Source organism: Pituophis catenifer, unplaced genomic scaffold (genome assembly GCF_029215685.1).
Source record: "Pituophis catenifer annectens isolate HBS135680 unplaced genomic scaffold, rPitCat1.0.hap2 SCAF_2, whole genome shotgun sequence".
NCBI lineage: Eukaryota > Metazoa > Chordata > Lepidosauria > Squamata > Colubridae > Pituophis > Pituophis catenifer.
In genome coordinates this window covers 205165675-205424673 of record NW_027256882.1, presented here as the reverse complement: position 1 = coordinate 205424673, position 258999 = coordinate 205165675, and the positions used below count along the sequence as shown (strand labels likewise).

General features: G+C 39.7%; 1 protein-coding gene and 1 non-coding gene across 4 annotated transcripts; one reads left to right on the top strand and one right to left on the bottom strand.

The window, feature by feature from the left end:
• Positions 1 to 50948: 50948 nt before the first annotated feature.
• ZNF462 (zinc finger protein 462) lies at positions 50949 to 218815 on the bottom strand. 3 transcript variants are annotated; one of them, XM_070938544.1, is made up of 15 exons: positions 218508 to 218815; positions 138525 to 138774; positions 132213 to 137638; positions 129698 to 129862; positions 126661 to 126938; positions 119458 to 119493; positions 118820 to 118938; positions 110242 to 110433; positions 88953 to 89072; positions 75283 to 75538; positions 72101 to 72237; positions 62658 to 62881; positions 60063 to 60195; positions 53685 to 53799; positions 50949 to 51196 (listed from the first exon to the last, which is right to left on the bottom strand). In XM_070938544.1, the coding sequence occupies exons 2-15, from the start codon at positions 138739 to 138741 to the stop codon at positions 50974 to 50976; spliced, it is 7641 nt and encodes a 2546-aa protein (XP_070794645.1). In that variant the 5' UTR covers positions 138742 to 138774; positions 218508 to 218815; the 3' UTR covers positions 50949 to 50973. The 3 variants fall into 3 exon arrangements, with proteins under 3 accessions (XP_070794645.1, XP_070794646.1, XP_070794647.1); XM_070938545.1 differs by lacking the exon at positions 88953 to 89072; XM_070938546.1 differs by lacking the exons at positions 88953 to 89072; positions 119458 to 119493 and having other exon boundaries at positions 126661 to 126764.
• A 4813-nt stretch (positions 218816 to 223628) lies between these two features.
• Positions 223629 to 223773, top strand: LOC139313507 (U4 spliceosomal RNA). The gene has a single exon (XR_011600114.1). It is a non-coding gene; the product is annotated as a U4 spliceosomal RNA (small nuclear RNA).
• Positions 223774 to 258999: the final 35226 nt, after the last annotated feature.

Genomic DNA, 258999 nt, shown 5'->3' with positions numbered 1-258999 from the left:
GATCGTCAAGTCATCTGAGATTGGTCTCTCACAAAGGGAGGCCTTTGGAGGTAGTCTCAAAAGATGCATGGTTTCGTACCCTGTCTACAGTATGTTCATTATGAAATTGCTTGAATAAGCAGGAGATAACATGCTCTAATATATGAGCTTCCTTCCAAAAATAATTTGTTGAAGAGCGAGTGGTAAAACCTAATGGTCTGCTCTGCCATATTCCTAATAGTACATACGTCATAATTTGCGGGATGTTAGTGGCTAAAACCTACATACATCAGTAATATGTTAAAGAGAGAGACTGCAATCTTTTAGGATAGCACCTCTTCCAGGAGTGAAATCCAGCAAGTTCTAACAGGTTCTGGAGAACCGGTAACGGAAATTTTGAGTAGTTCGGGAACTGGCAAATACCACCTCTGGCTGGCCCAGAGTGGGGTAGGAATGAAGATTTTGCGGTATCTTTCCCCTGGAGTGGGGTGGGAATGGAGATTTTGCAATATCCTTCCCCTGCCATGCCCACCAAGCCACACAGAGCCGGTAGGGAAAAAATTTGGATTTCAACTCTGACCTCTTCACCTGATCCCAGTTTTTCAAACCTCAGCTCTCATCTTAAAAATGGTGACCAATGGCATCTCCAGATTGTCCGAGTTTAATCTTAGCTGGTTTATCCTCCGATCTAAAATCGAAAGGCAACATGGAATGATATAGACTGCTTCTGTGACACTGAATAACAAACAAGAGTAGAGCTGAGTATCAATAATGTATATTGGTTCAACCCAGTGGTGAAATGTAAAATTTGTTACTACCGGTTCTGTGGGCGTGGCTTGGGGGGGGGGTAATATGACAGTGGGTGTGGCCAACTTTTTTTTTTTTACTTTTAAAACCATTTTTTCTACAACCTCTTTGGCTGAAGAGGTTGTAAAAAAAATGCTTTTAAAGCCTCTGACGATCCCAGCTGATTTGCCTGATCGGCAGAGGCTTTTTTTTTTTTTAAGCTTCTGATGATCCCAGCTGAGCTGCGTGATCATCAGAGGCTTTTTTTTTAACTTTTAAAAGCATTTTTTTGGCCAAAGAGGTTGTAGAAAAAATGCTTTTAAAAATTAAAAAAAAAGCCTCTGATGATCACGCAGCTCAGCTGGGCAATGGGGGGGGGGCAGGGATTTTTGCTACTGCTTCTCCGAACCTCCTGGTTCGGACGATCCGGTCCGAGCCTGGAGCATTTCACCCCTGGTTCAACCACATTCAAAAGAGTGGAATGGCTGAACATAGTAGTGTCCTGTAGGTATAAAATGAAACAGGAAGCAAGATAGAACTTTATGAGCCATGGAATGATCAAAGGACTAGCTTCCATATACAGTCTAATAGAAATGACTTGATATCCATACCTGTCTTCCATCAATTCTGCTTGCTCTATTAGATCCATCCCAGAGGGGTTGCTCTGGATCCCTCCCATTAAACAATGTCATTGTGTTGGACCCTAGAGTCATGCTTTCTCTGTTGCAGCAACTGCCCTGTAACACAGCATCCTTTCAACAATGTGGATGGCCCTGACCCAGTTAGCCTTTTGCAAGGCATAAAAAGACTTGGCTGTTCTTCCAGGTGTTTGGGCCAGGAGGTTAAGTGAGCTCTGCCAACTAATGTGGTTTTACTTTAAGTTGAAATTTGCTATTTGCAACCCCAGACATGGTTTGAATTATTTTAAATGCTGTTTTAACTTTGCAGGCCTCCCAAAGCCACTGCTGTGAGATGGTGGCCATACAAATTATTTAAATTAATTGATTAGCAGTCCAAAACAATATTGTGTAGTATTGCACTGGATATTTCTACGATAACTATTGCTGCTGTAGTTTTAGTTTTAGAAATTGGTGGACAGGCTATGCACAATAGGCCCAAATAATGGGACTTGCCTCACTTCAATATCAGGTTCAGACTCTGATCTGAACAAAGTTTGATGATGGATAATCTGGGCATTTGTTTTCTGTTGTTTATTAACCTTTAGTTGTTGTACTGTGGGATTATTAAGAATTATCCAAATTGTCTCAGATATTTGTAGTATCTGCCGTATCATGGAGATTCTCAGTCATCCAGGCCCTGGTTGTCCCAATGGCGCTTTTTTCCAAGAGGCAACTGGACTTTCTGGCTCAGAGCCAGCTAGATGAAAAGTGAAACATCTTCAAAGAAAAAACACAAATTCCAGTTACTTCTTGAAAAAGCACCTTTGGGATCTGTCTTTTCACCTCTGTGTATCCGCTTGGTGACTCTAGCCATCTTTAGAGATTTCCTTTATTTGGCCAAACATATGAAGCTGGGTAGGTGATTTCAAGAAAAGATCTTTTTACTTGTGGAATATCTGCACTAAAGAGGCATAACTGGCACCCAGTCTAAATTATTTTTACCCCCGTTTTACACCCTTGTTTAAATAATACTTATTTTTTAACTGAAGTGCCCATGTTACTTTGATATATGTAAATTTTATATATTTTATGTTCATATTTTACCAATGTTTCTATTATGCCATTTCATTGCTATATCATGTGATTATTTTACTATGCATTTTGTATGGTTTAAAGGTAAAATAAATGCACGCACAATCTGTTAAGAAAAACAAGTTATTAATAGTTTCAGCCAATATCTTATAATACCATACTGTTCCTGAACTCAGCCTTTTCCCTCCTATTTAATAAATGTATTTAAATTTTCAATTAATTAAATATAATTAATTCAAATGCATTTAAGAAATGTATTTAAGAAATCAAATAAATAACACACTCCTTTTGTGGAAGAAATACAGGATGCAAGGAACCACTTGAGGAAGTCTTCTTAGTGTTTTTCAGTTATCAAGGGGAATGCATAAATTTGAAAGTAGCATGAAATGGTTTTTTGTTTTTTTTTTTAATTTGATTTATATGCCGCCCTTCTCCGGAGACTCAGGGCGGTTTACAATGCGCTAAGCAATAGCCTTCATCCTTTTGTATATTTTATACAAAGTCAGCTTATTGCCCCCACAACTGGGTCCTCAATTTACCTACCTTAGAAAGGACGGAAGGCTGAGTCAACCTTGAGCCTGGAGAGATTCGAACCTGCAGTAATTGCAGGCAGCTGGTCTTAATAACAGGGTGCTTTAGACCACCGTACTACCAAGGCTAATGTTGAAGAATGGTTCACGTAAATACATATGTAAGTGTACATATATGCGGGGACTGTTGCAAAAGGCAACATACCTTGTTGCAGAACATACTCGTCTTGATCCAGATTTGATTTAATCTAAGCCATGTATATATCTTTGTCATGCATGCATAGTGAACTACAGTATATCCATATGTTTCTTATCAAGAAGAGCAGCAGTGCATATGTTTTTAAAAATATAATTCTCACAATTCTTAGATTTCTTCCGTTTTTGTTCCATAGGCAACTTATTGCATAGCCAACACTGATTCCTGGTTCCCAATTCACAAACCACTGTCTAAGCCAAAGGAAGTTAATCATCTTTTCTTTGTTTTCTCCATGGATTCCAATTAATACTTTTAAGACCAGCATCGGTTACATGTTTGCTTAGAAGGAAACTGTGGGTATGTATTCAGGATCCCTATAGATTTAAAACTTCCCTTGATGCAGCAGTTTTTAGCAGCCTGCTTCTATTTGAAAAAAGAAAAAGGATTTATTTGCCAATCAGATTTTTCCCAGTTCTTACAGTCCCTCAAAATAAATCAGATGAAAGGAAACAACCTTCCTTGCCATGGTTGTTAAGTGAATCACTGCAGATGATAAGTTTGTAACCTGGTTGTTAAGTGAATCTGGTTTCTGCATTGATTTAACTTGTCAAAAAGTTGCACAAGGGCTATTTTTTGAATTAATTAGGGCATCTGTTGGAACCCTGACACTATGAGCTTGGGACTTAGACTGTCCCAAGTCATAAGTGTGAACTAATTGGCAAACATCTGAATTTTGATTACATGATCATGGGGATGCTACAAAAGTCGCAAGTGTGAAAAAACGGTCATAAACCACTTTTTTCAGTGCCTGTTGTAACTTTGAACGGTCACTAAATGAACTGTTGTAAGTTGAGGACTACCTGTATTACCAGTAACCTTCTATTACCAGTAAACTTCTCAGACCCTGTTACCAACAAAGAACCAATCAAATAAGGTCAGGCCTCTCTGCCTTACACCAATTGGAAACAAACTTGGCTAAAGACCAATCAGAAGACAGATCACCTAATGATAAAGACAGGCGCTCAGTCAGTCCCTGCTCAGTTAGCTGCCCGTTGCCTGTGTGTAGAGAAGCAGAGGTGGTATTCAGCAGGTTCTGACCAGTTCTGGAGAACCGGTAGCAGAAATTTTGAGTAATTCAGAGAACCGGTAAATATCACCTCTGACTGGCCTCACCCCCATCTATTCTCTGCCTCCTGAGTCCCAGCTGATCGGGAGGAAATGGGAATTTTGCAGTAACCTTCCCCTGGAGTGGGGAGGGAATGGAGATTTTACAGTATCCTTCCCCTGCCACGTCCACCAAGCCATGCCACGCCCACCAAGCCACGTCCACAGAACTGGTAGTAAAAAAATTTGAATCCTACCACTGAGCAGAAGACTTTGCCTCTGAAGATGCCAGCCACAGTTGTGTGATCACTAACCCCTGAAGCTCAACACTGCCCAACATATACGGACTGTGAAAGCCTACACCAGTACATTGCTCTGATGCGCTTATTTACTCTTGTATATAAGTATGGCAGGGGCTTAGATTAGCTAGTTTTCCAAAACCGCTTGAACTATTGAAGGCCAGTTCTTGTTTGGCTGCTAATGTTAGCAAAGGAGTGCTTTTTTTGGGGGGGGGGAGGAATGTTTCCAAATCGCACGGCGGGATTAGCCTAGATTGGAATTCATTCTCGGTTCCAATCACAGCAAATGATTACTCCTTGCCAAGACCGGGGGGGGGGGCGGAGGGGGGAAGTGCCAGCAACTCAATCCAGAGAATTATATTAGCGTTAATAAAGTGGCCAGGGCCAAGGCAGACGTGCCCTGCGAATGAAACAAAAAGCGCCACTTTGGCATCTCCCGAAAGCTGTTGTGTGTTGTTTAACTTGGCAGCACCCGTTTGGCTGTGTAATTATTTGGATCTGGATTATTTGCGGGGATGGGGATGCATCGTGGATTTTGTCAAGCTGTGAGCAGCTTTTGGAAGATCGGCGTTGGAGGGAAATGTTGAGTTGAGATCAAATTTCTCTCAGGTGGGGAGGGGGGGGTCGAAAGGGCAAGGGTTAATTGCAGAAATGAAAAAAAAATAGGCAGCAGGTCTGATCCAGGCACAAATTCAAGTTAATTATAGTCCATCTGGGTATGAAGAGTCCAGGTGGAGCGGGAATCGCCAATAACAAAAGAGGAATGCTGTGGCAAGATAAATGACTATACCTTTAGCAGAGTGTAATAGGTACATGGATATATTGGCGTACTCTTCTCTGGAAATATATTACCGTTGTTTAGAAGAGGGCCTATTAATTAGTCTACAGCTATTACTAACTGATGACATTATTTCTACCTACAGTGAAAAGCTTTGTGATCCCGTTCGTAAGCTGTCACTCTTCCAGATAACACCTACATCTTCTCTCCCTTAATTTGATCTAAATCATGTGGTCTGGTGTCATGTTAATGCCACCCACACCATTATATTAAAGTGAAGTGCTGGGAACAATCATTGTGATTGATCTAAAGATCAGCCTTCCATAGACTCTACGGATAAACAGGATTTAAATTCCTGCAATATTCAGCCGTCCTGGCAGGGAGTGGGTCCAATTGTATTGGTAGAGCACTAAGTTGGAAAGGCTGTTACAGACCTTATTAGAAACCCTGCCACGGATATAATATATTGGCAGTCTTTATCGCCTGACAGGTGATCGAGCTAATGATTGCTCTGAAACCCAAAGGCTCACAATTAGGAATTTTAAACTTCAGAATTTCACTGACAGGTAGTCCTCGACTTACGGCTACAGTTGGGACCAGAATTCCCATTGCTAAGCAAGCGGTTGTTAAGTGAATCATGCTCAGTTTTACAACTTTTTTGCCACAGTTGTTAAGTGAGTCACTTGCAGTTGTTAAGTGAAAAATGCAGTCATTAAGCTGGCTTCCCCTATTGACTTTGTTAGAAGACAGCTGGTTGCAAAGGTTGCAAATAATAATCATGTGATCCCAGGACATTATAGTCGTAAAATACATGCCAGTTGCCAAGCCCCTTAATTTTTATCACGTGACTGTGGGGGAATGCTGCAGTGGTCATAAGTGTGAGGACTGGTAGTCAGTTGCTAAATGAATGGCTGTAAGTCGAGGACTACCTCTTTTCCCCTTATGAATTCTTGAAATAATTCTATGAACGTATGTTATCTACAATTACCCAGAGGTTTCAGTGTAATTTTTATAATAGGCTCTCAGTTGCTTTGCAGTTGAAGCAGTGTGTAAATCTATATCAACCCCTTATGTTTCTTATTAGTGCCCAATAATATGAGCATTCAGGGAACATACATATAATAAAAATGTGTACAAGCCTAGTTGAAATGAATAGGCAATATCATTTCAATTCTCTTCCAAAGAATCTTGAACTATTGATAAGGTTATATACATCATTCTCATGCTCCATATGTGGAGCCCTCAAAAGCCAAACACTCGAGGTTGTGCACATTTTAAAATATAAGGATTATACAGTAAAGTTTACTTAAGCATCTTCTTTTTACAACATTGAAAAGACCTAGCCAGGGAAAATAAATGCAGGTAACAGATATCACTTGGTCAAAAATATGCAAGAACGTTTACAGCACATTTCAAAAACTGATTTAATTAATGCTAAACACATCTGGAAACAATCTAATTAAACTTAAATAATCCTGTCAAACTATATTGAGATTAAACGTTGGCTTTTCAAAAATATGTTTATAACTGGCAATACTTAAAATGGAGCATACCTAGAGCATGCCTGGAAATTCATCCAGATCTTATATTAGCTTCTTGATAATTTGTTTTTCACCCATTTTTGATGTATAAGGCCAGGGAGATATAGCCATGAGTAAGTCTAAAGAAAAAGAACCAGATTTGTCTATTTCTATCTTAGATTTTCATACAAAGTCTAATAAAGCTTTCTGCAACTTGGTGCACTCCATACATCTTTAGAAGTTGTAGGTGCTCCATCACTAGAAGTTTTTAAGAAGACATTGGTATAGAGCAGGGGTGTCAAACTCGGGGCGTCATGTCATCACATGATGTATCACAACTTTTCCCCCTTCGCTAAATCGGGAGTGGGGGTGGCCAGTGTGTGACGCATCCGGCCCATGGGCCACGAGTTTGACACCCCTGGTATAGAGTCTCCTGTTCAAGCAGGAGGTTGGACTAGAAGACCTCCAATGCCCTTTCCAACTCTCTTATTCTGTTACATGTTTATCAGAAGACTGTTTGCAAATGAATGCATGGGAGAACACATCCTGTAGACCAGTATTTCTCCACCTTAGCAACATTCGGGTGAAATGCTCCCAGTTCGGACCGGATCGCCCAATCCGGTAGCAATGGCGGCGGGTGGTTCGGAGAACCGGTAGCAAAAATCTCTCCCCACCCCCATGCCCAGCTGAGCCGCGCAATCATCAGAGGCTTTTTATTTTATTTTTTTCTACAACCTCTTCGGCCAAAAAAATGCTTTTAAAAGTAAAAACAAAGCCTCTGCTGATCAGGCAAGTCAGCTGGGATCGTCAGAGGCTTAAAATAAAAGAAAAGCCTCTGCTGATCAGGCAAGTCAGCTGGGATCGTCAGAGGCTTTTAAAAGCATTTTTTTACATGGTTTTAAAACTAAAAAAAAAAAAAGTTGGCCACGCCCATTCAGTCATACTACCCATCACCACCAAGCCACACCCACAGAACCGCTGGTAACAAATTTTACATTTCACCACTGGCAACATTCAAATGTGTGGAGCTCTAAGGTCTTTAAGTGTTCTAGCTGGGGAATTCTGTGAGTTGATGTCCATACATCTTAAAGGTGTTAAGATTCGGGCAGTCAATCACTTCACAGCCATCCCAAATGAAAGCTGAATCATACGGACTGAGACCATTACCTAGTTTAATGCTCCCTGTGGGCCGATTATACTTGACCACAACAACCAGGAATAACTGACCGAATCAGATGACCCACTGCTGTTGATGGAATTCGTGTTTGAAAATTCTGAGCCAAAGATGCTTTTTCAAAAGGCAACTGGACTTCCTTGGGTTTTTTTCTTTGAAAACATTTTGCTTCTCGTCAAGATGCATCTTCAGTTCAGTTCTCTCAGCTTCTTGGATGAGAAGCAAAACGTTTTCAAGGAAAAGACCAAGAAAAATCCAGGTGGCTTTTGAAAAAGCATCTTTGGGACAACTATGACCTGGATGATTGAGAATCTCCATAGACACTTTAAAACTCTTGAGTTATCAAGTGCTTAGAAATGGCATTTGTATGCTGTCTTCCCTAACCTGGCCTGTCCAGATGTAGCCAGAGATTTGAGGGGGAGGGTTAACAGGCCCAACACATGTGAGGTCAGGAGGTTGGAAAAATCTAAACTAGTCAGTACAAGCAGTTACAAATCCTGAAAAAATTGAGCTGATCCAAATCAAGTTTATTTTTTTTCCGTTCCCTTCACAACCTACCAGGTATGTAATTATGAGCTGTCAAGAAAAAAAAAATCAGATATAAATATTCTGTGTTAAGTTTAACCCATGAATTGCACACTCTCAGATAAGATCAAAACTGATTGCTAGCAAACATTTAAAATAGTTGCAGATGTGAGGGTTAGCCCTTTGTAACACATTGATATCTGTGGGGCAGAATGAGGGGAGGGAACTTTTTTTTTCAGTTTACAGAAGCTTCCCTAATCTGTAACCTGGATGTGTTTCTTAAGAAAAAAAAATGAGGCCATTTATATATCTGTTAAAGGTAAAGGTTCCCCCGCACATCCTTACTAGTCGTTTCCAGCTCTAGGGGGTGGTGCTCAATTCCGTTTCTAAGCCGATGAGCCAGCACTGTCCGAAGAAGTCTCTGTGGTCATGTGGCCGGCATGACTAAATGCCAAAGATGCACAGAGCGCTGTTACCTTCCCACCAAAAGTGGTCCCTATTTTTCTATTTGCATTTTTTTACATGCTTTCTAACTGCTAGGTTGGCAGAAGCTGGGACAAGTAACCGGAACTCACTCTGTTATGCAGCGCTAGGGATTCGAACCGCTAAACTGCCAACCTTCTGATCGACAAGCTCAGCATCTTAGCTTTGCTTGACAAAATTGAGGCAACATTTCTGTAGTGTGACACATCTGCCCCCCAGTTCTCCTCTACTGAGTTATTCTCTGAAGTCATGTTTATTGGCCTTCGAAATACAGAAGTCTATCTCGAATATGTCTGTCAGGGGTCCCCAAACTTGGCAGCTTTAAGACTTGTGGACTTCAACTCCCAGAATTCTCCAGCCAGCATAGCTGAATTCTGGGAGTTGAAGTCCACAAGTCTTAAAGCTGCCAAGTTTGAAGACCTCTGGTCTATGTTGTCAAAGTAGAACTGTGATGAAAACCAGCTGTATTCTACAAAAAAAAAAAAAAACAAGTATGTTTCTCCATCCCACTCAATATGTTCCAAGCTTACATATGCTACCAGGGGTCATTCAAATAGATTTTTGTCAAAAAAAAAAAAAAAAAAAAAGGCTGAAAGAATTGGAATTTCTTGGGGAAGCCCGCCTTGCTTTTTTGCTCATCATTTAGTAGCTAGCAAAATCAACTGTCCTGACTCTTAAGGTAAGAGAGCCAACCTCTGTTAGGATCAGAATTGCCAACATTGGCTGGCCTGTGGTTCTCTTGAACAAACGGCAGTAATGGTAGTAGTGCTATTCAAAAATGTGATTATCGCTTTGTGATTCCAAGCCACCCTGTAATGTCCCACCAATTCAGCCACTGCTACTCCTGTCTACCAATAAAAGAGGGTTGAAATGAGGTGTCATTGCTACACTCTGAGATTGGTTGTTTTCTTACAGGCATGTTGTTATCCAAACTGTAGGTACCTAACATCATCACTGACTAACATTGATGTTACAGTATCTAGTTTGGGTAATAAAATGTCTACAAGAAAACAACCAAGCTCAGTGACCCCCAAGGGCCCCTTACTAACAGAATAACTGAGTTGGAGGTGACCATGGAGGTCTTCTAATCCAACCCCCTGCTCAAGCAAGAGACCCTATACCCGTGATGCGAACCTATGGCACGTGTGCCACAGGTGGCACGCAGAACCATATCTGTGGGCGTGCAAGCCATCTCCCTAGATCAGTTGTACCGCGCATGTGCGCACTGGCCAGCTGATTTTTGGGCCTTCTGGTCCCACCAGAAGTCGGGAAACAGGCCATTTCCAGCCTCCGGAGCGCCTCGGGGGGGCGGGGGAAGGCCGTTTTCGTCCTCCCCAGGCTCCTAGAAAGCCTCTGGAGCCTGGGGAGGGCGAAATACGGGCCTTCTGGTCCCACTGGAAGTTGGGAAACAGGCTGTTTCCGGCCTCTGGAGGACCTCAGGGGTTGTGGGGAAGGCCGTTTTCGCCCTCCCCAGGCTCTAAGAAAGCCTCTGAAGCCTTGGGAGATGAAAAACGGGCCTACTGGGCCCACTGAGCCATCGTGTGCCAAAGCAGAGGGAGAATGGGGGGGTCGTGCGCGCATGCACAGGGGGGCAGGGTGCATTGAATTATAGGTGTGGGCACGTGTGCATGCGACCCGCCCCAGCTTCCCCCGTGTTTGGCACACAACAACAAAAAGGTTAGCCATCACTGTCTTATACCTGGATAGCTGCATGTTGAGCCTGGATAGCTCAACAGACTAAAAAAGCCTGTTATTAACATTCAGCTGTCTGCAATTATTGCATGTTCGAATCTCACCAGGCTCAAGGTTGACTCAGCCTTCCATCCTTTCTAAGGTAGGTAAAATGAGGACCCAGATTGTGGGGGCAATAAGCTGACTTTGTATAAATATACAAAAGTATGAAGGCTATTGCTTAACGCATTGTAAGCCACCCTGAGTCTCTGGAGAAGGGCGGCATATAAATCTAATTAAAAAAAAAACATTTCAGACAAATGGTTGCCCAGTCTCTTCTTAAAAGCCTCCAGTCTTTTGAAGGCTACCATTTATCTACTTCCTTCCTATGGACTGAGAGGAGACAGGAACTGTAGCTATTGACAGATCAGCAGTGATGAAATGACTCAGAAGTGGGCTTCACATAATTTAACAATCGGTCCTCCCCAGTACCAAAAATGTGAGCTTGCGAAATGGCTCCTTTTACAATACATTTTAAAGCAATGTTTATCAAACTTGGCAACCCTGAGATGTATGAACTTTCAATTCCCAAAACCCTCCAGCTAGCATCTTAATAGTTATCAGGTTTGAAAAACAGTTTCAAAGAATGTGAAAAGCAAGACTTCCCAAAATCAATTGGCTGACTTTTTAGGTGGCTAATCATGGGATTATTTTGGTGCTCTGCAGATGTGTTTAATTCCCATGGTCCTCAGCTAATATAGCCAAAACAGCATGTAAATAATTTAATTTATTTAATTTATAATTTATAAATTTAAGGAAATTAATTTATAAATATAATTTATAAATTTAAGGAAATTAATTTATAATTTAAGGAAAGCCGTATTGGTTGCAGAGAAAAGGGTTTAAAATCCAACAGTATCTTAGTAGTCTCAATTTGGAGGAATTTGGTGTAGAAAACAATTTGTGAGAATTTAACTTGAGCAAGAATGAATGAAACAGCCTGTTTTAAGTTTAGCAGAAATATGTTATAGTATATACAATACATAGAGAATAGGAAGGAAACGATACTGTAATCAGGAAAATGGAAAGGAGAAAACCACATCCCTGCCAAACTTGGCAGGGCAAGCTATTATATATAAACAGGGAACAAACTTCACATTCATCAGCACTGATGAAGTTACCTAGTTGGGTAATGAAATGTCTGTAAGCAAACAATCAAACGACGCCTAGGACGCCACAGTTCAACCCTACATACAGTACATGAGCTACCCAATTTCTCTTCTCTTGGAACACAGAATAGGTTGATCTTATGATCTTGTAATCATAAGAGTAAGATAATTTTGTGATTGTACTTCTATTTGCTGCCAGGAAAAATCATAAGCTTCCTTCGATCTTTCTTTTCAGTTCTTTCTTTCTGCACTTTTCGTTTTCTTCCCTCTTTCTGTATTCCTTCTTCTTAGTGTGTGTTAGTTTCTGTATCTTTTGTAAAACTTTAGTGAAGGAAAACCTATGTCTTCACAAACAACCTAGTTTCAGGGGAGAGGTAAGAAAACAAATGTGCTTGCAACCATAAAGTCAGGAAGGAAACATCCTGTAATTAGAATCTCACCACCAAAGAGCAGAGAAGGAGATAAAGAAGGAACAGCACAAAAGAAATTCTTCAACCTATCTATATCTCACTGTCTTGCGGTCAGTAGGCTCCGAGATCCTGAGAAATGTTGCAATTAAAGCCACACTTCTAAGACTGGCTTAATTTGTCTGCCAAAGTGGAACATAAGTCCCAATTAAAGATATATCTGCATGATGAACGTTGCTTTAGCTAATTCCAAGTTAATGACTTGGTTGGATGAGATCCTTTTATTCTCAATGACCTCTTTCCTTTCCCAATAAGCCCATACATCATTTATCTGCTGTCATGGCCATTACATCAGTAAATGCTGGAAGATACTCCCTATATAATTTACAAGAGTCCAGGTGACCTTGTCCTCCATTTATAACACCCACCCATTTTTTTTCCTGCTTCCTTTTCCAGAGGAAAATCAGTATCTAGGTGGCTATTGAAAAGGTGAACAGTATCCTTTCTCAGCATTTATGTCCTGCCTTGTAGCCTGCTCTTTCCACCTATTTTAGAACTCATTTCAGATTGAATTGACCCCATGGGATTTTAATTCCTAGATCACTGTTTTTCTCTCTCATATTCACATTCAAATAAACCTACTTTTACTTATATATTTTTTTTGTTCCTCTTCTCTATTTATTTAATGAAAGTTGCCTGGCCATTTTTTATTATGTCAATTATGTGCTAATAGTCTGAAAAGACTTGAGCTGGCTTATCAAACTTTGCCTTGCCACTAACCAGTCTCATTTGCAAAGTCTCATTTACAAATCATTCACAATGTACTTTAGACCTTCATCTCACCATTGATCAGCCAGTCACTTTGCTCAGAGAATACTAGCTAATTCTCCTTCTCCCTGCTGAGTGTCCTGCCTCTGGAGTGTCTCATAGGCTCCCCAAAGAAATAACAAATGATACAAACGCAGAGAGTGGAATTTGCTGCAACACCAATTTCATCCACTGCTGAAGTGGGGTGAGAGTTAGGGCACAACCGATTTTCGGACAATGGCAAGGAAGCACGATTTGTAAGAGCTTGCAACAAAACAGCTTTATCAGTGTCCAGTCAGAAAATGACAACAGAGGCATATATCATTAGAAGCTAAATCCTGAAGATAATTTCTTGGTCAGAACTGAAAGAGACCTTCCAGCTTTTCCAAATTGTAGGGGGAAAAAAATCCAGTCCGGTTCCAATCTGGGAGAATGGCACTAGAAATAGAATGGAGGCTGACTGACTGCAACGAAAGAAGGTTTATTTGGTTTCCAGAAACTTCAGTGACAACAGCAATGTTTCTGGGGTGGCTGACCCCTTGGCTTAGGAATGGATGGGTTTTTATAGGGTCTGAGATGCTCCAGGGGGTTGTCCAATGCAGTGAGCCTTGTGCCTTTTGCTATTCTAATGGTGGTGGGTTAATCCTATTATGTGCTAGAGGTCATGTCCTGGTCTTAAAATTTGGGTGGGGGATGTAAATTCTTAATTCCAGCCTGGGGAAACTGTGGCTGAAAATGTTTTATTTATGAATAGGATGGCCAGGCCTTTATGAATGGATACAAAATCTGCATTCCTAAAGACCAGTCTCTTCTGCTTGAGGCTGTTTTACTATGCAGGAAGACTGGGGCTGCTTCCTGCCTTTAAGAACATGTTTCTCCATTTCTCCTTTGGGGAAATGTAATTCTCTGTCACTTTTAATATCCCTCAAAATATTTCATTATCTAGGGAGAGGGGGCTTCCTACAGAATGCAGTATAAATTTAGGAAATAATGACACTCCTGGTGGAAGGGTTAAAAAAAAACCTCAGAATAGAATATTGATCTTTTAATATAGAAAAAAAAAATAGGTGGACCCAGCTGCACAGTTATGTAGTATGGAGTGCTGCAGTTTAGATTTGCACTGGAAAGTCACTTACCGGGCAAACCATTCGGTATTTCATGGCTACTGAACATACACTATTCTCTTTAAGGATCAGTTATCACATTCTGATACTGCATTGTATTTTTGTCCTGTCCCGTCTCCTGCTTTTATAGATGTCTGTCTTTAGCTTGTTTTTGTTTTACCTTGTTTGTAAACAATACACTTTGAGCCACATAAACAATGAATATAAAACTATAAATATTTAAATTCCCCCTTTTTTGGAAGAATACAAATCTACTGAAAAGATTTTTCAGGGATAATACCAACATTCCTTAAAGGCAGAATGGCATTCATTTGCAGGGAGAGTCAAAAAATCAAGATGTAGGCTTCAGCGATAGGATGTCAGGCATGCTTTTTTGACATGCACCACAGTTGTGTTATCGCAACTGCTGCCTTGACAGGTTTAGCCCTGTCAGATACCTCTGACAGAGTGGCACTTTACATCAATCTCCAAGGCAAACCATAGCTACCTCACTTTTTACTAAACACAATTCTCTCGCGAGCAAAAGGAGTATCCACACTAAGTACATACTTAGTGTAACGTGGCACAGCATTCATACAATAAAGAGGCTCGTACATTTGTATATTAAGTCTTGTAAGTTAAACCACTTTTAATGCCTCTAGCAAATGAGACTCAGTAAAGCTGAGCTGACCACTCTGGATAATTCAAGAGACTTCAGCCGGATTTTTCTTTTCATACTCTTCCTATTTATAAATTCTCCTGTCTTTGAAAGAGGAGATCATTAGCTCATTTTGACATATTATGTATGAGTAGAGGTCTTGAAAAATACCATCTTCCCTTCCAAACTGTGAAATACAACAACAACAACAAGAGTTGGAGGTTTTCTAGTCCAACCCCCTCAGGGCTCAGGCAGGAAACCCTATACCACTTCAGACAAATGTTTGTCCAATCTCTTAAAGAGTTCCAGTGTTGGAGCACTTCACAATTTCTGGAGACAAGTTGTTCCACTGATTAATTGTTCTAACTGTTAAGAAATTTCTTCTTCGCTTAGGTTGCTTCTCTTCCTTGATTAGTTTCTTGTGTCCAACGTCTTTATCAGTGTATATTGTCTTGAGATATATTTGCACAGATAAATCCATACACTCAGTTCCTGGGCTATCCACACACTGTATTCAACACAACGACCTTTCCAAAGATCTTCCTATCAAACATGGTCTTTTTGACTCCAAGCATATCTCGCTTTATAATTCTTGGAAATGCTCTGAGTTCTGTTAATACAGGGTCAAAATCCAGTTAAGGAATATCAGGGTTTTCTACAAATTAACTGAAGCTTCTTCCTTGCGGAAACCTTGTTGTTTTATTGGCCTATGACCAGATGCGTTTTCTTAAAGAGGTCTCTTTCTTTTCCTAATATGTTCACTCAAATTAAAAATGCCCAGGTGGTGCTTCCTTTGACATCGCCTAAATCCTGGAAGGCTGTTTCGTTCTTCAAATTCAAGGTGGCATATGAAGAAATGAACAGCTTCATCCTGTGAAATGGAACAGATCTGTCAGGAAAGCAATTAGAGCCAGAGGGCCATGGTGCCACCTCTTGATACCCGTCACTTCAGTTTGTCCTGCTAGCTCAAAGAGATTCATTTCAAATGAAAAGGTTGCGTGGCAGGAAGGCACTTGCAGTGTCAAATGTTGGTGTTCCTCTTGTCTACAGCCATGAAATGCACATCCAGATTGATAATGCAAATGCTGTCTTTGTTCTACTGGCTAATGAATTCCTCTCTGTCAAGTAATGCTCGACCCTAGAAATCAGCAAACTCCTACTACCTTGTCACAGCCACCTCCACTTCCCATGGAAACCATTTGAAGTTCAGCACTGCTGTCATCTTAACTAAATCATAAAGAAAGTCTTTACTTTCAGAAATGGGCACTGCAAGAAGCTACTAAAAGCTTCCCGAACTGTGTACGATCAAAATGCTTGGAGGAATTATTCCTTGGCAATATTTTCATGTCTATTCTTAAGTAAAGTAAAATGCAGTATGGATGGGCCAATTTAAGAGCAGAAAAAGAGATTTTTTTTTCTTTTAAAAAAATGTCATTCATATTTAATGTATACTTTACTCGAAAAAAGAGGATAGGGAAGCAGCATTGAGATGCTTTATTTTATTTTTGCTATCATTAATGCAGCTGGAAATGAACCTAGATCAGGGGGGGTCAAACTGACGGCCCACTGGCCGGATGCGTCATGCACATGACCTAGCTCCGTGAAGGGAAAAAAGTCACGAAACGTCATGTGACGGCAACGTGATGCCGCATGTTTGACACCCGTGACCTAGATGTTGATCCAAAAACCTCGTAATCTAAGTGATGGATGATGAGGACCCTGTCAGAGAGACCTACTGCCTATTAGGGTCTAGGGCAACTCACCCTGGCCAACTCGGCCCGGCCATCTCATCGCAGTCCACTTTCCACAGGACAAGAGTTACATTAATATCAAGAAGGTGAAATAGAAATATTAAGGAAAAGGTGGACAAAAGGAGGGACAAAATAAAATGTGAATAACAAAAATTAAAATATTTTTAAAATAATTAAATTAAATTGTTGAATTGTCCTGCAGCGAGTTGTCCTGAGATGAATTAGCCACTGCGATTTATCTTATTCCATGTCTGTTAGGGTCTGCATGTCTGGATCCTTTAAACCTGATAGTCTATTTGAGCCCTCCCCCAATTTGTAATTATATATTCTAACACGCCAGCTGGCTGTTAGGAATATGGTTATATCAGTGGTGAAATCTGAACCGGTTTACTACCAGTTTGCTGGCCGCACATGCGTGCCATGTGTCAAATGCACACAGTGTGTGTGCACGCACAGTGCGTACCAGAAGGAGGCTTAGGAAGGTAAGTAGAACAGCATGGGAGGGTGATCAGCTGTGGCGCGTGTGGGAACCTTTTAAAAAACTTTTTAAAAGCATTTTTTACTATCGGCTCGGGCAAATAGGTAGTAAAAACTGCTTTAAAAAGTTTTTTAAAAAGGTTCCGACGATCGGGCATCACTCAGCTGATCGTCAGAACTTTTTTTTTTTACAATTTTACTACTGGTTTGGCAAACCAGTAGCATTTTTTACTACCGGTTTGGGCAAACTGTCCCAAACCGGTAGCATTTCACCCCTGTTATATATGTTGTTTTAAAGTATGCTATTTTTTAATTTCTGACTATCATTTGATAGCTTTTTTTCTATATAGTACATATTCCCAAAACAATGTGTTTAGCATCAAGGCAGCAGAAGTTTAGGTCCTTAGCCCTCATATACAGTAGGCGCCTCTAAACTTGGCAACTTTAAGACTTGTGGACTTCAACTCCTAGAGTTCCTCAGCCAGCATGGACTTCTAGGAGTTGAAGTCCACGTCTTAAAGTTGCCAAGTTTGGAGGCACCTGATATACAATATCAGAGAAAAGACGCTAGTTATGTAACTCATAAGAGAAGCTAGGATGTAGAATTATCTGAAGGAGTACAAAAAGATCATTCAACCAAGGTGCCAAATTACCAACTACATTACTAATTCAAAGTCAGTCACAGGATATTTTAGGGATCCAATCAATAAAATCACAGAGGTCAGAAGACAAAAGTTGGGCACCTGCTACTGAAACAGCAATCGCTTCAGTAGCAGCAAACAGAGCCTCTCTAGGAGTCTCTGGAGGCTGGGGACAGCAAAAAATGTCACTTCCTGTCCCACCGGGAATTGGGGAATGGGCCCTTTCATGCCTCTGGAGGGCCTCCGAGGGAGTGGGAAAGGCTGTTTTCGCCCTCCCCAGATGCATAGAGAGGATCTGGAGCCAGATAAGAAAGAAAAACGGGCTTCCCCCCCAGGCCCTCAGGAGGCAGGAAACAGCCTGTTTCCCTACTTCTGGTGGGCCCAGAAGACCCGAAAATCAGCTGGCCGGTGCACGCATGTGTGCCAGAGCTGAGCTGGCATGCCCACTGATATGGTTACTCGTGGCTCACGTGCCATAGGTTTACCATCACGGCCCTATACCATTTCAGACAAGTTGTTATCCAACATCTTCTTAAAAATTTCCAGTGTTGGAGCATTCACAACTTCTGGAGGCAAGTTGTTCCACTGATTAATTGTTCTAACTGTCAGAAAATTTCTCCTTAGTTCTAAATTGCTTCTCTCCTTGATTAGTTTCCACCCATTGCTTCTTGTCCTACCCTCAGGTGCTTTGGAGAATAGTTTGACTCCCTCTTCTTTGTGGCAGCCCCTGAGATATTGGAACACTGCTATCATGTCTCCCCTAGTCCTTCTTTTCATCAGACTAGACATACCCAGTTCCTGCAGCCGTTCTTCATATGTTTTAGCCTCCAGTCCCCTAATCATCTTTGTTGCTCTTCTCTGCTCTCTTTGTAGAGTCTCAACATCTTTTTTACATCGTGGCGATCAAAACTGGATGCCGATTATTCTGGACAGTGAGTTGCTCCAGGGCATTCCGGAAGTAACAAAAATGCCAGTGGGTATTTTCCTAGAGTGCCACAGTATGACATAGAAAATTCTTGGAAAATAAAATGGCATCTGACTAGAGACATAGTCACTAAAATTGACTCGCGTAAGAGGTTGCCAAAAATAAAGAAAAAGAAAGCCCAGCATAAATGAGTGTAGCAAAACAGGTGATTTTAAATCCAATGAATGTAATTGAAACAATTGTAAAATTGGTCCTTTTTATTTTTATGGAAGAGGTCCTCCCCATCGTTTTACACTGGCGGAAAGGAGCAGGCAAACCAAAGCGATCTTTGAATGTGTGAATCAGCTAACATAAGAGGTTGAAAGAGATTTGAACTGGGAGGAAGAGGAGGAGGAGGAGGGTGGACCTCTGGGCTCTCCAAATATATCTGGAGACATTACTAGAATCTTTCTTTGCAGCCTCATCAGTTCCTTTTTTACTTTATTTTCCATCTCTCTATAAAGACTCCTATCTGTAATGTTTTTTTCAAACTTTTCGGCCTGACCCTGAGTTTGAACAGTAATAAATATGTTTGGGTTCTAATCTGGTACAACAGGGAAGTTCTGAATGGGCAGGTCGGTCTCTTTGGCTTAATTATTCCTAACTTCCGATGGCATCAGGACTTTGAAGATACTTCAACTCCAGTTTTTGCAAACTCTAAAGTTCATTATTTTCTCTAAAGTTCATTATCTTTTTCTTTACCCTTCCTTAATGTAACTTCCTCCAGATGTGTGGGGACTGCTATACAGGAAGTCCTCGACTTACAACCACAACTAAACCCAAAATTTATGTTGTTAAGTGAGATATTTGTTAAGTGAGTTTTGCCCCATCTTACGACCTTTCTAGCCACAGTTGTTAAGTAAATCATCACAGTTGTTAAATTCACGGTTGTTAAGTGACTCTGGCTTCCCCATTGACTTTGCTTGTCAGAAGGTTGCAAAATGACCCAAGCATACTGCAACCGTCATAAATATGAACCAATTGCCAAGCATCTGAATTTTGATCACATGACCATGGGGATACTGCAAGGGTCATAAGTGTGAAAAATGGCCCATAAGTCACTTTTTTTCAGCACCGTTGCAACTTTGAATGGTCACTAAATGAGCTGTTGTAAGTCAAGGACTACTTATACTGTCTGGTGTGGAGCAGAACGAGATATAAATATGATAAATAACGAAGTCCCATTAGAAATGACACCTACATAAGAGTACAGGACAGGGATGGGCTTCAGATCCTTTAGCAACGGGTTCGCTGCCCTCTTGCTGGGTGGGCATGGTCGGCGTGGCCTAGTTGGCCACCTGCACCACGGTGGGGGGGGCACTTTTCACCCTCCCCAGGCTCCGGAGGCTTTCCTCGAGTCTCCGGGAGGGCAAAAACAGCTTCCCCTGAGCTTCAGCGGCCCTCCGGAGGCCAGAAACAGGCCCGTTTCTGGACTTCCGGAACTTCCGGTAGGCCCTTTTTTTGCCCTCCCAGACTCCACACGGCCCCTGCACTTACCTGGAATGATGAACAGGCCGCGTGGAGACTCCTGGGAGGGGTGGGCATGGCCAGCTAGGGGTGGCATTTGGGGGTTCGCTGAACCCTGGTGATCCTTGGCTAGAGGATAGCCTGAACCCTGCCGAACCCCCAGGAGCCCACCCCTGGTACAGAAGTCTTATGAGATTTTCTACAGTTGATATAGTTAGCAGATGCAGACAACCAATTCATCTCCAATTACAAAGGGACATAGATTCCCTTAAATCATACAGCAACTAATATTGCAAGTTTTGGCAGTGCTATCTCTTGCCAAATTACTTTTCCTATATTGTTTTTCTTTCCTTACTACAGGGAGTAATTGGAGAAGCGTAAATACCAGAAAGTGGCAGTTTTAATCACAAATCAAACAAGTGGAATGGTTTTGGCATATCCTGTTTCTCCTTAGGAAAACCCTGCCTTCCCCCACAGTTTTCCCTTTAGGGAAAGGAAGGGAATTACAGAATGCATCATGGTTTCCTTGCCTTGCTTCCTTACTTCCCCCAAGCATCCCCTTGGCCTTCCACACTGAGATGGGGTTTCAGAAGTCAAGGCCCGCAAATTCCTAAAAGCCTTAAAACTAACATTGTGCTTCCCCTCCTCGAGTGTTCTTTGGATTTGAGTTAATGCGGGTAGGAAGTAGGAGAGACAAGTCATTGAAAAAAACAGAAAGGGGAATACGAGTTATTTAACCCTTTCAGTTCTGCAGGCTCCTTCTCAATCTTTTTTTTTTTTTTTTTGCTTTTTACCAAGTAAAGTGAGTAGATGTGAAAATACAGTAAGTGGATGCAATCTCTGAAACAGAAAGAAGGTATCAAATAGTAGGAGATAGGATGGGACATTGGTCAAAACCGGCAAGATGGTGGACGCCATGGATCAGAGGTGGGTTTCAGCAGGTTCTGACCATTTCTGGAGAACCGGTAGCGGACATTTTGAGTAGGGGGGGGGGACCGAAAACCCTACTAAGCAGGTAAATACAAAAGTATGAAGGCTTAACGCATTATAAGCCGCCTTGAGTCTCCGGAAAAGGGCGGCTTATAAATCGAACCAATAAATAAATAAATAAATAAATAAATAGTTCAGAGAACCGGTAAATACCACCTCTGACTGGCCCCGCCCCCATCTATTCTCTGCCTCTCGAGTCCCAGCTGATCGGGAGGAAATGGGGATTTTACAGTAACCTTTTCCCTGGAGTGGGGAGGGAATGGAGATTTTATAGTATTCTTCCCCCGGAGTGGGGAGGGAATGGGGATTTTGCAGTAACCTGTCCCTGGAGTGGGGAGGGAATGGAGATTTTACAGTATCCTTCCCCTGCCACACCCACAAGCTGTGCCACGCCAAGCCACGCCCACAGAACCGGTAATAAAAAAATTTGAAACCTACCGCTGCCATGGATGTCATATTGTCTGCTTTGTCCTCCTGCAAATATCGCTGATTTGCAAGGGGGGATTCACAAGTGCAAAAAACAAAAACACCAAATTCCTGATCAGCAAGTTTTCTTATATAAACGCCTTTTCTCCAACTTTGCCACAGTAAAGACAAATCTGGCTATTTCCTTTCTCTTTTTCCCTTAGTACAAGGGTCCCTAATCCCTGGTCTGGCACTGGGGCCACAGCATGCCAGAAACTGGGCCGTGCAAACAAGCGAAGCCCCATCCGCGGGATGCAGTCAACACATGAAACCACTCACCCCTCCGGTCCACAGAAAACCTGTCTCCACGGAACCAGTCCCTAGTGCCCAAAAGGTTGGGGACCACTGATTTCGTAGAGAGATCTTATAACAGAAAGTATCAACCTTCATTAGTTTTTGACTGAGCAGCCAAAGAAATTCCTTCTTTTTCCTTCCAATTAAAGCTCTGTTATCGTTCCTCAGGCAATAGGTCAATTCCATCAGTTTTGGAGCATTCCCAGAAGTGAACGGATGAAATGACCCTCAACTAAAGGATGCCCTGAAGTATGCCATGTTGGGCTGGCATGCAGACTACTTCTCTGAGACTTTGCCAATTCAGACAGAGCTACTAGAAAGGCAAATTGGCCACAAGAGCGATTAGCACATTGACGCCAACAAGCCGGGATGATTATTGGTTTGGAAGGCACGAATTTTCGCTTTTCCAGCTCTTTCATTCTTTCTCAGCCTGTGTATTTTCCACACTGGTCTAAAAGTCACAGATGAGCCACTAGCTCAGGGGTGTCAAACTCGATTTCATTGAGGGTCACATCAGGGTTGTGTTTGACCTCTAAGGTCGGGTGTGTGTGGCCATGGTGGGCATGGCCAGCTCGATGTCACTTGTGTCGGGGGCACATGTGGTGGCCAAGTGCTAAGCCAGGACTTCCCTGAGACCCTCCCTCACTCTCATTATAATTCCTTTCCTTCCTTCCTTCCTTCCTTCCTTCCTTCCTTCCTTCCTTCCTTCCCTTCCCTTCCCTTCCCTTCCCTTCCCTTCCCTTTTCATTCTCCTTTCTTCTGCCTTTCCCTACATATAATAGAATTAGAACAACTCATGGGGTGTGTGCTGACTCCCTGTATAAATGGGGAAAGACACCTTCAGCACAATGTGATTGCGTGGCCCCTCGACAGACTATCCAGCATATAGTGAGGGAATGCCCTAACAGAAGGTATCCAGGAGATTCTAGGGACTTTCTCTGCATAACAACGGCAGCTACTGACTGGATCTCCAAACTCGACATGAAACTTTGAAATGTTATTCTGTTTTCCTTTTAGGTTTTCTTACTGCTTTTTTATTGTTTTTATTGTTTTTAACCTGTAAAAATGAAGTGTTTTAATACTGTGTGTGACCAACCATACGCTAAATAAAATGCCTTTCCCTCTTTCCTTATTTTTCCTCCCTTGCTCTCTTCCCAATTTTCCTTCTTTTTCTTTTTCTTTCCTCTTTCCCTTTCTCCTTTCCTGTCCCTTCTTGCATATTCAGATGGAAAGGGGGAAACATTTCTCCTTTGTTTTGTTTTTAGTTTGTTTTGATAGCCCTCTGCCAGCAAAAATGGAGCCCAGGGGTCTGCGTGTGGCCCCCCCTGGGTGCCCCATTTTTGGCCATGATGGCCTTTAGCAGCCCTCCACCAGCGAAAATTGAGCGCAGGCGGGCACAGCCCTCCTGAGTTCCATTTTTGCTGGCAGAGGCACCATGGGCCGTCCTTTGCTACTTCCAGGCCAGTCTTATGGGCCAGTTCTAAGCATCCCACAGGTCGGATCTGGCCTGTGGGCCTTGAGTTTGACACCTCTGCACTAGCTGCTAGCAGATGAGAAATCACTTCCCTGTGATTTTTGCCTTTCTTGGGCATGTTGTGACCTAGCAAGGAGCGCGTTGCCCCCATTGCTGAGAGATTCAGAGCCTGGAGGTCCCTTCTAAAGTAGCTCTGTCACTGCTTGTGGAGCTAGGCCAATCCTAAAGGACAGTGCAGGGGCCTCTGATCTCTTGGACAGAATCAAAGTTTCATTCAATTGCCTTATAGTTTCCTAATAGTAAAAGAATGCAGTCACAATGTTGTCTTTAATCATCCCCCAACAGGCAGGGAAAAATTGGTGATATTCCAAATTGCCTCCACATTGTGGCCCATTATGTATAAAACAGTGGTGGTCTTTCAAAAATAATAGCACGGTTAGGTTTATTATAGAAAAGAGGTTGTTTGATCAGCCTATTTTAGCCTTTAAAGAAGTCCACTAAAATATATAGGGGAAATGTGTTAATGGTTTCCACCTCGCTTTCTTGCTAGTTAAAGAACGGTTTGTTTCAATGATGACACTGTTCATGCTAAACTGTGATGGGCCTACCAGTGTTTGGTTGATAAAGTCAAAATTGGTCGGGTTACTACATTGTGCTATCCAAAACCTGTGGCCTATAAACCAGAATTTGTAGGTTCTCACAAGTTTACTGCAAAGAAAAACAGATATATTTTGGCTTAGCAATGAACCCATTATTGTAAGCACTCCCAGTTGACCATACCTCATAGATTTCATTCGGCCTTTTTAGCCTGATGCCTTCCAGACATTTGGACTAAAAAAGTGAAATCTCCCTTGAGTGAAATGCAATTTCTCCAAATCCAGAATTTTAAGCCAGCATAGCTGTTGGCCACACTTGTTCTTTCCCCATGTGCAATGGCCACCATATGCCTTATAACTTCAACTATCTATGTTTCAGTGAGAATTTTGGATGTGTAGCTTCAACACATCTGAAGAGAGCTAGGAGAAGAGAGAGAGAGTGAGTGATTTAGGCTCGGAATAGAAACTACAGAAGCAGAGCCAGATAGAGAGAGTTAAGTGGCTTGCAGTGAAGGATGAGATGTCTCTCCAAAGTAATCAGATTACACACAGTTCTGTTTTTGAACACCTCACCTCACCACTGCTCCAATACGTCATTTATGTGGCTGTCTCACTCTGCACAATGGGGGAGACATATTTCTGTCTCTCTATTCTGCTTACATTTCCTTCCTTCCTTCCTTCCTTCTTTCCTTCCTTCCTTCCTTTCCTCCGTTCAGACCTGCCATAATTAAATTCCTAAATTGAAACAATCTTTGGCTCCATTTGTTGAGAAAGGTATAATATTAGTAGAAGTCAAGTGTATTGCAGTAATGCAAAGCCAGAACTGAGAATCGTGCTCCAGAAGCCCTAAATTCAACTCTCCCCCCCCACTTAGCTACCTCCTATTACCCACCCTCGGGCAACCAATGACGCTCAGGCAAGATGTTTTCCTAAGAGATAGTCCAGGCACAGTTTGGTATGCAGCTGGTATGCCAGGTGACCTTGAAGCAGTGTCTTGAGGAGATACAGCACTTACTTTTGTTTTCTCCCAAGCCTTCCCTGTTACATTTCCCCCCTCCCCAGAATCCATGCAGTCTGTCACCAAATAGAGCAAAACACAAGCAAGCATGAGGTGGCAACTGACTCCCTTCCTTCCTTCCTTCCTTCCTTCCTTCCTTCCTTCCTTCCTTCCTTCCTTCCTTCCTTCCTTCCTTCCTTCCTTCCTTCCTTCCTTCCTTCTTTCCCTCCTTCCAGTGGTGGGATTCAACTAATTTAACAACCGGTTCTTCCCAGTGACTGGTTGGGTGGGTGTGGCTGGGGTGTGTGTGTCATATGACTGAGTGGGTGTGGCCAACTCACCATCACTCATGGCAAGGTGGGGTGGCACAGGTGGGCCGATGCTGCAGAGACAGGGCAATTTCCTATGAACCTACAGAGCCGAGGTGTACCTACCTATAGAGCCAAGATGGTGCAGTGGTTAGAGTGCAGCACTGCAGGCTAGTTCAGCTGATTGCTAGCTGGAGTTCGGCAGTTCAAATCTCACTGGCTCAAGGTTGACTCAGCCTTCCATCCTTCCGAGGTCAGTAAAATAAGGACCCAGATTGTTGGGGGCAATATGCTGACTCTGTAAACCACTTAGAAAGGGCTGTAAAGCACTGTGAAGTTATATATAATTCTAAGTACTATAAGTACCATTCCGAGCCCCTTCCCTCTCCTCTTGGGCTGACAAAATAAAAGCCCATCTAAAGATTGTGACTGCCTGCTGAGCCTGCCTTGTGCATGCTGGCAAAAGGAGGCTGGGGGTGGGGAAAGAAGGGCCAATGCCCCCCCCCCATTTTCCACCTTCATTGGGCTGTCTGCACTGTGCTGGATCGGGATGGGGAGGTGGGGGGAAAAAGTAAAAAGCCCACTTGGTCCGCACTCACCGAGACCCTGGCTTCCAAGCCACTGAGATTCCCAACTGCAGAGCTTGCTTGGCTCTGTTCCCAGCCCTCTCTGTGGTGCAAAATAACAACAACAAAAAAGCTGTGGTCGAGGCTTCTGCTGTGTCACGCGGCTGTCCTGGGGAGGTAGGAGAGCAAGAGAGGGGCTGCCTGGCCTTCCACTCTTCCACCCCGTCCAGGCAGCCGGAGCATATTAAACATTGATTCCAGTGTTTAAAACTTTGTGGCAGCAAGAAAGAGTTTGGGGCAACAAATCTCAAAGGACTTTCCCAGTTTTGGAGGGAAGGGGTAAGGGGGGGGCAGCCAGTGGTGGGATCAGCTGGTTCGCCAAACTGGGCCCAAAGTTAACAACTGGTTAACTTTGGGATTCAGCCGGGCCGAACCGGCTGAATCCCACCTCTGCCTCCTTCCCTCAGTGTAAATATAAACAGCATATAGCTTAGTGTACATTCATCCTCTGAAAAACCTGCCACACAAATCAATCCAGCCTAGATGAATGCCCCCCACAATTAACCAGCTCAGTGGATTAAGGTAACTGTTAATTCTTTACAGAGTGCAAGTAAGAAGCAAAATTAAACCCTCCTTTCAGGAGCCACATAAAGCACTGGAGCCACATTAAAAAAAGACTACATCTGACTCATACTTCACATATTTCTTGGGCAATGAGGAGAGATATTCTCAACAGAAATTCTTGAGATGTTTTGACTGGACGGGCAGATTTCGTTTTGGCAAGGTGGTGCCTGATGTATTCTGGTGCTATATTTAACCCAATATTTCTATCCAATAACCATAATTCTGCTGTAGTAGTAGTAGTAGTAGTAGTAGTAGTAGTAGTAGTAGTAGTAGTAAAAACAATGAAGCTAATATCATCAGGTAATATTACAATTTTAAAAAAATTAAGGCATTTTAATGTATGCCTTTTTAAAAAATCTATAAAAGTCCTAGAATAATTCAATGGTTTTAGCCTGCATCAAAATAACATTGAAATGGATGCATGTCCACGGATGCATAGAAATGCAGTTCCCTCAGGGTTCTGCAAAATGAGCATTGTTTGCAGCCAGATTTTAGGCATGCCTTCCATGCCTAAAATCACCATCACAGATAGATCTTATGGATTACGTCATTCCATTTCCCTGGGACAGCTGCCAATCATCCAGAAATAACAACAATCCAGCAGCCGATATACAATACTAATTGAATCTTCAGATGGTGAAAAGCCTGGGAATTCAGCATAAGCGATAAGTGTATCTGCCTCTAATCTAAGTGGATGGAGATTACGTTGCTTAAGAACAACTCCCAGCATCAGTCACCAGGCAGCTGATCGACCCTGCTCTGATTGTTGTTCAATGGCATCTGATGGCCACAGGTTCTCCATCCCTGTATTAAACCGTTCTGTCTTTAAACTGTGGTCATTTCTGCACTGTTGGATTAACATGGTGCCATCAACCCACTTTGTGTTGGCACACAAAAACGTCACCAGTAAATCTGCTGCCGCAGCCAATCTCTTAAATTGCCTCTATTACATCTCATTCAAGTCACTGCTGAATTGGGTTCTCCTGATTTGTGGGTATACCAGTTATCCTAGGCAAGGTGATTGATTTTCCCCTCTGGCTTTGCTGCTGTGCCTCTTTAGCAGGTCTACAGCCTGCAGGAAATCTTCCACCAATCAGAGCGCAGCAGCAGGAACATGGGAAGGGTCCCATGTTATTGTGCAATTCTAAGACTCCGCTAGGCTTCTCTGAGCTGATATGTTTTCCTGGGTAGAAGTGAGGGATGTGATGTCAGCCTGGCTGAAAGCGAATCCTGAGATGGGTAGGAGTGGAGTCGCGCCTGGCTGTGGGGAACTACTAAGTAGTTCCATTTCTGAGCCAAGGAAACCATTAACTTGCTGAATATACAGCAGGGAGAAGAAGGCCAGGGAGTTTATCAATCATGCACATGCGCTAAGCTGGGCTAGCAGCAAAGAAGGCTTTCCAGTGGTAACCAAGTAAGTGGTGTTTCCTACCATGTGCTTATGCACATGACTTTGGCTGTAATACAATACTGGGCCCTACGTTGATCTATCAAATAACGTACTATGATTTTCAGGAGGGATCTGCAGTGAACAATGGGCAAAAATATTCATACAACTCTGTTTTGTAGTTGAGAAAAACCTTGAAGACAATCGTTCATACCAGGGGTCTAGAAACTTGGGAAATTTAAGACTTGGGGACTTTAACTCCCAGAGTTCCTCAGCTAGCCATACAAATCAGAGGTGGGTTCTACTTACCTTTACTACCGGTTCGCAATGGGAGCATGCGCACATGTGCAGAAGGTTCTACGCATGCGCAGATTGTTAATTATGACATTTGGGCGGGTGGGCGGAGCCTCCCGCCACTTTTACTACCGGTTCTAAAGAAACGGACAGAACCGGAAGCAACCCACCACTGATACAAACTCATCAAGAGAAGAGTTGATGAGATGAAAGAGTCATATTGTCTGAGGAGAAACCAGATATTCATCTCCTCATTTCCAAAGCCTTTTTCTTTTTTCCTTTGTGGTTTTTTTTTTCCATTTTTTCCAAAAACATTTTTATGTCTATTTTTTTTTTTTTTGATAATGTCTGTATTTTTATCATAATTATTTTTGTGTTTTTGTTTTTTTTTCCTTTTCGGTTTTTATTTTAAAAGCAATAAAAATTATAACTAATATTGATAAGAGTCTTCAGTCTTTCTGTTTTCTCTGTATTCAGTACTCTAGGGGTGCCCAAACAGTTGAATGTTAACAATTTAAGCATTTAAATATCATTGTACTGAAATAATTTATTGTATCAAGCTTTATAGATTGTGTTTTACTAGCACAATGAAAAATAAATAAATAGAGGAATTAGACTCTTTGAAATTGAAGGCCATGGACAGAAGGCCTTGATCTGTCTCTTGCCAAGAGGGGCCCAAGTCAGCTTTTGCAAAAGTTGAAGTATCTTTTGATCTTTGAATCAACAAGAAGCTAGTACTAGAGGGGAGTAGCATAGCAGGGTGGTCAGAGAAAAAATATCATTGGCAGAATTGGGTGATTTGAAATCAATCGGCAAGAATGCTGGACTCTCATTATTGGTCTAGGACAGTATGGTGAACCTATGGCATGCGTCCCAGAAGTGGCACACAGAGCCATCTCTCCGGGCACGCAAGTCGTTGCCTGTTGCTCTTCTGGGTTCCGGTGCGCTGGCCAGCTGTTCTCCACGTGCGTGGGAGCACCAGAAACCAGAAGATCAGGTGGCTGATGCACATGCACTTGCTGGAAACTGGAAGCTTGTCTTCCCGGTGCGCACATGCGCACCAGGTGGCTGTTCTCCTGGTTTCTGGCGCATGCGTGCACACTCCTGTTTTGCCACTCAATGCCAAAAAGGTCCGCCAACACTGGTCTAGGATCAACAAGTCTCCCCTCAGCCATGGAAGCATCCTGAGTAACTTTGGGCCATTTTTTCTCAACTTATCTCACAAAAGAATACTTTGAGCTTCTGAATGAAAAATGGGGTATAAATCTAGTAAATGTATAAACAAAATACGTGTTCCGACCATGAGAAAACAACCAGGTGCTAAACCAAAATGTATATTGCTTGTCTGTGACTAGTAAGATGTGGAGTGATTCTGGTTATTGCCATTCATAAACCCACAATTTATGTCTGAGTACAACCAGGCGTGGTGCAACACAGCCATTTCAGAATTCCCCGTGTGGCTCACCTGTCACTGGCGGGGTATGCACGATCTATTTATTCTGCTTTGAACACAGCCGAATCTTTGATTTGGGAACATAGAAATCCTATCGTCAGCAGTAAGCCTTCTGGGGCAGATCAGACAGGAAACTTAATCTAATTCTACATTATTATAGAGCTATCTTAAGAGAATCTTTACAAGACTGAAAATACAAATTTCCCACCATCTCCTTTACAGCCCAAGAAACTAGGGAGAGTCCCTTCTGAGTCTCTACCTGCTATCCAGTTTGGGCTGTACTGTCTCTTTTTCTGACTGTTTCCTAGGCAGTGTGTCTTTGCCCCACATCTCCCAAGTTCTTTCTCACATAATGTTGCATCAGCCTTGAGAAACAGTCCAGACAAAGAGCACATCAAGATGAACTAATTCTACTTTATTAATGTAACCTTTATTTAAGGTTACATTAACAGAATCTTGCAAGTCTGAAAGTACATTTCACTCCTGTCACTTTTACAGCCCAAGAAACAAGGGAGATATTGAGACATTGCCATGCCCACATTCCTTCTGTGGGCTAAGTTGTCTCTTATCCGATCCATTTTCCTGGCTGTGGCTCCTCTTCCTATCACCCAAGGTCTTCCCCACATACCAATAAACCTATGAATATTTTGAAGTCCCATTGAACGCAACACAAGTGCAAGCCAAATCTATTACTGTTTTAGACCAGAGGAAAGGAAAGGATTTATGACTGACATAATTTTGCCCCCTTCCCATTGCAAAGGCATTGTTCCAAAGCGATACCACAATATGGATTCCCCACAAACACCGCACACTGTTCCATTGTTAAAGAAATGTTGCTTTGTTAAGACTACAAATCAGGGGTGAAATGCTCCCGGTTCGGACCGGAGGTGGGTGGTTCGGAGAACCGGTAGCAAAAATCCCTGCCCCCCCCCCCCATTGCTCAGCTGAGCCACGCAATCATCAGAGGCTTTTTTTTTATTTTTAAAAGCATTTTTTCTACAACCTCTTTGACCAAAAAAATGCTTTTAAAAGTAAAAAAAAAAAGCCTCTGATGATCGCGCGGCTCAGCTGGGATCATCAAGAGGCTTTAAAAAAAAGAAAAGAAAGCCTCTGCCAATCAGGCAAGTCTGCTGGGATCGTCAGAGGCTTTAAAAGCATTTTTTTACAACCTCTTCAGCCGAAGAGGTTGTAGAAAAAATGGTTTTAAAAGTAAAAAAAAAAAAAAAGTTGGCCACGCCCACTCAGTCATATTACCCCCTCCCCACCAAGCCAGACCCACAGAACCGGTAGTAACAACTTTTACATTTCACCACTGCTACAAATGCAATTAAAAACTCAAGCAAACATTAATTAAAGAATCCACCTTCCCCCCAACCCCCCACCCCATAAAAAAAGCACCAAGAGAGAGTCCAGCACTATCAGCCTAATAGAGACATTTGAAATGAACCTGGTTCTGGGTTCCTCTCCTTTGGGAAAGTCAATAATAATAATATTTAAAAAAAGAACAACAGAAGCAGCCAAGTTAGACAACAGTTCCCGGCTGTTTGCAATGATGGCATTCTCAAGATTTGGCAAGATTCGCATATGACGACGGGCAGACACAGCTTTGCCCAAAGAGCACAGAGTACTTACAGATGCCTTCATTATCTCATGCCGTCTAATTGGCTTGCCAGCAAAACATCTCTATTAGCCCCCCCTCCTCTAGTTCCCCCCAGCCTATGGGAGGTGTGATGCATTGTTTTAGCACCCAGGGAACCAGTTTCTCCTCTTGAGATTCTCAGCTTGCACAGACAGAGTCTACCCCCCTCCTTTTCCGCCCTCTCACTTCACTCACAATGCAAAGGGGGGGGGAGGGTTTCTGCCACGCATTTCGGGGAGAATTCCAGCACAGAAGCCACTTTGCATATACCTCTGAGGAATACTGCTGGGAAACTGCTACACTGTAAATTGTCTCAAAGACGCACTTAACGTATTTAAAGAGCAATTATGGTATGTTAAATGAACACCAATCAACTGTAAAAACAGCAGTTACAGGGGTTTAATAGGTATATAACGGAGGAACCCTCACTACCCTTCAATTAATTCTAAATCACACAAGAAGTGTAAGTTGAATGCTTATTGCTTATTAATACATAAAACATGTGTGGCATGTTAAAACATTTAATTAGCATTTTAATAGCAAGCTGAACATTAAATATCAAATTATTGCCAAAGCACTTGTTGATCTATTTAATCAGCAGTTTAATGGACCTCTGGCACGTGCACTAAGGTCAGCATGGAAATAAGGTGTTGCACACGGACATTAATACGAGTTAAGCCCACAGCTTTCCTCCTCTGGAGGGAGGTTGCAGCCTTGAGTTCAAGGCTGGTTCTGGCTGCGCAGCACAAGCAGACTGACCACGTACTAGAGTGACCATTAGGCAGCAGATGTTAGTTGTGGCTGGAAAGGGCAGCAGTCCCCTGACTCCTTTGGTGGGACACTTGCAGTGATGGGTTGCTCCCGGTTCGGCCTGGTTCGGCCGAGCCGGTAGCGGTGACGCTATTACGTCACCGAACAGGTTCTCTTTCTTCAGGAGCTGGGCCCTCCCGCCCGCCCCCGTGTTATTCCAACCTTATATTTCTTCTTTTTTCGCCCAGCTGAGAGGTGTGGCAAAGTGCGCGACCGAAGAGGCAATCGCATGCAAAGCGCGCACACAAAGAGAACCGATAGTAAAGCTGGTTAGAACCCACCCCTGGACTCTTGGGACATTTTCTTTTGGTGGAGAATAAACTCTTTCTGACCTGAGATGGGGTCTCATCAGTGCTCTCAAAGCAAAATGCCTGGAATGGTGAAGGAGCCACCATTTTGTCCTCCTCTGACGGCAAATTGTCCTGAATCCAAGAGCTGAGGTGGTAACTCAGCATGGATGAAAGGTGGAGTCACACTCCAACGATTTGAGGGCTCTGACCAAACCAGGCATTATTATTGGATGGCCTCATCGGGGGAACTGCCAAGAATTTACTGTACTTCTGCCGATTTCGCTGCTGTTTTCTGGCACCCAAGGAATAGCCAGAGGCAGCAACTTTATACGTTTAATGAATTAATTAAATCAAAAGATTCGCCCCTGTTTTGTAACATGGCATGGGTGACTTTGAATATTATTAAAAGAATAAACAGATCATGTTAGAGAAAACCTATGCAATTACTAAGAGTCAGCACTGACCGGATGGCCCATAATCAATCAGCATACCTAAATCTGTATAAGCTGGAGTGGGTAAATAATTTTCCCCAGGAGCCACATGAAAAATTGGGGCTGTTGTGGAGGGTTGCATCATGCCCTGCCCCTTGCCCACCTCCATCCCTGCCCCACTCCATGCCTATGCCCTCTACTACCCTGCCCCCACTGTCCATGCCATTACTCCCAGTCCCCTGTCAATGCCTCATCCCCCTGCCCCCCACTACCCTGCTCCCACTGTCCATGCCACTGCTCCCAGTCCCCCCACAGCCAATGCCAATACCAACACTGCAAGAAGGACAGGCACAGGATGAATGTGGCCCACAGGCTGTAAAATGGTCTGTATATGATCTTACTTTAGAGAAGTCCCTTTGAAGTCAATGGTTCTTGATTTCAAGCAAGTATGTGTAGATCTCTAGTCCTATTAAGTTATGAAACTGCAACAGTTTATTTCTATTGAAGGAGAATTTATATGAGCATGGCTGCCTCTGCTCATACAGTAGGCTGCACATCTTCAATGAGGTAGAAGATAAGACTTGGCTATTGCTTCTCCTCACTGAAAGTGAGGATGCTATAAAAATGCTTGGATACTACAATTACAGGGAGGCAAAGTTACTTGCGTCCGCGGCAACCCGTGCCATGGGTTGCCTCCTGGGTGGTGCTAAATAAGTAACAGACGGACTGGTAGCCAGACATCCGCGACGATCTCCTGGCTTCACACACAATCCCATGGTCCTTTTAAGGACCTTTTAAGTACCAAAAAAATAGCAGTAACTACAGTTACAAGAAGCTTATCACACAGTTATCTATGGTCCCTGATTAGGATGTTTGTCTGTGAATGGATGATCTCTCCCACGTCAAATGTAGGGAAGGAACTTTGTTTTGTTTTAGAATCAGCATGGTGGTTGGGCTGGGCTTGATGACCAGAAAGTTGGCAGTTCAAGACCCAAGCACCACGTGATGGGAGGAGCTCCTGTTCTTGCTCCAGCTCCTGCCCAACCAGCAGTTTGAAAGTATGCAATTGCAAGTAGATAAATAGGTACCACTTCAGTGGGAAAGTAACGGCATTCCATGCACCTCGGCATACAGTCAGGCTGGCCACATGACCATGAAGGGTTTTTGGACAATGCTGGTTCCCTCTGCTAAGAAATGGAGAGTTGGACATGATTTGACAGGGGAAACTTGTTGCTTACCTTTACGGACATTTATTTGCAACATTCTGTTGATAAGAATTCAGATCAAACGTAATGCATTCAAATGCATTTTGGCTTCCTGTCTCAGTCTCCGCTGTCCATAAGATGCTGCTAATGTAGCAACAGGGGTTTTTCTTGGGACGATGAGCATCAGGGCTACAGAAATTATTCAGAGAAGGACATTTAACATACAAACTCTTCAAAACATTTATCAAGATTTTGTGGTATCTTCTGTATTTGCTTCCAGGAAAAAAAAAAAGTCAGATTTCAATAAAAAGGTAAAGGTAAAGGTTCCCTTTGCACATATATGCTAGTTGTTCCCGACTCTAGGGGGCGGTGCTGATCTCCATTTCAAAGCCGAAGAGCCAGTGCTGTCCAAAGACATCTCCATGGTCATGGCTAAACACCATGGCTAAACACCAAAGGCGCACGGAACGCTGTTACCTTCCCACCAAAAGTGGTCCCTATTTTTCTACTTGCATTTTTTATGTGCTTTCGAACTGCTAGGTTGGCAGAAGCTGGGACAAGTAACGGGAGCTCACCCCATTACACAGCACTAGGGATTCGAACCACCGAACTGCCAACCTTTCTGATCGACAAGCTCGATGTCTTAGCCACTGAGCCACCACGTCCAATTGTTTAATAGTTCAATAGTTGGGGCTATTTAAACAAAACACCTTTCCTAAATCTATTCTGAAGCCTTAAGGTTTTGAACAGCGTTAATATACATCCAACAATCTATCTTTGACTTCATGAAATCTGGTGCACGTGACATTGGAGATAGAGCCCAACGGCAGGCCAAACATGTTTGTGATCTGATAAAGTAATGTGTTTTCAAATATTTGTAGTCCATTTAGTTTTCTGAAATAAAACCTTTTCTTTTAAAAGGAGATGATGCCGAGACATTTTCCAGTTTTTAATTTTTTTTCCACAAAACACCAGTAACATGAACACAGTAAAGTGGAAGAGGCCCAGAGTAAAAGTGGAATGAACTATTGAAATCATCTATGAGTTCATTTTCTGACTCTATCAAGGAAGATAATTTGCTCTGATAAGGAAGGAAGCACTGCCTTTTTTTTTAAACCGTTCCAATTGAATCATGCTCTGTCATCTTCCATGATTTATTAGAGCCATTATTGAAATTATAGTGTAGGTTACGTACAGGAGGTGAATGTAGGAAGAAGAGAAGAAATTAAAGAGAAAGAGTGAGAGACTGAGTTCATGAGAGAGAAAGATGGAGAGACAGAAATAAGTGGGAAATGAGAAAGCAGGTCAGAATATACAAATCCTTGGTATACAGTACTGTGTTCTAAAGCTGGCCTTTGTAACATCAGAGGGTCTCTGAGAGGGTGCAAAGCAGAGGTGGGTTTCACCAGGTTCTGACCAGTTCTGGAGAACCAGTAGCGGAAATTTTGAGTAGTTCAGAGAATCAGTAAATACCACCTCTGACTGGCCCCACCTGCATCTATTCTCTGCCTCCCGAGGCCCAGTTGATCAGGAGGAAATGGGGATTTTGCAGTAACTTTCCCCTGGAGTGGGGTGGAAATGGAGATTTTACAGTATCCTTCCCCTTCCATGCCCACCAAGCCATACCCACCAAGCCGTGCCATGCCCTCCAAGCCACACCCACAGAACCAGTAGTAAAAATTTTTGAAGCCCACCACTGGTGCAGAGTGCATATTTAGCTTGGAGCAGCTTATCAGTTAAAAGAACCTTCTTCAGGCAGAGTTTGAAGCACCTGAGATGGTGGATGGAGACCAACCTTTGCTGCGAGGGAAAAGAAGAAAGAAAAGGCAGAAAGAAGTAAAAGGACAAAGAGAGGGCAAAGGGCAATGAAAAGGGAACACAAGGTTTTAAGGATAGGCTGATCTCCTTCCATGGGCTCCTATCCACTGATTCTTTGCAGACCGATTGGAGCTGGGGAAAACGTGGACCCTGTTCTACAACAATTCAGAGACAGCTCCATCTTGCAACCCCATGAAGCAGCCACGCTTCCCTCCTGCTGAATAATAAAACATTGCACCCACCTACAGTAAGAATTCAGTTCTTGGGTATCACGTTAGCAAGCCCTTGTCTCTTAGACAGCAGTGCTGCTGCATTCAGCAGCGAAGGCGAGGCCGTTCCAACAGATTGCCTTCCAGATGCTGCGCAGGAACATCTGGAGGCCTCCCTCGCTATTGGCCAAGTAGGCTGGGAATTGCCCTTCTGAGTCTCTGGTGAGCTGCATGTTGAGGACAACTCCCTGGAGCGTCCTAAAGAGCTAAACCCTTGTGTCCCTGACTATGGTTTATTGAGTAAATCATGGCTGCCGTGACTGGGGACTGTGTCCAATGGGAATTGGAGGAGTCTGGGGCCTGGTGCGGAGGAGATAATAATAAGGTCAGGATAAAATGAAGCTAGTCAGCCATCAAACGCTTATTAGCTGAAACCAATCATAAAACCATTGTCGCTTGTGACACCAGCATTCTTGCCCGGATGAGCTGATTAATGCCCGGATGCCTTCAGAATTTGGGGGGGGAACAGATAGTGGAAGGAAGCAAAGCTGCATTTTAACACACCCCATTTTAACTCACCTGTCTGTGTTTTCTTTCAAATGTGCTGGTGCATAATTTTGGAGAACTCATATCTCCCCCCTCCCTCCCTCACCAAATATGGCAACTTCATGGGATTTGTCTGGATATTCTAAAATAGGGTAAAAAAAAGTGATCGTAACCACAGCTGGATTTCTGATGCGGCGAGTTCAATATTGTCATCACTGTCTGAGGAGTTCTTCAGGATTTCAGACTGGAATTTTTTCTGGTCCTGTTGCGCGGTAAGGAAGCAGACGTTAAAAATCGGGGAGAAAAAAATAAAGTGTCAACTCACATTGTCTTGCAGGAGCTATTCTAGTTTACGGCCTCACAGATTTTTGTCTGGTGCCTTAACCGTTACACCAGCCTGGGTCCCTTGAGGGCTATTAGTTACCTAAAACTGAAGACCAGGAACTAGAGAATTGGGTTTTATTCCCCAAGGAATTATCCTTTCTCTATGTTTTCCTAATCCAAGCAACGTGTGTAACCAGTTTACTAAGGGTCACTTTTTTTATATAGGAGCAGAAATTGAGTAGCTAATATCTCCTATATAAATGCCCATCCATACAAAGGGAAGATTTATCTTCCAAATTTTGCTTCCTTGGGGGAGGGGGGGGGGGGCTAAAAGTATTATAGCCAGCTTGCATTTTTAGGATTGTACACAGCAATGTTTCCCTTTGAGCACAACAGTGACGGATAGAAACTGACAGCTTGGGCTGGATCCACTTGATTTGATTCAAAAAACTGATCAGAATTTTCCCCTTAATCCAATTACTCTGTAGTGTAAATTGAATTAAGCCACAGTATCAGTAACAAAAGAGGGGGGGGAGAGTGGGAGTGGATGCATTAAGTTAATTGCTAATAAGGTTGCCAGGTTGCAGACTGAAAAATCATGCTGTCTCTCTCACAGCCTCCAGCTGCCGAAGAATTAAAATACAGCTGTGGCCCTTGACATATTTAACTCTTGCCCACTTTTCCTTTTCATCCATTGGAGCTGGGTCCAGAAGATGGGACAGAAAGATGGCAAAGGGACAGAGGAAAGAATTGAAAAAAAAACCCACCCCAAAACCCACCAGATCCACAAGCATAATTTGCTTCTCCAAATCTGCCTTTCCTTTAACAAATATCATCTAACGTTATAGCATTTACTCAACTTGGCAGCCTCAGATGTGAAGGACTCCAGTTCCCATCATTGCAACACATTGACCCTGCTGGCTGGTGGTGATGGCTTTATAAACCAACACATTTGATAGCCTAGCCTTAATGCAAAAAAACAGGCCTTCTGTTCTGATGGTAAATATCAGAGTCTTCTGTGGAAGTGAAAGCATTTTCCAAATGTTCTGCGGGTTTTTAATAAACTGGGAAAAAAATAGATATCAAGGTTCAAATGACAACATGGAACATCAAAATTGCCATATCTCTCTCTCTCTCTCTCTCTCTCTCTCTCTCTCTCTCTCTCCCACTCCCTCCCTCCCTCCCCCCTCTCTCTTAATATATACCGGTATATTTATTAAAGTTTGCACTTTAAAGTATTGAAAAACTCATTACTTTTTACTTTTCCGGCAACATTTTTCTTTCTTAATTGAGGTTTATGTATTTAATCCATCAAAAAGAACTCAATCCGCGTTAAATATTGGTTCTGGAAAGCAAAACGAAGCATAAGGTCCATCCATTTATGGAAGATTAAGGATTCAAATGAATATAATTAACCAAATAGAACTTATTGTGTAATTAAAAGTTAACAGTCCACATCCATACACCCAAATCCGTAAGCAGAGCAAGGAGGAGAACAATGAAGTCCTCCCTCACAGGAAGTCCATGAGAATTTTTATCTGAATCGATTAGCATTTGACAATTAAAATCTAATGCCTCTTTGCAGTTTGTTCTACCTATAAAAGATGACTTTCCAATTTTTCCTCTGATATCATAAGGAGCATTAAAACATTGCCAAAATAGGGGAAATGCTATTCAGGTAGTATCAGTGTGATTTCTTCAAGGGAAGCCTGAGCTCTTCAGTTTTTTGGAATCCTATATTTTAAAATTAGGTAATTGGGCTTACCAAATGCTGGGCCAATGCCCTTCACCTCTGAGATTTTGTAATAAGAATTATGAGTTAAAGAGATCGGCTTTGCCTAACGTTAATCACTCTTTTGAATGATTTCAGAAGCAGAGATAGTAATTAGATTCCATGGAGCAATGAAGTTCTGGAGCCTTTCTTGTAATTTAACTTGGTCATAAATGCAAAGAGCAATGAATTTGATCAGAGTTGGATGAACCCCACATTATTCTTACTTGCGGACAAAACCCAGGTTATTTAAAAGTCCACACATCATGCATTAATTCACAAATTAAGTCAATAAATGAAGAAGTGGGGTTCAGTGGTAAACAGAGGCACATTGACAGAAGCTATTCCTCCAGTGGATTACATTTCAGAGCAATCCTAAACATGTTTAATCAGAAGAAAACCCCAGTGCATGAATTAAATTTTGGTCCTTGAACTTGTGCCAAGATTTGATGCTTACCATGGAACGCTTTCGATTCTCAGCTCTTCTGATCCGCGTTTTGGGAGATTCTTTGCCGAAGCAGCAAAATGAACACAGTTTTAGGGAGTCAACGGTTTAATCCGCGACAGCCGGGCATCAGAAAGAACCAAGTACTTTGATTGTCAAGCTGCAGCCGGGCTCGACATCTATATTAATTTCCCTGCTGCTGGTTTAAACAGGGTACCTACTCACCCTTGAGTAAGCAAATAACAACATTGGTGTGAAAGAGGCTGTCTCCCATCACCAGCTCTTTTACTGCCTGTGTTCTCAACCACTTCCAATCACCTGACCTCTCTTCAAGATAATAGGTCAGTGATGACTAACCTTTTCCGGACCGAGTGCCCAAAGTGTGCATGCAATGTGCACACAGTCCCCGCGTATGTGCCCGACCCCTGCACATGTGTGTGCGGCCTCCGCGCGCCCCCCCTCATGCACCCCGTGCATCTGTGGCAGAGACCCAAAGACCAGCTGGCTGGTGAGAAGTGTGCATGCGTGCACAGTGGAGCTGAACTGGAGTGACAGTTCGAGTGCCTTCAGAGAGGGGGCTGCGTGCCACATCTGGCACGCGTGCCATAGGTTTGCCATCACGGTAATAGATAATAAGTTTTAACAGATGTCGCCCTAGTGCAGGGGTGTCAAACTCGCATCATCATGGCATCGTCACCTGACGTATCACGACTTTTTTTCCTTCGCTAAACTGGGTGTGGGCGTGGCCAGCGCGTGACACATCCGGCCCGCGGACCACGAGTTTTTACAGCCCTGCCCTAGTGGAAGGGAGGATGAGATGAAGAAGGTAATGTCATGGAGAAGCAGTTAAATAAAAGAAATTGCCATGATGTCTATAAATGTTAAGGGAAGGTGAAGAAACAGATAGGTCAAAAGAAGGCTACATCTTATTGAGAGGTAAAAGTTTCAATGCAGTAACATTTTTATACAAATTCCCAACTCAATCCTATTTGGAATATTCTCTAGAATCTTAATTGCTTTAGTTCAGAGAGAATGTCCTTCTGGAGAAGGAAGAGAAAAAGATAACCAGGGCAATTAGAGAGCTGAAAAACCTTACCTCCAAGGAATAGCTATAATTCATTGTGTTTTTAAAATTAGAAATGGAAGATTCAAGAATGAGATTTTAATGAACGTGGAAGGTACATTTGCTTCCCTTGCAGTCAAGGAATAAGACATACAGAAGAAAAGGTAAAATATCAAGGGTCGTGAGGAAGCAAAAACGGTTTGCAAGGAGAGGAAGATACTGGTAGTCCTTCAGTTTCAATACAATGGAGACCGGAATTTTGGTCATAAGTCATTGCAGTCATAAGTTGAGACATAATGTGACCAAACTCAATGTTATGACCGTTTTTATGATGGTTGTAAAGTGAGTCACCATGGCTGTTAAGTGAATCCAACATATCCAATGGGTGGGGTTTCTTTTGCCATTTGCTGCCGGAAAACGGCAAAAAGTCACAAATCATGGTCATGTGACCATGGAATATTGCAACAGGTTGTAAATGTGAGCCCGTTGCCAAGCACTTGAAACACAATCATGTGGCCTTGAGGAGGTGGCAGTGGTAATTTCGAGGACAGGTTATAATTAGCTTTTTAAAAGTCTATTGTAACTTCAAATGGCTGTTACATGACTGATCTTAAGTCAAGGATTGCTTGTATGAAGTGGTTTAAGGAAAGGCGTTAGTATAAACCAGATTTAGCTTTTTTTTTTTTTTTTTTTTTAAAACACCTTTATTTATTTATTTGGCATGCTATTTCTTACTCCATTCCTGTGTTTTCCAACATTGCTCACTTTCAAAGGAAGTGGGCAGAGGTGAAATCCAGCAGGTTCTGACAGGTTCTGGAGACTGGTAGCGGAAATTTTGAGTAGTTCGGATAACCAGCAAATACCACCTCTGGTTGGCCCCAGAGTGGGGTGGGAATGGAGATTTTGCAATATCCTTCCCCCAGGAGTGGGGAGGGAATGGGGATTTTGCAGTATCCTTCCCCAGGAGTGGAGTGGGACTGGAGATTTTGCAGTATCCTTCCCCTGGAGTGGAGTGGGAATGAAGATTTTGCAGTATCCTTCCCCTGGAGTGAGGTGGGAATGGAGATTTTGCAGTATCCTTCCCCTGCCACACCCACCAAGCCACACACACTAAGCCACACCAAGCCCACCAAGCCCTGCCCACAGAACCTGTAGTAAAAAATAATTGGATTTCACCACTGGAAGAGGGTGATGGGCAGGTATGGATAGCATTTGAGGTAATAAACTCATAGCATTTGAGGTAATCTAGTTAAATAAATGAGCAGAAAGTACAGGAGAAACTTAATCAGCACAATTTTGCACTACAGATTGCTAATTTATAGCCAACAAGTCTTTCTTCTCCTTTGGTACAAGCAAAGTACCACACACACCCCTGACCAATCTCCTGCTTGAGCAGGGACAGGGGTGAGCTGCTGCTGGTTGTAACAACCAGTTTGCCCGGAACCGAAACTGTGAGTGTGTGCCTTCTGTGCATGCGTGCGACATCAAAAACCTGGCAATTACTATATATAAGGCGTAATAGCGCCAGGGCAGGTGGGTGGGGCCAGCCGCTGGTCAGAACTACCAATTTGCCCAAACCGGTCGAAATCAGCAACAGCCCACCACTGAGCAGGGGGCTGGACTAGAAGACCACAAGGTCCCTTCTAATTCTGATATGTCCATTTGACTTATCTATTCTTGATTCAGATAAGTCAATCTGCCCCAGGTTGTATTAACTGGTCACTAAAAGGATTTAAAAAGGGGATTGGGCAAGTAACTATGCTACTAGCAGTTAAGATGGCTGTAGAGTTTAGGGATTTGTAGTGCACGTTAGGGTAAATGAAGTCCATTCTGTAAGTATTCAAGGAATATCCTTTGGAAGCTTCTTCCAAATCTTTCAAAGGTTGATTCTCGCACTCTCCATATACTTGCTTTCCTGGCACTTCCAAGTAGAAGACAACTTATCTGTGCATCCACATCAGGGGTGGGTTCTACTTACATTTACTACTGGTTTGCAACGGGGCTGTGCTCACATGCTCATTTCGCGCGTGTGCATGCGCTCTTCTGCGCATGCACAGAAGCATCCTGATGATATCAGGGTCAGTGGGCGGAGCCTCCTGCCAGTTTTACTACTACCGGTTCTATAGAACCGGTCCGTACCGGGGGCAACCCATCACTGATCCACATGATCACAAAGACAGGCTGAGCATTGCAGAAGATGCTATTTTGCTTCAAGGAGAATGTGCTTTGTTAGGCTTGGCCTAGCCGAGGTCAAGCTGTCAAGGACTTCTAAATTTTCTGCCCGGACTAACTAGAGCAGGGCTGTGCAACTTTGGCAACTTTTAAGATTTGCGGATTTCAACACCCAGAATTCCCCAGCCAGCAAGTCCACAAGTCTTAAAGTTACCAAGGTTGGACACACCTGAACTGGAGCCACTGTGCTCCAAGAGAAAATGTCACTGAACTACATGCAAAGTTGTAAAATTGCTGGGGCAGAAGCACATTGACTGAAGGACTAAGGATGGGCATGCCAGAAATCATAGAATTTACTGGAATTTTCTCCTAAAACTGAAGCGTATTCTATCCTTGGGAGATTTGTCACGCAACCCTCCAACTTTTGCTTCAGCCATTGGCAACAAGGCCACTAAGTGGAAAGATGTAAAGCAGGGGTGTCAAACTCAAGGCCTGAGGGCTGGATCCGGCCCACAGGGTGTTTAGATCTGGCCGCCCTGGAAACAGCAAAGGACTGGCCGGTGGTGCCTCTGCCAGGGAAAAAGGAGCTTGAGAGGGCTGCATGCGGCCCTCTTGAGCTCCATTTTCCCTGGCAGAGGGTTGCAGGAGGCCATTGCAGCCAAAAACGGAGCCCAGGAGCCCAGGAGCCCAGGAGCCCGTTTTCACTGGCAGAGTGCTCGGACCACTACAGGCGCCCCTGACACGAATGATGTTGAGCTGGCCACGCCCCCCCGGCCATGCCCCCCCGGGCCCTCAAGGTCAAACACAACCCTAATGTGGCCCTCAATTAAATCGATTTTGATACCCCTGATGTAAAGTCTTCTAACTCCACCCTTTTCCTTGGGGGGGGGGGAAAGCATTCTAAATTAATTATTAAAAACCAACTAATAAAAAGGGGATTAAGAGATCCAAGAATATCTTTTCTCGGAGCTTCTGAGGTCAGTCTGGCCTGACTGGGTTATCTGACTGGATGCACTTTCTTCATTCCAAAAGGATATTTCTTTGTGCTGCCATTAAAATTTGGTTGACAGCGAGTGAGGTATTTGTGGCGCGATGCCCTCAGGAAATGTAAAGCAGCCAAAATTCCCTTTGCATTGCCCAATGCTTTACCTTCCTCCAGTCCACCTCACCGATTCTCGTTCTGTTTGCTTTTGTTATTGCTACAAGGCTTAGAGCAGAGTTTTTCCAAACTTGACAATTTGAAGGTATGTGGACTGGGGGATTCTGAGAGATGATATATAAAGTTGGCAAGTTGGAAATACACTGGCTCAGGGAATGCAAGTGGAACAGCAGCAACCATGAGGAACAGCTGTATAGGTAGTCCTCCCTTAATGTCTGGTTGCTTAGCAACCCTTCTGTAATGTATTGAGTCTGCTCCTGGAGCAGGCCCCCTAGTGGGCGTTGATGTAACGTTCTGTTCACGGATTGGTTAGCCGTTTGACAGCCGATATAGAAGAGCTGTCAAACAGAGGTTCATGGTCTTTTCCGCAGAGTTAGCGTGCTGCCAGTTACGTTGTAGAGTTAATTAAACAATTTACCTGAGAGAAGATCCTCGCGTAAGCGTCGTTCCTCAGATGATCGGCCAGTATTTATTAGTGGCGATGAAGGTGGGATCACTGATCTGAGGAATAAATGATAGAATAATAAGGATATATGAGGGGCTAGGAACGGCTACCAGCAGAAGTTAAACCGGTGATTACGTTCTGTGGCATTAGGCGCACGGGCGAGTTATTGAGGCGGTGAAATGGCGTCCCCACATAATTTCCCTCCGTTTAACCCAGCAACCGAATCGTGGGACGCTTATATGGCCTGATTTGACTGTTTCCTTATTGCTCACGATTATACAAACTTGTCTAGTGAGCGCAAACGGGCATACTTCTTAAGTTTCTGTGGTACCAAGATGTTTGACATGGCCATGACGTTGATGGCACCTGAATCGATTCACTCAGGGATCTGGGAGGAGTTCCTGAAGAAGCTTAAGAAGCATTATGCCCGAGCCCCCTTGAGAATAGCCCACTACCAGCATTTCTATCACCGGGACCAGGGCCCTGGGGAGACTATTAACCAGTATGTTGCAGCCCTGAGGGGAGTGGCGCGACACTGTGAGTTCGTGAATCTCGAGGATTATCTTCTTGACAGGCTCGTGAGCGGGGTCATAAAATCTGTGCAGTCTCATGGAGACCTGCGTAATGACTATCACAACTTATGACCGTAATTTTGCGCTCAACCAAGTTCATAAAATGAGGACTGTTTGTAGAAATTCTGGAGATTTTGAAGGTACCCAAGGATGCTGACTCCTGAGGTTAATTTAATCTGTCACTGTATTTTTTATTTACTGTAGTTATAAAAATACTTTTGCATACATACAAAATATATTTTTGTGCTGGAAATATCAATACCTTGTCAATATTTTGCAACTGCCAGCCTTCTTAGCTTTTTTTCCATGCTGGAAATTTAATGTGTGTAATAGGAATTTAATTCTACACTGTTGGAGGGTATGAGGTTGAAGAAGACTGACAGTTTAATTTTAATTGCCAGTGTCAGTTGTATTAACTCATCTAATTTCTTTTCAGTGGTAATAGCTCTATAGATACAGCCTTCTAGATGTTACTAAATTACCCATTCTAAAACCAGGCTAGTCAATACATCAGCTAACTAGGAAAAACTAGTTTACTTTTACCAAGAACAGTTTGGTAAAAATAAGGCTAGCAGATCTGGGATGCAGAACTCCAGAAGATCCCTAGAGGGCAGCAAAGAGAAGGGCCACTTGCATTTTTGCATGACTGCCTTATCTATAAGCAAATTCTCTTTCCAAATTCTGTCTCATACTGATACTAATGGCAATTGCTTTTCCTCCTTGAGTTTGAAATATTAGCAATCAATTTGTTTATTGACTGTTCCAACTGTGGTCACAAAATGAGGACTACCTATATCTTGGGTTAAGAATCTGTCATCTTTTTTTTCAAGCTGGCAGTTTTCCAGAAGTGTTGAGACTCTAGAAGTCCTCTACAATTACACTCTGTAGGTTAATGGAGGATGACAGATTAGAGAAAACTAAGCTAAATTAATATTACTTTCCCATTGCAGATGACATAGGATAAATGACCATTTATCTAGTTAGCATAAGTCATGGCAAGGGTGAGATTTTTTCAAACCATTGTATTATCACGAACAGACTTTCTGGCTAACACTGGAAGACTTTTGTTCAATTCTTCAGTAAGCCATAAAGTTCATTCTATGATCCTTCACAATATATTTGACAACTTTTCAGTATACTATACAACTCAAGTTTATGATTACAGTAAAATTGGAGTTTTTAGACAAAATGCGAGAGATAAACGAAAGTATAGGTTAACTGTAATAGTTTACTAATCGAAGAACCAGGGGTGAAATCCAGCAGGTTGACAGATTCTGGAGAACCATAGTGGAAATTTTGAGTAGTTTGGAGAACCGGAAAATGCCACCTCTGGCTGGCCCGAGTGGGTGGGAATGGAGATTTTGCAGTATCCTTCCCCTGCCACGCCTACCAAGCCACACCCACAGAACTGGTAGTAAAAAAATTTGGATTTCACCACTGCGAAGAACCATCTGTAATCCATTCTTCTATTAATCATAGTTAGACTATAGGAGAACACACAACAGCACATTACTCTGAGCATATTTTTTCACCGTTCAAACCAATAACTTTCCATCTTCATTTTTGGAGAGTTATGTGCAACGTCTTTGAAATAAGTGTACTTCAAAGTCCTTTAATTGGTATGAGGACATTGCTTATATATAGTTTCATGTATTGCCTATAAACTCTTCCAAATTAACAAAAATTAATGATTATTTAATAAAAAAAACCCACTATAGAATACTATAGAGTAGACCAATGGCCGATCTGGGAGTTGAAATACACACAATTTAAGAGTTGCTACAGCCCCACTTAACATGGTCAATAATTAGGGATGTGAGTTGTTGCTCAACAATATCTAAAGAAGTTCCCTATCTTGATGGCTCTTAATTGCACCAAAATTAAGTATTTTGCTCCTGCTCTTATTCTATTCTTATCATTGCTTTTCTGCCCCCAGTAGATTTTTCTTTTTTAATATTCCCTGAATATTAACTCTGCAGGTTCATAATTATCATCAAAATAAGCAAGTAAGATAAGTAAAGCAACATGATTCACTGAAAGCCCTTTAAGATGGCACCCAAGAGGTATGGGGAGAGTCAATAGTAGAGGCATTTGTTAAGTGAGTTTTGCCTCTTTTTATGACCTTTCTTGCCACAGTTGTTTAGTGAATCACTGTTGTTATTAACATGGTTAAGTGAATCTGGCTTCCCCACTGACTTTGCTTGTCAGAATATCAGATCTTCTGACCCCAGGACACTGCAACTGTCATAAATATGAGTCAGTTGCCAAGCGTCTGAATTTTGATCACATGACTATGAGGATACTGCAATGATTGTGTCAAAATTGGCCATAAGTCAATTTTTCAGTGGTATTGTAAGTTTGAACAGACACTAAATGAAGTGTAAATTGAGGATTACCTGCAAGGAGATTGGAAATACAACACTTCTTCTTTTCCTAAATTTTGGAGATATTCCCAGAATATCCAGATAGCATAGCCATCAAACAAGAGCATGATGTGACAATCCACAAAAGAGCAGTGGTTAGAATGCAGTACTGCAGGCTACTTCTGCTGACTGCTGATTGCCAGCAGTTCGACAGTTTGAATCTCACCGGCTCGAGGTTGACTCAGTCTTCCATCCTTCCGAGGTCGGTAAAATGAGGACCCAGAATGTTGGGGGCAATATGCTGACTCTGTAAACTGCTTAGAGAGGGTTGTACAGCACTGTGAAGCGGTATATAAGTCTACGTGTTATTGCTATTGCGTGCTATCCTTCCCTGCCCGCCCCCACCAAGTGGTAATAGATGGCATTAGAAGTGAAGTTTGAATAGCTATGCCATTTTGGTTTTGAGACTACTGGAACCTACATCTATGTGTATTTGCTACGTTTATAGTGTCTTATTTCTCTTATTAGGAAAACTAGTTTTCACTAACCTAGATGACTGACTTCTGGGAAGAACTATGTAGCTATTATCATTAATTATTAGCTAAATGAGTTTCAAGGGGCATGATGGTTCAGCGGTTAAGACGCTGAGCTTGTCTGGTGGAAAGCCGACAGCCCAGGTTTGTGACCTGACTGCCATGTGACCGGTGAGCTCCTATTACTCACCCCAGCTCCTGCCAACCTAGAAGTTTGAAAGCATGCAAATGCGAGTAGATAAATAGGCACCACTTTGGCGGGGAAGGATACTGCATTCTGTATTTTCACGCCAGCCACATGATGACAGAAATGTCTCTCAGACAACCCAGGATCCCTTGGTTGAGAATCAGAGATGAGCACCGTCCTCCCGAGTCGCAGTCGTGTCTGGACAAGGGAAAACCTTTAAATTTTAAAATGAGTTTCAAACCTGCCGAGTTCAATGGAAGATCTGGTGATGTCTCTTGAGGAAACCAATGTGTTGAACCCCGTAAGATTAGCTCCAAATGAAGAACTTAATTTTCACAAGACAAAAAAAAAAAAAAAAATTAACAAACTTCTAAAAAATGTTAAAAGTAATCCAACCAAACTTTTCACTGGGGAAAAAATTAGCTGGGTCTGACAACGATTAAAAAGTACTTGTCTTTCATTGCTAATAACAATGACATCAAATTAAAGGGCCAATATTTCAGGGTTAAAACAAGACAAAAGAAAGGCAGAACGTTTCTGAACTTGAGAGAACCATACGCACACTTCTGTTTGAAAATTTTTTATTCGTTTTCTTTTGCCTTAAAAAAGTTATCAGTGCAACATTTCAGAACATCCACGCCTCACCCACCAAACACTGAGCAGTAGTTAATTTTAATTAGGAAATACTGAGTTCTGAAGCCAGTGGGTTATCATTTTGCTATTTATTTCCTTCTCTCAAACTCTGAAAAAAGTCCTCTGTATAAATTAAACAAATAAAAAAAAAGGATGTTACTCTCAATCCTAGGTCATCATTACAGCCAACAGAATCGTAATAATGCATCTAAAATGTGTGTCCACAATATATCAAGGGGTACATTTGGGAGGGGAAAAAAACACAAGAAAAAAATATGACATTCTAGACTTGTTAAAAAGGATAATGGTCCCATATATTTATTAACAGGTTAGCAAAAAATAAAAATAAAAATAAACCAAAAAACCAAAAACAAAACCAAAAAAAAAAAATCCAATGGATTACAATATTTACATGTTATTCAAAAAATAAAGTAGTGATAAAAGCATGTCACAATCATTTCTTTTTTTTTTTCTTTTTCATTTTTGGTAACCATTACAAACATCCAATCCAGGTATGGAACTGTTTAAATACATTTGATATGAGGCCAATTAAAAAGAAAACATTCAGACACAAAATGTTTATTTATACTTCTCCTTCCAATGTGTTCGCCACATGACTTTCCCTCCCCACCAAATAATTAAAAAAAAAAAACAAAAAAAAACCTGAAAGCCCACCCTCACAAACTAAGAATCTGCAAAATTCAAAACATGCTTTTTCAAGTAGCATTTCCTCCACAAATGCAATGGTAGTCGTAGTTTTTTTTCTTTTCACCTCTGTTACGCCATCCATTTGAGAAGTTTTGTGTGGATATCGGCTTCTCCGCAGCTTCCTGTCTCCCATCCCATCCCTTCCCCTCAAAGTTAAAAAAAAAATAATAAAAAGGAAAAGGAAAAAAAGAAAGAAAAAAAGAAAAAAAGAAAAGTAACCCAAAGAGACACATGCATTTCTAAAACTAGATTTCACTCAAGTACTTTCTACTTTTGGAAAGTAACCCCGTTTGTTCACTATCAGACCATTCTTCCCTGGGCCTGGACCTTCTGCTTCAGATTCATGCAAGATATCCCAACATTTTTACATGGAAAAAGGAACTCAAAACACAACTTTTGTTCCTATTTAGGCTCTGCTGTTCCCCCTCATGTGAAGAATGCAAGGTGGCGCGATGATTTCTCTCCCTCCTTAAAGTCCACAAAATGTAGATCTCTAGGCTCCTAACATTGCAAAACCAGGTTACCTGAATTTTAGAACTATATGTGGTTATCGATTCCCTTCCCCTCTGACCCTCCTTGTACCAAAACGAGACACACCACATTAAAAAAAAAAAAAAAAAAAGGCAACCATTCTTAAGTAACCGAAATAATAATCAGTGAAAGATGTTCAATTGGATGAGCAACAGAATGATTCTGAGGACACTTGGATGGGTCCACAACCTGCATAGCTGTGCTGTAAGTTTGGTTCTTTAGTTAAAGGGTTTTTTTTGTTTTTGAGTTTCTTTAAAAAAGTTACTTCTTTGATATCGCCACATGTTTAAAACTAAATAATAATCATCGTCATCACCTATTCACAAGAACTACTTCTCCTTCCCAGCCCTATCACATTGGGTGAGGGCAAAGGAGAAATGCGGGGGAAATAACATTACTTTACATGGAAAAAAAATTAATTGTGCTGTATTGTAATCCCTCAGGCTGAGCCGACGTAGACATGGGGCAAACAAGAACGGCACAGAGTCAATCACATGAGTCTTAAAAAAGAAAAAAAAAATAAACCCAACCAACCAACAAACCCAACACCCTAAAATCATAGCTGAACGCTAACAAACAGCTTACCTGGAATAAAAGATGACAAGTCACAGACAGGTATCTAGGAATTCTCTCTTTTTTGTTTTGTTTTTTTACTAAAATAATTAAAAAATCACAGTATTTTAAGAAATAAACCCCCCACAGGGATTTTTGAGCACAATTTTGTTTTTTTTTTTTGTTTTCTTCTCTTTCTTTTAAAACTTTGTGGTTTTTCTTCCATTCACCATCTTGCCCAGCAGTCTGTCTTTCTATATATATTTAACCACAACGACAACAGGTAGTACTCACAAATGCAGAGATTTGTTTTGTGTTTTTTTTGTTTTTGTTTTTAATTTCCCTTGGTTAATTCTGAGGTACTAGGAAACAGGTGACTGTTTTAAGCCAAAGAAGTCTTTAACTTTCTTTTTTTTTTCTTGGTTTTTTTTTTTTTTGTCACTCTGGAAAAGCGTAATATGTATATTAAAACTAGAAAAAAAAAAAAGAGTGCCCCAAAGTTGGGCACGGAACTTTGTCCCCTGCATTCTTCCATCCTTGGGACGCCTCCGTCGTCGAAAGGATCCCGAAGTCTCCAGTGGTGGAGCACAAAGGCAAAATGCAAGACGCGTCTGGGAATTTGATTCTCGCAAGTCCAAAGTTATGACTGTGTAACTTCCCATTGTCGAGATCCAGAAGAGTCGTGCGGGTGTCATGGAGCCACGGATCCCACCGTCCTCAATTAAATAAATTTAATCTATGTACACACACGCCCACGCATGCACGCACACATGCACGCCCACACACACACACAGGTACCAGTGCTTTGAAAATAGATCATTCAGTCCTAAAAGCAGCTTTGATTCTTCCTTGTCCCCCTGCCCGCCCCCTCCCCATTCATCACTGTTCAAGTAGGTTGTCGGAAATCACACCAGGTGCTCATTCACTTTTGACCTCTGCCATCTCTGGGAGTGATTTATTATCAGCAGCAGCAGTAGCAGCAGCAGTGACACAGATGGCAGCTTCGCTCTTGTGGGAAAAGTCCACCAGTCTCTTTGGGCTGCTTTCCATTTCTTCTGCCAATGGTACCTTAACCGTCTCTTCTGCATTCTCTTTGGCCTGGCTTTCGTCACTGATGACCCGGTTGGTTTCATTCATTGCCCTGGAAATGGAGACAGGAAGGGAAAAAAAAGGTGACGATTTGGGCATCACAGGGACCTCTCGGCTCTTCTTGCTAGGACAGAGCCAACATGACTTAGAAATTTGGAAGAGTAGATCCACGCTGGCTTTAGGAGTAACTTAGCACATCAGCTGGCCTCTGAGCCTGGGAATGAGATGATACGTTTGCAGTACAGGTAGTCTTTGAATTACGACCATAAGGGAGCATAATGCCCATTACGGTTGTAACGTTAATGGAATTGCTTTAAATGAATGAACCCCATCCCTCCTCTCCCCACTGCATTTGTTAATCGAATACACGGTTTATTAAATGCGCATGAAGTTTCTCAGGGATGGGGAAGACCATGGGGAGCCTAGTGCAGAAAAAGACCACCTACCTGGGGCCACCCAAGGTCTTCCCACACCCACTGAGATATCTCATATTCCCCTTCCCATCCCTTAGGGTCCCCATAGCTGCTTCAGCCTCCTCCGCACTTACCTTTCGAAGATCGGCAGAGCTCAGGGCTACGTGACAAAGAAGTGGCCTTATTCTCACATGCAGGTGAAGTTGTCTTCTTTAGATCTCGTGTTCTTTTGCCCCCTTTGGAAAAAGCTTGTCCCTCAGACAACAGAGACCTGCAGGGGTGCGAGATCGCACCCTTGAAGGCTTCCATCCCTTTTGCAAAAAGCTTTTTGGCGCAGAGGAGAGAGGCCTGCAGGGGCCGATCTCGCGCATCTGCAGGCCTCTGTCCTCTACACCAAAAACCTTTTGCAAAGGGGATGGAAACCTTCAGGGGATTGATCTTGCGCTCCTGCTGGCCTCCATAGTCTGTGCAAAAAGCCTTTTGCAAAGGGGGCAGATGGGCATGTAAAACAGCTTTACCAGTTTCTGAGAAGATAGTCACTTTTCTGCCACGTGGCCCTGAGTTCTGCGGATCTTCTAAAGGTAAGTGAGCGGATCAGTGACAGGATAGGAAGGAGCCAGTGGGCTAGCACATTGGGGCCAGTGCCTGTTAGGACTCTGAGGGATGGGGGAATTGGCAGGGGCATGAGTCTCTGTGGTTGGTTGTAAGACTGAGTGATTACCATAGTGCTGCAACATTTGTAACTGTGGGACTGGGTTGTAAATACTTTTGGGGGTAGTGTCGTAACTTTAAACCATTGCTAAGTGAGCTGTCGTAACTCAAGGACTACCAGTACAGGGCAAAATAAGGGGGGTGTTGCTTCTTCCAAATGGTTCCCCCTTAAATCAGAAGAGAGGGAGAGGAACAAAGGCATCAAGAAGCACCTGTCTTCATGCACTTGCTGATTTGGGGGACTAAAACATACAGATATTTGGTTCCCAAGATTTAATTTCTTTTTCCTTTTAATAAGGATGACTAATTAGATTTTGCAAGATTATGGATTTCTCTGGGACTTAAAGAGTAACTGGGCAATTTATTGTAGTTTAAGAGAACCAGTTTGTTATAGTGAGGTTAAAACACCAAGGCTATGGTGTGAGTATGAGTCCCAGTTCCATTTTAGGCAGAAGGCCACTTGGGTGGCTTTGGGCCAATTACTATCAACCTTAGGCCAGGAGAAAATGGCAAACCACTTCTGAAAAATCTTGCCAAGAAAACTGCAGGGAATCTAGGCAGTCACCAGGATCTGACTCAAAGGCAGCAATTTTTTTATATAATTTTATATAAAAGGAGTTCATGGGTTAGTGTCTGTTTAAGACTAAGCATAAAATACAGTTAGGGAGTTGCATATTTTTGGTGGGGGGCAGGGAAGGGTTGTGACTGCATGTCAGCAACTATACAGCAGAAACAATTCCATTCATGAATATAATGCATATGTCCAAGTAATGAGACACCCTCACCCCCAAAAAATAGAATACAATCAAATGTCTACTATATAATCCATGTTGGGAATTACTATCTAGTTAATGGATAACAACATTTGAAAATGTTATCCCGATGAAGCAGGATATTCAGAAGTAGATGAAAATATTGTTATGTTTGTAGGGAGAAATTATGACTTTTGTATCAAGACTGATATATATTTTGTCCCACTCAAATATTTGATACGGATGAATAAATAATTACATTTTGTGGAATGAAAAATACACAGGATCTCTTGGTGAGTTATGCTGAGGGTAGCTTTAATTTTTTTAATTTTCAACAATATCACTGTGGTTATACATTAGAGACATTAATGTATTAGAAAGAAAATATTATTGACTATTTACTGTTAGTAAACAGAACACAGTTTTGAAACTACTGTTCAGTAACCTTGTAATCCAACAAGTTCTTTGTTTTCATTACAGTAAAACCCAAAGCTATATACAGTAAAAATACAGTTTTCTACAGTCAGCATTAATTTATCTTTAACTGGCTGATAATAAATATGCTTTGTTTATAGAATTTGCTTCATAATACACAGTATACCAGGGAAACACTCTATTCTTTCCTTTGCTGGTGGAAGAAGTGGTAGCGTCTCGATTCACTTACATGCCATGTCTCAGTACATGCCGTTCCCATTCAGAGCCTTCAGCAAATGTTCGCCCGCAAAATTCACAGGGGAAGCGTTTTTCAGGAGGACCATTTTCTGAAAACCTCATGTCCCCTTGGAGGAAAAGAAGCGCATAGACATGTATCAATCTTAAGAATAAGACAAAGTTCTCTGAAGGAGACAGAAGGCAGAAAGAGAAAGTAGTCTGAAAGTCCAATAGAAAAAAAAATACATCACAAATTTCCCTACTTGAAAGGACTCGTGAGATGGGAATCCAATATCTTTAGAGAGGGACATTTTCATTTGGCAAAGAATGTGACCGTCCTGTGCTTCTCTTTGAGACACACCCACACACACATATTTGAAAGGTAAGAGAAGCACAGGATGGTCACATTCTTTGCCAAATGAAAATGTGTGTGTGTGCATACATACATACATACATACATACATACATACATACATAGAGAGAGGGAGGGAGGGAGGGAGGGAGAGAGAGAGAGAGAGAGAGAGAGAGAGAGAGAGAGAGAGAGAGAGAGAGAGAGAGAGAAAGCCTAGATTTTGCTTAATGGTGTTTGAGAGAGGGTGAAATTTCATTTCATGAATAGAACATTTTACCGATTTTACCAGTCTTGTCTCCAACTCTTTATACAGGTAGTCCTTGACTTATGACCACAATTGAGTTCAAAATTTATGTTGCTAACTGAGAAATTTGTTAAGTGAGCTTGGTCCCATTTTATGACTTTTCTTTCCACCGTTGTTAAGTGAATCACTGCGGTTGTTAAATTAGTAACATGGTTCTTAAGTGAATTAGGCTTCCCCATTGACTTTGCTTGTCAAAGGTCGCAAAAGGGGATCCCGGGACACTGTAATGGTCATAAGTGTGAAACAGTTGCCAAGCATCTGAATTTTGATCCCATGATCATGGGGATGTGAAAAACGGTCGTAAGTCACTTTTTTTCAGTGCCGTTGTAACTTCGAACAGGCACTAAATAATCTGTTGTAATTTGAGGACTACCTATTTCTACAGTGGTGCTTAACAGTGTGTGAACCCTTTTAAATTTTCAATATTTCTGCATAAATATGAAGAATCCAAGACCTCGGTGCCTTCCGCTGTGCCCTTAAGACCTTTCTTTTTCAGCAAGCCGGGCTGGCTTAACACATTTTTAAATGTTTTTAATGGGTTTGTTATTGTTTTTTAACTTTGGGGCCAAACGCATATATATCTTTTTAACTGTATTTTAATGTTTATATTTATGTTTTTACTTTGGCTGTGCACCGCCCTGAGTCCTTCGGGAGAAGGGCGGTATATAAATTTGATAATAAATAAATAAATAAAATAAATATGATCTAAAATGTGACCTGTTCTCCACACAAGTCCTAGAAGTAGACACAGAGAACCCAATTAAACAAATGGGTGTGTATATGTGTGTGTGTGTGTGTACAGTTAATATCTCGGGTTTCTTCCTGTGTAATTGTAAACATATCCCTAAAAGGGTAGTAGCGAAGTTTCGACGAAATCGCATTCATCATCTTCTGGCTGAAGTTCTCGGTATGGTATTTATGGGCAAACTGTGTGATCGTAACTGATGTTTTTCTATGAAAAGAGGCAAAGGTATATTCTGATTGGTCGACAGTGTTGTTGTATTCTGATTGGCTGATGACGTAGCTGTATTTTGATTGGGTGGAAGCGCTGTTGCTTGGTTGTGGGTTAATGGATAAGTTATGCTACTACCCTTTTAGGGATATGTTTACAATTACACGGGAAGAAATCCGAGATATTTTTCATTGAGGATAATGACCTAAAGCTATATATTTGCATATGCATCACTTGTACATTACCCATCATACCTGTCTCATTGTTCTAAATCGTACATTAACTTCACTATCAAAGCTGATACCAGACAGAGCATGGAAAAACTCAACGAAGTAGTGCAAGATTCGAAGATGTGGAGAGACCTGGCCCATAGAATTGCCAAGAGTCAGACTCAACTCAACGGGTATCATCCTCATCCTCATCCTCATCCTCATCTAGTAACCTTGAAAATAATTCTAGGTTCCAAAGGCATAATTTTACTGCCATAGCTCAACTACTTTAACTATCGTTAGCTAATTATACTATTATTATAACAATTATTATTATTGTTAGTAGTTGCCATACTCAACTATTTAACTATTGTTAGCTAGTTATATAGTCCCTATATAAAATAATAATCCCAGAGGATATGGGAGAATTATGGGGGATCTTATAACTTCTAGGATTGTTATTTTACATAGATACTATTGATTTCTAAAGAGAATTATTTCCACTTGTATGAATTGTTTTGTATAGTACAAGGCACAGAAGTCAGAAAATGCCTCACAGTTGTCATCTTTGCCTTGCGAAAAATAGATGCTGGTTGACAGCAAATCAAATAAGCCAGCACTGCTGGCTTAACTTTAACTTGTGAACGAACCTATTTTGTTATAACAACTGAAGAGTCACTTAACAGAAATATGATTTTTATGAGTTCATTGGGGCTAAATTTACTTGTTCTAGTGTTCTGTGAGCATCTTTTCAAAAGTTTTTCTGAATAAGAGTGCAATTTGATTCCACTGAAGTGGGTGACATTTATGCCACCGGTCAGTGATAGATCAGAGCCAAAGGTCTGCAGCCATATGATCTCCACCTATAGGGAAGGCATTCCTTGTAGGGTAACACTCAGTGAAAGTGTTTATTACTCTGGGAATGCCCTGCCAATCAACCCTTTGAGAGTAGACCAGCCAAATACTTCTCACTGATTCTAACGGGGAAGCACTAATTATCGGCTTAAGCTTTGGCTGGATGTTATTCTGCAGAACATAATGGAGCATTCCCAAGACCCTGAAATCACAGTGGACATTCCTCCTGGCTAAAATACGGGAGACCAGTGTGAACCAGAGAGCTGTCTGCCAAACAAAAGATGAAATGTTTTCTCACAAAATTAAGACGATTGCCACACAGGCCATTAAAAATAATTACTTGGACTATCTTGCTTGATTTCTTTTCACTGAATATGAGACAGTACCATCTGCTCCAAGCATTAATTCTGTAGTGGGGATTATCCTGAGTAAAAAGAACAACAGAATGCCAATGTCTCTCGCTTCCCAGAGTCCTCTCAAAGTACATAATGAAAAACAGTCGGATTTTGCTTCATTTAATTGCTGATCTTTGCTTGCCTTGTTTCCACTTTGTGTTATGCTGCACACAACTCATGAGCCAACCTAACCCATTGACAATCTCTCTTTTGCTTTTCTGTGTGATCTCATACACATATATTGTATGCCCTTCTTCCTCTGCAGGTTTTTTTTTTTTTTTTTTTGTGGGAATGGCTGCAAGAAATATTGTCAAATTCTTCCCAAGACTTTTCCAAACACATAGATGTGTGTTTTTGTTTCAGAGGATACTGTACTACAACTGTCTGAAATTCAAGCCAGGCCAATTTAAACTATCCTCAAACAGTTTAAAAAAAAAAGACTGGTTGTTCTTTTGAGGTTAAACTTTTTTTAATTCCCCAAATGTCAATCTATCTGCTTCAGAATTTGGGTCCTCAAAGCAAGCAAATTCTTGGAGGGAAAGGGAAAGGCCGTCTGTAGTTTTACAGACTTTGCTGTTGAAAATTAACTCAGCGTAGATACAACTCCATCATTTAATAATTTATTTCTCCTAGGGTTCTCTGCATGTTTCTGAAGGGCCCAGTACTGGAAAATGTTTATAAAATGTCCACAGGTTTACAGCTCAAAGCTAGTAAGACGAAGGGGCTTTGTATTTTAGGGTGCTCTGATTTTGGCGATCTCCCATCTTTTGTTCTGGATGGGGTTGCCCTACCTTAGACAGATCCCGTGTGCAATTTGAAGGTCCCTCCTCGATTTGCAGCTTCTATTTGAAGAGCAGGTGGCAACCATGGCCAGGCGGTCTTTGGCACAACTTTGTGTTATGCATCACGTAACTGTTCTGGACTGTGAGGTCTTTTTCATAGTCACCCATGCCTTAGTCATTGGATTACTGGTACGCGCTCTACAACAGGCTTATTCAGAAGGTTTGCCTGGTGCAAAATGTGGTAGCACAGCCAGTTCTGGGTGCCAGTTGATCAGTATATGTAGGTACCTCTACTGTATTGCTATCAGGATGCTTTTGGGTGCAATTCAAGGTATTCTTCAGAGCTTAGGGGCTGGGCTGGACTACCTACCAGGTTATGTCTCTCTAGTGGTGTCCACCCATCTTGTGGGATCCAACAGAAAAGGCATACTCCAGGTCCCACCCATGATTTAGTGCCGTCTGATTTAGGAACAAAGCCTTTTCTATCAAGGTGTCCATCCCCAGGAACATCGTTCCCCCAGAGACTGAACTTGTCCCAACCCTGTTGGCCTTTCACAAGGCATGGAAAACCTGGTTTTGTCATCAAGACAGAAGATAAAAGTGGGCGAACCATTTCTTAGTCATAGTTGTGCTAAATCAGTGTTCTCAATTACTATATAGTTTTATGTCATTTCTGCTGTTTTTCGTCTCTATTGCTTTTTACTATGTTTTTATAGCTGCCTGGAGTCATGCATATGAAAAGGGGGGGGCATATTAAACAAAGAAACAAATAAAAATTGAGACTTATGTTTGTGCAGAACAGATCTATCAACAGCTGTGAGTCAGATTAGCTAAGAATGGAATGTAACAATACAAGGGAGATATTGTTACCATTAATTATGATTCCCTTACGAATCAGCATACCGTATTTTTCGGAGTATAAGACGCATCGGAGCATAAGACGCACCTTAGTTTTTGGGGAGGAAAATAAGAAAAAAGCTGATTGGCAGATGGATCGGCCTCCCAGAATATCCCCAATCAGCTGTTCCCAGAGGTGAATTTTAGCAACAGGTTCCTTGTTGTGAGCTCTGTGCCTTGCTTCTTTTTCTGCCTCTGAAACTTCTGAAACTCTGTTTCAGAAAAAAACTTTTTCCTGCCTCTGAAAGCCTCCAAAACAAAGCTTCAGAAAAAAAGCCTCTGAAGCTCTGTTTGGGGGCTTCTTTTCTGAAGGTTCATTTCTGATGCATTTTTTAGCCTCTGAAACCTCCGTTTGAGAAGCTGGGCAGGGCTACATTCGGAGTATAAGACGCGCCCAGATTTTCATCCTCTTTTTTTGGGGAAAAAGGTGGATCTTATACTCCGAAAAATACGGTATATGAAATCCCAGTGAATTAAGATTGTGTTTTTTCACTCATTGCCTGCCTGCTTGCCAGACATTGGGAGGATTCAATTCATAATCAAAGATCAGCAGTGCAAGAAATGGGTACGATTCAGGTGTCCATAATGGACAAACAGCAAGTCCTCAAGACAATGGCCTTTTCAGTCATGGCACCTTGTTTTGCCCTGTTTCTTCCTACCCACTCCAAAAAAAGTTCACTTGGTATCAAGGTAATCTTTATGGTGTTACATAGATACATTTTCCTTCCGGTCATGCACATGGATTTAATAATTCTTTAAGAAACAGAAGACTTTGGGACAGTGAGTGCTTATGCTCATTGGCAGTTCCTTTTTGTTGAAAAATTAATACTACGGAGAATCAGATCCATGAGTTAAGCTTCAAAGAGGTTAATGTTTAATTGTGCTCCTCAAATCTGAGATCTACAGTATATTTCGGAGTATAAGGCACACCTTTTTCCCCTCCGAATGTAGCTTTTTCAAAGCTTTTTTCCAGCCCTAACAAGGCGCTAACGAGTGAAGCATCTTCCCAGCTTTGCCTGCTCCCTTGACTCTCCTCCTAGCGAGTGAAGCAATCTCCATGCTTTGCTCTTTTGCTCCGACTCTCAGCTGTTCTTTAGAAGCCTTTTTTCAGCCCTAACTAGGCACTAGCTGAGTGAAGAGATCTTCCTGTGCTTTGCCTGCTTTTCTCATTGCTGCTTCCTCTCAGCTGTGCCTTAGAAGCTGTTTTTTATCCTCAAGCGGGGGAAACTAATGTGCCAAAACTGATCAGACTAAGGACACTAGCCAGATGAATACCTGGTAGGCAGATTTTTTTCCCCCCATTTTCCTCCCCCAAAACTAAGTTGTGTCTTATACTCCGGTGCATCTTATACTCTGAAAAATACAGTATTTATAAGGAATTGGGGATCTACCGGTATTATACCTGGACTGTTGCAAAAAAACAAAACAAAAAACAAAACCCCAAAAACAAAACCATGATGATATATTCTTGGAATGATGAACAGACTCTAAAGGTTGCCCGAACAAACTGTCCTTTGAACAGGTTCCTGCTGTTTGGAGGAAAGGCAAGTCAGTTCACATTTTAGCATGACTGGAAGCTTTCAAAATGTTTCTCACTGGAACTGCTGGGTGGAGGAGAATTAATCAAGACAACCACAACACTGACCTCTCTCTTCTGTCTCGGGGCTCATCTCCTCATCCTTTTCTTCCTCATCACTGCTGGAGCTCTCCTCTTTTCCTTTCATTTGCTCCAACTGATCTAAGTTAACCCGTCCAACCAGCTCAAAATTGCGACTCACCTTTGGGGAAGAAAACAATACAGTGTATTTGCAAAAACTGCAACGAGTGCTACTCTTTTAAAGCAGGTGCTTATTTTTCCTGGGAGCAGGACACTCCTACTGTATATAAGGAACTGAGACTCCAAACACTGTCTAGTAGAGTGTTATGGAAACAACAGGTTGAAAAAGACTGTGATAGCACTATGCGTGCTTGAACTCCATAGACCAATACTCTTCTCACTATTCCACGAGAGAGAATCTTCTCCGTAGGAGCAAAGTAAAGAGTTGAAGATCTGAAAAGGGTTAAGTAACAGAGACAGATGATTTCTTCTGGCAGGGCTTACATTTGCCCTTACTTGAAGTAAGATGAAAGTGCTGATGAAAGAAAAGACAGAGATAAGAGAAACAATGCCCTCTGGAACGATCTGCTCCCGAGATACCATTGGCGTGGACCCTGTTGGCCTTTAGAAAGGCAATTAAAAAAAAAAGCACTTTTTCTTTGGGCTGGAAAAATTGGAGTTCCCGTCTGGAGCAAGATATGAATGCAAGTTTCTGGTTGCCTATTAATCTCTTAGAAGTTAATTAAAATCGTTCATCTTGTTTTGATTTGGGGCACTATTGCACGCCATCCAGAGTTGCAATGTTCAAGTTGAGCAGCTTTAATCAATTCTATAAACACAAGCAAAACACCACTGATAACTTTCTAGAGGGTGGAGCAGGAAACGGGCCATATCCATTCTGATCTTCCAAGTCCCAGCACAGTCGAGCAAGAGAACATACTGAGAGCGTAATTAGACCTCCCTAGATTGATTGGTTGATTAATTAAAGGCTGGGTATAATGACTGGATTTCCAGAGATGCCCATTATTTCTCACGTCAGTGCAACCAACACCTCCACCTCTTATAATGTTGCTGGCTCGCCACCCAGTGCAGCCACCATAGGGAGGAATGGTGAAAATCTGGAGCCCTGCATAATATCTTAAGAGATACAACCACAGGGCAAGGGAACTAAAGATGGCAGCCTTCAATTGATTCACTGGGTGATTCTGGCAGGAACAGGAGGCAAAAAATAAACTGTTTTGACCAGCTTGAGATAATATATACCATCCTCCTCATTCCACATATTATTTAATTGAGCAGGATGTATTTTATGTAGTCCTACACCATTATTATTAAGACAGCTGATAGGAATAAATATGGTCCTCTGTACAATTAAATTGCAAGGAGGCCTTTCACTGCATGCTTCATAACACAACTCAATTTATACATTTTGCCAGCCAAACGTTGTGACTCTTTGGGATGAGACACCTGCTAACAAAACATTGGCAGGACAGCTTGGGCAAGGGTGGTGAATACAGAACACCTTCCTAATGTCATGTATCATGTCACCATCTGGAATATTGTGTTTCACTTTGCATCTCAATGAGCACACAATTAAACAAATATGTGCAGAGACCTTTGTTACTGTCTGCTGCTTGCAGCGGGATGCCACAGCCTATCCCAACAGCCCGTCTTCTCCCATTCAGAGGCAGAGAGCTTCTGAAAAGAAGAGGCTCTGCCTTGCCATCTGATGAATTATAGGGGGTGAGATTTTATAGGCTGTGCGTCTTCTGCCATTTCTACCACTTAAAAGAGCCATTTTAGCTAGAGTTCCTAGAAGATCATCACCCGGAACCAGATGGAAAGCAGTGATGCCTGTAGCTTGTACTGTTAAATGTATAAAGAATGAAGCTGACACTCAACACGTCCAGCACTGGAATTTGTTTCTTTATACTAGAAACAAGCACATGGTCAAGTTTAAGGCAAAAATGCATTCCTGGTTTTCCATCCAAGCTCATTTTATCACAGCAGCTCGATTTAGAAGGGGAGGTTTTTTTTTTCTCCTGGAGTTGCTGCTGTTAAAATGACTGATAATCAGAAAACAGTGATTGATTTATGCCAATCTATTTTCTGCTGCGCACCTGCCATACGCTAACAGCAAGTTTACTGTCCGAATGAAGATCCACTTCCAATGGAGAGTAATTCACTCCCGATTATTATTAATTTTTTATAGGAGTGAAACATTTTTGGGAGGGGGGGGGGCAAGCACCAAAAGCGAAGAAGAAAAGGAGTTCAACCAGATGTTGAATCAGTTAGAGTGCTACTGGAGTATATAAATCCAGAAAACCAAGATGAAGGGCATGGAATGAGGTCTCAGCAGTGCAACATTTAATGGCAGGTTAGACTTCTTTTGCCTAATAAAGACTGATAGATTTTCCTCTATGCATTTACCTCTAATAACATTTTAAAGGCCCAGAGCCTTTAAAACATATACTCCCTTAATTATGGAAACACGTGTTCAATTCATTAGATACTTATGGAAAAAAATGAGTTCCTTTAGAAGAGGCTGGCCAGCTGACATCTCAAGTAAGGCGAGACACGCCCCCCCTTTTTCCTCCCCCCCCCCAAAGGCCTGGGCCTCAGTGAGCAGAAACCACCGCTCACCTTATGCTCATCGCGAAGGTGAGCATCAAGCTCATCCGTGTGCTTGGTCTCGTAGTAGCAGAGTTGGCATTTGTAAGGTCTCAGCTCATTGTGCTTCTCTATGTGTTGCTGTAGACTCTCATCACTGGAACAGGTGAAGGTGCACTTGTCACAGCGGAAAACGACTCCCTGCAAATATTTGGACAGCTTGGAACGGCAAACTTCTATGGGAACCACTCGCTCTTCTATTGGGGCGAAAAAGAGATGATAAGAGAAAGCATCATTAACAAGGAGAGTTATTTCTGCTATTTTTCCAGATGCTCAGGGATGATCACTTCAGTTTATTTTTCTGTACTTTACGAATCCTCGATTTACAACCATTCATTTAAGGACCGTTCAAAGTTACGACAGCACTGGGAAAAAAAAGTGACTCATATCATGTTTCACACTTATGACTGTTGCAGCGTCCCGGGGTCATGGGATCACCTCTTTGCAACTTTCTGACAAAGCAAAGTCAATAGGAAAGCCAGATTCATTTAACGACCAGGTTACTAGCTTAACCAGGTTACTAGCTAGTTATTCGCTTAGCATCTGCATAGAGAAAAGTCATAAAATGGGGCAAAACTCACTTAACAATTGTCTTGCTTAGCAGCAGAAATTTTGGGTTCAACTGCAGTCGTAAGTCAAGGACTATCTGTGCTTGTCATAAAAACGCCACCTTTTACCCATTTTCTGTCTCAATTCTCATCATAGCCATATGAATTAGGAACACGGTTCTAGTTTTGCAAATATGCCCAGGCTGTGACCTTGGGAGTAAATTTCACTCAACTCGTTACTTTTGAGTGCACAATACATCAGCTTATCCAGTTAGTTACTGAATCATAAAGCCAATTCATTCATGATAGATGGAATAGGTAATTCAAAGCCTGTTCACTTCTTTTTTGTTCTAGCCGCGATTCCCCAAATGGGAAGTATTTTCCAAATTCTGCTCTGGCGTGTTCCATTTGCTTATAAAAAAAAAAAAGAAGGGATGGGACGCAGCAGAGCAAAGTGGAATGATAAACATATTAACTGGCTACATTGGACTTCAAAATTGTTGTAGGAGGACATTTCTATTTCTATTGGAAGTTACTGCAAGCCTGAATGCTATTATTCCTCGGCAGAAGGACTTGAAATTGGATGCTAGTGCATAGTAGCTGAATCAGAAATAATAAAATTTGACTTTATTACAATATGGGCAACAGCTTTTCTCTAAAACAGATGCTTGTTTAGCAATGTTAAGACTTTATATTGCTGATTATTGTTGCAATGAGTGGTTGCTGTGGGTTTTTTTTTTTTTTTTGAGGGCATAAAATGGTGTTCTAATCAAATTTGCCAGATTTTGTTTTTTGTATCCCATTGGTCTTCGATGAGTTTTTTAACAGCTTTCCCCCCTCTACTTCTTCATCTGTGTATATTTGCCAACTGAAGACAGCCTTTCAGAGATCTGATGAAATGCCTTATTGTTATTAAGGTGTTTCTCAAAATTCCCCATTGTAGCTATCAGGATTAAGAGCAATTAGAACGAGCTTCAAAAGAACCAGCAGGCAGGAGGACCCTTTGAAACCTACCAACTTCATGCAAGTGAATTTCTGCTCACCTAACAGAACTTCCCTTCCCTTCCCTCCTTCCTGGAAGGATGTGGAGAAGGGGAGGAACAGTGCAGAGAAAATACACAGCAAATAATCCTTGTTGCCTATTTATAAGAACGTGCATCTGTTTCTAAAGTTTTTGATATAAATAGTAATAATGTGTGTGCAATTCCTAAGTTTAAATAAAGGCATTTCCTACAATGGAAACAATTTGTGTGCTTTAATAAGTTTGGATTGTGCTGCTTCTTTGGAGAAACTGAAGTCTAAACTACTAGAAAAACGATTAAAATTATGGAGGTGCCAAGAATTAAGGCACCAGGCTACAAAGTGGGAGACTGTGAATTCCAATGAAAGGCAGCTGGGTGACCTTGGGCCAGTCACTTTCTCTCAGCCCACCCCACCAGTGGTGGGTTTCAAATTTTTTTACTACCGGTTCTGTGGGTGTGGCTTAGTGGGTGTGACATGACTTGGTAGGCGTGGCTTGGTGGGCATGCCAGGGGAAGGATACTGTAAAATCTCCATTCCCTCCCCAATCCAGGGGAAGGATACTGCAAAATCCCCATTTCCTCCCGATCAGCTGCGACTTGGGAGGCAGAGAATAGATGGGGGTTGGGCCAGTCAGAATTTTTTCTACTGGTTCTTGAACTACTCAAAATTTCCGCTACCGGTTCTCCAGAACTGGTCAGAACCTGTTGAAACCCACCTCTGCACCCCACCTCACAGGATTGTTATTGTGGAAAATATAGGAGGAAGAAGTAGTATTAAATATGTTTCATCATCTTGAGTTATTTGTAAAAATAATAAAGGCAGGATACAAACAAACAAACTCTAAGAAAATCATTGGGATACAATGAACAAACAAGTAAATAAATACAGGTAGCCCTTGACTTAAGACCACAATTAGAATTGGAAAATTCATCATTAAGTGGTGCAATTGTTAAGCAAGACATAACATGATTGTGACTTGCAACCTTCCCTTCCTGCTTCCACATTGGCTTTGCTTGTTGGAAGCTGTCTGGGAAGTCCCACAAATGGTAATCACGTGACTGTGGGAATGTTGCAACAATCATAAGAACTTGTTTTCAACACTATTGTAACTTCAAATGGTCACTAAATGAATGATTGTAAGTCAAGGATGACCTGTAGGTCATCTGTAAGCAAGCTACCATGAGTATCCAGGAGCAAAGAGGAAGAATGATGTTCATCTTTTGAAAGAAGTCAAATAAATAAGCTATTACTGGGTCATGTCACAGCCCCAAATAGTGAGGAAGTTTATGTTCAGTCAGTAGCACTTTATCAAAAAATGTCATGTCCCAAAATACCATCTCCTATGGAACCATGGCATTTATGTAGGTCATTAATTATATGAGAAGTAGCCTACAGGAAGACCTTAAACAAAGCAACTGCCAGCTGCCATCTTAAGTTTGCTTGTGCCTCGCTACCATGCAGTGATAATCTGCCATGAACGCTGGGGAGAGTGGTTGGGAGGGGGGAATGCTTGGGGAAAAATGAAAGTAACTGCTGCATCTCCCTGAGAAGCTGCTTCAAGGTCACGGACTGGGAAAAGAAGGCAACTGCATATCAACTGACTGTTCTGAAAACATTTTGCATGAACCTGATTGATCATGGGGCGGTCAGTGATGGGAGGGAGAGAAAAGTTGAACTTAGGGATTTTGCTGTACGATTCTCAGTTCTGCCTATGCATTACTGCACTACACTTGACTTCTAATAAAATTATACCTTTCTCAGAAAATGGATCCTAGGGTAGAGCAGGGTTGTCAAATTCGATTTCATTGAGGGCTGCATCAGGGTTGTATTTGACCTAGGGGGGCTGGAGTGGGCGTGGCTGGGATAGGTGTGGCATGGCCAGCTCGACTTCACTTGTTTCAGGGGTACCTGTGGTGGCCAAATGCTAAGGCAGGACTTCCCTCATACCCTCACTCACTGTCATTATAATTTCCTTCCTTCCTTCCGTTTTGTTTTGCTAGCCCTCTGCCAGTGAAAACGGGGTCTGTTTTTGCTGGCAGAGTGTTGCAGGAGGCAGTTGCAGCTGAAAAGAGCTGGGAGGGCTGTGCAAGCTCAGTTTTTGAGGCACTGCAAACCAGTCCTTTGCTGTTTCCAGGGTGGCCTCGCAGGCCAGATCTAAATACCCTGCAGGCCTTGAGTTTGACACCTCTGGTTTAGAGGTGGTGGTAGGTCTGACAGTAACTGTAATTCAAAGGCCAGATCAAACATTTACTGGGCAGCAGATAAGACAAGTTCTTGGTTTGCCTTGTCATCACATCTCACGTCATGGGTGACCCAAGCACTCATTTTCCCTTTCTTCCCAATAAGTACAGCCTGAGTCAGGGCATAATATAAGTGCATTACACAATGCATTTTCTGTGCACAGAACAGAAAAGGATGGCATATTTGCTCCTCCTTGCCACAATGAGAGCAGAGCTGGCTCTATAACTATCTGAACTTAATTGCCAGTTCTTTAATCATAGAGATCTTAGCTCATCGTCAAATGCACCTTTCTTTTCAAATTGTAGTCTGTGGAATTTGAATATCTTATTTGAATATCTTATACCTGCATAGGAATTATTTCTCTCAATTTAAAAGAAAAACAGTATTAATAAGATTCCAATGGTAAATATGTTACGTTTGCCTCAAATAATGCTGAAATTATTATCTCCCTCTAATCTTTGAAAAATCGAAGCCCTGATACCCTGCACAGCAACTGTCCCTATATTAAAAAAAAAAAAGAAAGAAGGAAGCAACAGCAGGTGAGGGAGAAAAACAGTCCTCATACTTTCAAATAACTATCATTTTATTCTGCTGATCAAGGTGAAACAGTGATACAAGATATTTAAAAAAAAATTAAAAAATTAAAGGCCTCAGGCAAATATTATTTGGTAAACTGCATGAAGCACTGGAAAAAATGTCAGGGCATTTATTGAAAGCCTGCATGAAAATTTGATTTATTAGAAGGTGCTAGCTAATTACATTATCTGGACTAAATGAGAAAGCTTTAACCTTTGGCTGAGGATTAGCATTTCTACCGCCCTGAGAATAAGGGTGCCAAAGAATTCAGGAGAGCTAGTTTGTTAGGAAAAGCAACCTCTTTTACAAGTCAGAAGTAATTCCTTACTACCACTGCAACCATGCAACAACTACTTTAAAAATCGCCCTGCAAATCTTTGTAAAGTACACAGAATCCTCGTTCCACTAGGCCTGTACGAAGTTAGTTGAAACCCAGCTTAGGTTGGTGTTCCAGTTGAATGACTGAATCAAGCAGCTCGGTACTGGCTTAGGCAGATTGATAACATCCTGTTTAATGAGAAACAGTCGGTAACTTTTTCTATGAGATTCTTGTTTGCTTCCCCACATATCCCTTAACTCTGGCTTTATAGGAAATTCCACATCGTATCTTAATTGGATCTGAATGGAAACAGAATGTATGCATTTTAATCCCAACTCTACCTACGAAGTTTCTCTGGCACATATCTGAATTTGTTATTTCTGATTTCCACTGGAACAGAATATATTTCCTCTATTCTGAAACCAAGAAAGGAAACATAACATAGTCGTAAGTTGCTGTGGCCATTTTTCCTCTCTCCCTACTTCCAAAACTTTTGAGTTTAGAAATCCTAGGAGATTACTTAATACATGTGATTGTGGGTGAAAACGCCTAAATCTCACAAGGTCTTCTTTTTTTTAATAATATACTTTGTTAATGTACGACCACAATTGAGTCCAAAATTTTTGTTGTTAAGTGAGATATTTGTTAAGTAAATTTTATGACCTTTCTTGCCACATTTGTTAAACGAATCACTGCAGTTGTTACATTAGTAAGAAGGTCATTTAAGTGATTCTGGCTTCCCCATTGACTTTGCTTGTCAGAAGGTTGCAGAAGGTGATCACCTGATCTTGCAAATATGAGTCAGATGCCAAGCATCTGAATTTTGAGCACGTGACCATGGGGATGCCACAACAGTCGTAAATGTAAAAAACAGTCGTAAGTCACGTTTTTTCAGTGCCATTGTAACTTTGAACAGTCACTGAATGAACTGTTGTAAGTCGAGGACTACCTGTTAAGATAAAAAAAACTAGTACAAACTAAGAAAAATATAAGAAAGGAAAAAGCAAAGAAGATCTTTTGAAGCAGTCAAGTGGATTCTGACCAGGGGTGGGTTGCTGGGAGTTCGCAGATGTTTGGGAGAACCTCTATCTAAGATTCTGTGCAGTTCAGACAACCCCCAAATCCCACTCCTGGCTGGCCCCACCCACCCCACCCCTCCCAGGAGTCCCCACACAGCCCATTTTGGATGCAGGAGGCTCGGGGAGGGCGAAAAATGGGCCTACCGGAAGTTTGGGAAGGGCCTCCGGAGCCTGAGGAGGCCATTTTCGCCCTCCCAAAGGCTCGAGGAAAGCCTCCAGAGCATGGGGAGGGCAAGACGCCCCTTCCCCCACAGTGGTGCAGGAGGCTGACTAGGCCATGTCCACCATGTCCAGGCCCACCCAGAAACCAGGCAGAGAACCCCTTGCTAAAATTTTTGAAGCCCACCCGATTCTGACCAATAGATCACAAATTGAGACCCACTTGTCTAATGCCAATGTAGACTGTAACTAAGCCTAGATGTCCTCTGTATTTTGTGACACATGCCCCAGAGAATCAGATGTAGCAATTTTTCAATTTTGTTGATAAAAGCTGAATGCCAAGTACTAATGCATTTCATGTGAAATAATAGATAATGCTTGCTCTTTGGTGATGCTATCCGAATGATATTTGCCATTTCCTTGAAACAATGGGCATGCTTCTGAGCATGCTTCCTGTTTGAATTTTTGATGAAATTATTATCACAAGTGCTACTGTTTGGGAAAAGTTTATAACGAAAGCTTCAAACATTCAGTCATATGTGGCTTGGCTGGCATAAAAAAAAAAGTCAGATATTGACAGAAGTTTTCACAGCTAAGATCTGTCAGGCAAAATTGGGCTAAACCCAGAACACTGCCCAAGAAAAAGTTAATTTGAGTAAAACAAATATTAGAGATGATTGACAAATTAGAACCCAGAGGCTCTATTAGTCATTCAGCCCATTGGACTAGGAAGACATTTTGACATCTAAAAGACTTCATAGGAATAGATTTTCAGAGGGAATGTATATTGGGGGGGGGGATCTGATGAAGAAATAGACAAAAAAAAAAAAAAAGCACAATATTTTTTAAAAACCTCAGAACCCGAGTTAGCTATTTTGAACTTTACTAGTTTAGAAAGAATTGGCAAATGGCTGCAAAAACGCTTTCGTGGATTCAGAGTTCTAGGGACTCTACCACATTTAAGTATTATGGCATCAGTTTTTCCTGTCCTGTCACAAGTATTGATCAACACTATACAATAAAATAATATTGGATATTACTTTGTATACATTAATGTGGGATATTACTTCATTAGCTTGCTAATAAGGGCAGCCTGCTTAGCTTTCACACCAAGTATAAAAGAATATTTTTTCAGGAATTCTTTATCATACAGAGGGAAACAGTATGCTATCCTTCACAATACTGCAAGTGCAGCTGCATACTAGATCTGCCAGGATCCTGATATTGTAGTGCTAATATAGCCACACCGTGTAGAACACAACTGCTAGTGATTTCCATCTCAAGACTTACTGTACAAGACTGGAACTCAATCTCTGTGTTTCTAGTCTGAGGGCCTTTCACTTCTACACCAAATTGACTCTTATTCCACTCATACATACTTGTAACTCAGGAATTATTTAAGCAACCTATCCTTTGTAGAAACAGCAGAAATGAAACCTAGAATGCGACAAGATCTGCATTTCAGAGAGCGTTAACACAAAACCCACACTGGTTTAATTCATATTTCTATTTTTGCCTTTCCTCCAAATCCCACTCTTCAATCTTCAAAAGCCTTTTTGCAAGCTTGGGAGACCAACGGGATCGGGCTACATTGCCCTGTAACTTCCATAGATCTAAAACTCAACTGTGACAGCAACAGTTTCCCTTCCCTTCAGTTTCAGGATTCCGTTACACGGATCTGAACACCAAAGAAATCCCCTTTTTTGGGATGCCATCAAAAGGGCATCTGTGAAAGTCGTTAGTCTGCTCTTCCTCTACATTCAGAGGCAATAACTACAGAAGCAGCTCTGGCTTTCCTGCCTCCCCTGTTCAAATTCTCAGAAACAACAGAAGCTTACAAAGAAGTGGCAAGCCACCGTGTAAGTTGCGACAGAAACACAAGAAAGGAAAAATATATTCTCCCGGAGAGATGGCACATGCTACTCATTGCTTCGGTGCCACTACCGTGCTGAGGAACACTACTCAGCGTGCAATAAGGCAAAATTCCACCCCAACACATGGATATGTGGTTTCAATAGCCAACAGACCATCTCAAAGCATCAAGGCTGATAACTATGGGCAAGGTTCCCAGCCAAGAGGACTCTAAGCAGCTGTCTTTTCAGAACATATAAATCTGCAGCCAAGAGAATCAGATATTATTTTGCTTTTTCAGTGGGCTAAATGCTTCCAACATTGTAAAGATTAGGTAAGATCTGATGCCAGGCATAGAAAGACATCCTAGGCCTAAGGTGATATATGGAAACAGGATTCGCGGGCATTTTTATGATAGGCACACATCTACAGAGCTTGTAATGACAGTCTTCATTGTGAATACAAATGACGAAAGCACTGAGTTGCGGATGGCAGCAAATCAGCACACTCCTTGGTGCCTAGGTGAATACAAGAATTGTATTCACATTTCTATAATCACATGAATGAGCAGCCTTTTGAAGGTTGGTAGCCACAATGGACAGGCCATGGCTTTCTTTCATTTCTAGACTTCCAATGAGGGTTTTTGGAAGCTTAACCGCTTTATAAAACCTTAGTAAGGTCACACCTGGAATACTGCATTCAGTTTGGGTCATCACATTACCAAAAAGATGTTGATACTTTAGAAAAAGTACAAAGAAGAGCAACTAAAATGATTAAAGGTCTGGAGATTAAAACATATGAAGAACGGGTGCAGGATTTGGGTTTGGCTAGTCTAGAGAAAAGAAGGACTGGGGGGGACAGGATAGCAGTATTTCAGTAGTTGCCACAAAGTGGAGGGAATCAACATATTTTCCAAAGCACCAGAGATCAGGACAAGACACAATGGATGGAAACTAATCAAGGAGAGAAGTAATCTGGAATTAAGGAGAAATTTCCTAACAGTGAGGACAATTAACCAGTGGAACAGCTTGCTGTCAAAAGTTGTGGGTGCTTCATCACTGAAGGTTTTTAAGAAGAGACTGGACAGTTACTTGTCTGAAATGGTACAAGGTCTCCTGCTTGAACAGGGGGTTGGACGAGAAGACCTCCAAGATCCCTTCTAGCTCTATTCTTATTAAGCTTTCTTAGGGTTTTTTAAAATTATGTTTTCATGTGATTCCTGTCTCAGAATGGTTTCCAGCAATGATAGTCAGAGAAGCATCTAGAGCAGGGGTGGGGAATAATGGCCCTTTTATGACTTGTGGACTTCAACTCCCAGAATTCCTGAGCCAGTATGGCTGAGCCAGTATGGCTGGCTCAGGAATTCTGGGAGTTGAAGTCCACAAGTCATAAAGGGGGCCATTGTTCCCCATCTCTGATCTAGAGCACTAAAAAAAAAAAAAAGGTTTAAGTCACATGCTTATGCCACCCTTATATTATGTGGATGCTGAAAATTGACAAGTGATCATGGATGTCACAATTCTGGTATTCTCCTAGGCACCATGTTTTCCAGTGAGTAATGAGGAGCCACACATGCAGACCTTGGAAGGGTCACTGATACATTCTTGTAAAGTTCTTTACCTCTATGAAGGACAATATGGTCGATCATGTTCCGTTTATATTTGGTGTGGTAGAGACAAAGAGGACAACGGAGATCTTTGGGTCCTTCCTCTGGAACTGCTGAATGCCCAGCTTCCACATGCATAGTAAAAGCAGATCTACAAACACAGAAAGTAATACACAAGCTCAGATAAGTGGGGAGAACCTTAACCTTTGATTAATTTTTTTTTTTGTGTGTGTGTGTGTGATAGAAACTACAGATATCAACATTTACAGACATGCTATACAAGTTTGTCAAGACAAATTTCTCCGATTTAAGGAACAGTGGGTTTTATAATATTCCCAGGAACTGATAGAAATAAAAGCTAGGTCTGACTCACATTAAACAATAATGGTTTGTGACAACCCAGACACTATTTTGTAAACCATGGTTTAAGGCTTAGTACAATTAGTTTTTTGTTTATTCATCAAACCACAGTGATAACAAACTATAGCTTAGGTGATGAATGAACTCAGTCACATTTTTTATTTAATCTCTTTGGAGATTTAGGATTAAATGTTATGTTAACCAATATTAACACAGATTAAACCTAATTAGAGTTATATTAATGAATAATTGAATACAGGTAGTCCTTGACTTAAAACCACAATTGAGCCCAAAATTTATGTTAAATGAGACATTTGTTAAGTTTTGCCCCATTTTATGACCTTTCTTGTCATAGTTGTTCAGTGAATCACTGCAGTTGGTAAATTAGTAACCTGGATGTTAAGTGAATCTGTGAGAAGATCACAAAAGGGGATCACATGGCCCTGGGACACAGCAAGTCATAAATATGAACAAGCTGGCAAGCATCTGAATTTTGATCACATGATCATTGGGATGCTGCAAAGGTCGTAACTGTGAAAAATGGTCCTAAATCACATTTTTCAGCGGCGTAACGTTGAACTGTCACTAAATGAACTGTTGTAAATTGAGGACTAGCTATATTCAATAGATCAATGTTACACTGGTGCCAATTTCAAATATATTTAAAGCAAAAGTATAGATAACCAGCATGTATTCCAAAGGGAACAGAGTGGGCATGTACAGTATGGATGGGCACAGAAAGGCATTTTAAGGAAAAAAAGGAATTCATCTCGAAATAGAAAACTTCTCAATTAACCCATAATATCAATCCATCCATCCAAATAGAATGGGACATCCATATTGTCCTGACTGAGATATCTGTACATACCTCGCATGGTTGTCAACATGTGTTTATGCACAGAAAATATTGGGATGCAGAAAATTTTGTTTTCAAAGGAGAGATTACCCGGATTGTATCTGAATTAGGATCTATTCATGCAAAGTAACTGCAGGTTCATATACTGTAATTTATATAATATATCATTTCTTCCAAAGGACATACACCTAGCAGAGCGTAATTCCATTTTCACAGTTTTATCCAAAAACTCCAGGAACCGTTTGTGAAGTTTCTTTTGAAAAGCATTAAAACCAACTTTAGGGAATTCAAAACTTAAGAGAAGGAAGATTTTGCTGACTGCAGAACCCTACAGAGAGTCAATAAGAATTCACTACTATATTCCCCTAGGCAGGTTTCTAAATTCTTCTCCCTTCAGGGCAAATGTCAACTTTAACTAAAGAGATAAGGTAAAGCGCTGTTGGAAGAGCTGTGTTCGCAAAGTCCCTCCCAGCCTATGCACACATAACTTTACTGAAGCTGCAAATATACAAGTGCAGCACAGGCAGCGCCAAGGTCAGGGGTGTCAAACTGGCGGTGCACGGTCCAGATGCGTCATGCGCAGGCCATCTCAGCTCTGCAAAGTGAAAAATGCCACGATATGTCATGTGACGGCAACGTGACGCGGGGAGTTTGACACCTGTGGCCTATCCTATTTCTACATGACACAACTGCAATCTTTGTGTTGCAGACTATGTTAGAGTGAAGACCATCGGAGGACTAGCCTACGCAGCTGTTTGCAAAAGGGTGCATACTTCAGACACCAATAGGCTTTCACACTTTTTCTGTCCTATGCATATTACAGCTGACAAGAGATTATCCATAAGCACATAGCCCTTTGCAGCTTGTGCTGCCCACTGGATTGTGTTCCTGGATTATAGACAGAACCATCCCAAGGACCCTAAATAAAAACCACAGCCACTGAAAGACATTTTAAATGTTTTGGGGGCAAACAGCCCTTATAGGATCAGCCTCCCCAATGACAAAGTGGATTTCAGGAGAAAGTAGCTTGTTGCTTTTCACACTTCTCCTTCACATGGAAAAGAGTGAAGTTATAATTGTAAGCATATGTGGTCCATTGGATTAGTTTTGTAGGTATTTCTAGCAATGTGGATTACGGTTCTCTTACTCGCTTCTACCACCTTATCTCAGACTCTAAAACTAAAACAGCAATCCTGTAAATCAGTGATCTAGGAATGAATCCAGTGTGATATCCTTCTGAGCTGATATTTATCGGGTTGTACAATAAAGCAAATATTTTTGTCTACTTTTCCACGACAAAGACTAGAAGCATGTTATATCGTAGTACTGCTAATAAATAAGTGGGTGTGTTTTGCAGTATTTAGTACAAGCAGCAACTCCTCCGCCCCCCCCCCCCACACACACTGTGTAAATGGGACATAAACATCCGGATATGGAAGCTGAAGTCACAATACAGAAATAGAGGGAACGCAGATCTACTGACAGAAGTTGTGTCAGCCCTTCAGGTAGTTCAGACAAGAAGCACCAACGATGAGCACTAACACTAACTTTATTTTAAGGTTAGAGTAATATAATTTTTGCAAGACTGAAAATATCTCTCCCCTCTCTTACTTTTACTCTCCTGAAAACTAGGGAAGGTCCCTTCTGAGATGCTTTCTCCAGCCTATCTCTTCTTTGGACTCACTTATCAGACTGTTGTCTAGATCAAGGGTCTCCAATCTTAGCAACTTTAAGACTTGTGGACTTCAATTTCCAGAATTCTGGGAGTTGAAGTCCACAAGTCTTAAAAGTTGCTAAGGTTGGAGACCCCTGGTCTAGATTGTAGTTCTTCCAGCTGTCTCCCAAGGTCATTCCAACAGACCATTATAAATTGCCAGGAATAGCTGCAACTGGCAACAGAACAACCTTTAGCTATTCAACCCTGAATAGCTGCTTAATTGGCAACAGAACAACCCTTAACTCTCCAGTGTAGCAACTTACTTAAAGCCTGTGTAAAATGAACAGTCTTTGCACTTGAACAACTTCTTCCCTCCATGTTTGTCACGATAATGACGGCGAATGCTCTGTATGTAACCCGAAGTGAATTCACAAAATTCACAGTTAAGGATGGCTTCGGCTTTCTGGTCTCCTCCAGAAAGTGGGACAGGGCTAATGTTGTTATTATTCCTTGCCAAGGCTGCGGACTGATAGTGGTTCAGTTGTTGCTGGACATCTGGAGGTTCTGAATAGGAAGAATCTGCAAGGGAAAGTAAACAACTATTTAACATTAACATCAAAAAGGGGAGAGAAGGAAGGACGACAAAGGAGGAACTGAGTTTGAAATTTAACTGCAACGCTAGATGAATGCTGTTCTAATTTATTTTTTTCATTGATTTTAAGAAAGTTGATTCCTATTGGTTGAATTATTGTTTTAACATAGTTGACAGTCAACATTATGGGTTTACTGTATTCATTTGCTGCTTGGCCAGACAAGGTCCAAAAAGGTGCTTAAATATACTTTTAAATGTAAAGTAAGGTATGTAACATGAGGTGTAGCACAGAGTGAATTTTATCAACTTAAACACATGAGCCAGCTGTGTAGATGTCCATATTTATCCACATTATAAAAAGCAGTGTAGCCTATTTCAGTGTATTAAAAATGAAAGTGCTCTTGAAGTGGATCTGGAAGCTACAATTAGGACAAATCAAAACGACAGAGCCTCTTTCCAAGTTGAGTTTGACTTATCGTTGTTGTGTAGAGTGTTCTTGGCAGCAGTAAAAAAAATGGCTTATCATTGCCTTCTGTTGGGATGTTCTTTCAACTTTCAATCTAGCCTAAAGCCCTGGGATTTTCTAAATAGTCCGCATGCTAGCCAAGTCCAACCTGGCTTAGCTTCAAAACATAGATAAGATCAGCCAAGTGCTGCCACCTACTGAAATGCTGAAGAGTATTGCAGCCACATTGTAAACTGGAACTGTTTGATGCTAAGAATTGACATTAATTGCTGCAAGTTTATTTTTGGGCTGAAGTTGCTGGTTTTAGCCCAGAAAATTCTACCAGGCTCAGCATAGAACTACAGCATATAGAATACTGCCTCATAACTTAGCTTTCAGGTGGAAATTAGAGTTTTCTTTGGACGCCTCTTTCTTTTCTCTTTTTACTTTAAAGTAACTCTAATTGCTACCAAAAGGAAAATCCAAGTACACATAAAATAATACTTTTATTAAAGTACGCACATCTACCTTTTCTTTTAGGGATATTGGAGATGGGTTGCAAAAAATGAGCATGATCATTAGATAGAAGGAAAGAATTAGGAGTTTTTCTAACAATTTCTGAGTCATTATCACCATTGAATGATCAGATCAATTCTGACACAAAGATTTGGGAGCCCTATCTTTTACAAGTCTTAACTTACAAGCATTCATTTAGTGACCATTAGAAGTTAGAGCAGTGGAAAAATGACTTACAACCGGTGCACGTAATAAAACCATCACAATCGCATGACCAAAGTTTGAGCACCTGGCATTTTATTTATGATGGTTGCAGCATCCTGGGGTCATGTGATTTCCATTTGAATGTTCCCAGCTAACTTCTGACAAGCAAAGTCAATGGGGGAAGCTGCATTTGCTTAATAACTGCGTAATTCACTTAACAACTGTGTCAAAAAAAGGTCACAAAATTGTGCACGGCTCCCTTCATAACTGCCTTGCTTAGCAATGGAAATTCTGGTTTAACTGTGGCTGTAAATCAAGGATTACCTGTATGAAATAAGCACAAATGGAAAATACTATACGAAGATTGAAAATGAAGGAGCTTGCAACAGGGAAAACATCTGTCTTATTCCAGATTCAGTAAAGGGAATATCCCATTATGAAATGTATTTTTTGCAGCTTTTACTCCAGTGAGGAAGGAAAAAGATCTATGCGTTATCAGCAGGCAAGCTTTACTTATAAAATTTATGCTAGTCTTCAACGTAGTCCTCAACGTAGGACCACAATTGAGCTCCAAACTTATGTTGTTACGTGAGAAATTTAAGTGAATTTTGCCCCATTTTACGACTTTCCTTGCCACATTTGTTAATTAATAACATGGTTGGTAAGTGAATCTGGTTTTCCCTTTGACTTTGCTTGTCAGGAGTCACAAAAGGTGATGACATGACTCCTGGACACTGCAATTGTCATAACTGTGAGTTAGTCAAGTATCCAAATGTAAACCATGTGACCATGGAGACGTTAAAACGGTTGTTAAGTGTGAAAAACGGCCATAAGTCATTTTTTTCCAGTGATGCTGTAACTTTGAACAGTCACTAAATGAAATGTTGTAAATTGAAGATTACCTGTATATGGGAATACAGATATAACTAAAGTGGGAGGCTACAAGTGCTGATCAAAACTACCGCAAAATTATAATTCCAAAAAGAGATATTTAGAAACTTTGTATTTCATCTTTAGAACTGTAAGCTGAATGTCAAATTTAGTCAAATCGATATAACCACAAACAAAAAGGACTTTTAATCGAAGCAAACAAAAGTGGAAAATAAAAGGAGGAAATATAAATTACAATCTGAAGTAATGGAGAGATATGTCTAATTGCTACAAGCTAAGTTTATGATATTTAATCAATTTGTAAAATCACCAAAAGGGAAAAAATCCTCTAAAGTGATTTGCATGACCCTATTAAGGTAACTGATGAATGAAGAGCTTGCTAGTCCCTGCTTCATTCATTCAGGGAGTGGGTAATAAACTATAGATGGATTGTGGCTTCTTTTCTTGGCTTGTCCTGAGAGAAATAATCCAGAATCTGTTTGAACAAACCACATTATTTGCTTGTGGGAAAAACTGTTAAGCATAATTACAACACTTTAATTCATTAAGATAGATTTGTGCCAACTGGCTCAATCTAATTCTTGATAAGAAATTTTCTTTGATTCTTTGCAACTACTGTTACAGAAAGAAAAATAGAAGAAAACAACAAAATGAAGGACAAAAGAAATAACAATGGTTGAATCTGACCTTTCTCAGCTTCTAACAATTCAAATATATAGGACTAGCTGGATACCCATGCTTTGCTACGAAACTATGTGATGGGGCATGGAACAGATTTCTTTTCAGGTGGGGAGGGGGAGTAGAACTCCTTAGCATCAGAGGGCTGTTTGGAAAGTGAAACAGTATTTGCTGTGTGAGCAAGAAGGAGACAGGAAAGAGCCTGGCCCTGGCTTAACTCAAGTGTTCTATATTAAAGCTGCTTCCTGCTGTGAAAGTAAAACTGAAAGTGAAACTCCTCTCCTCTGCTTGTGTTTTGCATTTGGAACAGATTTCTTTTCAGGTAGGCAGGGGGAGTAGAACTCCTTAGCATCAGGGTGTGTTAATAATAATATAGGAAATACTAATGCTCTGATGGTCATTTAGAAAAATCCTTTCTTAGTGAGCACCTAGAAGCCAAGAGGAACATACATGCAAATTTCAAGTTTGTAGGCTTTACGGTTCTGGAGATTTTGTGATTATGGCGTGAGTGGTTTTCACTTTTATATATATAGATTTTAGAGGGATGCCCCATAATGAAGTCTTTCAGGTGTTCTTCAGATAGCTCCCCCTGCTCATAAACACTATGAACGTCAATTGTGGGTTCGAAACCTCTGGACGCTCAAATAGATCATAACACTAAAATTAATTCTACAGCACCATAAAACATGCCTTGAATTTGGGACATGAATCCTATCTTTTGAAAGTTTTAGGTCACACTTCTTAATCTTTGTAGTAGAAGGGGTATAAATTAAATGGCATCCACACAAGCAAAACATAGGTCTTTAAGCCGGTTTCTCTAATTTATTTATTGTGCGAGTGTAGGGCAAAGCAAGGTCATGTAGAGATTTTAATGGGCCATAAGTTTAAATCACAGTGTAATACATTGCTTTCTTCCCTTGAGTCAAGCTGTCTCATTTAAATTTCTTCCCTTAAAATGAAGACAAAAAAAATTAAATTGCCAAAATTTAATCCTGGTATTAGTAGACTCATATAGAATATGTAAAACTGCTATATAACTTTTCATTTCCAGATGAAAAGGGAACACAGGTAGTTCCTGACTTATAACCATTTGTTTAGTGACCGTTCAAAGTTACAGTGACACTGAGAAAAAAAAGTGACTTATGAGGTCCTTGCACGTATGACTGTCACAGCATTTCCAGTCACATTATCAAAATTTGGATGCTTGACAACTGGCATGTATTTATGATGGATGCAACGTCCTGGGGTCACGTGATCGCCAAACTTCCAATAAGCAAAGTTAATGTGGGAAGCCAGATTCACTTAATGACTATGTGAGTCACTTAACAATTGCAGTGATTTACTTAATAACTGCAGTAATTTGCTTAACCATGGCAAAAAAAAAATTCATAAATTCAGGTATGAATCAGTTAATGACTGCCTTGTTTAATAACAAAAATTCTAGTCCCAATTGTGATTGTTAAGTCGAGACTACCTATAGTACAAATGAAAATTTCTACCACAAAGGCACACTTCTTATGTTCAGTATGCATTCAACAGTATATAACTCAATATTTGGCTGTATTCCTCCTTATTCGATCCCCACAAATCTGCAAATAACATCGGTTTTAAGCCTGTTTGTGTTTTTAGCTAATGCTTTGTACAGCTTCCTCCTGAAATTTGGCTCTGCTCCTGTACAATGTTTCTTTCAAATTTTGCAAATTTTTAAGGAAACATTTAATCAGAATATGTAAAATCCCTGTTTAGAAGTGAGTTTATAAATCGAAGAACCCAGAATAGAACAAATTGCAATTGGCCTTGTTATGAATCTGAGAGCAAAAGTATTGAAACTAAGTGAACGTGGACTTAATGGGAGGTCCATACAAAATGCTTCAGTTTTCTAACACAAAATATGTGCTCCCAGCAAAAGATCTAAGACAGGCAGAGAGAAAAGAAAGCAGTATTTCAATGCAGCATGCCAACAAGCAATAGCACTTATATACCGCTCCATAGTGTTTTTCCAGCACTTCCTAAGCAGTTGGCAGTCAGCATATTGCCCCAAACAATCTGGGTCCTCATTTTACTGACCTCAGAAAGATGGAAGGCTGAGTCAACCTTGAGCGGGTCAGGATTGAACTCCTGTTTATGGGCAGTGTTAGCTGCAATACTGCATTCCAACCACTGTGCAACCACTCCAAATGCCTTTATCAGAAAAATCTGGGAGTACCATCTACTAGTACCATTCAATGGAGTTGTGAATTAAGCACATGGCTGCAACTCTTGAAAGCAATTAGGATCATAAGGTAGGTGCAAAACAGTCACATGATTTCTAGGAACAATTGCTATGTTTACCCTCCTCCAACCACCCAATTATCTTTTCCAAATTATCTCTGCACCGTCCTAAGATCTACTTTAGTGCCTTTAGAAAGAGACAAAATTATTTTATCTAACTAATCTACTTAACGCCTGCAGCTGTCAATGTTCTTTCAGTTCTGAAGATTTTCCAATTCTTTACTGTTTCTTTTAAATCTTCTTATATATGCTCATGCTTTGTATGTCGTTGCTATTTAGGTGTTTATAGTCAGAGTTCAAGTATCATTTAGAAGTCCAGTACAAAATTGCACCACGGGCCTCTTTTTACATACGCACAATAGCATCCTGTGCATTACATTTTATGAGTCATGAAAGAACCATTTCTATTTTAATTTGGAATGGCATTTTCTACATTTCTGAAATTATACCACAGCCCACACTAAAGCATTTCTAACAATCCATAAGGCACCCAACCTCACTTTGCTCTCAAGTGATGAATCTTATCTCCAAGAGCACTTCAGGCAAAGATCCTGGACCAACAACTCTCTCTTTAAAACTCACAAGTGCTTGCTCTGCTTTGCAACAGGAGCAAAGATGTATGAAAACAGGTTTCTGTTTAGTATCTTCATATGTGAATTTCAGATTAGTCTCAAAAGACTTCAGTCTGGGCCAGTCTCCTTGAAACCCTTCCCCTTGTAAACATTTCCTTCATTCTGGATATACTGAAGAAAACGAGCAGCTTTTTAAAAGCTTTAGTGAATTTAAGGCAAATAAATACTGTACTTTTATTTTATAGGAAAGAATGAAAGTAAAACACCCTTCTGAATAAAATATAAGAATAGGTCATAACAATGAACTAATAGTATAATTAATCAGATGAAGTATTATCAGAGAAAAAAGATAGCAGATACGGCTTATATTGGAAAAGAATTTGCTTTAAAACACAATCAAATATCAGAAAGATTTCTTTTTCTTTCTATTTTTCCTAAAATTGATCTCTGAGGTAAGGCAGGCAAGAAAAACCAGTAAATCCAGTAGAGAGTAATCCAGTAAATTCAGTAGAGAGTTAAAATCTAGGCTTCCAGAGTTGAAGTTCACTGTTCATCACGATGCTCATCTACCTTCTCAACATGTCTTTTGGATCTTGGATATGGTAACAAAAAGGCAAGTATCTTGCTTAGAATATATCGCCGAAAACATGTTTAAAAATTTCTCGCCAAATTCCATATATTTTAATTGTTGTGCCATAAATTCCCAATTAACGTTATTGAATGCTTTCTGGGCGTCTAAAAATAACAGTACTACCTGTGTACCACTATGTATCTCATAATATTCTAAAATATTTAGTATTATTCTTATATTATTTTTCATTTGTCTTTTTGGTAAAAAGCCTTTCTGGTCGATATGAATAAACTCATTTAGGAACTTTTTTAGACCATTGGCTATTACTGATGTGAATATCTTGTAATCTGTATTTAGAAGAGATATGGGCCTATAATTTTTAATTAGCGTCCTATCTGAATTCTCCTTTGGTATCAGCACAATATTTGCCTCTACCAATGATGACGGTATCTTCGCCTCTCCTAACACTGCGTTGTATACTTCAAGGAAGACTTATCCTAGGCTATCTTGAATTTCTTTATATAATTCTATTGGTAGACCATCAAGGCTTGGTGTCTTATTATTTTTTTGTTTTTGGACTGCCTCCATTAATTCTGACATCTTTATTTCTTCATTTAGCATATTTTTAATTTCTTCCGGGATTTTTGGTAGATCTGCTTTCTCAAGACATTGTAATATTCTCTCTTTTGTGTGGCAGTCAGTCTTTTTATACAATTTCTTATAGAACTCCTGAACTCCTGTTTCCCCCCCCTCATTTTGATAAGAGTATGCTCCCCTATTCATCTTGTAATTTATTGATCCATCTCTCCTCGGTCTGTTTTTTTAGTTTATATGCTAACCATCTACCCGGTTTGTTGGCATTTTCAAAAAAAAGTTGGTTTGTCCTTTTTATCTCTTGTGCCAGATCTTTTTTCTCAAGTAGATTCAATTTATGTTTAATTAAGTCCTTTTGTTGTTTTTTGTTTCTCTTTTGCAGCTCCTCTCATAATATCTCCTCCAATCTTTTGTATTCTTCTTCCAGGCAATTCCATCTTTGCTTTTTTATTTTATTTTATTTTGCCATATAAGATATGGTAACTCCCCTCATGAATGCCTTAGCTATGTCCCATAAGTTTTATATGGATGTATCTTCTTTTTTATTTTCTTTAAAGAAGAAGCTTAATTTTTTGGGCATCATTAATTTAAATTCTTCATCCTTTAAAATCAATCTTTTTAGTGCCCATCTTGTTTCCCTCTTTTCTCCTATCAGGCTAATTTTCATAGGATTATGGTCCGCCCAAAGATTTGTGTCAATTTTGACTTCTTTCACATCTGATTGTAATTTCATTGACATCCAAACCATATCAATTCTGGACCATGATCTGTGTCTATTCGAATACCCAGTTTCCCCCAAAATAAGACATCCCCTGATAATAAGCCCAATCAGGCTTTTGAGTGCATGGCAATAAGGCCAAGTGCTTATTTCAGGGTTCAAAAAAAATATAAGACAGGGTCTTATTTTCAGGGAAACACGGTAGTATGTATATTAGTTTATGTCCTGATGTCTCTCTCTCCAAATATCTTTTATGTTCAATTCCTCCACCATTTTAAAGAAAGTTTTGGCTAAGGTTCTTCTTATTCCTTTCCTCATCTTATTCCTTTTATAATCTAATTTTTTGTCAGTTATTGCATTGTAATCTCATAAAATGCAGATGTTATCATATGTTATATCATGAATGATATTATGTAATTTCCTATAAAATTTCTCTTGTCCTCCATTTGGGGCATAGATTTCTACTAGTAAAACTTTTTTTTTATTTGTTTCTGTCTCTACAATCAAAATCCTGCCTTCTTCATCTTTGTAGATTTGCTTAGCCAAAATCACCTTTTTAATGTATAGCACTACTCCTCTTTTTTTTCTTTTTTCTTTTTGTGCTAATGAGGCAAATATGTTCCCTAGTTTGGGGTGTTCCAACAATTGTTTTTGTTTGTCTTCTATATGAACTTCCTGTATTGCTGTTATATCCAAATTTAATTTCTTTAGTTTATTGAATGTTTTCCTTCTTTTCACGGGTGAGTTTAATCCATTAATATTGAGAGATAAGATTTTTAGCTCTCCCTGCATTTCTATATCTATATCTCATTCTTGTGCTTCTTGTTGCTCTAACTTCTTTTGGTTCTTTGAGCCTTATTTATAGAATTATAAATGGAAATACAGTAAAGGGGTAATTTACTTAATAATACATATTATAACAGCAACAAAAATTGAGTTTTGCCCAAAATTGGAAAAATAAGGAAACTCCTCTACAAGAAGTAGTGATCAAATTTTTTTTGACATGTGCAGAAATGGATAGATTAACCTTGGAATTGAAAAATAAAGGCGAGTCAGAATACCACAAGATATGGAACAAATTGTATCAATGGTTGGAACAGAAGAGGGTCAAAAAACAAGAACTGACTAGAATTCATAAAATGGAGAATTAAAGTTATATAACTACAATAGAATAATAATGGATAAAACAAATGTATAAGTAATATAGATAGAAGAAGGATGTCTTTAGATATGTAAATACTGAACAGACTAATTGTATATAAGTAATAAGGTATATATGATACTTATCTTTCATTTTAGTATGTATGGCAAAAAGAATGTCAGGACAGTTACACCGTGTCCAATGTTTTAATATGTGTGTAATAAAACTTTAATTAAAAAAAAAAGGCAAGTCATGGGAGAAGTCAGATAGATTATGGAACAGAGCCAAGAGTTTGGCTGAATTATAGCATCAAAACAGCAGTGACATCAATTGTGTCCTCTGCTTAGGAATCCCATGATCCCAACACTACAAGAGAGCCAGGAAATTCTTTCTCCGTTGACCTAGTCTATAATTAGTAAGCATCCCCTTCCACATTGATGCCTACAGTTTGGTGTCAGGATATTTTCAGCCCTCCAAAGAATGTGTGTTTAACAGACTTTGCTAAAACTTAAACGATTCCCCCAAAAAGTGCCATTTTAATAATACATAAAATGAATTAGAGGATTGGGGAGGAGGGATTAATTTATACCAATAGGACAATCTGAGAAAGGCAAAGTCTAGGGCAGCCAAAGTAATAACCCAGAGAAAATAAGCTTGGCTGACCACAACTTCATTTGCATTTTTTGGCAGAGGTTACATATTAGTCCTCCACCTTACTTCCTTTCCTAAAACAAGCAGGGCAGGGGCCATTTGGCAGATGGGTTGCTCAAAGCTCTCAAACCCATGGTGCAGCTCTGATATAGCGTGCCTAATTGCCTCATGGTGGGTTTGTTTTTCTAATCATCAGAAATAAGAGAGCCAAAGTAGACACCAGCAAGCTCCTCCAATATAAATGGAAAGCGCTGAGCTTGATTAAGCCACCCTGTATTGTCATCCCAAAATCTGAGCAAGAAGTGAAATCCAAGAATGAAGAGAAATGCCCACCAGTGTATTGAATATAAAGGCTGGGCTTCACATCGGTGAGGAGACAGAAAAGGTAACTATGAGGACGTTTAAATTTCTTTTGCTACATTCTGTTGGAAGGACAAGTGTTGAGTCTTTAGAAGGTTTGCTGGACCAGCTGAAGAGTGTTAGAATAAATAGACACATTCTCAATAGTGAGCTGCTGGCTCATTTCCATTCATAGATGGTCTTAAAGCTAGACCCGTTCAGGAGAAGCAGTGATATGCGAAGTGCAGAAAGGGAGTAAGAAGCAGCAAGCCAAATAAAAATTTTAAAAATATTAGAAGAAGAGAAAATAAAAAAACAAATAGTTAGAACTAATTTATATGAATTATAGTTCATGGTATTTTTTCATACCTTTCTATCCTTGCTTCCACCACAATTTGCTGCTTCATACATTACCTTTTGTTCTGAAATCATCACACCTTATTGTTTCTCAGGGTCCCATAAACTCTATACAATTACTTTTGGGCTTTTCCTTCTTCTCAACCCATTCATAAGTTGTGAATCCACATCCATTCTCTCTCTTCAAGCAACCTGTCTCTTCATACTGCTCCTCTTCTACATTGTCCCTCACTTTTGTATTTAATCCATTCATTTTTGACCTTATCTCTTCTTTTATTATACATGCTTATTAAGCACTCCATACCCCTGCATTCATTTTCACTACTTTTAACAAATATTCACTCCTGGCAAAAGGACACATACTACCCAGTATCTTTCTACCTGTGTTTATGTATCTTAATTTTTTTCCATTTGTTTTTCAATCTTTATTAGTCATTGTACCAAGATACACAATAATAATATCGAGGTCTGAAAATCAAAGTGGAAAGATGATGGCCTAAACCGGCCATGATGGTCCTAATGGTTATTGGCACGCTGGGTGCCATATCATGAAATCTTGGATGGCATTCTTCACTTCTCAATTACAAAAGGCCACACTGCTTGGATTCACACATATGCTATGCCGATATCTTACAACATCTTACACCAGGGCCCTGGTGGCTCAGCAGACTGATAGCATTGTGATTAACACCAGCTGTCTGCAATTACTGTAAGTTCGAATCTCCCCAGGCTCAAGGTTGACTCAGCCTTCCATCCTTTCTAAGGTAGGTAAATTGAGGACCCAGTTTGTGGGGGCAATAAGCTGACTTTGTATAAATATACAAAAAGTATGATGGCTATTGCTTAACGCATTGTAAGCCGCCCTGAGTCTCCAGAGAAGGGCGGCATATAAATCAAATTAAAAAAAAAAAACTCAATGCATGTGAACGCCAACATCAGCTAAAGAATTTCACACTGTTGTGTACATAATAGTAATGAACGCCATGAGCATTGGCAAAATCACCATCAGTCATTTGCAAAAGACAGCTTCACTTGGGACAGTTTGCATCCTGTGGTGATACTTTAACACAACAAATAATAACATTTACCTATCCCAGGTCCTTGGGAAAAACTTGATAGGTGGATCAAAAGGCCAAATCTGGTCTAAGCATCTAGCTGACTGTGTGATGAACTGTAATGTGCTGCCCGACTTCCAACAATTCAGGTGCTATATAAATTACTATTGCATGCTATATTATATTAATTATATTATATATAATTATATTTATTAAGGTTGAGCAGAGTGGTTTTTCTTTCTCCTAGGGTGCAAAGAAAAAATATCTGCTGCGAACTCTCTGCATAGTGTCAGGAAGGACATCTGGCCAGTAAATGCTTAGCTCCATCTAGTCGCTCCGACTCTACCCCGAATTAAGTGATTACAGGGTTGTTAAAAGGAGTATGATTACATGTTAAGGTGCTGGCCTAGAAATCAGGAGCCTGAGTTTTAGTCCCACTTTAGGAACGAAAGCCAGCTGAAGGACCTTGGGTCTGTCACTCTCTCTGAGTCCAAACTATCTCACAGGGAGAAAACGGGGGGAGGAAGGAGTAATAAGTATTTTCTCCACCTTGAATTACTTCTAAAGTAATAAAGGTGGCATAAGCAATAATATGTTGCCCACAGATTGTAATTTGGAGATACTTAAAACGTATTGACAGACACTCAGGATGTTGGCTCAATCCATCTGTTAAGAAAAATAGAGGAATTATATATATCTATACTTTTACTGGAAATTCTAGGATTTACTATATGAGAAACAAATACGATATACTATTGCAGTACAATATGCTGCTAGCATTTCCTCTGCAGAAGCAGATGACAGCCAACAATTTGTGGTTACTTAGGCTCACATACAGCATCAAAACATTCCCCATAATAAACTATCATACATTTCCTTCTTTTTTTAAAAAAACAACACTTCAGTTAAACATATAAAAATGCTGTTAAGCCTATATGCTAATTGATAGGGGACTAGACTTTTGTATGTAGTTTAATAAGCAATTTATGCAGAAGAGTTCTTATTGAAAACAGAGGGTTTCTTGTAAGTATAATGTCCGAAAGTATTAATCTGGACAAATTTTCAAGTCGTTAAGCAAATCCAGCTTTCCTAATTGCATTTTTTGCTGTTTTTTTTTTTTTTTGCCAGAAAGTTGCAAATTACAATCATGTGACCACAGGATGCTGCAACCTGACGTAAATGTTAGCCTATTGCTAAGCACCTGAACTGTGATCATGTGAATATTGGGGGGTGGGGAGAACAATATGATGACCATTAAATCTGAATTTTGGTCATGACTTTGTCATTAAATAAAAGGTTGTAAATCAAGAACTACCTGTATTAATAGACCAGTGGTCCCCAACCTTACCTGCTTGGCAGCCCGGCGGGGTGAGGGGAGATGGTTCCATGTGAGCGGTAGGCACCTGCCTGCCACTTGTGCAAGTGGCACACTGCTTATGTGGCCAACTTCCAAACAGGCTGCGGCCCACTAGTGGGCTGTGGCCCAAGGGTTGGGACCCCTGTAGTAGACTACCGACTACTGCTGATAACAATGCCAGGGTCCTCTCTGATGCTCTTTTATTGCATGCCGTGGCACTTAATGAAATGGTCAAGGAAGAGCTCCTTCTTAAACATATGGGAGAGCCTGGTGGCTCAGCAGACTGATAGTATTGTGATTAACACCAGCTGTCTGCAATTACTGTAAGTTCGAATCTCACTAGGCTCAAGGTTGACTCAGCCTTCCATCCTTTCTAAGGTAGGTAAATTGAGGACCCAATTTGTGGGGGCAATAAGCTGACTTTGTATAAATAGACAAAAGTATGAAGGCTATTGCTTAACGCATTGTAAGCCGCCCTGAGTCTCTGGAGAAGGGCGGCATATAAATCAAATTAAAAAAAAAATGTTCAGAATCTTTTGTTAACTGTGTTTGCTAGATAAAACTGAACACTGTGGCTGTGGTGAATGGCAAGGTGATATGGACAGTAATGTCAAGGATGGATATCTGCTCACAATAGCCAGGTTTCATCCAAAATGGTTAAGGAACTAAGACAGGCACTACGTATATTGCATCTTAACACCACGAGGGATACTATCTAGGAGGAAACTTGAGAAAAACCTTGAGGGAGGGTATATGGCATCAATCGCTTTTACCTCTCTCAGTTAATTTGGTTCCAAACAAGTAGATGGAAAAGCGAGAGGAACAAAATGTCTTATACAACCAAATAAAGCCCCACCTTTCTCCACCCATCTCTCTGTGGCTCTCTTGTGACAAAGGGGCAGCACATTCCTTACAATGACCAACTCTCTTCCTGAGCAAGGCTACATTACTTCCAGGACATTTTTAGTGGCAGCTGCCTGAGTTCATAAAAGCACCACTGTTGCTTTTCTCCATTGGTGCTACAAGAACAGGTTTTCTTACCTCTAACTGTGATTCTTCTTCTACAGCAAAGACTTTTGGAAGGAAGCCTGGCCCTCTGCACATGCATCAAGATGGGGTTCCAACATTCCCCCCAGCTCCCCAAGACTGATGAGTAAGCATCTAAAGAAAGGAACATAGGGGAGGAGCTGTGAATGCACAGATGACCACTTGAAGAACGATGGTTCTTCATCATAGTTTCTGGGCATCACACACAGGGGAGAGTCATCAGCTTAACTCCAGGAACTAGGCAACTGCTTCTCTAGTTGAGAAGAACGACATGACAACCCTTCAAAAACCCACCACAGTTTTCTGCTCACTCAAACAAAACAGCTGCTTATCAAAGGACCTATAGGTAGTCCTTGCCTTATGTTATGGGCCACAATTCGGACCAGAATTTCTGTCGTAATTCGTTGTGATTGTAAATTGAGTCTTCATATGAAATAATAGGAAGAGGTTGACTAATCTGATCTCATTTGCTACTTTGTGAAAACCTGGCAAAAAAATTAAATTAAATTAAAAATCAAAGCCCTCCGCGGCACAGATCTAGGTTATTTGATGAGCTGTCTTGTCCTGCTAAGTCCGAGGTGGGGAACTAGGACCCTTTTATGACTTGTAGACTTCAACTCCCAGAATTCCTGAACCAGAACCTTAACTTGTAATAAGGCTCCCTTTTTACAACTCTGTAATCTCTTAATTTGAGGTTGAATCAGGGTGACTGGATGGAACTGAGCATTTACTGGCTGGATGCCCTTCCTGATGCCATGCAGACAGTTCACAGTTTTTTTTTTCTTTGCACCCTAGGAGAAACATCTGCCGTTACCTAGGATTGCGCTCTTGACCTTCTGAGTGGAAGGCGAGTATCTTCACCAACAGGCCACCATTCTGCTCAACCTTAATATGTAATAATATATAATAATATATATAATTAATATAATATAGCCTATAATAGTAATTTATATAGCACTTGAACTGTCGGAAGTCAGGCAGCACATTATGATTCATCACACACTAATGGCTCAGGAATTCTGGGAGTTGAAGTCCACAAGTCATAAAAGAGCTATAGTTCCTCATCCCTGTGCTAAGACAAGTTTGCCCTATTCGTGCCGACAGAGGGTGCCTGCTGTGGATCCCATTGGTCAAGGAAATCCCGGAGAGGAATTCAGAAGAAAAGCCTTCTCTGCTGTAGCCCTCCAGAACATCCTGTCCCCTGGGGTGAGGTCTGACCCCATCCTTTATCCTTCTGTAAGGGTCTCAAGATTGGCTCTGCTGGTTGGCCTGGGGACCCAATAGCGAGATGGCTACTGGACTAATTAACTGACCCCACCTCCCTCCTGTGCTTTCTGCTCCCCTTCTGCCCTTCTTTTTGCTTATTATTGTATTTTTACTGTTTTATTGTTTCCTTGCTTTGCTATTGTCATGTTTCAATTTTGTTTTATCATTTTTTCTGTTTTACTATTGTTAAGTCACCCAGAGTAGCCCCACAGTGAGATGGGTGGCAAATAAATTTGAGAAACAAACAAACCAATAAATAAAAACATATGGGAGAAGTGAGGTCCCAGGATTTATTGCAAGAAAGAGGCCCTTTGACACAGAAGGCATACCAAAAAGCTGTGCACCATGTTGTCTCTCTCTGCCAAATATTGCCACTGGCTTGGAGTGTCTGTATGGTTGGATCAATGAGGTACATTTCCATAATGCAATACTATCTGTGGTCAATACTATCCTGTACAAGTATCTTAGACTATCACATTTATTCATCTTTTAATAGTGCAATAGTAAAAAGCTACCCACACAATCAAGACTATGTTCAATGTGATGTTGTAAAGTAATCTTTTTTTAAAAATAACTGGGAGAACTTTGATTTGGAGAATCTGGATTCAGAATGGAATTAATATTACATCAGACAGTAAATAATGGTATATTTAAAAATTTGAAACATTACAAAAAAGAATAAACCAATACAATTGGATGGATGGATATATATATATATATCACACACACACACACACACACACACACACACACACTAAATCATTCACTAATTTCAGATTTTGCAAAATGCGTTAATGAGCAGCTTCTAAAACTGTGGAAGCTCTGGATACATTGTAGAAGGTTTTTAAAGAGACCAAACTACATTTACTACTATTAATAGTAATTATTAATTAAAAAAAAGAATAAAAATGAAATATTGAATAGTGTTGGAATAGCCTTTATTGTAAAATCAGTGACAGCAGGCTTTAAGAACTGTTATGTATGCTTCCTGTAATTTAAAAATTCATTTAATCCAACAAAAAGTCCTTTTTGAAGGCTTACTGGATTCATCAGAAGGATGGCCCCCAAAAGCTTGGCTGTTATATTTTTCACACTAGAGATGTAACAAATTTGAAAAAACTTCCAGTACATGACATGATTGTGTTAATGGTATTTGATTAGATAAGGAACTAGAAGTAGAGATGACCATATGTCATGTACATATGAGTTCCTTTAACATTTAAAGAAAAAAAAAATTACACAAAAAGGAAAAAAAAATCAGCATTAAGTTCTACTTCAAGCAATTAATTTTTCATTCCATTCTTGTCCTGATCTTGAATCCATTCTGGGCTTACCTTTGCTGAACATGACTTATTGCATGAACTGGAGTGAAGGAAATGTGGGTAAGTCTACCTACCACTGAAGGCAACTATTCTACAAATCATACTTTAAGCAGGAAGAATTGTATCCTACAACTGTTATCTCCAAGACTATTTTGGTTCATCCACCCTGCCTTGTATGAAGGATTATTACAATGATATCATCTTTTCCATATAATCCCCTTATGTGTTCCCACTGCTTTATCTTTTTTCCTATCCTGGAAAAAAATACCCTTCATTAATGCATTTTGATTGGCAGGGCTAAAAGCTCCCCATCTGGAAACATCTATTAAAACTATAGGATATACATTAAGTGTGGTGTACCTGTGAGTCAGTGCACTTCTATAAGCGCTCAAAGAGAACTGAGTGTGAATGTATTATTCTGATTGGTAAAACGGGTGGATGTAAGTCGTGGGAAGGGATTTTCAAAAATTGGGTAAAGGAAAAACTCAGCCTTCAGATGGTTCCATGCATCAGCAAAGGGAACGCACAGCTTGCTTGCCTTGAACACGGCCTTTATTTTCTCCCCACACAAATCTCCCAGTTTGAAAATCTTCACTTGAAAGCAACACGCTAAACAGTAGTGAGAAATGTGGTGGCAGCCGTGTGGGAAGTAGAGAGGTAAGGAAGCAGAGTTCAAGAGCACTAAAGATTTGCTCACTTCATGCCGCACAAGCAGATAAAATGGGAGGGAGAAGCAAGCCCAAAGAAGAAACAAATGAACTCAAATGGAAAACCAGCAGAAGGGTAGGATATGCAGGAAAATCATATAGCGCATGTAATTTTTTTTAGCTGTAAACAACCCAGTCACTCTAATTACATAGATAGATAGATAGATAGATAGATAGATAGATAGATAGATAGTAAGATCTGAGCTGCAAAAATCCAGATAACCACTAGAAAGTAGCAAGAGTTAGTTTTGTGTTTCTTTTTTTCTGCTGAAAGAAAATCATACAGTACCCATACTTTTTTCAGCTGTATACAACCCAGTCACTCTAATTCAATAGATAGATAGGTAGATAGATAGATAGATAGATAGATAGATAGATAGATAGATAGATAGATAGATTAGATGGACAGACAGACAGACAGACAGACAGACAGACAGACAGACAGACAAATTGCAAGATCTGAGCTGCAAAAATTCAGATAACCTCTAAAAAGTACAAGAGTTAATTTTCTGTTTCTTTTTCTCTGCCATGTAAAACTTTTCTAGATGTCCACAGTACAGATCCGATAGCCCTAGCACATACACTTTCTAAACACCTGTTTTGTCAAGGGCATAGATGCATTATGTTAAAACTGTACAAGGCTATAAAGACCACCTACCTACGTTCTTTTCTTCCGCATAACCCCCCTTCAACAGCAAAAAAACCTTCTTGAAGGGAGGAAAATAAAACCCTCTAATGTGTCTCATCTGCTTTCTCTTGTTACATTGCATTTTTGGCTTGTTCACAAGAGAAAGACACAAGCTGGGGACTCCAAGTCAGCTGTGACTCTCAGGGATGATGGGAAGGGTAGCTGCCTTTTGAGGTGTCAAAAGAGCGGTGGGTGCCACTGGGGACTTAATGAGAGGGGTGGGAGTCTCCGGAAGAGGGATTTACTGTATTTATTAGAATCACACATTGCCTTATCTTTGGAGAGGTCAGACTAGTTTACACATGCTTGCCGAGCAATTTTTTTAATCCAAGCTGCTAACATAACCAGAATTAATATAGCTCTGGACTATACTTTCTTGGCATCAATGACCTACTACTCTTCACTCTATTTTCTTGTCTTACAAAAAATACCAGTGCACAACTAATAGAAATCACAATTTCTAAACTACAGGTAGCCTTTGACTTATGATCACAACTGAGCCCCAAATTTCTGTGGCTAAGTGAGCCAGTTGTTAAGTGAGTTTTGCCCCATTTTACAACCTTTCTTGCCCTAGCCCATTGCAGTTGTTGTTGTTGTTGTTGTTCTTATTATTAATTAATTTTTTATACCGCCCTTCTCCCGAAGGACTCAGGGCGATGAACAGCCAAGATTAAAATACATGCAATATGAAAATTAAAATAATTTAAAACATAATTAAATCAATTTGGCTTCCCCAATTTAAAACCCCTTACCCATAAAATTAACCAGTTAAAAATTTTAAGCCAGCCCGGCTTGCTGAAATAGAAAAGTCTTCAGGGCTCGGCGGAAAGTACGGAGGTCTGGGATCAGTCGTATCCCTGGGGGTAGCTCATTCCAGAGGGCGGGTGCCCCCACAGAGAAGGCTCTCCCCCTGGGGGCCGCCAGTCAACATTGTTTGACTGACGGCACCCTGAGGAGACCCTCTCTGTGGGAGCGTATTGGCTGGTGGGAGGTTATCGGTGGCAGAAGGTGGTCTCATAGATACCCAGGCCCTAAGCCCTGGAGCGGCTGAGGGACGAGAACCAATACCTTAAGGCTGAGGATGAGAACCAATACCTTGAAGCGCACCCGGAAGACCACCGGAAGACAGTGCAGCTCGCGCAGGAGAGGTGTTACATGGGAGCGCCATGTCGCCCCCACAATTACCCGCGGGGCCGCATTCTGGACCAGTTGGAGCCTCCGGGTGCTCCTCAAGGGGAGCCCCATGTATAGAGCATTACAGTAGTCCAGGCGGGAAGTGACGAGGGTATGAGTGACCGTGCATAAGGAGTCCCGATCCAGAAAGGGGCGCAACTGGCGTATCAGGTAAACCTGATAAAAAGCTCCCCTGGCCACGGCAGTCATATGCTCTTCTAAAGACAGCTAGTTATTAAGTTAGTAAACTTAAATTGTAAATTGTTAAATGAATCTGGCTTTCCCACTGACTTTGCTTGTAAGAAGGTCTCAAAAAGTGATCACATGACCCCGGGACACCACAACCGTCGTAAGTATGAATCAATTGCCAAGCACCCAAATTTTGATCACATGACCACGGGGATGCGGCAATGTTCATAAGTCTAAAAAAATGATCATAAGTCACTTTTTTTCAGTGCTGTTGAAGACTTTGAACAGTCGTTAAATGAACTATTTTAAGTCAAGGACTACCTGTAACTGCTTATTTCAGCTAAGCCTTTCACTCAGGGCTCTGTTCTAATATTCAATTATCATGCATCTGGATCTATTTTGAGCAAAAGCCAAGTGAGCAACATATATCAACAAGAGTACGTTTTCTGTGTATTCTTAGTTCTAAACACTGAGTGTGTTTGTAGTCAAATATAATAGGCAAAACAGCCCACATTTTTCTAAAGAAATAAAAACCAAACCCTTGATTTGAATCCTCAGCAATGGGGAGACAGGTTGGTGAACCAAGAAGGTGGGCTGATAGACTAACCCCATGTTCTTGAACAGGGGTTTCAAACACAAGGCCAATGGGCCAGATCCGGCTTGTGGGGTGCTTAGATCTGGCCCACGGGGCTGCCCGGGAAACAGCAAAGGCCAGCGAAAATGGAGCTTGGGAGGGTTGCATGCGGCCCTCCCGAGCTATGTTTTTGCTAGCAGAAGGTTGCAGAAGGACGTCCCAGCCAAGAGCTGAGTTTTTGCTGGCAGAGGGTTGCAAGAAGCTGTCCCAGCTGAAAACGGAGCTCGGGAGCCCTTTTCCGCTGGCAGAGCCCTCGAGCCAGCACAGGCGCCCCCGACACGAATGACGTCAAGCTGGCCATCCCCACTCCGCCCCCTGAGGTCAAACACAACCCTGATGTGGTTCTCAATGAAACCTCAATGAAACCGTGTTTGACACCCCTGCTCTAGATGGTGCAGAGTGCCAAGACACAATTGACAGAAGCAACAGAGTTTTTGTTAAAAAAAGAAGAAATGGCCTGGAGGAAATCCCTTCACCTTGTGTTAGACATGACATTTTTCTCAAAGGACCTTTGGGCTAGTTTGTTAATAAAGTGAATGTATGGGCTGATCATTATGAAATCCAAATAGAGTTAAATACAAGGGGTTGGTGATGTTGCATAATCCCTTTTACTAATAGGCAACACAAATTCCAGGGAGAGGAGGCTTCAAGAGTTAGCTTAAGTCTTACTTTGCTTCTATTATCAAACCAAATGAGAGGAACCACAATTACGCCGAACCCCTACCAATCCAGCAAAAACTGCAGGCCTCCCTTAACACACACACAGAAGCACAAACAGACACAGATACAGATACAACTCCCCAAGCATGGCCCTAAACTGAAACGGAGCACTCTGGTTTTTATTATGGGAGGCTGAAACAGTACAACTCTGTATTGTAAAATGTTTTTAAAGGTCATTGCTAGAACTACATGGATGATCTTTAAGGTCAGCAAGATTTGAAGGAGACGTGACTTGTTATCCAGGATGGGACCAGCCAGGCCTTTTAGACTAAACTACATTGAGGGAAGGGGAATAAGAAAATGGGAGTGGAAGCTGCATGCAAAGGAAGCATGTTGTGAGCAATGTGATGTTCAAATACCAGTCTATATTATTCATCCAAAAGGCCATTAGTTGTGAATTTTACATGTTGCAAAAGAAGCATCAGAAAAGGTATGAAAAACAAAGCTTTGGAATAAACTTTCAGAAAACTGAACAGAAGACAATGAATTTTCAGAACTATATGTTACAGTAGCTCTTCTTTTGTACCAGCCTTGAAATTGCATGGAAGCCTATCAAGGCTGGATTTCTGCATCCGCTCTGGTCTTTAAATACATTGTCTTTAAAATACATTGAAATAATATGAGGGAGAGGGAGAGGGAAAGAGAATGAGAGAGAGAGAATGAGAGAGAGAGAATACTGTAAAGGGCAAGAATTAGAGGTGGACTATAGCAATGGTACCTATTATGTTATCTAAGTCTCTTTGAAACTTATTTTCTCCTTTTTTAAATTATATACTGCACGTATTCAAGTTTGAATGGGTTAGAAAAGACAAATGCTAAGCAACAACTCACATCTGTCAATTTCACTCAGAATTTAAACCAAGAGGAAGTTTAAATGAATTTGGTGAGCCTCCAGCTTCATACCGTTCCATTTGCTGCAATTATTTAGTTTTTTTTTCTTTTTTAAAGAAGCACCTTCTTTAAGAAACTGCAATATGTTGCTTTATAATTTTAATTATGAAGAAATCTATTTGGAACTACAGTACTATAAACCTAAACAAAAGAGGATAGAACAAGAATATAATTGCAAAATTACGCCAGCCAATTTTATTCTGTTTTCTGAATCTTGATCGCATTTTTAGAGAGATTAAGACTAACTTAATAATACAATAATAAAAGAACATTGGAAAGGTGTGATTAGTTATGGCATTTCTGTATTGCAGTTTTGTAAGAAAGAATCTGAAACAGTAGCTTTTAGCTACCAGACATACATTTCCAAGTGTTCAGAAAAAAATATAACCTGACAGTACCACACCTTACACTACCTGTAGCATTTTCATATCCACACATTTTAAATTTCCACTGATTTCAGTGAAGAACTTCAGTACGCTTGTAAACTTTCCCTTCAGAAAATCCTTTGGACAGACATAGGTTAAATTTCACTGAATCATTTCTACATTCACACCGTGTGTTTGTTTTCCTATTATTTTTCATACACGCCAATTGTTGGTTTACTTTCCCAAGAGAGACCATGGCATTAACAAAAGATAAGCCCTTTTGGAAGGGCTTCTATTTCTTCACTTCTCTTACTTTGATCACTTCAAAATGAAATGCACTCTAACTTATCTACACATTTTACTTTTTCATTTCCCTGTCCCCGTTCCCCCCCCCCAAACCCCCAGGAGATAGTCAACAGATCGCCAAGATGCTGAATCAACACATCCAGCACAACAGAAAAATGAGAGATAAACAGAAATCAAGTATCTCCTTTCTGCCAGGGGAGAATCAGAAATAATGGAAAATTTTCCCACTAATTTATTTTATATTTTTACTTGTTTCTTCAGTGCTCAACTTCCTTATTTCCCCAGACCCACAGCCAGCTTTTCCTCAAATGCATCGTTACTCCGAGGAAAGGAAACAGTAACTTGATTTTTACAATATCAAGATTAGAATGTGAGTTGTAGTAAATGGCTCTAGTCCTTATTACTATGAGGATTCCTGAAGCTCCAATCACAGTCCAATTCCTTTGAATTATCATTTCTAGCTTTATTATCAGCAACTGGCATGCAAGATATTCAAAATTATCAAGGTGAGTTCATATGATCCAGACCATCATATGGAACTTAAGGTATTTTAAAAGAAAGGTACAAAAGTAGCTTGTTTGTGCTGATGCTTAAGAACATCAGTAACATAAAAAGTAGAGTTCAAGTGAATGGTATCCTTTATCTCTTGCTCTAAGTATCCTCTAAGCAGGAGTGGTATTCACTTACCTTCGCTACTGGTTTGCAAGGACCTTCTGCGCATGCGCAGAGCATAAAAAAATGGAACGTGATGATGTCCAGGCGGATGGGCGGAGCCTCCTGCAGCCGCCACTACCAGTTCTCCCGAACTGGATAGAACCGGTTGAATAGCACCACTGCCTCTAACCATCCATGAAAGCCCAAGAAAAGAAGCAAGCTTATCTGTCCCAAAGGTGCTTTTCTTTGAAAACTTTTCACTTCTCATCGGGGTGAAATCTAAAATTTGTTACTACCAGTTCTGTGGGCGTGGCTTGGTGGTGGTGGGGTAATGTGACTGGGTGGGCCTGGCCATTTTTTTTTTACTTTTAAAACCATTTTTTTTCTACAACCTCTTCAGCTAAGAGGTTGTAAAAAAATGTTTTCAAAAGGGTCTGACGATCCAAGCTGAGTTCCCTGATCGGCAGAGGCTTTTTTAAAAATCCTCTGCCGATCAGGGAACTCAGCTTGGATCGTCAGAGCATTTAAAAGAAAACAAGGGTTTTTTTTCTTTTAAATGCCTTTGAGGAGCCACGCGATCATCAGAGGCTTTTTTTTTTACTTTTAAAAGCATTTTTTCGGCCAAAGTTGTAGAAAAAATGCTTTTAAAAGTAAAAAAAAAAAAAAGCCTCTGATGATTGTGCGGCTCAGCTGGGCATGGGGGGAGGGGAGGGGATTTTTGCTACTGGTACTCTAAACCACCCGCCTCCATAGCTACCGGATCGGGCGAGCCAGTCTGAACCGGTCTGAACCGGGAGCATTTCACCCCTGCTTCTCATCCAAGAAGCTTCTTTTAGTTCTGGCTAAATGGTGGGTAATGCAAGTTCTTCAGCCAGAAGTGAAGAAGCTTCTTGGATGAGAAGTGAAATTTTTTCAAAGAAAAAAACAACCCAGAAAGTCCAGTTGCCTTTTGAAAAGCACCTTTGGGACAACCATGACCCAGATGACTGAAAATCTCCACAGACACCAAAGCCTGCCTGTTAACTCAGAAAACATCTCCTATTAAGAAGTAGCATTAACTGCATTTGCTCAAGTACCCCATTCTCTAACAAAGTTTACACTGATTTTTTTCTCCAAAGAATACGTGTGTTAATTAGCATCCTGTTCTTAAATTCCAAGGAGTTGTGATAATTATTTTCCTTTACAAGAGCATACATTTTACAGGAAACCCTATGCTATCTAAGAAACAAGTTTATTGTCTCTTAGCAAAACTATACAGCAATGAAAGCTTAGCTACATAAATTTAAATTAATCATCTATTACTACAGGTGATATTTATTTCAGTTCCTCTTGAAGTATAAGTTATCGAGGCGTTTGCTTCCACCTGACTGTACCAAGCAAAGCTTTAGGGATTTACGCAGTTAATAATTGAAAGAGATATTGCAGAAGGAATTTGGGACGATTAAAGTAAGACTAATTTAAACTGTATTTCAGATCACACAGCCGTCTAAGGATGCTTGTGCTGTCGCTAAGCAAATAGTGCTTCCAACTGCTCGCTCGCTATTCTCTCTTTGGGCTCTGTTGACAGGTTCTTCCATTGACATAAAAGAACCGAGAGCTTTTCAAGTAGAAAAACTAGACAGAAATTGTAATTAATAAATAAAGAGGAGAGCTTTGGGGCATGCCTAGAATTTCCAATTTTGGGGGTGGCGAGAATAAGAAATTATCAGCTTTCCTGACATTTTTCTATCCTGTTAAGACTCCTGCAGGATTCTATTCAGGGTCAGTGTGATAGGTATGCAGCTTTTAAGAGAAGATGTATGTACCTGCTTTAAGGTGCTCTCAGTTTTGCTAGGTAAAAATGGGATGAATTAGACTGGTAAGTACAATGGACAGATTTTTCCAACATAGTATAACCACCTCCCCCCCACCCACTATGTTTCAGACAAGACCTAACCTCTTTATCCCTGTCTACTACAAATTCCTAGAGGGGAAAAAAAACCTGTCATTTCCTGCTTTCTACACTTGCAGTGTGAAAAGAGATTTATGATTAACAAGGTTGTCACTATCGGTAGCAAGAGAAAAGCATATAGGAGCATAGAAAGGTTCTAATAACGAGTCAAGCCATTGGTCCAGCCACCATACAAACTGGATGACAGCAGCTCTCTAAGGTTTCAGTTTTGATTTCACAAGCCTTAATTGAAGATCCCTGTCATCTACTGCATGCAAAGTAGGTGCTTTACTGCTGAGTTATGAACCTTCACTACTACAATTTTAAATTTAGGTTACATCTGTGCCTATGAATGCCCAAATCCTGGCATTCACAATGGTGGCTAATGCCAACGCTCCTCATCCTAAATTTGGGGCTTTCCCTAGTCCTTCCCCATTTTTCCATGGAAAGAAGCTTCTCAGGAATGTAGAATTTATTCACAATTGTTACTTACGTTGCAATAAAACCATTACAGTGCTTTTAGCTACCAAAGCCATCACATTCTTTTCTATATATAGGCAGACAAGACCATTACAGGTCAAACAAAGCCCAAGCAGAAAGAAGGGATGTGATTCAGAAGGGTTTTCTCGTTCTCATGACAAATAGAAGACTATTCTTCTCTTAAAAGCAATTGAATGAAATTCCCAAATCAATCATAAAACCAGAGGAATTTAAAGAGCCACTTCAGAGATACCAGGAGAACTGAAAGAACCACTTGGAAACAAAGATAAACTACAATGGTATTCACAGGTGAGTTCAGACAGATGTTGTACAGCAGTTTTTATGGCAAAAGGAATAGATTTTCAATATGACATAAACATCATTACTACATGCATTATGTACCGAAATCAATAAAAGTAATACTGTTGGCTTCCAGAGATGTCTTACTAATCATTAGCAGAGTGCACCAGGTTCAACTGAAGGAACAATCCAGTTAATCTTATTTCCAGTGACTACACAAGTCAGTTATATAGCTGATTCTATACAGTCTAGATCTGTGATGGCAAATCTATGGCACGCGTGCCACGGGTGGCACACGGAGCCATGTCTGTGGGCACGCCAGCGTTGCTCTAGCTCAGCTCCAGTTCGTTTGCGCGCGCCAACCAGCTGAAGTCAGGAAATGGGCCGTTTCCTGCCTTCAGAGGGCCTCCGGGAGGGGGGAGAGGCCATTTTCGCCTTCCCCAGGCTCCTAAAAAGCCTCTGGAGCCTGGGGAGGGCGAAAAACAGGCCTACCAGGCCTACCGTGCTATCACGTGCCAAAAGCAGGGGGACTGCAGGGGGATCGCGCTGGCATGCATGCAGGTAGGGGGCATTGAATTATGGGTGTGGGCACACGCGCGTGACCCCCCACGCTCCCCCCACTTTTGGCAAAAAGGTTAGTTATCACTGTTCTAGATCCAGACCCTGTCAAAGTTAAAAGAGCAGAAGCATCCAGCAAATGTATCATTTATTTAAATTTAGGCAACTTCAAACCAACTCTGGGCTTCCTTTTTATCTTGGTTTTTTATTCCTTTTAATTCTGGGATAAAGTAAGATTAAAAATAACCCAATGACTTCAAATCCCTGTTCACCTAGACAGGAGTTTAGAGACCTCACCATGGAGGAGAACTACAGCTGCCCAGAGTCTTTTCAAATATGGTAGCTATAAGCAATTTTACACTTGAGGCCCTACCCAAAAATCTTGGATTGCACTTAGAAAATCTGCACATTGACAATCTTTTCATCTGTCAACTGCAAAAGGCCACACTGCTGGGATCTGCACATATACTATGCCAATACATTACAATTTGGGAGTTCTTGGGAAGAATCTGACATCTATGGAGGGCAATCCAGCTAAAGAACTGGTAGTTGTGACTTCAGATCATCCTGAACAGATAATAATAATATGAGCAAAAGGCAGCTTGACTTGGAACAACTTACATCCTGTGACAATACCAACATCTGCCTATTCCAGATCCTTGGAAAGGACTCAATAGGTGGATAAAAATGCCCAATCCAGTTTAAACATCTGGCTTCCTATGTGACCAAACATAATAATAATACATTTGGTTGACTGTGCGACCAACAACAATAATACTTTGTGGTATACAAGCTTCAAACGCCTCTTCTTGGCTGTCCTTCAAATTTGAACACAATCAGCCTGGACAAAACCACCAACACTCAATTGCAAAAGCAGCTTTACTTGGAATAGCTTACATCCTGTGACACCATCACCATCCTGTATCAGGATTGAACAAAAACATCTGCCTATCCCAGGTCCTCGGGAAGGTCATGGTAAGTGGATAAAAATGTCAAATCCTGTCTAAACTTCTGGCTGACTGTGTGATGAACCTTAATAATAATCAAATGACAATTTCTACCTATCCCAGATCCTTCAGACAGTCTGAACATCTGGCTGCTTTGTGGCCAACTGTAATAACAATGGCCAACAAGAAACACAAAACAATTGTTGATAAGAAAGAGAAAAAAGTCTGGATAGTGGATGTTGCAGAAACTTGGAGATAGCAGAAGAGAAGAGAAAGAACTGGAGAAAATCACAAAATACAAAGATCTGCAAATAGAAGTAGAATGAATGTGGCAAAAGAAAACAAAGGTAGCACCCAATAGGGATAGGCACCTTGGGTGCTATCCCAAAACAATTGGTGCACTGTTGAATATCATTGGCATTGACAAAATCACCATCAGTCAGTTGCAAAAGGCAGCTTCATGTGGAATAGCTTACATCCTGCGACGGTACAATTAACACCATCAAATTACAATAACCTGCCCATCCCAGGTCTTAGGAAAGACTTTATAGGTCAGTGGTTCTCAACCTTCCTAATGCTGCGACCCTTTAATACACTTCCTCATGTTGTGGTGACCCCCAACCGTAAAATTATTCCTAAAACCATTGAAAATATGAGTTTTCCGATGGTCTTAGGCGACCCCTGTGAAAGGGTCATTCGACCCCCAAAGGGGTCCCGACCCACAGGTTGAGAACCACTGTTATAGGTGGACAAAAACATCTAGCTGCCTATAATAACGCAAAACATGATTTGGCCTTAATTACGATGAATGGCAATGAAATATGAGGCTAACCATAGATAACACTGAATTAAAAGGGACTGCAAAAGCAGAGAAGCTCTTAAGTGCTACACTCAGGAAGCTGGCCAATTTTTCATCTTTGCAAATTCGGTGTGTGTGTGTGTGTGTGTGTGTGTGTGTGTGTGTGTGTGTGCGTGCTCTTTCCAAGACTCTTCTGTGCATCACAAACAGCATGTTGATTTTTAAGCTTGAGGAGGATTCCAAGATCCCGATCCCTGGAGTTTGATGAGAGCTAAAGCCTCAAACATGGGAAGCTGCTTCCTCTCTGGTCTAAAGGGACCTTGGTATTCTAATGCACACAATGTGGATGCCTGTGAAATACGGTCTCAGAGGAGAAAATAAAACATCCAGTACTCCACAAACTATTTCTAGAGGGGCCTTCAACAGCTTTGAAAAAAGAATAGCTACTTTAAAGAAATCTGTAGAACAATATATGTCTTTGCAACAATTACTACTAATTCTAATGCTTACCCAAACACTCTCCTTTCAAAATATATTGTTCTTATTTCTATTTCCAACAGCAGCACTGCCTGTACATTTGACATAATTGAGGATTATTTTGTATTTTTATAAATTCATGCAGGCAGCTCTACCAATTTCTATGAGATCTGTCTTAAAAAAAATTCAAAAGACATTGTTTTATCCTTTTCATGACAACTGAAAATACTCATTCTCCAAGTGAATATAGGTCAAGAATTTAGTTATTTGTATCAATCTGCATGTAGTTCTTGTATATAATGTGCCGTCGGCCAAACAGTGTCGACTGGCGGCCCCCAGGGGGAGAGCCTTCTCTGTGGGGGCACCTACCATCTGGAACGAGCTCCCCCCAGAGATATGGAAGATCCCGGACCTGCGCACGTTTCGCCGTGCTCTCAAAACTTTTCTATTTCAGCAAGCTGGCCTGGCCTAACTCCCCTCTTTTAAATTCTTAAATTTTAAATTTTTTAATTCGTGATTTTATAAATTGGGGTGTTTTAATCTGTGTTTCGGCCGAAATATTTAATAATTTTAAGGGATTTTTAATATTTGTATTGTCTGTATTTTATCTTGGCTGTTCACCGCCCTGAGTCCTTCGGGAGTAGGGCGGTATAGAAATTTGATTAATAAATAAATAAATAAATAAATAATGCCATATCTTAATGTATGTTTCTTTTATGTTTTATTGAGTTGATTCAATTTTTTTTGATATTCTGAGCCACTGAGGGTCATCAGGTCAGCAGCCTACAAGTTTAATAAATTATCATTATTATTAATTACCTGTAGAGTTGGGGATTTTTCAAACTGTAATTCAAATACTATTGTGAACTGCAAAGTTAAACTTGAGATGTGCTGCAAGTTTTTAAAGCAAATAATTTATATGGAAGCCAAGTGCTAAATAACACCTTGTTTCAGCTTTAAAGAATGCAAAGTTAAAATGATATATTCTTGGCATGCAAAGTCTTTTAGAATTATGCATCTCCCCCCCCCTCTCTAATCTCTTCTTTGGTGAAACTTCCTTGAAATGTTCCCAGACTCATTCAGGTATGAATTTGAAGTGCAAAATTTGTGGAGCAAGAACATTTGGGTTAAATATTTGGTTTGATAATAGGTATAGGTGTTCTGTTATTTTAATTAGTTGCTTTCCCATTTTTAAAAAGAGAATCACTATTAATCCAAGAGCAACCTAAATATCTAAGGTGCTGAAACAGAAATAAATGCATTATTTCATAGAGTTGGTAGACTGGAAACTAGTCCAATCATCCCATAACATATTATCCTCCATCATCCACTGACCAATATTGCTATCTTCACTTACATCCCAGATTATCACGTGAGTCATTTCATATTATAATTATGAGAATGGAGAATGACGACCATCAAAGATATCCTCACAACTATATCCAAATTTTGGTGCCATTGCGGTTTGTCATAAAGGGAACAATCTTAGTTTTGCTGACAATATGGTAATGAGGTAGATAAGTTTTCCTCTCCATCTAATCGTTCCTTTCTTATCATTATTTGTTCCGAAGTCTACAGCCAAAACTTTAAAAATGTATCATGAACAACAATATGCCAGTATCGTTTCCTTGTTGATCTGCCTTTGCTTTTCTTTCCAAAAAATAAAATTGCCTTCCACAATTTACTAACTATGATGTTTGAACTTAGATGGATTTTTCCCCCCTCTCAAAACATCAGGAATGGTGAAGCCCAAAACTAATAATAGCTTCTCACTATGACTTGTAGAGGTGGCAAGGGAGGTAGAATTAGAGCTAGTGATTCGGACATCTCAATAAACAAACCATGGCAAGAGTTTTTCTGGGATGAAGAATCCAAAATACATTATACGTTAATATACTGAACTTTCATTGTGAATCTATAGTTCTTAAGTGTATTAATAAGACATTCTCAATCCGGCCAGGATCTTACTAGCTGCCACAGGTATCCCTAGCTGGGGCTACGCCCAATCATAAATTCCACTGTTCTAAAAATATCCACTGTCAATATACAATTTCTTTGCAGTAATATAAATTGCTTTTACAAGCTCTCTCTGCCGCAAAAGTCATTTCCACACTGCAGTGCTGCAGTGAAGGGAGCACCTGGTGAAGAAACCTGTCTAACATTTAATTACTAAACACCACTCTCCAGTAAAACAGTAGCTTGAGTGCACAAATATTCTGTACAAATCCTCACAGCAAGACTGACCCTCTCTGACTCTACTTCACACCTCAGAAGAAAAAAAAGCGGAAACCACTGAAGGCCTTTCTACAATCTCACAGCATGTATTTGCAAACTGCTTAGCCACAACAGGATTTCGCAAACAGTATGTTAGATCTGCCTTTCCCTAGCTATGAGTGTCATTTCTACTATATAATCAGCCATTCTAGACAGCCGCTTAATACTGACCCACAGCAAAAGATCAGTTGCTTGCTGGATTTCAGTCCCTGGCTATTCTGTTTGCTAGCCAACAGCCTTTGGCTGAAATGGGAGAGGTACATAATCATTTTTGGTCTGCTCTCGATAATCCCTTTGGGTCACTGACATAGCTCCAGTGAAGGGGTCCCCCCCCCATTGGCACCGGGCCGCAGCATGCCAGAAACCGGGCTGCACAAACAAGTGAAGCTCCATCCATGGGATGCAGGCATGTCCCCTCCGGTCTGCAGAAAAACCTCTCTCCACAGACCCAGTCTCTGTTGCCCAAAAGGTTGGGGGCCATTGCTCTAGAAAACATAGGAACCAGTCACACTCCTAAAAGGAAATGTGATTATATTGCTAGAGATACTGGAGCTAAATGGAATTTAACGAATGGCTTGGTAGTATGGAAATTTGCATATCTAAGGAAGTCTGATAAATAATACAAATTACAGGTAGTCCTCGACTTACGACACAATTGAGACCAAAATTTCTGTTGCTAAGCGAGTCGTTAAGTGACTCCTTGCCCCACCTCACTATCTTTCTTGCCACAGTTGTTAAGCAACTCACTGCAGTTGTTAATAGTTAATAACATGATTGATAAGTGAATCTGGTTTCCCTGTTGACTTTGCTTGTCAGAAGGTGGCAAATGGTGATCACATGACCCCAGGACACTACAACCATCATAAATATGAGGCCAAGGGCCTGAATTTTGATCATGTGACCATGGGGCTGCTGTAATGGTTGTAGATGTGAAAAATGCGTCATAAGTCACTTTTTTCATTGTAACGTCAAACAGTCAAACTGTTGTAAGTCAAGGACTACCTGTATTTATAAATGTTAAGGGTCCCAAACACTCTCTGCCATATATGCCCTTGGTCCCATATATGCACATAGTTTTCTGTATTTTTAAGCAACCATATAACTGTGATGACCCAGGCTGGGCATGGAAAGGACACGACCAAAGTGAATGCTTAATTCGCTTTTATTGTTCCAATCTTCCCCCAAAATCCCCACAGTTGACTGCAAATTGAAGAGCGGAGCTCTAAACACACACACACACACACACACACACACACACACACACACACACACACACACGTTTCCAATAGTTCTGGCTGCTATACATCCAGAAGAGCAGCCAAGGAGCAGATGCGGTACGGAAAACCTGAACACAGGGCATCCTTGCTGGGGCTACAGCAAAAACCTGGAGCAGAGCAGTGTTGCTGCGCGCTCGCACAAAGCTAGGCTAGGCAAGTTGAATTAAAGCAAAGCAAGGCAAAGCAAAGCAAGGTAGCAAGATGTCAGTATTTGCAAGTGTGGCCGGAAGAATGCAACACTTGTTCCTGACAAACGCCTCTCCCCCCAGCGTCTCCTTAAATCCTGTTCGCCAGGTAAGCCTGGAGACAAGGGACGGGGTGCCCTCTTCCCGAGCCGCCCTGCGCCGATCCTGCCTCCTCTCCATTCTCCATGCTCAGGGGAGGCAGTTGTTCTTCTCCAGAGCTCCTCTGTTACACTGCCTGTCCTTTCCGTCTCCTCCTCCCTCGCTCAGTCATCCTGTGCCCTCTCTTCCTCTCTGATGACCCTTCCCAGGCCCGAGGAACCTGGGGCTGCCTCATCCTGCTCCTCCCTGTTGCTCCTTTAGGGCCAAAGAGGCAGCACCATCTTCCTCTGTCGCCCCCGTCTCCGTCTCCTCCTTGGACCCGGCCTCCGACAGACCCATGACATTAACTTTATATACCAATGAACAATGGTGAGCAATTTAACAGTAAAGCCAACTTGTGGAGCTTGTTTCTATACTAGAAACTGAAATCACTTCAAGGATGTACAGGTAGATTTCAACTTATAACCATAATTGGGACTGGGATTTCTGTTGCTTAGTGATGCAACCATAAAGTACAATGCCAAGTGACCATATTGATTAGCAAACAGGGCATAGATATGAGGAGAAAAAGATAGGTGGAGGAAGTTGAAGCGCCCCTGTGGGTTGTAAATGGAGGTGGGATGTGAAGTGCCTGAATTGTTATCATGTGACCATAGGGGGCGCTGCAATGACAGAAACCTCAGGCACTGGTCATAACTGCCTTTGTTCACTGCAGCTATAACTTCGAACAGTTGCTGAACAAATGGTTGTTAAGTCGAGGACTACCTGTAATGAAGTTGATGTTCAGCAGTATAAAGTTTAGAAAAATCACTGGAGGGATTTCTCCCTTTATCAAATGAGGCTGAGGATGTCAATTTCATTATTTCAGCACCTGTACTCTGACAGGCTCCTTAGTCAGCTGTTTCCATAATTGTCAAAAATAATGTGATTAATAAACCTATTAGTAAAGGGTGAGTGGATATCCACAACACAGTCCTTTTAATTCTGTAAGGTGATCTGGCTAACAGAGACATCCTTTTTGCTAATACGTGGGCTGGTTTCTTATTATTAGGAACATTATGAATTCCCAAACTCTTTGGCAAATATCAAATTGTTTGGGTATATATATATATATTTCCTATTACTCTCTTGGCATAAAATTATATATTTTGAAAAAAAGTATATTTCACCATTGCATATCTGAATGAGCAAACACGGATATTACTGCTGCTTATACCAGTGGTGAAATTCAAATTTTTTTACTACCAGTTCTGTGGGTGTGGTGTGGCATGGCTTGGTGGGCGTGGCAGGGGAACGATGCTGCAAAATCCCCATTCCCACCCCACTCCTGGGGGAAGGATATTGCAAAATCTGGTGGCGCAGCAGACTAAAGCAGACTAAAGCACTGTTATTAACATCAGCTGCCTGCAATTACTGCAAGTTCAAATCTCACCAGGCTCAAGGTTGACTCAGCCTTCCATCCTTTCTAAGGTAGGTAAAATGAGGACCCAGATTGTGGGGGCAATAAACTGACTTTGTATAAAATATACAAAAGTATGAAGGCTATTGCTTAACGCATTGTAAGCCGCCTTGAGTCTCTGGAGAAGGGCGGCATATAAATCAAATTTAAAAAAAAAAATCTCCATTCCCACCCCACTCTGGGGCCAGCCAGAGGTGGTATTTGCTGGTTCTCCGAACTACTCAAAATTTCCACTATCGGTTCTCCAGAATCTGTCAGAACCTGCTGGATTTCACCCCTGGCTTATACTGTATAAGAAACTGCCTTTTAGTAATATCAATACAGATTTGATTTTTTTTCCCAGTTCCAAAGCCCTTAGACTTATTTTGCTCATGTCACAAATATTTTGTAAAAACAAAGATAGTTATGTCAGTCCCTAAGAAAGAATAATATACAACCCACACACCCCTTTTGCCTCATGCTAGAAAAAAATGCTTCTTTTACTCACTACTTTGGTTTAAATCAGGATTTATTATTCTTTTTATAAATCATCAGAAAAAAAACCTGTAACCACATACAATTTTCATTTGACAGAAAGATCTACTAAAACAGTCTGAGGCAGAGAGATAGTGTTAAAGAACTTGCCTGACCTTTCATAGTTTTTTAAGATTACGCTAGATGCCAAAAATTACACAACCTGACATGCGATAAAGTAACCAAACTTTATTAAGTGTGTGTAACCTGATAATGCTTTTAAAAATAAGTTATCAAATTCTAAACAATCTGTTATATGGAAAAGTTATAGAATTCTAAGAAATTAACTATTCTAAGCATTGCTGCCATACTATTCCATTCACAGGTGCCACATTTGCTTAAAAAAAATCATGAGGCCACTTTAGTTGTAACATACGTACATTGACCCAATAGCGGAAGTGGTGGACCAGTTCATAGCATTAATCTTTATGGTGTTTAGAAATTTTTGTTAAAGCTACTCAGAGACTTGCTAGCTGGTTTTTATAGATGTTTTCACAGCCTAGTGTCAGAAAATGTCAGAATTGATAAAGAAGAGAATATGTGTTGAGAGGAAGGGATAGCAGGGAGCATCTCTTTACTATGGTTAAGGAAGGCTCACATTTCAGGTTCCCTGACTCCATATGGCATTGCTTAAAAATGAATCAACAAATTTGCTTTCCCAAACACCTCTTACTGCTACTGTATGAAGGGTGACAGCCAAGGATCAACAAATATTTTAGCCTCGTTTCCCCAACAACATAATCCTCAGCTAGGGAAAGTCTGTAATGTTTCTGCTTCTTCATGTTAAAGCTGCAAAATAATGATAATGCAGTATCCTAAGACACTGAACAAGAAACGCGGGGAAATCTAAATTGTTTACGTGCCAATTATAGAGATAAAACATGAACTGCACTGCTCTTCGGTGCCTATCAACATCCAATTTGCTTACGTGGGATTTTTCCACCCCCTTTACAAGTGAAAAAAAAAATTACCTCTGTATTAGACTGTTTTTTCCCCATGAAGAAAACAGATTCTCCCTCTAGAACCCTGGGGCAGGAAAGGGGGGGGGGGGTGCCGAGAGCACCTCTTACCATTTGAGTCTTCCACTTCTTCAGCAGTAGTGTGGTTCTTGGAGGCATGTTGAGCATGCGAGGTTACAAGGCTGATAATTCGTGGTCTTGGTAGTGTCAATGCCTTCCCATGCACTTTCAGGGAGTGCTCTTTTAACTGGCTGATTGTCATGGTGGAAAATGAACAGGAGGAACATTTGTAGGCATGTTCACCTGTTTGAGCAAAACAACAAGCAAGTCATCAGCTCACAGGACAACAGGAGGTGGGGAAAAAGTAGGGGGGTGAGAAAGGAAGCCTGGGAGGAGGGGGGGGGATATTTTCCTTCAAATGGAATCAGCAATGGGTTCTAACGAAATTCCATGGGATCCTCCTTTGGGTGGTCCCATAGAATAAAATCGTTGGAACTGTGCTATTTCCTTTAGTCTCAGGACCAACTCTGAAACCTGGTTGCCGTACTGGAAGCTGTTGTTTCCTTCCAAACCAAATGTTTTGGAAAGTGATTTGTCATTGCTTTTTCCTGGAGCTGAGAGAGAATGACTGGCCCAAAGTCTATGTTACACTGCCTAGGACAGGATTAGAACACACGGTATCCCAGTTTTGCAGCCTGGTGCCTTAAGCGCTGTATCAAATTGTCTCTAATATGAGAGATTGTACATTCAGATAAATGAACTGCTGATTGTTATCCGTGGTGAAAATTTCCCTATATGCATGGCATATCGATGGGACGGCAAAGCCTAACAAAAATTGCTTGAGGGGACAGAAAATGGGGATGGGGCAGCTTCGCTTGAGGAAGCAACTCAATCTCCAAGAGATAAGAAGGGAAATACCAGGGGCTAAAGTGTACAGTGAAAACATAATATTCATGCCAAACAGTACTTAAATGATAATAACCCTCATTAACATGATTAATGATGTGTTACTTGTACCGTGTTGATTGAGGTCATGAGTCCAGGGGTGAAACTGTAAACTCTCCTAGTGTGTCTACTGGTAACTACTAATTAATCCTTTTACTTGAATTGAACTTGACATTTGGGCATCATACATACAGACTTACATGCCCATCACATTATTTCTTTCCCGGGGAAGCAAAGTAAGTGCAGAAAAGGAACAGGGAAATGTAACCCAGAGGAATTAAAAGCACAGATATCAAAAGGAGAAGGAAATTTAATTCTTAGACTGGTAGTTCTCGCTTGTTCAGTGGCAGGTGTTAAGTACCATTAATAAGTGATACACTTATACATGGTACTTACAACTGGTCCTTGTAGTTGCAGCCATCACACTGCACCCCTAGTCATGTCATTGCAATTTGGGCATTCAGTAACCCCCTGCATTTCCCATCATCATAGCATTCTACGGTCATGTGATCAGGATTTGTAACCATCCCTGCTGGCTTCTCACAAAGCCAATGGGAAAGCCGACAGGAAGTTGTAAATCACAAGTCATGTGATGTCCCTGCTTTACAACTGCATGGCTGTCATTTAATGATGACTGCCAGAATTGTTGTCACCACCCATCACAGTTGTATGACATCATGCTTAACATGTGCACAACTTAGTGATGGGATTTCTGATCCCAATTTTCATTGTTAAATGGGAATTACCTGTAACACCATAATTTTTCTTATCTTTCTACACTTGAGGATCCTTGCATCCACCACACATCTATCCACTGCCTTTTCTTTTTTAAATTTCTCATCTTTTTTGAACATCTTATCAACATTATCCAGTTACATTTTCAGTGTTTTGTTTTCTCTTGACCCACTGACTTCATTCATTCTTTCTGACCAAATCACTTCAATGTATTTTCAGTTTCCCATCTTTGATAAATATTTTACCAAGGCCCACAAATTCACCTAAAAAAACCTGTTCTTGTTTTTCATAATTTTTGCACAGCTTGCAGTGCTTAACTTTATTATTCCTCTCAAAGATAACTACTTTGATCTTTAATACATTAAAGTTTAGAATTCATAATATTAAGTGTAAATCATCTGGGTCCTCAGCCAACAATTCAGCATTGTTTCTACAGAAATGTACATAGACATTCACATTCCCAACAAATGTATTTCTAATGTCAACAAATGTATTTCATATACATATACTGTATATGCAGAAATGTATTAAATATCCAAAGGAATATCACACATCCTTTTTGAATCTTTTAAGCATGTATTTATTCTTCTTATTTTTCTATTATTCATTATTCTTATTGAACATACTTTACATTCAACAGACTGTTCTCAGCAGCCTTCAACTCTATAAAATATCCCTTAATTCAATGCTATTTATTTTAGCCTGTGTTCTATATATAAGTTAGTATAATAATCTTTCTTTCTCATGTTCATAGATTTTTCACTAACCTGTTCAAAAACAAAACTTCTCCTTTCTAAGCATTTGGTTGGTGTAACACCATATGCATTTCTCAAATTCTGCTCAGTGCCACATTCTGAGATCAGAATTCTGCTCAAACTTTCCCAGGCATATGAGACAACTTAATTGCTGTGTAATTCTTACATTCCTTTTTGTTATATTTCCCTTTGAACAAAGGAACATAATGGCAGTCTTCCAATCATCAGGCACAGATGAAATCTTCACACACATTATATAAATGCACAGCCACTCCAAACCACATCCTTCTTTTGACATTTCTCCAGTTCCACTATCTATACCTGCAGCCTTATCATTTTCCAACATTCTTCTAACATTTATTGCTTTTCATTCATTTTTTTTCTAACAATAACAATCATTTCAATTCCACTGTCTGCCATATCAATACTACTCTCATGTAAATCTCTTTTAAAAATTCTCAGTATTCTCTTACATCAATTACACACACACACACACACACACACACTCTATCACTACCATCACCTGACATTTATAATTCTTCAAAGTCATAAAAGCAGCATATATAAATAAAATAGCAAAATAAAACAGTAAATATATGTCATTGGGGAATGAGCCTCATGTAGATGGCCTAATGAAAATAATTTCTACTTTCTAGTTATCGTCGATATGATTCCCAAAGAGTCAATACAGCACCTGAGGGCAGGAAAGAAACAATGGGTGGAAACTCATCAGAGCAAGATGCAACCTGGAATCAAGGAATAATTTCCTGAGAATTAGTCCATGGAACAGCTTTGCCTCTTGAAGTTGTGGGTATTCCATTGCTGAAGTTTTTCAAGAGAAGATTGGATAACCATTTGTCCGGGATGGAATAAAGACTCCTGCCCTAGGCAGGGGGTTGGACTAGAAGACCTCCGAGGTCCCTTTCAGCCCTATGATTCTATGACAGTGTTTCTCAACCTTGGTAGCTTGAAGATGGGTGGACTTCAACTCCCAGAATCCCCCAGCCAGCAACGCTGGCTGGGGGATTCTGGGAATTGAAGTCCACCCATCTTCAAGCTACCAAGGTTGAGAAACACTGTTCTATGACCTCTAACGCATCTTACATTCTGATAACCTTTCATTATCCAGATCTAATGCAGCATAATAGAATTATGGTGCAACTAGTTTTGATGCCTGAACAACCGAGAACATTTGAAGATGCACTAACAAGTGAATATAATGATGTTAGATGGAACATGTGCAAAAGGATCAAAGGACGAAAAGGAGTGCAATTAGAAATTAAGTGATAAAGGGGTTTCAAATTTTACAAGGACACCGTCTTTGACATGAAAGCAAGACTGCTCCAAGATCTGGTGGATGTTATATAATAATGCTTATTTAGGGTAATTGTTTATGATGAACAAAATTTCAGTTTAAAAAACAAAATGACATTTAGGTGGAGGAAAAGATGGCTGTTTCAAGACATTACAAAGTACTGTATTTTTCGGAGTATAAGACGCACTGGAGTATAAGACGCACCTTAGTTTTTGGGGAGAAAAATAAGAAAAAAGCTGATTGGCAGGTGGATCGGCCTCCAGGAATACCCCCAATCAGCTGTTCCCAGAGGTGAATTTTAGCAACAGGTTCCTTGGTTGTGAGCTCTGTGCCTTGCTTTTTTTCCGCTTTTTTTCTGCCTCTGAAACTTTGTTTCAGAAAAAAATGTTCTTTTCTGCCCCTGAAAGCCTCCGAAACAGAGTTTCAGAAAAAAAGGCTGTGAAGCTCTGTTTGGGGGCTTCTTTTCTGAAGCTTCTTTCTGATGCTTTTTTTCAGCCTCTGAAACCTCCATTTGAGAAGCTGGGCAGGGCTACATTCGGAGTATAAGATGCACCCAGATTTTCACCCTCTTTTTTGGGGGAAAAAGGTGCGTCTTATACTCCGAAAAATATGGTATTAATGATGTTTTCAAGAACTACTATATGAACACAAGTCTTTTTTTTTCCTATTGAGGCAAACTAACGTTTATGGATCAGGTCTGCCCATTCCACCTTCCTGCCATTCACCAGAGGAAAGAAGGAACTCACAAAATAATATGATTGAAAGGATATTTATTGCATGGAATATTTGTTGTTGTGCCGTCAAAGTCAGTTTTGACTCATGGTGATTGCCTAGACAAGTACTGCACTTTTTGGCAAAAGTTTTGGAAAGTGGTTTGTCATTGCTTTTTCCTAGTGCTGAGAGAGAATGACTGGCGCAAAATTTAAGTCATGCTGCCTTAAGTCATAGGGCACGACTAGAACTCACAATCTCCGAGTTTCTAGCCTGGCGCCTTAACCTCTATACTAAACTGTCTCTAATGTGAGGGATTGTGCATTGTACATTATCATGTCCCAGGATAATGTTGCAGGATCCAATCTGGATCGATCACTGGGACCAGGGGTTTAGTTTTCCAAGCTTCTGAACTCATGCTGGAGTCCATCCTCAGGGTTCTCTCTCACCAGAAATTCCCTGAGGTTGGGCTCTAGCACAGGTCTGAAAACTCGGAAGATTAAACCTCTGGTCCCAGTGACCGACCCAGATTGGTTCCTGCATTGTACATTCAGATAAATGAGCTGTTGATAGTAATCCACTTTTTTTGCACCAGGAAACAGGAGATATTTATGTGAGTGAGAATACCTACCATGAACTGATTCTAGTGTTTCTTCTAAGTACAATCCCAGTAGACCAAAATACACACTTCAGCCAGAAGTTACAACATGAGAATATGAGAATAAGAATTGACAAGAGGAAAACAAATGACAGTTCCTTAAAATGCTTTGCTAAATGTATTTATAAACAAGCACATCAGCCAACTGTTGAAAGAAAAACGAGTATTCCAAATGCTTAAATACGAAAAGCAAAAATGCCAAAGTCTACAGCAGGATGAGTATGGGTTTATATATATCATTCATATTCTAAGTTCGTTCACAAAACAGAAGTTCCATAGACGTGAATGTTTAGGGTAAATGTTAGAATAACAAAACAGCTCTGCATCCCTCAAAGTGAGTTATGTAGAATAAAAATAGAAAATAGAATATGGAGGTCACCGGAGAATATTACGAAAGGCTCTGTTTTTTAGTACAGAAAGGTATTATTTGATTCCTCCATTAAGAAATCAGCATATAACCCTAAAATACACTTCAGCAGGACACTAAATGCTTCCGGCCCTCCTGCTCTACTTCTGGTTATGCAGCTAATAATTAACAACCCAAAACAAACCCTTTGACATAAAAAAAAAAAAAGCAAAGGATATTCTGCAAACAGACAATTAATTGGCCTAAACTGCTTTCTGAAGGATTAGTTGCAAAATATGCATTAGGTCAAGAATCTCAGAAAAGCTAAAGAAAATATTGGTAGCAAATCAAATGAGTAGGATCCGTGGGTATGAAGAAATATAACAGCATTTCAAAAGTTGTTTTTTTTAAAAAAACATTTTCCATTTACAAGTCAACTGAAACGAACACCGAGTAATATTAAAAAATATACAGTGCAGCATACCTGGGCTCATAAGTACAACTTTATTATGCTAGAATAAAGGGCAAATCTAGTTTATTCCAAAAGTCCCTTTCAACTATATGATTCTAGTGTACTAGTCCATTTACAATGCTGAATAAATGTTTTCAGGATATGTATAAGCAAGTGTACAAGCAACCTCTGTTCCTCTGCTGACTAGATAAAAGAGCTAGCATTCAGAGACACTGCACAGAAATTCCTTTAATTATCAAGATTATTAGCCATGTAGATAGCTCATGTATATGAATGTGCTCAACTCATGTTTAAAACTATCTAGGCTAGTGGCCAATACTGTATCTAGTGCTAGAAAATTCCACAAGTTAATTCTGTACTCAATCAAAATAGAACTGAATAAAAATAGTACCTCTGTCATGTCTAGCTTTGAAATAAAATACCAGTTTTGAATAGAAATGTAATCACAAAGAGGCAAAAAGTCAAGGTAGAAATAAGTCATAAGATCCTGATGTGTAAACTGTGGTAAAACTGTAGCAGTACAGAACACAATGAAGATCACATAACCACATCTTGATACTTATGACTTCGTTAAAGAGGAACACAAACATTGAAAATCGCATGCAAGTATGTTCAGGTTATAACATTGGCTAAACATTCCTGAAAGAACATAAACTGGAATGACTGACTTCAGGGCACACCTTTAGCAATATACTTTCCTAAAGATCTGATCTCAAAATTATAGAGTTATCACTCAATTATCACCTGGAAGGAGCTTGGAAATCTGAATGATGGGGCCAATCTACCCTCTTCCCCACCCAAATTTTTTGGAACCAGGGGTGAAATGCTCCCGGTTTGGACTGGATCGCTCGATCCAGTAGCGATGGCGGCGGGTGGTTTGGAGAACTGGTAGCAAAAATCCCTGCCCCCCCCCCCATGCCCAGCTGAGCCATACGATCATCAGAGGCTGTTTTTTTTTACTTTTAAAAGCATTTTTTCTACATCCTCTTCGGCCGAAAAAATGCATTTAAAAGTTAAAAAAAAGCCTCTGATGATCGCGCAGCTCAGTAGGGATCGTCAGAGGCTTTTAAAAGCATTTTTTCTACAACCTCTTCGGCCGAAGAAGCTGTAGAAAAAATGCTTTTAAAAGTTAAAAAAAAAAATTGGCCACGCCCACCCAGTCACATTACCCCACCACCACCAAGCCATGCCCACAGAACCGGTAGTAACAAATTTTAGATTTCACCCCTGTTTGGAACTAATTGATAAATGAAACCAAAGCTTATCAGAGACGAACCCATAATAGGACAGAACACAACAGCCAATCAAAGACTATGCTATACTTATTGAAGAACTAAGACTTACAAAAATGATCATAGACACAACTATAAAAAATAAAATTTGCAACTACCATATCCAGTATTTGGTAATATTATTTTAAGATAAGTTTCTCTGGGAACGATTGAAGGCAAAAGAAGAAGGGGACGGCAGAGAATGAGGTGGCTGGATGGATGGAGTCACCGAAGCAGTCAGCATGAGCTTAAATGGACTCCAGGGGATGGTAGAGGACAGGAAGGCCTGGAGGGACATTGTCCATGGGGTCGCGATGGGTCAGACATGACTTCACAACTAACAACAATAAGTTTCTAACTATGTTTGCTTTAACAAAGTTGTATCTTTCTCAACAACATTAATGTTGAAGAGAAATCTCTGAAGCCCACAGCTATTATTGAAATTCTTGGTTTTGAAATGTATGCCCATAAACTAATGAGTTGGCAGGCTGTATTTAATTATTTTCAAGCTATTGTTAGTTATGTAGCTGATGAAGAACAGTCAAAATTATAACTGTCAGATTAAATACTCATTTAACAAACTCACCTAACTTCTCTGTGCTTTACTGAAGAGACTACACATTATAATACTTAGTAGAATTTAGGTAAACCATAGGAGTTGAAGTTTCTGAATATTACTTATTAAAATATTCATGGTTTCCCACAATTTTAAAGGAGTCCATAAATTCAAAGGTTATAAAGTCTTCCCTGGAGATCACCAAGGCTCCTTGGGTTAATACATAACATGTTAGGACACCTATCAGAATGTGATTTCTTAGAATACACATGCTTCAAAATGTACATTTAAGCATGACAATCTGTCCATGAATGTCTATTGAAGTGTGCACTCCATTCTTGTTGCTTATTCTTACTGAACTATACAGTGACATCATATGTCCATATCCTCATAAAAGTGTTCAATATGGGATCTTTGCACAGTAACCAAAAAAGCAGACTGTTAACATAAATACAAAATTATGCCAAACAACAAAATATGCAAGGAATAATGGCTATGACTAGGCTCAAAACGAAGTGTAAAACTACACTGTGTAATCTGAATATGAACATTTGGCACAGCTCTTTTATTTCAACCTGATTAACATTTACTATCCAAAGGGGCTGGCTGCTTTGCTGTAGCCTAAGCTCTTAATTCAACCTCTTGCCCTGGTTTCCACCCTAGTAGAAGTTTAATTATGGCTCTGGAATTAAGTTCCAGCCTGTGTCTAATTTAGGATCACCTAACTCAGTTGGTTCAATTCCAGCTTAAGATTTGCTGAATGGAGAATTAGCTTAACTTAAGCACTTTTCCCCTAATTGGCCCCAAGGCTCACTTTAAGGCTGCAAGCTACTGTTAATTGATGAGGCTACAGCAGCAGAAAACAGCGAGGGTGGGGAAAAAAGAAAGGGGACCTTCTTTTTATGAAACTAGGGGAGAGACTTACCAGCATGGACTTTGAGTAGGTGAGTTTTCAGCCGGCTATTATAGGAGGACTTGAAAGGGCAGAGTTTGCAGCGGAATGGTTTGTGATGTCCGTGGTGTGCTTGCATATGGCGATCCAAGCTTGGCAGGAGAAAAGCAGCAATGGAAAGCAAAAAAGAAAGAAGCAAAAGTATCAATCATTTCAACCAGTATGGGATGACTGAAAGACATCAACTTTCATCAACCGCCTGCACCGGCACAGATTCATTTTCTTTTCACAGATAAGGTGCACTGTGGAAGAGGTGCAGGCCAGGAACATGAATATTATATTATTTATTGCATTTATATCCTGTCTTTTGTTCAGGAGCTGAAGGTAGGGTACTTAGAGCTCCCTCCTCCAATTTCCCCTTCAATAGCATCACCATGTGCTAGGTAGGACAGAGAGTGAATGATGGGCCCAAGGTCACCAGGGAGTTTACGCAACTGAGAGCAGGCAAGAAACTGGTCTCTCCTCTCCTAATCTAATACCTTCACCACCACTAGCCCCCTGAGCTGCAAACCAGATCTCTCCAGTGGCCCCATCGATGGGTTAGAAAGCTCAAGCAGTAGCAATTCAGGGCAGAAAGAAGGAAGAAAAGGAGAAGCATCACACAACTGTACCTCTGCCAGAAGAGTGGATATGAGTCTCCTGAAGGGCTGAGGAGGAAAGGAAGAAAGTGGTCACCTATATCCAATGTGCTGCCTGATCAAATTAGCTTCTCCTCATGGGACCATGTACATTGGTCCTACAACTGCCTGTGGCCAGGTCCATCTTTTTTTATTTATTTTAAGACTGAAGTCTCAGCTCACAAGGCCCAATGTAACCACTTCTTCTGTCTCCACTATAGCAATAGCACTTATATACCACTTCATAATGCTTTACAGCACTTTCTTAAGCGGTTAAAGAGCCAGTATTCCCCCTGCCCCCCAGCAATCTGGGGTCTTCATTTTAACAACCTTGGAAGGATAGAAGGCTGAGTCAACCTTAAGCCACTCAGTATCGAACTACTGGCAGTCATCAGAATTAGCCTGCAATATTGCATTCTAACCACTGCACTATCACAATGGTTACACCACTGATAACATGAAAATGATTAAACTGAGAAGTTGTGTATTGTTCATTTATTAGATTTGTTAAAGGTCATCCAACTCTATGAAGACTCTTGGCAACATACTGTAAGTCCAATGCATATATTAAAAACGTAAGTAAATATCATATTACTGTCTGGACCAAAACAAGACTCCCAACATGGAAAATAAAAAATAATAACCTTAACAGGAATTTTACAAACACTTTAATTTCAAGCCAAGAACACAGGCGATTTCCAGGAGACTTCTGGAAATCAAGGAGAGACACAACTGTGAATATCTTCAAGGGAATGTTGCTCCAGAAGCCAGGGGGTGTTTCTTACACGCACACTAAGTACCATGGCTTTCCTCTTTTTATACACACAAAATTTTAGAAGTTGAAAGCACTTGCTTTATAATTCTATTTGTAGCCTGCATCGTCGAATATGACTGTAGCATGTTACTGTGAGAAGAGGTAGGTGACTTTCAATAGCTAAACTCTTTGTAAATATGCAGTACCATCAAGTACTTCTCTTTTCATCTAACCATTGTTTATTTATTTCAGTCTTTCTTAGCTGAAATAAAAATACTCAGCAGACAGTTGAAGTCCCTGCTTCCTATCAGGAGAAAAAAATGCTGTGAATTTTTGCACAAAAGAAGACATTTTCCTAGGGTGCTAGATCCATAAGTCGTATTTAATTGAAAAAACTGAACATCTAAGATGAAATTAGGATTGTTAGAGCCACCTGCAGAATATGAATAAAACAGATCCATTCAAAATATTGATTCCAACAAAAGTAAGCCTTATCTCCCAAAAGTCATGCAAATATGTGGGAGAAGTTGGTTTCCTCGTTGGCTACTTATCTAAACAGTAAGAAATGCCCTTGCTATAAATTTTCATCCCCAGGTGAAAAGTATCTCCAGTATTTTTAATTATTCTCTGCTGGGAAGAATGATCACTACTGAAGTAAAATAAGACCAACTATTAAAAAGTAATTTAAAATTATTTCATAACAGTCAGCAACCAGAATGGCTGGTAATGTCAATCTAAATGAAGAGCAGGATTTTTTTCAAAACCTTTCAAATGAGTGTTTTAAAGCAGGGGTGTCAAACTGGCGGCCCGTGGGCCAGATGCGTCATGTGCAGGCCACCCCCATCCCAGCTCCACGAATGGGAAAAACACCATGAAACGTCACGAGACGGCAACGTGATGTGGCGAGTTTGACACCTGTGTTTTAGAGTATCCCAAAGCCTCTTTGAAGCTCAGATTTTCAAAGCAACCACATCAAGTTGCTTCTGGCTGACTCTATGCATTCAGACATAACCTCTTCACTGAGAAAAGTGCAAATCGCACACCTGAACAAAGTGTGTTCCATACATTCTGAAGCCATCTTTCAAACGATTTGACAGCTGTTGTGGAAAATACCAACTTGGAGAAAATAGCCAGATTTATGTATAAACCTAACAATTTTCTGGGGTCCTTCAGATGATGATAATAGCCAGGGAAAAGAAATAGGAAATACTAGTTTGTATTTTCACTTAACAATAGTTTACCATTAATTCAAACTGAAAACTGGGACTAATCTTATTTATGTCTGGTATAACAAGTTAATTTCTTACCTTAATTTTCACTAAACAAATTTAACTACAATTGTTAACTACAATTTAAAGTTAGATGATATACTATGATAATAAACTATGATAATAACATAGATAATAAACTATGGCTGAACAAATATGGAAGTTAAACATTCTGAATTTTTAGCTATTCCACCAAATGACCAGAGAAAGTGCTAAGAGAGAATTCATTAATAGATCACTAAATTGACTTAAGTATTGATATGCACAGCTGTTTCTGTTCAGCTATCACTGTTAACGACTACCAACCAAATAAATTAAATATGAAATTACACAACCTTGTTTCGGTTTCATTTTAGCCCAGAATCAAAGTCATTACTTTATAATACCATCTACACTTCTGTTTTTTAATTTGGACATTTGTACTTTAAAAAGTATGGTTAACCTCCTCAAACCATTTATTTTACCATGTGGACTGCAAATTACTTTTAATCCTTTTATTCACTAATAAGATTAGGGTTTTTGTTCTGTATTATCACTCCAGGTTTTTTTTTAAATATATATTCTTTGGTAGGATAAATTGGAAGTAATATAGCTTTTATCAATACTAGGTGAGAATATAAGTATAAAATTAAAAACCTGACTATTTCATTTTACTTTTCATTGAATCCATAGAATATAAAATATAATTTTGATTAATGCATAGCTTGGAGAAGTATATTAATGAAGAAAAATACTGAAGAACGAACAAACCAATTATCTCAGGTGCTTTACTAAAATACTGCGAATAGTATTTCCACAATATGCTTTATTTTAAGTTATTAATGGGAGACTTATCCTAAAGGAAATCCTGTAACTTAAAAAAGTACAAGTTTAAAATAATAAAATGGAGCCGAAAGGAATTTATTTTAAATTTAACTTAAAATATTTTTAAAGAATCGTTTCAAAAAAGAACCAAAAGAGCAATCCTATCCCTGTCTCCCCATAAAATTAGCCCCCTAGTGGCTTCATTTTTCTTTTCAAAGGGAGTTAAAAAAAAAAAAAAAAAACTCTTGTCCTAGGAGACTGACCCAGGATGACTAAAATACAAGAAGCTGGTGTTATCAAGAAAGAAGAAACTGAGGGAAATCTAGTAATAGCTAAACAATACAAATTGGGAGCCTGCATGGCAGTCATGAATTATTATCATTGTTATTAATATAATTATAATTATTACTATTATATTTTTATTCCACCTTTTAGATATAGACACACACACACACACACACACACACACACACACAAATAAAAGCAAGCAAGGTCCTTGCCTCTGTTTTTCTTCAGAACAATAACCCTGTCAGGTGGGTTAGACTGAGAGTGAATGACCTGTCTGAAGTCACTCAGCCAGCTTTCATGCCTAAAAGTATTACCCAGATTGTAGGCCTGTGGAGATGACCTAGAGGTGCATCAGAGAGACAATGTCCTCTTTGTTTGGGCAAGGAAGCAACATGACTTGCCTCAGGGAAGCTTTTGGCATCCATTTGAAGGCTTCCTGTTGTATCTTGCTTTTCTCAGCTGCAAACTCAAGAAAATGACATCAGCAGGGTTGGAGAAGGCTAAGAGGACTACATTCTCTTGCAGTTTCCTTCTAGTCTTCTCCAGTATTCACAAAAGCCAAAATAGACTTCTGGGCAGCTACATACAGAAGCCTTACTCTGACTTCCCCAAGTGGTGAAGGATGCTGAGGAAGGGCTGCAAAGCAGAACAGTCTGGAACAATAAAGTCACTTCTTTTTACAAGAAATGGCTTGTTACTTCACAAACAGCTTCAAGGTAATGCTTCTCTCAAATCTTTGAAGCATCCTTTTCTACGTAGAAATGCATGGTCTCAATGTGCAGTGCACTTGAATATCCATTTCTATGGTTGATAGAAAGGCTGATCCCTGAAGAACTCTAGCTAGTACACACTAACAATGCATCCCTCGCATCTCCTCAGAAACCTAGGATCAGAGCAAAGATAGGTACCTTAAAATGGGTTCCCTGCTAAGGATGTAGGGGAAATCTCCACAGACAGTATTGACAAGATAACAAACTGCAGGATAATTATTTGCACCGTCCTGATATCTGCACATTTTCTATAAACTGAAGGATTTGGGAAGGTCTTACAAGGAACAACATTTCCACCACTCTGGTGGTGGAAACTCTGCATGTTCCTAACAGCATTAGATGACTCTCCACTGGTTGGATCTCAGATTTTATCTGTACCAGGGAAAAAAAATCAGAAAATGAAAAGCTTTTGCTGGTATAGTTAAGACTGCCTTGTTTTGGTTCCAGATGACAATGACAAAGCTGACAGAATGAAATTCTGCCTCAAAATTGTAGCCTGACTATAATAGTTTAAGGCTACCTTAAATTTAGTGCCTAATGCTTACAAAGGCACAAACCTGATAGTATTATAAACACTGTGTCCTTAAAGGTTTTTATTCAAACAAATTATTCAGTAAATACTATCATGAGATTCCAATGGGCCAGACCTAGAGATTATTTACCTCCATCAAATATTTCATTTCCTGTTAGATAAATAACAATGCATCATTTATTTCTGTGGGTTTATGGAAGAACCTAAACAAGGAAGGAACTTCTCTAGACTGACAGGTGGATAAGGTGAACTTGAAAGACTTGAATTAATTCCCTTCCTCTTCCAATTGGGACATTTTTACTACTCATGTTTGTCGATGACTTCATTCATTTCATTAAACTCCATACCGCAACCTGAATCTCCTGACATCCCTTGCATCCATTCCACCTCATCTAAGACTTTACTGCCTACAGCTAAATTGGAAGCAGTAAAGTTATGATCCTTTGATCCAACCTATTTCTTTGCCATCACTTTCTGTAACTAAAGCAAATGAGGTACACAACGTATTTGCATCACCTTAAACAGATTTCCTTCCTAATCCAATATATTTCTTCTGTGGAACACCATCCCACAAGATCTATATTCTCATCCCTGGCATTCCGAAAGCTATGAAAAGACCTGCATCTTTAAAGAACTGAGACATGAGCAGGTTTATAATTAGTTTTAAGGAGACCCAGTTTGGTCTAGTGGTTAAGGAACCAGGCTAGAAACTAGAAGACTATGAGTACTACTCCCACCTTAGACATGAAAGCCGACTGGGTGTCTTTGGGCAGATCATTCACTCTTTCAACCCACATAGTCAATTCCTGTTGCAACCAATGAATCAAACCTTGGTTGATTTGGGAAAAAAAGCAGAACCTGCACTGGTGGGGAAATGCTAGGAAGGGGGAAAAAAGTATGACTAGTTTCTTAAGTGCTTTCATTTTTATGTCATATAGTTTTAATTATTTGCTAGTAATACAAAATTATAATTTGTACATTTGTTTTATTACATGTAACATTGCTACTGTGAGCTGCTTAGCGCCTTGATGACTCAGCATAAACGCATCTGTAATCAATCAATCAGTCAGTCAGTCAGTCAGTCAGTCAGTCAGTCAGTCAGTCAAACAATCAATCAATCAGTCACAGTCCTTTACTTCAATACAGATCTGCCTAACCTTATAAATCAGGCTATTCTTCATAGAAACCCAATTCCATAATGTAAAAGACATGAAGTTACACTATAGATCAGGGGTGTCAAACTCACTCACATAGTGGGTCATATCGTGATGTATCATAATGTTTTTTTCCTTTGCGGAGCAGGGATGAATGTGGCCTGGATGGGCCGTATCCAGCCCGCAGGCCGCCAGGTTTGACAGGCCTGCTATAGATCAAGGATGTCCAACTTTGGCAGTTTTAAGACCTCTGGACTTTAATGCTGACTGGGTAATTCTGGGAGTTGAAGTCCACAGGTCTTAAAAGTTGCCAAAGTTGGACATTCCTGCTTTAGATTATTTGGGATGTTAACTCATTTTGCATTCTCTCCCTTATTTCTTGGCATCTTACATACTATTTTTTTTTTTTTTTGCACCATTACTATGTATATGGGGAGGTGTGTCTCTAAATAATTTCAGTTTAATTTAAAGAAACAGATTAATTTATTTAACTTCTTTTTAGATAAAACATAAGATTAACTTTTAGTATATTCCTCATCTTTCCCTTTTGGTGGGAAAGATAAGAATTTAGCTTTTTGGTTCCTGCTGTTTTCTAAAGCCTGATCTTAAGCCATCTTACTTAGAAGTTTTACATTTTGTTGAAAGGGGCTTACTTCTGAGTAAGTATGTTTAAAATTATAGCTTCACCGTGGCTGCCTTGTTTTGCTTGACTTGCACCTAGAGTACAATAAAAGTGTGGTGATCTGTGTTTTTCATAGAGAACTGGAAAACAGAAAGGCAAAAAGCGACTTCTAGCACAGACAACTCAGTAGTGACATGCCACAGAAACGGAATTAAGGAGAAAGACTCCTAATTGAGAATTATTATTAATCCTTTATCTTTTCTGTCATACATTTTTGCAACACTCTAGTATGAAATTGCAAAAATGTTTTACAGGCATCCACAATTCTGATCTGGTCAATTAACTTATCAATCATACATTCACTTATCAATAGTTTTTCTGGCAAGTATTATAGCAAGTATCAAGAAAACCAAGCAAGGGAAAAAAATATGGACATCCACAGGACGAATGCAGAAATCCAATAGAAGTCAAAGTTTAACATAGCAGGCCTACATAAGCTTGGCTCTGCAGAGGGGGAGCGAAAAAGGATGGTTCTGCTTTCCATTTCTACATCTTATTTAGTACAACCTCTATGAAATAGACTGCTTTACTCAATCTGTTGTTGTTTAGCTGGCAACAAATTGAGGGTTATAAACTTGGAACATTTTTAAGTTCACAATTTCAAAAAAAAATCTCTGAAATGTATGACATGGTTTCAAGGTAGATTTCGGTTTATAACTGAAAATCTAGAATTTATGGGCCTTACGTTTCAATTTCTGTATTTCCATAATGTAATTTTGACAAGTTTAAGTGTTGAAAAGCCAAAATAATAACTGCTTATTAAGAATTACTGGGGGCTTACTGTCATCCATATATAATACCTTTGATATTAATTGGGCACCGCACAGTAAAAGTAGTATATGTGGAAAATAAGAACATTTGCTTCGGTTTGGTAAATCTGTATGGTCTTCAGAATATGGGCAAATGAACCTTAAGAAGCAGAAATAGTAAGTAATACAGACTTACTTGTGCCTGAATGCAGAAACAAAGGAACAGTACTGGCAGCTGTACTTGTCTTCGCGAGTAAACATGGCCAGGGCCAAGTGACTCCTCTCGTGCGATCGTAGACCCTGCATAGACATCAAAACCCGATCACACTGGCTGCAATGGTAGCCACCAGGTCTGGTTTCATCTTCCAGTGATGGTCCAGATTCAGCTTCTGCAAGTTCCATAGTGGCCATATGGTCTTTGGCTCCCTCAATACCCTCCAAGAAAGCTGCATGTGAAGGTTCTTCAGCTTCCTGCTAAAAGACACACATCCCCACCAAAGCCATCAATTCTCTCTCCCTTCTGCCCTATGGTTACCATTATATCTACGGAAGCCTAGCAACTTCTTCTGATAGCAGTAACCTTGAAATCCAGCTATGAGCAGACATCCATGCAATCTGAGCGAAGATGTCTTGAAAAGCAACATACGGCTTTTAGTGGCGATCAGCATGGCTGGAATGCATTCTGTTGCTAAAACCTTTTTTTTTTCCTCAGAACAATTCACTTCATTAGGTAGAAATGTCCCAATTTTGAGGCAATGCCAATATTCCTTACAGAAGATTATTGCAGTGTTTCCTTACGTTCTTTTGGCTTCCTGATGTAAAACTGGTACAAGGACACTACACTATAAGCCTTCTATATATATATATATATATATATTGCTGATTTGCCCAAACAAATATTTTTCCAACTATTTAATTGGCAACTATATACTGGCTTCTATAGATCTGTTCAAAAAAGTCCAAATTTGTGTAAAATAATCTAGATTTAATTTGTCGTGAGGGGGTGGGGGTGAGCAGGAGATAAGAAGAATATCAAAAAGACTACACAGTATTCATTACTTTTCTCACCTACTGGGCATATTCAGCTTATTTGCATTAATTTATAAAATATATCAATCTGTCAGCCTTAAATAAAGATCCACAGATGGTTTACTAACCACCATTACCAGAAGGCATGTAAACTCTGGTCATGGCCTGTAAAAACTTGGGAAGGAAATAAACTTATAGAAAACATTTACTGCCACATTTGAAGAAAAAGCATTTTTCCATTCAATAGCATGTATGCGTAAAAAGATAGGACACATAGCAAGCAGAATGCAAATAAGGGGCCATTTCCAGTTAAGTTTCATTTATTGTACTAACATATCTCATACCAAGATTTAATTAAAGAAGTTATCTCTAAAGGAAAGCTAAATTTAAACTTAAGAGTGGGTATATTTTGACTTAAAAACAGAAGTTCATGTTTTGCAGCAATTACAGGTGAATTATTATGCATTTCTACATAAGGCCTTGATTCAATTCTTTTTCATAATTTATAGCTACAAAGAATTTTATATAAATAAATGCACAATAGGCAGTAACATCCTAAACAGAAATGATAACATTATATACAAAACATTTATTTAAAAATGAAACATGGGAAGAATGTTATAGAAGCAACACCGACTTCAGCCTTGTCCTTGGAAACTTTGTGCATCCAATTCCTCTGGCTACTGAGGTTTTTACATCTAATAGTCAAGAGCAGCTTCTCATATAAAAGGAAGTAAAGAACTGTTTTCTTAGAAGACAGGAAACAGTTCAAAGCAAAGGATCCTAGGGCAGCATATACCAAGACTTCCATCAGTAGCTTTCAGAAAACAGCAGTGGTGGGTTTCAATTTTTTTTTACTACCGATTCTGTGGGTTTGGCTTGGTGGGCGTGGCTTGGTGGATGTGGCAGGGGAAAGATACTGTAAAATCTCCATTCTTTCCCCCAATTACTGCAAAATCCCCATTTCCTCCCGATCAGCTGGGACTCGGGAGGCAGAGAATAGATGGGGGCGGGGCCAGTCAGCGGTGGTATTTACTGGTTCTCTGAACTACTCAAAATTTCCACTACCGATTCTCCAGAACTGGTCAGAATCTGCTGAAACCCACCTCTGGAAAACAGGTTGGCTACATCAGTATAAAGCTTTTAGATATGTTAGTCCAAACCTTTTCTCAAGGTTCCACAAAAGAGCAATAACAATTTAGCATGTCTATTTGTTATAAGCTGCCCAGGGTTGCTGAGAGTCAGTCAGCATTTAAGTTTAATAATAATGATGCTTGGATCCATACATATGCTACCCAGATACCTTATGACATCCTAGCTTCTTCAGAAGAACTTAATGCATATGAAGGCCAACACCAGCAAAAGAACTGGCAGCACTGACATTACATTGTTGAACATAGATAATATCAGGGGCAAGCTATCCAAATTAATGCAATCCAGTCCAGAATTGAAAACAAAAATCATAGAATGATTCAAAGTGCAGAATGGGCAAAGAAGCAGAAGAAAAAGTAGACCATATACTCAGCTTGTTGAAGATCACGCAAACTGATTATAAACAACAACATAACATAATCACCAAAATGATTCACTGGAACATCTGTGCCAGTAATTAAAAAATTAGGGGGAACAAAAAGTAGGTGAAAATGAGCAGTTTTTTTGGGGTTTTTTTGGTGAGTTTTCAGAATACAGACTGATAAAGTCTTGGCTCATAGCACACCAGATTTAACTGTGATTGAAAAGGAAGTGTGGGTAACTGATGTGGCAATTCCAGGAGATAATAGAATAGAAGACAAAGAATGGGGAGAAGATTGCAAAGTATCCTGATCTGAAAATTAAAGTTAAAAGATTATGGCATAAATCAATCATGGAGGTCCCAGTGGATATTGGCGCAAAGGGCTCCATATCAAAAAATTTGAATTAGAAATGTCAAAATTTCCAGCTGCAGTTACAAATGGCTACATTGTTGGATCCACACATGTGCTTTGCTGATACATTACAACATCCTAGATTCTTGGGGGGGGGGGATTGATGTGAAGGCCAACACCAGCAAACAACTGGCAGCTTTGATTTCACATTGTTGTGTTACAACAACATTAATATGGGTGCATATATTCTGCCCCAAAGGAACTAGGCTTAAGTCCAATAAAAAAAGGAAAGCTACATAGAAATCATGGTATAAAAGCTTATATATAGTTCTGACTCACCTTGACTCCAGTAGAGACTGAGGAACCATTCCCATACTGGACATGTTTACGAAGATGATTGCAGATGGCGCGAAGAGTCGGATGAACTTCGACACAGAACTTACATTTGTATCCTACCACCTTCCTCTCTTTCAATTTCGAAACTTCTTCCAAGCTGCCAAAAGGCTGTAAGGCAATAAAACTTGAAACTTAATTAAGCATTCCTTCTCTAAGTAAGCGCTTCTCATCCTTGGCAGCTTGAAAACCTGTGGATTTCATCTCCCAGAATTACTTAGGCAGCAGGGCTGCCTGGGGATTTCTGGGAGTTGAAATCCACAAATTTTCAAGCTGCCAAGGTTTAGAAACACTGGTCTAAACAATGTCACAAATTTGTAGATTTAAATACGAGAGGCAACATTATGCTGCTTCTTGGAATAAGTAAAACTCTGAGTTGGAATGAGTTTATTTTAAAAACTGATGTTTAAAAGTCCCAAAATAGATACAGCGTGCAATTACAATATTGATTCAAACCCTTGGGGCATGTAGAAAAACTCAACCTCAGTTTGCAGCATTCTTCTACTAGCAATACGAAATGGGACGGCAAAACTTTTGAGTTTGTATACAGAAAGAAAATCAAAACATAAATCATCGAGTTTTTCCCCACTCAAATAACATCCTTTTAGCTGCAGCTATGCTAAACCAACAGGACATTAATGTCTTTCTCTCTGGGGAGCAATTCTAGCAGTTATGTTTGTGAGCACCTGTAAGCACCACGAAATTTAATTGAGAATTTGTATGTCCTTCATAAGGATTTTTTTTATAAAATTACTCACAGAAGTCTCCCTTAATCTGGTGCTCTCTGTATCTGCTGGAGTATAGTTCCCAATTATTTAAATGTCAACCAGCTTGGTCAATGGAAGTACCAAAGAGAAAATTTCTTTTTAAAATGTATGATTTTCAAAATAAGGTGAATCTTTGCACCTAAATGCAGAGAGCTAATAGCTAATACAGGTAGTCCTCAACTTATAACGGAGCCCAAAATTTCTGTTGAGACATTTCTTAAGTGAATTTTGCCCAATTATACAACTTTTTTTGCCACAGTTGTTAAGTGAAACATTGCAGTTGATAAGTTAGTAACCCCGGTTTTAAATGAATCTGCCTTTCCTATTGACTTTGCTTGTCAGTAGGTCACAAAAGGTGATCACATGACCCTGGGACACAGCAATGGTAATAAATATGAACCAGTTGCCAAGCATCTGAATTTTGATCACATGATCATGGGGATGCTGCAAGGTTGTAACTTTGAAAAGCGGTCATAAATCACATTTTTCAGTGCCTTGTAACTTTGAAAAGTCACTAAATGAACTGCTGTAAGACTAGGGCTACCTGTAGTATGTACAAACATTTCAGACAAATTTTAGATATTCAGATGTATGACTGAATTTGCTGTAAAACTGATACGTGCTGAATCATTCCGATCAAACACAATCTCTTCAGAACCTGTGGCCATGAAATTTTTCCTAACTTCCCTGTTTTGCTCATTCTGATTCTTTTTCCAGAATGCTGAACCATCATTATCATTTCTGTAATCTGCCATATTCTTATTTCTTCCCTCACCAAAAATAGATCCCCGTTAATTTGACAATCGGTCTCAAAGATGTAATTCCACTGGGATCCCACTTGAAAATTATTCCCCTGCAAAACCAGAAGGTAGCTTTTGATCCAATGAGATACATTTATCATTTCCCTTTTCTCTCTAGCACCAACTTGCTGAAACATCTCTGTGTATGACAGAATGCCATTAAGAGCAAGTTTTATTCCACATGACATTCACTCTTTGACTGCTTCCAAAAGAGGCATGTTCTTCCATGTATATCATCAAGCAAACTAAGGGTTTAATTTAATATGCAGTTCATTTAAAGAGATTGGTTTACATCCACAGATACAAAGGGCTTTGCACTGGATTTTCTTCTCAATTATTTCCTTGCATTCTTGCTATTTTTTGTTCAAGAACAAGAAATATATTTGACACGGGGACAGAGGAACAGGTAAGAAGAAGAAGAACTATGATTTTCTTATTCGAAGAGAAATTCACTTCGAAATGAAAAGTCAGGAAAGGAGGAAATGAAACGGCATGCCAGAAGTCTAGAGGAGGAAAGAAATGAAACAAGGAAACAATGTGCATGGAACTTACTGGCACAACCCAATGACTGTAGGGCCTGAAGCTTTTCAGTTACCAAGGGCAATAATAAGAAATGAGTAACCTTTGCAGAATGGGGAGGGTGGAGAGGAAGAAGGAGAAGAAGGAGAAAAGCAGGAGGAGGAGGAGGAGGAGGAGGAGGAGGAGGAGGAGGAGGAGGAGGAGGAGGAGGAGGAGGAGGAGGAGGAGAAGGAGAAGGAGGAGAAGAAGAAGAAGAAGAAGAAGAAGAAGAAGAAGAAGAAGAAGAAGAAGAAGAAGAAGAAGAAGAAGAAGAAGAAGAAGAAGAAGAAGAAGAAGATCAAATAGGAAAAAAGCAATGTAAAATCAGATCCTTACCCTCTCTGCTTTGAAATCTACAAAAGCACCATCCGCATATTTCTGCTTGCTCAGAAGCTGCTTCCTCCTCTCTTGGCGTTTGGCACGTTTCTGGAATTCCTCATTGTGGCCATTCAAGTGCGTGGTCAGCTCTGCCAGGCTTTGCAGCTTACTGTCACAATGCCTGCACTGGAAACGGGCCCCACTTCCCAGGATGGTAAAATCCCTCTTCAGGTCCTTGCTGTGGTGGTCAGTGTAATGCATGCAGAGCAGCTCGGCCGTGCTGAAGGAGAGCTTAAAACATTTGACGCACCGGAAAGGAAGCCACTCCATCTCGGGAGCCTCCACCTCCAATTCGGGCTTCTCAAAATCATTCCTCTCTTCTGGGGGAGGTTGCTGCTTTTCATACTCGTCCGCGTACACCGCAGTGAAGTAACCCCCAAGCTTGCTGGCATGCTGTTTCTTGGGGAATACTCCGGGATGACGTTTCATGTAGTGGGAGACTATGCCTTTTTTGCTGAAGGACTGGAAGGAGCAGAGGGAGCATTTCTTCTTCTCCACCGCCCTTCTCAGTTCCTCACTTAGCTGAGGAGAGTCCTCCTTGGGGGGTGAGGGGATGATCACTTTGTTGGGTTTGTCGCTTATAGTCCTTGAGGCTGCTAAGCAATGAGTGTAGTAAGCATCAATGTCGTGCCGCTTCTGGTAATGCGCAGCCAGACCTTTACGAATAGGGTTTGTGTAGGAACACAAGGCACATTTAAATAGGTTGTTCTTGCCTTCTGGCTGTGCCCGAACGTTGTTGTGTTTTATTCGGTAGTGCCTGGCTATCCCTTTCCGGGTAGAGCAAAAATACTTACAAAGCTGGCAGCGGAACACAGTATGAGAAACCAAATGGGAACTGGAGAAATGGGAAGATGGTAGCGAATCGTCTCCGAGGAGATCTTCTGGAGCTATCTCAGGGGAGGGCTTAATTTCAGCGAGAACTTCGGGCTCCATGGAGGCAGGGAATTTTGGAGGAGACTGTGCAAATACATCAAATTCAGGCTGGTTATGGTATTTCTCATAATGAATTTTGAGCTTCTCCAAAGTGCCATGTGTGTAGGGGCACAATTTACACCTGTAAGCACCATACCCTTGCTTGAAAATTCTGCTGGTTTCCTCCACGTCATTCTGGCTCATATCAGCAGGTTGCTCCACATCATGCACAAAATCTTCTGCCGTGACCTTCACGGAAGGATGTCTCTTCTGGTAATGTGTAAGAACGCCATGAATGCGTGTGTTAATGTAAGGACAATGCCTACATTTGTACACCGCTCCTGGATTAATATCAATGTCTTGTGCAAAATCTGCAGCTTTAACTTTCATCCCAGGATGTTTCTTTCCATAATGGGTGAGAAGTCCATGCAAATTGTTATATTCAGATTGGCACACTGTACACTGGTACGGCGTAGAGGATATTGCAGGATTCACAGAGGTGAGCTGAAGAGCTTTATCTTGGGAAAGGTTTGACTCTTCTGCGTATTCGGTATCTGGGTCCCCGTGTGGCAATGCTAAATGATCCTCTGAAATTATTCTGGCACCAATACCATCAGATACTGGGTTCATTTTATCAACACCATCTTTTTCCTTGATAATATCTAGTAACACCGATTCATCTCCATTCATAGCCCAAGGGTGAAAAGCTTGGTAGTGATTAGTGATATCCCAAATGGAAGAGGCTTCAAAAATACAGTCTCTGCATCTATATATTTTCATTTCTGATGGCATTAGTAAGGCTGGTGGTGAAGGATCTGGCCCTGCCCACAGTTTTGTTGCCATATATGTGTAATCAACGTAATGTTCAGGATGTCGCCTTTGGTAATGCACAAGCAAGCCACTGGGTTCCGCATGAGAATAGATACACCATTCACAGTGATATCCAGCTTCTATTAAACCATCCAAAAATGCCCACCTCAAAATAGATGTGACAGTAGCCTTTAAGCTTGGATGGTCCTTTTTAATGTGCTTCCGCAATGCGTAGAAATAAGGAGATGTATAAGAGCACTGCCTGCATTTGAGAGCTCTTAACTTAGCCCTTTCTTGGTCGGAACCAGAAGTAGCAATTTGTAAGCCACCAGGGGAATTTTTCTGACCCCGGTCACAGAGGCTCCTGATGGTGGCTGTGTGTTGCCTGATCACATCTGCATTGGCTTTGAAATCACGATGCTTCTTTTGATAATGAATAAGGACCCCTTTTACAGTCCGGTTTCCATAATCACAGTGCTGGCAGAAGAACATCTCGTTCTCCGCTGGAGCTACAGCACCATCAGAGTTATCCCTATTCAGGTGTTGCATAGAAACTGTAGGTCTACGAACACCAGGAGGTATCTCTCCAGCTCTCATCATTGCTGCAGTTGGGGGTGCCTGCCTAATGTATTTGGCAGTCACTTTTATCTCTGGGTGCCTTTTCTGGTAGTGTACTAGTACCCCAACCACTGACCGGTTGCTGTAAGAGCAATGTTTGCAGTAGTAAAGTTCCATTGTAAGGTCTGGAGGTGGTGGAGGTGGTAACGGCGACATTTTGGGAGAGCCAGGTGACCCTAGTTCATAAGCCATCTGAGCTAGGGCAGAACCCCTCTCTACTGACACCACTCGCATCGTTTTTTGAATCCTAAAATACGAAGCCTTCTCATCGGGATGTTTCTTCTGGTAATGCACTAAGACGGAATGCATGTTGGGACTTGCAAAGGAACAGACATCACAATCATAAACTACAACACTGTTGACTGTTGACTCTTTTTGGCTTTCAGATTCGGGGCTATTGCCCTTTGAAGAACTTTTGTTAAAAGCAGCAGGTATGCCACAAGTCCCACGTGCAACTGGGGTCGAAGTGGACAGGTTTTTTGGAGCAGAGTTCAGTATCTCTCTCAGCGTTTGCGATTCTGAGCTTAATCCTTCTTGTTGCTCCACTACGTAACTTGAGAATATCATGGCATTGTTAATTTTAACGGTCGGATGCATTCTTTGGTAGTGCGGCATCAGGCTCCTAACATTGGGGCTGGTGTAAGAGCAGAAGCGACAGCGATAGATCAAATCAGAATGATCAAAATTTAATACATTCATGGCTTCCGGGTGATGCTCACCATAATGCTGTTGCAGATCTTCAAAGTTTGTATAATCAATGTAACATTCAAGACACCTATACACTGCACTGTGGTCGTTGGGATCAAGAATATACCTAAAGCTGAATTTAATGTAGGGATGCATCCGTTGGTAGTGAGTGCTAACACTCCTGGCAGATTTGTTGCTGAAATCACAGTGTTTACAATAGTAAAGCCTTCCAGAATCACCAAAATCTGAATTCTCATTGTTTTGATCAGATCCATATAGGCTTGCCTGGCTGCCTAGAATAGATGAATTCAGTCCTGGATCCTTCAAACCCACCGAAGAACAATAATATTCTTCCTCATCCTCAGATATAGTTAGCTCAATTTCTGCCCCATTGGTGGAGCTGTAATCGTGGGGGATATTCCTGTAGTTGGGTTCTTTCTGAGGATCACCTGGGTCTCTTCCCCATATTTGCTGGGAAGCAAATGCCGCTATTTCCATCAGTGGTTCTGTTTGTTCTTCTTCCTTGTCCAGTTCTACTTCTATTTCCACTTCATTGTCGTCCTCTTCCTCTTCATCATCCTCCACATTAATGACTGCATCTTCCTGCTGCTTGTTCTGATTGATTTTGCTTTGCAAATTACTGGCAATCTCATCAATTCTAGTTCTTTTCTTGACTGGGGACAGATCTAAGGGAAAATCATTGGACATCTTCCTAGAGGCTTTTGCTACAAAGTTGTTTTTAGAAGACAGTCCAAGAATTGAGGTCTGGCTTTTCTTCACAGTGCTGGGAGAAGCATGAGCATCGGGCTCACTGTCTTGCAGGGTATTTGCTGATGGGCTCTCGTATTTTGGCAAGTTATCGCAAAACGAGTGCTTGTGCTGCTGATGAACCCGAAGGCCTTTCAAAGTCGTGGTGGAATAATTGCACATGGTGCATTTATACGGATGATGCGAATTGGACTGCGGAGACTGTTGCTGCTGCTGCATGGAATCCATGATCCCCCCGGATTTCCTGCCGTTTATATTCCCCCCTTCGTAGGATACTGTACTTTCGTTTAAAGAAGAAGCTATACTTTCAGTTTGGGAATTCACGGCATCCCAGTCCGAAGCTGCGCCAGTATGACACTGCTTATGAGCACCAAGCTTAAAAGAGCTCTTACAGGTAAAAGGACATTCGTCACATTTGTAGACGGCTGTCTTTCCAGAGAGGTGGATGTTTTCAATGTGGCGAGAAATGCTTCGCCGATGCATGGTAAGGAAAGGGCAGAAAGGACACTGGAACCTATTCATAAACCTTCTAAAGGGGATCCCCTTGGTTTCCAGTAACTTGTGGCCCTCAGATCCCATCAGCTGCTCAGCAGTTAGTCCTGAGCTTTGGTGATCCATAGAGTTCAACCCATTCTCGCTGTCTAATTCATTGAGCTCATCATCTGAACTGGAGTCATTCAGCATGCTGTTGGTATCCAGATCAGTAGAATTTGCCATGTCACCATAACGAGATCGGTCAGACAAATTAACAATGCCCGAGTTGTGAGGAGCCTTATGTTTCATCTGAGGGTAGGAAGCAGAGGAAAATTTTGAAGAGGCGTTGGACCTGATAAGAGAATTGTTTACCGAACTCCTGTAGTTTGGGACAGTTGCGTTGGGCATCTCTCGCCCAGAAGCATTCATGGGTATATAGTTAGAGTTTGGGGGAGGGCTTGGGGGACTTTTGTTTACAACATCTGACATGTTGGTCCCATCCTGTTGCTGCCTCAGGTTGGACAGTATTTTCACCATGCTTCGGTGCTTCTTCATCATATGATCACACCAACGTTCCCTTCGGGGCGTCTGGTAGGTACACCATTCACAGCAGAAGTTGCCTCTTGATTTGGTTAAAGGCTTGACCATAGACTCCAAAATGCTACGCTCAACAACTTCAGCTGGAAGCTCCTTGCACGAATCCTGCATCGAGACAGATGCAGAAGTTGATTCAGATATAGTAGCTGAAGAAGCAGGAGGGGTTGAGCTCTCCTTCAGGCTGTTTTTGTGGTACATTTTCTGATGTTTTATAATCCGTGCACGTCTTGGAGATTTGTAAGTGCAGAACTGGCATGAAAATACCTTCCCAAAGCCCTCGTGCATCATGATGTTGTAGTTTAAGGAACCAGCACTTGTGGATCCAGTTGGGGAGCTTCCAGTCTGAGCACCATGGACTTTCCGGGTATGTTCTATGAGAAGGTTTTTGGATCGGAAATAACGTACACAGTATTTACACTGGAAAAACTTGCTTGCTGATTTGGAGAGCATATGTTGGCCATAATAACCCTGGCTATGGCTGTAGTAATTGCCAGTTCCCAGCTGAGCTGCATTTTGCCCTAAAAAAGAAGAAAACAAAATAGTAAATATTATCTGTGAAGTATGCTTACTATAGCGCCAGTTCTTTGTTTTGCTTTTCCCCCTTCAAAGCTGTGTTTCCTCCCAAGGTATTTGGTTCATAAATACTAGATAGGATGTAAAAAAAAAAAAAAAAACAAAAAAAAACAACCAAAACAAAAATTTAAAAAAACCCCACCACCTTATTCTTTACAACTGTCTTCCAGGGAAAGTTAGTAATAAAAGCACAATTGAAATGTAAATGTTAATTCATACACATAGATACACATTTTTAATGTTAGTTATAGAGTGCTGAATTCATATATACTATTTCTAAATAATGTAACCATCCCCCGCCCCCAATTACTAGTTAACAAATAAGGATAAAATTCCAGTGCAATTTAGGGATACACACCATACACACACACCCACAAACACATCTCACGTTTTGTTAGCAACAAAAGGCCGCTAGCAACTAGATAAACTATTAAAGTTGTTCCACAACATATTTATCTTGAAATGCATGCATACTATGAGTTTCACGTACAAATGGCTTTCTAGACATTGCGTTGTAAATTCTGAATGTAACAAAAGAAGAAAAAGTCTTATCAAAAACTTAGCAGCCCTATGTAGCTATTCTCCTTTTCAACCAGTCCATGACGAACAAGTAATAGATTCCTTGATGAATACTTCTTGGAATCTACATTCTCAGCCACAGGGTATGGTTGCTTCCTGTTGAACATGAATAACACAGGTGTTGGTTGCCCTGCAAAGCAATTCCTGGTTATTTTTATCTGACATAAGATTCAGATATGGCGATTAGAATGGTAATGTGAGAATGCTGCAATGGGATAACTTCTCAGAATGACGTTCCAAATAGAAAGTTACCTGCCATCCCATCTGCCACTGCAAATTCATCTTTTACCAAAGAATACTCCACCTCAGCCTGGTCACTGTTCATGGAACCGAATCTCGATGGGCTAGGAGTTTCTTCAGCAACATCCGTGGGCTGCAGAAATGCAGTATGAACATCCTGGATGTGAGCTTTAAGGTCTTCATAGGAAGGCGCTCGAAAATCACAGCCGTCACACTGCAGCACCTCCATGATCTTTGTTGCTAAGCTTTACATTAGGAAAACCTGAAAAAAAGATGGAGAAGAAACATATTGCCTATAAGAACAGTTCACAAAACTGTTACAGCAGCAGATTCAGTATTGAGCAAATATAGGAAAAGAAATATTCTCCAAACATAAGTACAGCATACCAGAACAGTAACAGTTTTTTTTTTTTACAGAAATCTGGGACCTAACGTACTTTTGATACATTCAAATATGTGACTCATAGTTACTTTATGCAGAAGTCTTGCCCAATTGCCCTTTCTACTCTCACTTTACCTGTTCATCAATCCAGTTCCAAAGAACAAGGAAGCATATGTTGGAAAGCCATCAACAATAAAATGCATGGGAACTATTGTTGAAAAAGTTTTAGAAAGCCAAGCAGATTATTTACTTAAGACATTTAATCCCATGCTTCCTCCAAGCTTACGTGGCACACGTATTATATCTTATCCAATTTTAACCTTCTTAACAACCCTGTTAGGCTGACATCTGCAACTTGCTTAAGTTTAACTGTCATTGAGTTTTAAGTTGGTACAGCCGCCTCCTCTCCCATGGTGAGTCCAAACTTTTAACCAAAAAGCCTTTAAACTACTTTTCCTCCTTTCCAAGTTTACTACATTTGATATAACCAGCTATTACTGAATGTTGTTTTATGTAACCTCTCTCAACTCTAGAGCTTTCCAAATGTGTAGGGCCACAATTGTGAAATTCCAAGCCTGCAAGGTGAAAGAAAATGATAGTCAAAGAACATCTAAACCTCCTTCAATAACAGAAATGGAACTTTAGCAAATTATATATATATATATATATATATATATATATATATGTATATATATATATATATATGTGTGTGTGTGTGTGTGTGTGTGTGTGTGTGTGTGTGTATGTATGTATGTGTATATTTTTAAGATTATATATATATATATATATATATATATATATATATATATATATATATATATTTTTCTCTTGGTATTTCAGACCTCATGATTTTAAGCGTGCTGATTAAATACTTAATAAATTCTCTAGTTTCTATGCTTCTGAGAAATTATCACTGAATAGGTTGAAAATATGTAGCAGACTAGGATAAGATACTTACTTATTTTCATACACTAACTGTATGCTAGCTTTGACTAATCCAGCAGCTATTACCTTAATGAGCTGTTTATTTTAAAGTCTCCTCACACAATTCAGGTCATATTTAGTCTAGGAGTTCCACCAGACTAAGAGCTGAAATGAGCTTTGAGAAAAATCCCATCTTCTCATTGTCATGTTAACATGAGGTGATGTTTATCAAATGTTCAAAGCCAACCAGCTTCCCACCCGTATTACAAAGAAAAAGCAGCGCTACCAGGATCCTGCATCAGAAGAAAATTCCTCTCGATGGCATGGTTTTAAAAATGTGGACCTAATAAGCAGAAAAAGCACACCCACAGCAATCTCTTGGTGCCCCACTTCACCTTCCTCTTTCCCCTGAAAGACTGAATGCTGGCCCTGCCTTCTTTTCAGCTAACAATGTTAACAACAATCAGGAGACTCAAAATCTTTTATGTGCAAGCACCAGACCAGACTGTGTGTGGAAGAGGTTGCTATCTGCTCTGGATCAAATTACAGCAGTGAACACAGAGGCCCCACCCCATAAGTCTCCTTTTGCACAGTCCATTAGACCTGAAAACAATCTCTCTTCTCCCCCACCCCCACCCCTTTTGCCATGGTGCAGCAGACGTCTCTTCTTGAATTCAGAATGCTCCAGAGGAAAAAGCAGGAGAGAAAATAATGAAACGGATCTTCTCACTGTCCATCTTCTTAAACTTCCTCCCCCCCCCAGCATAGTCTTTTCATCTAAGTCAAACAAGCCACAGCTCTCTGAATGTGTTTATCACACTTTCAAGAGATATGAGCTCCTGCGTCACTGACGCTTTAAGACTCACTAAGCTGTCCTAGTCCTCTGAGCTTTAGGAGGGAGAGAGAGAGAGGTAGAGGGGGAGAGAGAGAGACAGACAGAGCAGCCATTTTAGCTCAGACATGCCATGTATTAAGTAAGGGAGAGATAGGCTCAGAGCTTCTAGCCTGCACACAACATGGCTTCACTTATCTCAGCCTCATCTCCTCCACACAATATTCTCCATCTTCTCCTTTGCTTTCCAAGGCCAGGATTAGAAACCAGAATTTTTTTCCCCTTGAAGGGGAAAGAACAGATGCCCAAGACTTCAAGGTTGCAATCCAACCAGCTTTTTTCCTCCTCTCCTTGAACAAAGCCATGGTCAAAATACCTCTGAAGGTTCTTCCAACCCTCAACGATTCATCAGCAACAGTCTTTGCTTAAGCAAAAAGAACTGGCCAGGTGGCCTCCCAGTCCAAAGCAAAGCAAGAAACACTAATGCAACCAGATTATTACTGTTATTATTTTAAGACAGGATGGATAGAAGAAAGGGAGGCAGACGGAGAACCAGGAGGAAGAAAAGAAGCAAAGGGAGGGGAAAAGCCTTCCACAGTATGCGCTTTAACCTCATGGGAGTCATTCTTCTATCCACAGAAGACATACCATCTGACTCTGCCTGCCAGATTCCAAAGTCTAATGACCTTTGTTAATCACCAGCCAAGCTGTCTGCTTAGCAAGCCTTGCCAATAGGCACACCCTTCAACACAAAGGCTGGAGCTATTCCTTTGGAGAGAGGTTCTCTTGAAAGCTCCATTGTGTATGGAAACCAAGGGGAAAGGAAAAAAAAACAAAAACGGGCGGGGAATCTCTTCCTTTACATACCGGATGGAGTCTTCCTTTAAGGACTGAAAGGGACCAAGGGAGAAAAAAAAAGAAAGAAAGAAAGAAAAAGGGAAGAAAGAAGCAGGACTTTCTCTGCTGTGTTCCTCCTTGTTTAGAAAGTTCTCGCATCAGCTTAGGAATCAGAAGGAAGAAGGGGGGGGGGAATAACAAATGAAACATCTCCCTACAAGGTAAAAAAAAGCAAATGAGAGTTGTCAGTACCACATGGTTGCATTTTCTTGAAGCTTCTTCTAAAGGTTATTAACTCTGGCTTGCCCATGAGTAAATCACTCAGACCAAACACTCCACTTGTTCTGTAGCAAAACAGAACGCAATTGTCAACTATTAACAAGGACAACCAGACAACCAGATCTGGCTGAACTGAGCAGAAGCTCTGAGATGAAGAAAAAGCATACCTGACACCGGGATTCTCATAGCAAGAGGTTGCTGGCTCAGCTTTTGTTTGTTTCCAAGGAGGTCTTCTACTCACCCACCCCCCAAAAAACCCCCAACTATGCTGGAGGATTGCACTGATTAGCGTGCATGCATTTATTTAACACATAATCTCTTGACAGTGCCTCTGACTTTAATAACTTTATGGTCAGTTACATCTGACCGGTCTTCATGTTTTCACCAAAATCTGAAGAAACCATTTCTTTCTTTCTTTCTTTCTTTCTTTCTTTCTTTCTTTCTTTCTTTCTTTCTTTATTTATTTATTTATTTATTTATTTATTTCTTCTAAAAGATTTGAAGGTAGAGATGAGCTTCCTCCAAAGGCCTTACGTGGTTTAAGTGGTCAAAATAGAGTGTCTGCATTTTTCTTTGTCTAGGGAAGATAAGGGAGCAGGGAAAACCATCTGTCAGCCAAAGAATGGAGCTTTTCACTGCTGATGTTAATATGCTGTCACGATGCACATGAAAGAGAGATATATGGAAACAATATTGGCATGTTTGTCCATAATGACAAAGGCAGCAGTGGCATACTGTCTATATGATTATCGATGGATTATATAGTAACAAAATAAAAAAGAAACCCAAAAGATTAAGGAAGTTATTCAAAATCTGGCTGCCAAACAAAATGTTCAATATTTGGCATCCAAAAGAAAATTATGCGAACATAAAAATAGCATCATTATTATTTGTTCACAACAAAGTGAAGTCACAGCTACCAGTTCTTTAACTGGTGTTCACCTTCATATGCATCAAACTCTTTCTAGGAACCTAGGAAGTTGTGATATTATTGGTGTAGTATATATGCAGATCCAAGCATTGTGGCCTTCTGCAATTGACAGATGGAAATTTTATCAATGTGCAAATTTTCTAAGTGCCATCCAAGATTTTTTTGGTATGGCATCCAATGTGCCAATAACCACTGGGGCCACCATGGTTGTCTTATGCCCTGATTTTTCAATTACTCTTATTTAATAAACAACTACTTGCTTATTCTTAATGCAATCATTCTAATAATTTGCATTAGGAAACATTTTGGAGGGATTAAGTATTGAAGAGACATTAAAAAGGTTTGCAAAGTGCTATGCATGGCACTGAAACAACCATGTATGAGAGCTGAATAGACCACATACTTTCTAATCCTATTTAGATGTTCACTTAATGTGGAGAGCTCAAAGTCTAGAGCAGTGTTTTTAGAAACTTTAAGACGTGTGGACTTCAATTCCCAGAATTCCCCAATGGCCGGCTAGAAAATTCTGGGAGTTGAAGCTCATCCAGCTTAAAGTTGTCAAGGTTGTGAAGACTGGGGTAGGGCACAGGGCTCAGCTCTATTATCAGTCAAGTTCCCAAGTGGGAAATCTGGAAAGGAAATCATATTTGCTCCAATGTAAGTAGACCTATCAAGGCAACTCAGAACTCTTATTTTTCAATTCCTGATGAGACAGAAAGCTATACCTATAATCCAGCAAACACAACAATCATGTAGATCTTCCCACACATTCAGATAAATACTTAAAACAGCATTTTTCTAAACTTTTAATTCCATTATATTTGTATTCTAGATTAAATAGTATAATTGCTTCCATGTTTAGAAACTTTTTTTCTGGTTTTAAAAGATAACATATTTGAATATTGTAATGTGATGTAAAAAATCAGAGATTTCATGGAGGGAAGGAAAGAGAGTAAAAAGATGTAATGTGCTAAGTCTGATAGACTTCTATGTATTCCAGCCATTGTTTAAAATTACTCAGTATGTGAAATCTTTTAACCTTCAAATACATGTTTCCTTACTTAACATGACAATACGCACACACATGAGCAGGCATATTAGAATTGATTGGGGAATAATTACAGTTTATTTAAATAAAAATATGCTGGTCATTTTTCTAATATCCATCTCAAGAAGTATTTCAAGTTCCATGTAGGGAGGGAGGGAGGGTGGGTGGGTGGGTGGATGAGATGGAGACTTAGGGTTTGTGGGAGAAAAACTGTTATGAATCCTCCAAAAATACACTTGTAGAGAAGTTTTGCATTCTCCATACATTTGAGCAAACATCTCTTAATAGAATCCAGAAGGCCATAGCATTGCTCTCATCTTTTTTCTTTTCCTATGCTGGAGAGAGATTACTCTACCCAAAATAAGCATTGAAACAGCAATGTGATTAAACAGCCAACTAATTATAGATCTTACAAAATCTTCAAGAAATAGAACCTGAAATACCATAAGCAACATCATACCGAGTGCATTCGTTTTTTTACAATTTCCCTGCTACAGAAATTTTGATTTTAAAATCAGGAAACACTAGCAGTCCTAAGGCAAAGCATCCTATTGCTACCTTAAATTGCAAGTGAAGTATTTTACATATAGTGTCTTTAAGACAAATTATTTTGACACTTTCCGAATTATTGTGAATTGTCATCTCTGTATCATCCATGTTAGATCTAATGCAAACACAGCACTATCTCCTGAAAACTGGCCAATTAGAAACTAAATTTGTAATGGGCAGCTCCCTTTTTAGTAAGGAATTTCCTCCTGCTATCTGGTTTCAACTATGTTCTAGTTATATGCATAGGCAGCTACCAAATTTGCTCAAAATCATTTGCAAATCTCCAATCCAAAATTCAACTGAAGAACATCACAATGGGAAACAATGGTTAATCGTTAGTGTTAACCATGATTGTTAGTGTTTGTGCAATTCTAGAATGCTTCACAAGTAAAGAATTGATAGAAGCCTATCTCAGTTTAATTTGCACAAAACCAACAAATGATAGCCATACTAAAGGTTAGTTGTACCTTCTCATTATAGACTCACCTTAAATTCTTCTGGGCATGAAATATTTAGAAGAAATATTTAGTCTGATGTCTTTATGAAAGTAATGGAAAATAGCCCTTTGTAGTAGTGCTGAGAGAAACAGAGAGGAAATGGGTGACAGGATGTGACTATATAGATAGAAAAGCAACCAGACTTAGCAGTGTGACCTTGAGCCCAAGAGAAACTTTAATATATGGAGGCCAACTGCCTCAGATAGGTTTAATGTGGCGAAGGAGCAGAAGTAAGGAAGGAAGTAGATTGATGCCTAGCTAGTTAAAAAGAGATCATACTTGAATGGTTACAAAAAAAAAAAGACTTTAAGAGGTTTTTGCATGTTTGTATGTATAAATACAAATAAACTCAATATAGGTTTGAGACTCCTCAGTAGACCTCTACAAACACTGTTACAAAACCAGGGTATCACTCCAACATTAAGAGATGTTCTCTTTCTGGTCAACTTGACAAATGGTTCCGCTCTTGAAGTAATATTCCAATACCTCCATTCAGAGAACAATTTTAAGTGGTAGTGGTGGACAAAAGAGTAGACTTTTCAACAGAGAAAAACTTAAGATTTGCATGAAGGGTTGGGAGATCTTTACAGGGGGCCATCAACCATAGAAACAGAAGCAAATAAACATGGAAGTCCTTGTTGGAATTAAGCTCCAGAATTATATAATACAATGTGTGCAATAAGTGCTGGCTTGGATATAACACGGGTGTGAATTATCTTTGTGCTGCTTGACAAGGAAACAGATAATATGCAAGTGGAAATCTATTCATGCAGATATGGTATATATGATTAAAGATACATGATTATAAACATTATGGGAAGACAAGAAGTGAATATGTTTTATTCTAATATTTCACAAGATGTATTAAGATGTACAAATCCACTTTGGGTTCAAAATGAGGAAAGGATTCTCAGGATTTCTGTTTTCCAAAGGAATCTATTTCTTTTTTTATTTCCCAAAATAAATCTCTTCCCAAAGAAGCCAATATAATTAAAAAGAAGCACAAAAATGTTAATACAATCAATTAGCATTTTTAAAGAGCGTCAGAAATAAGAAAAAAAATGTAGATTCATTGATGCCTAGTGGCTTGGCATCTTGATCTTATCTTTCTACCATTCAAACATTTTGCATTGTGTTCTATTAATTGCATTATTTTTTAAATCTTGTTCCACAGCTTTTCAATTATCAATAATTTTGATTTAAAAATGAACTGTTTTTAAAAAGGTATGAAATGTAGCTTAATATCATTTTACAGACCAGAGTGAAATTAAAATAAATGTTTTAATCTGTATCTGCTAAAGAGCAGCAAAGGAGAATACAAATCAGATAATATTAAAAGGGAGAGTGCTTGAGAGAGTAAGTTCTCAAAATCTTAACTTAATTGATATATACCCTGTTTTCCCCAAAATAATAAATTAAAATAAATGTTTTAATCTGTATCTGCTAAAGAGCAGCAAAGGAGAATACAAATCAGATAATATTAAAAGGGAGAGTGCTTGAGAGAGTAAGTTCTCAAAATCTTAACTTAATTGATATATACCCTGTTTTCCCCAAAATAAGACATCCCCTGATAATAAGCCCAATTGGGCTTTTGAGCGCATGGCAATAAGGCCAAGCACTTATTTCAGGGTTCAAAAAAATATAAGACAGGGTCTTATTTTTGGGGAAACACAGTAAGATAGGGGGCTCTTCTCTAGACACCAATAAAATAAGACATTGGAAACAACCATAAAACTGATTATGTTCAAAATGTTCATTAAAAACTTCTGGTTTGTCAGTTAAGGGTATTTTATACAGACTTACTCCTACCTTTGCTGTAGGAGGGGAAGAATTCTATTCTTCAGATGTTATTTGAAGAGTTGAAACCTCCTTACAAATCATAAAATTTGGTGCAGCTAGTAATACACAATGTCCCAGTGCTTCTCTTACCTATAAGCAAAGTTAAACTTCAGTAAGTTAAACACTTTTGAGAAACAGGGGCTGTTGCTTGCAGTCAACCCAATTAATTTCTACAGCATGCCCTATAGTGTTGTTATAACACTATGGTGCAGAGCAGTGGTTCTCAACATTTTTTTCACCACAGACTCCCTTTAAATACCTTTTATGGTCACAGACCCCCAAGATCTAATTCAAGATTCAAATCATAACATTTCTTCAAGCCTTCACAGACCCCCCCCTATGATATCTTGCCCCCCCCCAGGGATCCACGGACCACAGGTTGAGAACCACTGGTGTAGAGCACTGTTCCCCAAACCTGCTGCACTCCAGTTATAACAGATTTCCATAGTTATGATGCCAAGGGTGAATTGAGATCTAATCCAATACATCCGGATGATGCCAGTTTAGGTAAGCCTGATATGTATGGCATAGAAAACACTACTTAACCAGTCTGTTGCAGGAAATTAAACTTGTGGCTGCAGTGGGATAACTGGTGAACACTGAAACAAGTGGGATGAAATTCAGATCTGTAGCGGAACAATACTGCTTCAAGTTCAGTGACAGTCTTGATTTTTTACAGTGTTTGTTTTTCAGATGAGGAAAATATAACATAATGTGATACTTCCCTTGAAAATCAAGATATTAGGGTGAAAATTAGTTTAATAGATCTGGACATCATACTGCATTCTACTATGAAACTTCAACTTGATCCCAACAGCTGTTGTGTAAAACTTCAGGAATAAGGGAGGAATCTTTATTGCTTTATTTTATTAATGTAAATTTCAAACAAATCTACTTCAGAAGAAATATGCAAAGAATTGTGCTGTGCCTAGGCTGTATTTCTTAATCTTTGTCATATGGACATCCCTTTGTTTGGGTATTTCCCATGATTTTGTATTTTGTACTTGAATGTAATCCCTCTTATTTATTTATTTATAATATATATAAATAAGACGGACAAATACACAGATTTTATTAACCATCTGGATGCACTGATATCTAGGGCAGTGATGGCTAACCTTTTCCGGACCGAGTGCCCAAAGCACATGAACCCCAAAAATGCAATGCATGTGCGCCCCGCGCACATGTGACCCTGCCCCCCGCACATGCGTGCACAACCCCCGCATGAGCCCCACACCCACATGACCCCCCCCCACATGGCGGAGCTGAGCTGGGGTGATGGCTCATATGCCCACAGAGAGGGCGCTGCGTGCAACCTCTGGCACGCGTGCCATAGATTCGCCATCACTGGTCTAGGGGCTTGACATCTTCTCATCTTTCTTTCTTATTACCATTCAAACATTTTTGCATTGGGTTCTATTAACTGCATTAGTATTTCTACCTAGCTTCAAAACTTTACCTTTTTCAAATTATGTAATAATCAATTATTTGTTTATTAAAAATTGAACATTTTTTTTAAAAAAGGTATGAATTATAGTTTCATTTTTCACATCAATAAAATACTAAATTGTTACCAATTAAAATTAGCTATAATTAAGTCTCATCATGATCAAGACCAACTTATACTAGCCACTTATATGAAAATGAATCAAATTATATTAATGCAGAGCTACCAATATATTCTGTCTTTCATCTCATAAAACTAATTCTGTCCAGGCTAATTAACAGGTCTGAACTTTTGAAAGTTATAGATTTCCCGTTTCCAAAAACCAAAATCAGTTCTGTAAAGACACAGACTAGATGAGGTCAGTTTATTCTGTTTTTACATGCTGCTGGAGCTGAGCCAAGTAAGGCAGAACACATAAGACAATAAAGTGACAGGACAATCAAGTGCAGAAGAGGAACAGAATTCCTATTCTGCTGAACTTGAAACCTGTCACAAATAAGAAGCATTACCTGCTGTTTCCTAAATGAATAAAAACTATTATCTAAGAATTATGAAATTCCTTCCTTGATGTTATAAAATGCTGGATTGAAACACCAGTGAATATGCTTCAGTGTTAAGATCCGTACTGTTTCTTAAAAAGAAACTATGTAAAACGCTTAAACTGAATTCAGTCTGAGAACATTAACAAACATAATTTATTATCAGCAAGCTTATGGGGGGAAAAAAGTGCTGGCTAACCTTTTTGGCAGTGTGCCACACATGAAGGCCAAAGTTTGAGGTAATTCAATTGTAATGCAATCTACACACAGCCCCACGTTACATGAGTCAGAAGCAAGCAACAATCATAGAAGGAAACGCAATTAGGCTCAATTAGGCCTAGGAGGCCTCATGTCTTATTATTGGAATGCCACCAAATCCTACAGTCTCTCCTGTTGCAGACTGTAGGATGAAGAGTCTAGTGATGGTATTCTTTAAGGCAACTCTCTGATGTTGGCCATTAGCCCTGGTGGCAGTGGGACAGCCACCGAAGGCCACCTGCTGGTAGACTGGTGGGCTTCTTGTGCCTTTGATTGGCCACTGTGAGACCAGAGTTCTGCACTAGATGGGCCTGAGGTCTAATCCAGCAGGCCATTCTTTATGAGCTTAGATAATTAACTCAGCACTGAAAACAAGGACTGTATTTTTTTCCCATTCCTGCTTACTGGAGCAATTTAGGGCCTTGGTCAAAACAGATTTCAGGCTTTTCTTTTGCATCCATATGTCCCCTCTCAATTATAACAACAACTAACTAGTACATTTAAATATGAAGAAAATCCAGAATAACTTCATTATATTATATGAATTAAATATTTTCATTACTGTGATGGCAATTTGCTCCTAGATAGGCAGATAAACCCCAGACAAATGCAAAAGGGGTACCTTACAAAACAAATTAGGATAAACAACATTACTAAAGCATTTGCAGTCAGAAATGGAGAATAAATAATATTGTATTAATAAAAAAATAATTAATGCAGCATCAGAATCTACTTTACCTGAACAGCTTTTTCCTTGAATTCATAAGCAAATTTATCAAGGAGGATAATTATAAGAGATCTTACCTACTTTGCTCTGCACAGAGCAAAGTATCTTGATCAATTTTTCCTTTCTTTGCTGAGGAAGTTGTGAATTTGATTTATCAGACTTAATTTCCTAAAGGACCAACTTGATGCAAATGCTCTAAGCAGTCGTATTTTATTTATTTGTATTCATCATATTCCAACTTGCTTTCCTTGCACTTATCCAAGAATTTGAATTATTGGGCCTAGGACTCATCCCATCTACCCACGGCTATTGTTAATCCCAATTTGCAGGACTCCAACTGTCCTGCAAGGAATTCTGGGAACAAGCTTCTTCTCTGATTCTGGAAAGATGAAAGATGAAACAGTAAATATGGGCTGTTGTATATAAGGAAAGAGCAATACGTACTTTTGTTCCAAAATTCAGTAGGGAAAGCCCAAGGCATTAAAATGGTATACAAGGAGGAGAAAGTACAGTTTGATTTAGGCTCTAGATTGTTCTGATCCGTGGAATACCATAATCCCTAAATTTCTTTTGCACCAATGGAATGGTTTTTTTTTTATTATTCTATCACACTGTTGGCTTTCTGGAAATTGTAATGCTTTGTAAGATTATAGGATAAATGCACAGTAACTTATCAGGTACTCCTAAAAATGCATAATTGTTTCACATGTATTACCCCATAAAGACAGGTTGCAATTGTACAATCTTGGTGGCCCACTAAATGTAGAAATCTGAACTAGCATGGAAGCCCACTGAGAGCAAATAAATGAGAATCCCCAATTTGACATGCAGCTAAATTAACTGAACATGGCAGGATTTTCCTCTAGCTCCCCAAGATATAAACCTGCCTTTCCAAGAAAAGTTTCTCTGGCCTTTGATGTGACTTAAAAAAACAACGTGGAAATGACCAAGCTGGACAGCAACAGAAAATAAGGGTTAATGCTGGAAATACACCAATCTTAAAACAGATTGTTTCAAGGTTAGGTACATATTGCAAAAAGAGGCAAAATCGTTCCCAGCAAAAGGTTAAAAACCTGAATGAAAACATCTACTTTAGAAGGCTTTGAAAAGATTCAGCAGACAGAAGCTTTGGTCTGGATATCGGATCTTTCAGTAACGTTTTCTCATCCTTACAACCCTGACAACAATAACAAAATAAGAGCGCAACGAAGGCAGGAAGGGTAAACCAAGTTAACTGGAATAGAAATTCTCTCAGGGGAAGGAACCTACCGGCCTCCTTATGTTGCTTAATTATAATTCCCAGTGTGGCTCACCAATGGCCATGAGAACTGGGACTACTGAAATCCCCTCTGTCCTCACTAGCAAAATTCAGAAATTGAAACCTAGCAAAAATTAAACATGAAGGCTACAACCTGGCAATTCTTTCTCTGTCAGTAATCTGCTTGCTTAGACATTCTGTAGCCAGGTTACAATGAAAGGAAGAAAGATATAGGCAGCTCAAGAAAAAAAAGGGGGAGGGGATTATCACTAAATAACAAGGATAGAGAGACAATGAACAAACAAAAGACCCTCATCTATAAAAAAAAATATCCACAATATGATAGGTAGCAGGTTACAAATGTTCAAAGGAGAGCATTTTCATTTTCTAAATGGTAGGATATTTTTCAGTATAGTGAAAAGTAGAGCTCACTCAAATATTCTATCAAGCCTAATTATATATTAAGTAATTATATGTTAAAAATGCTTAATAGATCATTCTCATTTATATGTGAATTTCTTGAAAAAAAAGTGTTTTCTGTTGGATTCTCATAACAAGGTGACTCTAATGGTTTTTGTCTTTTCAAGCTCTCTCTTCCTTTCAGCAATCCAAGAAGACTGATTTTCCTGTCTTTTTTTTTTCAACATTTGTTAACAATTGTTCTAGGTCTGCTTTTTTGTGATACAGCTGTGATAATAAAAATTGAGTAAATTTAATGATGATTTTCAAAAACATTATTTGAATTTTTATTAAAAAATATTTTTATACTTTGATGATTTAACACTCCACAATGTTCCTAAATATATTCTGCCATGAGAACTGCATATGTATAACATGAATATGCAGAAAGCCAATTATCGTGTTCCTATGTTTTAATTTTTTATCTGCCATAAAATATGCATTCCTTACACTTTTCCTGTTCAGTGCTCTTCCTTTCTGCTTCCATAGCCAGCAAATATGCCAAGCAGTATATGCAGCTTGAGCTGCCTTTGCTGTGTGTTCTTTTCTCCTCCTAATTATTTCTGAATTAATATCTTTGGGGAGGAAAATAGAAAGACTACATCTGGCTCAGATTTTTTTTTCTTTGAAGAAATAAACCAAAGCTGCTAAAGAAAATTCTTCGTCCAGACGACAGCCTTGTGTATTTAGTAGACTTCCCAAATCATGGTGTCTTAATCACATGTTGTTGTTAGTTGCGAAGTCATGTCCGACCCATCGCAACCCCATGGACAACATTCCTCCAGGCCTTCCTGTCATCTACCATCCTCTGGAGTCCATTTAAGCTCACGCCTACTGCTTCAGTGACTCCATCCAGCCACCTCATTATGTCGTCCCCTTCTTCTTTTGCCCTCAATCTTTCCCAGCATTAGGCTCTTCTCCAGGGAGTCCTTCCTTCTCATTAGGTGGCCAAAGTTATTTGAGTTTCATCTTCAGGATCTGGCCTCCTAAAGAGTAGTCAGGGTTGATCTCCTCTAGGACTGACCAGTTTGATTACCTTGCAGTCCAAGGGACTCGCAGGAGTCTTCTCCAGCACCATAGTTCAAAGGCCTCAATTCTTTAGCGCTCAGCCTTCCTTATGGTCCAACATTCACAGCCATACATTGCAACTGGGAAAACCATAGCCTTGACTATACGCACTTTTGTTGGCAGGGTGATGTCTCTGCTTTTTAGTATGCTGTCTAGATTTGCTATAGCTTTCCTCCCCAGGAGCAAGCGTCTTTTAATTTCTTGGCTGCAGTCCCCATCTGCGGTGATCTTATAGCCCAGGAAAATAAAATCTGTCACTACCTCCATTTCTTCACATGTAGGTAGGGAATAATTTCAAAGCTCCTGAGACAACCTACCAACAGGGTCATTTAGAGAAAACAAAGTTACAGTCTAATCAGTGTTATAATTTAGACAAGCTATGGCCAAGCTGATGCTCTCTGGCTTGTAACTAGTTTCCATTGACAGGAGTGGGAACCAGCAAACCGGCAGGGTACCCGTTGGGAAATACCGTACTATCTTGGACTAGTTCTCCTGTTTCAAGGCAATCTCAGCTTGAAGATATCGAGACCTCAGTGCATAGCAGTGGGATATGTAGTCACTGAGCATCATAAACATGAATTTTAGACAATAACAACCACCACCAGCCTGCCATAATTGTATTAAAGGCTAATGTTTTACATAGTGCAGGAAGGAAGAGAAAACAACAGGAATAAATACATGCTCCTTATATTTGGAGAGCCTTAGCTAAGATCAGGAGGAAAAAGTATTTTTATGCAAAGTAGGATTTTTGTGAGAGACTTTAAACATAGCTATTTACAATCTGTGTGGTCTGGCATGGGGTCGGTGAGAACTATGATAAATTGGAATGACTACAACTGCCTGCCACAGTTCTTCTTGTTGCTCCTTTGAACTGAACTACCAATACATAGTGAATAAGGCTGACCGTGAACAGGAAAGTATAGGGCCCATCTTTGGTATTAACTCAATTGGTTTATAATAGAGAAGCTTATCCTCGGCAGGCACAGGTATGCTCACACTACGAACAATTCAAAATGGAGACACAAGTATTTGACCCTACACCTGATGATTAAAACAATCTACTATATACATGTCTACACAGAGAAAGACAGAGAATTAAATGAATTCTTACTAACCAGAGACATATGTAGTGGGAAATAAAAAACGTTTCTCCAGAATTACAGGGAATCCTCAACTTACAACCACAATTGAGCCCAAAATTTCTGTTGCTAACCGAGACAGCTGTTAAGTGAGTTTTGCCTCATTTTACGACTTTTCTTGCCACAGTTGTTAAGATAGTATATGGTTGTTAAGTGAAACTGGTTTCCCATTGATTTTGCTTGTCAGAAGGTTACAAAAGGTGATCCTATAACCTGGGACACTGCACCCATCATAAATAGGTGTCAGTTGCCAAGCATCTGAATTTTGATCACATGACCACATGACCATGGGGATGCTGCAATCATTGTAAATGTGAAATACCGTCATAAGTCACTTTTTTCTAGTGCTGTTGTAACTTTGAAATAAACTTCTGTAAGTCGAGGAATACCTGTGTATACATCATAGCTGCTTGATGTATTCCCTGCAAAGGTACAATATACAAACATAAGGATCCTATGATCCATGAAAATAAGTAATGTTCTGCTTTCAATGGAAACCTGTTAAATACACGAATAGCAGATGTGATAGAAAAATACCTTTAGATACCACCTTACTGCTGATAGACAAGCAAGCAATGCACTGTTTGCAGTGATTATACTAATCATAAAAAGTGATCCATCACACCTCTGGGTTGTCATCACCATGAAAAGACATTTCTGTTTGTAAGAGTTAATTGGTTTGTTATATGCAATAATATGGACACATGCAATAATATGCATACCCCATACATGGACTAACGAACGCACACCAAAGTCACAAGTCCCTATGACTAAACCATGTTTGGTAAACCAATGATGAATTTATTATATTTCTAGCTCAGCTAACCCTAAGAGATATAATTCCCCAGAGCTTTTAGTTACTTTCTCCAAATGCTTGGCTGTTGGGTAACTATCCCAAAGAAATCCAAGTCATTCCATTTATGGAAGATATTGTAGAATGAGAGTCATGTGGACTTAATGGTGGCCAAAATTCAGAGAGAATCTGGTAATATCTTTTGAGATGATTTATTATATATTTTATTCATTCATTGAGTAAATTTGTAGGCTGCTCATTTCATTCATATGTCTCTAGGTGTCCCACAACTGAAACAAACAGTAAAAACAACATAAATAAGAATAAAAGCTGAAAAGTCTCACATTTAAATGAGCCACGACATGGACTCATATATGCCATCAGAGCTCTAGCATAATGGCAAAGCCAGGTTTTTAGTGCCTTTTCGGAACAAGTCTAATTTTGGGGAGGATGATGTACCAAAAGGCAGGGGCCATGGCAAAAAAAAAAAAAAAAAAACCCTCTCCTCCTGGGTTCTGACAGATGACACTTTATTGTAGATAGGATTCAGTGTATGCCTTTTCTCCAGTCTAACAGGATGGTAGACACCACAGGGAAAAGTTCCATAACTAAAATTAACAATACTATTTAAGGCATAATTTTTTATGAGCTGCATCTCCCTTTATCAGATGCAGGCTTATGCCTTAAATAAACTTATGCCTTAAATTGTCAGTCTCAAAAGATACTACCAGATTCTTTAAATTTCCATTTCTTCAAGGAGGCTCTCTTGGCATTCACATTTTGTCTCTTGAGCAGGAGATAAAAGTTCTCCCAAAATTTAAAAGTGTTATCCCCTGATTAAAACTATTATCCTAGCCTTTAGAGATCTGAGCCAAGGTGGCGCAGTGGTTAGAGTGCAGTACTGCAGGTACTTCTGCTGGCTGCTTGCAATTTGGCAGTTCAAATATCACCAGGCTCAAGGTTGACTCAGCTTTCCATCCTTCTGAGGTTGGTAAAATGAGGACCTAGATTGTTGGGGCAATATGCTGACTCTGTAAACCACATAGAGAGGGCTGTAAAGCACTGTATAGCAGTATATAAGTCTAATTGCTATTGCTGCTACCCCATTATTTCTATTTTGTACTGATAGTTGTCCCTGTTAATTGGTTTTCATCTTGTATTGCATTTGAATTGTTTAATGAACAACTTAACTGATCCAGATAATTTCTGTTATTAGTTGGACTCACATATAGTGTAAGTTCCTCTATATAAAAAATACAGAAAGAGGAAGAAACTTGAGCATTTTATAAGCCACACTCAAACGTCGTGGAGGATACGGCGCATATAATATTTGAATGTAGGTTGTATGAGGAAGTAAGAAAACAGTATCTGTCCCCAATTATAAATAAATTTCCCCACTGGAATGTAAGGCATAAATTATCATTTCTATTGAAGGCAGACTCTCCTCCCCTGGTAAGGGCTATCACTCGCTATCTTAAAAGGATGACAGCAATAAGAGCCAGTTATATCGAAAAGAATTTCATTGATTGTAAGAAAGATGAGCTGAGTTAGAGAGGAGCTATCTTATTTGGGTTATCTAGTTTTGGAAATCTAGTTATTGAACTTCGATATTGTTAAATTTTAAATGTCATATATCATATATTTTTAGACTGTTATTTCTGTAACTGTTTGTTTTATCTTTATCTTTTTTTTTTTTTTTTTTTTTTGAAAAGGCCTTCGGGCTATTCAATAAAAGAACTATAAGCCACACTCCTAATAAGCACGTATCTGAAAAATACATTTCTTTGTGAATTTGCATTCGTGGGTATAAAGTTAAGAACTAATTTTCAGTATCATTTCTGAATTTGTTATGACTTTTTACTAAGACAATAAATTTGATAACTCTTGCTACATTTCAACTTGGTGTCTGGGCAGTTTCAATTCTATTGGGTAGTAAATCTAGTTATATACAGCAGGATGCTTTTTAATAAAAAAAATCCTCTAAGGAGCTCATCATACAGAGTTGTAAGTAATAACTTGACTAGACTAGAACGGCTCAAGAAAACTCTTTTATAATTTAGGAAAATATGATTAATGCATTTGTAAGCTGCCTCACTATTCTAAACTCATGGTACTTAACATATCATGTTTAACCCAAGGATAATCTGTAGTAATTGGTTATTGCCATCTTATCCTTTTAAGATTAATTAAAAATTGAAATTCAGGAATAGATCTAACTGGGGAAACAAACTGGGTTCCATGCCAAGAAAAGCAGACCAAAAAAAGTAAAAATGTAAATTTTATCTGAGATACATGATTTAATTACATTTAACTACCTTATATTTCCCGTTCATCAGTAATCAGTCTCTGCATTAAAGGTTCCTGAAACTTTGCAGAGGCAAGAGTTTTCCACAGCTAATAAAATATAGCTAAAAACAGACTAGTCCATTTATAAACTACATGGTGTCTAACATTTGACATTCAAGGTATGATATGCCAATGCCATAACCTTAGTTAAATATGAAAAGCCAAGATGACTTGGTCTTCTAAAGTTTTCACAAAGAAATTACCCTAAGTATATTGTTCAATGATTTGTCAATATCTAATTAAACAGATTTTTAAAAATTGAAATTTAATCAGACACAGTTTTGAAATGGGAAATCGCTGGGAACTCAAGAAGCCAGGGGATGTGTTTAGATAACTTAGGTTTTGCATACTGTGGGTTGGTTCCCCCGGGGGATCACAAAACAAAATGGAGGAGTCACTTTAAAAAAAAAAAAAAATCTACTTGGGTTTGTACAGGCAATATGAAAATAACATCAAAACTTATACTGGGCTTTGATCCTCATTTTACCAATATAAACCCATAGTAAGGAGGTACTGCATCGTACTGTAAAGTTTGTAAAGTCCTATAAAATATAGATTAAGAGTCGTAATACCAATGCCATTTTTATTTCTTGCACAAGCTGAAACCTAATAGCACCATTATTAGTTATTAATTAGTTATTAAACTAACATACATTAGTTTTACTATTGGGTAATCCACATAAATTCATTTATGGTTTTAGGGGGTATTACAAAGTTTGAGAACCACCGGATTAAGCAGTACCTATATATATGCCTCTCCCATAACATTTTATACAACATGGCCTTTAGATTGGTTTGCGCTCAAGGAACAGGGGTAAAGTTCATATATAAATGAGTCAAAACAAATATAACACCCAGTTTTTCAACATATGAAATTAGCACAGTCATATCAATGTCTTTTTTTTCTTTTTCTTTAAAGGATAAATTCGATTTGTTGGTTACTGCTTCCTTGCATATACATGGCTACAAGCATGTACTTTGTTTTACTTTAAGGTCTTTCTTCTTACTCCCACTTGGATTGTAGTGTAGATAGGCCTTTCTGGTTGTGGTGCCCCAAAGTATTCTAAATATTTATTATTCTAAATATTTGCTTATTGCTAATCAGGTACACTGATTAGATTTTTTAAAATTACTAACAGCTGCCTAAAGAGCTTATTCCACCCCACTCCCTGAACACATTATCTATTTTACTTTTCTTAAAAAAGCCTCAAATAAAATCTTATAGCAGTTTCTAATAGATATTATACAGGTAATCTCAATTTATGACTGGTCACTCAGCGACTTTTTGAAGTTATGATGGACCTCCCCCAGGCTGTGACTCAGATTCAGAGTTTCGATGGGTGTGTTCCTCTCAGTGGTCATGTGACCACATTTTGGGCATTCAGCAGCTGGCTTCCATTTACATCTGTTTGCAGTGTCCCACAGTCCCATGAGCACAATTTACTATGTCTTTGCTGGAAACCAGCATTTACTTCCATAAGTTTAAAACAGGGACGTCAAACTCAAGACCCGCAGGCCGCATCCAGCCTGCTACGTGGTTGGATCTGGCCCGCAAGGCTGTCCTGGAAATGTATGACAGGGCTGGCCCGCGTCGCTTTGGCCCAGTCTATCCAATGCGAAGAGGAAACATTGGGCCAGCGTGGCTTCGGCCCGGTCTACCCAATGCAAAGAGGAAACATGACAGCAGTTTGGGGAGTGGCATCAAGCTGGCCACACCCACCCAGTCACTCTCCCCCAGGTCAACCACAGCCCTGATGTAGCCCTCAATGAAATTGAGTTTGACATCCCTGGTTTAAAATAAAACAAAACACCACAGTGAACGGTAGATTTACTTTACAACTGCTATTTTGGCTTAATAGCCACACAAAAGGTGACCTGCTTAATAACCTGCCCAACTTACGGCCATAATTTTGGGGCCAATTACAGTGTTAAATCAAGGACTACCTATACCGAGTTCCATTGCTTTCACCAGTGCTCTTTTTCCTAGTGCTCTTTATAAAGCCTAGAGAAATAATGGCAATCAAAAGTGTAATTAGCCAAAACAAATTTTATGAAAGCCCTTTAGAGTGGTCCATTCTGTGCCACTACATCAGAGAAAAAAGAAAGTGACAAATTGACAAAACCAAGTTCTAGCAACCAACCTCACTTTTCCTATTCCCTCCTTTCTTATTCATCATCTCATGCATATTCAAACACGATCAAGGAAAGCACTGTGAAAATGCATCAGTTTTAAGGGTCTTTCTTTCTAAAAAAATCTTAGAGATGTCATTCTTTACATCTTTTTTCTTAAAAAAAAAAAGATTCCGCTCAATATTTGAGCTATCATCAAACTAGAGAATCAGGGTAGCTTGCAGAGAACTCCGTCTCAACATCCCATCTAAATCTAACAGGAATATTGGTATATGTCCGTGATAGCAAACCTATGGCATGCATGCCAAAGATGGCACACAGAGCCCTCTCTGTGGGCACCTGCGCTGTCGTCCCAGCTCAACCAGCTGGTCATCAGGTTTCCGAGGCGCGTATGCGCACTGGTCAGCTGGTCGTTGGACTTCTGATGCTCGGGGGGGGCGCATGTACACAGATGGGTGCGCACCTTCCTGTTTGGGCACTCTGTGCCTAAAAGGTTCACCATCAGTGGTATATGTAATGTATACAACTGTGTTCGATTCTGTCCAATGTCTTTGGAATGTGCTCAGAAAGAATACTGATACATATAATATATGCTAACTAATTACATGCATTTTATTTATTAATGTTCCTACTAGAGAATTTTATGTATGCTTTCTTGGGGACAATCCAAGAGAATTCAATGGGCCCTCCCACTGAGTAAAAATATACATGATCATGTTGCCTGTCAAACACATCAAGCATTAAAACCATATAGGGAAAAATATTTTGTTTCATAACGTTTGCACACTTAACCTAACCCTGTTTGATGGCAAAATTATTTCATTAAAATTTTTAAAACTGAACCTTTCAGGTTAGGCTGGAGGGAAGCAAATATGCAGTTGGATACCTTCTATCTGAAATTTTCTACCCACAGCTGTGCTTAATAGCAAATTAGAATAGCAGATGCTAATACATTTCCAAACAGCTCATTAATTATTTCAGCCACCTAGGGCCATCACCAGTTTTACAATTTGGCCATATGTCTTGTGGGAGTTGAGTGGAACAACAACACAGAGCAAAAAAAAAAAGGAATTAGAAAAAAAGGAAAACTAACAGAACACATTTCTTTTTTTTTTCTTTTTTGCATTTGGCCATGTGGATAATATAACAAACTGACGGTTGGAATGAACACTTCTACATATGAACTGGTAAGGGAAAGGAAGATACTTGCTAATCCTGAACAGTACTGTAAATCAGGAAATCTATTTCCTTCAAATATCAGGAGCTAGACACAGATGGAGAGCCTGTTTGGTTTAGTGGTTAAGGCACCAGGCTAGAACACGAGAGATTGTAAATTCTAATCCCGCTTTAAGCACAAAGCCAGCTCCAGCTGGGTGACCTAGGACCAGTCCCTCTTTCTCAGCCCTAGGAAGGAGTCAATGGCAAACCACTTCCAAAAACTTTGACAAGAAAACTAAAGGGATTTGACCAGATATTTCAACATTGACTTGAAAGTTAAAAAAAAAAAACTAAAAAAATCCCAAAGGCACAGAGGAATTCACTTTTAAATATCTGCACATAAGCATCTACATTTGCATGTGTATGCACGTTACAACATGCGTAATACACTGGGATAAATTAATCTGAAAATGTCAGAAGAAGCCCTCTAGAAAACAGATTGAAAATTATACATTATTAGTCAAGTTTACCAGCAAATTGTATTAATTGTATAATTAATAAACTACTGCAGTTTTCATGGCACAGATAAAAGAAAGAGCACATCAAAAGAGAAACCAAATCATTTTTAGAAATGTAGGGTGTGGCTATCCGGCAGCAAGCTCATTTGTCCAATTCAAAAAGGTGAAACATTTTTTTCCTCCGTGGAATATGCTTCCTGAATATAATGAAACAACACTTTGACTTATAAATGGGTCTTTATGGCTGGTTTTGTGGAATTGATGCATTTGAACACCCAAAAATCTGAACCAACATCTATAATATTTGATCCATAACACAATCTGGATCCCTGCCATCAACTATTCTGTGAAATAGAATTTTCTATGGAAACTAGGATTATTCACTTCAGGCTAGTGTCTGTTTTTTAAATAAAAATATAAATTTTCTGGAAAGGAATGTGTGTTCTTTTGGATTCTGAAGGAGATAAATGTAAGTATCTAGAGCACAAAAAACTGCTGCAGCAAAAACCAGTAAACAAATTTATGGATGAGTTTCTGCTTTACACTTCAGGATCTATAATATTTCCTGGATGTTAATAATTAGAATTCCATACAGTGTGAATGGAGTTGAGAGAAGATACATCTCAACATTTCCACACAGCAAAACACACAGTGACTTCAGATGTAGCTGCTGAAATTTCCGGAAGGCTGAAAATTACCTCAGCTATCAAACTCACTAGTTGTTTTGTCTAATCATGTCTAAAGCATAATTCTGCTTGAAATCAGGCTTCATTAACACCTATGCATTGCCAGTGGGAAGGCTGGCAACTTGATATGTTTGCTAAATCACATAGACTTAAGTTGTATTTCAAGATCTACATCAATACAATGTCCCTCTTTCCATAAATGGTCTTTAAGGTCACATCTTATGTTTTTAGATGGGGAGCTATAGAGTTAAAGAGTGTTCCATCTCATCTAGTTGTATAATATTTTTTGGTGTCCTTTGTTTTCTATTAATACAAGCCATGAAATGGACAAAATAATACTATATAAATATACCTTTTTTGTTTTTACATATTTATTGCTTATCCTACAGAGAAAACAAGAAACAGACGATTCAACCCATTCTTGGCCACTCCTGGGACCTTGAAGGAGAACAGAGACTTTATGCACAAACAAATATAGCCAGATCCATAGAAATATAACTCCATTTTAAACAAATCAAAACTTTAAATAGACAGAAAAATATTGGTCAGACTCTCATCTTTGGTTACAAAACGAATCATGGGAGGAGAATGAACACGTTTCATCAAACCAATATTTGAATATCACATGCAATGTTTCAAGCACATCACTTCCTAACCAAGATTGTGAAAATTAGAGGTACACAGCTACTAGAATGATTCCCAATCCAATAAAGGGGAATATTTGTAGCTCAAGGTTGAAATAAGAGGTCTTTGCTGTTCTCTGAGCTTGGTTGTTCTTTTGCAGATGTTTCATTACCCAAACTAGATAAATTACTTCTGAAAAAAAAGTCTGCCAAAAATTGCAGGATTTCTAAGAATCAGGCATGATTGAATGGAAGAAAAAAATTTCAGTAAATTGACATTTTTCTGAGAAGATATTCTTGACTGATTGAACCAAAGTAGGCTTTGAATGGAGAAGACAGCAATTTTCTGAACTACTGCCCATGGCTTCTTGCATCAGGATGCATTTTGTCCCAAAGGTCCTTTTTCAAAACGACTTTGTTTTTCCTTGAAGGTGTTTCACTTTTATTGAGTCATTGAGGCCACTTGGAGGTTTATCTATGCCCTAAGTTCATTCTTTCAACAGTTCCAAGAAGGTTCCACACCCATTTGCACTATTCTGGTGACGACCCTGAGGGCACAGATTAACCTCCAAGAGCCTCAACAACTCAGAAAAAAGAATGCTAACGACTGCAAGGAATATAAATCCTTCCATCCTCCACCATTCAATCAGAACTGAAGATGAGAAGTGAAACATCTTCAAGGAAAAACAAAGTCCAGGTGCCTTTTGAAAAATCACCTTTGGGAGAACCATGTCTTGGATGATTGAGACTCTACATAGACAATCAGGATGCATTTGTTTTTTTCTGAAGACCTTAGTTGAAATCATTTCCATCTTTCTTTTCCTGGCTTCTTCTATCACACCAAAATTTGCCCTGTTTTCAGATAATCATCATATTGACATACACTGAAAAGTCCTTTTACATTATTTCTTTCCAACATTCTCCTGGTTTGGAAAGAGTTCTTTAAAAAGTCAGCGTTCACAAGGATCAGTAGGCATTTGAACTATCTGTAGAGCATAATATACATTGTTCCTTCTAGCATTCCTTCTATGAAAGATGAATTTAGTGGAAGTCCTAGGTTTATTCAGTTCTTCAACTTCAGCTCTGTTAGAACAGCAAAGTGCTGGTAGCAAAGGTAGTTTTATAATACTTTTTTTCATATGCTTGTTGTTACAAAAGATAGGACCTCCCATTTTGGAAATGGAAGAGTTGCATGTAACATGGGGAAAAGGTCCAGGGAATGCAAAAAGTCAACTTACAAGCCTACTTTGGCTAAATTAATCAACTGTATCTTCTCAGAAAAATATCACAATAGCAAAAATACTTTACTGCAACATTTTTTCCTTCCATTCAATCATGTCCAATTCTTGGAAATTGCCTGGGCAGGTCCCTGCAGTTTTTGGCCCACTTTTTCAGAAGTAGTTTGTCACTTCCTCCTTCCTAGAGCTGGGAGAAAGTGGCTGGCCTAAAGTTACTCTGCTGGCTTTGTGCCTAAGAAAGAACCAGGAATCACAATCTCCCAGTTTCTAGCCTGATGCCTTAATCACTACACAAAACTGGGCCTCTTGCTGAAAATGGGTGTTGGGCTTACCTATCACGTCCTTTCTCTCATAGGGGGGAATGGCAGTCAGGCATGGGATGACTCTGTCTGTTAGCCAATCAGGACCGAGTCTGCAGAGTTGCTAAGTCCTGCCCTTCTTGCTGTTCTTGTTTGTCGGCGAGGACCGTAATGCAGACTGCCGTGTCTCCAGCTGTAAAGATAAATAATTAATGGTGCCCGCCCACCCCAACACCCCTTGACGGGCCTGCTTCCTCCAGGGAGGGGCTGACTGCTGTTCCCCCCTACGAGAGAAAGGGCGTGACAGGTAAGCCCAACACCCATTCTCCTCCTCAGCGGGAACGGCAGTCAGGCATGGGACATACCAAAGCTCGTTGTCCTCTCGGGCAGGAAAATGGTGCCAGCTCCGCTTATCCTAAGCTGAATGGACTTCCTGTAGCACTCGTCTGCCGAAGGCAGCGTCAGCCAACGCATAGAGTCCAAATGATAATGTCGAATGAATGGTGTTGGGGTAGCCCAGGTTGCAGCTTTACAGACTTCCTCCAATGAGGCCTGGGTAGCCCACGCCGCCGATGTAGCCACACTCCTGGTAGAGTGGGCAGTGATACGACGAGGAATTGGTAAAGACTGGGATTCGTAGGCAGTGGCCTAATCCAGTGGCCCAAGGCCGGTGCCGAGACACTCGAGCCCATGGAAGCCGCTGAAATGAAACGAATAAGGCTTCCGTCCTGTGGAATGATGACGTGTATGAAATGTAAATTTTCAAAACCCTTCGAACATCCAAGGTATGCCATACCCTCTAGATAATGCACGGAGCCGGGAAAAATTGGGCAATACAAGTTCTTGAGCCCTATGAAATATGGAATTAACCTTCAGCACAAAGGTGGTGTCTAGTCGGGACACGACTCTGTCTAGGTGAAACACGCAGAGGTCTCAGCATATCGAAAGAGCAGCCAGTTCTGAGATGCGGCGGGCAGAGGTGATTGCGACGAGAGTCGGCCCGAATGTTCGCTGTCCCCGAAATGTGAGCTGCTTTCAAGGAGGCTAGATGTCTCTCTGCCCAGAGGCCTAAGCGGAAGGCCTCCTGCATGTGGGCTTTTGAGCAAGTGCTGCCCAGCCTGTTTACATGTGCCTTGGCCAAGACATTGTCTGTCAGCCCGAGGACATGCTGACCGATGATCAGGTGGTGAAAGTGTCGAAGGGCCAGGTGAATGGCCCGGAGTGCCAGCCAAATGATGTTGTATTGTCTCTCTTGCTGAGACCATTGACCCTGAGCCATGTGGGGACCCAGATGGGCTCCCCATCCGAAAAGGCTGGCATCTGTTGTAAGGACTATGCGGCAGGGTTCCCAGAATCGACTGCCCTTGGAAATTGCAGTGGAGGTCCACCAAGTCAGTGATTTGAGGACCACGGGAGGAAGTGGAGTTCTCATTAAGGTAGTGCTCCTGCGAGCCCTTTGGAAGGGAAGAAGGAACCACTGCAACTCTCTACTATGAAGATGGGACCAAAGGACAATGCCAAAAGAGGAGACCATTTTACCCAACAAACAGGAAAGAGTTAGGAGAGGGATCAAATGATCCCTATAGCAACAGAAAGCCAGTTCTGAGAGACTGCATTGACGGTCTAATGCAGCGATTCTCAACCTGGGGGTTGCAACCCCTTTGGGGGTCGAGCGGCCATTTCACAGGGGTCGCCAAAGCCCTCTCTCGCTCCCATCCACGCCTTCACTCACCCTCACTCTCGGCTCTGTTGGATCGCTGGCCGTTCGCTTACCCCGCCCACTCCCAATCTATTGCTGCCTCCTGAGTCCCAGCTGATGGCTAGAGGAAAAAAATTGTTTAAATTCTTGCCGCGGGGCTTCAAAGGGCTGCCCTATGGCCAGTGGTGGGATTCTGCCAGTTCTAGGGGGTTCGGCCGAATCGTTTGTTAAATTGCTGGCTCGTCCCGCCCCTTGTCCCGCCCCTCCGCCCACTATTTATTGCCAATAAATAGTGGTGGGTGGGGGTGGGCGAGCCAGCAATTTAACAAATGGTTCGGTGTTTTTTTGTAATTTTATTGGCCCGCGGAGCTTCAGCATAGGCTAATTAGCCCTTGATTAGATCGGCTCCCGACTCTCAGCTGATTTGCTCTCAGCTGTTTTGCTCAGGGCTCTGCTGCTTGCTGGAGCAGTTTTTTTTTCCCTAGCTATGCTGAAAAACGAAACTGAAAGTAAAGCAGGCTGTTGGCTTTGCTGTTGCTGCAACATTGGAAAATTAGGCAGGCAGATTTCTTTTCTTTTTCCTCACCAAAAAAGGTAGGTGCAAACAATGGGAAATTTAGGGAAAAAGAGGAGAGTTCAAGATTTTAAAACACAAAAGAAAAAAAGCTCTATTTAACTAGGGAATTATAATAATTGAGATACTATTAATTGTATATTGTGTTGAAAGTAGAAATGGTTAAGTTGTGGTTTGGAGGAATATATGGGGGAAATTATTTGGTTTAGTATTATTGGTAAATATAATTAATTGATTTGTAAGAAATTGGATTGCATGGAAATAATTGGAATATTCATGTTCATATTGATTAATATACAAAAAAAGGTAATTATATAACTAATTGATTTATATTAAAATGCTGAATTTATATTAAACAACTGTAATATTACATAATTAACCAATGTGAGGATGGATATAAAAATAGATGACAATGGGAAGGGGTATAATATAGAATAGAAGGGAAAAATTGAATTTGATTAAGATTAGAGATGAAGATGAAGGGTAATATTGGTTTTTTACAAAAATAGATGAGGAATAAATATGGCAAAAAGGAAATATAGAAATTGTAAATTTAATTGAAATGACTAAATACTGTTTAAATTTGTGAACCGGCCAAATACTCCGTTCAAAGAAAATACATTGTATGTTTGTATGTGTGTTTCTAATTATTGTTATTTATTCATATTTGTTCTCTTTTATTCTTTAAAGTTTAACAATTCATTCTTTATCTTAATATCTTTATATTTGTTTGGGGTTGGCTTTCTTCCCTTTCATCTTTTTTATTGTACAGCAATCTTTCTCCTCAAACCTACCACCTCTCTCTTTTCTTTCCTTCTTCCTTTCTCTTCCTCCCCCTCTTCTTCTCCTCCCTACTTCCTCTTCCTTTCTCCTTCTCCTCCTCTCTTCCTCCCTCTCTTACCCTCACTCCTACTCTTAATTTCCCTTCCTTTCCTTCATCCCTCTCTATTGCTGTATCCTTTTATGCATATGGACTACTCAGAGGGCTGAAAAAGTTATTTCTGACTCGCACTTTTGACCAGTCCTCAAACTTACAACTGTCCTCACATTTTATGTTTTTGCCCTATCTTGTCACCATGATGAAGAGAAGCAGTTGTGAAATGAGTGACATGGTTGTTAAGAATGCTGCACGGGCATAAATGTGAGGATGGTCATAAGTGTGAGGACCAGTCAAAAGTGGACTGTCAGAGGACCTGTCAGAAATGACTTTTTTCAGCCCTCTGAGTAGTCCCTATACACATAGCCATGGCCACCCAATCACATGACCAGCTAGCCACGCCCACCCAGTCACATGACCTCCAAGCCACGCCCACAAAATAAGCCACACCCACAGATCCAGTAGTAAAAAAATTTAGAACCCACCCCTGGTTGGGGGTCACCACAACATGAGGAACTGTATTAAAGGGTCGCGGCATTAGGAAGGTTGAGAACCACTGGTCTAATGATAGTGAAACCTCAGATTTGATGGTATCTATTAGAGCCCCTAGGTGCTTAATACGGGTAGAAGGAACCAAATGACTCTTGGACTAATTGATCAGGAACCCGTGGGCCTGCAACTGCTGAATGGAGGGGCGGATGTCCTGCTGAGCTAGGGACTTGGAGGTGGAGAGAATGTCATATAAGTAAAATAGAATATGAATGGAGAGGGAGCGGATGTGGGCAATGAGGGCAGCCATGAGTTTAGTGAACACCCGAGGGGTGGAAGAATGCCCAAGGGCAAGCCCCTATATTGATAATGGTGTCCAGCATAATAAAAGCAGAGAAATTTACGGTGGGCGGGAAGGATGGGGATGTGAAGATAAGCTTTCGTCAGGTCTACTGATGAAAGGAAGTCACCCACCCGGACTGATTCTAGGATAGATTGAACAGAGTGCATTTTGAACCAGCGGTAAATAATATACCGGTTCAGGGACTTAAGATCAAAAATAACCTTCCAGCCCCCCGAGGATTTAGGAATAAAAAATAAACGAGAATAAAACCCTTGTCTGTGCTGGCCCTGTGGAACCAACTGAATGGTCCTTATGGATAGTAGATGACTAATCGCCGCAGCCATATGCTGGCGTTTGGATCACTAGATAAAGGGCATAGTAGAAAAACCCTCGGGGGAGTGGAGAGAAACTCAAGGGAAAGGCCCGCCCGAACAGTCTCCCTCACCCAAGAATCAGATGTGGTGGATTCTCATCAACTGGAGAAGAAGGAAAAACATCCTCCAATGTGGGGTTCCTGAGGGCATCTATCTGGACCTACAGAAGGGCCAACCACTGCCACCCCGAAAGGACCTTTTGGGAAAAAATCGTGAAGATTGCCTGACCTGACTGTCCTGATGTTGAGCCCCTCTGGCTGGAAATGCCCTTTCAGAGCGGTGTTGACAGAATCCGCTGTTTGAGGCACAAAAGGACTGGGAACAAAAATAGCCCTGTTGATGAAATTCAGTCCTCCGGGCGACAGAAGGCAAGATTTTGAGCTGATCTCTGGTCTCAACCAGAATAGGGTCAAGGGAAGAACCGAAGAGCTTCTTGCCCGAATAAAGTGAAGAAGCCAAACGCTACTTATTTCTGGCGTCGGCCTGCCAATGTCTGAGCCAGAGAAGCCTCCTAGATGTGACTGAGGAACCAATGGATTTGGCTGTGAATCTGGCAGCATTGAGGGTGGCATCCGCCGAGAATTCAACTGCTGCCAATATCTTATTTATATCTTGGTGGGCCCTGAAATCGGAAGAAGGAATCCTCTCCTGCAGCTGTTTCAACCACAAAATAGAAGTTCTGTTAAAAAATGAGGCTGCTGAAGCCGTTCTTACTGACCGGGCAGCTGCCTGATGACCCTTGATTAAGGTCCTCTCAGTTCTCTTGTCCTCCGGGCGTAAGGACTCCTCCGGAGGGCCAGCCAGGTGAGTAGCAGAAGAAAGAGCTACAACAGGAGCATCCACGGTGGGAACCTGCAGTAAATCAGAAAATTCTGCAGCCAGGTTATAAAAAATGTTTGTCCTGCGCATTGGGGAGCGGACTCGAACCAGGCGACACCCACTGTTGCCGAACAACATCTGAAAACAATTTGGGAGCAGGTAAGGTCTCCGCTTTGTCTGTTCCAAGTCTGTTCCAAGAAAAGGGAAGCGGAAGGATCTGCCTCAGCTGAAGTAGATTCGGGCACCAAAGAGGTAGCCATCAACTTAATAGTAGATTGCGCTTTGAATAATAATGAGTGAAAAAGCTGAGGCCTAAATAGGCCTATGAAGGAAGATGATCTGGCTCAAGGATGTCATCATCTGACCATTCCAAAGGCATCTCTTCTCCAGACAAGGAGGCTTGACTAGCAGAGCCAGGAGAATCCGGCCTATCTTGCTCCGCCCGATTCCTCCAATTGACGGGAACAGTGAGACTGGTTGACCTGGCTCACATAGTCAGAAACTTCAGAAGCAGATCTCTGTTGGAGACCTTGAGCAATGCCAAGTCTAATGGCCTCCGATATCAATGAGGCTAAGGCAGGAGTAATTTGAGTGTCCTGCAGATTAGCTGGGTGGTCAGAGGGGGGAAGATCCGCCATAGATGCCGGAGGAGTAAGGTGGGAGACCCTTTGTCTAGGATCTGAAGAGAACCCTCTGCTGGCAAAGTTGCAAACAAAATGGCTGCATCAGCTGATGAGGCGGCCATGCCTTGAAGCGAAATATCTGGCGATAATGAAGCCCGAGAGGAAGGCTGAGAAACCGAAGGGCGAACTGCCTCAGGGGATACCGTGGCCAGTGCAGGAGTTGGCTCCGATCTGGCAGGGGACCTGGCCTCCTTTTGAGCCTCCTGTTGTGCCTTCTGGATGGCATGTTCGATGGCTCTGTGCCTCCTCTGTTCGTCCTTATAGGCCTGGGAGGTCTTGGAATGGTGTTTAGGGGAAGGAGCCCTCCCCCTAGTTCGTTTGGGTTGGTTCTCAGTTCCAGAAGTCCCTTCTCCTGGGTCACTATCATGGCGTCTCTTCCTCCCCTGGGTCGGCGCCATGTGGTCCGATTTTGATAAATTAGTGTCCGCCATCTTGGATTTTTCAGGTGCCTGAATTACAGCCTAAGCGGTGGGATCCCCCCCAAAATCACTACTCACTGCGCTGCCACAGAGATCTGTGGCTAATGATACCTTCGGATCCGTCAGGCAAGCAGCAGATAGAAGCTGCTGGTAAGGGTCTCGATCGCTAGCCCTCAGGTTAAAATGCGATCAAATCCGGCGCGCAATAACCAACCTCGCGCCAAAACGCTGCTGAGCAAAGGCTCTAAATGCAGACCAGGAGCTCCTGCTGTAACGATGCCGTCCGGTGAGCAGCAAGCAGGGCCAGTGTGGGTCAGTGCCACGGAGTGGACTCGTGAGCGCTGCCCGTTGGACCGCCGGCCGGCAGTCTGGAGCCACCACATGGCCTTCAGCAGATTCGGACAATGTCCTTCACGCTGGTAAGACTCAACCAATGAAGGGAGCAAGGTGGTATTAAGTTCTGTTGAGATACAAGAATTGAGCAAGGAGAGACACGACAGTCCAAGCAGACCGAGTTGACAAACTGGAGGACAGCAAGAAGGGCGGGACTTAGCAGATTCGGTCCTGATTGGCTAACAGACAGAGTCATTCCATGTCTGACTGCTGTTCCCGCCAAGGAGGAGAATATTCATATGTAAAGTCCAGAAATTTTTGGGTAATTATCACCAAGTTTGTTTCAATGCTTTAGCAAATAAACTCATAAATCTCTGAAAAAGATCAATATTTTAAGTTACAATAAATTAAGTCAGACATCTACCTCCCAACTTCTGGTGTTTTTTTTCCAGTTGCCATATACTCTAACTGGAACTGTGTAGAAGAATTTCCTAATGGATTATACCCAAAGCAAACAATTTTTTTAAAAAATAGTCAAATGAAGATACTATCAACACTAATCTGGCTCACTTTTGCCAATGGTGTGTCAGCAGGAACAGAGAAAAAATGGTCTATGAAGTGGAAGAACAACACAGCATGTACTTCCTTCAAACAATATTTCTAAGAGTTGTGCATTGCACATTATATCACCTTTGCTAAACTAAGAGTGCTTCAGGACATATGAAACACTTTTTACCTCAGCTGCCCAACAGTAAGGTATATCATAAAACAAATGGAGTTGTAATACTAACTGCAGATATTACAAATGGGTCCTCTTAAACTTTATTTCAAGTTATGTTTGTTTTTTTAAAAAAAGGGAAAAAAAACCCAGAGAAGACAAAATGTAGTCAAAAGCCTGCACAATGGAAACTCTATCTAATTTGGGCTGTATTTGACAGAAGGTGGAAACCTACACTATTTGACCTAGTTAAAAAGTCCCTGCTTCTTTTTGAAGTTCTATAGCATGGGATTTAAGAGGAAAGGCTCATGGATCCAACTAGGCAGCCTCTTTCACAGAAGGTGGAAGGAAGGTGACAAAATCTGAAATTATTTACAAAAATAATGGAAGCATGAGCTTGAATGTCTTCTTTTAACCAGTGAAGAATTGCTGTAAGGAACATGAAAACAATTTCCTACAATCTTAAAATGAAGTTAAACAATGTGTATGTTCTCCTTGCCTATATTCCCAGTATCTGGCGTCTATCAAAACATCAAAAATTGTAGGTTTTTCAGGCACAGAGACTACTAGTTAAAGAACAATAATATAACACTGGCATAACACCTGATATGAATCAATGAATGGTTGAGATTTATTTTTTGCCTAAGGTTCCCCCCCATCCCCAATCCCCATCAAAGGTGCAAGGAAGTAGACTTCTGAGTACATGGAGTTGTTTAAAAAGTTACATTACATGTATTTATTCTTTTTCCTCTATTTATCAGTTTAGCAGAATAAAATAAAATATGTATGAAGTTTACTAATACAACAAGGAACTGCAGGATTTAATCACGTGTTTGCAGAAGCAAAGGAGGAAAGAAGTAATACACCAACCCTTATATGGAGTTACAATAGCGCTCTGTGCTATTATCAAGGCCATCTCTTTCAAATCTGTTCTTAACTGATCTTCCTGCCAATCAGACCAGAGTTATTTTCTGTCCAAGGAAGAACTGTGGGCAGCTTCTCATTGCAGAGATTGTTCCGCAACCAATTGGGATCCCATGTCAGATAATGTCATGTCTATGCCTTGTTACCCATCCTTACATTAAGACACAAATTCTTTTATAAGGCAAGCTTTTTTTTTTCTTTTATCTATTCTAGGACAAAGCCACTCTCCAAACAACAACGGAATTGAGTTTTAATGAATATTATAAAATATTTCTAAATGATTAGTTAATTCTGGCTTTGTATCATGTAATTTAGATCATACATCAAAACACAGAAAAATTCTGAACTACTCCAAAAAAGAAAAAAAAAACATTTTCAACTCATATCGTAACCCCAATAAATTAACTAGGGCTTATTCCCGTGGTATATTGTTGCCTATATTTCTTAGAAGCTATTCTGTTAAATTCACTGAATTTTATTAGCAGAATTCTAAAAGATTGACCATCATATGAAAAATAAGGCCTCCACTTTTCTTAATTTTTTCCTCTTATTGCAGAACTTAAATTTGGAATGATGGCAGTTACTTTTTCTAATTCCCAGCATCTCTAGGAAAATAAATTTAAGAGTTTTTGTTTGTAATATCCTTCTTACTTCCTTGAAAAAACTTCAATAGTTTTCTTTAAGTGGCTTCATATATATTAGCATATAACTCCAAGCTATATGGAAGACTGTAGCCTGTAGAACGCAACTAAACTCCTCATAAATGAATGCAAAATTGAGATTTTAGAAACAGTAACACAGAATTAAATTTAATTAATTTATAAAAAAAGCAAAGCAGTGAAGCTGATACATAATAAAGCCAGGCTCAGAATGATTTAACTTCTGTGAGTCTGCTATGGAATGGGTATGAGTGAGATAGAAAGGACCATTTTCATTTTTAATTGGACAATAGTTTTAATAAACTAGAGATCTATTTATGGGATGCCCTTTGATTCAAATATGTTGTGTGTGTGTATCTGAGAGTGGGAGAGAGAACATTAAAGATGGATTTTATTTTAAGCATGATTGTTAACTCTGCACTCACACTGATGTAGTATTTCTTTCCAAATCTCTTTAAATTAAACCAAGGGCCAAATTATCAATTAACTAAAGATTGTACAATCTATGGACAGCATGCAAAAATATACTGTGTATTTATTAGTTCACTCTAATAGTTGTTCAACTCTGGGATAAACACTGAAACTATGGCTTTTCTCAGTTGCCAAGGATACAGATCATCTCCTGCTTTATTAACCTCGTGAGAAAACAATGACTTCTTTAATCATTCTGGTCTCTGAAAACATTTCCTCTCTGAAACCTAACCATGTCTTGCCAAGTTTGAATAGCCCCACCCTTTTTAAACAAGCTCTGCCCACTTTGCATGGATGTGTTATTAAAGAAAAGTCCAAAAGATAATGGAATATCAAATCTGAGTAAGAACAGAACAACAATCTCAAACAGAATCATTGATAAAATTCTGCTAAGTAAATTCATTCCTTCATGTATGATTGGGTTTTATTTATTAGCAAACATAATTAATATGGATTATAAAGGCCTACTATATTATGACTACTCTAAAAGGAAGGTAAATAGATTTCCACAATGTTTATTTGAAGCTCCTGAATTTAAAAGGGAATTTAGAAGGAAATTGCTATTTTAAATTAAGAATCCTAAAATATGCAACATCCAAATTCTTTGTGGAAAAAAACATCTTTCAAATGAAATTGTTCAAATGAAATTTATTTCCTAAATATTAATCTGGGTTCAATTCATGGTTCATTTTAATTAGTTCTCTGGGTCTGTTGTGATTGTGATGCATACTGTAAATTTCTGTCCATGTGAGATTCTTGATTCTTATTATTCACATGACTGATTATCAATATGTCGTCATTATAGGGGTTATGTGACCTCCACTTTTACTCTGCAGGTGATCTGCCAAATCAATGTCTGAGTGCAGCAATGGATTGGATGAAGGCCAATAAACTGAACTGTAGTTTAAAGAGTATTCTACTCCCCCACCCAAAGAAGAGTTGAAAAACATGTGATCCACCAAAACAATATTCTCCAAAGTAGAGTGTATCTATTAAAGGAGAGATATGCAAAATAACCTATAGGGATAGGCATAGATAGATTAGATAAGATAGACAGATGATAGATAGATAGATAGATAGATAGATAGATAGATAGATAGATAGATAGATACGATAGATAGATACGATAGATAGATACGATAGACAGACAGACAGACAGACAGACAGACAGACAGACATGGATGGACAGGCAGATACAGATAGACAGGCAGACCTATACTATACATATTTAACTTTTTAACGTTTATATATACTGTTTTATATTTTAGTACTTTATTTACACTGTCCAGAGTCCCTCCTAGTGGAGGTTTATTTATTTGGCTGACGAGTACAAATTCAAAAAGTTTGACACTCCTGCTTCGCACTACAATGTAGTCTTCGACTTACAACCACAATTGAGCCCAAAATTTCCATTGCTAAGCAAGTCATTTGTTAAGTGAGTTTTGATCCATTTTATGACCTTTCTTGCCACATTTGTTAAGTGGCTTAACCATGGATTTTGCTCGTCAGAAGGTCGCAAAAGGGGATTAAGTGACACTGTAACCATCATAAATATGAACCAGTTGCAAGCATCTGAATTTTGATTATGTGACCATGACAATACTGCAAGTGAGTGTGAAAAACAGTCGTAAGTCAGTTTGTGATGTTGTAACTTTGAACTGTCTGTAAACGAACGGTTGTAAATTAAGGACTACCTGTACTTGCAGCATGAAATAATTAAAGTTGCAAACTTCTGGAGAACCTCAAGTCCCCACATGCTTTGCAGTACTCTGCTCTAAAAGAATCAGTTCCTTGATCTGGGTACACTGATTCTGTAATTATTGCTGTGATGAAGCTGTCGAGACATCTAGTTGCTAATGTTGCCATACAGGAAAAGGAAACGTAAAGCTGAAAAGATAACATTACAGTAGGAACAGGGAATGTAAGAAGCATGAACACAGGAAAGCTCAAGACAGTGAAAGATGAAATGGAACAACTACAAATTGACATCTGCAGCATCAGCAAACTGAGATGGTTTGAGATGGGACTGTTTCAGTCAAAAGATCCCATCATTTATTACTGTGGAAAAACAAAGAAGAAATGGTGTGGCTTTGATAGTTAGGAAAGGTATAGCAACCTTTATTATTTGTCTACAATGATGACTGAATAATATTGATTTGGGTTCATGGACAATCAGTTAATATGACAATCATTCATGTTTATACCAAAGGTGGTTTTTTTTTTTCAAGAGGCAACTGCACTTTCTTGTTTTTCTTTGAAAATGTTTTGCTTCTCATCTAAGAAGTTTCTTCAGCTCTGAATGGATGGTGGGAAATGGAATCCAGTCAGAGCTGAAGAAGCTTCTTGGATGAGAAGCAAAATGTCTTCAAAGAAAAACAAGAAAGTCTGGTTGGCTCTTGGGGAAAAAAGCACCTTTGGCACAACTATGATCTGGATGACTGAAAATCTCCATAGACATTCATGTTTATGCTCCATCCACCAATGCAAAAGAAGAGGAAGTTCAGGGGTGAAATCCAGCAGGTTCTGACAGGTTCTGGAGAACCGGTAGCGGAAATTTTAAGCAGTTCAGAGAACCAGCAGCAGAAATTTTGAATAGTTCAGAGAACCGGCAAATACCACCTCTGGCTGGACCCAGAGTTGGGCAGTAATGGAGATTTTGCAATATCCTTCCCCCAGGAGTGGGGAGGGAAAAGGGATTTTGCAGTATCCTTCCCTGGAATTGGGGTGGGAATGGAAATTTTGCAGTATTCTTCCCCTCCCATGCCCACCAAGCCACGCCCACCAAGCCACGCCCACAGAACCGGTAGTAAAAAAATATTGGATTTCACCACTGAGGAAGTTGATGAGTTTAATGTCCATTCCAAGCCCAATTTGAAATCAACAAAATATGCAAACAATATGTACACTGCTTGGGATTGGAGATTGGAAGGTGAAAAAAGAAAATGCATAGGATCATATGGTTAAGGAAACCAAAATGAAGCAGGGGACTGACATATTGAGTTCTATCACTCCAATGATTTCTTCATAGCTAACAATCGTCAAACCACCAAAACGACACTTTTATACATTGATATCACCAGATAAGAGTATACAGAAATCAAGCTGACTATTTTATTGCTAAAAGCAGCTCAACTATGCCATTAAAGACATGGTCAAGTGCTGACTTTCCTTTTCAAGAACATCAGAAACGACTTTGAAATCCTGATCTTCATTGATAGAGAACCAGAGGAATTATGGAATGAAGTTCAAAGAAGTTATTAAGGATGAATGTCAAACGAGACAGCCAAAAATGAAGAACGAGAAGAAAGCAAACTGGATGTCAGAACAAACTGTGGAAATTGCCAAGTAGAGAAGCCAAAGCCAAGATCAACAAAGTCTCAGAAAGGAGCTTAACAAAGATTTTCAGAGAGCTGTTAGAAGACACAAGACACTGAAGATGGAAACAGAGATGGAAAAACAAGGAAAGTCTTTGAAAAGATTTCTGAACTCAGAAGAAAGCCCTAATTTCAAATTGGTAATGCTAAAGAAGTCAATGGACAGACACTAACCAAAGGAGATCAAAGGAAGAGGTATACTGAAACACTATACAGAAGAACATTTCAACATCTGAGATAGCTTAGAAAATATTTCTTACTTACAAAAACATCTACTAGATAAGTTAGATCAGCACTCTGGCCATTATCAAGTCAAAACCTGATAACAGAGAAACTTATGGAATCCCACTGAAATATAGCAAGCAACAGAAGAAGAATCAGTGGTAACTTCTAACCAAGTTATGCCAGCAAAACTAGAGAATAACACAATGGGCAACGAATTGGAAGAGGTCAATCTACATTCCAATGAGGGTGGACTTCATTTAAATCAAGTCAATTTAAATCACGATTTAAATCATGATTTAAAACACTAGTAAAAAGGCTTGATTTAAATAATTTTTAAAGAGCAACTGTCATCGCTGTCCCGCAGCGGCTCCTCCTCTGAGCTGCTGTTGACTCACCAACAGTCCCATTCACTTTAATGGGATGGCTGGTGATGCGGCGCTGCCATGATGGATCTGAAATGACAGGTGCTCCTCAAATATAAGAACTCATTCTTGCAAACAAAATGAAGGTTTCCTATTTAACTTGCAGAGCTTGGATTCACTGAATGAGTTTACCAAAAATTTAAATATAGTAAAATATACATCCTCATGCTATATAACTAAGCTCCATTTCATGCTGAAAACTATCTTTAGATTTTTACTCCAAAAGCATTTTATTAAAATAAATTTGATAAAAATAAAAAAAATCCAATTTAAATAAGTAAAATTCAATTTTTAATATATATTTTTAAAAAATCATCATTTTTTATCCACCTTGATTCCAATACAAGATAAAGAGACTTAACAAAGCATGAAAACTCATGCAACATTCTTAACTTCACAGGCTAGCAAAATAATACTTGGGATCATTAAACACAGATTAGAGCCTTACATGGAAAAAGAAGTACAAGTTGTTCAAGCTAGCTTTAGAAATGGCCAAAGAACATGAAACATTACTGATGCATGCTGGATAATTGAGAAAACCAAAGAATAACAAAGAAATTTCATCAATTATAGAAAGTTCTTGGATTATGTTGATCACATCAAGGTATAGAAAGTGCTCAGAAAAATGGAAATCCCAGAACAACTCATTAGCCAGGCCGGACTAACAACACAATAGCTTTTAAATTGGGATATTTAAATTTATTGGGGTTTTAAATCTGAGCCACTTTATTTAATTATTTTAAATTTTATATTGTTGTTTTGTTTGTGTTTTTAAACAGGCTGTACACCGCCCTGAGTCCTTCGGGAGAAGGGCGGTATAGAAATAAAATTATTATTATTATTATTATTATTATTATCCTCATGAGAAAGTTCTATACAATATAGATCAGGAAGCCACAGTATAGACGGTGGTGAAATAGATGTATAGATGGTGAAATACACTGGCTCTAGTTGGCAAAGGAGTATGATAAGGCTGAATATTTTCTTCTTATTATGCAGAATCTTTATTAAGGGAAGCTGGATAGGAAGAAGATAAGCATGATTTTAAAATGGGAGGAAGAAACATCAGTAACCTGCTGATAAATATGCTGATGACACTACCTTGATAACTGAAAATGCAAAGTTTCTAGTATACTAGAACTCTAGTATTAAAAGCCAATGAGCATTGTGGAAAAAATTAGACTAAAATATAACGGAGAGGGTAAAACCAGCCTCAGAATTGACAGTAGAGCAGGGGTGAAATGCTCCCAGTTTGGACCGGCTTGGGTGAGTAGACAGCGATGGCGGTGGGCAGTTCGGAGAACCGGTAGCAAAAATCCCTGCCCCCGCCCCCCATGCCCAGCTGAGCCGCGTGATCATCAGAGGCTTTTTTTCTTTTAAATGCCTCTGACGAGCCAAGCTCTGACGAGCCCAGCTGAGTTGCCTGATCGGCAGAGGGTTTTTTAAAAACCCTCTGATGATCAGGCAACTCAGCTGGGATCGTCAGAGCCTTTTGAAAGCATTTTTTTACATGGTTTTACATGTAAAAAATGGTTTTAAAAGTAAAAAAAAAAATGGCCACGCCCACCCAGTCACATTACCCCCCCCACCAAGCCACGCCCACAGAACCGGTAGTAACAAATTTTAGATTTCACCACTGCAGTAGAGATACTGAAGTGATGGAAACTTCTTTCAGAATCAACAATAAAGAAACACACAGAAAAGCATTTGACAAACATGAAGAAAAGGTGTTCAAATCCTGTGATGTATCTATACCTACAAAGATTAGAATCTTGCAAGCCTTATATTCCCTACGACACTCCATGGAAATGCAAGCTGGACTTTGACAAAGCAGGATAGGAAGAGGTATTGACATTTTTGAACTTTGGTATTGGAAAAGTCTCCTGAGAATATTGTGGACAGCCAAGAAAACAAATCAATGGCTCATTGAACAAATCAATCCAAGTTTACACTTGAGGCATAATTAACCATGCTCAAATTACTCTACTTCAGACACATTATGTGAAGCCTGGAAAAGGCTCTAATGCTGGGAAAGATAGAAGGAAAGGAAAGAAGAGAATAACCAGAGGTGGATGGACTCAGATGGTGATGAGTGCACCATCACTCATGAGACCTGAAAGAACAGGTTAGAGTTAGATCATTATGGAGAAAATCTATCTATATGGTTGCTAGGAGTCAAAAACTACTTGATGGCGCAAAAGCAATAAATGTGTTGCAATCACTTCAGTTTTCCAGAGAGTGGCTGGCACTGAGCACCACAAGAACATCTTATGCAGATTTGGGTTCAAAGCACTCTTGCCCACTTTAGATCCAAACCAAACTAATAGCAACCTATTGATGATTTCATCTCCTTTTGTAGCTTCTAGATTGTTTCCTATTGCTGAATTTAACCTGTAGAGGTTAAAATTCAGCACAGGCCTTTCATGGCCTGTGTCAATATTATTTGAAAATCTACATTTCTTACCATTTAAGATACGCTGAGAAATGTTGACTTCGGACAGCTGTCCTCAAGGAGACTTGCCTGACACCTCTTGTGCAGTAACTTTGCAGTGAGTTTTTGGGGTTGCAAAAAACATAAAAGCACCAGTTAGCAACAAAGTTATATAAGATGCCAAATTCTTGCTCTTATCTAGTGGTCAGTAAGATTCTTGCAGTCCAGATAACCCAGCACTTCTTTTCCCTCAATCCATACTTTCATCTCAACCTGCTTTTATGCTCCAATCACCCCCATCTTACCAAGTCAGTCATATCTTCACTTCATTTGATCTGTTAATATTTTATTCTCAACAAAGTGGAAGACTGATTTACATAGAAACGTGAACAGTGGAGTTAGAATAATGGTCCTTTAAAAAAATACAGAAAACCCAAACACTTTGCTGCCATCTTGTGACTGTCCCAATTTCTGCAGCCTAAAGTTGCCTCAGCAATATGTTAGTTTTGTTTCCCATGTCTTGCGTTTTTATCCTCTGATTATTTTTTTACTGCTGTTTCAAATTAATTACTGACTTCCAATTGTTTTAATATTTTGACCTCTTAAGACTTTACTTCAGGACATACTTATATTACACATACTGTAAACCAATAAATTAATGAGCTTGAAACAAAAAAGACGGAAAGTAAAACCTAGGTAGTTTTATTTGTTTTTAATGACCTTTTTTTAAAAAAATAAAGAACATAATTGGGTCTTCTAAAAATCTTTAAAGTTTTCATGGGATTGTAAAGTTTAAGATTGGGAATTGGGGGGGGGGAATCTTGCAGGGAAGTCCATGCCTTGAATATTATGTTTAGTTGCATGCAACTTTAGTAAACAAGTGTCTAAAAAAAATAGATGAACAGAAAATGAAAGACACAGATGCCATTCAGTCTAAGTTCAACTGCAGGTAGGGAAAGAGCAAAATGGTTAGCTTTGTGCCACTGACTACCCTAAACAACCATTTTGTCATGATTTGCACTTTTAGACACCCTTTTTAAACCAACAAGAAATTTCAGTTTCTAATAGCAGAACAGAATGCACATGTGAGAAGCCAACACGTAAGCAAAGTCTGATGCTGTGATATTTCCAAAGTAGCTTAGTAGCTACCTAGCTAGCTACCTCTCAGAAGAAATTAAGTCCACCAATTCAAGAAAGTCAATAGAGGTCAAGGTCTGCCAGAGAATCTCACAGCAGAATAGATGCCACAAAAGATTTAATTAGATCTAGGCCAAATCACTCAGAATATAATTTTCTCAGAAATAGCTTTTTCAGCCTGTTTAGAGATTTTTGCCTACAGCCTTCTCTCCCCTTTGTAGGTAACTCAATTTTAGCACCAACCTGCTAGGTTTATCATTAAGAAGTATTAGACCATTCTTGGATTTTTTTCAGGGCCTTGCAATTGTGTTGCAGACAATGACCATCCTTAAAAATACTGAAGTGAAAAGAAACTGTAAGAAACCTGGTTTAATAAGATGAAAGTTGAGCTGAAATCCAAAGTTTTTACAACAAAGAAGTTCTTCCCTACACACGAGGGGGGGGGAAGAGAGAATTTGTAATTTTTAAAGTTCCCTTTCATTCATTTTTTTTTTATTCTAGGAATATACTGGAGTGTGGCTCAGTGTGTTGTTAATATCCATGACTTTTTTTAACAGCTTGGTTCCTTTTATTATCTTATTACTTGCCTAAATAATGGTTTCCAGATACGAAGTTTTCTTCAGCAAGGGGGTTTGCTGTAGAACCACTTTTCCCAAATGGGTGCCCTCTACTTACACAATTCCCATAATTACTATTCCCAGCCAACACTACCAACTGCTGAACAACATCAGACTATGCCAAGCTGTTCTTAAATAACAAAAAGGCTATGTAATAATTAATTTTACAGGCCACATTTGCCTCCATTGACACTTTTATTATGACTCATAAACTCTTAATCAGAACTGGCAGAAAAATCACATTACACGTGCTGATACGTCATGAAAATCTGGTATTTCAAAGAAAAACCCTGCCCTGGATAGGTTACCTTTCCATATACATGATGCTTTTGATTTTCCTAGATATCCTAAAAATGGTGTATTTCTACAGAAGTGATATTAATGGGGAAAGTCCCAATTGTACTTTATCCCAATCCAAATGATCATTCAGGAGATAAATCAAAGTATTGAATGCATGTGACAATGAGGAAAAGAGATTTTAAAACATATTTAGCAGAATTAATGACTAGCTAACTTTTTTCGGAAAAGAGAAGATAAATACAAATCTGCATCAGAGCATTTCACTGATTTGTAATATATATATATACACATATATGTATGTATACACACACACACACACACACACACACACACACACACACACACCTACACCCATACTAGCTGAATACCCATACTCCACTATGAAACTATGTGATCGGGCTTGATAAATCGACACTTAGTTTGAAAATTAATGAGTAGTTATGATTGGCCTCTCCTCTCTCCTTCCTCAGGCTGGCCCCACAAAAGCCTCTCCTCTCCCTCAGGATGGCTCCACAGGAGCCTCTCTTATCCTACTCCCTTCTCTCCCTCAGGCTGGCCCCACAGACTCTCTCCTCTCCCCTTCTCTCCCTCAGGCTGGCCCCACAGAAGCCTCTCCTCTCCTCAGCCTTGCCCCACAGAAACGTCTCCTATCCAATCCCATTCTCTCCAGAGTTATTTTCAAGTTGAGAGGGGGAGTAGAACGTCTAATTAGCATCAGAGTGTGTTATAATAATATAGGAAATACTAACGCTCTGATGGTCATTTTGAAAAATCCTTTCTTAGTGAGCACCTAGAAGCCAAGAGAAACATATGTGGCAAATTTCAAGTTTGTAGGCTTTACGGTTCTGGAGATTTCTACTCACATTTAATGTTTGAGTGGTTTTCGCTTTTATATATATAGATATATATGCAATACAACTTCCAAGAAGCTACATTAGTATAAATGTTATACTTAAGCAAGTTTAAACAAAATATATGTTGTTTATTAAGAAAAAACAACATTTTCAATCTATTTTTGAAAAGTAGTCTTGCAAAGGAACATCTTACATACTAAAGATTATCTCTATAATCTCTGAAAAGTCAAGTCATCCAAATTTTTATTTTTAGATTTAAAATTAAATAGCTGATCTAGACATATATCTACTCTCTTTCCAGAAGTATATTCAGAATTTCCCTGCCAGACCCACTTTTGATTGTCATACCCATATCCAAGCCTGGACCTATCAGAAAGAGCCGAATCATGATTAAGAGAGGCAACAGAAGCTAAGCAAGATTTCTTCCCAAAATTATTTGTTTTATCAAGGCAATTTTCCCCGTCCTTCCTAATCCTCTCACATTCCCTTTCTAATACTCTCTCGTAGGTAATAAGATACCTCCTCTGCGAAGCGATCACATGTTGTGCATATTTCAGTGTCACCTAAGTTATCTGGACTGTTTCTCCCAGCAGGTCATTATGGTATAAGACTAATAATTTTCAAAAAGAATGACTGAATTTTCTTTTTTTCTCCTCCTCCTCCTTTCCTTTTTCTTTGTGTGGGATTCCTTATAGACAGTAATTCAGAGGGCAAAGGATGTCTCATTACTGAGATTTATAAACTGCTAATGTAAACTCACTTAGATTCCTCCTGGTGATTTCATGACATATCTAGATAGCTTTCTTGGCAACAATTATCAAGAGGATGGTTGTTGCCTTCTTCCAGAATGCCCCCCCACCCAGTTCTCCAGAAAAGCCTGCTGCCTTGGACTTCCTGTAGTCTGAGCACTCACCAGATGCTTACTCATCAACACCTGCAAAGATTGGTTAGATGCTACCTTTAGCTTGGCATATAAACATTTCAGGAACATATTTTGGTTACAGAGCAAAACAAAAAGGTGGGAGAAAAATAGCCTTCCCTCAAGTAATACATTACAGGGAGTCCTTGACTTAAAACCACAACTGAGCCCAAAATTTCCACTGCAAAGCAAGATAATTGTTAAATGAGTTTTACCACCATTTTACAACCTTTTTTGCCACAATTATTAAGTGAATCTGGATTCCCCATTAACTCTGCTTGTCAGAAGGTTGCAAAAGGTGATCACATGATCCGGGAACACTGCAACTGTCATAAATATATGCCAGTTGCTAACCATCTGAATTTTGATCATGTGACCATGGGGATCTGGCAATGCTCATAAATATGAAAAATGGTGGTAAGTCACTCATTTCAGTGCTGTTACTTTGAACCATCACTAAACATATGGTTGTTAAGTTGAGGACTAACCAGTGATGGGTTGCTACCGGTTCGCCCCGGTTCAGGTGAACAAGTAGCAGCGGCAATGGGAGGCTCCGCCCACCCGCCCGAACATCATCAAAAACGCTATGTGCATGCGCAGAAGTTTCTGTGCACGCGCGAGCGAACCGGTAGCAAAGGTAAATGAAACCCACCACTGGGACTAATCTAAATTTATTTCGGTCAATGACAAGATAAAACAAAACATTCATTGCAGTAGAAAAAAAGGGGAAAAACAAAGCATCCACATGGCTGTAAGATTAAATCAATCAGATATGAAGATGTCAATCATCTGTCTGACTTGCATCAGTCAGTCAATTTTTTGTGCACATTCACAACACTATACAGAATTTTGCTATGTTACGGGAGGTAGCAATTTTCTTATCTGCTAAGAGAAAGTTAACAAGTCGTTCCTGGGAAGAATTTGGTGCATGTAGCATGAGAGGAAAGAAGAGTCTTCTTTAAATACAACTGTAAAAGGAGCAGTGCTGCATCATGTGGAGAACAGATTCAACTGAACCATCACCACAAGGGCAGGTTCATTTAATCATGGGGGTTTTATTGAATCTACTGTATAAAAGCACTAAGGGTAGACTATTATATCTGGCTCTGAAGAAGAACCTTTGTTAGGCTGGAGATGAGTGAGTTGATGTAGTTGGCTGGTTTCTACCTAACAATGATTAAGCTGAGTTTTGGACCAAATTTGGTATCAGTCCTTTTTTCATTCTATCCTTCAATCTTTAAAAGCCTTTTTCTAATAACTCTCCTAGCCTGAATGAAGTCAAGCAAATGTAGAGAGTCAAGGTAGAGGGACCCACTATGTATTGTAGTTAAAAATGTCCCAGAAGTAGGTTGGTTTTAGTTCTTGAACTGTTTGCTTAGACCAGCCTGCAAAGAATTAAAATGAGTAGGGGGACGACGACAAGCTTTTGGTCTCATTTTCCTAGTGCTTTGCTTTATCGATTTTGAAAATGTTCTAGAAATGGGATTCAGAATAATTTTGTCACAGCAAATATGACAAAAGAAAGCTCCTCAGGTTATCTCTTTATAACCTAACTGAATGAATGTAACCCACTGCATGTGTGCACATGTGTGCTGAAGAGCATTACATGAACTTCTGCTCTTAGAACGCAAGCAATGAATGTAACAATAGGCTATTCCTTCTAATGAACTTCTGTGTCCATCTGTAAATCTGCTTACTTGAAACCTTATTTGCATTTGGGGAGCATTCATATTTACAATAACTAAAATTTTATGGAAGAAATGGCCTTGCCCAACGTTTTAAAAATATGTAGTATGTAATCAGGAAAAAAAAACTGCTGAAGTGGTCCAATTTTTAAAACACTAGTGCAGCTAAAACATGCTGGCTATCTGTTAAGTCTCTGAGAGTTTGATGGAGGTCTCTTGCAGGTTTAGTACCAGTGTAGCACTTACTATAAATGCAGTAAGAAAAGAAGTTGCTGAGCCAACAAATTAAGCAGAAGAATATGCTTCTAAATTTTAGTTTTATTTGTTCTGGTATTGTCTTTTATCGGGTCAGGCAGTCTGGCATATGCCAATGTTTCATCTTTAATCACAAGAAATTAATTTTTAGACAAGAGAAGAATTTGGCACATTTTCTCCAACTTCTGGTGAGATCAGACAATGAGAGTTAGCTAACGTTATCCATGTTCAATTTATATTTGGGCTCCAATTTGTCTTCCCTCAGTAAATAAATCAATCTCTCTCTAGCAGAACTAATGTTAATATATTCTAGCGAAGGATTTCCTCAGTTTCCTCAGGTGCAATTGAATGAGAACCTGTCTATAATTTTCGTGGTTTGCTCCAGGCTGAAACTTACTTAGGTTCTCTTCAGGAAGTGAATGACGCCCAGAGTAACTTTATATTGCACTTTAACCTTGGGAAAATTAAGCTAAGTAAAATACATGCAATTTACTATGGATATTTACATAGAGGAAGTTAATTTTTGCCTGATGTTGATCCAAGCACAAATCAGAAAAGCCAAGTGCTCAAGGCTTTACATTACAATATTAAAAAAAACAGAAATGCATTTATGAAAATATTAATGACTCACTTATCAAATATTCTACGGGTACTTCTTCACTGTTCAAAAAGATACTGCACTCCCTTCCTTCCAAAGATCAACATATTTATCATTCTGTATCAGAAACTTGTGTTTCATAGATAATTCAGACACTGTTCAACAGATTTACCTCAAAATTAGTTATATTCCCACTAGAAATATTAAAGACAAGATGATATGACTTTCTGATAAGGTGCTTTACTTATATCAAACAGTAGTTGGGCTAGATAACTTTCCATATTCCTTCCTTAGGAATTCTTTCTCATATTCAGCAAGGCACTATATCTTGATTCTTATTACAGTATTTCTCCTTATAACAGCTCAATCAATTAGACCCAGGATCTATTTAGTAATAGTCCTCGCTTTCCGAAGAATTATGCTTCATAATCTTCTAAGGCTTTAGGGTTACTTTAAAAAAAAAAAAAAGAACCTAAGCTTCAGGAACACGTAACACTCCTAACTCCTAACTTTGGAAAGCCCTTAAAAGAGGGCAAATTGCAAATAACCTTTATTAAAAAATCAGCTCTTTTGCCTCAGAGGTAACTCATTGGATCTATATTGCTTTGTCTGTTCCGCAAGAAGTTTATGACTTTGACACTATGCGAACTTTAGTCAAGATTTCCATTACATTTTCTTCAGGAACACAAGCTGGTTGATCTCCCCATCTCTGTACAATAACTATTGTCTGCCTGACAATGGATTGGTACATTTTACTGAGAGAAAAGTGATGAGAAGCTGTGAAGATTCCATTGGCAAGTTAGGCTTAGAAAAATGTGGGCTTTATTGAGAAGTCGAAAGGAAGTAAAGAATGCCACAATTTTCCCCCCATATATATTCTCTTCAAATTTCCAAAGCTAAATTTTTATACATGCATGGGAGAAAATGAACACTTCTTCCCCAATATGAAATATTCAAAATATTGGGCTTTTAAAAGGACATTGCAAAAGCCTTCATCTCTCTCTCAGCCTCAGAACCATTTTGCAGTGAAACCCAGGGAATCACTGCTCGATGGGCACAAACCAGACCCACCTTGAGGCACATGTCTAGAATTATATTTTGGAATCCCACATATAAATCTGTTGATAATACCTAAAAGCGGGAAATATGCTACTATTAGGTATAAGGTGACTATATTCAGGTAGCTGACAACGTTTCTTTTCCCTTAAAAACATAGAATTCTATTTAAACCAACTTCACCATTGGAAATTTGTGTCTATTTATATCAAATCACATTTTCTACAGGGGAAAAAAAAAACTCTCGAGGCTTGACCCTTCAGGGTAAGATAGAATAATAAACCCAACAAATGAGAATAGAAAAAAATTGTTTTACACAGGAGTACAAAAGTGCCTCAGAGAGATGTAAAACTTAAAGGTATCATAAATAGATAAAATGAATGAGGAGTTGCCACAGAAAAATACAACTCTTAAGAAGTTAATCAAAGAATTCACATAGAATAAACTTGAAATAAAATAAAAAAGGGAAATAATATACCTTTTTAAACAATTCACAGAGCAATTAACCCATGAATGTTATTGCTAGGGAAACTGTTAATACAAACAACAATATCAATAGATAAGATAGAGGCAGGAAACGCCACCTCACTGTTTATAAACACTATGTATTGTGAACTATTTCACGGCCATTTTTTGCATGTCCAACTTTTTGGCTTGCCTAGGCCACACTGAGTGAAGTGAAATTGTTTGGGGCCACACATAAAATATACAGTATAATATAGTTAATGTATATAAACAACAAACTTCCTTTATTTTTGCATATTTTTATTATGAAATTATTGGGCCACATTACTAGCTGTCCGGGGGCACGCAAGGCTTATGGACCGTGGGTTGGTCACGCCTGGTCTACATCATGGTTAGAGTAAAAAATCCTTTCCTACTGTTTTAGAATTCCAGTATCAATAACTACCGTATTTTTCAGAGTATAATACACTCCGGAGTATAAGATGCACCTTAGTTTTTGGGGAGGAAAATAAGAAAAAAAAAAATCTGCCTCTGCCTACCAGCATCCATCGGTATTTATCTGGCTAGGGTTCAGTGTGTGAGAGTGTTGAGGGCTGTTTGGAAACTGAAACAGTATTTGCTGTGTGAGCAACAAGGAAGGAGACAGCAAGGAGCCTGGGTATGGCTTAGCTCTGCAGCTCTGAGTCTGTGCTGAGCTGTACATTAGTCTGCTGCTCAAAACTGAAACTCCTCTCCTCTGCTTGTGTTTTGCTTGTGTTGGAAAACCTGCTTTTGGTATTGTATATTTACTTTCTATTACATATAAAGAGAAGTTATTGAATCCTGCTGAATCAGTTACTCGAGTGTGCTTTCTGGATGTGATTGCTCTGACAGTCCTTGCAGCAAATAGCGAACAGCCAGGTCAGCTTCAGCACATTTTTGCAGTCTGATTGAGCATGAGCAGCTGATTGGCGGGTGGATCGGCCTCCCGGAATACCCCCAATCAGCTGTTCCAGGCTGCAGGGATTGCCACAGACCATTGCCTCCTCCATGCTTCACGTTTTTGGCTACATTCAGAGTATAAGACGCACCCAAATTTTCAGCCTCTTTTAGGGGGGGGGAAGTGTGTTTTATAATCTGAAAAATACGGTATTTTAGAATGGTTGTTTTGCAGCTGCAAGTCCTCAAATATGTATTATGAACTCTTAACTATTCTTTTAGTATCCCATCTCATACAGTCATCCTCAGCTTTATTAGAAAAATAATCAACCAAATAAATCTTTATTACACAACATACATGATATCGAGGTTATGTACAAAGCCCTTGAATTTACAACCATAACAAAGTCTCCTAAATTACAGTTGTACATCATAACATTTATAAAGTGGACCATCATGCAACCAACCAAATTTTATGACCTATTTTGCAGTAGTTGTTAAGCAAACATGGTCGCTATTGTCAAGAAAGCCCATTGTTTCCTTTGGGGCATTTTTGCCAAAAGAAGAAGTAAATACTAGGGTTTTTTGGCAAAAAAATTTGTAAATCGCATTCATGTGACTGTGGGATGCGGCAAAGAGCTATAAATGCAGGCCAGTTGCCAAGTGCCAATAATGGAGTCACATGCAGCCAATCGAAACTTTGGAACTGGGTCATAAGTACCTTTTGGTGGGGGGGTCTATCATGACTCTTAATGGTTGCTAAGTGACCAGTTGTAAATCAAGGATTACCTGTAGATGTTTTTTATGTGCAATTTTTCCTGATAAAAGTTTGTTTTCTATAAAGAAAACTACATTACATTAGAACAATATCTGACTATGGTTGAATTTCTTCATACAGAAGTAAATTATCTTTATCACTTAGTAAACAGCAAGTTTAAAAGTACCTGAAGTCCAGATTATTATTTTTAATGATAAAAACAGCAAACATGCCATCTGGTCAGGATAATATACAGAAGAAGAGTCTATTGTGTGTCATGGTATGTTACTTCTCTTAATTGCAGATCACGTATTGCTAAAACTCTAGTTAACAATATATTGTCTTAAATGCACTGCTATTCAGAAAGAGACTAGAAAGCCATGTTGTATGTGGACAGGACAGCAGGGAGGGAATAAACTTTTTAATGAATTATCTTATGCTTCTCAATCAGTTTCTCAAAAACTGAATGCTATATCCTCTTTCAATCCTTAAACAACAGTGAGGAAATGGATACAAATTAAAACTACTCAAATAGACCCATATAAATGTTATGGAATATGTTGGATTTCTTCACAACAACTTGCATTGTAAAATTAACCCAAATTAACCCCTCATGCTTCTTAGAACTCTGATGAATAATATTTATTCATAAGAAAATTAAAATAAAAACAGAAGAATTCCAGGAATTATTCCATTTTCAAATGAGAGGAATTATCTAAATAAAGGAAAGAATACTTCTCTCTTTTAAGGAGATAGAGCAATCACCTCTTGACCAACTGATAACTAGAGTTATTAATCTGAGAACCAGCTCTCACAGCACAGTTTCAAAATGGAAGAAACATATGGAAGCAAGCTCCAAGCTCAATACTTCAAGGAATTTCTGGAATTCAATCCCAATACTAGAAAGAATTATAGTATGAGTCCTTATTTTATGAAACACAGGCCTATCACAAGCCACACCTGAATATCACTTTAAAAGTGGTAGATAATGTAGATTCCAGTGAAAAACAAATATTCCTCCTTATAAGATAGAGGGTAATCAATACAATTTTTATTCTGTAAACAGGAAAAAAAGTTTGGTACAACCACACAAGGAGATTTTTCTTTTGGAAAAGCAGCATTTCCAATAAAATTAAAGAAGGGTAAGACTGTTATACAACTGAGTTTAAAAATCTGTGAACCTTTCTGAATATTCAATATTTCTGTCTTACTGTAACTTAAAAAGTGATATCCCTACAAGTCAGGGATGAATTTCACTTACTTTCTCTACTGGTTTGCAAATGTGCGCGCACCGTCGTCCGTGCATGCACAAAGCCTTCCGCGCATGTGCAGAGGCTGAAAATCATCGCAAAAAAGGGATGTCATGACGTCCACGTGGGTGGGCAGGGCTTCATGCAGTCGGCCCTACCATATTGCGCAATCCGGATAGAACCGGATGAATTTCATCCCTGCTACAAGTCCTAAAACTATATAAAGAGAACCTAATTAAACATTTGAATCAAAACATTATACTTGTTCCTATGCTGGCCTATGACCATAATAAAGATTTGATTTGATTATATTTGTTCATTGATTTATTGAGGAAAATAATCCAAAACTATATATTTGTGTGTAGCAACATATGTGAACCTCTAGGATCATCAATTCATTTAACGGGGAAAATAGAGTCAGATGTTTCAATCAATATTTTTGCCATATACAAATATGCAGTTTTGGATGATTTTCCTCAATAAATCAATGAAGAAGAATGATGTTTTTGATTCATTTGTTTATTTCGATTCTTTATCTAGCTTTAAGACTTATGTGGAGAACAAATAACATTTTAGGTCATATTTACGTTGAAATATTGAACACTTAATGTTCAATATTAAATATTCACAAACATTTAAGTGCAGTGTCTACACAGAAACTAATGTTTAATGTAGATGCTAACATAGAGATAACCTGTGCTATTGAATGTGCTTATCAAAATTCTGCAATTAAAATCACAAGGATTAGAGTATCACCCCCAGTCAAAGCACACAAGAAAAAAACTCTAAATATTATTTATTTAGGATATGTTCACCAAAAAGATAACGGCTAAATTTTTCCCTTTATAATTTGCTTCAATTTAAATATCAAAGCTGACTTGCAAATACACTAGGTAAAATATATACATTTCCATTTTGAAATGGGAGGCAAAAAGAAAACACTGGCCACAATCACACTCACAAATATATTTAAAAAAAAAAACAATTTGGAGCCTGATTAAGTTTCTACAATGTGTTCTATATGGGTCTGCCTTGGGAAACTGTTTTGATCTACAACTTGTTTCAAAATACTGCAGCTGGATTGCTAACTGATATTGAAACAATATTTGTTTTTACATTTTTCTACAAAACGTTCTTGCGGTTTAAAAACTGTTACAAATTCTGCAACATTCTTTGAGCATGGCATTGATTTTAATTCAATGATTTGACTTTTGCTGCTTTTATCTCCCATCTTGTTTGGTGCATTCTTTATATTAAAATGCATTCCAGGAAGCAGAACAGTTGAATTAGGTCAACCATTAACCAAATAAAATGGGTAGTTGTTCTATAAAGGATGTCCTTCAAAAGTCTGCTTAATGAATTAGTTCTTTAGAACATGTCCGTCAGTCAGGTTAAAGTTGGTAGCGTCTAAGGACTTTCTTTAAAGCTGCACGCTTCATCCAAAGGTTCTTTTTAAAAAAAAAAAAAAAAAAAAATCAGGTACCAGCAGGGGTGGGTTCTAAAATTTTTTTACTACCGGTTCTGTGGGCGTGGCTTATTTTGTGGGCGTGGCTTGGTGGGGGGGTAATGTGACTGGATGGGCATGGCCTTTTTTTTTTTAACTTTTAAAAGCATTTTTTCTACAACTTTAAGAGGTTGCAGAAAAAATGCTTTTAGAAGCCTCTGACGATCAGGCAACTCAGCTGGGATCGCCAGAAGCTTTTATAGGCTCCCCCCTTTTTTTTCTACAACCTCTTCTGCTGAAGAGGTTGTAGAAAAAATGCTTGAGCCAACTGAGCCACGCGATCATGCTTTTAAAAGTTTTTTTTTAAAAAAAAGCCTCTGATGAGGTGGGCGGAGTAAACGAGCAACCACCAGGCCAGGGACCGGTTCGGGGCTGTGGCCAGCCAATGTTATTACCGGATGTTATTGTTATTAGCCCTGGATGAAACACTATATCTGGACCTGTGCCAGTTGGGTTTCAGGCCCGAGTACAGCATGGAGACGGCATTGGTCGCACTGGTGGATGATCTCTGGAGGGCTCGGGACAAGGGATATTCCTCTGTCCTGGTCCTATTAGATCTTTCGGCGGCTTTTGATACCATTGACCATGATATCCTACTGCAACGCCTTGAGGGTTGGGAGTGGGAGGCACTGTTGTACGGTGGTTCTCCTCCTGCCTCTCCGGCCGTTCGCAAGCGGTGTTGGCGGGGGTCAGAGGTCTGCCCCAAGGCCCCTCACTTGTGGGGTTCCTCAGGGGTCAGTCCTCTCTCCCCTTCTGTTCAACATCTATATGAAGCCGCTGGAGATCATCCATGGTTTTGGGGTGGGGTATCATCAGTATACCCAACTTTTTATATCCACCCCGAATCAGCCCAGTGATGCCCTCGACGTGATGTCCCGGTGCCTGGAAGTGGTGCGGCTCTGGATGGGGAGGAACAGGCTTCAGCTCAACCCTGCCAAGTCAGAGTGGCTGTGGCATCTCGGTTCCAAGGGAATATTCCATCGCTGGTTATAGGGGGTGAGGTATTGCCCCCTGTTGCTGGGGCGTGCAACTTAGGCGTCCTCCTGGATTCACGGCTGACTTTGGAAGATCATGTTACGTCCATGACCAGGGGGGCATTTGGCCAGATTCGTCTGGTGCGCCAGTTGCGACCCTACCTGGACCGTGATGCCCTACGCACAGTCACTCATGCGCTCGTCACCTCCCAAATTGACTACTGCAACGCTCTCTACATCGGGCTGCCCCTGAAGACCAGTCGGAGGCTTCAGCTGGTGCAGAATGCGGCCACGCGGGTAGTGATGGGAGTGTCCCAACACTCTCATGTTACACCCCTTCTGTGGGGCCTGCATTTGGCTACCAGTTGCCCTCCGGATGAGATTCAAGGTGCTGGTAATCACCTATAAAGCCATACATGGCTTAGGCCCAGGGTATTTGGCGGACCATCTGCGGCCACCGACAGCTCCCCATCGCCCGGTGCGTTCCCACAGGGAGGACCTCTTTGGGGTGCCGGCGGCCAGGCAATGTTGGCTGGCGACTCTTAGGGAGCGGGCCTTCTCTGTGGGCGCACCTACCCTGTGGAATCAGCTCCCCCTGGGGCTCCGGGTGGCCCCTGACCTTCGCTCTTTCCTCCGTGGCCTTAAAACATGGCTATTTCGCCTGGCCGGCTTGGACTGAAGGGGTTTTAGAGGGGATTTTAATGGTTTTTATAGTTTTATAGTTTTATTGGGTATTTTTAAAGGAAGGATTGGACTTTGTGTGTTTTATTGTTGTGAGACACCCTGAGTCCTTTTGGAGATAGGGCGGCATATAAGTCCAAATAATAAATAAATAAATAATAATAAATGAGAAGTTTCCTAACTCTAATTTTGCTACCAGGCAAAGATTTTCACTATTCATTTTGACAGAAAAATTAACACTTTCATATTACAAAATTTAATATTTATCTATTATTTAGTATTTCTCTTTGGTAGAAAGAGAGAGGAAACATAATTTAAAAAAAAAACGGAGTTGTGAAACTCAGAATAAGAGTTATTGTGGTTATGTTTCACATGCAAATTTCCTCAAGGTACTGAATTAACTATTAACAACTGGATTAGAAAGTCATTTAATGTGATTCTTCATAGGTGTCTGCCCTTTATACTTAATTCAAATGTAGACAAATAAGAAAAAATATTCTGAATGTGGGATAAGACAAGATCTAGTTTTTAAAATTTCCATATGATTTCCCAGTGTCTACATCTTATAAGTATCTTATAAATACTGCTATTTATAAATCACAGTAAAAGTAAATAATAAATCCATGGAATAAGTGAAACCAGCACTACAATTTTATACTTTTCTATTCAAATGTCCTTTATTCTTAAATATGTGTATTCCCAGGCAATTGCATAAAGGCTTGTCCTAATCTATTTAAAATATACATGCATACAATAGATCTAGGAATCAACTCATAGACTGGTATTTATACTCCGATCACATTCAAGGAATCTATTATCTAATGTTTTCATAACCATCCTAAGAAGATGGTGCATGACAGAGATAATGTTTGCCCAAAATGATAAAGCTTTATGGGTGAGCAGTACAAATCCATATGTAGTCTTCAGTGACTATGTTTCTGGCTGTTAAGCATCCAAAAACTGTATATTCTTGTCAATTAATCTTTTTCTTTCCTTCCTTATTCTCTATTTCCTTCCTTCCTTAACCTCTATTTCCTCCCTCCCTTTTTCCATGAGAAAGAACTAAATAATTCTAGTTTTTATTAAAAAGTCTAGGTCAAAGTCGAACATAGTCCACCATGAAATTTGAACCTTAAAGATAATAAAAACTGCAAGCTCCCACAGGCCATAGGTAGAAAAATAAGTTCCAGTCAGACAAACAAATTCTTGTATAATAAACTAGAACATTTCAGAGAAGCAACAAAACAAATTTAAAAGCCACATTTAGCTATGGTTTCTTAAATTCAAAGGTCCATAATATTCATGCATTCCCTGAGTTTTTATTTATTGTCAGAAAGAAACTAAAGTACAATTTATGCATCTAGGAAGAGAAGGATTTCTTTGATTGGAGATTAACTATGTAATGTTATCTTGCTCAACAAAATAGTATGAATCAAAACTGAAACGGATACCTTAAAGCATGACTACTGTTTATTACAAAATAATTAGAGCAAAAGCAAGACATCTGGTAATACATAATTCACAGCATTTTTATGATTACTTCATTAACATGTGTCATCATTTTCCCTCCTGCCCATAAACGACTATGTGCAGAAATTATAGGGTGTTAAATCTCATAGTATATACCAGTTTCTTAATCAATAGTGAAAGATCAAAAAGAAAAAGACTAGAAGGAAAAGGGACATGAAAGAGCAAAGAGAAAATCTGTGAAATTACGGGACTTCCAGAGGAAAAATGGCAGACTGAAGATGCTTCTACAAAAACTAGACCACAGCAGAATGAGGACCTGGTGAGGAAACCAGCTCTTCACAATTCCTCTCTGGCCAAGGAGAATACTTCAGATTGCCCACAGGCACTCCAGACAATTGTTTCTCGGGAGGATACTGCAATGCTCCAGCAGGTAGAGAGTTTTGGAAGATGAGGGAATAGCCACGTTGCTCAAAATATGGTTGGCACCTTTAAAAAGATACTGGGTTCATATGATTCCTTTTCTAATCACTTTCAGAAATGGCTGGTTAATTGCTTTTCAGCTATTAGAAACTTTTGGATCAACAAGTTTTACAGCAGCAGGTGATTTTTCTTTCAATCCTTAGTAAAAGAAGTTTTAAATGCATGTTTAAGGATTTAATTTTTTTGAATAAACACCAAAAGGATAATTAAAATGCTAAATGGACTAAATGTCCAGATAAATTTGAAATAAGATTTTGGAATTATCTGTGCCTCTACAGATAATGTTTAAAAGATGTTATTCAAAAGAAACAGTTAACAAGATAGAAAATGATTTGAAGCTGGATTTAAAAATGACAGACTACAAGAGTAAAAGAAAAAATTACACTGGACATACAAAAGGAATTGACTGATGTCTCTTAATGGATTTTTGCTGACATCAGGATTGAAATGATGAGAGTTTAAGTATTTGTTTATAGATCAGATAAGGGAAAAAGTGATTTTATGTTGTATTTTAAGAGGAGATCATAAGTTATTAAAGAAATTATATGTGATAAAGGGAGAAAAATTTATATTTTTTCTTTAATATTTTCTTTTCTATTATTTTTCTATTTTTTATTCTCTGCATTTTCTTAATTTTTTTACTTTCTATTAGTTTTACTAATTTATTATTTGTACTTATGATTGTACTTTACTTAGTGTACTTATGCTTTTGAATAAAACTTCTATTAAAAAAACCAAAAACTGTACAAATTTGCATTTAAAAACAGAGAGCTGCTTGAAAATCTGATACATAATGCATTCCATCTTGAAAGGAAAGGTGGGGTCATAAGCATCACATTTTCCCCAAAAGTAGTAGAATACTTATTTGGTAACAGAATACACAGGGAACACTTTTTTGGAAAGACTAAGTAGGTCCTACATTATCTAACTTCGCAAGTGTTGAAATCTGGACAAAAAAAGGTCATCCTTATTTTAAACATTTTGCCAGCAGAGAAGCTTCAACCTCTCCTTTCTCTGCAACCATCAATTATAATCCAACACTCCAGGGCTAATATATGTGTTATAGAGGATTATATCTACATACATACACACACATGCACACACATGTATCAGTTGTTATAAGGTGTAAATTTATATAGTACTGTTTCACACAAGAAAGGCAACCAGAAGAATACAAAGCATGTCATGGCAGCCTATTCCTACAGATGTGATGTACATGTATTGCAAATAATTCCAAGGTACAGAAACTTCTGCAAGCAGAGAAAAACTGACAATTATGAGGTGTAGCATTGACCTGAAACTGGAGACACCAACAAGATAGTGACAAATGGAATGGGCAAGAATCAATCTTAGATTTGTGGTATCTCCAAATAGACACTTAGTCTTTTATATTTAGGCACTTCTTTTTGTCTAATGGATTGTAATTAATTCAACGATATCTCCCACCAACATCCCTTAGCGATGAATATTAGTTTGGTTATAGGAATCACCACTGCATTCATATGCAGCAGACAAGACACAAAGGATGGTCAAAAATTGTATTCCCCCCCCCACCCCGGAATGGTTTGAATGGGATTATCCTATTCCCATGGAATGTAAATGGCCGTATGCTATCCTGTGGCCATGCAAAGGTTTTTAATCCATATAATATGACTCTATATAGTGGCTCAGACACTGAGTTTGTAGATCAAAAGGTCGGCAGTTCAGCAGTTCGAATCCCTAGTGCCGCATAACAGGGTAAGCTCCCGTTACTTGTCCCAGCTTCTGCCAACCTAGCAGTTCGAAAGCATGTAAAAATGCAAGTAGAAAAATAGGGACCACCTTTGGTGGGAAGGTAACAGCGTTCCGTGCACCTTTGGCATTTAGTCATGCCGGCCACATGACCATGGAGACGTCTTCGGACAGTGCTGGCTCTTCGGCTTTGAAACGGAGATGAGCACCGCCCCCTAGAGTCGGGAATGACTAGCACATATGTGCGAGGGGAACCTTTACCTTTATGACTCTATAATCCAAAATTTTATTTGGATGGTCAGAACTGGTACTTTTAGTAGATTCCGATCCTGAAGATCAAGAAGCCAAAATCAGTCCAGGTAACTAAGCCTGACAAAAACATCCTTTTAATCAGCATTATTTTCCTGTCCAAATGCACCCTATTGCTTCTGTTCACTTAACTAGGCGGGAGTAATATTTAGCATTTTATCAAGCAGGCTTGGGAATTAGAAAAGCTAAATTGCTGAATGAAACCACCAGCTTTCTCAGGAAGACACAAGCAGCCCATTCAGTCCTTCAGTCAAGTGGTCTCCATATTTGTTGTCCCCCCAAAAAACCTTTTTTTTAAAAAAAAAGAGATGACAACAGTAGCCTTGATTGGACTATTCATTAAAAAAATTAATTATAGATTCTAACACCCTCTAGAATGTAGCAAGTCAGGAACTGAAGCGTATCTTTTTAATCAGCATGCATAATGTGATTTCATCTCTGATTGGAGAATTATGGAGGTTGTAGTCCAGGATATTTGGTTAACACTAAGATTAGAACGCTGCTTTAGATGTTGCCAAACTGGTTTCTTGGGAATACGGCGGCTCGAGTAGCCCTGAGCTACTTCTGTTCATTCTGGTGAGCAGGAGGAAAGATCCTGGTGATATAACTCATTGACTGTAACTGCGAGTCATCCCTAATTGTAAATTATGACCCATTCCTTATTACACAGGAAAGATTAGCCATAAGCAACATTTTTATAAAGCTACCTGCACGGGCACTGTTTATTCAAAGTATTTCGGGGATACAAAGAAACAGAGGAACCTGGACAGAAAAAGCCATGTAAAAACTTAATTAATATACTGCAATCCCCTTTGAACACACACAGGTGTTAAGTTCTACTTTGTTGTTAGCATGAATGGAGGTGCCAACTCTTACAAGGGAGCTAAAAACAACTGTACAGTTTTTGCAAGGTGACCATTATCTCATTGCACCTAAATGTAATCCTTGAACAATTACCAAAAGATTAGATTAAAAACTCAATTTTATCACCCCTCCCCATCTCCTTGCACTAATAAGTGGAGAGCAAGCAACAGAAGATTCTTGCTATGTAATTTCAGTTTAATGTGTGCCCTCCCATCCCAGATGGTGCCAAGAAATGCAAACTACATCTCACATTGAGGTCTTAATAGTATTTCAATTTAATCATTCCATGGGAATGTTTCAGAAAGCTTGATAACATCTTATTCTTGGAAAACCTCATCTGTGCTTTCAGCTTAGTAAACACAGGAATATCTATGCTATACAGGTAGTCCTCGACTTACAACCACAATTGAGCCCAAAATTTCTGTTGTTAAGTGAGATATTTGTTAAGTGAGTTTTGCCCCCCTTTACAACCTTTCTTACCAGAGTTGTTAAGCGAATCACTGCAGTTGATAAATTAGTAATCCAGTTATTAAGTGAATCTGGCTTCCCCGTTGACTTTGCTTATGAGAAGGTCACAAAAGGGGATCACATGACCTTGGGACACAGCAACGGTCATAAGTATGAACCAGTTGTCAAGCATCTGAATTTTGATCCGATGATCATGGGGATGCTGCAAAGGTCGTAACTGAAAAACAGTTGTAAATCACTTTTTTCAATGCCGTTGTAACTTTGAACAGTCACTAAATGAACAGTTGTAAGTCGAGGATTACCTGTATTAGCAAAGCAGAACTCTGATTATTATTCTTAAAAGCATCCCAATTTTCAGTTTACCTTAATGCTCTGCTGGCCAATTCTAAAGAACTCAAAAAAATGTTCTGAACATTCCCAGAACTTTTCCTACAAAAGTGTTACACCATATATGGCATTTTTACAGACTCCTTTAAGTAACAGCACCGAACCAGTGCTGGTGACACAGCAGCTAATTGAACAGCAACGAATGTACAGAAAAGGAAGAAATGCTCCCCAAATCTATAGTAATGTCTTATTAAGAAACAATTGTGATGGATTTTCACTATAACATGGAAATTGCATAATTGCACAGTCTATTCTATATCATTTGCAGTGTTCTATACCCTTCCCCACTTCATAGTCATCACACAGTGTTCTCAGATGATTGCAGCTATTGAACAAAAGTGTCTCTGGGCTGGAGACAAAGGAAGGAATCGACACATTACAATGGAGCTTCATCAGAAGCTTAGGACTTTTCACATGACTGAATGCTTCCTTTTCTCCAGATTTTGTGAACCTCTTCCAACAACCCTTCCCAGCCTTCATTTATACAAAGCTTTTGGAATATTCTTCAGTTCCTTCAGGAGAAATAAAAAAAAGGCAGATAGGAAAAAAAAAGGGGGGGTAGAGAGACGGGTGGGGGGAGCCAAGAAATGTGCGTCTGGGCTGAACTTTTCAGATGATGAAACACAAAGGTGCAGCTTTATTACAAAATGGGAAGGCTGTAGTGTAAAGGACAAGATGCAGAGCCTGGAGTGGGGAGAATCTGTTTAGACTTCCTGCACTGGCATGAAATGGCTGCTTTTCTTCCTAGTGCCAACTCCAGGGCTTCATGTTGACATTACACATCCTCTGCTACAGAACCACCCCCATGTTACTGCTTGCCCAACAGAATTATCTCCTGTGTCACAGCAGTGGTAATAGATCTGCTGGCTCTGCAAATCCGAAAGGCACTATTTCAAAACTCCAACATAAGCAGCCACGGAGCACATTTTTCAGAAACACGGAGTTAATCTGTGGGGCACTCTCAGCAAGACATTACCTGCCCTAACCTTCTGTTAGCCAGATGGTCTCTTTTTCCCCCCAAACCCCATTAAAACTTCACTTCATTAAAGCAATCTGTTTTTTTAAAAAACCAAGCATAGAGCACATCGAAACTACAGTCTTAACATAGGGTCTGCGTGCGACAGTGCACCTGGTCTATCTCCAACTGGACTGCTGAGAAGAACATGACCTCAAAGAATAACTAGAAACTGTAATTCACACTAGCAGGGAAGAAAAACACAGAGCCACAAATGAAGTGATGTGCCAGATTGAGCACCCTGACAAGATAAACCACATATATTTTGAACAACTACACATTTCTCTTTTTAAAAAGCCATGGAAGAACTTCTCCTTCATCTAATATCCAGTATTTTAATTGCAAACCCTTTGCAGCAGTCTTTAAAACCAAAAGTACATGTTTACAAAAGCTCTTTGTAATATTCCCTTGCTACCCAAGTGATCAATATAAACAAGGGTGATGAAAGAAAAGAATATGGTTGAGTGTGAATGGAATGAGGGAAAAGGTTCTGCCCTCATAACTTTTGTCTGCTACAATATGTACCGATTCTCATCAACTGTTTCAAATTTAGCCAAATGCTCAATTGTTCTGTTCTGGGTATCCAAAGTATTTATCTTAATCGAAAGAAAACTATCAGGTGTGAATTTTCAGGTGACCACAATTTAACTAATACAGTTTATTTAAATAACTGAAAATCATACTCTTGTATTTTAGTTTTAAATTCTGACTAAATGGAAAGGAACAAGTCATGAGAAAACCATATGGTTTAATTTCTCCTATTGCTAACCATGCTAAATCCTGCTATACTCTAGGACTAACTTTTTAGGGAACAAAAAATATCTTTTAAAAAACACAACGTAGTTTTCTGTTAAAGGAAAAAGGAAGCAAGTTCATCAAAAGAAACGCACACAAGCCCATAATAATAATAAAAACAACAACAAAAGATCATACCTCTTGGATCCATAACTATACTACGCCAATATATTACGACATCCTAGCTTCTTGGAAAGAATTCAATGTGTATGAAGGCCAACACCAGCTTAGGAACTGGCAGCTGTGACTTCACATTGTTGTGAACAGATAATAACAACATTTGCTTATTCCAGGTCCTTGTGAAGGCCTTGATAGGTGGATAAAAATGCCAAATCAAGTCCAAACATCTGGCTGACTGTGCGATCAATCATAATATAATGGGAAATCAGAAACTGAAATTCAGCCATTAACAAACATTACAAGAATTTCAATAGCAATGGAATTTGGCCTAAGGAAATGTGCTGCAGGAGCAATAGGGTTAAAAATCACAAACACTGATGGAATTAAATACCACATGGCCAAACCATTAGGAGCCATTAGGACGAAGCCAACAAGTGCATGAGTGTGTTACATATGGATAACAAAAACCATGGACAAAAAGATGATTAATGAAGAATACATCCAAAGAGTGAGAAATCTGCTAAAGACAAAATTGAATAGTGGTAACACCATCAAAGATATGAATACCTGGCCCATACCTGTGATATAAGGCACTGCTGGAATTATTTAACTGGACACAAGCTTAACTAAGCTTAATAGTTTGGACTGAAAAACAAGAACACTGATGAATATTCATTATGCATTATATCCCTGTAGTGATATCGATAGATTATATACCTGCTCCAGAGAAATAGCGGCAGAGGTTTATTTCAGGTCAAACAAACTGTTGAAGAAGAAAAATGTGCCTTGGCTGATTATATAAAACACAACCAAGGACAAGCATTGGTGCAAGTTAAAAATTGGAAAACTTCCTCAATGTACACAAAACAAAACATGAATATTGAAATAATGTAATAAAAACACAGACAGAATGCTGGAAAGGAGAAACGTTACATGTTCAATTTCTACAAAAGATCAAGGGGAAAGTAGATAAAGATAAAACCTGACAATGGTGTACAACTGGAAGCCATTCTTTATAAAAAAAAGAAAAGAAACTGAAGGCTTGATTTTGGCTGCTTAAGAGCAGGCTATTAAAATGAATGCAATCAAGACCAGAATCGAAAAATAATCAAATGATTCAAAATGCAGATTGTGCAAAGAAGCAGTAGAAATAGTAAATCCTATATTCAGCTCGTGCAAGAGGATTGCACAAATTGATTATAAAAAACAATAACATAACACACTTGCTAAAATTATTCACTGGAACATCTGTAAAAATTATCACATGCCAGTAATGAAAAAATAGGATAGTTGAAAATGTAGTAAAAAATGAGGAGGTTAAAATATTGTGGAATTTCCAAATATAAATGAACAAAATCTTGGTTCATAATACATCAGATTTACTGTGATTAAAAAGAAGAAAATATGGATAACTCATGTGACAATACCAGGGGATAGTAGAATAGAAGACAAAGGACAAGAAGATCATAAAGTATTAAGATCTAAAAATTGAAGCTGAAAGATTATGGCACAAATCAGCAATGGTGGTCCCAGTGGTTATCAGCACAATGGGTGCCATACCAAAAAAATCTTAAACACTTAGAAAAGTTGCACATTGTCAACATTTCCATCTGTCAATTATAAAAGGCCCCACTGCTTGAATCTACACTACACCAATACATTACAACATCCTAGATTATTGGAAAGCATAGGAAGCACACCACCAGCTAAAGAATTGGTAACTGAGGTTCACATTGTTGTGTATATAAAAATAATCCCTAACCATAGTTGAGACTACAAGCAATGTTCTCAGAATCCCGGTTCCAAATTAATTTTAAATTTAATCTGCTCAAAATAAATGGTGTGAAAGAAAAAGAATGCCTCTGTTAGGTCGGAACTTACTTATGTTACACTTACTGTATTTAGAAAAGATATGTTTTTCCCATAGTAACACATCATTCCCAACCAGGACGAACATGGCAACTATGATACTGCAATGTGCTTTGTGAACCCCTGTGTTCTTGCAAGATAGGAAGAGTTCTCAGAACAGATTTCCAGAGACATTGAATATTGTTTTTACATATGAAAACTGCAGCAAGATTATTGCATGCACACAAATAGAAAGAACTGGCAATACCTACAATGTAGGAATGGTTGGTGAAGAAGACAGAACTTGTCAAAATGGTTTGTTTCGTTAGAAAAGAGACAGTATCTACATTTATGGATGACTGAAGATCCCTTATGGACTTTTTGCATAAAAAAGAATAAACTTATGCTTTATGGTTTGATGATTATACAAAGATTATAGAAAGAAGAGAGGCATGATGTAACTTTAGAGAGAGGGTTTAAAATGTAATTAATTGTATTTATAACTGCTGTGTAGATCAGGAGCCACATCTTTATAATTTTATTTCTTTTTTTCCTTTTTGTTTTTCTTCTACTTTTTTTCTTTCTGCTTTCAGCTTTTTTTCTTTTCCCCCTTTATCTTTCTTTTCTTGTTCTACTTTAATATATATTAGTTCTTATTGTTAAAATTTTCAATAAAAATTATTTTTAAAATTGAAAACCTTATTTTTATTTAAAAATTATTATACACAAACACATACACAAACAGAACAGACATCTTTTATAAAGTAATATTAGTCTGTAAAGGATAATGTATTTTGGTGAAGTTAGCTGGTATGATGGTAAGAGTAACAGTAGTACTAATAATAGTACCTATTATACTATTCCTTTTCAGAATAAGCAATATTATGCAAAGTGTAGAGAAGGTAAAAAAAACAACACCAAATAAATGAAAGGCATGATCAATAACAAAGAATATATAGCTAAACTTAATTTACACTTACACCTTTTTATTTATTTATAATATTTAGAGACCACTCATGTTTCTCACGGAATACCTCGTTCACTATATCTCATCCTGCTTATTTAACTTTGCAAACAATCTTTGCTTCCACCATGGCATTACTTGCATATGTTAAGTATACTTATATACACACCCACAATCAAAACATTTCTAAGAATTTCTTATATATTTATCTATAAATACCTAAACAATCCAGGATATCATATATGCTGGTCTTATTAGCTTCTCAGCGTTGAAATATTTCTAAGCATTTTGTTTGTTCTTATAGATGCTTTATCTTCTCTTATCATATTCAGAAATCAACTTTCAGCTCCATAATCACACAACACATCCTGTACTTCAAGTCTACTCATTTTATCATGCATGTCTCTAAATCAACAAACATATAGTAAACTCTCTTTCTCCCATTCATGTATTTCTCAAAAATAATAATGATGAAAATAACTCCTAAATTAACTTGATAAAATATCAACTTATTTCACCAGAACCATTGTCCTTTCTACACTTCTTAACAAAATGCTAAAGTTGATAAACCAAAATAAAGTCTATAACATCCAGTTAGAATTTAGCTTTGAAAAAACTAGCTCAAGATTATCTAATATCATAACATGGCAATATTCCACAGATGCACTTACACACACACACAAAGTGGCAACGTTCTTCTGTATATGGTAACAGAACCTCCAAAGTACCATTAGATAATCTGAAACTTCATCTACCAAACTGACATGATAAAAATAGCTTACCAACCCCTTGAAGTCTCAATAGACCATTTGATATAGCAGTATAGCATTAGCAAAGCCAAGTAGACATCAACTCTTAAAATAAACAACTCTACAGTGAAGACCAGGAGTCTGTCACACCCTACATCACCATAGATGAAATGACTTGAGAACCACCTGAAGGAACATACAGAAGGCTATTTTAGACCAAGAGCAGCATGTAAGTTATGCATTGGCCAACATCATCTGCTTTCACAATATGCACTACAGCAGATTAACCGAACAGTAGTTATCATGATTTTAATGTCCTAGCTGCCAGCTTCTAAGAAGAAAATATAAGAAACATCAACTCGATGAAAACATTGGTGCTACTGAAATATCCAGTAACCAAGCTTTCTATTCTAGAAAATTCCATTTCTCCTAACAGTTGGGGGCCACAAATTGAAATGGTAGACCAAAAGTAGTCTCTTTTCTATGTAAAACTTTCTTAATTTTTTAAGGATCACGATAACTTATAAAACTAGTAACTTAAATTAAATGAAAGAATTAAGAAGCAATTAAGTTAAATTTCCTCATATTCAAACCCATCTTTGCCAGAAATGTCATAGTGTATTGCTCATTCAGCGTCCTCTGTGGTATGGATTTTCACTTTAGACCATTCACTGTCATGATCTACAAGTCAGGAACAACATATTATCTCCTCTATCTCATTCCTTTGTACCAAATGCAGAAATAATTTCAGTCAAAACTATTTTATAATATATTTAAGAAAAAAACCCAACACATAAAGGCCCCCCCATAAAACTAAATACTAATTAGTGATAAATGAAGATATAGCATGAAAAATGGGGCTCCCCTTGAGGAGTACCCGGAGGCTCCAACTGGTGCAAAATGCGGCCGCGTGGGGGATTATGGGAGCGAGGGGCGCTCCCATGTGACACCTCTCCTGTGTGAGCTGCATTGGCTTCCAGTGGTCTTCCGGGTGCGCTTCAAGGTGTTGGTTACCACCTTTAAAGCGCTCCATGGCATAGGACCTGGGTATTTGCGGAACCGCCTTCTGCCGCCAATAGCCTCCCACCGACCAGTACGCTCCCACAGAGAGGGACTCCTCAGGGTGCCGTCAGCCAGGCAATGTCGGCTGGCGACCCCCAGGGGGAGGGCCTTCTCTAGTGGCAGCTCCCACCCTCTGGAACGATTTGCCCCTGGAGATAAGAAGGATATCGGATCTCCGGGTCTTTCGCCGTGCCCTGAAAACTTTTCTTTTCCATCAAGCAGGGCTGGTGTGAAACCCTCCCCCCTTTTTTTAGTTTTTTAGTTGTTTAGCTTTTAATCTGTCAATGGGTTTTAATTCGAATTGTTTTAAATTTGGGCCAAAGTATATAATTCTTTTAATAATTTTAAATTTTGTATTGTTATGTGTTTTAGTTCTGGCTGTGCACCGCCCTGAGTCCACTAGGAGAAGGGCGGTATATAAATTGAATAAAATAAATAAATAAATAAATAAATAAATAAATAAATAAATAAATAAATAAATAAATAAAAAAATAAAATAAAATAAAATAAAATAAAATAAAATAAAATAAAATAAAATAAAATAAAATAAAATAAAATAAAATAAAATAAAATAAAATAAAATAAAATAAAATAAAATAAAATAAAATAAAATAAAATAAAATAAAATAAAATAAAATAAAATAAAAAGAGAAACTTCAACTATACATACTATACCATCAATTTCTTACCCCACTGCGTTTCAGATAATATTGACCTTGTACATCTCCATAATCACCCAACCAGCATAACCACATTGCCATCTCAACTTGAGGAAGTCAGCAATAATGAAAAGGCAATAATATAAGAGTTTCTAGATACAGCTGATGATTTTCTTACGTCTGCATTCTAAAACAAGACAACATTGCTTCCAGGAATAATCACAGCACTTTCCTTCCCTTTTCAGAGCATGTACTGCATTTTCAGAATTACAGCTCACTTAAAAATCTTTGCATAAATTGCAAAGGCTCCTTGAAAAATAATCACATCATCCCCTTAGAGCAGTGTTTCCCAAAGTGTGGTACGCGTACCCCCAGGGGTACGGGAAGAGTTTGGTGGGGGTACGCGTTGCACCGGAGTTTGGTGGGGATCACGTGGGAATATCCACTGCACCGTGCTTAGCTGCGCCCACAGAACAAGGAAAGAAATAGGCGCGTATCGCAGTTTTTACACGGGAACTGGGGCCATCGTACATCGAATCGCAACTCATTATGGCGGGAACTTCTGCGCATCCTATGTTTTTTATGAGGGGTACTCAGCGTTACGAAAATTATAGAAGGGGTACACATATGTCAAAAGTTTGGGAAACACTGCCTTAGAGGCACTCATCAGTGACATCACCAATGCACCTTAGAGAAAGGTGGGATTGCTCATTTTCCCTCATATGTTAAGATGAACAAACAAAGGTCTTGCCAAATAGGGTTAATGTGATCGATTCAATAGATAACTTGGTTTAAAGGATTTCAGAGGAAAATCTGGAAGACAAGATGCTTGAAAAGCTTTGTCTGTCACTTCCATTTTTGCTGTATGGGTAGAGCAGTTTCACCTGCAGGATGCTAAAGCATATGATTAATGGACTTTCCAATTGCACACTAAAGCAATGCCTTCAATGAACTAGGTTAATTTTGAAGCGGTGAAATATTTTATTTTCTGGCCTATTACTGCAGCTAAGCCTTGAAATTCGCACTTGAGGTTAGAGTGCCTTTTCATGTCTGTTATGGACTATTGGCTAATATCCATCCCTGAACAGTATGATTTGGCTGATCTCGGATATAAAATGGGTAAAGATAATCAGTATCTCTAGCCAAGTGGATCTGGCAACAAGCCATTTTGGAAAAGCAGAACACCATATCCAAACAGTGTTTGAAAAAACCTCTAGGAAAAAGTTGCTGCTTACCAGTTGTGTAAGAGCTCAAAATCTTAATGTTCCCAAATGGCATACCTATCTTGGCCACAATCTCTAGATATGACACAGAACATTTTTGTAGGCACTCTTTTCCTATTAATACCACAATTATAATTATGACTTCACAGAAAGCATGAGAGTTATACTCACATTGCAGCTTCTTCCATAATCACAAACTCTAGATCTTAGTTCACAGCTTAAATCTCCTAACTCTTTACCAACAAGACAGCTTATTTTTCTGTTCAACTGCCAACAGCTGTCAAAAATATCATGGAACCAGACAGTGTCCACATATGACATTTCCAATTTTAGTACCAAATGGTCTTCTCATTTGAAGTCTACTGATTCTACTTCTGCAGAATCTTTCATAAAAGTCTACCTTCTTTTATAGTCCATGATTAATTACCCAGTCTCTTTCTCTAACACAGATAGCTTTGTTACCAGAGATTTTCCACTACATATTGCTTATGGAATGTTTTAACCTACTTTGTGCTTGCTTAACAGCTCTGCCTGCCTTCTGCTTCAGTGTCTCCTGTTTCCGCTTCCTGACAGCGATCATTGCATCTTTGAAAGCCAACCCTATAAGCTGACATTCCAGTTTTTAGGTTCCTTCTAATACTTTCCATTAATAATAGTCATGCAGTGGGTTTAAACATCACCTATCTTCATTTTCAAGACAGTTTAGATGCTTCGGGTGTCAGATGGCTTTACAGGATGTCAGTCTCACAAGACTGTTATGTCACAGGTAATTCCTTTCCCTTGATAATTACTAAGTAATTAACTGTAATATAAAGTGGTAAAGAGAGAAAAGGAGGCAGCAAGATGGGAAATACACAGCAAGCTCTTCCTTCCATCGAGCATTTAAAGAAAAACTTTACAGACCAACCTAGTACTGAGAAATATTGAGGAACTAAAGAGTTTCTTGGCTAAAGCTGATCCAATCCACTTTCACTTTTTTTATGACACTATGAGACATTTGTTCCCTTGAAGCCTTTTGGAGCAGATTGCCTTAATTCCCTATCTACCAATGTATTTATTTTTTTAAAAAAGGATCTTAATGCTGAACTACATGGCAAACCCACAGTAAGAATTCTTAATGTATGCAAATCACTCTGAATGCTTTAAAGGAAAATATTAAGTAATAAACATGACTGTCTTAATTTTACACTGCTTACAAAACCTTTATAGCTTATGATTATGATTTCGGGAGTAATTTCCCATATACTCATTCCTAGTGAAGTTTCAAAAAACTGACTTTAACTACTCCACAAGTTTTGTCCCCGATGAATTATTCTTCAGTAGCAAAGTATTTCATTCCCCTAATCAAAAACACTGTTTTGTTCCTTTACTAATCACTTGCACGTTCCCTCACAAAACAATGGAGCTTCTTAGAACACTTACAACTTCTGGGAAAGGTTTTTCTCTTCTTGGAGCACGAAGAGGCCACCAGGTCACCTCATAAAAATCTCTCCTCCAATCCAATGTATATGTTTGGTTTACCCCCCTTCTATCACATGGCTCGAAGCTGTGTATTAAAAAAACAATGTTTATCTGGTTTGCCACAAAAACATACAGAAACCAGTGGAAACAATTACTTGCTCTTTGCTACAGAACTGTTGATGAGATTCAGCCAAGCAAACGGGAGCATTTCCCCAAACACTTAACATGAACTGAATGCCATAGCACAGGATGGTGAACAAATAAAGTGGCACCTAGTTCATGCTTTATAGATGGAGAAATTTAACTGCTGACACCATGGCTATCTATATGTGGACACCAGGGGGTTAATATTTCAAAATTTATTATGACAGGGTCCATAATTTTTTTAAAAATCCAGCTAGGAACCTTTTCTTTGCACGAAATATAAGTTAATTGAACAGTGATCAGTTACTCACTTCATTGCTATATGATACCACCATATCTACCCCATATAAATAATGCCAATTATATTCTTGAATATTATTTCAAACCTATTTTTCATCTTTAAAAGCTTAACGACCATATAAAGATATGAAAAAAAATTAACACTATTCTTCAGTCTTCAATTATATTTAGCCCAACATAGGAGTCCTAATTAACCCTGATTATGCCCTATTAAAATTAAAGTTTCAGAAATATGTCTTATCAGGTATATGTCGTAGTTCCAGTCCAATAAAATACTGGACTGTTCCTATACAGGTAGTCCACAACTTACAACCATTTATTTAGCGGCCATTCAAACTTAAAAACAGGGCTGAAAAGTGGCCTTATGACCAGTCCTTGCACTTATGACCATCTCAGCATCCCTGCAGTCACATGAATAAAATTCAGGTCTTTGATAAACTGGCATGGTTTTATGATGGTTGTAGCATCTTGGGGTCACGTGATCACCATCTGAGACCTCCCCAGCAGGCTTCTGACAAATAAAGTCAATGAGGCAAGCCAAATTCGCCTAATGACTGCATGATTTATTTATTTATTTATTGGTTCAATTTATATGCGGCCCTTCTCCGGAGACTCAGGGCGGCTTACAATACGTTAAGCAATAGCCTTCATACTTTTGTATATACCTGCTTAGTAGGGCTTTCGCCCCCCACCCCCCAAGCAGTGTTCTTTTTTATACAAAGTCAGCTTATTGCCCCCACAATCCCGGTCCTCATTTTACCTACCTCAAAAGGATGGAAGGCTGAGTCAACCTTGAGCCTGGTGAGATTTGAACTTGCAGTAATTGCAGGCAGCTGGTGCTAGTTAACAGCACTTTAGTCTGCTGCGCCACCAAGGCTCTGATTCATTTAATGACTGATTTGTTTAATGACCATGGCAAAAAAGTCATGAACTAGGGTCTGACTGAATTAACAACCATCTCACTTAGTAACAAAAATTCTAGTCCAATTGTAAATTGATGACTACCTGTAATCTGTATTTATGGAATGAGCCCAATTTTTGTTGATTTGGAATAGGGATCAAAATCTCATCTGGAGGGAGGAGTATAATTTCAATATAGCTAGAATAAATTTCAGGGGTAGCTAAATCAACAGACTAAGCAACGAAGCAGAATCAATCAGTTGGCTACTTTTTGAATAGAAAAGAATGCTCTTAAATTTCCCTGGCTTAAGACACTTTAAATGTTATGAAATTATAACAGATCCTCTTGTTATAAAGTAGCACATAAATCAAACCAGCTTATTCTAAATCAAATTTCTAAAGATAACCTGTCCCGTTTCGTAGTGCTTACAGGACAGCCTTTCATAAATTAAGGGAAACATCCAACATCTCATGTTAGTTAGGGCTGTGAGGGCCACATGTGATCCATCTGGGCTTGCTAGCTAGTAAACATTTATAGGCCAAACAATAAGAAACCAAGGGTCAGATCGCTCCATTTCCTGGGAGAAACCTCAGGGTGCTTTGAAAACTTTCTGACGTCTCCTAGAAGAAAAATCCTTTGGTGAACAAGAAAAATTCTATGCTTTCCAGTAAATTAATGCTGGAATCACTTGTCTCTATTGGGCAGGGAACAAAATATATCAATTATAATAAGAAAAGTACTGGGCATAATTTCCACCCAAAAATAAATGTATGCAGGTACACCTTTTCATGCTCGACTTAGATCATAAAGAAAGTTGAAGAGTTTTTGTTTTTCAAAAGCATACTTCCTATGATCTAAATTATAACATAGCTCCCCTATTTTCTAATTCCTTATGTTTGGAAGTGAAGACAGTAGCATAAAAATGATTCAGAGACCATTTTGAGAGACGAAGGAAAGAAATCATTCAAATGCACCTCTGAAATTGTGTTCTTTCAAGCAACACGACTGTCAACGTTGTGATAATTACCTTCTGTCTCCCTTTCTCCTCCTCCTCCTCTCAGCATTGGCATACAAACTATGCTATTTTAACTTCTTTCCTGTTCTCCCAGTTCTTCTGGAACATTTTATTTTCAACAGTAAACTCATCTGGAATATTGCCATGGTGAGGTTCATCCATTGCAATGTTAACTGTGACTTTCCCAACAGCAGATATCACCTTTATGTTTTTCGGTGTCCCAAACAGCTTGCTTTTTTAAACAATGGGGAAAACTGTACGGTTTTAATTCTAACTTTTCAACAACGACTAAAAGCTCACTTCTAGGACATAAGAAGATATTTTTAAATCTTTCTAAAAAGCAGAAGACCTGTAAGACCACGATAAACAATCGCAACAATGTAGACATGATTTCATAAAGCTTGCTAATTTTTCGAGAATGGGCCACTTTCATAACTCATATCAGAGCATCAAGAAATTCATTAGTACTCTCATATACAAAAACCACAGCTTCAAGAAGGCCACATTTCCAAAAACATCCAAAATTTATGGTCTGAAAAGCCACCTCTAGTTATTTATAGAAGCAGATCATCTAAAGTTGTTGCAGTCTTTTGCTATAGATAGTATTTGTGCATGTTCTATGTTCTACTTCTTAAATACATATCTATGCTTTCCAAGCAATTCATTGTAATATATTTCTAGATTTATATTGCAGCCTAAATCTTCCAAGTGCAATTGCTGCCACCTCTTGCAATTAAGAATTTCTTAAATGCTCTCTCATTTCAGGAGCTTTGGGATTAACCATAGCTTTGACAAAAGCCCAAACAGATGAGAAATTGCTGTTCTTTTTCACGCAAGAGGCTGAAATACTTTTTGAAAAAGTAAACCATCATAACCAGTATGTCCATTAAGCGGTGAAACAAGGTCTTATCCATCTAATATGTACACTGACCTTATCCTGCTACTATGTCCACAGTGACATTATCTCAAGGTTGTTACTAGAGTGCACCAGGATTCCTTAATGTATCTTCTATTAATCTGACAGGTTATAGAAGATCCCAAAAATTATAATCCTAGATTAGAGAAACTGCAGCTTTCCAAATAGTACTGAATACAACTTTGCAGCATTGTAGCATTGGCCATGGTAGGAGTAGTCATTGAGAAACTGTCCTGAAAGTGGACAGGATTTACTAACAGCAGTACCTTCCATCCAATTCAAGAAGTATAGCAACAGCACTATCATTTAGACTTATATACCATTTCACAGTGCTTTATAGCCTTCTTTAAGCAGTTTACAGAGTCAGTATCTTTCCTCCAACAATCTGGGTCCTCATTTTACCAACCTTGGAAGGATGGAAGGCTGAGTCAGTCTTGAGCCAGTGGAATCAAATTGCTGACAGCTGGCAGAATTGACCTGCAATACCGCATTTTAACCACTGCGCCACCACAGAAGGACACCATGGAAATTGATTGATTTTTCTGCCACCTTGCATGCAAAAGTGGAATACTTTTTCATATTTAATATAAAGATCAAGAGCGGTGTCTACGATAGCAGAAGTTGGAAAATACTTTTCTGCAACTCAGTCTTATGGTAGAAATCAACACTGAGTAGTAGCACAGTCCGATTCAGGAAAAAGGTAGCCTTCAAATCAAGAGGGATTACTGCAACTGTTGGAATATTTTCCAGAAATAGATTGAAAATCTAGCTAATTAACATATTTTTCAAAATCTTCAAAATTAACATAACAAAGGAGGACTTTCCTAGCCTATCAATGCAAAATGATCTTCCCTAACAACTTATCCCAACAAGGTGTTATCCAGATGTGTTGGAATTCAACACTCACATTTTCTAGGGAAGGCTGTTCTACATATTCCTACTATTTCAGTATGAATAAATATCAAAAATCATACTGTGCAGTTCAACTGATGGTGCCAGTTGGTCAGAAAGGCAAAATATTAACATCTGCATCCTACACTTTAGAAATTTAACTCAAGACAAGTGTTATCCCAAAAGAGAACTGTTATACAAGTTGCTAAGAATGAAATTAATGCTTTTTTGAAAAGCATCCATAAACATACTACTGTAGAATGTAGAAATTTATGTCAATCAGTACTGCACTTCTTAAAGGATGTGAATGCTTTGGACCTCACAAATCTACATTTATCTATCTATCTATCTATCTATCTATCTATCTATCTATCTATCTATCTATTGCTTTCCCCATAAGCTTCCTTCCTATCCCCAAAATATATATGCAACACTTAAAAGGACAGATGGTGGTTTAGGTAACAGCAGAGATGCTATGTTCGCACAAGAGGTTAAGGTATTTTTTCCCCTACCAATTTTCAAAGTGTGCAGAACTCTATCCTTTTTCTCTCAAGTAAGAATATCTATTCCACTCTCCCACTAAGAATATCGGTTCCACAAAATATTTTTGTTTCTTGTCAGCCTTAGCTAAAATTTTATACTTGGATCACTATTATTCAATTATGCCTTTCTCGTAGTTAAATGTATTGATGGTTTGCAAGTAAGTGCTACAAAGGAATAACTGAATATATATATTCCAGTGTATCTAATACATTTTTACCATTAGCCGTCACTATAAGAGTCCATCCCTTCAACTATAAAAATTAACTTATTTTTCTATATTGCAATGTCAAATGAGAAGGCAATGCAGCATACTTTAATAAATTAAGGTAAGAGTTTAATTAAAACATTCCAACTGGGGATAAAATTATAAAATTTTATTAGAATTGTTTTAATAATGCAGGGAGGCTATTATAAAGAATTGAAATTAGGGAGCAATTCTGTTGATTTTTAAAGAATTTATCAGATTGTTATACATTTTTTTTTTATTTCAAAAATTTGCAAAAGTTTGAATAAACAACAAATGTTTAACACCTCTTTAACTCAACATTAAGAGAAATTATCTTGCCCTCAAATCTTTATTTTCACCATCTTTGCAATCATTTAGACCCTAATGCATAAAATATGCAAGATTCCTTGCTTCTTCTTGCTTATATGGGAGATTATCTGGACTCCATTTTAATGGAATCATTAAGAAAAACAGATACTATAGATGGGTGTTGAAAAACTACAGAGGCTTATTGTAGGAGGTTGCATCTTAAGCGGGAATTTGCCATATTTTATATTATTTGATCCAAGAACAAAAAGAAAAGGAATATAATTTATAGCATTCACATACATTCTAAATGACCCTTTTTGCTGTCATTCCTCCTACTGTACTTTAAAAAAAATAGAACTTCAAGAAAGTACACTTTTATCCATTCTGATATTTATTCATTATTCATATATCAAATTCCTCATTATAGAGAATTCTTTACTATAGAATAACATTCTATAATAATACAACATTCTATAATAGCATGCTATTAAGGAATAACATCTACGCTTTTTCAGAGGACCAAAAAGTTGACATATCTATGTTTTTATTTTAGTTTTGAGGCCATCCAACTCCACAGCTACTCTGGCCACCACAATAAAAAAAAAATTAGAAAGAAAATAAAATAAAATAATGTATGGTAAAGAAAAAGAATACAGCTGCCTGAAAGACAAAACCAAAAATCAAAGGACTCAATCACTATTTAGCCTAAGGCCAAAATTAGAAGAAAGAGATAAATTCCAACATATATGAATGTGTGCATGTATTTTCATCTAGGTGACTGCAATGTCTTTAAGATGGAAATGGATGAAACATCCCAATCACATGACATCAAAGGAAAGAAACCCACACTCAATTTAAGTCAAGAATGAAGAGCTCTTAAATACTTCACAGTTTCCTAATAGAGTACAATTGGAATATTTGCTTGTGCAAGCAAAGAAAACTGCTAAATTCCTGCTAGAAGTTGTCTTTAAGTAGTTTTAATGGGAAGAAACATAAGGCTCTTTCCCTTTTTTAAAGTACACCCATCATTGATTACAAATGGTGTTTCATTTAAAATCTGTCATGCAAATGATCTTTATATTTTTATACCAATTTTCTTGAATGCCTACAAAGGATGCCTTTAAGTGACGTCTGATCTATCTTTACCTTAAAGTGAGATTAAAAGTATATGTAATTTTGTGTAATATTAAAAGGGTACATTTTCTTATAAGTAGAAGCTGAGTATGAATAAATCCGTCACAGAAAGAAAAAAAAAGGACGTAATCTTTTTAAATAAATCAAGAACAGATATATTAATTGGCATAGATTCACCCCAGTGTATCTCTTTTGACTTGGCACAGTATGTGAACCCAAATACTATAAGTGTTTCAATAAACTATGATTAAAATAAATGATATCAACTATGGTGCCCCCTAGCCTAGGTGTAAATTCAAGGACATCCACAGAACAGGCCCTCCCACAGACCCATCATATCACAGATTAAAGTTTAAGCATAAAGTTCAGATAATAATGTGCTTTGTTTCAAGGATGGCTCAATGAACATGAATCTCATAAGCTTGGGAAGAAAACACAATCAAAAGTTACCTATTTATAATCAAGAGTTGTACAAGAGTTTTTAGAATATTGTTTTGTCAGTTTACTAGCTACAATTATACTGACAAGGTGAATGAGCCATTATTTTCTCATGACTTCCAGCTATCAGTGGCATCCATAGAAATCTATCTGGCAGCGTTACCTGGTGTGGTTTTACTGCTCATTAGGGAACCCCAAATTCTTTTAAACATGTCAAATATTTTGGTTAACTTATTTTCAGTAGTTTACTGTTGAAATTTTATTGATTTTTGAAAGAGGGATTTAACCTCATAAGGAAATTCTCATGGTCATTAGTTCTAGAGAATTTAAAATGTAAAGTTAAATGTTACATATACTGCTACATATTTTTCTTCCACACAGACCCTAAAGTAGTCCAAATAAAACTTTGATGTATATATGGAGGCCGAGAGCTTCATGTTTTGCCTGAACTGCCGTACTGTTAAAAAAAACCTTGGAAACCCATTATTACTTATCAACTGAGTTCATAATCTAGATTAAAGACATTTTAAATGATGTAGATATGAGTGTAAAAAAATTAATCCTAGATCTACACAACTCAGTGGGATTTAGTCCTGGATACAGACTTACTGAAACAAATAGATTTAAATATATTCAGATATGATTGGTTCATAATGGAAATTCACATGAAATGTCACCATTTGTAAGAGTCAGAACTAAGGGTTTACTCTTTATCACAAATGAATCCATAAGGTGCCTCATGGAATTTCAGGAAAACTAACAATGGCCCATTTAGATTTTTTTAAAAAACCAGCAACAATACCAAGAGTAGCTGTAATAAGATATACAGGCCCAAATTACAATGGTTCCAGAAGGCAGCCTACTATCATGGTTCCCAAATTGGAATGATCACTGCAAGATCATCTCGAGGTTTGATTGACATTGATTCTCATGTCATACTGAGGAAGAACACTGCCAGCCTCATCAGATACACTAACTATTCCTTTTCTTTAAAAATCCAGACATGTCTTTGATCAACTGAATCACAGTCACTTGAATGCCATTAAGTTCAACCAAAAAAGAAAGAAAGAAAAGAATAAAAAGGCTTAGTTTCAAAATGAAACTATAAGAGACAGGGAAGAAAACACGTCCTTTTAGAAGACAGGTCTCTTTCTTTCTTTTTTTCTTTCTTTCTCCGTCTCTTTCTCTGACTGTCTCTGGAGATTCTATGAAAAGAATCTATGAAACTTCCTCAAATCATCCATTTCCTGGAGGCAGAAAGAGAAGAGACATCAAAAAACGTTGCTCGCTGAAGGAAAAATCTTGTCAAAGCCAGGCTTTGCCAACAAACCTTCAGAGAAAAAAAATGGAGAAACATCCATAATTGCATGAGCACTTCCCATCTCAGCTTTGTCTGGTGGTTAAAAGCCTGTCCTTGCTCTCCCTCTCCTCCATTTTCTGGTGGAGCTAGAGAACATGACATGGCTTACCTGACTCAGATCACAGCCCTCTGTCCAACTATTCATTTCCTCTTAGGCATGCAAGTAGCTTCATGAGACAAACAGCCATGCATACAAAGCAACAGCAGAAAGCAACTCCATATCTCGCTACCTTCCTCCCCTCCCCTTTACCAGAAGGTCCTTCCAAAACCAAGAGGAGAAAACTTTCTCCAGGGTACAAAAGGAACAGATCTCAAGGATCTCCAAGAAGAGATTCCTCCCACCACCCCACCACCCACCTCTGCTCCCCTCCCCCAGAAACTACCAAGCTTAAGAAAGAAAGGAGGTCTTTCCAAGACAGGGGGAAAAAAGAGAGGAGAAAGACGGTGTATGTGTTGGGGTGTGTGTGCGGGAAAGAGAAGTAGCTTTGTATTTTGGAATCTGGACTGGAACCAACGCAGACAGCTTGCAAATGGAGGACAAGGAGATAAAGAAAGAAAGGGGGGAATGAAGGAGATGGTGGGGGGAGAAGCTCAGCTGCTTCTCATTCCCTAGAAAGCCATAGACACCACGGAACTGAACAAAAAGTGAAGGTCTCTGTCCTCCCCCCCTTTTTCCCCCCTTCTTTCTTCTCTCCCCTTCTGTCTCTCAAAGGAAAGAGCAGGACGTGTGTAATGGCTTCTCTCCAGCTTAACCGCTGTTCTCCTCCAACCCTTTCAGAAACCGCAGCCAAAGGGAAGACCCCCACTATATCAACTTCAGGAAAGGCGGGAGCTCTCGTGTGTACACACATACACAAGCATATATATATATATATATATATATATATATATACATACATACATATACACACATATATACATATACATATATCCACACCGGTTGTAGGAGAGGAGGAGGGGGGACCCAGTATACCTGCCTGAGAGAGGGACCAGATTTGCAAGGAGAGGTGGAGGATCAGAGAGAGAGAGAAAGAGAAAGCAAAGAAAGAAAAAGAAAGAAAGAGGTCACCACATAGCTGGGTCGAGTCAGCTCAGAGCTCGGAGCTCTGTTTTTTTTTTTTTTTCCCCACCTCTCCCGCCTGTGATCCAATCACTTCCCCACATCCAACCCCCCAACTGCCCCCACACACTTCTGAGCTCCGCTCCTCTCACTTATCTCTCCCTCCCCCCCACACCACCTTAATGCAAGAACAACAAAAAATTAATTAACTGCCTTCCTCCTCCTCCTCCTCCCACCACCGGCTCTTCCACTACCACCTCCTCCTCTCCTCCTCCCCCATTAAGAGACAAGAGACTTCTTCTAACAAAACCATCGTTTCCCACCAGTACTTCGGGTCGCCCCCCCTCTCCCCCCGACACACACACACACACCCTTTCTTCTGCTTCTTCTGCTTCTTCTGGCTTGCCGGAATGAATGGATCAGGGGCTTTGAGAGGAGATCTATCTCCCTATCTTTTCCAAGGTGGTGGGACAGCCAAAAGAAGGCTTTTTCTTCCCCGTTCCCATAGCTTAGACCCGCGATGGGCTTTAATTGCAAGAACTTACAGTGGGAAGGTCCTGGCGCTGGCGTTGGTCGCTTTCCACGGGTCTCCTTTCTCTCCTTCTCCTGCTTGCAATTGTTGTGGAAGTTGTTTTTGCTAGACTCATGTGCTCCTTGCCAGGTCTCAGCAATGGAGAATCGCCATCTTTTTCCCTGCTTTTCCCCCCCTCTCTCTCTTTCTCTCTTCTCTCTCTCTCTCTCTCTCTCCCTTACTGGTTTGCTGCAGCTGCAGATGACCTGAGATATCCGTCTCTCTCTCTCTCTCTCTCTCTCCTTCGCTCTCTCTCTCTCTCTCTCGCTCTCTCTCAACCTTCTGTGTGTCTCTCTCTGAATAATGAGCAACCAGAGGGAGCGAGAGAAGGAGAGAGAGAAGACAATCTCCTTGCCTACCACACAAAACGCAAGAGCACCAGGGGGTGCAAGAAGGCTTTCTAACAACAACAACGTGGAGGGGGGGGGAGAGAGAGAGAGAGAGAGAAAGAAGAGAGAGAAAAAAGGGGGGGTGAAGGCAAGAGAATAAGAGGAGGGGGAAAGAAAGCTAGAGATGGTGATGGTGGAGGAGGTGGTGGTGGAGGAGATGGTGTTGATGAAGAAGATGAGAGAAGAGGAAGATGGTTACAAACTTGAGTCCTCTGGGGATTTAATTTCTGAGGCACTCCCCGGCTTCCTGAGGCTGGGAGAGCTCAAAAAAAATTGGGAAAAAAAAAAGCGCGACCTGGAGAGGTTTCCCAATTCTAAGCTGTTGCTTGTAAACTCCAACCCTCGTTAAGTCTTGGAGATGCTGAGAGAAAGCCCCTTCTCTACGCTGCTGGGTCACCAGAGCCTTTGCCACCAGACCTGACAAGTTCTAATAAAATCTGTACCACCGGGCTTGAGCGCCTCCAGAGATGCGCCTTGTTGTCTGTCCCCTAAGCTGATCCCTGAGACGCGTCCATCTAGAAGAGGCTTAGTCTTTTTCCTTCTTCTTCTTTTTTTTCCCCTTCCCCTGAGCAGCGTGAAAGAACACAAATGGAACTGGAGGTTGCAAAGTGTATCTTAAAAGAAAAAAAATAATAATAAAAAGGAAAGCTCAGATCTACCACGTGGTTGATTTTAATCCCCCTCCCTCCTCTTTTAGCTTGCGTTTGAGGGTGAGGGGAGAAAAAGGACTCAAATTGTCCATTTCTAGCACGTATTTTGAAGTCTTCTCCCGGAAATAAAGACTCTTTGTCGTTTGATTTCTTCTCCTAGCATGTGTGTGCGTGCGCGTGCGTGTGTATGTATATACATGTATGTGTGCGTGTGTGTAATATATACTCAACAGAGACACACAAAAGGAGAAAGCTTGAAGCACACAGGAGTAAATGCTTCTGCTTCCTTAGAAAGGTCTGTGCAGTGTTTTGACTACCACAGGATCCTACTTTAAAATTAAAATTAAAAATAAAACTTTGGTGCCATCTTCCCCCTCCCTTCCCTCTCCTTGTCTGCACTTCTCTGGCTGACTATAATAGGCGCAAGCTATGGAAAGTGACAATCAAGATTGCCAATGATAAGGTGTCATCACCTTGAAGACAAAAGAGAGAGAGGGGAAAAAATGAAGATATTACAACCATGGATCTTTATTTTTCCAGGAAATCATTCTGAACCCTTCCTGCAAATAATATGTGTGCGTAGGATTCTCTCTCTCTCTCCTCCCCCCCTTCTAGTTGCATCTTTCATGCCAAATTTAATACCTTTCAGATTTTAATCTAGTACTGGGGTTGGGGAGAGAAGGGTAGAAGGGAGATGAAGTTAACATTGCAAAAAAAAAAAATCAATAAACACTGTAGTGAAGAGGAAAGCAATTTGAAATGGAAGACATGACACTCCTGATATTTCTCTGTTTCTCTAGTCCTTCAACTAGTCTCTCTGGAGTAAAGAGGGGGTAGGACTTTAAAAGATGGGGGAGAGAATCCTTTCCATAGAATGAGAAACCTTCTGTGGAAAAAAAAAAAGCTGAGTTTTTTATTTTAAATATGTGGATTTAATTAAGATAGAGAAACAATTCAACTCAAGTTTTAAAGAAGAGTTGAGTCTAAGGAGCTACAGAATAAACCCAAAATTGGAAAGACGGAAGAAACATTCATCAATTAAGTAAAAATGAGAACGCATATCTGTCTCTAATTTTCCATCATGTCCTCAATGTTGTTCTCCTTTCCTAAATTATGATGATTAATAATGAGTAAAACCTAGTCCTTCTAAAATTGTCAGGATTTATGTGATCTTGAATGAGATCAATGGCTTCCAGTGTTTCATATTATATTATTACAATAATGGGGGAAATTGTTTTTGCACACTTTGGAAACTAATACATCTATCAACCTATGCAGATGCTTCTCATCGCCCCAATTTTGACTTTGTCATCAGAGGTAATAATTCTTCTAACAAGGTGACACGCCAGAAGTAAAGTACAATGGCCTTTTTCTTTGTGGGAAAAGGCAAATCCAATCAGAATTGCATCACTCTTCAGCTATAGTGTTAAACAAGATAAATTCCACTGAATTTAGGGAAGATCTACATATCAACCTTTCATGGCAGTGCTGATGGTAATTGTATCACTGCCAATTTTGCATTTGTGCTTTTACGGTGCACTTGCTTCACTTCCAGTGTCTTAAATCCAGTGGTGGGATTCAGCCGGTTTTCTCCGGATCTCACAAACTGGTAGCGGTGACTACGGGAGGCTCCGCCCACCCGCCCAGTTGTAATGCGTGACTACTGCGCAGGCGCAGAAGTCCGTGTGCATGCACAGAGGTGGCGCGGGTGAGCACGCTCACATTTGAGGACCGGTAGGGAAGGTAAGTGAATCCCACATCTTTACTAAGTCCCTTCTCTCATTCATTGCAGCTCGGTAAGGAGCCCAGATAGTGTATCTGGCAACCGTGAGGAGCTGCCATGTCAACATCTTGGGCCACTCTAGTTGGTACACCATTGCTACTTCTTCTGGGTTTTTTTTTTAAGTTTCTTTTCATCCTGTAACCAACTATTGGATAAGTATTCCCGTACTTGATGTCAGTTTTCCCCAATGTAATCAGTTTCTTTGTTTTGTGCATGTTCTTGTTCGTGTGCATGAAATGCCAATATGTTCCAGTGTCCAATTAGCATGCCAACTCCTTTTTTTCTCCATCAAATGTCATTTTGTGGTCACTCCCCATCTACTTCTCTCTGTTTATACATGCATATATACATAATACTGAGAGACAGAGACAAAGATAGAGACATATACTTCTATATTTAATACACAAGTATCCAATGAGGCTGGGAAACGAATTCTTAACACCAGCCATCTCGGCAACCCACTGCCCTTCTCAACATCACCACTTTGAATCCTCTGCTTTCCAAGCAGGCAGATCACTAACTGTATAATTTCTATGTGCTCAAAAGTGTTTACAAGAGAGGCCCGCAGACTTCCTGCCCTCTTCTTCTCTCATGGCATTGCTGTTAGTTAGAACTGGAATGTAAGAAAATCAAGGTCCTTCTGTGATGGGTCCTTAGTTTGGGCAGCACCAGCTATTTGCCAGCCGCAGTTTGGTAGCGTTTCCTTGTGTGTATCTGGAAAGGACAGCTTTGAATGGTTATCATATCAAACCCAAATGAATTTTAAGAGGCTAAAGATGGACTGGTACTCCATGGGCAGTAAGGAAAGCCACCAGCCACTCACTTATTAGTATAGTACCATAAATTAAGGGTGGGTAGGAAGGGTGGAAGACCATATTGGAAGGAATATCACTTAACTGCTATGTATTTTGTGTCCCCTGGCCTCATTCTCCATGATTATGTATTGCTTTACGAGCCAGGATGGTGCAATGGTTAGAACACAGTATTGCAGGCTAACTCTGCTGACTGCCAGCAGTTCAGCAGCACGATTCACTCACTGGTTCAGGGTTGACTCAGCTTTCTATCCTTCCGAGGTCGGTAAAATTGTTGGGGGCAATAGGCTGACTCTGTAAACCGCTTAGGGTGGGCTGTAAAGCACTGTGAAGCGGTATATAAGTCTAAGTACTATTGCTATTGCTTTCCCAGTTTATACAGCAGTGAGCAACTGCCGTACGGGGAAACCCTGACCATGTTTTGTGCCACAGCCCAAACATTAGTTTCGCTTACCTTACATTTTTATTCATGCTAAGGGATTCCTCCTAGTACACCACACAGAAAGCAGTGGAAGGAGGGCACTGTGGGCCTGCAGGTGGGATATTGAGTTGGCAAGATAGCACAGGAGACGGTCATATTATCTTTTCCGTTCTTTCCCTGGCAGATACATCACACTGAGCACATCAGGGACTCAGCGTAATCCTGAGCTTCTCTTTTGCTCATGAGGAAGGTGAGGATTGCAGTAGGTTATTCTAACAAGTATCATGTGGTCAGCTTAGAGGTTGCCTTAACAAATATCAGGATTTAGACTGGCAACCTTTCTTTTTGTCCATAAATATAGCAATTTGAAGTTCAGCAATCCTCACTTAACACCATGCTGGACAGTCCCGTGAGTTGCCAGATATGGGGGTGGGGGTATTGCTGGACAATTCTGCAGCTGAGAAATGATGGGTCTGTTGGAATTTTAACAGTTGACCCAACATTTTCTGACAAAGCAATGAAAACAGACCCACAATGTGAGTTCCTTCACAATCTGCCATGACACCACAGACCAGAAGGCCAACATGGTGCAGTCAATTCCAGTCAACTGCACACTGCAGGCACCAACGTTCCAACCCCAAAAAGCTTGATTTCATTTTTCACCACTAAGGTTGCAAATCTCATAAGATAACATTATGGTGTACTGGTGGCTAATGGGCATCTTACCATGCTGATTTCCCCGAGGCAATGTCATCCTGACCCTTTCAACAAGAGTGGTCTCTGTGAGAGCTTAATAGGAGAATTGTCTTTCTATACACGGAAACATAATTTCCATATTGGTCTCCCATGCAGATACATCTACCAGTCTGCATAAGCAACATATTCCTGCTGAAAGCTTCAAACTCATGGAGTCTAGTTTATCATAAGAATACAGAAAATGTTGTTCCATGTGTAGGAGTATGGGTGACACTAGGACATAATCTACTGCATAGATGACACTGCGCTAGTTTTGTTTCTCTTCTTCCCCTGGATGGCATTGCATCTTTGCACAGTGGCAGTATCGTAGCCATTTAAGGAAGTTAATCAGAGGTGTGATTATTGCTAATTGAAAACTTTTTCCCAATATCCCGTCATGAAACATGAACAATAGTCTGCACTGACAGTTTTTGAAAGTTCGTTCTCTGATCACTGAGTTGCTTATATCCTTGTCCCGATTCCCTCTGTTGAAACTGAACTTAACTACTGGTAAATTGTGTTGTTGTGCACTAGGGTTGTGGTAGGATGACTGAGAGATACGGTATACCCACAGATACCCACAGAACAACTCCTGCCATTGTCTACAATTGAGAAGTAAAAGGCACTGATTGTACCACAATGTAGTGAATCGTGACAAAGGGTTGGGTTTCCAAAATATAATACCAGGTTGCATGGATCCCTTCTTTCCTACTACAGGTAGAATATAAATGACAAGGGATTGAGTATGTTCATGATGCAGGGGGTCTGATAGGCTCCTGTAGCCTCCTTCTGAGCATAGCACTTGGAAATAGTGAGTTGTAGATGTAGGCTTATCAAAAGATGCAGGGCAGTAGTGGGATTCAAATCCCGTTGCTACCGGTTCACTCGTGGGCGCGTGCTCTCATGCGCGCTCACATGTGATGCTTCCGCACATGCTTCTGCGAATGTGCAGAGACATCCAGGCGGGTGGGCACAGCCTCCCGCTGCCACTGTTACCGGATTGCCCGATCCGGGGCGAACCAATAGCAACCCACCACTGATGCAGGGCCTACAGAACTAATATAATTTCACATTTGTTGTTTGTTGGGGGAAACATGGAGGAACAGATAGTCCTACATGCAAAGTTTGGCGAAAGACTTGTACAAGTTAGCAAGCACAGACATGTAGGAAATCAAGTTAAATCAACACCAACCCAAAGTAATCAATGGCCTGTCACCGCTTGGCCCTCATAATATCCTTTAGCTTCAATAGCAATAACACTTAGACTTATATACCGTTCCATAGTGCTTTTCAGCACTCTCTGGGTGGTTCATCACTCTCAAGTCCTGGCTTTAAGTAATGCACACTACGACCCTTGTTCACTGATATCATGCAGCAGTATAGGTAGTCCTTGACTTACAACCACAACTGAGCCCAAAATTTATGTTGCTAAATGAAGTATTCGTTAAGTGAGTTTTGCCCAATTTTACGACCTTTCTTGTCATAGTTGTAAAGTGAATCACTGCAGTTGTTAAGTTACTAACATGGTTGTTAGGTGAAGCTGTCTTTTCCATTGACTTTGCTTGTCAGTCGATTGCAAAAGGGGATCACATGACCCTGGAACACTCTAACCATCATAAATACAAACCAGTTCCCAAGTATCCAAATTTTGATCACATGATTATGGGGATGGTGCAACGGTTGTAAGTGTGAAAAATGGTCATAAATTGCTTTTTTCAGTGCTGTTGTAATGTTGAAAGGTCACTAAACAAACTGTTGTAAGTTGAGGACTACTTGAATCTACATTGCCTCCTGCAGTGAATTTCCTGAATCCTTCTTAGGGAATTTGGTAATTTATCCAATCTTTAGCTTCCTGGAAACAGGATTGGCTGGCCACCTATGGACACCACTCATGTGGATACAGAAAACCCACTGCAGGCCAAATCTTATATGGGACATAAAGATTACAGGCAGTGGTGGGATTCAAATAATTTAACAACCAGTTCAGCCAGGGTCAGGTTGGCTGTCGTGGGAGACGTGGCCCATCCCCGTTCTCCAGCTCCACTGCATATAAGGGACGAGCCTCCCGCCAACCTGACCCTGGGTGCACTCCCCGCTATCAAAGTGGATCCTGGGTGCTGTGCTGCAATGGAGAAATGGGCAATGGAGCGCCCAGCACGAGGGAAGAAGAAGAAGCAGGGAGAAGAAAGAGGGAAAGCGGTTTTCTCCTTCTCTCATGCCGGCCGATCCGTTGCCCATTCCTCCATTGCAGTGCAGCGCAGCACAGCAACCAGGATCCATTTTGATAGCAAGGGGTGGGTAATTTAAAAACCGGTTCATCCGAACCGGTGCGAACTGGCTGAATCCCACCGCTGATTACAGGGCTATCCTCCTGCTTGTTCTAGCTGCTGCACTATAACAAAGAATGGTGTGATCTGAAGACTAATAGTGGGAAGCATAATGGTCCTGCAATGTGAAATATTGCAGCTGTGTTCCAGATGTCATGACGTAAGTGGTTGACAAAATCCATGGTTGTCCTCATGGTGGTGCATAGGTCACAGTTGTGCTTTCATGGGGCAAGCTCTTTGTGTGCCTGGTCCTTCAGCTGCTGCACAAAGACAGCCTTGCTGGAATGTTTAGAGGCAATCTCCTTAACAGTAGTACTTGTTTCTACTTGGAGGGGTGAAGGAGACACTCTACCGGTATGTTCTCAGTGCAAGACTTTTGTGCAGCACTACTAATTGGAAAGTCAGGGGCAATGTTGCAAGCAATGGGTGCTATGATAGAAAGAGAATCATATTAGATGGATGCTGGAGGAAGAGCAGATTGGCCATGACTGTGCTAATTTCCAGAAGCAAGCATGACTCTCCTTAGTTGATGGCCCTACTGCAGGAGGACAGTGGCAATAGTCATGGTTGCTATTCCAGATGCAGCACCTCACTTTGCTCACCGTATTGGATAGTACAGTGGAGAAACTCATCTTGCATTTGATCATCATACGGTTGTCTATGGAGATTCTCAGTCATCCGGGTCATGGTTGTCCCAAAGGTGCTTTTTTTCAAAAGGCAACTGGACTTTCTGATTTTTCTTTGAAGAAGTTTTGCTTCTCATCCAAGAAGCTTCTTCAGCGTCTTCAGAGCTTCTTCAGCTTGCTTCTTGAAAAAGCACCTTTGGGACTTCTGTATCTAAGTAATTTAATACCAACATAGGGACATTCTGGGCATTCTAATAAACATATTATAATCAATATCCTTCTGTTCTGCAGTAGTATTTTCCTTGTTCAAAAAAGCACCTTTGGGACTACCATACAGTTGGTTATCTAGTTCCCGCTCATTTTGGTACTGTACAGTGTCATCCAGCAACTGCTCCATCATATCATGGAAGTGGTAGTCTATAAGAATGCCATGGAAGGGAAGAGATGGAAAAGAACATTAGACAGATGATCAGGCAGCAAACCAGCCTTGAGCTGGAGGGACATGCTGTGGGTGCAGTAAAGCAGAAGACTTCTAGGTGCATTGATAACACAACTGCAGATTCCAGGTTGCTATCATCCTTCACCGTCGTGATCCTGGCGAGAGTTGATGGAACTTGTAATGAAACATAAAATGAATCACATGTTGCTCATCCCTGATGAATAGACATTATCAAATATGTATTTAGATAATTCCCACTGAAACCAAATAAATTGAGCAACAGTATTTAGTTCTGCAATCATATATTTATTTACATTAAAATAAATTCCAGTGGCATATGCTTCTGAAAAGATATGCAAAATATTTTATTGGTGGTTGGACATTATATACTAGCTGATGTACATCATATGCTGTATTTTTGGATCCCCTCCCTGTAACTGTCTTAAGGGAACACCAAATACATCCAATTTTTCCTCCCAGACAAATCCCTTTAATCCCTGCAGATTTCTTAGTAAACGTCTATGGAAATTCTCAGTCATCCATGTCATGGTTGTGCCAAAGGTGCTTGTTCAAAAGGCAACTCGACTTTGTTTTTCCTTGAAGATTATTTCGCTTCTCATCCAAGAAGAACTGAAGAAGCTTCTTGGATGAGAAGTGAAACATCTTCAAGGAAAAACAAAATCCAGTTGCCTTTTGAAAAAGCACCTCTGGGATTTTCTTAGTAAAGGTTTTCAGAAGTGGTTTGCTATTGCTTCCTTCCTAGGGCTAAGGGAAAAGGACTGGCCCAAGGTTACCCAGCTGGCTTTTGCCTAAGGTGAGACTAGAACTCAGAGTCTCCCAGTTTCTAGTCTGATGCCTTACCACTATATCAAACTACCTCTCCCATACTATATACCATAATTCTACAAGAATTAACTATTCTGCTCAGTACTATTTAAATAATCTGAAAAAAAAAACAAATGATGGAGGAGACAAACGGAAAACTGCCTATTTTAGAAAATCAATCGGGTGGGTGGGGGAGAGATCTGGAAAAATTTGTATTGATTCTCATAGTTCCATGCAGACAAGAGAAGCAGACACGACCTAAGATGCTGATAAAAGAACATTATTAGGGAAGAGGGGGTGGGGGATAGACTTTGCTGCTGCCAGGGTGTGCATGTGTTCTGGCAGCAATTTTCAATAAATCATCCCTTCTCATGAAAGGAACGCCAGGACTTTTCAGAAAGTCTTTGACATACCTTCAGCAGAAGAGCAGATAATGTGTCTCTTTGTCTTTTAATAATGAATCCTGACTCTTCCTGTCAGCTGGTTCTCCTGGAAAATAAGAACACTGGGCTGGTGCGAGATGGAAGCTTGGAACTTCAGTTATGGGAAACTCGACTCATCGCCTCCTTCTTTCCCTTTCTCTTTAAAGAGAAAATCAAAACTGATCTTCCCAGAGATTATTTTTTAGCTGACCTCATTTCCATAGAGATGGCCATAAGGATTTTGTCTTCCTGCTATCTTAGCTTGCATAATTATATACAGATTGTCTTAGGTAATGCATTACTTTTATCTCCAAAGATGGCCACAGAGCTCAAGGATAATAAAATACTGATTCATCCTTCCAAAATATCATAGTTCCGCGTGGCATAAATGTATGCCTCTTCATCCCTTCTGCCAACTAGAAGTCAGTAGACTTGGCACAAACACTTGGTGGTGCATCTTACTTAAGAAGCATTGACCTGATGTTCTGCAGATTGCAAATTTAACTTTCTTTAAGGGTTGCCCAAGGCACGTGCTCTGGTAAGCGCAAGGGAAATAGCCTTCTCTGTGATTGTACTCACCCTTGCTCCCAGAAAAAAATAGAGCTTCATTTACTTTTTGATTAATTTTGATAGGGTCTAAAACCTGTATTTTTGCCAAACTGAACTGATTAATCTGAAGGTGGCCCATGATTTTATTTAAGAATTTTAACTGTTGCTATTTTCCTACGTTTTTATTACAGTGGATTTTATCCTTTAAGTCATATTTTCCATTTGTTTCATTACTTATTTTGAGTCCTAAAAGGCAGCAAGAAGAAGAACAAATAGATACCAATAAGAAGAATATTAAAGATCTGGTAAAGACAAGAAATTTAAGCTGCCTGAAGCAATAAAAATAATGGGCAAGGAATGTTGGAAAAGAACTAGTTCCTTTAAGTCACATTTTCAGCATGTGTGTAGCTTAGTAGATAATCTATAGAAATTGGTTAAATAGCCATTTTTGCATAGTAGCAATTTTTCTTTTCACACATAGATTTTTAAAGGGATTTGGTTAACCAGTATCTGCTATAGGAAGGACAGCGAATGGCTGCTTATCTTATCTCTAGTATGTCTGGAGATGATCTGCCAACCAACTTGGACCCAAACTATTTAGTCCTTCAAAGGGCTTGCCAATACTTTGATTTAGGCCTAGAAGCAATAGATGAGTGCAGACATTGTGAGATCCAATCTAATGATTTCATGGAAAGTGCTTGCTAACATTTTTACGGAGGCAGTCTGGAACAACTGCAACTTCCAAAAAACACTTCAGAAATAGCCCCAGGAAGAGCATGTTGCAGTAATTAAATCTAGATGTAACTAAACAGTGTGCTACTTGGCTTCTTCAGAAGCAAGTATGTTGGTTTACCGGTCTAAACTGCCAAAGATTTTCCTGGATACTTTACCATCTGGCCAACCAGAGGCATGCCTGAATCTCAGAAAGCACCACTAATCTGTAGACACATTTTTTTTTCCAGTGTGAGCACTTCTCCATTACAATAGCTGTGACCTGCTTCTGTTATTGATCTAGAACCTCAGCAGCTTCATTAAAGTTAATTTTTTGAACAAGGAAAATAATACTACAGAACAGAAGAATATTGATTATAATATGTTTATTAGAATGCCCAGAATGTCCTTCCGTTGGTATTAAATTACTTAGATACAGAAGTCCCAAAGGTGCTTTATCAAGAGGCAATTGGGCTTTCTGGTTTTATCTTTGAAGACGTTTCACTTCTCATCCAAGAAGCTCCTTCAGCTCTGAAGAAGCTGAAGAAGCTTCTTGGGTGAGAAGTGAAACATCTTCAAAGAAAAATCAGAAAGTCCAGTTGCCTCTTGGAAAAGCAACTTTGGGACAACTATGACCTGGTTGTCTGAGACTCTCCATAGACATTTAGATTATTTATTAGATAAATTATATGAATTGATAACCAATATATAGCCAACATATCAGTATACTATCTTGAAAAAGACTGCAAGACACTATAGCTAAGGAATCCCACAAGACTCTCTAATTATCATGTGATTGCCATTTATACCTAAATGCAGTGGTGAAATCCAATTTTTTTTACTACTGGTTCTGTGGGCATGGCTTGGTGGGCGTGGCAGGGGAGGGATACTGCAAAATCTCCATTCCCTCCCCATTCCAGGGGAAGGATACTGGAAAATCCCCATTCCCTCCTCACTCCTGGGGGAAGGATATTGCAAAATCTCCATTCCCACCCCACTCTGGGGCTAGCCAGAGGTGGTATTTGCCGATTCTCCAAACTAGTCAAAATTTCCGCTGCCGGTTCTCCAAACTGCTCAAAATTTTCACTACCGGTTCTCTAGAACTTGTCAGAACCTGTTGGATTTCACCCCTGCCTAAATGCCCCAAACCTCTAACTTTCCAAAAAGAATCTATACCATATAAAATCAAAGGTGAACCTGCAAGTGGAAAGGAGAAATATCAGCTGATAGTGATGTCTGTCTATCTGTATATTTCTGTCTTCATCTCAAGGATGTACACAGATGTTCCAGTCCTATCTCAGGCAAATAGAAAATGTCATTTCCTCGTTCAAGTTGAAGTTATAGTTAACATGGGAACTAGTTTTCCAAACGGGCTCATTTAAAAGATGAACAAGCCTAAGTTCCTTATTAGAACCTTTGGGTCTTCTGAGTAGTCTGTAGCTCCTCTAGCATTTGCCAGGCAAATTATTTCACTCTCTTTAGATTCCAGAAACTGATTTCCTTAGTTAGGGAAAGAAGCTTCTTCAGCACATTTTAATATTGCAAACATCAGCTTAACCCTTCATCTCTTTGCCATTATTAAAGCAAGTGTCAAGGACCATCTGGGTCATACACATCATGTCATAATGTGGTTGGTTGCTTTGTGATGTTGTGGAAAATCAGGGTAGAAGGGTTCACACAAAATAATGCCCATCACAGGTCTGACATGACAAGTAGATTAGAAGATAGGTACAAGGAGCAAAATATGGAATTTGCAATCGGCCCAATCGTGGGTAGGGAATTAATGATGGAGAAATGATGAAATAACATTAGATGCAGATAACGGTCAACCACATCCATTATTAAGCACCAATCACACTTTTTATGTGTTTTTAAATTTTCTTTAACTTTAGTTACAGGTAGGCCTCAACTTACAACAGTTCGTTTAGTGACGATTCAAAGTTACAACGGCATTGAAAAAAGTGACTTATGGCCATTTTTCACATTTACCACCATTGCAGCATCCCTCATGGTCACCCGATCAAAATTTGGATGCTTGGAAACTGATTCATATTTATGACGGTTGCAGTGTCCCAGAATCATAGGATCAGCTTTTGTGACCTTCTGACAAGCAAAGTCAATGGGGAAGCCAGAGTCACTTAACAACTGGGTTACTAGCTTAACAACTGCAAGGATTCACTTAACAACTGTGGCAAGAAAGGTCATAAAATGGGGGCAAAGCTCACTTAACACATATCTCACTTTAGCCACATAAAGTTTGGGCTCAATTGTGGTCATAAATGAAGGACTACCTGTATTTTCATCTTTGCATTTTGTTCTGCTTTTTAGTCACTACTTTATAAATGATAAAATAATAAATTTTAAAAACCATAATTTATATCAAAACTTGTGAATCTTTATGTCCTTGGGTAAATGGGGTGCTTAAGTAATGACGTCGTGGCATCTGATGCAAATTTGTACAGGTGGGGCTGAGAATTCTGAGAGCTGTAATCTTATATATCTAGAGGGTTCCAGGTTGGGAAGGCTGGTGTCATTAAACACAGAGGTGAAATCCAGCAGGTTCTGACAGGTTCTGGAGAACCGGTAGTGGAAATTTTGAGTAGTTCGGAGAACTGGCAAATACCACCTCTGGCTGGCCTCAGAGTGGGGTGGGAATGGAGATTTTGCAATATTCTTCCCCCAGGAGTGGGGAGGGAATGGGGATTTTGCAATATCCTTCCCCCAGGAATGGGGAGGGAATGGGGATTTTGCAGTATCCTTCCCCTGCCACGCCCACCAAGCCACGCCCACCAAGCCACACCACACCCAAAGAACCGGTAGTAAAAAAATTTGGATTTCACCACTGATTAAACAGCGTTGTTTCCTGAATGTAAAGTGACATGTAGAAATAATGAGACTATCATCACTTCCATGTTCTCTTTGAAAACAAGTGGTGCCTGAAAAAAAATGGGTGCCTATTAAGGGTCAGAGATCTGGAAATGGGCAAGGTTTTCTTTTTCTGCATCTGAAAGAACATTCTTTTCATTGTAACCTTTCACGTTTCAGTGTGTCCATTTTGATTCCATTTCTCTTAGCCCTTACTCTCCCGAATTAGCTAGTAAACTGAATTCCTGGCAAGACTCTTTTGATTCAGGAAGTTCCTCCTTGGACTCTGCCAGAGGTCAACTGCCTACTTTGGCAAATTAACACTCATTCTCTTGCATCAGGAATGCAGGGATTGGAAACTCCAGGTTCACAAATGCCTCCCCAAGTTGTAAAGACAGTTGCTGGAGCTTTTCCAAAAGTTGAAAATTCTGACTTATAAAAGTGGGAAAGATTTTAAATACGGAATGGAACGGAACGGAACAGAATAAAAAATATAAAGGAAAACTAAAAGGCCACAACACATCTCTTCCAGCAACCAACACCCAGATAAGCAGGGATTAAAACCAGATAAATAATCAAGCATAAAACAATACTCTAGTCAAAGGAGAAACACCCTCACCAAAACTGGCAAGGCAAGCTACTGAATATAAACAGGGAGCAAACACTACACTCATGTTGTGACCTAGTTCGGTAATGAAATGTCTGCAAGCAAACAACCAAGCTCAGAGAACACAAGGACCCCACAGAATAGAATAGAATAGAATAGAATAGAATAGAATAGAATAGAATAGAATAGAATAGAATAGAATAGAATAGAATAGAATAGAATAGAATTTTTTATTGGCCAAGTGTGATTGGACACACAAGGAATTTGTCTTGGTGCATATGCTCTCAGTGTACATAAAATAAAAGATACATTCATCAAGAATCTTAAGGTACAACACTTAATGATAGTCATAGGTTACAAATAAGCAATCAGGAAACAATATCAATATAAATCGTAGGGATGCCAGCAACGTTATAGTCGTACAGTCATAAGAGGGAGGAGATGGATGATGGGAATGATGAGAAGATTAATAGTAGTGCAGACTTAGTAAATAGTTTGACAGTATTGAGGGAATTATTTGTTTAGCAGAGTGATGGCGTTCGGGAAAAAACTGTTCTTGTGTCTAGTTATATTTCATCTATATGTATAGGTATAGTATAGGTATACCAGGGATGAAATCCAGCAGGTTCTGACAGGTTCTGGAGAACCAGTAGCGGAAATTTTGAGTTGTTTGGAGAACCGGCAAATACCACCTCTGGCTGGCCTCAGAGTGGAATGGGAATGGAGATTTTGCAGTATCCTTCCCCTGCCACACCCACCAAGCCACACCCACAGAACTGGTAGTAAAAAAATTTGGATTTCACCACTGAGGTATACATATATATGTATGTACATATACACATAAAGAAGCGGGAGGTTAAAATTAATATATTACCTTTAATGTTTTATTAAATTGATTTAGATTTACATACACTTAAAATAAAACAATTCGATTCAAGCTGAATTACATTAGAGTAAATATAGTTTTTTCGTGGCCAACCTCATTTCCATCTTCTGCCCTAATTTTTGCAGTGCAGGCTCAGGTTTCTCATTCACAAACATAATTGCTTCATCAGGAAGACTTTTGAACATTTTCCTGCAGTTTACAAACCTCAGCAGAGCTGAACTGTCACGAGGAAGAGATTGAATCTTGTAAAGGATCTACCAGCCAAAGAAGGGATTTTGGATATGACAGCATAGCCATAAGCATCCTTCCTTTTTTTTTCTTGTATATGAAAGAGAATTGACTATGTTTGAAATGCATAACATCTGTGTTCATGGACATCTACTTTGGTATCTGCCAGATTCCTTATAAAGCAAACTGATAGATAGCTATGGTTTAAATTGCGCTTCTCCAAAGTGAATGCTAGCAGGCAAATTATGAAGCTCTTCGCCAGAGGGAAAAGGGAGTCAATGTTAGAAACTGGATCTAGCCCAATAACTCAAAGACATAGACTAGTTCTTTTCAGTAGTTTTATTGTTGATCTGTTGGTACTGGAGGTCACTGACCTTGTACCTTTCTCTTTCAGGTATACATCTGGAATCAACTGTGGAACATGTGGTTGGCCCTTTTGTACCCAGGAGGAGGGGTCAAGAGGTAAGGAGTGGTTACAGGGATTATGGGATATGTGGTTAGTTAACCCTTGAAGGACCGGGTGGTCAGGGAGAAGTAATAGTTAGGCATTTATCATGACAGTCAAAAAGAGTAAAATTGTGCTCTGTTGACCCCTGGAAGGTAACAGTAACAGTAACAGAGTTGGAAGGGACTTTGGAGGTCATCTAGTCCAACGCCCTGCTTACGCAGGAGACCTGTACTAGGGATTCGAACTGCCAACCTTGCCAAGGAGGCCTCAATGTTGCCCCATGGAAAAGAAGGTCTCTTCACATCCAACTGCAAAGATCCTGTTCATTGTCTTTCCAAAGAGTTCAACCTTGGCCTCTTCTTATTTTTCAGAATGGTTTGCTGGGTGTAGATAACACTTAATTTCCACACCTCAACGTTTTTTACACAAATGTGCTTCCTACAAACATTGTTTAACAACTGCAGCACACATTTTTTCAAGGCCACTAACTTTCCAAATAAGGCATAAAGGAACTAGAATTGAAAGCATAATTTTGAACATATAAAAAACGGTAACCAAATCAGAATAATCCCAAAACCATGTTCATTTTATATGAAATCAAAGTTATTTGGGCGAGAGAATGAAAGTGAAGGGCCAAGTGCATGTAGTTGTCCCTAAAATTAAACACCTTAACCCAAAGGTGGGTTTCAGCAGGTTCTGACCAGTTCTCAAGAACCGGGAGTGGAAATTTTGAGTAGTTTGGAGAACCAGCAAATACCACCTCTGACTGGCCCTGCCCCCATCTATTCTCTGTCTCCCAAGTCCCAGGTGATCGGGAAGAAATTTGGATTTTGCAGTAACCTTCCCCTGGGGTGGGGTGGGAATGAAGATTTAACAGCCTTGGTGGTGTAGCTAATTAAGCACTGTTACAATGCACCAGCTGCCTGCAATTACTGCAAGTTATAATCTCACCAGGCTCAAGGTTGACTCAGCCATCCATCCTTTCTAAGGTAGGTAAAATGAGGATCCAGTTTGTGGGGGCAATAAGCTGACTTTGTATAAATATACAAAAGTATGAAGGCTATTGCTTAACGCATTGTAAGCCGCCCTGAGTCTCCGGAGAAGGGCGGCATATAAATAAAAAACAAAAACAAAACAGTATCCTTCCCCTGCCACGCCCACCAAGCCATGCCCACCAAGTCATGTCACGCCCACCAAGCCACACCCACAGAACTGGTAGTAAAAAAGTTTGAAACCCACCACTGCCTTAATCCCTTACTTAACTCCCAGGTCCAATAGGGGAAAATCAGGTTTATGAAAGTCCAGCAGGCTGGCATCATCTGTGTCCTGGGGAGATGTAATAATATATGTTTCAGTCCAATATTGTGTATAAAATTACTACAACTACTGACGTATCATGACTTTTTTCCCCTTCGCTAAACCGGGGGTGGGCGTAGCCAGCGTGTGATACATCCGGCCTGCGGGCCGTGAGTTTGACATCCCTAATGTAGAGTAAAATTTACTTCCAAGGAACAGATTCGGGCTCAAGGTTGTCAAATATTGCTGAGCAGAAAGTTTTGGAAAATACATTTTGTGACAGTCTTTTCTACTTTTTGGCTACCCACATGCCATGGCTATCTGTCCCATCATCCTCCCAGCATAACATGACTATGTGGGCATGATGGGCTATACTCAACCATCCCTATAAATTTCAGGTCAGATAAAGTTGCATCAGAGCAAGAATGTTTTTAAGTGAGAAGGAAAAAAATACTTGGGGCAAAGTTCTTCCCAACATCCAAAAATCAGATCTGACTGTTGTCTGATTAATAGCCTGTCTGTGAACTGTCTACTTGTGGATTACTGATTTGGTAGATATACTCCTTACGGAAGAACTAGTAGTGGAAACAGATCAGGAGTCTTATCTAAATTTAAGTTGCTGAGTTCACTTCAGCATTGATCAACTAATGTTGAATTCTCAGATAAGATTCCTCTTCCCGTAGCCTTGTTCCCTGTCTCTGTATACTTTGGAGAAGAAGTAATCAGTGCTGGAGACTTTGGAGCCACACTGGTAGGACTGAAGAAAGAAACAGAGTCATGCATAATTCTCTCCTAGTCAGATGGACATTTTTAAACTTTGGACTTTTACACTTTGGCTGACACACATTCTTAACTGCAAAATGGGTCATTCTGTCCCATGTTTTAAAGTCTATTATTTCGGCTTTGAAAAGATCTTTTTCACTTTCTGGTCTACATCATTGTAGGAATCTACAGATAGATTTCTGAGTATTTAGCAATTAAATAGTGGGTTACTGAGTTCCAATGGTTTTATTTTAGCAATAGCATAAGGACAAACTCCAATGTTATATTGCTGAAACAAAGAAACTTTAAGGGAGAGGTGTGATAGGTCTGGATTTTGGTCTGAAAGGGATGGTGTCGTCAGTTGTGGTCCTGAAAACAATTCCTCGATTCAGAACAGTTTCGTTCTAAGTGCATATCACTTATGTGAAGCATTTGGCGGGGTGGGGGGCAAGGAGACAGAAAGAAAGAGAGACTGTGCTTTTTTAAAAAAAAGATCAAGAAGCCCAGAAATGTTCAGATTACAGAAAAGCCTGGTATCACCAGGAACTTCTCCAGAGTCTCCTCCAATGCTTCTTGCCTTTGAACTATGTATCCAGTATTTTTAAACTTTAGCTTTAGTGCTTTCAGCGAGCAGCCTGGCTTGTTCTCCCTGGGATCAAGTTATTCTCATCCGTTTTCTCCAGCAACACAATTGAAAAAAAAATATATATCAGAACTCTCTGATGCTTTTCATAGGATGCTACCAATCTTTCTCTTTTCTCTCCCAAGCTTCCTTTCTTCTCTTAATCTTCTTTGTATAAAACTCTGGTTCCCGCAACCGACGGAGTTTTCAAGGCATCCATGTGTTTGTCCCCTTGCACTGTGTCTCGCTCTTCATTCCTCCCAGTTTAAAAGCATTCTATTCATGTAGGCACAGCCACAATGCACAGCACTGGTCTCCGACTTCATCTTCATTTGCAAGAATGCTTTGAGCTTCAAAGCACACACACACACAAGCCTAAAAAAGGAAGGGAAGGCAAATGAAGTTTTGTTAGGCCCACTTGCAAAAAGGAAAAAAAATGTAAACAGGGGTAATAGTGTTGTTGGAAGAAATACCCAGGTCCAGTTCCAAGCCGGGAGAAAGGCACTGGAAATAAAATGGAGGCTGATTGGAAAGAAAGGTTCCCTTTATTGATGAAGCAGAACCACCAACCACATGTGATTCTGGGCAGCTGACAAATGGGAGTTGAGTGTGGGTGGGTTTTATACCTTCTTTGGGCTTTGTATCTGAGCTTCCTGTTCCTATGCAAGAACATGTCCTTTAATATTCTATTGGCTGCTGTCAGATTCCTATGGGATCATGGCTGGCTCTATAGGCAAAAGGAGAAATGCAAATCCTAGGTGCTTGTCTGAGCTAATTTTGTCAACCTTTTGTCTGTTGCTTATCCGAGTTTCTATCTTGACCCAGTGTTGGAAGAAATGTCCAGCTGGGTTCAGTTCCAAATGGGAAGAAAGACACTGGAAACATGGAGACTGCTTGGAAAGATGGTTTAATGGTGGACAGGACCACATGGTTTGAGGTCCGGGCAAAAAGAGCACACATGGGTGAGAGAGGGAGAGAGATTTATACCCTCTCTTGGGCCCCAGCTTGGAGCTTCCTGTTCCTGTCTAAGAAATGTACTCTGATTGGTTGTCAGACTCCCATGGGGCCATGCAAGGGTAACTTTGTAGGTTGTCTTTAGTCCCAGGCCTGGTTGAAACTTGCTGGGTGATGATGTAATGAAGGGGCTTTGGGCAATTCCTATTATGGCTTAATGGCTTTGTCCTGGTATGGATCTTGAGTGAGGGCTAATCCTATCATGTCATGAGGGCCATGTCTTTTGTTTTGTAGATAAGCTGGCCCAGCCTTTGTCTTGTAGATAGATTGGCACCAAAATATCTGCTGTTCGGGGGGGGGGAGGGCAGGGAGCTGCGGCTCTGAGTTTATGTCTTTAGAAACATGTTTCTCCTTTAGGGAAAATATAATATGCTCCCTTTTTAATATTTCCTAGAATATTTCATTTTTCTAGGAGAGGGGTGGGTGCTAACCTCCTACACCAGTCTTTCTGAATGGATTACCAAATGTGCATTTTTAAAAGCTGGCCTCCTCAGTTTCTGCTTGGGGCAGGGAAACTGGGGCTGGTTTCTGCCTCCCTTAAGTTTTTTTTAATTTCTCCTTTAGGGTAAATATTTTATCCTGCTTTTTTAATATTTCCCAAAATATTTCATTCTATGGGGGTGGGGGGCTTCCTACAGTATCATATAAAAGGGAATGTTGCAATAGATAACATTCTGGCAAATCGGTGCTTTGTAACTCCTAATATCTCTCACATTAACCATTTTGTGAAAGGGCAAACCCCTCTCCACATTTTAGAAGCCCCCAACAATCTCTACAAATTGCATGTGGGTTCACCAATCCCCTAATGGTTAGGGACCATTATATAGGTAAAAAGGTTTTTGTAGGAGGAGAAGTATTAGAACCTGGGGGAAAAGATAAAGGAGGGGTCAGCCTGGAATCCCTACATAGCCACAAGCGGACTCCACCCCTAGTTTTTGCCACTCCTTCTCCTACAGTTTTGTTGTACTGTTGTTTGATGAAAGGGGAAGAGACATGTGAAACAAATAGTCAGTTAAAGTTGAACTCATTTAATTCCCACCACTTTCAAGCAAAAGTTTTAAATACAAACTTTCTCTTGAAGGCATTGGGGCTTTTTTTTTTAAAAAAAAAATCCCTAACCTTAGCTGGATTGTTCTGTAACAGGCATTAGAGTTGCCTGTTACTACAGGCAACTCTAATGCTTACAGTAACAGACATATCTCAGCATCCTCATTATGGAATCATATTACTCTTGTTTCTTGTTAGCCAGTTGACACCCAAGTGTTTTTAATGAACCTCTGCAATTAACAGCCCATTAGGATGAATAAGCAAAGTTGGCACATCACTTAGTGACATTTCAGCTTTCCTGATGAGAGGATTCACCAAACCAGTAAGGCATTTATTCACATTTGGAGGGTTAACATGAAACTTAGAAATCTCTTTTGGTGATGTGAAAACTAAATGTAGGAGATGTTTCTATTATTGCAAACTTATTCTTTCTCAATCATTGTCTAGGTATATGGCTGGTTTGGAAACTAAACAGGTTCATCTTTGCTTAGTATTTGATGTGGTTTTATCTGAGAAGCTCAAGACTGTCGGTTAATTTGGAAAATTGAAACAGTACTCTGGAAGAAGGCAATGAGAAATCACATCATGCCAAGAAAACTGCTTTGATATAGATATAGATACACACATATATTTACTTTGAAAAAACAAGCAGTTTAGGACTAGTGGGCAAGAAGTAGATTTTAGTCAGGAAATCCCATCACATGTTTATCTAGATAAACTATGGTTTATATAGTTGAACTGTATAAACTATGGTTTGAAAACATAAAAACTGGATTCATACAACATCAGATCACATGTTGTTCTCTGAGGCATGTATAGATTGTGAAATCCAGATATAGCAATTGACCACACTTGACAGCTGATGCTTAGCTTTGAGGACTGGATCAGTGATGAAATCCAATTTTTTTTACTACCAATTCTGTGAGTGTGGCTTGGTGGGCCTGGTGGGCGTGGCTTGGTGGATGTGGCAAGGGAAGGATACTGCAAAATCTCCATTCCCACCGCACTCCAGGGGAAGGATACTGCAAAATCCCCATTCCCACTCCACTCTGGGGCCAGCCAGAGGTGGTATTTGCGCGGTTCTCCGAACTACTCAAAATTTCCACTACCGATTCTCCAGAACCTGTCAGAACCTGCTGGATTTCACCCCTGGACTGGGCATCCTCTTCCATCACTCTTGAGGACAACAAACCAGTCTAAAGGGCCAAAAGAAAATCATATCACATACTGCTTAATGCATCTCTATCTGATCATTATTTGCTGCTTTCTGTCATCTTTGCCCTTGTGTCCCCATGTTTAGAAAGGATTTTTCTTTGTGACTTTTTCTTACATATCTGAACTAGTGAATGTCATAAGAGAGGAGGACATAGGCACTCTCCAAAATACTTGGTTCCTTCAAGTTGAATCCGAAGTTAATCCAAACACTTGAATTAAACCCAATGCTCGGATAGAGAAGGCTACCAGATCTAGGCTGCAAAAATCCAGATGGCAGATGACACAGAAAATTCTTCATAGTTTTCGGCTTTCCTGGTGGTTCAGATTCCTTTTTCAACATCTGCTTAAATGTACAGATCACAATCAATGGCACTGAGTTATATTAATTGCTATTTCATGTGTCCCATGCCTTTCCCAGACATATATGACAAATACAGAAGAGCTAAAACATAGTTTTTAAATGGTTAAAACCTAATTTGAGGTGGCACAGTGGTTAGAATGCAATAATTGCAACCTAATTCTGCCCACAGCCTGAAGTTTGACGGGACTAAAGGTTGACTCAGCCTTCCATCCTTCCGAGGTCGGTAAAATGAGGACCCAGATTGTTGGAGCCAATATGCTGACTTTATAAACCGCTTAGAGAGGGCTGTAAAGCACCATGAAGTGGTATAAAGATCTAAGTGCTATTGCTAAAATTTAAGCATTTTAAATGGCTTTTAAACATAAGCAGAAATAGCAAGGGCAGCCAATTTAGAAATCCTGACTGAAGAGAAATGTACTGTAGTATCATATTATAAATAAGATAGCCGTCCTTATTTATGCTCATTTAGTAGTAATCTTTACATCTGAGTAGATGTTATAAATGTACACAATTAGAGTAGTAAGTACATATCTCAAGAAGCGAAATCATGTCTTGTATCCACATCCTGTTGCGTGTTGGTAGAGCAAAGAGGGAGAAATCTTTCTTGCCTCACTTAATTAACCTATGAAGACTGGGGCACACTTTAGTTTAGTATGCAATCATAGACTTGTTTCTGCAAGCACAGATCTGTCACAATGTAATGTCATGGAATTATCGGTTCCAATCCACCAATTCCTCGTAGATGCAGAGATTTCAGAGGGTGTTTTGAGCTCTTCTGCCACTGACTGCAGATTTCTGCTCTAAGGTCTGAAGCAGCCCACAGGACCCGTTTCAGCTTATGACAAGAATTCAGTTCATTTCAATTTAGCTTATTTTTTTCCTCAACCAATTAAGCAAAGGCCTTTCTTCTCTTTGTCTGCATCTGTGTGGATCTGAGAACATTAGTATTTAGAATTCTATATTCTTCATAGAATTCTTTATTGGCCAAGTGTGATTGGACAAACAAGGAATTTGTCTTTGGTGCATAAGCTCTCAGTGTACCTAAAAATGCATTCATCAAGAATCATATGATACAACTCTTAGTGATAGTCATAAGATACTAAATAAGGAATCAAAATCATACTAGGAAACAAAATAAAAGAATATAATCGTAAAGATACAAGCAACAAGGTTATAATTTATTTATTTATTTATTGGTTCAATTTATATGCCGCCCTTCTCCGGAGACTCAGGAGGGCTTACAATGCGTTAAGCAATAGCCTTCATACTTTTGTATATACCTGCTTAGTAGGGCTTTCGACCCCCCCAAGCGGTGTTCTTTTTTATACTAAGTCAGCTTATTATCCCCACAATCCGGGTCCTCATTTTTACCTACCTCAGAAGGATGGAAGGCTAAGTCAACCTTGAGCCTGGTGAGATTTGAACTTGCAGTAATTGCAGGCAGCTGGCAGCTAAGTGCTACTTAACAGCATTTTAGTCCACTGCGCTACCAAGGCTAGTTGTTAAGGAATAACCCTTGAGTAGCAAGGGTGTGCACATGAAAGCAATTGAGAGTAGTTATGAGTAAGCACAGTCACCAGACAAATACACTGAGTCGTGTTATAGTTTACATTCAGGAAAAATAAAGCACAGTATAAACAAATAAACAAAGTCTTCATACCAGTCATATTAATCATACACAGTAAACAGTTGCAATATACTGCAAACATACATTGATGGTTTATATATTGCCAACCCAACAGGTTAGGCACTCGTCATATTCCTAACAATAGTCATAAGTAGAAGGAGATAGGTAATAGGAAGGATGAGAAGAATGATAGTAATACAGCCTTAGTAAATAGCTTGACAGTGTTGTAGGAATTAGTTGTTTAGCAGAGTGATGGCATGTGGGAAAAAAAACTGTCCTTGTGTCTAGTTGTTCTGGTGTGCAATACGCTATAATGTCGTTTTGAGGATAGAAGTTGAAACAAGTGATATCTAGGATGTGAGGCGTCTGTAGATATTTTCACAGTCCTCTTTACTGACTGGTATTGACAGGGGATGTAACAAAAAAAATTACTCATGGCAGCATTGGTCTCCACAGCTAGCCATGATGATGCAAAAATACAAGGCTTTTGCTGTGATGTCACAACAAAAACTCCACCTTTCCATTTGTACCCTGATGTTAAAGGGAACTCATGAGATTTGCATCATGATACATTATATCACTTCTCTCCCAACATTTTGCAGTGTTAGGCTTCCAAGTGGGGATTAGACTTTTCACCAGGTTGGGTCAAGGACAATTCACCACAGCCAACTCGCCATGGCCAACTCGCTGCAGGACAACTCATTGCAGGACAAGTGTTACACTAATACCTAAGAAATAGTGGAATAGAATAATTAAAAGTAGATGCCAAAGGAGGGACAAAATAAAATGTGAATGACAATTTTTTTAAAAAATAAATAAATTATTTTAAATGATTAAATTGAATCCTTGAATTGACCTGTGGTGAGTTATTCCATAGCGAATTGGCCATGACGAGTAGTCCCCCGGCGAGTTGGCTGAGGAGAGTTGGCTGTAGAGAGTTGGCCATATGACGATATGACGTCACCGAACCAGTTCTCTTTGTTCGGGAGCTGGGCCCTCCTGCCCACCCCCCGCGTTATTCTTACCTTTTATTTGGCCCCACCACCAATCTATTGCTGCCTCCCGAGTCCCAGCTGATCGGCTAGAAAGAAAAAAACTGTTTAAACTCTTGCCGCGGGGCTTCTAAGGGCCGCCCTACAGCTGATCAGTGTTAAAAAGCAGTGTGGTGGTCGACCAGTGCCTCCAAAAACAAATGAGTGACCGGTGCCTCCAAAAACAAATGGGTAGACCGGTACAGCTCTGCAAGCAGTTAAAAGCCTGGTAGACCAGTACCTCTGCTAAATCCTAAAGAATTGTCACATGACCATCAAGCCACACCCACAAAATAAGCCGCACCCATAGAACCAGTAGTAAAAATTTTTACTACCCTGCTATGGATGCCTCTGTTGTGTCCCCTGCCTCCATCTGATTGGTTCCAAAAGGCAAGAAGTAACCTGGAACGAGCCACCCTGCTCTCTGTTTCTTTGTCTCTTTGGTAAGCTGTCAGGATGTGATTTAACAGATTAATAGAGTTAGAAGGGACCTTGTAGGTCCCTTCCCTAGTCCAACCCCCTGCCCAAGCAGGGAGACTAAATGGCTGTCTAGGATAACCCTCATGGCTATCTAAATGGAGGATCAAAAATACGACTTCTCGATTTACAACCTTTCATTTAGTCACCGTTCGAAGTTCTAACAGCAATAAAAAAAAGTGACTTATTAACATTTTTCACACTTACAACCGTTGCGGCATCCCCATGGTCACATAATCAAAATTTAGACAGTTGGCAACTGTCTCACATTTATGACGATTGCAGTGTCCCAGGGTCATGTGATCACCTTTTGCGACATCCTACAAGCAAAGTCAATGGGGAAGCCAGATTCACTTAACAACAATGTTACTAACTTAACAATTGCAGCAGTTCACTTAACATCTGTGGCAAAAAAAAGATCGTAAAATGGAGCAGAAATTCACTTAAGAAACATTTCCCTTAGCAACAGAAATGTCAGTCTCAGTTGTGATTGTAAGTCAAGGACTAGCTGTAGAACTACATTTTGATGGGAACAGAGACAGTCTGGGAGCCAAAAGGCGGAGACTTCTGCCATGCTCTGCTCTCCAATTTCTCAAGCGTCAATTGTAGTGTGTGTTTGTGTTTGTGTATGTGTGTGTGCTGCCAAAGCCTTATGTGGAAATGGCCTTTGTTTCAGTCCCAGGGGAAGGCAAAGGGTTATAAGTGACTTGTGTCTCACTTGTCTATGGAGATTCTCAGTCATTCAGATCATAGTTGTCCCAAAGGTGCTTTTTCAAGAGGCATCTGGACTTTCTGGTTTTTCTTTGAAGACATTTCGCTTCTCATCCAAGAAGCTTCTTCAGCTCTGACTGGATGGTGTGTCCCTCTTGGCAATATTAATGAAGTCTTGATTCACCCCTTAATCGTTCAGCCTAGCTTTAATCATAGGGTTGTTGTGTGGCTAAAATGAGTCACCTCTCTATATCCCATCCAGGGTTTGTGCAAAGTGGGGTGTGAGACAACAATGATCAAAAATAAAATCGCACTGCTAGTAATTGTGTGGTGCAAAGCTGCCTCCATATCTTGTGGAACTGGTAGAGGTTGCAATGCAAACTTATTAGCTAGATGTACGTCATAAAATATCTACACCCTTGACTTGAATAATAGTCCGCCACACTATTTAATGACACTGATGTTACTGCTACTACTTCCACCACCATTGCTAGCAGTAGTAATTTTGTATTAAGCATATGCTGACCTACCCAGAAGGATAATTACAAGTGAAGTGTGGATTACTTTGCAAATATCTGCTTGGTTGGGAAATTAAATCTTCCCAACCAAGCGTTGGTTGAAATGCACTGCAAAAAGACTGAACTTTACAATTGGACCAGCTTATCCTTAAACTCAGGGGTGAAATGCTACTGATTCGGACTGGTTCAACCAAACTGTTAGCGATGGCAGCAGGTGGTTCGGAGAACCGGTAGCAACAGCAGCGCGAGGCTCCAGTTACCTGCCCGGTCATCGTTACTTCCTAGTTTTAAGCAGGAAGTAACCTGTTTTTTACCCTCTGCGCATGCACAGAAGGGTTTGCGCATGCACACGACACGTGCACTTCCAAACCGGGAGGGAAGGTAAGTAGATTTCACCCCTGCTTAAACTGGACTAAGGGGAAAGAAAGATATGTTTCTGAATAGCTATCAACTCTCCCACTTTCCTTACTGGATGTAAGTAAAACAGAAAGAAGGCTTCAGATGTTAATCATAGGTATGAATAAAGGACATGCTGGAACGTTCTGTCCCAGTTGCTGTTCAGGACATGCAACTGACTTTAGAGGAGGACACTATGACTTCTTTGTGAGGTTATGTGTTTCCCTACCCTTCCAACCAATGGTGAATTCAATTTTTTTTTACTACTGGTTCTGTGGGCATGGCTTGGTGGGTGTGGTGTGGCTTGGTGGGCGTGGCAGGGGAAGGATCCTGCAAAATCTCCATTCCCTCCTCACTCCTGAGGGAAGGATATTGCAAAATCCCCATTCCCACCCCACTCTGGGGCCAGCCAGAGGTGGTATTTGCCGGTTCTCCAAACTACTCAAAATTTCTGCTACCAGTTCTCCAGAACCTGTCAGAACCTGCTGAATAGCACCCCTGCTTCCAACTCTTCCTGCAAATTATTACGTTCAACCTAGCGTGCTTTTCTGTCCACATCCATTATTCCACTGATTTATTTAATGAATTCTCAAGTTCTGTATAAAAAACAACAACAACTCAGAATGGTGCACAGTAACAATCAACTAGAGATAGTCCTCGACTTACAACCACAACGGACCCCAAAATTTCCATTGTAACTGAGGCACTTAAGCAAGTTTTGCCCCATTTTGGGACAGTTGTTAAGTTGAATCACTGCAGTTGCTTAGTTAGTAACACGTTGTTAAGTGAATCTGGCTTCTCTATTGACTTTGCTTGTCACGTGGTCGCAAAAGGGGATCACAGGATCCCAGGACACTGCAACTGTCATAAATATGAGTCAGTTGCCAAGCATCCCAATTTTAATCACGTGGCCATAGGGATGCTGCAACAGTAATATGTGTGAAAAACAGTCATAAATTTTTCGGTGCCACTGTAATTTTGAACGGCCACTAAATGAATTGTTGTAAATCAAGGACTGCTTGTACAGTAAGCCCTGAAAATTCAAAATATTTTTTCTGATAGGGAAAATATAATTAAATAATTAGAATATCCAAGCATTGAAAACCAAAAGGTGCAACCCTATTGAAATCAAAATTTAGTAAAACAGACTGGAAGAGGTAGTAACAGGTCCTTTGCTGGCCCACATGATGGAGAAAGATCATTTAAAGCAGGAGTTGCCAATCTTGGCAATTTTAAGCCTGGCAGACTTCAACTCCCAGAATTCCCCAGCCAGTTGGCTGGGGAATTCTGCGAGTTGAAGTCTACCAGGCCTAAAGTTGCCAAGGTTGGAGACCCCTGATTTAAAGTGTGGGTGCCATCCTAGACAGGTTCATATCAGTTGAAAATAATAGCCCACAAGTTGTGATATAACCCACAAGGACCTATCTAATCAACAATTTTAATTGCACAGATTTATATTGGGAAGTCAGATACTATATTCCCAAGTTGTTCAGGACTTTATATACCAGCAGTTTAAAAAACTCTGAATCTTGATTTGATCACTAATTCAGTCTCTAAGTCCTCTTTCAAATTCATCCTGTCTTTCTTCAGCCCAAACTACAATCCCCATAATCCACAAATATTCTGGAAACTGTTTTTATAATCCCACACAATGGGAGGGTCAAGAAAGAGATTGCTGCCTAATTGGATCTCCTATGTATGCAATGAAATTTCATTTTAATGTATGCCCATTGGTGTACATTTAAAGTGACAGTAAAGTTATTCTAAGTCTAAATAAAAGCACCAACTCACAATTTCCCTAATCTACAGCTTTATCAGTTTTCTTTCCTTTGTGTACTTTGGGAGGGAAGCATAGTCTTTCTTCCAAAGATTTAGTCCGTACGTTAAGAAAACTAGCACATCAAGGATAATGGTTTGAAATGTACTTTTCCATACCATCCTGATCTTCTGTGGCATGGCAACGTGGCTTGCTACTACTTCTTCTTCTTGTGCCATATCCATCATCGGATGTTGGCGATCATGTTGGTGATCCTATTTTTATCAAAGCTGCATGAAAAAGTGCTGCTGAGTTTTGTCCAAACCAGTTTTTTAGATTTTGAAGCCATGATATTCTTCTTCTGCCTGGACCTCATTTGCCTTCCCAAACACCCAGGGTGCTATTCAGCAGGTTCTGACAGGTTCTGGAGAACCAGTAGCGGAAATTTTGAGTAGTTCGGAGAACTGGCAAATACCACCTCTGGCTGGCCCTAGAGTGGGGTGGGAATGGGGATTTTGCAATATCCTTGCCCCAGGAGTGGGGAGGGAATGAGGATTTTGCAGTATCCTTCTCCTTGAGTGGGGTGGGAATGGAGATTTTGCAGTATCTTTCCCCTGCCATGCCCACCAAGCCACGCCCACCAAGCCACACCACGCCCACCAAGCCACACCACGCCCACAGAACTGGCAGTAAAAAAACATTGAATTCCACCACTGCAACACCATTTGTATGTCTACTTAGTGCAAGAGTATTTGATTAGGTATTTACAGGCCTAAGTGGTGCAGTCCAGAAATATGCTTATTTTCTTGTCGGCTATGCATTTTATAAAGTATTACATGCTCTTGATGCAAAAAAAGGATACAAGAACATAGCAAATTGCTGGACAGCAGAAATGAGCTTCTTCAATGGTACCCAAGCCTTGTGGATGATTAATTTCTACTTTCAAGGTCTGGAGGTCCAAAAAGCTTATCTCTTGCTGAGGTGCCTTTTCTGCCCTTGGATCCTTAAAAACTCCTGTATTTGTGTAGTTCCTACCCTATTTCAAGTTGGGATACACTCAGGAATTTATTTGATCAGTCTGTCTTTCCCCGCACTCATTTTTATGATAGGTCTGAAAAGCCTCAAATGTTTAACAAATGCAAAGTCTGCAGGTAATAAAATTACATTTGTATTCCTTTCACTATTGATATGCAAGATTTCTTTTATGAAACATTTTCTGTATGCTGCAGTATTTTCTTGATAACATAAAGTATATAAACCGCTAAAATATGAGGGAAAAAAATGCCTGGCATATCAACTATGATTTAAGGGCATGTGTTCCCAATTGGTTTTGGGAATGCTTACAATAGGGCTTTGATTTTGTTTTTTTCACCAGACATAAGGAAAGTTCAGAAAATATTTACCAAGACTTTGTTTTATCATTAGCGACAGAGTTTGAGGAAGTAATGGGGACCAAGATCGTGTTTCTAAGTACCTGAAGCAAAGACTTATTCTTTGTTGCCCTGGAGAGATTTAGATCTTGCAAGCTGAGATGGTAAGGAGGCCATATTTCACGCGAACATCAGAAGAGACTTAATGATAGTAAGAACAATTCCATATTGGTGTCAGTAGAAAGATAGCAATCTTTTCCACCCTGGAGGTATTCGTAGACAGTCTACTGTCACAAAGGCACATTTGGTGCTGGTGATTTCCTTTGTCTTATTGTTATTAAAATATATATTTTGAGCTACCTGGAGGTGCTCTTGGTTAGAGCTGTCCATTGCCTTTTGTTTTGTTTTGTTTTATTTAAAAAAAATGTATTGTTCTTGTCTGCGAGAAAACTGTCCTTATTCCCAAGCTATTTATATGCTTCGAGACAAAAGTAATGCAATACTCAGAGCCTTTTCAAGTCCCTACCTGCCTTTTAACATCATTCAGTCCCAAATCTAAAAAAGATCTCTCGCTGCATCATTGGAAACCTCGGTCAAAAAGCAGCACCAGTGCAACTTCTTTTGCTAAGCCTATTCTTTCATCCAACAATAGTCATCCAGAGCTATTAATATTTATTTTTCTAACCCTAGGCCACTTCTGCAGTTCCTATGCATGAGTCTAAGACGGCCTGAAGCACTGAAGGTAGCTTTGCAAAAAGAAGTAGATAGCCGTTTGCTTCGATGAAAAGGCCACTTAATCAACCTGAATGGCTCTCTCTAATCAGTACATTATCCAAGCAGGATTCCAACATGCCTGCCTTCCGTTACCATCAGTGGGATAACACACAATTACCTGCTTCCATTCAGAAGCAATATTTCAGGCTTCTGGGATGGGAAAAATGCAGAGGGAGGCAACTTGCACAGGCTCAATGACAGCAGGAAAAAACAAAATGCACAGTGAACGTGTGGATGAAGTGAAGTGGCTATAGGAAACAGGAGGAGAGAAATAAAACACACAACTGATATCTTAAGATCAGGTTGTAGCAAAAGTTCCACAGCATGGAGTAATTTCCTTTTCTCCAGTGGCATTGTTTCGTAAAGCTTTCCAGTAGCAGTGTCAAAAAGAAAAACAGAAAGTAAAACAACGGAGAGAAAAAACACTCCAGCTATAATCTCAGGGAAGCGTTGCCAAGATTTGGAAAAAGTGGAATGAGAAAGGAAGGGGGAGCCAATGGGGTACATTAAAAAACCTCCACTCAAGCTTTTCTTATGTACGATTGCTTAATTGTAATGGCTGAATTAATTTTACTTCCAGGTTGTCATCAATAGGCAAGGAGGATGGCATAGGGATTCATTCAAATAAAGCCAATGTTGTTAAAGAACTGTGGTGGCGCAGTGGTTAGAATGCAGTATTGCAGGCTAATTCTGCTGACTGCCAGCAGTTTGATTCTGACTGGCTCAAGGTTGACTCAGCCTTCCATCCTTCCGAGGTTGGTAAAATGAGAACCCAGATTGTTGGGGGCAATAGGTTGACTCTGTAAACCACTTAGAGAGGGCTGTAAAAGCACTATGAAGCAGTATATAAGTCAAAATGCTATTGCTATTAAATGAGAATAAAATAGCAAAAGAACAGGATTGATGGTATCCGACTTGTACGTGTAAAACGATGCTGGAAAAGATGCAATAAAAGACCACCAATGTGATTAATAGGCTACAGCAGCTCCTTTACAAGGAAACACTACAATGACCGGGCTTTTGGGATTAGTTTGTAAGCAAGTACTGCATAGGGAAATGTGACCAAAAAATATTATAAAATCATACTGTGGCCAGAGGGTTTTTCCCTTGCTCTATTATACTGTATTGTTAGAAATTGAGCTCATCCATTGAAACTGATACAGAAAGTTACAGGTAGTATTCCACTTATGACCACAATTGAGCCCAGAATTTCTGTTGCTAAGCGAGACATTTGTTAAGTGAGTTTTGCCCCATTTTATGACCTATCTGGCCACAGATGTTAAGTGAATCGCTGCAGTTGTTAAGTTAGTAACGTGGCTGTTAAGTGAATCTGGCTTCTCCATTGACTTTGCTTGTCAGCAGGTCGCAAAAGCTGATCATGTGACACCCCCCCACCCCAGGATACGACAACCGTCATAAACATGAGTCAGTTGCCAAGCATCTGAATTTTCAATATGCCACCTTTGGGATACTGCAATTGTTGTAAGTCTGAAAGACGGTCATAAGTCACTTTTTTCAGTGCCATTGTAACTTTGAATGGTTACTAAATGAACTGTTGTAAGTCAAGGACTATCTATATTTAACATAGTTAAATCATGGATTGGTATCAATTACAATAGCACCACCAGTTTAGATACTAAATAAAGGGTCTAGTTGCATTTTTAAAGGGAACCGGACAGATGCATTTCATATATAGCATTGATGGTTAACCTTTTTGGCACTGAGTGCCGAAACTGGAGCATGGGTGCGTGCATGCACACACGTGCACCAGAGCACCGGAACCCAGAAGGGAACAGCTGGCCAGTAAGCAGGCACACGACGGACCCTGGAAGAGCAGGTGGCAATGGCACGCGTGCCCACAGAGAAGGCTCTGTGTTCCACCTCTGGCACACATGCTATAGGTTCGCTATCCCGGATATTGTTTTGCCCCAGCTATGGACTCCAAAGAACGCAGCACACACAAACTCTATACAAAACTTATTTTACTCAAATAACTCAGTCTTTATCAACCAAAGGCTGTTAATAAACTGTCTTAACAGCCTACCAAAATTCTAAGATAAGGTAATCACAGTCTTACTAGAGTTGGCAGAAAGCCCAGAAGCAATTTTGCAGAGAATCCAGACGCAATGGAGAGTGAACTAAAGTTGTTCCCTACAGTTTGCTGCAAGTGGCGTTCCTCCTTATATAGGCTAAGGGAATGGCCAATTAGCCCCAAGCTTTACTCTCAAGGAGACTTCCTCCTGAGGAGCCACTCCTGCCTTTTGGCAGCTCTGTGTGCCCGTGCATTGAGAAAAGGCTCCTCCTCTTCATCCTCTTCATCCTCTTCACTTAAAGGAGCTTCTGGAGCTTCTGAAGGCCCTGACTGAATCCCTGCCTCTGGCACCACATCTTCTCCAGCCTCCTCACTGTCCGACTCGAGTGCCAGTTGCACAGACTGCTAGCGCAGCACCACACCAGCCTCCTCGTTGTCGGAATCAGCTACAATCCGCATAGGCCACTGACGGGCCACAACAGATATATAGGCTCTTGGTGTCTTACAATTCTTGAATCATAGACGACACACATTCAGAATCCAGCTACTGAGGAGCACCAGTGGAACAGGATTTTATGACTTCCCTGTTCATATGCCTTGGGCTCCTGAATGCAGCATGAAATCTAAGTCAAATAAATAGCTGTATATCTAGTTAGTCACTGATATAATATGCTGGACTGGAAAGTCCTTAGTCTGATTCAAAACATCTTGTACTCATGCATCAGAAGTCAAGATGAGGTCTAGAAATTCAACAGGACAACTAACAACCTTCCTGGGAAATGGCAATCCAAAAAACCCCTGAGCCTCTATGGTTCCTCTAGTGGTGCCATCCAGTGGTGGGTTTCAAATTTTTTTACTACTGGTTCTATGGGTGTGGTTTCGTGGGCGTGGCATGTCTTCATGGGCGTGGCTTGGTGGGTGTGGCAGGCGAAGGATACTGTAAAATCTCCATTCCCTCCCCACTCCAGGGGAAGGTTACTGAAAAATCCCCATTTCCTCCCAATCAGCTGGGACTCAGGAGGCAGAGAATAAATGGGGGCGGGGCCAGTCAGAATTTTTACTACCGTTCTCCGAACTACTCAAAATTTCAGCTACCGGTTCTCCAGAACTGGCCAGAACCTGCTGAAACCCACCTCTGGTGCCATCTTAACCTTAGATTCAGATCAAGCTAGATTAATACTAAGGCAAAGCATTTTAGATACAGAAGGTCAAACAAAAATAACTTTCTCTCATAATACAATTGCAAATAACCAAATACAATATTTATAATGTATCAGACCTTCCAAATTTAGGAGACCCCCTATCTTTCAATTTCATGTTCTCCCATAGCTGTCGTGGAAGGAAACTATAGTAAAACCCTATTTGAATTCTGATGCAGCCCCAGTGATATAGGTACTGTAGAAAGCAGAGCCCATCTTCTACTACATGAACCATGATGGTGCAGTGGTTGGAATGCAGTACTGCAGGCTACTTCTGCTGACTGCCAGCAGTTTGGTAGTTCGATTCTCGCCAGTTCAAGGTTGAGGTCAGTAAAATGAGGATCCAGATTGTTGAGGGCAATATGCTGACTCTGTAAACCTCTTAGAGAGGGCTGTAAATCACTGTGAAGCAGTATATAAATCTAAGTGCTATTGCTATTACTATACAGCCAGTTCTAACAAGGACAATTCAATTGCCACCTTTTGTTTAAATTTCAGGGGTGCTCTGATAGCTTTTATCTTTTAAATCAAGATAATTTTGTTTTTCCGAAAGTAGCAAAATTCTGCTACATTATGTGTAAATTTCGCCCACAAATGTTTGCTATTTGTTCTGGTTGTTAGGGGATAGTTTTGTGTTGTTCATTATTGATTGTACTTTTATTGGTCAATGACTGAAATAAAATGTGTCTGTGTGTCTGTCTGTCTGTCTGCCTGTCTGATACTCTGTCATTTCTGGCAAAACTCATCAAGGTCATTTATTATTGAACCTGGCTGGACCAGTGTAAACAGGGCGAGCTGATTTGCAAAGTGTTTCTAGAGCTTCCCATCTTCTAAAGAACCTGGATCAATAGGATGCTTTGCAAATTTGTCATAAAAAAGCTTTTGAGTCATTACCATTTTGGTCACTGGAACTTTTTTTAAATAGTCCTTTCAGCAGCTGAAGAAGCTCTGTTAAATAGCTACCTGAAAATACAGCAAAGGTGGTTGTTGTTGTTGTTAGTTGCGAAGTTGTGTCCAACCCATCACGACCCCATGGACAACGTTCTTCCAGGCCTTCCTGTCCTCTACCATCCTCTGGAATCCGTTTAAGCTCACGCCTACTGTTTCAGTGACTCCATCCAGTCACCTCATTCTCTGTCGTCCCATTCTTCTTTTGCCAACTAAGGTAGCAAAGTAAATTATGCTGACCAACTTTACTGTTACATACAGGTCCTCTCAGTAGAATTTGATCTTATTTTCTTCGGGACATCTGCTATTTGACTTCAAGTTCTTGCTTCTGTGGTCAGCTGTTCTTCCTCCAAATACAAGCTTAGAATCCATATTGCAGGAAAGTAATCTTGTCTGTTTTCGAATATTAGCCATAAAATGCCTCAATACATTTAAGATTATCTTGAATTCTATTTGTTTCTTTCATAACTGATTTCTCATCACTATGGAGTCAAGAGTTAGGAAGTGAGATGAGGCAAGAGTTCATAGCAATTGAAAATCAGATTGCTCATAAACATATAGCAACTGAAGTAGGTTAAAGGAAAATAACATATTTCTGGAGTTTCTAAGACAAAAGACAAGTCAAGGCATTTGCAGAATGCTCAAGGTGGTAGCCATAAGCATCTGATTGAAGCCAACATCTTGACTTTTTGACCGCTAGAGTTGCCTCTGGACCAAACGTCAATCTTGATGAAGAAAAAGCTATTTACATGGAATAATCATGTATCAGAAGTTAACTTGTGAGAAAGAATGCCTCTTCCATCCCCACCTCACGTATGTTATTTCATGAATTTACAAAGTGCTTTAAACTGCTTGCAAGAAACTTCTGGCTGAATACCATTTGAAATATATAGAAACAGTTATTGCTTGAGAATGTCACAAGTAAATTAGTAATCAACATCAGAATTCTAGATTGCAAAGCAGAATATGCCAAAAGGGATTGCAAATCATAACCGCTCTTAATTTTGTTGTAGATTTCAGGATAATTGCAAAAGATATTTAGATTTCAGGATTTTTTTTTTCACTTTATCAACCCCATTCTTTATTTCCACCATCCAATGCCCATGGTAAAGAACAACTCAAGCAAGTAAGAATCTTATCAGGAAAAATTGAAGCCCTATAGAACTTCAGTAAAGGGAATATAATTGAAAGTCTTTGCGTATGGAAGACCCAATGACTGTTCTTCAAGAGACACCTGCAGCTGAAATAATGATGCAGCTGTCAAATTGGACTCAATAGTTCCTAAGTGTCTGCAATAAAGTCAGAAGGCATTTCAGCTCAAATGAGTAAAATCACTGAAAATGCAAATCTGGAGTCTATGAAACACACACACAAACACAGAGAAGTTTTTTTTTTAATGATCAAGTGTTTATGATAGGTACTAATATAGTTTGAAAAGAGTTATTACATGTCCTGTTAAGGCAGAGGTGAAATCCAGCAGGTTCTGACAGGTTCTGGAGAACCAGTAGCGGAAATTTTGAGTAGTTCGGAGAACCGGCAAATACCACCTCTGGCTGGCCCCAGCAGTGGGGTGGGAATGGAGATTTTGCAGTATCCTTCCCCTGCCATGCCCACCAAGCCACACCACACCATGCCCACCAAACCACATCTACAGAACCGGTAGTAAAAAAAAATGTATTTCACAACTGCTGTAAGGAGTGCATGAGAAATTTTTTTGGGGGAAATCAGCTATGCAATCTTTTGAGATCAGTTGCAATCAAAGAACTACTATAGTTAAATAAAGAGAGTTCCATTCTTAAAGCTCCTATGGCAACAAGTTGCAATTTTTCAAGTGTACACCCCCATTGAGACATTCAAGATCAAATTGTCAAAAATGAGTGTGTTGTAGAAAACATTGGTCATTTTATCTCTGAATAGTTGGAGCAGATTGTACTGCATTGAAACTTGAAAAAATATAATAAAATTACCATCATATGATGAGAGGCCATGGTACCTGCTCTGTCTGACCTTCTATCATCAGCCTGTAAATAATTAAATAAATGAAATCTTTCCTAGCTCTTTTTACTAAGAATTAGAAATATTGTGTTTTCAATAAAGGAGAATATTTGTAGATCAGAGTTGAAATGAAGGCTCCACTGATGATGTTACCTAGTTAGGGTAATGAAACATCTGCAAGAAAACAAGAAAACTCAGCACCAAGGAACCCCCCCCCCACATTCCCTTTTGCAGCATTAATATGGGGAAAATATGCACCATTCTTATTCATACTTATAAAGATGAATAGAGCCTAGTATCTGTTGAAGAGAACTCTACTAATGTAGAACCTTCAATACATTCTTGGCATAGTTGGTTGACAAACTCCTCTTTCATAAAGTAGAGAGGATCAGTTTACATTCTTTATTTGACCTAATCAGAAGGGAAGAATTGGTCAAGGAGATACCAGAGTTTTAGAAAAGTATGAGTGTAATGCTTACATCAATCCTGTATCTTAGATGTCAGAAAAAGTTATTTGCCAGATAAATGCTAGGTAGGATATCATGGCAAGGTAAAATAATAGAGACAGCAGGCCAAGATAAGTAAGAGTTCCTGAAAAGAAAATTACTAAACATAATCTCAAATCATGCCAAAGGGGAAAACAAAAGGAAGGAAACAATAATGAAAGAAAGTTTTATTGAAGGTGATTTTTTTAATCCTGTAATTCTGTCTTGAATCCAGTATCTTTCTTTTGTTTGACTTATTTTTTAAACTCAATTATGTAGTTAAGGTGTGTTGAGAATCCTTATTATATCTGCAAGTGAAATAAAATTCAAAGACGCTAATATACACAAAGTTACTAATACAATTCAAAATAACCTTGATTATTCAGAAAAGCTTACCTGAAATGAACAAAGTGATAATCCCACCAAATCAAATGCAAAGTTTTTGTGCTGAGGTAAACTTTTATTATCATCTTCAACAAACATGGCTGCTATAAAAATGACAAAAATTGTTATGGCACTAATATGTGTAAAAGCATTTTGAATGTTCAGGAGGTAAACATGATTCAGAAGGATAATGACTGTAAAAATGTTTATGTGGGTTTAGGAAAAATTGGCAGAAGTTAGGATAATTTCCAAGTTGTAAGATATTGTAAGGGATCATACATCATTTGAAATATTGTCAGCATTTCAGCTGATACACTAAGAAAGACAGAAAAAAAACCGAGGAGAGTTCAGAAAAAGGTGATTAAGAATATAGAAAATAAATTGTATGAGAATAGATGGAAGTAATTTGAGAAGAGAATTGGAGAAGGAATGGAAGGGGGAGAAAGAAATGAAGGTAAAAAAAAAATGATAGCGTTCTTCAAGTATCTAAAGGACAGATATTTGAAGAAACTGGTGCTTCTATTCTGCCTAAGATCTAATTTTAAAATGAGCAGTTTTTCATTGAAGATTAAAAGAAAGAGTTTGTCAATAGATCCATTTGGAATTTTGAGGAAGATTACCAGACCTGGTCTGGGAAAATGTAGAAAGCCACTACATAGCTGTAATCAGTGAAGAGTTTGTTGCCATCTAAGGGTAATCAAGATTAGTGCAGTCCAGAACTTGGGCACTAAAAAAGCTGTAGAATCTTTCCCCCTCATTTTTATATCTCAAGAATGTTTATAGGACCTTCCTGGAAATAAAGAAAGAGCTAGAAGCTTGCACATTCCTTTGCAGTACCATATGCCACGTTTCCAATGCTTCATTTATTTATCAGAAGTATATTACAATAGAATGTGATAATCTATTCTTGATGCAGGAATCCTGATGGCTTTACTTCTGCATCTAAGACTTGTCTTCTTGGTAATTATCTCGTCACCATGGTGAGTAAATTGTGGCTCAAACATCCTAATTTGGGGAAATTAACTAACCATGTGCATCAAAGACTCCAAAGTGTTTAATCTACCCATGATAAATTGACTTCCTTCAAACAAAAATTTAAAAAGGTCAAAATAGTCCACATATCTTGTCTTCATTCTCTGATGACCTCATTATGTCATTACCACACCCTCTGGAAATTACAGCAATCCACATTTTTTTTAAAAAAAATAATAGAATTATATGGCAGTAATCCCCACTGAGCTGAACGAGGCGTACTTCTCAGTAGCCATACCAAAAATTATGTGATTGTAAGTGTCTGAATATTCCTCTTAAACAATAAACACTGCAAGAAATACTGGAGAGAAAGGAGAGATAAGAAAGGTTATATAGTACATGTCTTCAAGGATAGTATCTGGAAAGAAATTATTCCCATTTACAGAATGTGTTGAAATCTCAAAGAAAGATAACTTGAAATTCTGGATACATTTCAAAAGAGCATATTTAGAACTGAACATTGGTCTATGAATTTTATATGGATGGCTAACAACTGATTAACTAAACAAATGGTATTTAAAGGATGTTAGGAATAAATCTTTTTGGAACTTTTCCAACTGGTCATTTTGCTACATTAAACATTTCTAGTTTCTCTCTCTTTTAAATTTCTGAATAGAAATTAGCTAAGTGAGCCTTCACTTTAAGAACAAATGACATTATTCTGAACTAAATCCAACATGGTTATGAAGGCAACTGATTTTAGACTTTCCAAGCTTGAGAAGTATAGTGTTAAATTAAACAGATCTTCTGGATAGAAAGAAGAAAGGATTAAAGGGGAAAACAAGCACAAGATCATATATATATATATAGTATAAATAAATTGGGAATACTTTATTAAGATAGCTTTTAGGAAGCTACTAAGATAGCTTTTAGGAAGATAGCTATTGGGAAGCTAAAATTGATGGCCTGATTTTTTTGGGGTTAGACCTTTGGCTCCCACATCCCAATATCAAATAAGGCTACAAATTAATCAAAATGTGCTGCTAATCTGAAATTGCAAAGGTTTTTTTTTCCTTTTAAGATCAGTGGTGCTTATTTTCCTCTGCTTCTTGGGCAGGTAAAGCTTGAATTTTAAACAATTGGCTTCATGCATGGCCTTATAATAAGCAATCTGTCCTGGCTTGATGTTTTTCTGTCTAATATAGCTTGATCATCAGCCTTGTATTGTCAACTAGTAAGGAAATTTAATCATAATGAGACCTGCTGGCACAGAAATACAGTACAAAGCAAAGTAAAACGTACTCATCCCATACAACCATTTTGTTCTGGTAAGCAAGATAGCATCTCCCTAGAGAGGTTTGGTAGACAGTATTTTCCACATCTGGAATGTTCTAACCTCATGATTTCATGACTGAATATCATGGGCATTGCAACACAGCTAGAGAGCACCACATTAGGGAAGGTGGGTTCAAGTCCTTAAGGCAGCTGAATCATTCCAATTTTATTGAGAGACAGATTTGGTACAAGCATGAAATTGCAATAATGCCCATACCACTTCATTTTATCACTTGTTGGCACTGAAAATGGCACAAATATCTGATGCAGATCATATTTCACTTGATTAGTAACCTAACTTCTCTGATTAGGGTTCTAGACACAAGAACAGTTTTTCCCCGAATGCCATCACTCTGCTAAATAAATAATTCCCTCAACACTGTCAAACTAGTTACTAAGTCTGCATTACTATTAAT

Coding starts and splice junctions, on each gene's coding strand:
- ZNF462 (XM_070938544.1), bottom strand. CDS start 138,741: ATGGAGGTGCTGCAGTGTGACGGCTGTGATTTTCGAGCGCCTTCCTAT. Junction 75,539..88,952: donor AAGAAGAATCACAGTTAGAG/GTAAGAAAACCT, acceptor TTTCCCTTGCAG/ATTCTTCCTATTCAGAACCT. Junction 62,882..72,100: donor CCATATTGTCCTTCATAGAG/GTAAAGAACTTT, acceptor TCGCCCCAATAG/AAGAGCGAGTGGTTCCCATA.